The following is a 233,678-nucleotide window of genomic DNA, read 5'->3' as shown; positions in this document are numbered from 1 at the left end:
CTGCTTGGTTATAGGATCAAACTCACAGCAGACATAGCTAAGTGTAATTGGATAAGTAGAACTGTATTAAGACTTTACACAGGTTCAAGAACATGTCTCCTACTACATGGCTTTTCTTCACCTTCCTGGGTTGCAATTTTGCTTTCGGCCATCTATGCCAGTATATGGACTAAAGTGGGTGCACAAGTACATCCCATGAGAACTTAATGGGTTTTCATACAGAATGAAGTTCTGTGGACTTCTGTATGGTCCATGTATTATTACTGAGGCCTGGCTAGTACCTGTGTAATCCGAACAAAGGCAAGGCCCTGTTATGCTCAAGGCCAGAAGGAGTTTCTTCGCTGAGAATCCTGTCATAGAATCAGACAAGCAGGAAAGATCAAGAAGAAGGGAATATTATAACATGTCCCTTAACAGACTGAGAAGGCACAGAAGTTTTTGTCCTTGACCTGCTGGCATGACAATCAAGCTTTTCAGGCAGCCTGCCTCACAAAAGCTGTCTTCTGTGTAAGGCTCTGGTGGTGCCAGTAAGGCAATTGGCTTGGACTTCCTCCACGCAGGATTTGATTTCCTTTTACAGAGCCCAGTTTGAGTGAGTGCACCCCTGCTAATTTCAGAAGCTTGCTTTCCTGGCAGAAGCGAAGAACAAAATCAGGCCCATAATCAAGTACCTGCTTAGCAGAGACCTGTGCACATGAACAGTAGTAGTGTGCCGGCACATCAGACAGTGCTGTACATCAGACTGCTCCACTAGCATTCGCCAGCAGAAAGCAGGCTTTGAGGAACATTGTTTTTCAGCTTGCACGTATTGCTTGTGAGTCTTGATGGTTTTGAGCTACCTTAGTCTTTGCCTTTCTGCTAATGGTTTGGAATGCGTCCCACCACTTCAGAAGACCGGCTGGATCGTCGAGCTTGCTACAGGATATATTTACAGGAACGTTAAATGGATTTGGGGAGGACTCTTACATAAATTCTTAATTATTAAAAGCATCTAATGTCTCTGCTAACTTTTACAGACTTCCAAGCTCTACTCCTCTGCAGCAGGTGAAACACAATCTGATATATTGGCATTATTTGTCACAGCTGTGCATTATCAACTAACAGCATACCCAGGTACCCTAGGAAACACAGTGATGCCCAGATATGATTGTCTCTATTGGAAAGTGTCCTTAAAAACAGACTACAGACCCTGGTCCGTTTTAACCAGCTGGTTATTTCTTGCTCCTCATATTGCCTCCTGTGTTTATTATTTATCACCTGAGCTAACTGTATTACCTGTAATTGACCCATCCTTATGGCTTATAGGAGCTAGTAATTTGAATCTGTGCAGGCAGAGCTTTGTGTCCACAGGGATCCTGGCCAGACCTGGCTCTGCATTCCTGTACTATTCCAAAATCAGTGGGTACGCCTTGCTGTTTTAGCATTTAATTGGTGCAGCATATAATGTGGATATAAAATAGCATAACGTTAAGCAAGTTTTCATTCCCTTCTTCCAGAGATATATGTATACAAAGCAGTAGGTTTGCTATCTATCCAGGGAGCAGATTAATCGGTTATAAAATATCAAGGCAAAGAGCAGTTCAACAGTCGCTTCCCGTGGAGTATTCTCTGATCCCACTTTTATTAGCAAAAAGTTACCAGGACCTCTGTGTTGTTGCACCATTGCTCTGTGCCAAATAATCATGAACTACATCGCGATCTGTGCAGCTGTGGACATTGGAGCAAAGCAATCAAGCAAAGACCAGTTCATTTGTTCAAATTGATGAGGTGGTTATGCAGACAAAAAAAATTACAGGCACACCGCCTCAAAACTTGTATGCATGGGCTAGTGTGCAAACAAAAGCCTTTATGAAGTAGCATCCCCACTGCTAGAGAGCTTATACACAGCAACTGAGAACACCTTTTTTAAAATATGTATTTTAAAAAAATTTCTGTGATCTAGTAGTTTTTAGATTACTCAGTCTAGAAGCTGTGGCATCCAGGTTATTCCGTTTTGTAACTGAAGGAAATTTCTAAATGAAGTTCTGCGATTAACATAAGATACTAGCAGGGTAAGGAGAAGTATTTGATACCTATTGACACATTACTTAGGAATGAGGAAACGCCGTTCCAAAGGAGGGACTAAGGAGAGTGGGGTTATTTAACTTTTCCTATTAGAAGAAATTATTCTATGCAAATACTAAGCAAGTGCTAAAAAAGTATTCTGTAACATTTACTGTATGCATCTTCCCTGTATTCACAAAGAAAGACCTCATCATTATGTTTCTCCTTTTGTCAGTGGTAAAATGTAGTGCAGATAAGTTTGACTGACCTGTATAAAGCTGTTCAAGATGGAGTCAGAGCTTCTGACCTCTCTCCCTTTTAAGTAAAATCAGACATATATAACATTACACATGAAATTCCTCATGTGGCACTTCAGTTGAGGCAAAATAAATGGATGAACACAACCTAATTTAATCTCATTCTCTTTGGTCTGCCTATAGCTGTTTCATGAACAGGGCAAATACTCAGTGAAAATTTGTGCAGAGTTTAAAACAGCACATGTATTTCTCAGCCTCGCTGGGAAAGCTTTATAGCACCCAGCCCGAGTTTTGGGACACAACAGCCACACTGCTCCTTGTATAAACTCAGCATCTTTGATAGTTTGATAGCTTAGCCACAGTGCACCAGTACATCTCTCTGCGATAGAGACAACTGCTGTTCTTGCCGGTCATGACACAGTGTGTGATGCTAATTCACAAGCTAGTAGAAACACTGTATTTTATTCAGTCATTGAATATATCCATTCCCCCCCCCCCCCCAAGAGAAACTGTCATATTGTCATAAATAGGCTAAAAGAAGAATAAGATTCAAACTCTAAATATTTACACTTCCCTCCAATTATCATCTGCAAATAAAAGTCCTTTCCCAGATGGTATCACTCATCAACAACTTTTCTTCCCATTACATTGCTTAAATTGTAAGGGTTGAAGGCTATGCAGGATCCTTCACCTGTTCTGATTAGACAGTTGATTACAAAATAATCACCTGAATATTTAATGCAGCGATGACAGTGCAGCATCCAGGTAGTAAGGTAACTTGAGCAGCTGAGATAGAGCCTTACAGAAAGGTTTCTGCACTTACCTCCTACCTGGAAGCACTGCAAAGCTTTGCAGACATAAAGACACTCTTCCCCACAGAAACCATCTCCAAGATAGTCTAATCCTTGAATAATGTTTTTTTGGACAGAGCTGGCTCTGTTGTAGAGCCCTGGTTTTGCATTAGTTTTTTTTTTTTTTTTCTTCCTCTCCTCCACTCCCTCTCCACCGCCTTCTGTGGAGTTAGGACAAAATATGCCCGTTGTTACCTTGCTTGTTGAGGCATTACGGAGCATGAAGACAAGATGCTGAAGTTCCAGCAGAGAATTGCCATGGCCTCTCAGGTCATGGGAATTTTGCCTTTTTCCTTCTCTTTCCTCCACGATGGTAATCGCCAAAGCAGAAGGTCTCGCTAATTAGCTTCAGTTTGTGGTTTGCTTAAAGCAGGATCAAGCCAGGATGGAAATAGCTGTGCGTGCTGTTCACTACTTAAGCCAGTGCAGAAGCAGATTGTGCACACGATCAGCGTAGCCACATCCTATTAGCACTGATGCAACTTCCAGCCAAACCTCCAGGCAACATGGAAGCACACACGGCCGGTAAGTTTATTCTCTGCTTCATTGATAATTGCTGCCTATGAAGTTGAGTAGGTGGAAAGGGGCTGGGGATCAGAGAAGGGAATACTTTGAAAGGACTTCTGTGTCTTCTTTCAGGATGTTTAAAACAAAAAAACCAAAACAGATAAAGAAAACTCCGTGGCCCAGGTTACATACGGACAGCTCAGAGATAAAACATGCAGAGTTCATTTCTTCTGAAGCCTCAGGAGTGCAGCTGTGGGTCAGTGTTGTGATCCATGTGGAAAAGACAATCGCTAGGCAAATGCCTTGTGCGGGACTTCTGCTGTTTCCATCTGCATTCGCCTTATTGCAATGCAGCTGGGGGGGAGCGAGCAATGTCCTTTTTCAGAAGACAATGTGCAGCAGAGAGCTTTCCGTTCCCATATGCAAGGAGCAAATCTGCTCAGTGCAGAAAACCTTCTGTTTGAGTTCCCAGCGTACCAGTTTAGAACAACATTCAGAGCTGAAACTGTGTCACTGTTACTTTACTGCTACAGTCAGAAGCTCTGTGGTTGTTTCCACATTATCTGACTGTTTCTGGGGCTGTAGCTCTGCTGTGAACTCTGAACTATCGTACAGCTCACCGAATCCTGCTATTTTTGTGCTCTCCCATCCAGTCCCCTTCTTGAAACTATTTGCGTAGCAGACCACAGCGTGCAAAGAGCCATTAGATGTAATGTCTACTGCTGATCTTTGTTAAGTTATTCCAGTGCCCTTTTTCTATCCCTGATCCTTCACTGTTGGAGTTAGTCTTGATATATACTTCATGTCAGAAAGATCAGGTACTTTCTGTAATCTTTACATGTAGAGTAGAATTAAAAAAAACAACAGGAGGGGAACCTGTAAAGGTTAAAAGAAACCACAGGAGAGGAGCCTGTAAAGGTATACACACAGTTGCATTACGTAGATGCAGCTCCATTAGGTCTTCAGGTAATGCAAACATTCATAAGGCAGCTTGGGTTTTTGTTTCATACAGTGTGACTCCCACATCTATGTCCACTGTTTCTTTCATTCTTGACCATGCAAGGTCATAGTCTTCTGCCGTTTAAGAGACTCTCTGGCTCATGGCATGTGCCAGAGGTGGAGGTGAGTGAGCATCTCTGTGAACTCAGGTGAGTTCTTCCTGCTCCTAATGCCGGAGGTGTGGTCTCCTGTGTATAAGGGGCTGCCAAAGGAGCACAGTCACAGGTTTTTACATTTATGTCTGTCACCATAGCTATTCAGGCCAGTCAAAGCCAGCAAGGAGCCATGCTCCCCCTTGCCTGCCCCTGTCTGTCTGAGGTGCTGCAGTGCTGTTTTTTCTGGCAGCAGTTCAGGGGCAGACTGTCAGGGCCCATAGTGCATCCCCTTCTATGCCTTTAGTCGGCCACGTTAAAGAATTTAGCTGGCTGCGTCCAAGGCCAGCTCCTTCACCCACCAGAGCTGGTATGAAGAAAGCTGGAAGTGATGGCCTGCCCTCCTTTCCCTTGGGAACTGCTTTTAAGCCGAGGCTATACCACTCACCCCTGCCTGTGCTGGATCACAGCTGAGCGGCAGCTATGTCTGCGCCCAGTCTCAGACCTTCGCTGGTCTGGCCTGACCCAGACCCAGAGGCTCTGCCTCCTGGTTTGACCCCGGACCCGCCTCATCGCCACTGCCTTTGCTGAACTCTGCCCGACCCTGATCACTGTCCCCAGCCCTGATCCTGACCTCAGCTTGCTGCTCTGCATCTGGGCTCCCTGTCAGCGGGGTCACTCACTGCTCTTCTCTGTCATGCTCTGCTCCAGGCTCACCTTCCCTCATGGAGCAGACAGCCACAAGCCTCCTTTTCCCTAAAATGACTGTAAGAGGATTGTTAGTATCCTTTCCACCAGGAACTCTTACTTTAAAGGATCGGTGAATATGTATTCACACAAAGAGCCAGAGGGTTACGGACAAGTTGCTCTGTTTACCGCCTGTTAACAGCTTCCTGAATCATTATAGTCTCAAAGCGCATGGTGATATGGGAAGAAGCTCAGCTTGTGCCAGAATCACTTCTTGTGCACAGCTTCACCAAACTCAACACAGCTACAGTGGAGCATGATTTCCTCCACTGTGTCTTCAAGACTACCATTAGTGCCTTTTAAGAATCATGGAAATTAAAGACAGATATGGCTTTTTGGATTGTCTCTAATGCCCTCTAATGCAGCGTGGTACAAATTAGAGCAAATTTCAGATTAGAGTGTATGAGGCCTACCATGGAGAGGAGGAACTTAAAGGAAGCTTCTGGGAAATGGAAGTATATGTGTGACTTGGAGGATGTAACAAGTGTTGACAAGATCAGAGGTGGAACAGTCCCGCTAAGAGTTAAGGTAGGCAGCACAGCCCCACACAATTCCCTGTCTGCTTTTCATCTTTATCACATTGTTCCAGTCATACACCCTGGGCTAGCAGACCTCTTGGGGAATGAAATTGGGGATGCAACCAAAGGGAGGAAGAAGTCGAGCTAGAAGCAGAAAACATAATTTTTCAGGTTTGCCACTTCCTACCCCTTCCCCCACAGCTGAGTTTTCACCAAGAGACAAGAGATCCAACTCTGCAGCCTGAAGTTTGAGTGTTCATACAGCATCCCTCAAACTGCAGATGGGAAGGGCAAAGCCACCTATGAGAAGTGCTGGTTAATGCCTTTGATGGCCTGGGTGCCTGTGCCTGTCCGGACCCCATTCCAACATTCAGTTTGAATCACCACATGCTGACCCTCCAGGACACCCAGCAGGGAGAATCTCCTGGGTAGGAATCAGTATCTCAGTTGTGTCCCTTCACATTTGGCCATACAAAGCACTCTTTCCTCTTTCCTTCACAGCCTCCAGAATATGATCAGAGAATAAATATTCTTTATGAAGAGAACTGTCTAATGCTGAGTTCAGTTATGGGACCAGTTGTAGTCGAAGCAGTTAAGTAGCGGCAGGCTAAACACCTAAATAGTTCTTAAACCAAGCTGAAGAGAGAAATATTGGATATCTGAAATTTAACTGTCAAACTCTATCCTTGTTTTATTCAAATAAAGAGTTTGAGAACACTGCACTAATCTAAATTACTTTTAATGAAACCTACTGGACCTTTTCCATAAAGAATGGATTTCCTATACAAAATTTTATTCCTAGACATTTCCTGTGGTGGCCTGTTTCCTTTAAGCTTGGCCAAGGCTTGTTTAATTAACATGCATTCCCTTGTATTTAAGACTTTAATTGACATTTTAAATAACAAGCAGTATTTTGAAGAGACAAGGGGTGGCAGCTTAAAAAAGAAAACCGCAGTGTGATGAAAATACTTGCGTACTTAGAGAGGTGTGACTGGTTGTATTGAAATCAGAAGCTCTAGATGTGCATGTTCAGAACTGAGAGGTCATTAGCTTAGTGGGGACCTAAAGAACACGTGCATAACCGTGGTATAGCTTTTTGTTTATACATACACCTTTAAAGAAGATATGTTTAAGTCAAGCTACACAGAAACAGCAAGCTCAAGCACTTCTTTTCCGTACCTACTTGGAGGGTGGAAGGAATAAGAAGTTTGCCAAACAGCGCTCGCAAATGCCAGATGTTTTGAATAGCCTTGCAGAGGATCGTGTGTGAGTACAGGTACGCTTCTCACTGTGGGTCTTTCAGAAGTGCAGCCCATTTCTGATACTTCATTGCAAAGAGGAAGATAAATGAAATCAGGCCAGTGTCCATGCCCTGAGAGGCCAAACCATTTACAATGTATTCTGCCAGTAGTTGTGCCTATGATAATCTGACCATCTGGACCACTCAGCGTGGATAATTGGCTGTTACTCAGGATTTAATACAGAGCTGCTAATCAGGTAGACTCCCTTAATGCATATCTCGTAACCGGTACGGTCCTTTAATACATCCTCTCAGTCCTTCCACTTTTGGCAGTATGTGTAGCTTCTTCATCGTTGCACTTTAGACAAGGAACTGGAAACTCCAATGGTGAGGTGAATTGGTGCCCATGGAGCCAACCCTTAAGTTTACAAAAAGCTGAAGTAAAGAGTGCAGAGAGACTGAATCAACACGGAAATGATTACTGGCTGTGAACTGGTGCTGGAACTAGAGCTGGTCGCTCTGTCCTGGAGGCACCTTGTCCTTGGCAGCCATTTACAACTTAAAGAAGTTTGACTGGAGGGAAGGCTCCCAGGTGGCTTTTCTAGAATTAACATAGTTCTGAACATTTGCTTTCCAGATTGAATTCAAGATTCACTTCACTGCTATCTCTGGGGAGATATATATATATATATGCATATATGTACCAAAGCTAACATGTGTGCATGTATAAAAAAAATATATATACACACATACATACACACACAGAGGTTGTTTCTATTGATGCTAATTCCTGTAGAGTATTTACAGAATGAGAACATGTAAGGCCAGATGTCGTAAAGGCTTACAGGGTAGATGAGATCAGGCAGCATCTGAAGAAGAAGCCTCTGAGGCACTGCAGTACCACAAGCAAGCACTGTCAAATGCGGAGCTCATTCAGAACCAAACTTTTTGGTTAAGTCAGTTTGATTTGGGAAGATAAAAAGCTTTGGGGAGAGCAGAAGTCTTCCAAATTCAGACATAGAAATTGCATTTGCATCAAAAAACTTATTCTGACTGGAAGTCCCAGACTGCCTCACCTGCTTACCAGTGTTAACCTCAGATTCATGACACAGTTTCTGAAGGCTGGGAAGCATAATGGAAACAAAATCATTTTATTATAAAGGAACTGCATATTTTTTTCCTAGGCTGAGTTAAAAGGACTGGGGAAAAAAAAAGGTCTTTAATTGACTGTGCAAAGGTCTTGTGGGATATCTCAGGCTTAGTCTGAAAATACTGGAGAAGCACTGTACGTAGCCTGTGGGAATGAAACCTTCAGTTTAATTATTTTCCTTGGTGTTTCCCCTGTGGCATCATTATGCGCTTCATTAAAGTAAACCACGTGCGAGTCTCCTTGAGAGATCAGAAAGGGAAGACTGGTGAGTCAGTCTACTGTACTGTTCAAGTGCTGCAGGGCCCTGATCTATTATTGGTAGGAAACATAGGAATAATTATAATGTTTTGGGGTACGGTCTGTGCATTTCCTTCTTCAGCATTTTACTGGCTCCTCCCTTTGCACATGGTTGTGGGTAAGTAGATTCAGCCTGTGTAGAGGGCATAGAAGATTAGCAGTAGGATGCAATGTCTTCCTTAGACTCTTGAAAGAGAAGGGATTCGGTTAAATAAGGGGGAAATAAGACTTCCAGATTTTACCAATACACCCACTGCACACCCGCCCCCCCAAAAAAAAGAGGAGACAGAGTTTTGCTACCACCATCTATAAAAATGAATCCTTTTAGATTTTCCTTGAATTATTTGAAGATGATGATCACTGCACAAGTCTGCAGGCTTCCTGTATACAGCCACCTCCTGCAATTCTGTCTTTTGAGATGCAACACAAGGTATTTCTGCCACCAGCTGGCTATTTCAGCAATGCCAGAGAAACACTCTTCAGTCACATGAACCCTAAGGAAGAGGCAGGGCTGTTCCTGCCTTCCCTCTTCCCCCGTCTCCATCACCATTAGGAAGGTGCGGAGGAAACTGCTCAAATTTTCCAGCGTTTTCTTATGGTAGAGAAGGGTGAAACTGCTTTCTCATAGCACAGTGCAGCAAATCGCATAGGGCAGTGTCTCCCAGACTGGAAAGTAACTCAGGTATGCTGTTGAAGCTTCTTGTTTCCTTAGACAGAAGGAGAAAGTGGGGGAAAAGAACTGTAGCATTACTAGGGTTGCCAAGTACGAAGGCAAGAAGAGATGCTATGGATGTAGTGTCTCCCATAGGAGCTGATGAATGTTCCAGTTATTTCTTCTGCCCGGGGAAGGCCGAAGTCCTGACTGGAGAGACATGGTGCTTTGTGTCTTTAGTGGTAGCAGGGCTAACTTTGTGGGCAGATGGGTCTGCTACACCTATGTCTTTTCTCTGGTAGAAAACACTAATGCTTGAAGGACCAAGCCATAGTTTTTCACCACAATAAGCTTCTCAAAGAAACTATGGGTAAAGGCCAATCAACCCCATTTCAGCTATGGCACCACTAGAGGGGGAAAGAGTATGAAATATTTGTACGTCAAAGGAGTTTCTGTACCCATTACTTTTTATCATCATTTTTTTCGCTCTGCTACTGCCTGCATGGGATTGAGTTTCTGCATTTCCTACCTGTGACCAAGCATTCTTCTCATATTCTGTTGCTGCTGTACACTGCGCTATGGCAGTGTTCAGCATACAGTGTGCGTGCACAGCTGACAAATGGTGGTGGTGGTGAACAGGGGATGGCGTGTAACTCCTCACCCCCTCCAGACCCTCTATTATGCTGCATTGTGACCATGTAATTTGTCAACACAAGAGATGGGGAACACATCTAAAACTAAAGGGTTCAAGACATTAATCCCTCAAGTCATAACATGCAGGTAAAAACTTAAATGTACTTTATGAGAATTTCATACTATGACAAGTCTGAAAATTAAGAGTTCTTACAGGAGAATGACCATTACCCGTAAGTTTGTATCTGTACCTAATGCCACTAGATTTGGTCACATCACACTAGAAACGCAGTCGATTTCAGGCTTCGTTGTAAGCTGTTAGCAAACACGATTCATTTCGCTTGCAGTGATTCGGCTTCCACCCATCGTGAATGCCAGAAACCCAGAGAACCAGGGCGCAGTCACTGCGGACTCACAGCTTGCTCGTGTCCTGGGGGTGCCTAGCTAGCTGCAAAGCACAGAGTTCCCAGCTCTTAACCTTGTGACTGCAGTCCAGGAGTACAAACGCTGTTGGCCAGCCAGGGCAGTGCTAAGTGCAGTGTTCCCCCCTTCCCCAGCAGCTCACACAGCTCAGTACCTGCTGTTCCTCTGCAGTTGTGTGCACCCCTCTCCACTTACTGAATTGCAGCATCTGAATTTGAATAGTCTCTATTAACCGCACTATTTCCTGTTCCTTCAGGAAACTGCCTGCACAAAACCAGCTTTAAATAACAATGCTTTTCTCTTATTCTCAGACTTTCCTCTAGCCTCCTCACACCCCACTCTGAACAGACAGAAGACAGTGAAATCAGCGAAGGACTCTTTTTCAGCATACGACAGCAAATACCTCACAGTTCCTCAAAACCGGACTTCCTCGCACAGCAGCAGGATCAATGGAGCTGTTGAAGCACCGAGCTGTATGGAGTCCTTCAGCAGTTCAGTAAGTAGGATTTTATGTTCGCTAATTTACCTCTAATGCCTTTGAGATGAAGAAGAGTCTTGAAGCAGGGTGAGCAGAGCATGATACACTCCTGTGTGTTAGGCAAATCCACGCTGTACTGGGAAAAGTGACTATGCAAGTAAACCAGTACCATAGCCTGAGGTAGTTCAGCAGGCTCTCTTAGTGTCCACCAAGAACTAATTGTTACTCTAATAGCCTGACCAAACTTTTCTTAACTATTTACTTTAGCCAAAATCCTTCACAGCAGGAACAGGGGAGTTGTTATTACCCCTAGAGTAGGAAAAGATCTGCAGGTTGATGACTAAATTGGCTATCTCTCTGCAAACCCTGGGCCAGATCGTGCCCAGGTGATAGTGTGGGCTGGATTGGAAGGTGGAAGTGTTGTGTGGCTGTGGTCTTCTGAGCAGAGCTGTTGTTAGAGGAGAAACCTCTTGAGATGTTTGTAGTGATATGTTGGTTGTTAGAGGACTAGAATAAAATTGTCATGAAATGCTAATCTTACTTTCCCATTTTCTTACTGCTTGGTGCACTGACTACTTGTCCTGGAAGTGTCAAGAAGCAATGAATGTGGGACTGAAAATAGTAATTTAAATCACTGATTCTGACTTTTGCAATGGATGTGAGAGAGGAGGAGAGAAAGATCTTGATAGTTCCTTCAGTGACGTTTTACAAATTACAACTTACTTGTGTTCCTCCCTAATAAGGTCTTCTTGTGCCAGAATGTCACATGGTGAGGAAAGCAGTGCAAATTTAGGGCCAGAAAATGTCCTTACTAAAATTTGTGGGACTTTTGATTTGTTTTCTGTGCAATAAACACCCATAATTATGGGGATGGCACTTTGCTACCATGAGTGGAGAAGAGTCAACAGAGTGGGAGGGAGAGTGAGGCTTTGTTGTATCTCCTCGTCCTTTCGTTCTGTGTAACTCCAGCAACACCAAATGTTGCTATGGTGCTCTCTCAGGTGGCTGGGATGTGGCAGCTGGCTACGTACAGGTAATGAACAGGAAATCCTCTTAGCGACTTCTCATTTTCTCCAGCCTCCTTGTTCCCTCTCCCACATTTTGTTTGTGCTTCTCATTTCTGCCCACATTTGTGAGTAAGGGAGGAGAGGATGCTCAGAGCTCATCTTCTCTAGAGTCAGCTAACGCATGGCGTTGTGCCAGTGACCTGGTGGCGGTGACATCATTACTTCTGTGCTGTGTAGCGCGCAACTTGCTGGAAGGGAGACTAGAAATCTGCAACGAGTTTTTCTTCGCGGTGGCAGAGATGGATCCAGGAGGTTTGCATGGACTGCCTGTGAGTACTACATGAAAATGTATCTAACTAGGAAATGGGGAATTGTAGTAAAATGCTATCTCCCAAGCAGCTTTATATTCTGCCAGAATGTAGTGCTGAGTGTAAATTTAGATATGCCTAAGGGGACTATATATACACTTTACACATAAAGCGTGTGATAAGTGTAATGCGCAGAACAGATTATTTCGTGATAATTTAATGAAAGAATGAAGGATGTAGCACACATATAAACCCAAGATTTATTTAGCGATATGGTGACTGAAAGCTACTTTGTGGGAAACTAAGTGAAGCAAAGCAATGCAAAACAAGAATTTGGGAGAGGTTGGGATATAGAGTCATATGCACATTTATATAATACCTTCAAAAATTCACATTGTGTTAACAAAGAAGAAAATTGACATATAGTGTGCTTGGTTAACTTTGCATTCGGGACTACCAGTGCATGTAATGTACAGGGGAGTTAAGAGAGAGAAAGAAATCTGGTACTTGTCAAGATTTTAGTTGCATAGCCACCTATGGGCACCATAAGTGTCTGCAGTTAGGTTACAGGCTGATTGCTTTGCATCAGGTTGGCCCTATGTTTCCACTTGTATGTAGCTCCCCAGTCACTGGAGGGCTGGTGTCACTCTAATGAATGACACTGTGGAGAGCTCTGTGAAGGGCTTCAAGATGGTGGTTCGTAACAGTTTTGGAAAACATATGGGCAATCTTAGTGAACGAGAAGTGAAAGAGAATGGTGTCAGTGTTAAGCCTGGGTGCGTGGTATTGCTGTCCATGCTGGTGCACAATGGTGGGGGTTTGTGCTGGAGCAGCTTCACCCCAGAAGGGTTCAGACAGCGGAGACGAGGAGGCAGGAACAGTCCAAGGGGCGACTGAGCACAACACAGGTGACTTGAATGATTTTTAGTCATTGATTTCCTTTTGCAGCATTACTGGTCAGTCACTTAGTCTTTTCATAAAATGTTAAAACACAGGTCAGCTGGCATTGCTAGCCATCCATGGGGCATGTCCTCTTTAATCCCTAGTATCTTCCAGAGTGTTTCCGTCCAGCCCTACCGTTCTTGCCGTGGTACTACGTAGAGGATCTTTCTCCCGTTCTAGCTCAGACCAGTTCCTTCCCTTTCTTCCTGTGCATATTTTTTTTCTTCCTTCCCCTGCCTAGCTTTGCTCCACAGCACCTCCTTTCTTACATCTCATCCTATAACGCAATCCTTATTCCCACTCCTCAACCCTATTTCAAACCGTGAGTGTCTTCTCCTCTGTGGTCTGTGCGTGTGCGGGATGGAGAGACCGCGTTGCTGTGTGTCTGCATACTGTTGGGTGGGTAGGCAGGTATCCCGTGCCTTGGGGTGAGGCCTCTATCTTTAGCAGCTCTCGTCTGTTTATGGTCAGAGGAGCTCAGCGTGGCTTTATCCGGTCTGCAGAGTGCGTGTTTTGTCGGCCATACCTGCCCCTGGCTGACCTCCAGTTTGGACTCTGCACAGCTTTAGATGCTCGTGTGGAGATGGACCCCAGCCCTGGCTTCTTCTCGGGCTCTTTGGCGTTCATGTCTGTGAGACTTGTCTGTTTCTCTCCCAGATCATAAACAACTACCTGGACGGGAGGCGAGCAGACGCGGTGGACGAGGCGTCCCCCAGTGGCATGCACTTCAGGGACAGCAGGAGGAAGGTCGACTACGTGTTAGCCTACCACTACCGCAAACGCCTCGCTCGGCACCCGCCCGGCGCGGGCTCACCGGAGCCGACGCGTGGCTCTGCCTCCTCGGCCCTGGTTTTGAACGGCAGGAGCGGGAAGGGCCGCTCTGAGCTGCAGTGGCGGGAAGGCGGCCGGCGTGACCCCGGGCAGCGGCCGGGGCCGGAGGCGATCGAGCTCGGCCCGCTGGACGCCCTGGAGGAGGAGAGGCAGCTGCAGCGGGAGGAGTATGAACGCAGCCTGGTGGAAGCAGGGCTGGAGATAGAGAAGGATCCTGAGGTAAGAGCGGGAGCGTTGCTCCTCACGCCTGGCGCTGGAAGCCCTGAGGGGTGACGGCCGCGTCGGTGTCGGAGGCGGCTGCGTGCAGGGTGTAACCGTAGCTGGGCCGTGCTGGCGGGGCAGCCCCGGGGTGACCGGGGCTTTCCTCCCGACACAGCCCCGCTGACTCCCCAGCTGTTGCTGCTGCAGCCGCAGCGAGCGTAGCGTGTCCTGGAGATGGGTCTTACGGCTGGCTTGAGGAGCCAGCCCCATAGACAGCTTGTTGCTGCTGAGCCTTAGTGCAGCACTGAGCATCCCTGGGTCAAACGCTGCCGTCGTGGCAACGCCCAGTTAGGGATCTGCAGAAACATGTTGTCTTCATACATGCCTACAATGTGGCATAAGACTGAGAAGATGATGGTGGGGGTGTTTCTGTGTTGCTTGGTTCTTGCTGCCTGGGAAATAGGTGGTTAACGCACTGTGGAGTAGCAATTTCAATCTTACTTCAGTACAAAACTTTCTTCTTTATCTGAATGTTCTCATAGCTTGCAGTGAGCACACTTTTCTGACAAAAAAATGTTATTATATATTAACTATTACTAATTATAGCTATTAATTATATATTATAATACCGTTAAAATGAGAAAGTGTCTCAGGCAATTTGCTGGAAAATAAAGTGCTGTTAATACAGAATCGCAGAATCACAGCATGTTCGGAGTTGGAAGGGACCTCTGTGGGTCATCTAACCCAACCCCCCTGCCGAAGCAGGGTCACCTACAGCAGGCTGCACAGGACCTTGTCCAGGCGGGTCTGGAATATCTCCAGAGAAGGAGACTCCACAACCTCCCTGGGCAGCCTGTTCCAGGGCTCCGTCACCCTCAGAGGGAAGAAGTTCTTCCTCATGTTCAGCTGGAACTTCCTGTGCTTCAGTTTGTGCCCATTGCCCCTTGTCCTGTCGCTGGGCACCACTGAAAAGAGTCTGGTCCCATCCTCCTGACATCCACCCTTCAGATATTTATAAACATTTATTAGGTCCCCTCTCAGCCTTCTCTTCAGGCTAAACAAACCCAGCTCGCTCAGTCTCTCCTCACAGTAGAGGTGCTCCAGTCCCGTCACCATCCTCGTAGCCCTCCACTGGACTCTCTCCAGTAGCTCCTCATCTTTCTTGAACTGGGGAGCCCAGATGTTTCATATTTCTTCAGAATAACTTGGTGATTTTAAGCGTGACTCTTAACTTTCTTCCCAGCCACACGTAAGCTTTGCGTCGTTTTCTTCATTCCACTACAAAATGAACAGCTCCTATGCTGCAACAGGAGATCCTCCCAGGCTTTCATGTATTTATTCTCACCATATGTGCGTGATGTTGGAAAGTGCTATGGTCATATCAGCTGGGAGCTGTGGTTACGTTACTTAACTGCAGCCAGTTGGTCAATGGAGTACGGGTCTTCCAAATCCCATGTTGATGCAATAAGCGCTCTGCTATGCCTTTGGACCTCTTTGAAAGCCGCAGATATTTATATCTGTTGAAGAAATTCCCCACCGGGTTCTAGTTTGAGGTGCTCTATCCTTTTTGACACCAAATATAAGAAACTTAGGGCGTCTTTTCAGAGGTGCTGAGAAGTCACAGCTCGTATTGCTTTCAGTGCAGCCAGTCCACAGTTTCAAAACGTGGACCAAACTGCAGATTGCATCTGAAAAGTCCAGTCTAGCTGACTTGGCGTAGTCTACGCACATTAAATCACTGTCAGGAACAGAAAGAAATTGAAAGGCCTTTTGACCTTTAACATTTTCCTTGTGCGGTTTGCTCAGTTGCAGGTGGCTGTTGGTTGTATTTCACTGCACAGCCAGGCTGAGCCATCCTTGCAATGAACAGAAAAAAGTGTTCTCAGATCCTGATTTATGCTAAATATTGAGGTTAAGGTTCAATACTGCTAACACATGACTGTCTTACTGCTATGATTTTTATAACCAAATTGCATAAAACCCATGAGAACAGCTGTTTTTGGAGGCTTCTTTCAGTTCTGAATTTCATCAGAACCTGAAAAGTCTAGCAGGAGATTTGGATTTGATTATTCAACTCATTACTTAACCGAAGTCCAGCTGGACTCAAATCTTGGTTCGGACCCCTTCCAAGTGATGACATGCGGTCTTAAATAATATATAAAGTAATAAATGATGTCATAGAGACCTGATCTAGAAAAAACTTTTTTTTCACAGTTTTCCTTCTGAAGAGGAAAAGGCTTTTTGTAAATGAACTGGAAAGTTCTGAAGAAATTATTTGGTGACCACTTCTGTTATGGGAAAGATTAACTGATTTTGAAAATTACAAAAAATGCAATCCCATCACTTCTCTATCTGTGTATGTGTATGTATGTAGTTACTCCTGCCCAGCTCCCTGCCCCCCCCGTCCCCCTTCAAGCTGTCTAATCAAAAGGGGAAAGTGTTTTTCCTTCTAGAATCTCCTGAGAAACTGGAAGGGACTATGCATTATTCTTTTTCTTCCTTGCCCAGGACATGTGGCTTTTACTTCCTTTTCTTTTTCTCACTTGACTGTTTGTTTTTCTCCTGTTAGTTAACTCCTGTTAAAACATGCTGAAGCTGCTGTTTTTGTTATCTTGCTGTGAATTTGACAGAACATGCTGATCGGGCGCATGTGAAGGATACAGTCAACCTTATATGTTGATTAAAATTCTGCGTTGAACTGATATGAGAAAAACCTCTGATCTTAGTTCTAGGAAAAATTTGTGTCTACAGATTCCTTAAAATCAGAATAGTATTAATCACAGCATGCTGTATTTTTGGTGTGTGACACTTTCAACTAGTGCATTTCTAGTGGTTTATGGTAAACATGCATGTTTGGTTTTTTTGTTTCAGTGCTAGTATAACAAGTGGATCTTTTTCATATGGTATTATTGGAAGTTGAGACACATTCTCTAATACATATCTCATTCTTACCATATGTTCTGGACCAGGTCCTAAGATGAGTCTGATCTCCTGCTCAAAGGCCTGGCTGCAAAGGTAATTCAAAACAGTCCTCTCTGCTGCAGCTCCTGTATGAGGGATTCCACTTCTGCACCCTTGGGTTAGAGCAGGCCTTGGTTTCTCTACCTTATGCCACCTGCATATGGACTTGTGAAGAAAAATATTCATTTAAGAACAACAGGATATCCTGAACACAATCTCTTTCCTGAAACAGTATCAGGTTTTACCTGAACAGTAGCAGTAGAAAGGGAGAGCGCAAAAGGCTATCTGCTATGTATGTCTGTGGTCCTCAATGAACATCTCTGTGCTGTCCTTTTTATGTGGCCTATAGTAGCTATACAGCTAAGGAAAGTTATCTTTGATAGGGCCTATGTAGTTCTGGTTCTTGTTAACTTCATTGCTTGAACAGCAACAAAACCCCCAAACAACAACAAAAAAAGGGAACAAGCCGTTGTCCTTTTTTTATTGATATTGTGGGAGCAATGAAGGATATATTCACTGAGTAATATAGCTGGTTCAGCCTTTAATGGCTGCTAAGGGCACCTGTCTTCTGGTGGCTGGAAAGTTGCTTAGTCTCTGGTCTCAGTTAACCCTACTTTGTAAAGACTGTATGGTTGGTTAACCTAGTTGAAATAAGCACAGCATCTTTTGCATCGGGCTACTCAGTCTGCTGACCTCACAGGATATTGGAGTTTCTCTAGAAGCTGCTTCTGTTGGCTAAAACTATTTAGATACCAGGAAGTTCATCTCTAGGAACACAGGACAGCGTTATGACAATTTAAAAGTCTTAATTTCTACAATTATCTTTTTGAAAAATTTGGATTTTCCAAGATGTTAGTATGTTTGTTAACATATTACATTAATATGGTAGCTACATGCTGAATAACAAGGGATAAACACCAGTCTCATTTATATTGCCAATTCATTGTGTAAAAGAATAGAGACAAGAAAATAAATGAAGATATATAATTTGTATGTGTAGATGGGGGTATCAGTCTTTTTTGAATGTGTGGTAAATAGGCAAGATTATGCTCTGTGTCCATATCCACCCACTTATTATTTGTCAGTACAGGAATTTTTGGCTAATTTGCAACTTCCTTATAACTTTCTGTCATTTGTTATTGCTGTCTTCCAGAAAAACTTTATTCTTGCTTAATGTAACCTTGTGGAGTTTTTTTTTTTCCCTGTTTTTTGAACTGAGATATTATTTTGCATGTCCAAGACAAAGTGCACAATGAGGGCAATGGGATGAAGTTGAATGTTTCAACTTTTTCCTCTCTAATGTGACATGGAGTACCCATAATGATGGGTGGTCCTAAGGAGATTTGAGAACCTTCTTACCATGCTCCCTGGTAAAGTCATACCTGATCCATAGCATGTATTCATGTGTTATAACAGATACTGCCACCATCAACTTCCCATCTTCATGTTCTGTGTGTCAGAGACCACAAGTGGCAGATGAAGTTTAAAGGAACTCTTTGGCTGGTTATCTTCTCTTCAAATCAAAATATTGAGGTGGTTCAGTCTAGTCTGTGCCCATGAAAACAACTGAATTAGCACAATTTAGGGTTTTGTCGGCGTGGTGTTCAGTGGAAAGAATAAGACAGAAGAGGAAACTCCCTATTCAAATCTGATGGCAACAGCATAGCAACACAGAACTACTGTTTTGCATAGTTTGCTAGGAGTGAAAATAATATTTGCGTCTGTGACTGCTCTGTTGACCGGTCTACAAAATTAGATAAAATGAGCCGGGTGTTGGCTCTTGCATGTGTATGTAGAATTAACTACCTTGTATTTTACAGTATTACATAGTGACTAATATAGACCTCATTAACACAGATCATGTAAACACTTATGCTAATCTGCGTAGTGTTAACCATTTGCAGGATTTGCTTCCTCTGCTTCAAATTAACACAGGTAAAAGTACAATAAAAGTCTTTTTCCAAAATGTCGATGCCAGAACACAGATTCTTTGGCATGTCTTCGTAAACTGTGAAGGAACGCCAGCAGGTCACATTTACCCTTGTGAGCTAGCTGCCAAAGCCATGACAATTGTCTCAAAATAAACGCCATTTGACACCAGTGGCACAAGTCAAATTTTGCATTGGATAAACAAAGAATTGCCTGAGATTGTGCCACCTTAAGAGTACCCGGAAAAATTCCATCTGGATTCCCAGGAAGGGCAAGAAAAACCATTGGCATTTCAGGCAGTGCTTGGGATTGATTTTTTTGTTTTGGTTTTTTTGTTCCTGGGGAAGCTGATTGTTGTGTTTCACCTAATGTGGAGCACCAATAGTTCACTAAAATTTGAGTTGCACTGCTGCTTTAATGACTGCAAGTGCAACATGTACTGTATTCAATTAGTGTTATGTGTGGCAAAGCACAGTAGGAATAGAACAAGACGACGCTGGAGATGCACATTGGCATTCTGACAAAGTTGGATTGTTTCGAGCACATTGGAAATGAAAAGTACTTTGCTAAATAGATTTAGAAGATGAAAATATCTTTTAACGGGAGGATGATGACAATTTTAAAATCAAGTGTAAATTACTCCAAGAGCTCATCTAACTTGAATTTTTGAGCTAGTGTGGTTTTAAGGATGTCCGATTAAACTCTTGGCTACATTACACTTTAAGGCAAGGAAGCCCTGAAGGTCCTCAATGCATCAGCTTACGCAGTACTCTCGATAAGAACACTTCTGATGATGGTGGTTATGATTGGATTTTTCTGCTTGATATTCCAAAGCATGTTTTTGAATTTTTGTGAAAAAAAACCCCAAACCTAAAAAACCAAACCAAAAAGCTCCCCAAACCCCAAGCACCTCCCCTCCCCAAACCAACTTCCCCACCTGAACCAAAGAAAAAGTTACAGTTGCAGCTGCTTTTTATCTATGGGATTGAATTGCACTGTTTTGTCGTACTAAGGTGCTCCTCATTTGCCAGTGGGAGAAGGCTTTATCTGTTGTCTTCTGTCAGCTGTGAAGGACAAGAGTAACCAAAATAATACCATGGTATATTATTCAATGAAGAGGGGCATTTTCTTTCTCTGTGTCCTGCTATCCCCACCTCTTTCTGAGGACAATTCTGTCGAGCAGTGCCATCAATGTTCTCGCTATATGAGGAGTTTTCTTAGATCTGCTGTATTCCCTAACATCCCATTTATGTCATATAATAGTTATTTCACTATTAATATTTTTCAGTGTGAAAAAGCGGAATTCCAGTGAACAAGAGTTTAATTTATTTGGATAGAATGTTTTTTTCCTTGACAAAATATTTTTTCAGTAAAAAGTATTTCAACTTTTAGTTTAAAAATTATGGATATTTCTCAATTTAGTAATTAAGACCCTGAAAAAAAAGATGTCTTTTTCCAAGATCTATCAAGATCTGCAGATAATTCCAAGAAAACCTTCTCATGTCCCTAGTATATGTGAGACATCTTGCAGATACTCGGTGTGAACGTTATAGTCGTCTCAAAATATTCATTTGTCTAAAGTGTAGAGAAAAGCTTGATAGTAACTAACATTAATTTTAAAAGGATAAGGAAATTTAATATGAGTCCAAAACCTTTATCCATGTTAGTGAACATCTCCCAAAGCCAATGAGAATGCATACAGAGTAATGTAGTATTGGAAGCAGAGAGAGGTCTTTTGTGCTCAAGGTCTTTGGACTTTGTATTTCTTTCTCTATTAGTACAGCACTCGGAACAAGGCACGACTTCTTTGGGGGCCTCTTAGTGTACCCATTATATAAATAATTGATGGTTATTTTACAATGACTCTAGTTACAGAAGCATTAATTAGCTAAAACATGTTCTGCTCCTGTGTGTTACTTATATGGAGCTGAAATGTAATACACAGCTCTTATAAAATTAAAGTTGGAGAGGCAAGGTAAGGTTTTCAGTGATAGTGAAGTGGATGTGATGAAAATATTGGCAAGTTGATTAACTATTTAAGAGGAAATTATGTCTCCATTTTAGAGAGGATTTTTTAGTAGGCCCATGGGAGTTAGGTGTGGTTCAATTGGTATTAAAGTAATGATTCATGATTAACATGTGGCAAGGTAGAATGACTGTGCTGTCAAAGCTGAAAGGTCCACACTATGAATCCTGTTTTTTAATGATTGTATTTAGACTTGAATAGATGAGTGGTCAGACAGACTCACTCCGTGTATTTTAACTAACTTCCAGACACTTCATCAAAATAACTTCCAAGGGATTTAGAGAAATTGAAGAGAAGTACAAAAATGGGTCTGTATATTATCAATAACATTTACAGAACTCATGGGCCAGCAATGATACATCTCATCAATCGTCTGCAGGTTGGGAAATGGAGGCATCGATATCTTGAATTTCATATGGTGGTAGATTTGGTAGATTTACAATGGCAGCTGGGCAAGAAGCATCCTATTTTTACATATATTTTTATGTAGCTCTGTTTCTGTCAGACTTGCCTGGTAGAAAAGGCAAACAGCCTCCTGAATTTGTGTCTCCATTTCACTGTGTCCTGTGTTGAGTTCTCTCAGCTGCTGGAGGAACTGCTTCTATTGCTACAAACTGCTGGATAAATGAGAAGCCCACAAAAATGGCTTACACATCTCTGCTTGGGCACAGCAGGGAGAGAATCGAACATTTCTAGGATAGGGATGAAAAGTAACAAAATCAGCTGCTTGACACAGATTAAACCATAAAAACATTTTTTAATTATCAGTGGTCTTGTTTGCAGGAGAAATTTTAATCTGCAAATTAAATCCATGGAGACAGTTTGAAGAGCAATAGAGGAAGCCCTGAGGGATGCTGCACTGCACTGATGACGCTGCAGTAGCTAGAGTGCCTGCAGAGGAGACTTGGAGGCTGAAGTAGCCATAATTTCTGTAGGCTGTTTCGGCCAGTGCAGCCTGAATAGTTGTTTCATGAAAATAAAGTAGTAAAATATGAGATAGTTGGAGATTTTGGTCCTGGAATTTGTTGCTTTTCTGGCTTTTGAAGGACAGAAATCATGCTACTGTTTATTGGGGTGAGAAATCGGCTCCTACAGGTGCTGGGTGAGGACTGCCCCAACTGCAGTATCTGCTGGCCAATGCATCTCAACCCATTATTTGGCAGAAGAATAATTCCTGAATTTCAGAGATTCTTTTGTGGAGGAAATGGGCCTTTCTTTGCTTTGCTGTCCCCAAGCAACAGCCTACTTTATCTATAGCAGCAAACAGCCCTACAGGTAACTCTGATATCAAAAGAGTGATCACTTCTGCATTTCTACTGATTGAAGAGTTGCTGTATGATTTTGTTATGTTTAGGAGGCATTGGTTCTTACCCACAATTTCAAACCTCATGCAAAGAAAAGCAGGGAGGTCTGCCTTCAACTCTCTTGTATGAGAGACATTAGGAATTCTACCTGGGAGTGGATACAACACTGTAGATAAGTGCTCCCTTTTTTAATACGTTGCTTTTATACATATATACATTCATTTATGTACAGGTTTACGTAGTGGTTATAAAAGATCTGAGCTAAGATGGTACCTCTCTGTTCTTCCCACATGCCTTTTGGCTTGTATGAAAGCAGATGAAAAGGCATTCTCTGTCTGAAAACTCTGTGTCTCAGAGACAAAAAATGAGAAACAGGGACAACAATGAGATATAAATTGGTTTTGCTTGTGTTGATGGAAAAAATAGGGAATAGGATTTGGTCTTGAGTCACTTCTTTCTCTATGGAAGATGAGAGTGGGGGCACATCTTCCAGTGAGCAGAGCTAGCGTTCTCTTCCAGGGCTGAGGAGACCAAACCAGAGATGTCATGGCTGCTTACTGCAGGGCAAAAGAACAGTTTCAAGTGAAGCGGTGAATGGTTTCTTAAAAAGGGGTCTTCCACCTCTGCTCCTTCTGTTTTGGCCTCTGATGTAACTGGCTATGGAAAAGCCTTCACTGTCCAGAGCTTCTGGATTGTCGTAGGAAGCATCAGTCCAAGTTTTTTTTTCTCAGCTCACAAATCAAAGAGAAATCCAGTCCATTTTTACGGAAATGACAACGAATATTCTTGAATGGCATAGCTGGGAGTGAGGTTAGAGTAGGAGTTAGAAATTAAAACTGGAGTGCCAAAGAGAGAGGATGAATGAAAAACCTCTGCAAGAAGATGAAAAGGAAAGAAAAATCCTCTCAACCAACCAGCCAGTGGTACATTGGCACATGTGCCAAGGGAATGCCACAAAGTGGCAAATGCCATCTCAGATTTGGGGACGAATTCCAGGACAGAAAAGGCTGGGGAGTATCTGAGTATTGAAATTAGTCTATGAAGAAGGAAAGGACTGTCTTACGGGAAAAAACAACTGTTTGTGTATGAGCGGAGTGAGGGGGTGGAATTTTCTATCTGTTAGCAGATCCTGGAAAAGGTAAACTAAGTAATGACTCAGGCTTGTGGGATTCTTTTCATATGTTTTGGACTCTTTTAAGGTCCTCTTGCCTTACTGATGACTCTAATGGCTGTGTGTGTCATTCTGCCCAAATTTCAGTTATTAAAAGGTCTGTTGCTCATGACATTATGACTAGACAGGCAAGCATATTTCTCCAGGAAGAAAGCCACTATAGAGAAGGATTTATTCCCTTCCAGATGCACACCCAGACATTTTATAGTGTGTACATTTTAAAATATTATATTGTAAATGAGAGGGAGGCTTTTTGGAACAAAAACTGGATTCGTATTCAAGCTGTTAAGCATGGGTAGTGGAAGTGTCTTTTAAAGAAAAAAAAAAAAGTCATTTTCCCTTAGAAGTCAGAATGTCCTTTACAACACAAACTGGTTCTTAAATCCTTTGTAGACCTAAGTTCTAGGCAGGGACTGAGCTACAACTCCGCAGTAATTTGTGTGGACGAGTACAGATTTAGTGGGGCGAAACTGTCATAGCGGCAAAGATTAGTTAACTGTACCACTTTTACTGTGAGATGACAAGAATCTAATGAGATATATATGTATATAAGTGGAGAAAGAAGTGAAGAGCTCTATGTGCTGGGTCTTTATGTGAGCTGACAGTGAGTCCAATTTTTGCTTGTTTGGACTGTGCTGAAGGTGACTGTGGTCATTTATAGCTTCTGTAGACTGGGGATGCTCTGTTATTTTCTGACTGTCAAAGGGTCTATCCTGGCCATTGGAAACAGCAGAAATACAACTCTTCTCCTGTTGAGCTCTTGTCCTGTTTTCCTGTCCATTTCAAGTTTGGCACAAAGTTACTTTGCAGAAACCATGCTACCTGGGAACTCCACCTATTTGTATCACCAGATATTTATCTATTATTATATTATATATTATATTTATATTTATGGAACCAAATACTATCTCACTTAACTCTTTTGGTGAAAAGGAGTGGTGGTTGGTCTGCGTGATCTGATTTTAATGAATGCATTTACAGACTGACAATGTCATTCAAGGGGAAATAGGAGAAATCTGAAACCAAGCAACTTTTTCAAAGGCCTGACATATTTTCCTTCAATGTAAGAGTGAATATGTTTGATGGTGCCTGAATGGAAGCTTCTGAATATTGTTTCTAATTTCAAAAATGTGGAGCATCTAGTTACTCCTGGGAGTGGGAGCTGTTGAGTGTATAGTACTTGCGAACACTGCTGCACTTCATGCTTCTCAAAATAGTTTCCAGAAGCTGCCTTTTCAATCTGGTTAAAGTTGCATTTATGTTTTCCATTTTTAAGAACAAATAGAAAAAATTCAATATACTGTCATAATTCATAACCACTATGATGACATCTGCATTGTTACAATGCTATGATGCGTTTAAATAACTGCTCACAGAAGTCCCTGTCTCCCTTGCGTAATGACCTGGCAGGTCCATGTAGATGAAGGCAGGGCTTTTGTGGTTCTGCAAGCACCAAGGTCACTTCACTCTCTCCAGTGTGGTCTGGGCTCTATGTACTGTAGTAGATTGTCCCTCAGAGGGGCTTGGCTTCGTAAACATTTAACATAACACGGGTTGGGACTTCTGGAGGAGAAAAGACCTTCAGCTGCAGCTTAGTCAAGCTGAGCCGCACTAATTCTGTGTATAAACCACAGTTCTCTGAACACCTACATCCTGAAGAAAGGGAAACTGTAATACAAAAGGCATATAAAAGATAGTACTCGGATTGTTTTCATCTAGAAACATCTTGGTCAGGCATTGTAAGATCTTTTAAGTCATAGGACAAGGCAAATCATTCTAAACAGTTTCACATATTTGCTTCTGTTTTTTGAGATCAGCAATTACTTTGGCCTGAATTGAACAACAAGGAAAAAAAATTGTAGCAGAGCGGCATCAGGCTTCACAATTCCCATTAATGTTAATGGCAGTTAGGTGACTAAAGCCCCATGCACAGTATGGAAAAATTACACTTCGGGGTGAATTCTTTTCTTGATACACAGGGCTGATAACTGTGTGCACAGTCATAAGTCTCACTTACGTATACGGGTATGTATACACGGTGATGGCCAAAGTAAAAATCATGTTAAGAGACAGATTTTAATTTCTGTGCAGTTATTCCAGGTTAACATTAATGTAACAATGATTTCATCACCTGAAACAAAAAAATTGGACAAAGTTATTTATTTTTGAACAGGCGTATGGATTTTTATTTGTTGTTTTTGTGGGGACTTCTCTTTTTTTTTTTTTTGTTTATGGAGGCGGTTGACATGTTTGCTTTAGCTTCATACTCAAGCTCTGTCACCTAGGAATTAATTCATCAGTTCACTGCTGGCTTCTCCCTTCACTGCCTTGATCTCTGTAATAATTTTAGAGCATTACTGAATTCACTGTCACTAGAAGGATTGAGACATATATATTATACTTTTAAGGAAATTCTTCAGATGGAGTTAGGTGGCTGACCTTGGAATTTCATAAGATTTCTAGTGGTAAAGCAAATGAACAAAAGGTATTTGAGAGAGGATGAGCTATGGTAGTTAGGGGGAAAAGGTAGCTATGTAGACTGATATTCCTTCTTCGCTTTGGAAACAGCAACCTTTCTAGGGGGAACACAAAGAAACTGCTTACGAGCATTGTTTTGCAAATGTAGAGGTGGTCATTACTTTCTGTAGGTTAGTGCAAACACAGAGTACACTGGAAGAATAACAACATCTTTCCCTTCCAGAGGATCACAGTGCACTTCCCTTAGTCATGGCATCACTTTACCAGCTGGGAGGCAGGGAATTTGTCTGCAGGCTTTGTCTACGTGTTCACCAAACTGAGTCATAGTTTACATGGAGTAATTTATTAATGCAAAGAAAAGTTAGCATCTCAGAGACAGAGAATATATTCAAAGTCTTGCAAATGCTTAGCAGAACTCCGAGCTGGCACCTTCAAAGTTCTGGTTAAAACTACTGTTATTTTTTCCTTAATCCCTTCAAAATGGGTAAGGGTATCTCTACCCATCCTATGTACAGGAGTTTTCTACAAATCGCTGAGTCCTAACTGCTCCCATTGAAACTGGCCACAGGATGTGAAGGATTACTTATCTCTTGTAGTGCTTTGAAACAAAGTTTCAACTCCAGTGCAGGTTCTGTAGGTCATCTGAAGTTTTTCTGGATTTATGTGTAATTTCTTCTAGCCCTTTCTCGCCTTACTCATCTGCCATTACGCTCACTCCTTTGCAAGTTGTAATCCCCTGAGGCCTGTCTTGGAAACTGCTGTTGATCGTGCTCTTTTTTCATCTCTCATATTCCATTCTTCATTTTACAGGCTTTGAGTAATCCTTCTTTGTTTATCTCTTAACATTCACACATGTTCAACTGCCACCAAACCCTGTTAGGTAACGAAGTCAAGGTAACATCCTAAAGATCGTGTAACTATTAAAAGTCATTGGGAGGGTACTGCATCGTTTCATTGTCCGCACTCCGGATAGTAGGACCTAGGAAATTTTTGTTATGTACTCATACTTTCAGGCTTTTACAGGACAGGTCAATACTCTGCGGTGCCCTGTACCTCTGGCAAGCCTACTTGCTGGTCACAGGTCTCTGCGAGTTCACTGGATAATGTTTACTCTCTACCGTCAGTGGCACCGCTCAGCTTTCACGGGCTGATGCATGGTAGCTGCTTTGCCTCCGCAGTGCTTGACCTGTTCACCTATCTCTGGCCTCTGTGTATTCCCTGCTGCACCTTCACACCACTCCTCAGCAGGACCAATTGCCTATCTACCACAGACCACTGCCCTTTCCAGGATTCTTCATTTCTGTCCAGCTGCTATTTCACATTTGTATCCTATACCTGTATCAATCCTGCCATTCCTTGGTATGAACACATGTCTTTGGTCTATGTGAAGTCAGTCCTTCAGCCTTCCGTGCTGTCCATCAGTTATGATCAGTCACAGGCCTACATGAAGTCATAATGTCCGGGACATCTGCTCCTCTGTGGAAGTCTGGGGACTGCTGTGTACACAAGGACTTCATTACTTCACAACTGCTTATCTCTTGAAGACTGCTGTGTGAAGTTTTGTTTTTCCCTTATTCTCTCCTGTTTTAATGTGATGACGTCCTTCAGAAACTGCTCACCCAAAGCTGGATTCAGTTAGGCACTGAAGGTTGCTCATTAGAGGACTTGCTTTACTTTTCAACAGATTTGTTGCGGGAGGCATTTAAGAGCACCATGGTAACAGCATAAGTCACAGCTTGTACCACAGGGGATCCCAGTTTGTTTTTCACCTGTGAGGCATGGTTCACAAGTGACTCTCCTGGAAAGTATTTGTTGGTTTAAGGGCATTGTGTCACATCTGGCCACCAACTGGCAAGTCTCTTCACAGAAAAGTCAGCATGAAGAATGCTTTTAAATGCTCCAAGATCCAGCTGTAAATTGTTGTTTATTTCCAGATCTTCATAATGCTCTACTAGCATTATCGGACTCACTCCTGGCAGGAGAGAATCCACATATCAGGAAACCTGCTGGATTATGTTATTAAAGACAGCTCATCTTAGTATTAAAAAGTAGATGTGGTTTATAATATAGTGATTGGTAACTCTCTCGATATCACTATAGCTATTCTGTAGTAATGTACTGTGCTCCTTGTAATTAATTCTCCATTTCCATTATTTCATAAAAGATGTAAATGTAATTATAATGTAAAACCAATTTTGCTAATGTTGTAGAATTTTAAGTACCACAGAAAACTAATAGGTGGCTCTAAAAAGTATTCCTTCACTTGTATGTGCCAGTGGAAATTATCGAAGAAAATAATTGGCATATAATTAAGGAGCACTCCAGTGTAATTAAAATCACAGTAAGTGTAGCCAGGAAACTATATATCAAAATCTGTAAGCCAAATCCAGGAAGTGAGGCAGGGGACATCCTCCTGCTACCTGGACCCTTGAGAACAGACGGGAAGATGGAAGAAATGCACAAGTGAGAAGGCTGTTTTCTCAGTAAAAATCTAAGTGTTCTTTCAAGTAGAAACAAATGGGGTAAATTCATATTGCCTAATACTGTTGAAATCAGAGGTGAGTGCTCGTATTAGCATATGCACTTATATTAATGGATAGGTACCTGTGAAGAACAAAGCTCCTCCTGTCAGCTCATTGCTCAGCCCCATCACCTCATACAGAGGAACAGCAGTGGCTTGAGACGTCGCTGTTACCTCCTGCATGTGAACTGCTCCTGTAGCTTCCCTCCTTTTGGTTCCCAAAAGCAGCAGTATCTGTCTTCTGGCACTCACTCCTACCAAGTGAATGGCTTGTGGGGACATGAAAACTGACTACTAGGCTGAAAATCTGACAAGATTCATACCTGTGTCTATCTCCATGTCAATGCCAAAGCTGCTGTCAAATGTAAGACTTTTAGAAGGAGTAGAATTTAAAGTAAATACTACTCACATGTTGTTAAATACATGAGGAGAGACAGGAATAAAACATAACTAGCTAAAAGCTATCATGGGTCTCAAGGTAATGGTGGGGACAGGACCTTCTGTCCCTGTCTTCCCTGGTGTACTGTCTGAGCTCCTTATAGTTCTGGTTTCCAGTTCTCATGTCAAGTTTGCCAATGACACCAAGCTGTGTGGTGCGGTTGACAGGCTGGAGGGAAGGGATGCCATCCAGGGGGACCTTGACAGGCTTGAGAGCTGGGCCTGTGTGAACTGCATGAAGTTCAGCAACGTCAAGTGCAAGGTCCTGCACATGGGTCGGGGCAATCCCAAACACAAATACAGGCTGGGTGGAGAATGGATTAAGAGCAGCTCTGAGGAGAAGGACTTGAGGATGCTGGTTGATGAGAAGCTCAACATGACCTGACAATGTACACTTGCAGACCAGAAAGCTAACCATATCCTGAGCGGCATCAAAAGCAGTGTGGCCATCAGGTCAAGGGAGGTGATTCTGCTCCTCTACCCTGCTCTAGTGAGACCTCATCCGGAATCCTGTGTCCAGCTCTGGAGCCCTCAGCACAGGAAGGACATGGACCTGTTGGAGTGGGTACAAAGGAGGTCCACAAAAATAATCAGAGGGCTGGAACACTTCTCCTTTGAGGAAAGGCTGAGACAGTTGGGGCTGTTCAGCCTGGGGAAGAGAAGGCTCTGGGGAGACCTTATTGCAGCCTTCCAGTACCTGAAGGGGGGCCTACAAGAGAGCTGGAGATGGATATTTTACAAGGGCCTGTAGTGATATGACAAGGGGTAAAGGCTTTAAAGTAAAGAAGGGTAGACTTAGATTAGATATAAGGAAGCCATTCTCTGCCGTGAGGGTGGTGAGGCACTGGAACAGGTTGCCCAGAGAAGCTGTGGCTGCCCCATCCCTGGCAGTGTCCAAGGCCAGGTTGGGTGGGGCTTTGAGCAACTGGTCTAGTGGAAGGTGTCCCTGCCCATGGCAGGGGGGTTGGAACTAGATGGTCTATAAGCTCCCTTCCAACCCAAACCATTCTGTGATTCTATGATTCTATGTCCTTTATTGTTGAAATGTATTCTTGAAAACAGCAGAAAAGTGGAGGTGAGAATTAGGCGACACGAACTCTTTTCTCTGGCAAACAGGTTTTCAAATATATAAATGCACTCAGATGAAGGGAAACGAGTGCAAAATTGGAAGCTGTCTCTTAGCAGCGTGTCTGTATTAATCTTTACAGTTAATTCTCACAAATGAGAACCCTCTGTGCAGGTGTACTTCCTGTGGCTTCTGTTCTTCACACATTTTTCTTTTTTACCTGCACACATCCTCTGTACTTCTTCAGCTTTTCTTCCTCTCAATGAATTTTTCTTTATTCAGTCACTTCCCTGTAACAGTCACAACTGTATTTATTACAGACTGCTTTTTATAAATTATGATATTTCTGTTATTAATCATAAAATAAATACCAATTAAAATATTTATAAATTTATAGTTATTCAGTGTTGCTTACCAATCTGTTTAGTTAAGTTGATGGCAAAAGAAACACTACTTCCATAAATTTAATATTAATTTTCTCTAGCTGAGTTTGACAAATATACTTTGAATTGACATTAATATATGCCTGTTACCTATAGGCAGGCAAAGTGTACCACAGTAAGATTTTTATGGAAAATACTTTTCAATTGATCAAAAATATTTGGGGTTCATAACTATTCAGTGATTAATTTGAGAGAGAAACCCTCACAGTTTTGGAAAAACACACTGCTTTATCCTTTTTCATAGATGACATTTCTGGTCTGTTTCAAAATGCTGTTTCAAGAGGAGCTTTGCCTAAATGTTCTACAAAAACAGATACTTAAAAAATTAAAAGACAACAGCATACAGATCTAAAAATGGGACATTAAATTTAGGTGAAATGGAATTTTTTCTTCTTGCTGTTGTTTCCGTTTTTGCAAGCATCCTGAAGGCACAGGGAAGGCTGATCCCAGTTAGGGATTCTGTGAATCTACCCTCTTCTTTCCTGCCCTGAGCAATGTCTTGCACATTCCTCTGTCTCGCAGTGCTACCAGGAGTTGATCACTGCAAGTGTGGGTCCAGCTGAAAATTAATCGCTCTTTCAAACTTGGATTTCGTTTTCAGGGGACTGATCTGGCTAAAAAAATTCACTATTCAGTTATATAAATGTGACTACTGGCTCGAGGGGTTGGAGGGGAGGGCGTGAAGCCACATGGCTAGGGGCAGGAAGAATTTGGGACCGCAACCCCTGTAACTAACAGAAGGCTGCGAGGGGACCTTATAAGTGCTTACAAATATCTCAAGGGTGGGTGTCAGGAGGATGGGGCCAAACTCTTTTCAGTGGTGCCCAGCGACAGGACAAGGGGCAATGGGCACAAACAGAAGCACAGGAAGTTCCAGCTGAACATGAGGAAGAACTTCTTCCCTCTGAGGGTGACGGAGCCCTGGAACAGGCTGCCCAGGGAGATTGTGGAGTCTCCTTCTCTGGAGATATTCAAGCCCCACCTGGACAAAGTCCTGTGCAGCCTGCTGTAGGTGACCCTGCTTCGGCAGGGGGGTTGGACTGGGTGACCCACAGAGGTCCCTTCCAACCTCGACCATTCTGTGATTGTGTGAACTAACACCAATCTGAATGGATGTGAAATGGCAACCTACCAGCTGCATACGCCAGTTGTCAGCCTGCCAGCTGAGGTGCCCAGGTGGCTCACAGGAAAGGGACCAGTGGGGGCTGTCTTCGAGAACAACAAAGCGTGATTCAGGGATGCTCCTGCTCAGGACTCGCTCTCAGTGGTACCCTCCGCAATCACATACGGCTCTGTGGGAAGTCCAGATGCTGCTTTTGCCTTCGGTGGGGGCAGAGGGAGAAGGTTTGAATGCCCAGGCAGTCTCCCTGGAGGGTCAAAGTTCAAGCAGGGTTTCTAATTTGGGCATATATGTATAAAACTGTGTGTATGCATAATGTGCTTGTGTGTGTATGTCTCTGTACTAGTGTGTGGACTTAAGGTGAATTAAGGCACTTTATAGGCTTTCGGAGCTATATAAACTTGTGTATCTGTGTTTGTACTTTTAGCCCAAAGGAAGCATTACAATTATTTGTATTTTTTTTTGTAAACCACCTCTATAAATATTTGAAAAGAGCTAACACATGTTGCAAATATTTAGTTAACGGTCTTTGTTGAAATGAAATTTAAGAAGGCTTTAAAATTATAATATCCTACCAGTATTAAGAGGTCATTTTTTGTACGTGTGAATGTTCCAGTTGAAGCCTGTTTCAGCCGAAACATCTGTTTGGTTATCTGTGATTGATGTGTGAATTTTTTGGCAAAAGCCCCACTTAATATTTTTAATAGCAAATGCTAAACTTAAAATTCTATTTTTAATAATTTAACATCATGTGCAAAAGTTATATAACCAGATCTGGATCTATGTGGTTACTGCTATTTTTACTACTGTTGGGGCGCACAACAGATGAGAATCCAGTGTGTGCGGAATAAGAAGAAAAAGATGGATCCTGTATTGCCAAGATTATCATTTGAGTGTAAGGAAGTAGAACAGAGTAGCCAAGACAAATTGCAGTGGGAGTACGAAGAATCAGTGATATGTGCTATCCTCTCAAACTTGTGCAAATGAGATCTCGATCTGACCAAAAAATCTTGTGGTTAAAGATATTACAATGCATTTAAATTATCCTTGACCACAAATGCAGTATTTATGTAATACAAATGCCAGTAAGGATATGTAGTAATGGAAAGCAAAGACACAATTTTCTGTATTGTTTCTTTAGTAAGCCAAAATATGCACTTAATTTATTGCGGTGCCTTACTCTGCTCATTTCTTGCTGTTTGCCAATTGCTGTTTAAAACTGTTTTTTTTTCTTTGCTTGTGTATTTTTCTTGCTCCCAGTTTTGCAGAGTAACTCTGAGTCTCTCATCTCAGAATACTCTCGCATCTGCAGACCAAGAACAAAAGCATCTTGTGATCAGTATTACACAGATAGATCTGGTGATGCCCCCTGCAAATGGACCAGAGTTTTGCTTGAGATATCTATGTTTACTGAAGACTCCCAAAACAAGTTTATTTTCTAAAAAAAAGTAACTTTTTCCTTTTGATCTGAATCCTGATGAATCCTTTCTGATGGAGTTCGTGATATCAGTTGGCGTGTGATCACCTCTGAACTGTTCGTGCACGTTAACACTTTATCCAGTGGTGCAGACATCTGAGGACAGTGAACGCTCTAGCAGTTTCTCTGTTACGAGACTGTCCTGAGGTTCTTTCTCAAGCAAGCACTCACTGAAGTGCTTAGGAGCCTACCCTAATGAGGCACTCAAAACTTAGCATAACAGAGTTTTTGCTACAGGAAGGACTTCGTGTATGTTCAGTTTGTGAATGCTTTTAAATTACCCAGTTAAGATGCAAGTTTAAGTGTGCACCTCTATCACGGCTTTAAAAATGATGGCTAGATTCTGCAGCCCTTAATAACACTAGTATAAAGAGATATTTTTTTTCCCCATTGATTTCAGAAAGCTTTGGCTTAGAGCTCATGAATAGCCATCCTGATGTATAGAAGGAAATACACTGAGGAGTAAACGCATTATGGGACATGTCTAAGTACTGAAGTGCCTGAGCTACAGGAAAGATTTGGCTTCAGCATCTTAAGCTCCTGAGCAACAGGCAGACCTCGCAGAACTCTCCTGGGAGTAGCCGACTTTTGCTCTGGGTATTCCGTTGCTGAACATATCTTTCCATTATTAAGTCACGGCCTAGCACAGTGTGTATGTGGCTTTGTTACATACCCTTCCTCTTCTGAACTTGAAGTGTTTACCAGAATAATAGTACTTGCAGAAATATGGGAAAAATATCGGAGAAACATGCAGAAGCAAAGCTATAAAAATGTTCAATGATGTGATGCGATAGGTACCTTTTTCTTAAAAGCCTGTCTAGTCCGCGGTACTGTGTGATTTTCTTTAAATGTGCTGATGTAAAAGAGGTAAAAAGATTTGTGAAAATGACAAAATGAGGAGTACTTCTAATGAGGCATAAAATGGATTTTGAAATGTGGATGATGGTGCCTACTGTTATCAGTGCATGGCACTGTATTTATTACAAAAATCTGGTAGTGATTTCCTGTAAATTTCAATTTGTGTGATACCACCAAGTCTGGGATAACAATTCTTACATGTTTGCTTTGCTAATTCGTTTCCCTCGAGGTAAAAAAAACTTTGGTATTTTATCAAAATTTTTGGCATTGCATCAGGTTAGTATTCATATTCTACATTCTATCTGCTAAGTATCTTTCTCATAGTTGAATGTTAATGGCACACCTGACCCTTACATCTCTACAAGTAATTTGTTCAGCTTTCTATATGAATCTTCATAGTTCAGTGACAATCCAAAAATAAAATCTTACCAAAAATACGTTTTTGTTGAATGCTTTTGTGAAATGTATTGGAGAAGCTACAACTTTATAATGTGTCAAGCTTTACCAAACATTGTTATGGAAACGACATTTGCTGACAGTTTATTCTGAGAATTATAATAGAAATTGAAACTCACATTTCAGTTACAATGATTTGGCAACTGTTTGTTTTTTTTTTTTACCTGACAGACGGCTGGTCAAATAAGCAATATAGCTGATGGCTAATCTGTCTTTCATTTTTGTGTTTACAGAGCAACAAATTGGCCCTTGTAAATCCTGACTGGCTGCCATTTTTGTTTATTTTTTTTCCCTGAAGGGTGACTCCAGATTTATGGTGGTAGAGAGCTAAATCTGGCAATGCAGCTTACGGCGTGTACAAAGCAGCACTGCTAGAATGGATGAAAGCAGTGTAGTGTTATGATGTAATGCCCTGTATTGCGGTTAAGTATGTGCTGTAATAGGTGCTCTGCTGGTATCAACTGAGTGATTATCTTTCGGACCATAAGTTTTGGGGATCTGAGACTAGCAGTATAGATGGATGAGATACCTGACGTGACAGAGTGTGTTGAGGGCTGATTTTCAAAACCTTTGATAATTCAGCATGCTGTACAGAGATCACTAGAAAGCACTGGCTAATTAACATTTCTGAAAATCTAATATTGTCCGTTTACTGGCTGATTTCGGTAGAGATTGTCATGCCCCTGTGGGACGATATTATTTCCAGTCTATGTATGACATTTTCTGAGAGCTGGGTATCTTAGCACGCCAGAAATAGTAGAATACTGCACTTTCCGTCTATCAACAAGGCATTTCTTCGACACTGGATCCCAGCCCGTTTGCCAAGCTTCTCATGTTGGGCTCAGCTGCAATGTTTCAAGCAATTATTTTTCTTTGCTCAATGATTTGTTCAGATTGCAGGGCTGCTGCTACTGTTACTGCCTTCTAATAATCTGCGGAGCCTGCAAGCATCCAGCACAGCTTGTCAGCTTGGCCTCCACACTTCATCTGAAGCATGCTTGTCCCTCACTGGCTGGGAACTGCTTCTTGAGGAAGTCTTTGGAACTAATCTCAGAGTGAGTGTGACTCTATTATACCCCTGGCGATGCTGGGCCATTGGAAATGCAGTCTAATTCCTTGTGTTTTGTGTGTTTAGTAGAAATTCTTACCTGAATTTCATTGTCTTTCTTGCTGAAGAAGTACAAGAAATGCCATTGTTCTCTTTTGCGATCTGTCTTTGCTCTTACCCACATCTGGGTCTAACTCTAAATAACACCGGGATTGTAAATACAACCTAACAATAGCCAAAAATGTATCATCGTTTCAACTAACCATAGTCAAGTACTATAGCCTGGAGACAGGATGAACTCCCTTAAAGAACACAGGCTTTGAAGAAGTTTAAATTGTAACATTGTCAACATAGGAAAGGTTGTTTTTTGTACTACGTGTTGTGGTTTTTTAGTGCCAAAATGTAGGAAAGGGACATATACTGCTAGTGACCTTTTCCAGCACCCACTTGCACCATCTAAAGTTAGATTCCATGTTTTCTAACCTCACCTGATAGACAATAGTTCACTTGTCTTGGCAGCCTTCAAATCTGTTACTGAGCGTTGGTGTATCTTGACTCACCAAATCTGAGATCTTTTGGTTCAAAAGAGAAATGACTTTCTGAAGCAGGCATGGAGTATGCTGTATTTCAGTCCTGCTCCTGCTTATTCCTGTTGACAGCTACTGAGGATAGAACAATTTCCCTTGCACTATGCAAGAAGTGTTTTTCTCTCAAGTAACCAGAGCATTGGGACACACAACAAAACAGCATCATTAGCTTTCCTTTGGTTGATGAAGATGAAAGTATTTCTGGCCCATAAGCTTCAGCTATTAAATAATTTTAAATTCTTTTCCTTGTGCTAAGTTTTGTCTGGATTTGTGCTTCCTTCAGTCAGTGTTTGCAGATTCCAAAATAACTTTGATCTTTTCCCCTTGCTGATAAACCTGAGTCCAGACTTGAGTGTGTTCAACCTTCAGGTCATAAATTTAGTCACGCCCACCTAAATAGCTGTGTTAATTTGGTGTAGCTGTGCCAAATTACATCATCTGACAGCCTAGCCTGATAGTCTTATTGAAACATCAGAAGGAGAGCTATTGTATCATAACCTGTATTGTATATTACAAACTAATCACCAGATTGGATTATAACCTTAAGACAGAGGAACTGCTCAGTGCTGAGATTACGAACTAATGACAGCTCACCGTTACTCTCTAGACTTGAGGTGTTGCAGAGTATGAAATGGTAGGGAACCCAGGCATGGTGTGAGCACCTACCGAGACACCTTCATCAGTCAGGTTCTGCTCCACGACTGAACAGAGAGCTGTTAACCAGCCGCTTTTTCCACTAGCATGCAGGTGACCCCATGACAATTGTGAGTCGTAGCAGCCTATAATCTGTCCAAGGGCCAGGCACTTAGGTTGCTTACTGTGTATTTTTTTGGCTAGGCAGTTAACTGAAGAAGAAATTATAGTAGGAAGTATGAGGTCAGATACCAGGGAGAAAGATGAGCTTAAAGTCCTCCCTACTAGATTTGGCATAATTACCATAAAGTGGTCCTATCATTAGAGATAGTCCATCAACACAGCATTATGTGTCTAATGGTTTAAATTGTGAGATGTTTAGGAAAAAAATAGGAACAGCACAAACTTTTATGACACTCTTAATGTAATGTTCTCCTGATCACAGCTACTTTCAGTTCAGGTAGTTTTCCCAACTTGGTGTAGTTTATCTGTCTAGTAACCTTCCGTCTATCTCTCTCCTGAAGTCTGGTATAATTTCTTCTTGAAACATCATACAGCTTTTGCACCCATAAAGTGTTTTGGCAAGACAGACGTTCTACTCACTGCATTAATATCTGTGTCCTCTTGGGTTTTTTTTGAATCGTGGGTTTTTTTTGAATCCAATAGCTTAGCCAGGCTTTGTCTGAGGTTCTTTAGCTCTTGTCCTTAAAGAGACAGTAGGCAGTTCATCCAGACTCCCTCTCCTTATGACACATGATTTTATAGACTTCTACAATACCTTTTTCAAGATTGCTCTTTTCCAGCTCGAAGGGTCTCAGTCTGCTTAGTGATGCCTATATAGCTGTCATAGCAAGGCTTTTATGGTGGTTGTTGCCCTCCTCTGAACCTATTTGTGATCTAATTTATCTCTTTGGAGGTGAGGAGACAGGAACTACACACTTGAGTTCAAGATGTCGGTACATCATGGATTGCTTTGTTTAAATAATATTTTTTTCTTTGTCTTTATTCCTTTCCTAATGGAATATAATGTTTGCTTTACTTCTTGGCTCTTACAAAAGACTGAGCCAATATTCTCAAGAAACTTTCTGTTGCCAGATGTCGTTGCTAACAGGTGTAGGTCAATTCAGAGCCCAGCATGTTATATGTGAAATTGGTTTTAACGCATGGATATTGCTTTATATTTATTTACATTGAAAGCCATTTGACATTGCTCAGTCTCCTACAAAACTCTTCTTCAATTTTTCACAGTCTGCCCTTATCCTTACTACTCTGAAAAACTTCATCAACGCAGTTTGTCTTCTCACTGCTTATCTCTTTTTCCAGGCCACTTATGATGATGCTGTACAGTGCTGACTCTGCAAAATCCCTTAGGTGACTTTTTTGTCAGCAGTGCAGGATCTCCTCCAACCCACTGTTTCCTGTTGTTTAACCAATTATGTATCCACCCCAGGACCTGTTGCCTTATCCAAAATATGTCTCATGATGTTACTGTGCAACTGCCAGTGCTTCTTTCCCTTCTCTCCCTGTTTACACTGAAGCTGTAACTGTCCAGGGAAGTTTTGAATTCCTCACCAGCAAATAAACCATCCAGAACAGTTTGATCATCTTCATCCTCTCCCAATCAAGCCTTTGTAAATACAGCCAACCTTCCTTTTACTGCTACTAATCTTTGGTGAGAGACCTCAAAGGGAGACACCATCCTGGAAAAGCTTGTAGCCTTGTTAGTAAATGAAATACATTTGTACCATCTGTTAACACTTATAAATTAAAGAAGAGTAAACCCTGCAAATTTTTTTTCTGAAGAATGAACTGAAATTTAAAATCTTTAAACACAGAATTCAATCCTCCCCATATTTGCTTGTTTGTTAATATCCCAGATCAGGTACTGAGTGATGAAGCAATGTCTTAAGGTCAGTTTGGTATCTTAACCACTCTTTTTTTCTGCAATTTTTTTTTTTTTTGAGATTGAGTCTGCTGGAGTGGGGGTTCAGCCTCTATTTCATTAATCCCCCTACTGGTTACATGTCCGTTGTCTGGTCTAAAGATTGGCTTCCATCATCGTGCTGCTTTATCTGGAAAATTGTTTAAAGTATAAATCTCTGTGCAGATTAACGTGTCTCATTGCCTCAAGAGGAATCATATTTTGCCCCTTTTAATGTTAACTCTTTGGCCTCAAGAAGTTCGTTGATTTTATTACTGATAATCAAGTTTGATATGATGTATTTTACAGAATATTGGCTTATTTGCTAGTTAATTTGGCATGAATGTAGCCAGGCTAGCTGATTACGTGTTTTTCCATTGACACTGCCAAAATACAGGATGCAGTAGACACACTCCTTCCTTCCTCTTTGAGGAAGTCTGATTTGGGTGGGGTTTTTTGAATTTTGCTTTTTATTATGATTTCTGGTATTCTTCAGTCTCAGAAGATATACTGAAATTATGATGTGCTTTTGTAGGAAGACATTGGTGTCATTGATGTAGGAGAAATTTACTGATAAAGTTATTCTAAACAAATACAGAAGATTTTGCCTTACATTTGAAAGTTACATTTTTCATGCTGTAGTAATTAGTGGCCATAGATAAATATTTTGAAAATAAAGAAGAAAAAGCACTAATTTTGAAATAAAAAATGTGCATTCGGGAAGAATGAAAAATGAATGACAATCCTGACATGCTTTTTACCCACCTCCATATAGGTTCTGCACTGAGTGCCGCAGTAATGCAGAGATCTGTGCCTTTTTCGTGTTTGGCAGACTTAGCAATCTGTTCTACGTTTGTGCTTGAGTTTCTAACAGCTCATTTTCATTCTGTTGTGTGCCACTAAATATTTCCATCTTCTTCAGGGGAAGTACGCCTGTGTTTTTAGGCTTCCTGTATCATCTTTTATTCAGAGACACTTCGTGTCTATAGGCAAGTGGCAAGATTTGGTTGGAAAGCTACCAATGCCATGAAGAAAAATTGCAAAGGATGTGCAAAGTCAACTGTTTAATTCCACAGTGCTTTATCTAAGGAATTAGGGTTATATAGTTTCTTTTAAAGTGTTTTGGCCAGATCTTTCATTCCAAGGTGTTCTGTTCTTTGCTTATACAGACTAGTATATTATTTAACTGTTTATGTTCAGAGGTGGGAGTAAGAGAGTAAAATAAACAGGACATTAACACCATCACTGTTGGTAGAAACAGAAAGAGAAAGACAAACTGTCACAGTGTGTGAATTATTGCAGCTTTGCTTAAGGTCTGAAATTTGGTCTTGAGCATGTCTGTTTCATATATTATTGAGCAGATTAAAATAGACCTAACTAGATGGAATTTACCTTTGCCATCAGTGAACAAGCCTGTGCTTTGCATCTTTACACTTGTGCTGTGTGTGACTGGGTGTCTGTCAGGAGTGGGACGACTTCTTGGAGCTGTCGAGGATTGCTGCGAATTATTTGTAATACAGTTGCAAGAGAATCTGCAGTCATAAATGAGAATCTCATTATGCTAGGCACTATATACAGCAAGGTAGATTTGTACCCCAGAGAAACAGTGAAAAAAGAAAAGGGGAAATTTGGCAAAAGGTTAAGAACTACCGTTTTTCAAAGAAAATGTGAAAATTAGAAGATGCATAGCATGACTGCTGACCTTAGCCATACACTCATTTCTTTACTGTACTATATGAGTACCACTCAATCTGTAACATACTGATCTTCACAAACGTCTTTTGATAGAGGGAAGTTCCATCATCTTCATTTAATTAGTGACAGAAAGAATTCAATTACTTGCCTACAATTATATAGATAACGTGAGGAGGGACTTGCTCTGGACTGACATCTCCGTGTCAAGACATTCTGGGTCTTGACAACTGACCTGGACTAGTGCACTGCCCTTCCTTTTTGGAATGTAAATGACATACGCTTTGATATGCACGCTTTGTGATAAACTGATTTGGGATCTTGGATACAAAACATTAAGGTAGGCAAAATGCCAATCCTTGTACAGATAGAGATTCAATACATTTGGCAAAAAACATAGACGCTTTCAGAGTCGCTGTGTGAATCTGGCAAGGTCATGTCATTCCATCATGTGCTACCCATGCAGGGGGCCAACAGCTCAGCATTTGGCTAGCTTTCACCAAACGTGTGTGACTGGAGTTCTGTGATAGTAACAAGAAATTACATTTCATTTGCACTATCACATCACATTGTTATTTGTCTCAATTTCCAGGGCTGGTATTGGGAGAATAGACGTTAATTTTGAACAATTGCATTTGCAGACGTGACTGATCCATTTGGTGATGGAATAAATGGGAGGATGATTACTTTTACTGAGCTACTAAGACCTGTCCTTTTTTTCCTCTCTAAGAACCATCTCATTGTTGCTTTCCTAGTGTGGCTGATATTACCAATGTCAGCAAAAGATCTCTGATTATATTAACTGAAGCCATTAGAAACTTGCTGTCTGTACGTGTCTGGTATTTTTCTGTCTATTTAATAATCACAAAGGATAAAATGTTAAAGGCCCAGATAATTTGTAATTTTAAGAAGCAAGTTTACATGCTTCAGGTTTTATAATTTATGCCTTTCCATTTCCTAGGTATATTTTTTTTTAAAATCATAAGAAAGATTTGCAGTTCCCTTGGACTCCCTTAGACAGTAGTTAATCACTTCAGCTTATTTCTACCCTTCAGTCTTTCTCTTTTCTTCCTATTAAGATATGCAGCAGAAATCTATTTCTTTGGACAAGTATTTTAAAATAACTTATTTCCTTTAATATGTATGTTATATATAACTAAATTCCTTTAATATAGGGTGAGTGATGAGTGATTTCATGATGAGGAAATAATGAGAAATACTTACTGAAATGTAGCATTCAGCAATGAATTTTGTATTTGCAGAGTTGTTAGGAACAAGATGCTAACCATGAAAAAGTCTGAGGCTCTCACGGAGTATTATTATTGGTTTTGCCCTTTTTGTTGTCTTGACTGTGACTGACAAATAAGATGCCTTTGCCATCACATACTTTAGCTAGTATTAGAGTTGTCTAATTAAACTGATGAGAACTCTTCATCTTAGGGTGATGTGACTGACACATGATAAATGGGTTGTCTGAACGAGGTAAGGTGACAGTCAAATTGGCCTGTCAAAATAATGACACTACGAGAAATCTTTGAGCTGGACGCGCAGTAGTCGCTTATATGCTGTGCTCTTATGGACCAACAGGACTTCTCCACAAACTCCTGTTGCAACAGAGAATGCTTCATGGTGCATCTCCTCAATTTGTGGCCTGCCCCTGCAAGGGCTCCAATTGAGAACCTGTGAACTGGAAGAGATTAATAAGAGCACGATAATTGTAATATAGTGGTTAAAAATATTCCATGTTATGGTTGGACAAGTGTAACTGTCAAACTGGGGTAGAAATATGGATATGCCACTAACTTTAGGATGACAAAATTCTCACTTGGTGGCTGAATCTTGCAGAAACTGAAGTTCAATGACAAATCTAAATTTTTGGACAGAGACAGCTTTTCTACTTAGTCTAGCTATTACACATCTCCAGCCATGTTTCGGAACATTCAGCTTGTAGTTAGAAAGAATAATCACTTTTTGAGTTTTCATAGTTATCATACTTTTTGTTTCTGCTGTGGCCTTGATGATGATAAGTTTGCAATAAATCTTAGACTTGCAGTTGATGCAGGTGCTAATGTATTTTACTGTTAAAGCATGAAAGATAGAAAAAGTCTCCTAGGAGAGATTTGAATTTTATTCAGCCTATATGTTTCCACCATAAGACAGAAAAAAATGCAGCATAGACTGCTGTTAAAGTCCTGCTTTAAACTACTAGGAATACATGATAGACTGAAAGAAATAACTGACGTATTTTTCTTCATGTGCTGATTGAAAAGCAAAACAGACCTTCCAGATTTTCTTCCATTTGAATTTAATGCTGAGTTTTCCTATTGAAATGGGAAGGCCCAATTCAACTTTACAAAATAGAAAAGAAGCCAAGATACAAATGCATCTTCAATAATTCAGAACCAACTTATTGAAAACTTTCCACTTTTGAAACTTATTGGAAGAACTCTGTAATATGGATTATAGATTTGATGAAAAAGGATCATGAGAACAACAAATCTATTTGTCATCTGCATAGCAATACTTAGTCATTTGAGTAATATAATCGGGGAGCGCAATGATATAGACATAGAACAATTCAGGGCCAAGAATAAAGTCCTGTGGGACATCAGCTGTAAGTGAAAAAGGACTTGATTAAGGATGGCAGTATTAAAGAACAAGTGAATGGTCAGACAAAAATAATGTTAGCCAGCACAACATGTTAGCTTTAGCAATGCATCTGAAGTACAATGAATAAACCATGATAACTGTGAATATTCAAAATAGAAGACTGACAGCATTTCATTCAAATATTAAATTGCATTCAGGAACACATGTACCTTGATCATTTCAGGTGATTAACCAAATGACAGCATTTAGTGGACGTCTCCAGTAGACAGTTATAAATCCACTCTGGCAATGAGAAAAACAAATTCTTACTTTTGGTAATGTTTGCAATACAATAAGCACTCTGGGAATAAGTTAGTTGAACAGATCTTCACCAGTCATCGTAATGATAATGACAAAAAGGGCATGCAAACAGACAGCTGGAACTACTACAGGTGAAGGTCTGAAAAGTGGGGAAAGGAACCTTACCAGAGGAGTGGCTGGTACAGGTTTTTATTTCGGTGGCTCAGTAGAAAACTAGGTAGATGGCTTATCCCTTGAGAGATGATATCAGAGTGATGATTTAATATCTATTTTAAATTTCTTTGATTATATTTAATGTTAGGAAAATGTAGAAAGATGGGGTAAACATGGTTCTAGTAATGCCAAGCAAAATATTCATCAGTCTATGTTTCTGCACTGTTTATTTGCCATGCAACAGGGATCACCTGGTCCTGTTGTCCCTACTTTATTTACTTTGCATTAGTCTTTATTAAAATTATCTTAGTTTTCTATTGTGGGGGGATTTTTAAGGCTTTTAAAGATTTTTAAGGCTCTGATTCCTCAGCATCTGACATCACTGTATGAACAGCACAACTTTCCAACACATTTTTGTTCAAATATACAACGGTCATATTCTTCATCTGGTCTTTTATCTCAAATTATCTAACTGATTTTATTTGCAATCTGTGTAGTCAAATGAGCCTAAGCTGCAAACAACCAATTAGATCAGACTGTCCTTCCTCTTGCCAATGTGGAGTATAGTCCCCCAGACAGAGTACACACGCTTGATTTTAGCCGAAAGCTGAGAAGAATCCTCCTGATCTTCACCCACTGAAATTTAAACTCTCATCTGTTATAAATATATTTTCATCAAATGATTACCAGAACATCTGCTCATGCCCAGTAAATTTTTACTTCCTTCTCTTAAAGCTGACTTCCCCAGTGAACTGATGAAAGAGACATTCTGCAGCTCATTCTGCTCTTTAAAATAACATCGGACCACTGAAAAAATGTAAACTGAAAGTGATGTAGTAATCTTTGTAGTTCATGTGACAGCTATAAGGGAAATAAGGGCAAACTGATTGCAGTAAGAATAGTAGGATTTCCATCTAACTTGGTTTTTTTTTTAAATCAGGAAGCATTATGAAATATTCAGCAAATGCATGTTTGGTGTTCACATGAAGTTGTAAGCATTTATACACTTGGAAAAGATTAAATACTGGTTCTGAAATGCTGATGTCAATGATACAGAGTTATTTGGAAATTGATATAAATTGTATGCAAAACAAAATATCACCGTTGCTCGGAGGAAAGTCTTTTCTAAGGTAAATGTGCTACAGTAGTCTTTTAGATTCAGACGTACGTTTACGCTGTGACTCATATTTGTGTTTAAAACTTTTCTTAACTCAAAGCTTTTGAGAAAGAGAACTTTCTTGGAGTAATTTTCCAACAGAAGATGATAAGTTTCCAGGGATATGGCCTAAGTTCCCAGCTTTGTAGGGTTATATTGCTTGATGATAATAGTGACATCAAGCTATGTCCGTTAACATTCTTTCTCTAGACATATGCTACTCTTTGTCCATCTAACAGGCAGCTACTCACAGGTGGGGCACTCGAGTTTTGCATTTAAGCCCAAGATGTAACCCAGCTACCTTTCTCATCAAGTTGGATACCCTGCTTCAGTTTTTTTGTCTTATTTCCAAATTTCAGGACACATGGGGGAGTGCAAATAGAGGTTCATGCTCCCCTGAAGGATGGGGGACTGTCCTGATCCTTACACACAGATCGTTGGGAAAATGCAAAGTGAGAGTATGGCCTGGTACCAAAGCCCCAGCATACTCACAGCTACACAGAGATCATTAATCTTAACATTGATCAAGCCTTTAAAGTCTAGCCCTGTCCACTTCCACATCCTTCCCAAATTATGTCCTCATATGCTCTTTCTAATCTCCCTCCCAACTTTTATTCACTTCATTTCCACAGTAAGCATTCATCTGTAATTTACTGATATAATTTATTTGTTTGCATTGAGGAAAATTCTGTATTATCATGCCTACATTACATTTTCATGCTTTTGGCAGGGGTGCTGCTTTCTGATCTTAGACTGCCTTTGTTTAGCTCAGATGTGCTACCAGGACAGCACGCTCTCAACGCCCAGAGAGCAGCGAACTGGTTGTGCAGAGGCCCTCTGATGCAGTCTTCTGCCTCTGCACAGCATAAATGTTTATTTACATTAGGCTTGTGTCTCTCTTCAGAAGTTAAATTTAAATGTTTTCTTTAGGGTTGCTACTCCAGCTGCAGATATTTAGGGCAGTAAATGTCGGGCCTGATCTGCGGTAAGGAACTACTGGTCCAGGAAGTAGCTGGGCAAAACAAGGGCAAGTGCAGGGTCCTGCACCTGGGGAGGAACAATCCCATGCACCAGTACAGGTTTGGGGTGGACCTGCTGGAGAGCAGCTCTGTGGAGAGGGACCTGGGTGTCCTGGTGGACGACAGGTTGACCATGAGCCAGCAGTGTGCCCTGGCTGCCAAGAAAGCTAATGGGATCCTGGGGTGCATTAGGATGAGTGTGGCCAGCAGGTCGAGGGAGGTTCTCCTCCCCCTCTACTCTGCCCTAGTGAGGCCCCATCTGGAGTACTGTGTCCAGTTCTGGGCTCCCCAGTTCAAGAAAGATGAGGAGCTACTGGAGAGAGTCCAGCGGAGGGCTACGAGGATGGTGAGGGGACTGGAGCATCTCTCCTACGAGGAGAGGCTGAGGGAGCTGTGCTTGTTTAGCCTGAAGAAGAGAAGGCTGCGAGGGGACCTAATAAATGCTTATAAATATCTGCAGGGTGGGTGTCAGGAGGATGGGGCCAAGCTCAGGACAAGGGGCAATGGGCACAAACTGAAGCAGAGGAAATTCTGTCTGAACATGAGGAAGAACTTCTTCCCTCTGAGGGTGACGGAGCACTGGAACAGGCTGGCCAGGGAGGCTGTGGAGTCTCCTTCTCTGGAGATATTTAAGACTCCCCTGGACGCGGTCCTGTGCAGCCTGCTGTAGGAGTCCCTGCTTTGGCAGGGGGGGTTGGACTAGATGACCCACAGAGGTCCCTTCTAACCCCTAACATTCTGGGATTCTGTGAAGTTGAAAATGGGAACCTAAAGCAAAGCCTACCCAGAGCAGAAGAAATGTTTTTTCTTTGTTGGTTCAGATGGACACAGGAGCCCACTAATGAAGTCAAATGACTTACAAAGTATGTGAGCGTGGAAGCTGTGGCTTGGGAGTTTCTGGTTTACATGATTCCAAAATCTGGAACTGTAGACTTCTTTCTTCAACTACACTGCGGGCAGTAGCTTATTGAATTTTAGAGTGTTAGAAGATTCAGCTTTTAAGGATCGGTCACTTTTAAGCCCAGTTGTAGCTGAAGTTTATTATTCACTGTGGTTGCCTGCTGTTGCATGGTTTAGTTGGAGTTGGCATCTTGAAACTTTATTACGGTATTCTGTTCAATAATATTGTAATACATTGTTTTCACTATTTTATGTTTCAGAACAAGAGCCAAGGATTGAGTTTTGTCCGTATACATGCACCTTGGCAAGTACTTAGTCGAGAAGCGGAACTCCTTAAAATAAAAATGCCTACTAAAAAGGTAAGTGTCTTCCATCTTCTGTCAACTAGTTGTATGACTGGAGAAGGGTGGATCAGAATGGTAGTCAAATGTACAGAAGCCCATGGAGTAACTTTATTTCAAAATCAGAGCAGATGAACTGCCAGGCTTATTCTTTCACATTGCTAACTATTTTGAGATGATTTAGTATTCAGAGTCAGATTTAAGATGGGATTTTCAAAGCGGATTTCAAAGGCCCCAGAGGCAGCTGGATAACATACTGCATTCAGAAGAGTGATGACAAAGGTGAGTTTAAAGTAGGGCTTTGAAAGCTGAGAAGGCTGTAACTATTTGAATTTTTGTCAAGGAACTTTCCTCAAAGGTGAGGTGCAGTATGGGAGATAGTATGATACCTGGCCATTGCCTAAAGATTTCTCTAAATTCTGGGGATGCCAAATGTTTTGGTGGCATCAATGACTTAGTGCATTCAGACTTTCCCATTGCCATTAAAACTTTGGGTTAGTATCTTCTTTACAGTCATAGTAGCTATCATAGCTATTATCTAGAGCTTTGAACAGAATTGCTGGAAAACACTGTAAACTCTGAGGAGCAGAACCCAAAATTTGTCGTCCTGCAGTGATTTAGCACACTGGCTAACAACTCCACTGGAGTTAGTGGAACAGCCTTGTGCTTTCAGTTAGTGATACTCACCAACTGTGCTAATGAACACTTATTTCATTGCATTGAGATTAGAATTGAATGACAGATCGATTTTATTTTCTTCCACAAGTTTGTTGGTTTGGGAATTTTTTTGATTTTTTTTCCATATTGTTTCCACCCAGCAAAAGCTTCGGTGTTGTTCACATCTTGTGGTGTTACAGTCTGTCATTATCAGGGGCTTGCCCGAGCCTGTCTTGTATGCTCTTACTGTAATTGTGTTTGCATCCCAGAAAAAAAAAAAGTTTCGTTACTTGCAATCAGTCTTTGAAAATGAGTAGGTTTTGCACAGGTACAGTACCTCTGTCCTTTCTGGTATAGTGATGAGTGTGCAAGCCCTTTCTAGAAATGGACTTACATATCCAACTCCTCTCGCTGATCCCTTCCAAGCTTCATTGCATTTGTGCACTTTTAGTGCCTGCTTATTTCTCCCTTCTTCTTCCTTCATGGGAATTTTCTCCTCCTAGCTTTTTGCAGATACAGTGAAGCAAATTTTGCACTATTTTAATTAAGGAATGTTGCCATGATACTGTTCTGAATTAAGGTCTCCGGGAGCTGATAGTCTTCAGTAGCTGTCCTAGTCACTCGAACAGTTCTGCATCCCCTTCTTTCCTCTGAATGGGAGAAAAAATGTACAGTAAATCATAAAGCCCAAAAGACACAGAATCTTCTGGGGTAAAGACATCTGAAAATATTGACGAGTTACTTCATTTAACCACTATTTTTATACATTATTTATAGCATACTTTTCTTTAAACAACAGATTTCAATGAACTAATTAGGTCTGTGCACACATCATGTTGAATGAGATTGCCATATAACCAACATTTATTGAATAGTAGGACAAATGTTCAAAGATCAAATGGACATGTAGTCATTGATTAGGCGGTTATGAAAACAGTATTCAAGTTCATACCTGTAATTTGTTTTGATGTGTAAAAGAAGACAAAATGAAACATGTCTGCCAACAAGGAAATCAGATCTCAATTTTCCTGAAAATTCACCCTACGGTGACAAGATGTTTTGTATATCTTAAAAGTGATATGATATTTTTAAGGAGCAGGTTGCTGACAACTCCTGTTGACTACATTATTTTTCTATTATCTCAACAGCAGAAATAGAGCATTACCAGTGCACTACCAGAAAGCAAGCATGACAGGAAAATTATGTTTGTGTCTTAAGTTTTTTGCAGCTAAAGGCAGTTGGAAGAGGATTTTCCTGTGAAGGACACAAAAATGCGCTTTGAAAAACCGAAATCTTGTATTTTGAGGATTTCAGAATACAAACCAAAAAAATTCAGCCAGTAGCCAGTAAAAAGAAAATTCTGGTTTTGTTTAGAGAGACAAAAAGTTGTTTTCGAGGCACTTTAGGTATTTTCTGTGATGCTATTTTCATTTATTTAAACATCCAATGAAACTATAAACAAAGCATTTTCAGTGAAAAGTATTTATTCTCCTCTCAACACTACGAAGTGGTTGCAAAAAAATTTTATTCAAATGCTTAGTCTTAAATCATTTTTCAGGACAAGTGACATACTGGGAAAAGGTCCTTTCTGAGCAGTTTTAACTGTATATATACTTCTGAATATGACCATAGAGTTACTTTTGATGAGTAAGAATGGGCTACACTTAAATGTGAGTAGGAGAAACAAACAGGACCAACTGGAAGCGTTGGTCTATTTCCAGAGATATGCTGTCTCTGGTCTTAGGGAGACTTGGTGGAAGGAGTCCCATGACTGGAAAGCTGGGATGCAGGGCTGGAGGTGTTCGGGAGGGATAGGCAGGGCAAGCAAGGTGGAGGAGATGTACTGTGTGTAAGGGAGAAGTTTGACTGTACAACCCTTACAGTTAGGAATGATGTGGTTGAGAGCCTCTGGGTGAGGATTAGGGGATGGAAAACAAAGCAGATGTCATTGTGGCTGTCTACTATTGATTGCCCAGCCAGGATGATAGCGCTGATGAATAATTCTGTAGAAATTTAGGAGAAATTTCTAGATTGGTAGCCTTTGTCCTTATGGGAGATTTCAACTTCCCAGACATTAACTGGGAATACCATACTGATGTGACAAGCAAGTCTGAGTAATTCCTGAAGTGTGTTGAAGATAATATCTTGTCAGAAGTACTCAGTGAGCCATCTAGGAAAGATGCCCTCCTAGACTTTCTATTTGTGAATAGAGAAGGACTCATGGGAGATGTGATGGTAGGTGACTGTCTTGACCATAGTGATCATGAAACGGTTGAGTTTAACATTTTCAGTGTAATGAGAAGAAAGGTCAGCAGAGTTGTTACTCTAGGTTTCAAGAAAGCAAACTTTAACCTATTCAGGGGGCTAGTTAACAGTGTCCCCTGGGAATCTGCTTTTGAGGGCTTAGGGGTCCATGAGTGCTGGTCAGTTTTTAAGAACCACCTTTTAAAAGCACAGGAGCAGGCAATTCCAGCGCTGTTGTAAGTCAAGGCAGCAGGGAAGAAGACCAGCTGATTGAACAGGGAATTCCTCATGAAGCTGAAGAAGAAAAAGAAATTCTATCATCTCTGGAAGCAAGGTCAGACTTTGCAGGAAGATTACAGGCTATGGTTCACATATTCAGGGAGAAAACATGAAAAGCCAAAGGTCAGCTAGAGTTGAAACTGGCCAATGTTGTGTCAGACAACAAAAAGGCTTTTTAAATTATGTTAATAGGAAGAGGAGGTTTAAGAAAAATATTGAACCAATACTTGTTGCAGAGGATCACCTGACAAATAGGCCTGACGAGAAGTTGGATGTTTTCAATGCTTTTGTTGCCTCAGTCTTTAGTATTAATTATAGACCTTGGGCTGCCTGGTCCTCTTACTCAGAGGACCACAACTGCAGGAAGAGTGACTTTCCATTTGCAGACACTGAATTTGTAAGGGACTATCTCTATCAGCTGAATGTTCATAAGTTCATGGGGCCTCATGTGATACATCCCAGAGTACTGAAGGAATTAGTGGATGTTACAGCAGGACTCCTTTCAATCATCTACCAAAGATCTTGGGAGTCTGGGGAGATCCCTGCTGACTGGAAGTTAGCCAATGTTATTACAATTTACAAGAAGGGTGAGAGGACAGACCCACAGAACTAGTGACCTGTTAGTCTGACCTCAGTACCTGGAAAAATTATGAAGAAGACCATACCAGGTGCAACTGAAAGGCATTTAAAGGACAATGCAATCATCAGGCACAGTCAACATGGTTTCACGAAGGGAAAGTCTTGCCTAACTAATTTTATATCCTTCTACAATGCGGTTACCTGCCTAGTTGATGATGGGAAGATGGGGGATGTGATATTTTCTGGATTTTAGTAAAGCTTTTGATAGCGTCCCTGAGAGTGTCTTTCTGGACAAGTTGTCCAACTGACATGAGCCGGTACACAGTGTGCTGGGTGAAGAGCTAATTGAACAGCATGACTCAAAGGGTTGTAGTGAATGGGGCTACTTTTGGCTGGTGACCCAGGCGGGCAGCAGGGTTCCTCAGGGCTCAATTCTATGGCCAGTTCTGTTGAAAATATTCATCGATGATCTAGATGTAGGAGTTGAGTTCACCATTAGCAAGCTTGCTGATGATACTAGGTGCTGTTGACTCTTTTATGGGACAAGAGGCCTTGCTGAGGTATCTGTATAGATTGGACCATCAGGCAATAATCAATAGCATGAAATTCAACAAGAACAAATGCTGGATTCTGCACCTGGAATGAGTAACTGGTCACAAGTATAAATTGGGAGAGGGGTTGGAATTGCTGGAAAGCAGTCCTGCTGAGAGGCCCCTGGGGGTGCTGGTGGGCTGCAGCTCCATAAGAGCCAGTAGTGGGCCCTGACAGTCCAGCGGGCAAACCGCACCCCGGAGTGCATCAAACACAGCAGAACCAGCGGGTCAAAAGAGGTGATTATCTCACTGTATTTAGTGTTGGTGCAGCCTCACCTTGAGTACTGTGTGCAGTTCTAGACCCCACGATTTAAGAACGATGTCCAGGTACCAGAATGCATCCAGAGGAGGTCAACAAAGCTGGTGAAAGGGCTGGAAGGAATGCCCTATGAGGAGGACATAAACTCATGTTTGGTAAGGTTGCCTGTGTTTCAGGAAAAATTACCTTTGTGTCTCTGGGAATCTCCCTAGCACTTCACATCAATCTGAATCAGTAAAAGCTAGGTCATTGCGCTTAAAACTGCCACATAGCCATAAGCATGGCATCCTTGCTTCTAATGGCGTGTGTACACGTGCTGTCAGACCATACTAGCAATTATTACCCAACAATAGTTTATTCTGCTGGGGTGGTAGAATTGGCAGCAGGTAAAAGTCCTTCCTGCTTTGTCTGCTCCCTCTACTCCCCGTTACAAAATCAAAATAATTACTCTGCTTTTCTGTCATCTCCCTGCAGCTCCTAGATAGGTTAGTAAGGAAGTTTCTTGTGTTAACAATTCTGCACTGAGGGTTCTTCTCAAGAAAGCTTGTGAAAAACAAGAACTTCTTTTTTGAACTGAAAGCCTTATGGATTCAGGTGCTTGCTGTTAAATGGGAATATATCTTCAGAGAAGGTGTTTATTTTAGTTACAGATTTAAACACATGTATAGCAAATTCTGTCTTTTTTTTATTTTAGTGGATTTTTGGAAGTGACATGCTAATGCACAATATTTTATTTACTCAGATGTACGAAATCACAGAAGAAGGGGGAATACTTAAAAAGTTAAATGAAATGTGGTGCAAATTGACTGAACCTCTGCAACCCCAGGTGCCACAACAAGAAAACACCAATATGAAAAGCCTGTCTTACCCATTTTCCAGAGAGAAAATGTATTTGTGAGTACTTTAAATTGTGATGAGCAACGAAGAAAGCTATAACTTACCATTTTAGTGTTGTCATTTTTTCTACCAGTATTTCAATCAAAATTCAGAAATTCATTGAGTATTTCTGGAAATCCTGAGGTAATATCAAAGTTGTCAGATTATTCCTGGATAATATTTCCAAGCGATGAAAACAGATGTCTGCATAAAAGTAAATTTATTGAAGACAAGTAAAAGGATCCAAAGTAAATGAATATGTATTGGTACCGAGTTCAGTTTCAGTGGATTAACAGGAATCTAAGTTACAGAGACTTTCTGCCAGTCTTCTACTTCTTTCTGCTGGATAAGGCACTGGCAGCAGTGCAACAAATAATCTATCTGTGTTTTTAGCTTGAACTGTAAAAATCCTAGCACTACATTCCTGATTATTTGGTTAAAGGTATTACTGCTTGTTTTGAAAAAAGAAAGAGCTAGTAGAAATCCGATAATATTTTTCCTCTTGATAGATTTATTATAGTCATTAAAACTTGGCTAATAATATGCAGATAAGGAATTCTTGACACCTGCCCTTTCACTCAGAATAATACTTCTGGGCCCAGTTTGACATCAAACATTCCTTTTTTCTCATGGGTGTCTTTTTGTATTTATGTCTGACAAATAAAATTCAGTAATAAATATAATGATCTACCATATCATTTATTGTCCTGTTTGACAATTTTAATTAATACAAGCCAAATTGATTGAGATGAGTAAATTGGGAAGGGTAATTTCACATATGATGATTTTAAGGTTTTGGGGAATGCATAATTCCAGTGGAATGGCTCTTTGAAAGCAAATGAAATGTTGACTGGTTAGTCGGCTGGAAAAGAGTAGTGGCATCTGCATTAGGCTATTTGAAACCTAATAACATAACCTCAGAACGTTATCGTGTTGAAGGTATGTTATAAGGAAAAGATTAGAAGGTCATGTTGTCCAAACAGTAGACGAGTTCTCCTTACCCAAATGGTATTTTATGTTAGTTAATATTTTTGCATTTTTATTCCCACCATCATTGCAAACCAGGTAGAACTCTGAATAACTAGGTCTTAAATAGCACAGTCTATTATGCTGTACTATTTTGTCTATATTTCCTTTAAACATCGGTTCTTAATTGCTGTGGTTTCTAAATGCATTCTAAATCAGACTCTTTCATATTGTCTTACTCATTACTACCACGTCTGAAAAGATAATTGATTTTTTTTTTTTTCCTCTCACTATTTCAGGTATAACATTAAAGACAAAGACACCTTTTTTGACAATGCTACCCGCAGCCGAATAGTAAGTAAATGAAAGTGGCATATCATTGACTTCTTGTACTGAAGGGGATTTGCTTTAATAGTGAGTGTTGGTGACTACTTTGCTCATTTCATCAGTTTGTGCATAGCTCTGTGCCTGCAAAACACTAAACAGTCATAAGTGTGTAAGAAATACCCTTCTGGAGCTGCCCAGTGGTCCAGGAGTAGGAGATGCTATGTCAGGAAACACTGCTACTGACTCCTCTATTATTCAAAGCTGATTAAGCCCTGCTTCCGAATCTTTGACTAGATTTTTTTCCCTAAAAGGACCTCCTCTACAATCCTATAGTAACTTCCTACCTCCAACAGTCTTTGGTGAGAAACCTTGTATAATGTTCCTGAGATCCTGCTAGGTCTCCAGCAGGTTGGTGAGGCAAGATTTCTCTTTATGTATGCAATGCCAACTCCTCCCTAACATGTTATGTTCATCTATACACACTTGGGTTTCACAGATACAGCATACTTAGTCATCACTTTATATGCATCTTGCACTTATACTTCCAAATGTGAAAGCTGAAATTTTTTACAAAGTCAGTTTTTGTGATGATTTTCTTTAGTGGAAACTTTCATTTTATCTGAGGTCCTTATACTTCCTGTAGTTCTATAAGGATGTGGCGCAGCAGGACTTAGCCTAGAAATGTTAGGATATGTAATTTCATAGAATCATAGAATGCTTTGGGTTGGAAAGAACCATTAGAGGACATCTAACCCACCCCCTGTGCAGTAAGAAGGGATGTCTTTAACTAGACCAGGTTGCTCAGAACCCCAGCCAACTTATCTTGAATGTTTCCATGGATGGAGCCTCCAGTACCTCTCTTGGCAACCCGTTCCAGTGTTTCACCACCCTCACTGGAAAAAATGTCTTCCTTATATCCAGTCTAAATCTACCCTTCCTTAGTTTGAAACCATTACTCCTTGTCCTATCACAACAGGCCTTGAGAAAAAGATTGTCCCCATCTTTCCTATAGGTCCCCTTCAGGTACCGGAAGGCTGCAATAAGGTCTCCCCACAGCCTGCTCTTCTCCAGGCTGAACAGCCCCAGCTCTCTCAGCCTTTCCTCACAGGAGAGGTGTTCCAGCCCTCGGATCATTTTTGTGGTCCTCCTCTGGACCCACTCCATGTCCTTCTTGTGCAGAGGGCTTGAGAGCTGGATGCAGTACTCCAGGTGGGGTCTCACCAGAGCACAGGGGCAGAATCACTTGCCTCCATCTGCTGACCACGCTTCTCTTGGTGCAGCCCAGGATACGGTTGGCCTTCTGGGCTGTGAGCACACATTGTCAGCTCATGCCCAGCTTTTCATCCACCAGTACCCCTAAGTCCTTCTCTGCAGGGCTGCTCTTGATCCCTTCATCCCCCAGCCTGTATTGATATCAAGGATAGCCCTGGCTCATGTGCAGGACCTTGCATTTGGCCTTGCTTAACCTCATGACGTTCACACAGGCCCACCTCTCCAGCTTGTCCAGGTCCCTCTGTATGGCATGCCATCCTTCTGGTGTGTCAGCTGCACCACTCGACTTGGTGTCATCTGCAATCTTCCTGAGGGTGCACTCGATCTCATGATCTATGTCATTGGTGAAAATATTAAACAGTACTTGTCCCAGTATGGATCCCTGAGGGACACCCCTTGTTACCGATCTCCATTTGGACATCGAGCCACTGACCACTACCCTCTGGATGTGACCATTCAACCAATTCCTTATCCACCGAACAGTCCACCCATCAAATCTGTATGTCCCCAATTTAGAGAGAAGGATGTTGTGGGGTACCATGTCAAAGGCTTTACAGAATTCCAAACAGATGACATCTGTTGCTTTTCCCTTGTCCACTGATGCAGTCGCTCCATCATAGAAAGCCACTAGGTTGGTCAGGCAGGACTTGCCCTTGGTGAAGCCACGCTGGCTGGCTCGAATCACCTCTCTGTCCTTCACGTGCTTTAGCCTAGCTTCTAGGAGGATCTGTTCCATGATATTCCCAGGCATAAAGGTGGGTCTGACAGGTCTGTAGTTCCCAGGGTCCTCCTTTCTACCCTTCTGAAAAATGAGCACAATGTTTCCCTTCTTCCAGTCACCAGGGTCATTGCCTGACCACCATGACTTTTCAAATATCATGGAGTTAGAGTTGCCACAGCATTAAGTGTTAAACAGTGGCCCTAAGACATTCATTTATATATGAGTGAAACATATGAATTAAATGTACATGCAAATGTAATTTACAGAAGCCTCTTATTTTAGAGTTTTGTTTTATTGCTGACAATAATGCTAAAAGACAATTTGTGTGTTATATCACTGTCCTTTTCCACAGGTACGTGAAATATTGAAACGCACATCTACAAAGGCCAGAAACAGCATGGGTAAGAAGGAGGGAAGACAATTATATATACTGTTTAGAAGAAATTGTTTAGGTATCTCACAGAATATTTATTTTTCTATCAGAACACAGAAGTATGCTGGTACATTTCCACAAAAAAATAGAGATTAAAACAAATGTTTTTTCTGAGGAATAAAATTGGACTTTCTGGTCCATAGTTTGTATAGGACATGGTAATGGGAGCTTGCTATTCATTTCTACAGGTGCAGGATCTGGCACATAACTTGCATTTCATGAGTAGCTGTAAAATTGGATTTGATTATTATACGATCTGCTTTTGAAAATTCAGATGTCAGCTACAATATATTGTATTATTTCTTCCAGGAGCAGATTTTTCGTGCCATTTCAAAGAATAATACATCTTTCCAGGTTGTTTTTATCACTGCAGCTTTAAAAATTATGTCCATGAAGTGCATAGTGAAATGTATGGCTTAACTATGACTGTTCTGAAGATACTGTAGCAACAGATTCCTGTGTATAGTCTTGGGGTGACTTTGTGCAGTAAAGCTGCAGTAACAAATTTCTTTGGTACAGCAGCTGGAGTGGAAAACAGATTAATTTAGATTTCTCTGAAATAGATATATAATTTTTTGCAAATTGTATGAAAAAACCCAAACACGTTCTTGTTTTCAATCAAAAATACTTGGCATTGCCCAGAGCAAACATTTAAATTTATGATTATTACACTGTTTCCTTTAAAAAAACGAAAAGATGGTTGAGAAAAAGTCAGACATTCTTCATTTCTAAAACATCATTCAGCTGGTGTCTGTTTTGTTCACTGTTTGGTCTGTATTGTTCTATATTTTGATCTGCTCAACACCTCTGGTGGGGCAGTAGAGAGGAATGCTACCTTCTTTTACTGGATTGTTCCAGCTGGCATCCAGGGAGTCCTCCTGGTGACTGGGGAGACCATGCTTTCGCTGGGAGCTGTGGAGCTTGTGCAAGTAGATGTCTCTAGAGTGCAGGATTTTAGAGACAAGGCAGTGTAAGGTATGTAAAGCAAGAAGCCTGAAGTTCAACAGGTACACTAAGCCTGTTGACATAAGTGTCAGCCCCCAGAGGTGCCACTTTCCCAAGGGATCCAGAGAGACTGTGTAGAACCTGCTGAAACTCTTTGTAAGTTGTTGGGCTGAGAGAAAGCTTGGAACAAGCACTCTGTCCTACAAGGATACAGCAGGAGGGGAATGAGCGCTTTACCAATGGGTGGGTTTTTTTGCCTCCTACTTAAAGTTTTCTCTATTTTAATAGCTTGTGCTGGTTTATAGCATAATAAAAGCCATCATTAGAGATGAAAGCACTAGTAGTGATTTTTCAGGCTTTTTTTTATTTACTCGAAGGTGAAAATACAGGCCGATCCTGAGGTTCAGGTGAGCTCAAGATCCTCTTTGACATGAAGCAAATATTTTAACCTTCCTGTCCTTCTCATCTTTCTGGCCCATAGCCAAAACATGATTATGCATCACGCTTGACCTAAATTCTAGTTGTTTTGGTCTTCTGAGATCCTCCCCCAAAAGTCCTGTGCTTCATATGTCACTAAGGTTTTCTCTTCTCACTGGTCTTAAGGTCACTCATCATAAGTCATTAAAAAGATTTCTTTAAGCATCCTTTTTTTTTTTTTTTTTTAAGATTCCATTACTTATTTTGCACAAGAGGTAGGGCAGTGATGTTGGAAGTACTTATAGCAGTCTTTGGTTTTCATAAACATATGCCTTATAATATAATAGGAGGAAAACAACACTTCAAACACATTTGCTTCTTGATTTTTACATCTGTGTAAGGCTGAATCTAATTCCACTTCTGTGACATTATGCAAAGAAGGCATATTTTCTTCTAGCATAACTCTAAACCAGTGTGAAATTTCCAAATACAGAATGCTTTCAGTAGAGGACTTAGCATGATCCAAATATGAAGATTTCCTGGTTCTATTAATGCTTGTAGCGGTAAGGGTATTTTTGTTTGTACCTAGGAAGAAATTTACTGGTAATGCCTATCTAGCATGTCTGACCAGAGGGTTTTTCCCAAACATCGCAGAAAGATAGTTGTGTAATTTGGCTATGGAATTTTTTTCATCCTTAAAGACAAGCTAACTGATTACTTTTTACTGAACATTGAAAGCAAAGAGGTCTGGAATAAACCACTAATCTTAACTTTAATTGTCATGTTATGGAACAATTTTTTGTACTTGCAGAGACTGAAGACAAGAATGGCTATGAGAGTATGTTGGGTTGCGATATTTAGAACAATGAGGTGATAATTATTTAAGAGATCAACATTCACTGCTTGCATGCGCTTGGTTAGTCTCCGGCTGCTTCCCTCGCGGGAGAGCAGAATCACAGATCAGAACTCTGCACTTGCTTTGTACTTGTTTGTACATCTCATTTACACACAGTCATACAACATTAACTTGGAAATCAAAAAATGCCGTCAGCTCCTCGTGGAGCCTGCCTGTAAACCAAAATGCTGTCAGCTCCTTGCGGAGCCTGCCCACAGAACACCATGAGGTGCTCTACCCACCTGCAGATAGAGTACTCCCTCCTGAACCCCGACGGAAAATAAAATAGATTTGCGATCCTTGAGCTTGGATAAAGCACAACCAAGGCACGATAACGGTAACCAACCAACCTCATGAGTTTATTTACTACGACTCTAGAAGTAATGGTCTAACAAAAAAGGGCATGAAGAAGGGGAAGAAGGAAGGAAAGAAACAAAGAGGAAAGAGAGGAGAGAGAGAGAGAGAGAGATAGGCTAGCCCTGGGAAAGGAAAGAGCGATAGTCACCACCCTGGATCCCGCGGCATCCCGTGGGTCCTTCGTTGATGGTCCTCAGCAGTCGGTGGTGGGTGCACCCCCACAGTCTCTCAGATGGTCCTTTTATATCCGTCTGAGTCAATCTGCTGTGGTCAGTTTGCACCAATCGTTTTGTACTCGTCGCTCTTCCACCAGTCACCTTGGTGCACGCAGGTTTCGATGGTGTGGTGTCTTGGCTGCACCTGGTGGGTCTCCTCTCCTTGAAGCTGTGACAGTTCTTGTCTGGTTGGTGGTTCCCTAGTTGCTAGCCAGCCCTGGCCAGTCAGGCGGCAGAAAGCCTTCCCTTGCAGCCAGGCTGGGATGCCAGGGGAGACCCAAAATGGTGGCAAATTTTCTGAGGCATCTCACAAAATAGTGGGGCTGGTACAGAGTACCAGGTCTTGAGAGCCAGTAGTGGTCTTGTGTGTGTCTATAGGTGCTGCAGTCAATTGGGGATTCAGCAGCTGAAACCCCTGTGGCATTTGGTCACTGTGGTAGTGCCACGTCCCTGTATTTTCCTGTACCTTTCACCAGTACCTATATGCCAATTTTTAGGACTCAGTAGGTTTTGTCCTGGTGCATCCAGCTTTGCAGCATGACCTTGAATTTGGTGAGCATGAACTGATTTAATTCCTGCAAACAAAGAAGCATTGTTTCAAACTCAGAAGGATGCTTTATGTACTGGTATGAGAAAGGGTAGAAAACCCAGCACTCGGTTCAGCAAAAATGAAACCTGTTCTAATAGTAGTCAGTAGAGAGCAAGGGTTTTTTCAGTCACAAACTTCCTTGAAAGTGTTTTTTTGTTGTTGTTTGTGTGTGTCAGTGTGGGTCCATGGTTCTGATCACCGTCAGGCTTCAAGGAGGACTTCCCCGATGCCTTCCTCCTCAGTCACATGCCTCTTTGCTACCAGGATGAGAAAGTGCTCAAAACAGTCTTTGTACATACTAGTTCAGTCAAGAAAAAGCACTATATGGAAATGAGCCTTTCTCAGAAAATGTGTTCCGTAGCCAGGTAGTTCTAGGTTGGTGTATTCTAATCTTAACGCAATTTTGAATATTTTCAGCAATACAGCTCAGTCCCCTTTGCAATGTCAGGAAATGAAATCTGTAATGATTTTCTCTGTTTAACTGTGCCTAGGTGTTGACCATCTTAATTTTTCTCTTTTTTTAGGTATTAGCACATTAATAGCAAACAATGTTTATGATGCAGCATACCCACTTCACGATGTACGTATCTAGTATTAAAAACCTAGTTCTCTGATGGTATTGCCAAATAGGGCACATGTTTATTGTCTGTGACAATGAAAATATGTTCTAAATATGTGATTCTAGTATGAAAATTCTTACATAAGTATATTTCAAATCGTGACCTAAAAGTAAAATCAACGATGTAGGAACAACCAATCAATCTGTTATTGAATTTTACCTGTTTTTACATCAGTTATTGTTTTTTTCTCTAGGGTGAATATGAAGGCCAAAATAATGACATGAATGAAAGAAAGGTAAAATACATTGCAAAATTAATGTCATATTAGATTTAATGTGATAAATGTGAATTTGTGTCCTAAATGCTATCATAAATCATTAGATAATTTTCAATCAAGTAAATGTTTTTACAAATGCATCTATTTTTTGAATTACTTGTTTTCCTCTATTTCTGCATATATAAAATTTTTCACGAGACTTTTAATAAAGTCTTCTTATGAAGATTTTCAGTGAATTTAATTTGATATTTACATCTTGAAATGCTTAAATTTTCCCTTCGCATGCACAGACAAGATTTTTCAACCTGTCAGGAAGCAAAAGTTGTTAAATAACTTATATGATTATTTTCTTTCCTTAACCAGATGGTAGTATAGAACAATGGTTACTAGAATAAAAAGTAGTTGTATTTTTCATTTGATTGTGCATTCAATTAAATTACATGCAATTTCTAAAAATCTGCTTCCAATTATTTTGTAAATAAAAAGTTTCTATGTATCAAATGACTTTTGAAAATATATCACTCACCGTCTGCACAAGAGTAATTGATGCATAATCAAAGACTATGTGAACTGAGACTGGTTTTAATACTTATGCTTACATGTGTATTAAATGAGCAAAACCATTTAATTACTGTAATCCATTAAGATCCAGTCCATATTGTTCTGTAATGTTTGCTCTTTTTCTTTTCCTTGATACACAAACAATAGGACAGGAAATGAAGAGGGAAAATTGTGGGGAGAGAAAGCGGGGGAGGGAAGAATGAAGAAAAAGAGAATGTATGGATGCCTAAAATATTTACTATACTAGAAATTAAATTGCATATATTCTTGGTGACTTGTAAATCATTTCACAATTGTTTTTAACTCTGTGGTATTACATGTTGGTATGCCATCTGTTGCTTGAAGAAGAGGTAGGAAAACGCTATTGATGTGGCAAAACACAGTGTAGTTCTCAAGAGTATAATTGCCACAAATGATGATTATTTGAACATTTGAAATGAAGACTGAGTTCACAGGTCATGCGAATAAATTTGAGTTTTCCAGTGCTGGGTTAGTAAACATTTGAAAACATAATGTTCTTTGTAGTTTTTGGTAAATAGTGTTCACGTTCAGCCACTAGATGTCTTCATGTGCTGTATACAATTTCATTTCGGATATGAACCTTGGTAAGCGAAAGAGACGAAGTTGGAAAACAAACTGTAAAGAAGCTTGTATATTTATGTCTGTTATTTTGAAATTTTTGTTCATGAAGAAATTGTTTACTCTGCACTTGCAGAATTTCTCTGAGTAAGTGATAATAGTGATAGAGTAATGGACTCTGATAGCTACATAGTTTACTGACATATAAGATAGCAAAATTTTTAGAGAAGAAAGGTAAATGAACATTAGTCAATGGAGAAAGACTGGGTACTGTGCAAAAGGGGGGAAGAGGGTCTAAAAGGACGAGTGTCTGGAAAAATATTCACCCTACTAGTTGCATTGTGTGCTGCCTTCTTTTTATTCTGCCTATTAGGCTCAGTTATGAAGTGTTAAGTATTAAAAACATAAAAGGTTCTTTCCAGAAATACTTCATTGATTATTCACATATGTCTCTGCTGCCGAGCCATTGAATCTGCTGTAGTATTTCTATGCATAACATCATCTGTTTTCTATCTGAATCTAATAGTCTCAGTGTTTAATTTCCTGAAAAGCCCCTATCAGGTTTAAAGGAAAGGGGGGCATTTTTCAATTTTATTTTTCTCTGCCCCTTTTTATTTTGTCCATTTTAACTTATCTGTATCTTCCATTTCAATTGTCTATTGTATAAGCCCAAAGAATAATGAACTGAGCCTGCCTGGGCTACTTACGCCAATAAGGCAGCACAAGCAATTAAGGTTTATGTACCAGTTCATAACATAAAAGGTTAATCCTTATTAACCCTCTTCAGGTTTTTCTTGGAGAAAATGCACTTCAAAACAATACTTTTGTCATATCTTATGAGATTAGAAATCTGCGGTCAGTGAAACCCACTCGTTTCCTAAGATTGTTGACGGGAGTAAAGGAATTTCCCTGTTTTAGTGTGATTTCTGCTCTTGACAAAAATCTTTTTAAGAAAATTATTGCACAGCAGCATGGTAATAACTCGCCATGAGTATAAACACTGACTTGGTCTTTTTTAAGCTTCTAGCCCACTGGCAACGTGTAACCCTTCATAGCTAGCAATAACGTTTCACATTGAGAAATACGTAAGGGCTTTGTTACTTATCTGGTAAATACACTGTTGTCATATGCAACAACAAAATGTTTAGAATATTAGAAGCAGATTGGAGAGTATTAGTGTAAGCATACAGAAATTACTGCTTTTAAATGAAGCTGCTAAAATACAATGAATTATATTACAAAACTCTTCCTACAATTCCTTTCGATTCAATAAATATCAGGAAAGCAGGCATGTTCCAGCTTTCAGATTAAGCTTAATCTTGTAAAATTGCGGTGTTGAGACTAAGCTTTAGTGTGGGCAACACACGTGAATGGAAAATATTCATACCGTAGACTCACCTTCAGTGCTTTGGTGTCAGACTAAGCAGTGTGATTCTGTAGTCTGCCATAATGCCATAGCAACCTGTTCCTGAACTGACTGCAATTTTAGAAAGACCTTTCTTTTTGCTCTTCAAATTCCGTTCTGTAACTATATTCAAAACAGATTTTAAGTAGTTCTAAAAATTTAATAGCTTTAACTTTCTTGGTCTGTGTATTTCAGTGAATGCATTTAGTGGTATGATTATTTATGGAAATAAATATAACTGTAGGTAATGCTGTAGGGTAATGGCAAGAGGTGATTTTGAATAGGTAAGTGCAAGTATTCATATAAAAATATCAATATGGTAGCCAGGGCAATCCTCTTCAACTCCTGTTGAAGCCAAAGCAAATCAAACCTAGTCTCATCATTTATTTCCACAAGTGCAAAGCATTTTGCAAGACTGTGCTCTGAAAGAGCAATATTCTAAAAGCCAAGACTCCATACTCCTTGAATCTCATTGCCGAATTCCCAATTGCTTCAGCAGTGTAAGGCTTAGTCCCTGATCTGTGAACAGAAAATACTTTATGCTGTATCTTTAATGAGTATGCAATGGCATAGCTTTGTTCACTTAAATGGTTGCAAGCCAGTTTCCGTATTCCGTTGTTGGGCGCATGATTGCAGGATCCAGGTCTTAATTGCTCACTTGATATCTATTTAGTTCTTTCACATAGCATCTGCAGAAGGACAGGCATTATAAACAGTCAAAAAATGTGATTGGAAAAGCTCAAAATATGTCAAGATAGCTCTGCAGTTACAGTATCTGAAATGTCTCCACACTTACTTAAATTGTGCTGTTAACTTCATAAGGTGCTGTAGTGTGTTGCTAGCTCTCAAAATGGACCATCTGACAGATGCAACGACTGATAATTGCAAAAGGTATATGTACTTGGTTAGTAACATCCTCTCTGGCTCTTGTATACTTGCATAACTCTATTGTGCAATAATCTATTACTGGGAAAAAAGCGCCATGCTGAATAAACATCTATTTTGCAGATAGAACTGAACAGTTTGCAATCTAGTCTGCAGCTAAGCTGATGAGTTCCACATATTACATGTATCTTGCTGTTTTAAAATGACTGATTTTGACTATCTTTGGAGGGTTTTTTTCTATTAAAGAAAAAAGTAAACAAATATTTAATTTAACTTCTCTGCAGAATATCCTCTGTGTGTACCTGGTTGTGTATCCATGTGCATGTGTTTCTTGGTTTGTGTCTTCCTCCTCAGCAGCTTTAGAACTTACTGCTCAATCCCAGCCAAAGTTTACAGAAGAATAGAAGTCTCCAAGGCATTAACTCAGCAATTACAGTTTATAATGCCTTTCCTTCTGTGGATGCTATGTGAAAGAACTAAATAGATACCAAGTGAGCAGTTATGACCTGGCTCAGACTACAGATCACATTAACTACAATTCCCATGAGACAGGCAAGGGACTGTCAGTTAGTGCTCACAGCAAGGGAGGAACTGAAGGACGGGGTCATCTCTTGGAGACAGCAGGTGTTCCATACAGAAGCTCATTTTTGAAACACAGTTACATCATAACTCCAATTTTACCAGAAATGACATGGTGCCTTATTTTAAAGAAGCCAACTGCACCTCTCATATGCTGCTTTTTTCTGGGCCCCCACCACTTCTTTTTCAAAAATAGGCGTAAAAGGCTAGACACCTGTCTTATTGGATGATACAGATTTATAATCAATAAATAGTGACGGGATTAATTTAGTTTTATTTGTCATCATGTCCTGGTTATTTGTTTATTATTTTTTGATGCACTCTGTACTTCAAGAGGTAGTTTTCAATGAGCATCTTGTCTTAAACTGTCTACAGTCCTGTCACAGCATGGGACTTTGAAAGGAATACAAACAATTCAGGTGGTTCCACAGAAAAATTTATTCTTCAGCACAAGAGGGCACTGATTTTTATTTTTGTCTGAATAGAAAATATGGTGAACAGTCACCTACCTTTGTTAGATCCTGCTGATGTTTCCTCTGAGCTTCCTTCGGCCTTCATATAATTCTGGGAAGCTTAATTTTTTAATGTCATTTCTGGATTACTAATAAATGCATACACAGTTACAAAATGTTCTGCTATCAAATTAACTCTTTTACCAAATTGTTAATTGCATGGTAATTTCAATCGAGCAGCTGGCTTTTGTTCTAGAACAGTGTGGTATCTTTCACACCATAATTACCAGTTTCCTTTACAGCTTCTTGTAAAAGACTGTCAAAGGTTTCTTTTTTCCTTTTTGAATGTTCAATAAAGTTGTGTCACATAGATCCCAGCAATGACAGAGGGAGTGAGGAAGACTATCCTGAGTCCCTTGCCTATTGCAAGGGGGTGTATTGTGGTTAACATACCACAGATCCCAAAATGTTTCCTTTTATCCCAGACTCTGTTCACACTGGATTCCTCCCATTGTAGGAAGTTTCTGCAGGATCTGTGCCCTCCTTTGCGCTGTCTCTAAGCTGTGGGTGAATTTGCATTTCCAACAGTAAACATGTGAGCTTGTGTGTCTATGTGCAGCATGAGGAGGCAAGGGACTTTTATATGGGCTTTAATGGGGGTAGTGGCCTCAGGGACTGAACAGGAGAGCAGGCTGGTTTTGCCACATTTGTTACATCTTAGTAAGTTTTTACATACCAGTTTAGCAGTTTTGAACTCTTACCTCAGTTCACCGTGGACATGGAAACACTGGTCAGTAGTTATAGATAATTGATCTGCTGTGATTCCAGACATTAAACAAATTACATCATAGAAGAATTTCACTGTGCAAGTAGGATTATTTCTTGCATCTTACCAAAAATTTGCACAAGATGGCAGCATCTTTCATTTTTCCTTTTGAGCCTTTCTATTTAACATCACTATCTAATAAATGTGGTGAGGAGAGGCAAGTATGTGGAGAAAGGTGTGTGTACACGATCCTCACGCTGCTGGGTTGGTTGGAGTCTTCCATAACTGTCTGAAAAATGTACTTGGAAGTTTGTATCGAAGTATTAGAAACTACTTTTTTTGGTATATATATTTTTAACTCTTAGAAGATGTTTGTAAAACCAGATGGAAGCACTTGTTTCAAGTTAATGTTCTGTTTTTTTCTTTTTTGTTTTTTTATTTAGTTGCTGTATCGAGAATGGGCAAGATACGGAGTATTTTACAAGTTTCAGCCTATTGACCTCATAAGGTAACATGGACTTGTGTAAAACACTAAGGGACCTGGTTCTTAGCTGATACAGATTAGTTAAGTTCCTTCCAGTTACTTCAGTGAATGAAATCTTGGGCTGATCATAGCATTAAAAATAGTGCTCTCACTGCTTTTCTGTAGCTCTGATGATAGTTTATTCTAACCAAAATACACTAAACAATATTGTACCTTTGTTTTTGTATAGTGCTTTACTCCTAGAAGGATGCAATACTTCAGATTTTTTTAGAAAAAGCATTAATCCTTTAAAAAAAGAGGAATTTTCATTTACATTGATGAATTTTTGTTGGACAATATGGTCACAAAATCTGGTGAATAATCAGAAGCTGGTGTTTACATCATGAATCAGTGTGAAAGTGTCTGACAGTTCTGAAATTGATTTTTTTTTTTTACTTCTAGTTTTACTAATTGTATTCATCTGCACACATCCATACATGTTCCTAGTGGTTTTTGCATATTTTAATTTTGACATTACAAACATAGAAGAAGTAGAGCTTAAAATAAGAGAAAACAAAACAACCATGCTTTTTAAGGAATTTCCACAATATCTCTACAAGAAAATGAAACCAAAACAGTTTTTGTTGTAAACTACAAACAATGAGTAAAGAAAAGGAAATATTTGTGAAAACTGCTGACTTGAAATATTCTTACAGAAGATATCTGTCTAGGAATAAACGAACTGTGATATTAGCAAACAAACAATAGAAAAATATCTCCCAAAATCTGTTTCTGGATAATCTGTATACATAAGAAAGATGACATTCATTAGCATTTATCTTTTGAATAATCAAAATCCAACTAGGTTTTATTCTGTGATCTGCCCCCACGTCCTTGCCTGCAAATGCTGGTATTAGTGATATGGATAATCAGTAATCTTTGTAAAATGTATTTATTGTATTTTGAGTTAAAGTTGAAATACTGCATGTAGTTTTTCAAAGACTTAACTACTAACTTGTAACATGAGCACAATTGCTCTTTATTGGGAGCGAGGTTTTTCAAATTGGCAAATGGTATTGAGACCATTAAATCTTCCTGAGGTTCTGCAAAGCTTTGACATTTCCTCTTTTTTTGCCTTAATGTTGGTGTGCAGGATCTATATATACTTTTTGAATACCAGTTATTCCAGGCCAGGCTACTCTATGGAATAGGTAAATCAGAACAATAAAGATTGCAACACATGGTATGTTGTTGGTAAATATTACAAATGTTAAATTAAACTGTGACTGGGTAAATAAAGTCTCAAGTTTTACCAGATCTGACAGCTGAGCTGAATTAAAAATAGAGGTACATCTGCTTACACTCCATCTTCATTTGTATATTGCTGTGTCCTTTATAATATTTCACCATACTGATACGATTTCATAGAAACTGTGGTTTAAACTCCTATGAGAAAGAAAAAAAGGACCAGACACATGCAATTGATTCTCTTCTGTTCTCAGAAATGATTTTTCTTGCTTTTATCTTCCATACTTTGTTAGACTGCAAGTTTGACTGTTAGCACTAAAACAAATGTGGGTTTTATTTTCTGTGTAATGTTAGAGCTTTAGAGTATGTATACCTGAAGAATTACCACACTTTTCTTTCTGCAACGGAACTAGGTTTTTGCACCTCTCTACTGTGGGGGGAAATTGAGGTCATTCTCAATGTGGATGCTTATTCCCTTGGCAAATATCAGCCACACGTAATGGATTTTGATAATTTACTGTGATCCTTCTTTCTGAGATTGATTAGATTATACTCAATTTTTTTCTGGTTATGAGAGCACTGTGTGAACTAACAAGTTTATATTCAGGCGTTGATGGACAGAAGCAGCAGCATTTATTTTGCCTTATATTCAAAGCCTGTTCTGACTGATGTTTTCAAATACATTAACTCTGTTGAAATATGTTGCTTAAATAATATTCACATCCGAAAATTAATCAGACTTTTTAGTTTAATTCTTAATACAACTTGCAATAGTGCAAATCTTTTTAACTATTCCTGTTTTACCTTTATACAGTAAGAATGCAAATTGAAAGTCATTCTTTAATTGAAGTAGCTTGCTGAAAGACTAGATATGGCACTGAAGAATTGTTATAACTCATTCCTGGTGCCTCAGTTCCTTGCTTCTGGACATACAGCTGTAGCCAGTTTCCAATTGATTGTACACCACAGCTAGGAACCACTTATTTGCTGTGTTCACTCTTGGCACAGACCAGGGATTCTCTGAGATCCCTTCTAAGGTCTGATATTCGGAGGGACTGCTGACTGCACAGTCAATGTTAGAATATTTACAAATTCTTAAAAATGTAAAACCAAATGAAGGACCGTTACGATATTCACCATCAGTTCTATTCACCCCTGTGTCTTAATGTGTAAAAGTATTCAACTCTGTCTTTATGCATATCTTTGGGCTATAGGGAAAAGATAATTTTTTTGTAAGTTAGGAAATGCAGTTGTGAGTGAAGAGTGTTTCACCAAATGAGAACAGGTGTGTGTTACATATTTCTACTCTATAGCAAAATAATTTCGGCAAAAAAATTGAGTGGAATATATAGCACAGATGATGCAGATAGTACAGTGTGAATTGAGGGTTGATTTGTAAAATGTTTATAACACCCAGTCTCAGCGCACATCCAGATGTTAAATAACATTGCTTAAAATAAATCCTGGCTAATGTAGTGCTTTATTTTCAAAAGCATATGAATGTCTAAATATAGCCATATGAATTCAGTTTTTGCCTTTCACATATGTCTATTTTCAACTTAGATGAAGAGGATGATAAACATTTTTTGAGGGGGACATTACAAATTATTTGCAAACAGGTGTCTTAGGCTAGAAGTACTGACAACAGTTTACCTCCTCTTTCAGTCACCCTTAGACTTGGAAGGCAAGAGTGATAGATTAATAGAGAATGAAAATTGCAGTTCTAGCATGTGCAGGGCTCTAGAGGTTTGCCTGTTGTAATATACTTTTTTTCTCATCCTTATTTAAGTATTGATTTCTACTAGAGAATTTCTCTAGTGTAGCTTTCTCATAGGAATATACTTAATAACAGTAGTTCCTCTCAATCCTTGTAATGTAATTTAAAAGGTGCTATAAAAACCTATCTGTGGCTCATTGATTTTTTTCTATGTTGATAATGCTCTTTCCTGAAATTAAGATGAGCTCAAACCCAGTTTTTAGCAATTTTTGCAGTTAATACATTTGTGAGTTTCTTAAGGGGTAATACTACAGTCGATCCAGAGACAGGGAGGACACTCCCTAGGAGTCTTATGAACCTGCATAAAGAAAACAGGTTTTCTGATTTTTTTAATAAATGTTATAGTATATTGATCAAAATTTTAACTATGTGATTCTTGAAAGAATTGGTTGTGAATAGGGAGCTCTGGAGGTCCCCAGACCTCCTCTCTGCTTAGAGCAGGTCTGGTTTGAAAGCCAGATCAAGTTGCTCACGAGTTTTGAAATCTCCGAGGATGGAGGTCACATGGCCTCTCTGGGTACCCTTTGCAGTGCTGCACTACACTCAAGGGGAAAAATTTTTTCCTGTTGTCCAGACCAGATTTTCCTTGGTACAACTTACAGCCATTGTGTCTTGACTTTTAGCAGTGCACCTCTGGTGACTTATAGTAGGTCAAAAAACATACAGCAAGTATAAGAAGTGCAATAGGATTTATAATGGATTACATTTCTGATGGAATGCAACCTTTATCACTTAGGAGCTCTAAATGACAGATGGAGTGAGCATGCTAAGGTTATTGAGATCTCAGAAAGGTGGTTATCCTGCTGAGACAAAATCTTACTTAACTCCTGGAAATCTGGTAAGTTGTCTTCTTAATGGACATCTTGAAGCACCTGCAGATGAGAACCTGTGTATGAACTGAAATTCCAGATAGAGGACCATGATCATAGAGGAGAGGTCCCCTTTTGTTTTCTTGTTATTAATACAAAATTACCTTGCCCTAGGGGAAGTCAAGCAGAGCTAGCTGATTTTTAATTGTGGAGGAGCTTGTCTTAACATTAGTGCTTCTAAAAGGTCCAAGCTCATCAGCTCCTTCTAACGCATTGCATTTTTCATATTTTCAGTTCTATTTCTTACTGCTAGGACTTCGCCTAACTTCTTAATAACTAGCAGGCTACATTGCCTATAGCATGATTACTTTCAAAGCTCCAAGTGCCTGTATATGTTTATCTTGCTGTAAAGCCTAAAACTGGGAAGACATGGCCATTGTAAAGATTACAATTATGTATACAATAATTCTTTTTGCAGGAGCAGGTGGAAAGGGTGTTAAGCAATATTATTTATAGTGTATAGCATGTAAATCAAAACTTGGGAGTTTCTGTTACTCAAACTGTCTGCCTAATATATTTCTTCCCTCCTACTTCTAACTATGTTTTTCTTTTGTATGGAAAATTGTTTCAGCTTTGTGTGTAATGAATTCTGGCCCTTCATTGCAGCGTGCCCATGCTGAACCTGCTCTTGACCAAACAGTCACCAGTTGCCCCACCGTTCCTGCATTTGAATGCTGCCTTCCTAAAGCAGAGCAGCCTGTAGCTTTCTCTTCCTGGCAGTTTTAAAAGCGATGACAGACCTATGATATCCCGAAGTTTGATTGTCCCAGCTCTGGATGCTGTTTCCTTTACTTTCAGTGTCTTGGGGTCTGTGTAGTTCAGTGTTTAACGTAAGCAATCAGGCCCCAAAAGTGTTATTACTGGTTTGCCTTTTTTGCTTTTTTCTTCTTTCATCAATATTCACCACAGAAAACAAAATAGGTAGATGTGCTTATCCTGCTTAGGTTAGTGTAGTTTTAAAGGAGCAATAAAATAAGAAAGGAGGAATTCTACTGAAATGGTGTTTTTATTGTCTTTGGAGATAAGTGTTTATTCCTTGGCAAAAGTGTGGTTAAGATCAGTTTCTGGTACAGCATTCCCCTAAATGTAGCCATCTATCCTGCCTAATATGTCAATGAATCATTGCTTTTTTCACCACCATTCTTTGTATCCACATCTTCATCACTGGAGAGAGAACATTTGTCTCCACATACTGTCTAGAACTCCACGAACTTAAAGGTCTGTGGTGCCCTCCCTAATTCCAGAGGTACACTCAAATGTTGTTCAGTTATTGTTTATGCTAACTTTGGGGTCATTGATCCTCAAAGTGCAGATTGGATTCCCTGTCACTCTTCTGTTATTATTGTGAATTAGCATAACCAAATGTCTGAACTTTGCTTTTTATGCAATGTAACTACTTTGGCAGAAGGCAACCTGGTAATAAGTGGTGATCTCACAGGGGCTGAACAGCCCTCTCTTAACGCTTGCCTCAGAGCTAAGCCTGATCAGTCCAGACTAATATTTTGGGACAGATAGATATATACACAGTATATACAGTGCCCCGCTCTGTAGTGGGCTGGCTGACACAGCAGGTCAGTCTTACGGTTCCCAAATTTGCAACAAATACCTGTATCTTTTCTGAAAGCCAGGTTTCAAAGCAGGGGACAGTGCGGCCTGCCCCCCATTCACAGCCAACAGACTGAGAGCAGTGAGCTCCCTTCACACCCTCCCGCTGCCAGGCTCACGTGGCTGTCACCAGCTTCCGTAAGGCTGCATCGAGAAAAGAAAACTCCACCATAGTGGACGTGCAGAATACTATACAGTTCCTAATGCCTGGAGAATAGTTGTGTTATGATCTTATCTCTCTGCTGAAAGTCCAGTTCTGTGCTCCCCAGGTCAAGAAAGATGAGGAGCTACTGGAGAGAGTCCAGAGGAGGGCTGCAAGGATGATGAGGGGTCTGAAGCATCTCTCCTATGAGGAAAGGCTGAGGGAGCTGGGCTTGTTCAGCCTGAGGAAGAGAAGGCTGAGAGGGGACCTAATAAATGCTTATAAATATCTGAAGGGTGGGTGTCAGGAGGATGGGGCCAGACTCTTTTCAGTGGTGCCCAGCAACAGGACAAGGGGCAGCGGGCACAAACTGAAGCAGAGGAAGTTCCAGCTGAACATGAGGAAGAACTTCTTCCCTCTGAGGGTGACGGAGCACTGGTACAGCCTGCCCAGGGAGGTTGTGGAGTCTCCTCTGGAGATATTCAAGACCCGCCTGGACAAGGTCCTGTGCAGCCTGCTGTAGGTGACCCTGCTTTGGCAGGAGGGTTGGACTAGATGACCCACAGAGGTCCCTTTTAACCCCTACCATTCTGTGATTCTGTGAAGCAACTGATAGGTCAAGTGGTTATGTACTGCCTTCTGAGTAAGATATCACTTATAGTGTGGGGTCCCTACCCTATTACAATGAGGAGCTTTTATCTACCTGACATTTTGATTCCTTATTTAACATAAACACCTTTTCAGTGGAAACCAATTGATTATTTTCTTTTGTAGCCCCTTTTATTCACTGTGTGCCAGTGGGGTGCTCCTCGTGTTTTGGGGGTCCCTTTCCCTTTGAGGGAGGAGTGAGTTTGCTTTCTTTTTGGGTATTAGTGATCAGTGTGTTGAGTGTTGTAATTCCCCCCTTAGTCTGGTGAATTACTGTAGCATTCTTGTGAGATGATACTGATTCATGGGATCCTGGAGAGGGGCCCCTTATGTGGGTAATGACAGTAAAAAACAACTTCTTGGTAAAGAACTAATGACTCAGTTCCCATACAGAAACATGGGAACACGATGCAATTCTTCCCTGACTGTCTTTAGGAGGCATATCTTCAGGCTTCACAAAGGTGCAAGAAATTGTTTATTAGGAAAAAGAGATAACAGCTTTAAGCTTGGGAAAGTGCAGTAATCAAACAAACATAGTATCAAGTAGAAAAATGCCCATGAGCTCTACCAGTAACTTTGGCGGTAGTCCATCTAGCTCCTTTCCAGACCTCTGCTGAGAATGTGCCTGAGGCAATAATCTGAGCATATCTTCTCACTGTAACTCTTTTGCAATTTGAGTCCAACATCTTTTTATAGTTCCAAGGAACTCTACAACAAAAATTCAGTCCCATTATGGGGTACGTTCAACTAACAGTTCATCATCATTAAAGCACTAGGTACAGTGGGAAGTGCTATGCCAACATCCACTCAGCCTTGATGTTGTGCTTTGTGCCAGTTTTTACAGCAGAAGGTTCCTGAAGGAAGCCAGAAGCAGGTGGGACCCTGGAGCAGAGTCCTAGCTGTTGAGAAAAGAAGCTTTCTTCATCGTTGTAATTCCTTCCCCTTTCCTGTGTCTGTGTGAGATCATAACCGCTCACGACCCCAGTTTATTTATGAATAGGCTTTTGTCCACTGAATGGACTGCATATTAGATGCTTGATGCTAGGACAGACCTTCTCATCTGCAATTAGAGGGAGTTTCCCCTCCACCTCTTGAACTTCTAATCACAGGGCTTCCGCAAGTGTTCCAGCCTGTGTTTATTGCAAAGCAGAGGGTTTTTGCTGATGGTGCATAAATCGCTGAAGAATTTGTATTGAATTATTCTGCTGGATGCAGGACTGTGACTGGAGTGAGATGATTTACTTAGAGCTCTGACTTTGCCAGTCCTGTAGGAAGTGGTTCTCTCTCTGTCTGTTTTGGCCAGAGCTTGGTCTTATTTATTGGTGCTTGTATGAGAGATGGAATTTTAAACCAGTAAGCTTGTATTGCAGTGCTGAGGAAAACCGTATCCCTGCTTTCTGCTAAACATAATTCCCATGCTTTGGGTCACTGTCTGAGCACTACGATCCTCATTATCATCCAGATTCTTCACTCCTTCGGTGGGGTTTTCAAAAGCTAGATCCAGCAAAGGATGTACACATCTACCTCAGGACTTATGCAAAGCCAAGGCTCTGAAGATTGAGGTTGCTTCTGCACAGCTTCCTGATGCCTCCTCCTTGGATTGTGTAGTTTTGCAGGCAGTTCAAGTCTGGTTTTATCTGCCTGCAGAACTGTCTCAGGCGAAGTTCTGTACTGCCTGTTGGTAGGTCCCAATCCAACAGGTATCTTTGGAGGTGATATCAGTGTATTTTGATAAGAAATGAAAGTTTGTTGTTTCAGACTGGAGAAGCAAAAGCCAGAGGTGTGAGACCACATTGAAACAAAAGAGAAAGTCCTGCACATTTTTATATACACACATAGAAATATTTGTAGGCATCTAGAGGTGTATATGGCTCGTAACTGCAGGGAGTAGAAAACAGTTACTGCATTTGTGTGGTTACAGTTCTGCTTGTCACTCTTGTAAAACTGCTCTTGACATCTTAAACTCAATAGGAAGTTCTGGCTATGGCATGCTAGGGTGAGAGGAGGTGCTTTTCTGACTCACTGAGCGCTGATCAGGGATTAAGACCAACACTTGCCATCTGGTTTAAAGGTATACCCCACCCCAATATTAAGATGCTTTGTATGAGGATCCTGTCTGTCTCTGTACAAAAGTTACATTAGAACAGACTGTAGCTTTGTCTGATCCAGTGACCTGTTTCCAACAGTGGACAAAACCAAGATGGCAAGTGAAGACATTAAGAACCAGGCGCCATGTAACAAGTATGCCCAGAAAACACCCGCATAAAGAAGGTTTCCAACATAAGAAATCTTTGAACTTCTACAGTCAGTACAGAAAACAGAAAAACAAACATTTTAATGCAATAATTGAGCAGATGATTGCTACTGTTGTGTATTACTTGTCCATTAATTGCAGTCTCAGAAGTCTTGAGTACTTACAGTTTAAATTTTAGTTAAAGAAGAAAGTTCTGTAACCCTTTTATTGTCTCAAAATGCCAAGAGGCAAGTCTTGCTATCTCAATATGTGACTAAAAGAGAATTTATTGTACATGTCTTTTATTGGAAATTACGCATCTCTTTCTCAGCCACTAGATGGTGCCTGTCTGACAGTAGTCATACAGTGCAAGTACCTGCAAGTGCTTACTAAAGCAAATACGTGAAATGAATCCAGACTCTGTAGTAAGGCTTAGCTATATAAATTTGAAAAGCAAGAAGTCTTTCATGAAATATTGGTTATTTTAAATCAAAGTTATTTATGAAAAGAAGTCAGTATTTAATCTTCAAACTCTGTAAACCTGGATGATGAAAATCGTGCAAATTATCTTTTGAAAACTGAAGATTAAGAAAGCGATAAAATATCAGTGCCCTCACATTTGTTCAAGGTGAAAACTTGGGCAAACATCTCATTTGCAAGTAAAGAAAAGCCAGAAAAGCAAGTCATATTAGGTGTTAAAAAATAGGAAGAAAAAGATTAGCTGACCTCCCTGCCAGTCTAAAAGAATGGCTGATTCACTGTGTCATATTAAATAGGTTGCTCCGTATTTGTAGGAGCTTGTAGATTTTATTATAAGAGAAAATATTGTATGTATACCTGAATTAATGATTTGTTTCTTATACAAAGCGTCACTTGGTGTGCTGAAGTATTTATGAAGTGAAACTATTTTCTTCCTCATAGGTAACCTCTATTGACTTACAGTGGTATTGACTCAGCCTCAGGTAGCCAGGCTACTTGCTGTGGATTTTTAGTTTGCCAGGTTTGGAGGGTTACTGACATTTTTGAATGCTAAAGTATGCTAAAGAATAAAGTAAAGAAAGATAAAGAGGGACACTGAGTGTACATAGGTTGTCTAATGCATGAGTTCTTAGAAGTGATGGGACAAACACTGCAATACTACTCCTGCTGAGAATGTGTCTGGTAAGTAAGGTGTGCTATGGCTACTGGAATCTCAGAGACAAGTAGAACTTTTGTAGGCAAAGAACAGGACAGGCAAAGCAGACACCAACAGAATAATGTAATCAGGCACTTCATGCTTCAAACACTACAGAAGGTTAAGAACTGCTATTACTGCACCTAAAGAGCTATGTATAAGTACATTATTATTTTTATGTTCCTGCAAATCACATTGTCTTCGTGTCTAGCTCTCTGATACAAGATCTCTTTAACCGTGGGGATCTGGACACTTTACAAAGACCATGCAAAAATCTGAAAATACTCTTTAGAAACACTGAAGCTTTGTATTCTCCCATAACAGAGAGTAGAATGCAGTTAGAGTGCTTCTGACTAACCAGTGTCACGTTTCTTGCTTATACAGTTATTAGGTAGTTAGCCTTAATTTCTTTCTCAGTCACATTGCAGGTCTACTTATTATGCTTCTACTATTTTTTGTGTTATAGTCAGTAAACAAAGGCTTTTTTCAGTTTCTAATCCGTCACCGCAAACGATGCCCTTTCAGTTGTATTCTGACAATTTCTTGGAATGGAAGCAGTAAGGTTTGTGAATCTATGAAGCTCAGCAAGTGGCTTGTCCTGGTTTTATTTCTTTGTGGGGTAAGGTTTGATCTTTTGCTATTTTGAATGGCAGTTAACACACTAATTCTGTGGGTTTTCTTCTAGACATTTTTCCAAGGTTTGTGAATACATTAGAATTTGAGAATTTGGATATTCGCTTCCGCCACACACATCGTCTTCTCACTAAATAGTAACCTCTTACTGTGTTGAATTGTACTTATTTGTTAAGAGCCGAGAGACTAGGGGAAAACATAGTTCCACAGCTAAGTGAATTTCAAAATTTCTGTCCTCTGAGGAGCTGCAGTAGTTTGACAGTGTTTTTTTGTCCTGTAATGTATCAGAAGTAGTATTTCACAGTGCCTTGGAAGAAAACGTATAGGTGGCTGGTATAAACTGTAATTTAGGCAGGTTTGGCTCCAGACTTCAGGTACCACTGGAGGAGACAGCAAATATTTGTTAACGAATATTTTGAAACAAGACCTTTAACTAAAAGGGCTTCATTAAATGGCACTTGTGGCATCTTGCTTTGTTCTACTTTCAGGCAAAAAAGGGTCAGATTCTCAGTTTCTCTGTTGGTCTTTGGTGAAAGGTCTCAGTCAGAAGCACTGCAGATAACTCCGTGCATTACTTGGTAGAGAAACTACACAGGGTATGAAGACTTTGTTGGAAATTAAAAGATAGGCTGTGGCTCCAAACTTGTTTCCAGGTCTTACTGATCTGGTACCAAGTCTTCCAAAGTGAATGAGGGACATATGCAGATGCAGGCACAAAGATGAACCTTAGAGCTAGCTTTCAACATTTAGGGTTTGATTTAGGATTCTTGGACTGGCGCATCAACTATTTTAGCAAACACCCTCATAATCAATCTCTCCTGCTTGGTCTTGATCTTTATCTCCAGTTTAGGGACAACCATGTGCTCTTACCTTGGACAGAGGCTCCTTTATTTGTTTTCTGTATGCAGAACCAGTTGGCCTTTCTCTTTCCTTCCTCAGACTCAGCTGCATTGTAATTTAGCTGAGTATCTGTAGTTGGGTTTTTTTATCCTCTTAAAATTTTAATAAAAAAAGTTTTTCAGTCTCTTGGCAACTTGTTCCAAGGGGGGTTGTCTTCTGCCAGGACCTTTCTTGGCTTCCGTATTGCTCCATTTGGTGCACTCTCTGTATATCTGGATTTAGCATTGATATGTTTCTTCCTGGGACTGTCTGGATAGAATATGTGCGTATATGCTGTCAGGCACAAACATGGTAGAAATCTCTGGGATCTTTGGATGCGTAGCAGCTTCAGTGCTGCTGCTGAGCAGTAATTCTACCCAGGTGTCCCAGATGGTTGTAATAAATACTTGAATTCTGCCCTGAGAAAATTTTCAAGTGGAGAAAAAATGACAAATCCATAAAAGTTTGGACATAGGCTAGTCTACCTGGAGTGAAATGGTGGGGTATAAAGAGATGTTACATCCTGTTCCTGATTTTGTTATAATGTCTGAGGTTTTCTCTATACTTCAGCAGTTTTTAAACTAGCTTTGGTAGCAGAGATGTTTTGACATGAAACTACGCTTTGAGAGGACTAGTTGTCCTTTCCCTTAACAGTAGAAACACCATAATTTTGTCCACAGACTGTGCAAATACATTTATTTTAAAGACGTAAGTAATACACATGACTTGTTTGACCATTTGCACGGGGGAAAGCATACCAAATAAGTAGCTGTAAATCGGGTTTTTTTTTTAATAGAAACTATTCCACCACCATAGGAGTGGTGGAATGAGTTGTGCCAAACGTGAAATAACAGCTGGGCTAGAATGGGCTTTGGAAATGAAAAAAATGAAGAGTTTTGAACAGATTTCCCAGTTAGGTGACTCAGTGTCCACAGCGTCTTTTCCTCGCTTTTTTAACTTTGTTCCTGAACAACTCCAGAGTTCTTTCCAGCGTGTGTCATGCACCACATGCTTTCTTTGCATTCCAGGTATCCCACACTTATTTTCACAGAGTCGAAAGCTAAGGAGTTTTTTTTGTTTTCTCTTTCTCCCCTCTTCCCCAAATCTTAGTCTATTTATAAATTGCACGACTTGGCATGGAAGCACTGTGACCAACGTGCAAGCATAGAGTATAATTATCAGTTATTCTTTTTGATCTCGGTTTGGCAACCTGACAGACAGAAGTGCATTGCAGATGTCTGGTTCAAGTGTTATATGGGTGAAGCGGAGGGAATTGAGTAAACATTTTCACTGTGGCCTTCCCAGTACTTCTTACTCTAACTCTGTCATGAGAGGGAATATACTTTCTACAGGTGGTTTTTGATGTTGTTGTTGTTTTTTAATGCTGTTTCTGATAATTTTTTTGATCTTGGGAAGTTATGAGAAACTGTGACTTTTTTTCAGCTTCTGAAGAATTTATGGATGACTTGGCCAAATCTTTCCTTAGAGACATGATTCTTACTGAAGAGAACTTAGTGCTTGGTAGGTGGCCTTTGAACCAGCATTCAGAAATTCTTCCGAAGTGAAAGGCGCAGAATAAAGCCTTAGACTTTAACAACACGCAGAACAAAATGCTTGGCTGCTGATTCTAATAGGAGCAGCACACATTTATTATCAAAACCATTTGCCCATTGGTTTGGATGAGAACTGATGTCCTCATTGCATGTGTGTATATAAAGGGTCATTTCTCTACATTAGCATACAGCTAAAGTGGAAATAAAGCTCGCACGATGCAGGGGGCATACTGTTTTTGTGGCAGTCTGCAGTGGGCCATCCATGAGCATGTTTTGTAAAGGATTAGTCTTTAGCTTTGTCTGGATATACATGAACTGGCTGGGAGTTAGCTGCTGAGATAGGGCAAAACTCTCATCTCAGTTCTCTTTTTCCATGCCAGCATAAATCATGAGTAATTCCTTGTGTATAAGAAAATAAGACTGGTTTTATTGAACGTGATTAAGAGAAGATGCCAAGTTCTTGTTGTAAATATACAAAAACTCGTAAAAAATCCTTTTCTTGACGTACATTTTACTCTACCCTTGAAGAATACGGTTTTTTTACTTGTCATTCACTGCAATCTTTCTAATTTTTTTTCCTTTCAGTGTGAAACTAGAGGGGCTAGTATGTCCACATTTGAGAAAATTTATCATTCTGCTTTCAAAGTGAAATAACCTTGCGATTTGCTAGCATGGAACTATTGACTTGAGTAGGGGTGGAATGATTTCAAATCTTGTAAAATTATGCCAGCGTGCCTTTCTTTGGAGATTTTTAGAAGGGTGCTAGAAAGAAACCTACCTCATGTTATTTTTAAGATTTGAGCCAAAAATCACTGAATCCAGCTGTGGCTGCAGTAGATGTTGTCACAGGTGTTTTCAGAAGCTTGACTCCTGTTCAGAGCAATGGGAGAACATGTCTTGGGACACATCAAAAAATGAAGAAGCATGTCCACATCCTGTTTTGCTAGCTTGATAAACTCGGATTTAAATTTGTCGTCATGCTTCCAAGCACTGTCATTGCTTGTCCTTAGATTATTTCATTTTCTGGCACATTGATGGACCGAGCTGATGGTCCTAATTATTTTTCTTTTTCAAAAAGAGTCAAGCCACAGAACATTGTGCAGTTTTCCTCTTGGCGACTGCTTTTTTCCATACTGCCAGGACATTTTTGAGCTCTTCTCACTTTCTCGTGGCATGGATGCAAATAGCAACCCTGTGCTTTATAGGTTACAGATCGCATTTGTCACTGGAAGGCTTAAAAATTCTAGAGGAAGCCTCATGAACTATAAGCTTCAACTCCATTGACTCTGGTCAGCTGGTCTTTAATGCTTCTAGGATCTGAACACTGTATGTGCTAATTTGTGGCCCTTTGTCAAAACAATAGATGGTTTAGAACAGCTCAGATTGTGGTCTGTTTTTCATGTCTTCTTTGACCTCTTTGGAGCGCTGTACTAGCTCTGCATGTTTCCCAACTCTGCAAATAAGGAAGGAGTGAGAAGACAGATAACCAGAATAATTCCCCTCTCCTCCTTCTTGTTCCATGTTGTTAGGATGTGTTCAGTGATGTCTGCCTTACTGTCAGATGCAAGGTGTGTCACTTCCCAATCAGGAGGAACCTTGAGAGATAATTGAATCTCCCTCTCTTCCTGTGCTGCTCCAAGGCCATTGCTGCTGTTTGTTGACTCACACAGGAGACCTGAAGAAAAGCTACGGGCCATCTGATTATTTCTATATTTTAATCAAGTTTTTCCTCCCTCACTTTGTATTTAAAAAAAATATTCAAAAAACAACAAAGATGAAAATAAAGAAAAACCGCTTCCCAAGAATTGTGTCTAAAATTACCTGGCATAAGCCAGGTTACAGGGTAGTCCCACAGTGTTGGGATTATATTTACTAAATGAACATTTAAGTTTGTCATCTATATCATATTTCCTTATATTCTCTACAAATGTGATAATCCATTGTCCCAAGGTTCTTAAAAACTATGCTGTGTGAGTATAGAGTCACTAATCTGATATATGTTATTTAAAGACTGGTCGCTGCAAATAGTATTCCCATTCTGACTTGTGCAAGTTGTCTTTCTGAAATGAAAGAGAATCATACATCTAATTAAGTTATTGTCATTCGAGTCCCTCTGTCACGATTCCACTTGTGGTGTTTGGTACTTCACACAGTCTGTTGCTTGTGACAGCCCTGCAAATGTCAGCTGTAGGGTCTGTATTCCTTTCCCAGAAGAATCCTGAGATTTCCCTCACTTTTGTGCTGGTTCTCCAAGTTATGGCATCCCGTGATACTGAAGATAATGTTGCCTGTGCATCACCTTAAAGTGCTTTTATTCTGTTTTCACTTTTATGATTGCACGTGCCCTTCCTAAAGGATAAGTGAGGTTGGTTAGACATAATTGAATATAGGCACTCATATAAGGCAACACTGAAATAAGTGTGACTGCACTGCCAGCTTTCCTGTGTAAGAGCCTAGGAATGTGAAGGTAGCTGCAGCTGTGATAGTGTGAGAACAGCAGAATCTGTAGTAATAAAAACCCCACTGTTGCTACCCTTACTCCTTTCATCTGACAAGGAAACTTGACTGTGGAGGCTTGTCTTGTTGTCCCATGGCTGTCTGCCTTGGCTGCACTCCTACCCCCGTCTCTCCTATGACAGGCACAGCCTGGCCCTGAGACCTAGTTTCTGGAGTGGAAAATTTCAGTTTTGCTTATGCTGCCGAAAGGACTTGAGCTCAGCTCTACAGACATAAAGATTTGTCATTAAATTCTGTCAGAATACAATTATATCTTTAAAAGAAATACTGGGCATCCAAAAATCTCATTTAACCATTTTCATTAGGAATAGTTTAAATCTGGGGTGCTAAGCTTGGGTAAAACCTTCCTAGTGTGAGTGAGTTCAGAACCAATCTCAGAGCGGGATTGTGCTCAGACTTTATGAGAAACAAATCCTGTCTTTCTTTTATTAGACACGTTATCCTGAAATTGTTTTTGTTCTTTCTACCACCGCAGCGTGAATGTATGTCTCACTGATTCAAGTACTATGTCATGCCCCCAGTTCTCTCTGTATAGCTGCTCTCTGTCCAGCATTCCTCCATCTCCTCTGGCTTGTGGAGTGTTTCTAACCATATAGCACTCTATCTAAATCTAGTCTCATTTTAATGATGGTGAGTTCCTGAGCTCTCTGAAGCTCTTGGTGTTTTGCAATATTTGTAATCATTCCTAACAGTACTTTGGAATGCTCAGTGAGTTTCATCTATGTTTAGTTTACTCCTTGCAGTGTGATTCATGAAGATGTCGGGCTGAGTACTAGTGCATATTTATCAACATCTACAATGAAACTGTTCCTCAGAGCAGAAACTGTTTTTTCAAACCAGCTGTCCAGAGACTGTTAACCTGTCAAAAATATTTATGCTTTCTGAAAAGCCAGTGCTAAGTGTGCAAGTAAACCTTCCTGGTTTAAAAGAAATTCAAGATTACTGTTCTTTTAAGGTATCAGAGGATGTTGTCAGTATATTCCCATAGACGTAATTTCCATGACTTTTAGCAACTGAATCCAGGAGGACTACAGAGGCAAAGAATGATGGCATATCTAAATACTCTTTTGAAGAGCTGAATCCTCTCCCATGTTTTCTGCTAAATATTTGGTTGAAATTCTGCTACTCTTGATGGAAGTGAGGAATATTTCATTGACATATTTAAGAGGTGCACAAGCTACAGTCTTCCCTGAGCAGATAGTAAGTGTGTATTATAATGATACAAGACTGTCTTTATCTTCTCAGAAAGTAGAACCCCAAACTACCCAAATCACTCCCTTCATTTGGTGATTCTGACTTCAAGATACTCTGGGTTTTCATCCATGTCTTTGACAATTAGTATTTTAGTTTTCAGGGATTGTTAAGAAGCTGTAAAATACATTTGAAAATTATACCATTGACGCATGCATTTTTTCTCTCTTCTTTTTCAGAAAGTATTTTGGAGAAAAGATAGGACTTTATTTTGCATGGCTGGGTTTGTATACAGAATTCCTCATTCCATCTTCAGTAGTCGGGATTATTGTATTTCTTTATGGATGTATAACCATTGAGAGTGACATTCCTAGGTAAGCTTCTCTGTGATCAATAATTAGTTACTGGAAAATTATAATATTGTGCCTTTTGTTCGTAATCCTTAGTAAGAATATTTGCTCTTAACATACCTGAAGAGCAGTGATGTATCATTAAAAACCCTGTGAGCATTAGAAATATGCATGTATTGAGTAGATAAGACATTTGAATGACACACATTTATTTGGCTGTTCAGTACTGCAGCTCCTGACGCAGAAATGTTCAGTGAGTCTACTGCATTATTGTAAGTTCTTTTTTATGACATCCTTTTGCTTTTTATGAATGCACATATCTCCACACTCACCCAGCAAGAAATCATGCAGGACCCACTGAAGTTGATGCAAATATATTGTCCGGTGCTCTTGGATTACTTTGAAAATCAAGCTATTTGCACAAGACGAACGACAATTAGCAGATTTAGCCTATTTGGTATCCACAACATTCTCCTTTTTGACAGTTACAAATAAGTGTTGAGTTTTGTGCTGTGTGTCCTGAGGGTGTTGTACTAAAGAAAACCTGCCAAACTGACACAGTGATGTTAATGTCTGCTTCTCAGTGAAAAAAGGACACTTCCTCTGTGTTATCTGTGTCTGATTGCTGGTGGAGACAGGATACTGGATCACTAGTTCTGCTGGTCAGACTCGTTGAGGCAGTCCCGGTATTCTCTCAAACAAACTGGCAACTTTTAAAGTGGATAACTACAGTAGGACATTTTTACTGATAGGTAAATGTTGAATAACAACACATCTGAGTCTGGATTTGTTTTCTTAGCTTGCTCTGAATGAATCTTGATGGGCTGTGCTTGTCTGTGGGAAAGCTTGTGGTAACATTTAAGCTGAAGTGAGATTTATGGCTAAGATGTATCTGCAGCACCCTCTACTGCCTTTTGAAGTAGAAGATAGCATTACTTTAAAGGTAGCTGGCAACAGCTGTATGCCTTTCAAATGATATAATATTAAACATATTGATACTGCAGTTTGAATAGTTCTTTTTTCATTTGAAGTCATAGAAAAACGCTATTTAATTATGATCAGTATAGGAACAATCATAATCACAAGAAGCCAGCTATCAGTGAAGCAATGTTGCAAGTGTTTCCTTAGCGCACACTCCTGGCAAGGAAACTTGAGCTGTGCACTACTCGTTCCACCTGAGTAAGACTGTGAAGGTATGAAGGTCTTTTGCATACAAACCTTATGAAAAAAACTGAAAGCCTACTCAGCAGTGTCAAGTAGGGTTTGGCTTGTTAAAGAGATAGTGATAATAATTTTTTAAAGATTTTTAGAACCTGAGTAAATGCATAGCGAATAAGACTAAGAATTAAAGTAGCAACTTTAAGGTGAAGATTTAAAAATCTGTAAGAAAGTCTCTTACCTCACATTTTCCAGAGGACAGCCGAACAAATGCTGTAAAATGAGGGAAAGGAAATACAACATAATATCTGAACATATGAGGCAGAAGTGGAAGCTTTCTAGTTTTTAGAAGTTTTACTTCTGGGGGGGCATTTTTCCTATTTTTTTTATTTTTTGAAAATTAGGTTAGCACTCTGTACTAGAAAAACAGGGAACTATGGAGACCAAGAATACCACATCCATATTCAGCATTCAGACTTGAGAACCCTGAAATGTAAAGGTATCTGATTTCCTGAAGCCACAGTGCGCAAAATATCTGAACACCCTTAAAACATATTAGCATAGGTGCCTAAAACAACAGCTCACACTTGGAAGAACTTAGACAAAACTTTATAGCAGATGGTGGTAGAGATGAGAATTGTTGTTAAATTGTATGCTGGGAAAACAACCGTTGCTTTTATAAATACCTCACAAATAAAATGCAGGGTAGAAGTGAATCTCGAAGTAAATATTTTGCAATATAACATCCTTGCTAAGAACAAGAGTCTTGGCTGCTGTAAGTCTTTTAAATTCAGTGCACATATGTCAGTTTGTAGCAAGACCTGGTGTATCTTGCCAGTGACGTTGCAGATTTATTTTGTCTGTGACACAGACCAACCAACATGCCTAGGTGCAGATTCTGGCTTTTATGCAGACTTCTATGACAAGTCCCGATACACAAAATAGCACGGTATATGACATGGATTTTTGTGCCACTATGTTAAAAATGTGTGTTTTGTCAAGGGCACAGAATTTCCTTTCAGCCACTTCAGAATTCTTTTTTATGAATTTAGATCTGATCTGTGTCAAATCATGTAACTGAGTGTAGAGATAGCAAATTCCACTTTGTGTTTTAATTATTTTCTTTTAGTGTGGTTAACCCCAGTTTTCAGTCATGCAGTCTTCACCAATTTGCTAATACAGTGCAGAGATTAGATTGGTTGCTGTGTTGCACTGTTTTTCTGTTGGTAAGCTGCCTATAAGTATTTTAATATTCCAGTGCATGGCAATGTACCTTGAAGAGACACATAGCTACTGTTTTCTGCAACTTCAAGCCACTTCTGTTGCAAATACCTTGTAATAGCTGTGAGGTGCTGCTGAATATTGCTGCTGTGTATCCCCTTTTCTGAGCAGTGATGCCCTAAGAAGTGTGCACTTGTCGTTCATAGTAAAGAAATGTGCGATCAACGCAATGCCTTCATCATGTGCCCCCTGTGTGACAAGTTCTGTGACTACTGGAACCTCAGCTCTGCGTGTGTTACTGCTCGAGCTAGCCACTTGTTTGACAACCCCGCCACAGTCTTCTTCTCCATCTTTATGGCTCTCTGGGGTGAGTGTTGCTTTGCGTGTTGACAGTGTCGTCTGATCTTTGGACTACTGGCAGAAATGAAAGCTGTGATGCACAGTAGTACAGCGTCGTAGCCTTACAGATAATAAAGTGCTGTTGGATTGAATGGGAAATGTACGACCTTGTGAAGCTGGCAAGCCTCAAAAGGCCAGCGAGGGGCTGTCTGTGCTGAGACTGGAGCGAGCAATATGACAAGGTATTCTGCTGTCAGTAGCAAGCTTTGGAATAAATGGAGAGGAGTTGGGTAGTTCAGGGAAGAAAAATGTGTCCTTTCTCCCTCCCCTGCCTTGTTTAAATGGCACTTCTAAGCTTTGCCGTGTTAACACCTTCTGCATTTGGGGCAGGAATGCATTTGGGGATTCGTATGGTGCAGGCAGCTGAAAGGGTTTAATTTAAGCACAGAGTGCACTTCCATGTGGGACAACTTAGTCACATAATTTTACCAAAACTTTATGGGATTCCAAGAACAATGGGACTATTATTGTTTTAATTATAATATGTTCTAAAGTATTCAGTTTAAACAAGGTTGGTTTTCTTTAATGGCAAATATACCCTGTCTCACTGAGGACATCAAAATACTTCATAAACACTAATGAAGGCATTGTCACAGAATCACAGAATCACAGAATCACAGAATCACAGAATAGTAGGGGTTGGAAGGGACCTCTGTGGGTCATCTAGTCCAACCCCCCTGCCGAAGCAGGGTTACCTACACAAGGCTGCACAGGACCTTGTCCAGGCGGGTCTTGAATATCTCCAGAGAAGGAGATATTCTTATTGTTTCTGGCCCCACTTCTGCTCTGAAAAATGTGTGTACTGTGCTTGTGTGTACTATTGCTGGTGTTATGCCCTCATTCACTGTAGGTCTTATTTACTGTGAAAGTTAAAGGTGTTACTGCTACTGTAAAATGATTTTTATTTCCCTATTCACTGTTCACAATGAAATTTTCATAGTTAGTATGAAACTGAGCAAATATATTAATCTATTATAGCCATCCCTCAGCAATCAGTGTGTTTTACTTTGCATCCCTATTCAAATTTTACCGCTTGTTCTAGAAATCACTAGATTGGTAGCTTGGTGTTGGGTATGGATAGCACAGAGTTTTTAGAGAACTTGGAGACAGAACAGATCGTGGAAGTAAGAAGCATTTGTTTACCAGTTCCTGGAAACCCTTCAGCAGAAGTTAGAGAATGTGTAAGCACTATGACTGAGAGAAAAAGCAAAACATGATGAGTTTATGGACTCTCACAACGACTGATTTTCTTACTTCAGATTGCTGCCAGTGACGGAGTAGACTGGCAGATAAGGTGTCACAGTATACCAGCGACCATGAAGCATGCGGTACACTGCCTTGTCCAAGTTTCAGTGTAGCTGTTTGGACAACATGTGTATGAAAGACAATTCATTTACTTTTTCGTGGGTAAATAGTATTTTCCTGACAGAGAATCTATACTGTCAACTTGCATCCATGCAAATGATCATTTCAATGCAACCTCATCCAAAACAAACATATTTTAGTAACAGCAATGCAATGTGCAAAGCAAAATGTTGATATATCCTTACGCTAATGTAAATTGGCAGAATCTGTAAAGGAACAGAGAGGAACAAATATTTCTGTATGCATTGCTTTTAAAAATGGCATGTAAGAATAAGAAAATTCTTTCTGAACTGTAGCCCCCTTCCAAAGAATGTTTCCCACAGATTGGAAAAGTCTGTTCTTGGGACCATGATAACTGAGCTTGTCAGAGCAAGAAAATACAGCCGTCATATACAAAGAACAGCAAAGTGAAATAAAGTATCCTTTACTAACTCTGCCCAGCTTGCCTATTGAGTGTTAGATTACATGAAATTTTTTTGCCTTACTGCTAGAAGACTGTACTCGTTATGTCTAGAGCTCATTCTGCTGAACGAGAGATCTCATTCACACACCTAATCAGCTCGCCTCACAGTGTCTTGAGTAAATGTTGCCTGAATGCTTTTTCGTAGTATGTAGTATAGTGATGTGAAAACGAGACGTCTTCTGACTTGCAATTGTATATTTTAAAGAGCAAAGTATGGTAATTCAAGCTGGCTTCATTTCATGATGGTGCTGGGCACAAGAAGATTTTCATCTTGTTTGCCTTCTCCCATTCTGTAAAAGGCAGATGACTTACTATAGCTAATAACTTGAAAGGAATCATGCTTTTACCAGCTGATCTTGATGCCTCATGAAGTATCTTAGTGATTCCAGCAATACTGTTTGCAAACGACCATATTCACAAAATACAGAGTAATGCCTGGCTAATTGTGCGTAATGTCACTGGTGTTCTGGGATGCTGGATTTCAGCTGTCAGATGTGTTTATTAGAAGGCCAGTTGAATTCTATGAGACTGTTTTTCTGCTAGTGTAAGTCAGTTCAAACTTGCTGATTTCAGAACAGCTATTGCATCTAGCCAAGTAAGTTCTTACAGAGCTAAATGTGGAACTGACTTTTTGAATAACAGGAAAAAATGGAATGAGTAATAGCACCCTATAAAATAACCAAATGTTTTTGTGTTTAAGGATATCTAAAAACCCTTGAGTTTTCAAAACATGCTAAAAATAGGTTTTATATGTTCTCTCCTCTGCAAGAAAGGAGCAGAGATAGCAACTTAATTGCTTAATGTCTGGATTTACTTCCAGTGTACTGCCAGTCTGGCATTTAAATGATATTTATTTCTTACGTTATGGGAGGATACCTGTGCAGAAAATATTTTCAGCTAACTGTTGGAATAGATTCTGTCTCATAAGTGTCAGGTTATTTTAATAGTAGTCTAACTTTTCCCAGTGTTGTCTTACATCTCACAGCAAGTGTAGATGCAGTCAAAGGAAGCTGGATCTAATTCTCCACTGTTGTGTGTCTTGTGCAGCCATCTACAAGGTGTTCAAAGGGATGAAAATACTGCTGTGATCTAACTGTTTTTACAAGCCCTTTTCACCAACTGAAAAGGGGAAAAGAAGCATAAGGAAATGGAAAACAGTGGCCATAGTTGTTTATAGGTATAGCTTTTACTGGTATAGTGGGTTTTTTTTAGTTGGCATATACTGGTTTAGTATTGATACAGTCATTTGAAAATAGGTGTCCTCAAGTCAAGAGTGAGAAGTGCTATTTCTAGTAAATCTGTAAGTCCAGAAATCATGGGCATCTAGGCAAAAGGCTGTCTAGAGGAAACAGCAATTATGAGAGGATGATCAGGAGACTGCATATGAGACAACAGTGCAACATCTGTTCCTTCATATTAATGAAAAAGGAAAAGCAGGAGGCGGAACTACTGGCCAGTCCTTTAGGACAAAATCACCATGTCTGTGCAGGACAAAAGCAGTCAACTGTACCACTATAATATATTTTAAAAGAACATTATTTTCTACATATTACTGAGGTTCTTAGTTTACATATAGGTAGCAATAACTTATTTCAGTAGCAGGCTACACACATGTTCTTCACATGTTTCTGACTGACTAGAAACACTGAAACAGCAGAATCTGTCTGGCCAGCTAGAATGTTACAGATTGATATTTAGACCTAGATTTTTTTCATTATATGCTTTGTATTCTTGAATTATAGAATGACTCATGCTAAGTTAAGAGAGATTATGTCCTTGGGATGGATATCAGGAGGGGTGGGTTGAGCCTTTGACAAGAACTTACTATTGCCTTTGGGCAATCCATGTTGCATCTTTCTGTATTTTATTTGTAAAAAGACGGTAATTATTGTTTCCATGCTTTGCTTGTGTTCTTTCTTTATAATTGGGCCTGGGGTGATTTCTTAGTGCTTATTTATAAAGGGCCTAGCATAATGGGATTCAAATATCAGCTGGGGCTTATGAGTAACATAAACATTCACCGTAGTGTTCTGGATTTGTAATTTTTTTTTTTAAGCTACCATGTTCCTTGAACAATGGAAGCGTTTGCAGATGAGACTGGATTACTTCTGGGATCTAACTGGACTGGAGGAAGAAGAGGTAGGTTTCCTCTCCCTGTGCTAATTTACTGTAAAAATTATTCTGCATCTGAAGATATGCATTGATATTTAGATTTCTCATGAGTGTTCTCCAGCACAATGCAGTTCATAGCTATGTTTTTTAAATGACTATAACTGATACAGTTTAGAGTACCAAAGTACCGTGAAAGAAATCATCACCTATATTAACAGCAGATCATTCTTTGCTGAGAATGCCCATATGCCATTGTACGGAGTGCAATAACAGAATGCTACAGAATAAATACTTTGTCACAGAGATGCTACTTCACTATGTATAACAAAAATTCTCTGTGATGACTGTAACATGTCAGGATAATGTAAATAATCTTTGCACGCAGTTCTGTGGTGCATCTATGATGCCTTGGGTACAACATTCTGAGCTCTAGGTACTCACCCACAGAGCTGTTGCAAGCACCAGATGTTTGTGCTCAAGTTGGTTTCTCCAGAATAATTTTCAAGTGCTTTGCAGTCAGCCTATGGGGCTTCTAGCTGTACCTGAGTTCACCAAAAAATGAGACATACTTGTTTACTAGTATTTATAGTGTCCCTCATTTTGTTTTCAGTTCTGTTCTTAGGCATTGTTTCACAAGTCATGGCCTATGGTCTATTTAAATTATTGACTTTCACCAGAGGGTTAATTTCTAACTCTGCTAAACAAAAAATATCATGCTAAGCACAAGCAGATTTTGGACCTTCCATTGCATATCCCCTAGCAATAAATGCTGTCATGGCTCTAGAAGAGGGTCATATTCAGTAATTCAGAATTGCAGCAATTAGATTCTCTTTTGTCTTTAATGGTGAGCTGACTACCTCTATGGAACAATTCAGTGTGCCTTGCTCTCTTCAATGACTTAATAAAAAGTGGTCAGGTTCCTGGAAGGTGAGTTGTAGGGCTACGTCAGTTTGATGGGAGGCTTCAAATTCATCTTTTTATGTGCCAGCACAGTTCCTTAAACAACAGACCACATACAAGCATCCAGCCCTGCTACTTGAGCTCAGCTCGAAAAGGCCGCAGGGTGCAAATAAACTAGAAGAAAAGTAAGCTGACATTATGAACTTTGTTTGGTTTGGCCTGGATAAATGCCAGGTGCCCACCAAAACCACTCTGTCGCTCCCCCTCCTCAACTGGATAGGGGAGACGAAATATGACGAAAGGCTCAAGGGTTGAGATAAGGACAGGTAGAGATCACTCACCTGTTACTGCCACAGGCGAAACAGACTGAACCTGGGGAGAAAAGGGAGTTTAATTTACCAACAATCAAATCAGAGTAGGAACATAAACTTCTCCAAAGTGAGTCCTTCCCATGGACTGCAGCTCTTCACAAACTGCCCCAGCATGGGTCCTTCCCACGGGGTGCAGTCCTTCAGGAACAGGCTGCTCCAACGTGGGTCCCCCATGGGGTCACAAGCCCTGCCAGCAAACCTGCTCCAGTGTGGGCGCCTCTCTCACGGGTCCGCAGGTCCTGACAGGAGCCTGCTCCAGCTCTGGCTCCCCACAGGGTCACAGCTTCCTTCAGGCATTCACCTGCTCCGGTGTGGGGTCCCTTCCGTGGGCTAGAAGTGGATATCTGCTCCACCATGGACCTCCATGGACTGCAGGGGGACAGCCTGCCTCACCATGGTCTTCATCACGAGCTGCAAAGGAAGACTCTCTGCTCCCGCATCTTGAGCACCTCCTTCCCCCTCCTTCGTCAGTGACCTTGGTGTCTCCAGAGTTGTTTCTCTCACATCATCTCACTCCTCTCTCTCCACTGCCATTTCACCGCATTTTTTTGATTCCCCTTCTTTAAATATGTTATCACAAAGGTGCTACCACCGTCGCTGATTGGCTTGGCCTTGGCCAGTGATGGGTCTGTCTTAGAGCTGCCTGGCACTGGCTGGATCAAACATGGGGGAAGCTTCTCGCAGCTTCTCACAGAAGCCACCCCTATAGCCTCCCTGCTACCGAAACCTTGCCAAGCAAACCCATAACAACTTCATGATGTAGCATGGTGATGATGTTATTCTACTTTTGTCTGTTCCTCAGAGAAGAATCATTGGATATAATGAAAAAATAACCCTGAGAACAGAGAGCACAGTCCAGTATTCCTCTTCCATCACTGTCGCAAACTGCAGCCTTTAGCAATGTCTTTAGCGTAAGAGACGCCTCCTAAGTATTCCTTCATTGACGACTTGACTACAACCTCCCCTATTTTGCCTCTGGTTTCTCAGCTTTTCCACTACTGTCTATCCAGTTATGAAGTGGATGATGCTCACAGTATAACCCAGTACATGCAATTTAGAAGTCAGGATGTAAACCAAGCACATAAGCACATCAGAAATCACTGCCTGTCCTACGTGGAATGTCATACTGCTACCTGGGAGACAGCAATTTTTTACTAATTACAGTACAAACTGATAGGCTGGAGAGAAAACTCTTGCCTCTGCAGCATACTTGATGAACTCACCAGGTTTTACTGCATTTCAAGTTCATCACTTGCAGTACAAAATCCTAATGTTTAGCTCAATACTTGCAAAATGCTGCGAAAGAATCCATAGATTTGTGAGGCCCTGTGATGAAGAGCTCTGAAGTGGTAAAAGTTTGTGGACAGGAACTGTGGGATCAGAAAGAATCCTTTGTTTATGACAAGTGAAGGAGTGCCAGACACATCTCAGCACAAGCTGAAGAGCTAGGAGAGTAGAATCGTAAAAATATGGCTGGAATGGACCTTGGGGGCCATCCCTTATGCAAGATAGGATCAACTCTACTTAAATCATTATGAAAAGATGTGTGTCTAATTTGTTCTTAAATAAATCCAGCAGTGGAGATTTCATTTCCTCCACAGGCAATCTATTCTAATGCTTATCTATCTGTACTGCTAATAAGCTTTTGCTAGTCCTAACTTAAATCTCCTTGCTAAAAGATTCTTGTTCTTTCTTTCAAAGATAAAGAAAAAATTCCTCTGTCCTCTGTTCATCAAAATTCAACATAATATCGTATCTCTCTGGCCCCCTTTTTGTAAAGATGAACTAGCCTCTGCTATTTCTATCTTTGTTCTTAAATTTCTAGATGACTGTTTATTCTTGTTCCCTTTTGGACACTTTCTAGTTGATCCAGCTCTTTCTTGAAGAATAAGGCTCAAAATTTCTGTGTGTCTAGACCTGACGTCTTAATCAAAAACCATGCACCATGTCATCTTCTGTCAGCTCTTGGTATTTCAGCAAAAATGCAAAAGTTAGATCAGGTTTAGTTCACCTTTTATCCATTAGATTCATAAAGATGAGGATAAATTTTTCTGTGAGACAGATACTGGCACCATGTTTCCATGGTGGTGAAGTCTTTACAAGTGTTGAAAATTATGTTGGGAAATGGAAAATTGTGTCTGATCAAGTTAGGCCAGAAGGAACTAGCAGTGGAATGCACAGGGTGACTTAACATAACAAGAAGGAAAGGGTCAGAAGATATGACAGTTTTAAGGCTAGATGGGGTGAAGATATTTATTACTATTAATTACTGTAGAAAGGGAAGTCACCAAAGGAAGGAATCAAAACTGGGAGGAAAACCACCATAAAAATTGAAGAGCTCAGGAGTACGATGCGAGAATTATATTGAAATAAATGCCTTCAGAGTAATATTTGTGGACTCTTGACTACAAAATTTAAGTAAAATAACTTTCTTTCAACACACTGGGCCGAATATTTTGCTTCAGAAGAGTTGCACAAGAGATGAATTTAGTCCACTTATTTGTAAATATCTTGGCAACGTCAGTCTGAAAAAGCAGACTCCCTAAGGCTTGCATGCCTATTTGCAGCTGGCAGCTGTACAGACTTAGAGGATTTGCATTTGTACATCTGAAATCTACAAAAATAATATGTGGCATTGGGTGCTAGACTGTAAAATAGATAATTGTGTTGAAAAGCAGTTGAGCAACTGATAACTGAATGTGAGGGAGGAAGAAACAAACAGACTAGTAACATGAAAACAGACAAAGCCTTGGAAACACCATGAATAAGCACTCAACGTGTCATGCAACCGATGTGTGTTTGTGTAACCCAATCAAACAGGTTGTGCATTTATTTGTTTTAGTTTGTGTAATAAGGGATATAGCCATCAGTAAAGCAGAGGTAGGGGTGGGAGGATCCATATGTTCTTCTACTTGTGAAGGATTTGGTGAAGAGCTACTGAAGGATATCAGTGACGTGGGGAGTAGAAACTATTTGCCTCCCATGAATCTTCAGAAATTGCATTTCTAGGACCCAGGATGTTCCTGCTTTAGGTTTTCTGGGTGGAAGAGATTTTACCTGATTTTACCAACAGTCCTGTGTAAACTGAAATAGAAATGCAATTATAAAAGAAAATATCTTAGAATTTGAAGCAGAACTCGGAAGAATGAATGGACAGGAAGTCCACACTGACTGAAATGCCAAGGAGTGGAGGTCTTGTTATTGTGCAAATAGTCATGCTGTTACACTGTTTTTGTACAAGGAGGAACTTAGGTGTCTGTCTTGATTAGAAACACATATGGTAAGTTACAATTTTAAGTTAAAAGCCTTTGCTCTGTAAAATGTTTGCAAACATTTTTCTGCAAAGTCTAATTCCCAAAGTCTTGTTCCTCCTTCTGTTTGATGTCTTTAAAAAAAATTTATTGAACCCTTAAGGCAAGACCTTAAGATACCCTGTGGATTATTGCTGAGTTAAGATAAAATAATAAGGAACGTAGATTGGATAAGACAGAATTAAATAGCATGTAGACTTGGTGACGTTAGATATGATTACAGATATATCCCATTCTCTCCTAACTCCATCATGGTTTAACTCGATCTTCTCTACTACATTTTCAAAATTTTTTTGTGATCTGATTAATATGACGTTTTCAGCTTGTCTTCCACCTTGCAAATTATAGGACCAGACTCCTTTTCTGAAGTTCTAATGGAGTCTCCTGAAACACGCAGTAGAAGACATTTTTTTTTGTTTAAAAAATGGAGGGGTGAAAAGCAGACTCTAATGACTGTGTATTCACAGCTTAGTCACCTTGGGAAAAAATGGTCAGTAATGGTAAAAAGGAAACATGTGGCTACAATATTTTGTGTTGTCTCAAATCTCTCCTTTCATCCTCACTACTGCTCAGGTTTATTATGCCAATAAGATCTTCAGTTTGGGGTTTTTTTCTGCAGATGCATTATCTCGCATTTTTCCAATGCCTGTTCTGATTTTCCTCTTGCGCCCGTGTTTCCAAAAATTTTTTATCGCTTTGTATGTTTTCTTTAATACGTTTTCTTGGGTTTTGTCACTCCTCCCAGTGAATCTTCTGTCACCTTCATTAAATTTCTGTTAACACTAACTATTTAATGATCCTAGGATAGCCCTGATCATTGAATGATTCTTTTCAACATTAGATTTAAATTCTACGTTTAGGAAGATGAGAGTTTTATAAGATAGTTGCAGAAGGAATATTGAAAAATGCACGTTATCCCTAAGGCCTTAGGGGAAATTATTCAGTACTAGCTGTTGCTCCATTAAAAAATTACACATGAAGGCACACTTTGAATATACTTTTTGTGAACTATGTGAACCAAAGCAGGTGATAATTCCCTTGCTTGCCAAGAAGTTGGTAAAGACATATGATTGAATTTTTTTCTTTCCAAAACTGTTGATCCAGAGATGTGCCACAACATGGTGGGGCTCTAGTTAATTTTTCTCTTTTATTTCTCTTTGACTAGACGTATCAACATGCTTTCATTTCCTTGTTTTTTTTCCTTTTCCACTATAATGACCTCCTGTGTCCTTTCCAGGACTGAATTGTCCACAAGCCTCAAAGCTGTTTGGTTCCTTGTAGGTAGTCCTGATTCCTCAGGTGGTTGTGATGGGCCACTCAAAGGCTAGGTCACCTGGGGTGGCTTGAGTTCTCTCCTTCTGCGCTCCGCTGAGATCAGAGAGGAGGCTCACATCTTCGTGTTCCTCGGTGTAAGCACAGAGGTGGGCAGTTGCTTGGAGTGTGAAGCTGTGGAGGAGCACATCTCTCTGCTGCAGGTGTTGTTGCCCAGGGCATGATCATGGCATGGACATTGGAAAATAGGAGCTACTGGTAGAGGAAAGGAACTACAGGGAGGAAAGTCCAGCTTACCATAGTTCTCTGTCTTCACCTACTGCGTCCTGTATCTATAGCCAGCACTGGCACTCTAGGAACAGGGACCATCTCTAGGTCTTTCCTTCTTCCTCTGCTCCTTCCTAGTGACCCAGAAGATTCAGGTGGATAAGCAGGGTTTGCCAGTGATGTGCTTCTTGCAGAACAGGCAAGATATGGAGAGAAGGTAGGGGATCTTGTACTGCAAGGGAGGGTGTGTTCTGAGGGAGATGGGTGTGAGGAGGCAGAGACAGACTTTCTCTTCTCCCAGAGTCTCACAAACCCTATCTGTCCTTTCCCGGTGCCCCAGAGTCCTAGTACTCCCTCTTCCAGCTCTCTCATTCAAAGGTCTCTTAGACACCATTGTTTTTTCTCACCCCATTTTTCATTCTCTCTGTCCTCCTCTGTTACATCTAACAAGATCAGTTTTCCTGTGCCTTGAAGGTGTCTTGGACTGATTCAGTATTAGGTAAATTCGACACAAGATTAACCTGCTATTGATGTTAACCAGGAGGTCAGAGTCTGGTCCTAGTTCAGTGTGTTGCTCCAGGAACCTCAGCACCACATCAGTATTTATTCTGTTGTATGAGGAAAAAAACATTCTTTTTAAGGAAACGAGCTTTTTCTTTTAAATTTAAAATGCATTTTACACTTACTTGTGTGTATGAATGCACGCTGCCATTTTTTAACCCCAAAGGCATGTGTAAATAAAGTGGAAATGTGTTAAGATACTCTTATTTTAATGAACTAGAATAAAGGGCTCTAAGTGTCATTTATTCTTCTGTAAAGTCTTTTATTGCTAGGTCATTTTTATTTATTCTGTGATTTTTCACATGAAGTGTCATTGACACAGAAAGATTAATCAAGACTAAAGTAAGATGGAAGGAGAAGTAGCTCTTCTCTCTAACTGCGTGAAGTACTAAACCCAATGGAATTCATTTGTAAAACTACATTTGAACTTGGGAAAGGCTTCCAAAATTTAAAAACAATACTTTGTGTTATTGTTTAATGACAGCAAAAATTGTCATTTGTATAAAATGAATGCAGATTTTCAGAACTCATCATATTTCAGCAGTCAGAATTGTTTCCTATTCTTTAGTTTTGCTTTAGACCTTTATACTTTGTTTAATTACCTTCATTTTCACATGCATGTAGACACTTATGAGTAGTGCAACATTGTTGCAAACTCATGCCCATAAAAACTCTCCCACATTACACATCTATCAAATACATATTTATGTGATGTGAGACTGTTTTATTGATACGAGTTTCAAATGGCCTTGCTTTATTTATTGCTTTATGAGAGCACATAAGTGTGTAGTTTTTTTCTGTATTCATCCTCACTTCTCTAGATCAGAGCTACAGAAAACATTCCAATGCTTGGAAGGTATAAGCACTTTTTCTGATTCTGGATCTTGACTTCAAATCAGCAAAACACCACTGGCTCTTTTTAGATCTCATCTTCCTGCTTCCATCCTACATTGCTGCTTCTGCTGCAACATTAAATTTCTTCTAGGCAGTGTAGAAAGTTTTTGCCATCTTTGTCTGTAGGTTTGTGTGAAAACCTTCTGAACTGTAGCTTGTTCATTAATAGTTCATTACACAATAATGAAATTCTCACTATCTCTGAATGGATGCCTATCACAGCATTTTCAAATATGAGTGCATCAACGTAGACATCTGGAGCTGAGATTTTCAAAGGACTCTGAAAGTTGGACATCCAGATTCCGTTGGTGGCTCTTCCATAGAAGGTGGGTTACCAGCCTCCGTAGACCTGGCAGAAGAAATGCATCCAAAATGTAAATTCAGGCACCTGAACTATGTGGCACAGTTTCAAGAGTAAAATCAAAACCCCTTCTCTCACTTTAATGGGGGACATGGCTGACTCTTTTCTAAAATTCATGTGTTTTGCTGAGGTGATTATCTTAGTTTGTAAAATTAAGAGGCTAGGTTTTGTTTTTCTTTTTTTAATGCATTGGCCATGTTATTCACTGAAGTCTGTTTGGAAGATCTGGACTCACAGGGTGAAGCTGCATAAAATGCCTCAGTGGTTCACTGATACTAGGCAGAGATCCCCTCCTTACTTTCATGCTACTAATTCTAGTGTCTCATCCGTTACCTGAACCTACTGACTAAACCTGTGGAGAAGTAATTCTGGAAATAAAGTGGACAGTGTTTGTGGTGGAGGGGACCAATTAGATAAATTTTCACGTAGTATAATCAGGGCATTGAGCAGAGGAAGAAAAGAAAGCGTGGATTAGGAAAATCCTTTTAGTAATGGTGAACTATTAAATCAGTTCATCTGTATCATGCAACTTCATTTGTAGGTTGCAGCTGCATAACAGCCTAAGCCAACCTGACTTCACGCTACCGCGGTGCTACTATCCCAACCATGCAGTCTTGTTCTTCCTCTTACATGCATGCTGGCAATCATACGACGGAGTGCTGAACAGTTCAGGCAGCTGTACAGCTGGAGGGTGGCTGGGGGTATGAGGTGCAGGAGTTTTGATCCTGGTCATACCATGCAGCTGCCTATGCGCTGGTGTCAATGTAAGGACAGAAATGGAAAAGTGTGGCTAGCACAAGGTGAAACTGAGTCTGAGAGTATGGGAGCCCAGGCTTAGTTTGGCTTATGCTGCCGTGAAATTCAAGCCATTAAACTCAAGCTTCAAGTGTAAAAGCTTTTGACTACACATTCAACATTCATGTTTGTTTCAAATAAGTTGTTTTCATGATCATTCCTGGCTGTAAATTCAGTCATTGCGATGTTTATGGGAAACAATTAAAAGAAGCACTGGTGCAGCTGAAATAAATGATTAAAGACTGAATAAATATTTATGGTCAAAGATAGATTTTTAGTTCAGATTAGCTAAAGTATCTGTATTTCTCCAGATTAGAGAGGAGCCAATGCTCTAATACGAATCATGGTTCAACTTGAAAAGTTCACAAAGTTTTGGGAAGACAGTGGTTGGTCACAATATACACCTTCTGGAATCAGATAATTCTGGATATTGTTATGCTTTTGTTAGCTTGCCTCTCATATATGTGCTTAGATGTTTTAGGAAGCGTACCTTAGAATGCCACATGGAGTCCCATTGCTTTTACCTAGTAAGCCAGGTCGCCTGTAAGCCCTGTGTTCCAGGTACGCAGAGGCTGAAAGGAAGAAAACTCCAGGGAAATGAAAATCAAGAAATATCATAAATAACTGATGCTGAGAAAACACTATTTCATAAATAAAAATCCAGTCTGATATTACCTGGAAGAGAGTTTCCTGTGTGGCAGAAAAACGATGTTGTTTATGAGGCATCCTTATTAAAATGGGTGAGACTGATAGAGACTTTGAGATCTGGCATGCTAGAAACATTCTTACCTTATATTCACTTGTCTGTCTCTGGTAAGGGCAAGACAGGCAAACCAATGACTTTTGCAGTAGTTCTATCCATGGGATTGATAGAAGTCTTATGTTATAAGTTTGAATTAGCATTAAACTTTGACAGCAACTTGCCCACTCAGTCATAGATCTAAAATCTATGACCTTTGACAAGCTGTAATAGGATGAATCTACAAAATATTTGCCTCTTTCATGCATTAGTGACCTTCTGTTTTAACATTCTCTCTAAGTTTTTTGGGATCACTGTGGTGTATAATGGCAATACGCAGCCTGAGACTAATGACAAGTTCAAGTCTCATGATTTTTATCTTGCTTTTACCTTGTCCTACTTGGAGGAAACTTTTAGTTTCTAATGTTGCTAATTTTTAGTATATTTTATCCTGAGACCATAATTTTAGGTAAAATTGAAAGGATTTTGCAGTGTTTATTGTATATCTTTTCGCAAAAGCTACAAATCTGTAATCCATCCAAAGTACAATCAGTCATAAATATTGACAGAAAAATGTTTTGTGTTGCTTTACAATACCTTTGGTAGCTGAGTTCCTATGCACTTGTACAGTGGCTTTTGTTTTCTAACATCCCTAAACTTGTAATAATGTTAGATGACTTAGCATCATAGAATCATAGAATCATTATTGAAGCTTTTGTTTTAATTTTACATAAATCAAATTTACTGTGCAAGGAATCTGGACTAAAAAGATGGTGAACATCTACCAGTGATCCCTTCATATGTGCTGAGATACCAAAGTACTTTTCCTTGGATGACTATCCCGTTACTAGGACAGTCTAAACACATCATTGCTGTAAATGACTTCTCCCTCCCCTCCCAGTGTCTTCATCATAAGAAATAGAAGGTTTTAATCCTTGATTTGTAACAATTATCCCTCTTGCAGCAGAGAACAGCTGGGCTTTCTGTTCTGTTCGTTCTAAGTTTCCATCTTGATTTGAGACAGCATCTGGGTCATTCCAGTTCTCATTTGTGGAAACCTTCCTTCCTACCAGTGTGCACTGCCTTGCTGCTCTGCTTGTGTTTAGTGCATTAGGATAAGGCTGTTCAATGAATTCACGGTGTTTCTTTGACTTCCCTTAAAGTATTAAAATGAAGCAGTAGGTTGACTTATTTTTTGCTGATAATGTCTTTGGTCTGTTACTGTGGGATAGTTTCTAAGGTTCTGTTTTTTCTTAGCAACCCAGATATGTTTGTCATGCATGCTTTGTAAAATGAAACTGTCTCTTTCTTCCTCAATCAAGGGGAAATTGAGCAGAGATCGTTTTGCTTTATGTATTCTTATCAAACGGATGATTACCTACACAGCCTTAATATGCAATGTGTAGTGGATACACGTTGTATGTTTGAGGCGAATCCTGGAGACTGTTCTCAGGGAAAATTCCCACTGATGTCAATATGAGTTTTTTCAGCATAAAATTTTCATGATTTGGCTCTTAGTTTTCAGGATGGGAATTATCATTTTCTACTCTGAGCACTCATTTGGCCTCAAAGTACCTTGGCTCACATGGTTTTCAATAAGTGTCTGGCAGCTGTACTGGCAAACTTCCAGCATCGTGGGATTCATAGTTATCCCTACATGGACATTTGGCCTTCTTCAAGTCATCGTAACTATTTCTAGCTTGTTGTCCTAAGTGTAGAACTCTTCCCATTTTCAGACAAAGAATTGATTCTGAATCACACTCTTTTTACAGCAGAGTGGAATTGTTCATTCACATCCATGTATATATGATCAAGATCAAGTATCTCTAAATCTGTATTGTAAAGAAATGTTTCATGCAATATACTCATAAAAGGAACGTATAGAAACATGCATTCCAGGAGGCGCTGTGGTCTGTTCAGTCAATGGTAAGATGACTTAACAGATTCAGCGAAGACAGATCAACAATTTTTCCAATCCAGATAGAAGTGCATGAAATGCAGTTAAAAGGACATTAAGATGTCTTACTAGGAAAACTAAACATGACCAAATTTGAACAGAATATGCACTCAAAGCAATAGCAAAAAAATGGGTTACAGTATGATGTTGTGCTTGGCATTTTATTTTCTCACCCTCTTTCCTCTTAAGCCAATTTTCAAAAGTTGCTCTGACCTCTGGCAGCTGTCCCTGGTGTCCCAGAATGCTTTGCTTAGCAGAAGATAAGAAAAAAGGAAGAAAGCCAATTCCGTTCTGCAGGTGCTCTCATAGCGTGATTAGATCTCCTCAGTCTCTTACAGCTTCATTTATCTGATTTCTCTACTTTCATCAATTTGTCTCCTCTCATGTAGCCATCCATGCCTGATGCCTTCATCCTTTCTTCATTTAAGTCACAAGATTTTTCTTCCATCTGACCTCTGAACCTCATCTAAGGAAGTGTGATACAAATTAATGCAAATCAAGAAGCTAGTGAAAACTTACAAAACCTCAAGATATATGCATTGACCACAGCATCTTTGAACATTTGTTGTTGTATCTTTGTCTTTCCTTTTCCCATCCTGCTCACCACCATTTTTGCTGTTCAGGAATGTCAGAGATTACCCATGCCTCATTATTTCTTGGAGTTCCACATACACTTATAGCACTTTCTAAGCAATAGTAACAGTGACCCTTGTGACAAGAAGTGCTATAGTGATTCCTCAACTTCATCCATTGTGGTATTGATTTTCATGTGAGGCATAAGTAATGTAAAAGAACTCCATGATGCAAAAAGTGTCTCACTTGTATCATTAGAACATGCTTTATTAAGTGGAAGACTACATGAAATTACAAGTGTAAAATAAGCTGTCATGCTAGCAGTTTCATTATACTTGTTTGTTATAGCATCGTAGTGCTAGAGTCTCAGAGGCATAGCCATACTTGAGCTTTAGAGATAAGAAGTTACCTCAACCCTCCTACATTAGTACAAGACTCCCTGGGAGTAGTAGAATGTGTGTGCCATTTGTGGGACTGCCTTTAGGGCAGACATACATATTACTTGTTCATAGAGTTTAAAAAGATACAGAAATATTCATTTAAGGCAGTTATTTAAATGATAGTGTGTTCAACGTGTCAGGAAAATCTCATGATCAGGATAAACAATCTGTTGGAATTCTCACTATCTACATACTGATGTAGAACAGAATGCTCAAAATGATGTCTGATGTAGTGAAAGTGTTACAGATAACGGAAAATCAACAGCACACTTGTCACCCAACGAAGACTGCTGAAGTTCCATACAACCCTTGTTCTATCGTCCATGAGGATTAATTAATATTTTAAAAAATGGTTTTTATTCTCTTTATGACTACCAGAGTCATTAAAAAGTGTTAGTAAGTTGATTTTGTGACTGGGCTGATGAGCTTATGTTCTAATTATAGTAGGGGTGGATGGCATGACCAGTGATACTGTACCTCTGAAATACAAAGACTGATGTACTCATGCTCAGAAGGGGGAAGAAGAACATTAACGTTTTTAGTTGTGGTACACTGGGGCTTCTGAAAAAGCTCTGAGCAGTGAGTTTTTTTCCCATGATGTCCCTGAAGTCACTCAGCACATCTTTGGCCTACCTTCCTGTAGAAGCTGAAACTTAGTTTTTAATGTTTTGGTACAATGAGATGACTTTTTGAGCTAGTTTCTGTGGCATGAAACAAACGGAAGAAATAAGGACTGTTCAGATGTGGTTATTTGTAAAGTACTGCTGATATTGCTTATACACTATTTCTAGTCTTCTTGTCAGGGTTAGTAACCTGTGAGACTTGGTACCAAAGATAACTTGAAGGCAGATTCTGAAAATGCACACTGTAGGAGTCAGCTTTTTGTGGGAGGCGTCAAATCCAAATACCAGGCTCTGAATGAATTCAGAACTTGGCAAGAATGAGGAGATACATGGAATTTGTCTTTTTAACGAGCTGCTGTCTTTAAAATTCTGGTATGTCTGTGCTACCATGCTTAATTTATGCTCTAATTTGGAAAAGAAAAATGTAATTTGCAAGAAAACCTTGAAAGGTTATTTATAGGGGAAATTGGGCCAGATCTGACAGCCTGAGAGGCAAGGCAGCCACAGCTCCAAGTCCAGCCTATAGCGAGGTTAAGCATGTATTCCTCGTAGGCATACTTACACAGAACACATGTATACACCATGTATGTACATATATACCTGGCCAGCTGCACAGATCACACAGAGAGACACACACACACACAAACATAGGCAGCCCGACGGCCTTATCTTGCTCCTCTCCCTGGCTGAGCAGAATGGAAATCTGCTAGTGAGAATATACATATGCACATATGTACAATGCACGTGCCCACAGTAGCTGGGCTCACTCAGGCTGCCCAGTAGCTGCTCCTGGGCCCCAGTCTCTCCAGTTGCTGGCAGCTATAGGTACAAGCCCGAGAGGCTACAGCCCCTCTCCAGTTGCTCACTCACACCTCCATCCTGCTCCCCTAGGCCTGGCTGGGACTTACCTTGTGTCCCTGCAGCCAATCCACCCTGGGCTTGACCTTAAAGAAATACATACACACATAAGTGGGTCTCACTGCTAGAGACCCCCAGACCCTATGGTCTCTCTGGCAGCGACTCCTCTGGTCTCTTTCATAGCTGACCACCCCAAGGTTGCACCCTTAGAGACTTCAGGCACTTCACCTACTTGCCAGCTGCTCCAGTTTGATCTCCATTAGTGCTCACATACTCGGTCTTACACCTGCTCTTGCTCAAGTTGCTGATGGTCAGACCCTCATACAGACTAGCAAACTATTTGCATGTGACTGGCCCTTTTTACCCCCTTATCCCTCTCTTTCTCCACACCTGTTCCTCCTCAAGTGACTTCCCTTCCCGACCTTTGGTTCTTCCCCTAAGCATCCCATAAAAAGTCCTGTGCAATCCTGAAATACTCTTTCCCTGCGTTCTGTAATGCATCCCATACCTCTAGGCAGTGATCCCCCTAGTCCAAAAGGTGCTGTGGTTTTGAACTGTCTTCATGGCTTGGATCATGAATAAGTGACAAGAACTTTTTTTTTTCTTTTCCTTTAATCATAATCACACCTTTGGTCATTTTTTTTTTTCCTTTTCCAGGAGCATCCCAGACCAGAGTATGAAACCAAACTGCTGCAGAAGAAGATGAAAAATAAAAACATGACAACAGAAAATTCAAGTGAAGTAAGATACAACTTACTTTTTTCACTTATATTTGATTTGTGTTTTGTTGTGCTGTGATTATATTTTTGTCTGTCTCTGATGGATAGTTTGCAAAAGACACTTTTTGGTGCTCTTAATCAGCAATTTTAAGTTGCTTGCTAAGGGTCGGCTGTTATGCAGCCCTGCAGTGCCATTGAAAGGCTTTGAGGTCATCACTTTGCTAGCTCTGCAAAGTAAACCATTTTGTATAGGAATATGGTTGATGAGTGATTTAGGATCTAATCCGTAGAGTGATGAATGATTGGTAAGATCATCACCACAGGAATTCATACAGAAATGACCTAGGATTTCACTACTTTGTGGACAATAAAGAAAACAGCTTTTATTATAGTTATTTCGTTTCCATAGATAACATTGGCATCTTTAGTCGTGTTGCAGTTACACGGTTGTGTTTTTTTGATAGCATTTCCAGTATAAATGGAAAAATACTATTTGATATATAATTTTTAGATTGAAATGTGTTTAGGCTTTCTCCGGCTATTTCCAACCTAAGAACAAGCAGTTTTTTCCCAGTCCCCTCTTGTAAAATGCTGATTGAGGTCTATTTCCTAAGCACTTGTAAGTCTCTGTAGACTTTGTCCATTAGGCTTGGTTAATCATTGCTTATTCCCATCTGCCACATGTGGCAGCAAAGCCAAAGCGTTCCAAAGCAACGTCCAGTTTCCAGGTAGAAGGAAACAGCTTGTTTTGTTTAAACACTGAGAACCAGTATCTGAAGTGGAGAATACTCCGGTTTCCAGGTTTGGTGCAACAAATTTAACCGTGCAGCTTCTGAGAGAACTTAACTAACCTTTTCTTCCACTGATCACTGTCAAGACAGTGAAGTGTTTCCAGTGAACCTTTCATCTCAGTGAAACTGCTTTTCATCTATTAGGCCCAACCAAACTCCAAAGAAGACAACTGGAAGATCCTCAGTTACTTTAATGGGCTTTGGATCTCACCCAATATGAGCCAGGACTCTGACATAGCACTACGGGGAGGTCTTCCCTTACACATTAAGTAGTTCTCTAGGCCTTCCAAGTGAGGGATCAAAGACTGTAAAAGACGGATAAAGCAGCTGCTGCCGTTCAGCTTTTTCTGACTTAAAGCAAGTGACATCTGGAAACAAGTCAGTGATTGATGGTGTAGAATATTAGACTTTTGTAGTTATGAGGCAGTGTTGGATGATTAACTTGCTTAAATAAGACATAGAGAAGTCACAACTTTATAAATTAGAAACGAATTTAAGGTAAAAGAAAGCAATGAAAATGAGGAACAATGTAAAGACACAGCACTATAAAGAAGTGATGAACTCTTTTCAGACATCAGGAAGGGAAAGGCTTTCCTGGAATATTTTTCTCTCCAATTACTTTTTTTGCCAGTGTAGATGGAAAAATAGCACTCATAAGGAAAATATTTACTTCAAGTTTTTGGGGCATCTGCATGCAGACTTTCATAGAATAGAATCATAGAATGCTTTGGGTTGGAAGGGACCTGTAGAGGTCATCTAGCCCAACCCCCCTGCAGTGAGCAGGGACATCTTCAAGTAGACCAGGTTGCTCAGAGCCCCATCCAACCTGGCCTTGAATATTTCCAGGGATGGGGCCTCCACTACCTCTCTGGGCAACTTGTTCCAGTGTTTTACCACCCTTACAGTAAAAAATTTCTTCTTTCTGTCTAGTCTAAATCTACCCTCCCTTAGTTTAAAGCCATTGCTCCTTGTCATATTGCAATAAGCCCTGCTGATCCAATGTCCTTACAGGAGACAAAATCCTCTTTAGAAAATTGATGTAGGCATTTTGAACTGCAAACTGCAAAACTGGAAAAAAATGTTTAATAATATTAAATTCTGAACTAATTTTCAAAAAAGGGATTTTAATCCTTGGATCATTTAAGTATTTTTTGGAAAAGTTTCCAAAAGTCATCTCAATCTCTTTTCTAAACTTCATAAAAAAAATAAATTACTTTGATATTTACTATCTGTTACTTATAGGCAGCAAACAGTTATTCATATGGCAGAAAAATTTCATTTGGGTTGATTAAGGTAAATTTCTAATAAATGCATTCGTTCTGCAACTTACTGACTACCATCTCTCCCCAAATTATTGAAATACCTACCAAGCTTCTGAGCAGTTTTCCATCAGTTAACATTTTGCTTCCTAATTCTGTTGCAATAACTTTTTCGATTACCCTCAAATTCTTTCCAGCAAGCAGCACATTAGTCAGGGTTTGGAAGATGTGTTGCTCAGTGGTTTGTACCTCAGTGTGTTATGATATTATAAGGGCAGGAAATGTTTGTGTGAGACCTGCTGAAGAGGATAAAGGACAGTTCTCTAACTGAACAGTGATGTTTAATGTAACTGTGGAAATGTACCACTATGTGTTACTTAGGAAGATCCTGAAAAGTTAGACAATAAAAGTGATGAGTGTTTAAGACTACGATAGTTCTTCTGCCGAATTTTTAAAGGTTTTAATCTTTTCTTTTTCCTCCTTCAGATGGCTGTATGTTATACTCATTGCAAGACCATTAACTCAGGAGCTTTTGCGTGACAGGTTAACACTAAGGCACAGGTTTCTGTGAGGTCTCTGGCTTAGTACTTCTGTCTTGTTGGGTGGAAGCCAGGGTACAGGACTTTGTCATATTAATAGTGCAGATCTAGCGTCTGGACTTGCATCAAAGCAGAGGTCTCTCTGTAGTTAAAGATTCAGTCCTCCTAATTTCTTGGGTTTATATCAACACACAGATGCCTGTGAGGTCGTAGTCTCATCGTATCTTGGTTGATGGTCTAATGTCATGGCATAAGTCTCTGTGAAGTTCTCGCCTGAATATTTTTAGTTAACTAGTGTATTTTAAAGGCGTATCTTTTGGATGTAGCTGGTCAACAACTGTAGTGTGCTGTGTTGATATCAAAGGACAGGCTCTGGCATCACTGCCTAAAACTTCTCATTACTTATCTATCTAGTATGAAGTCAGAAGTCTCCAGTTCAGCAGCTGTGGCTTGTTGGGATAGAAATGATGCCAAAGCTGCGGCTATTGTGAGAATACTGATTTAGAGCTTACTTAAAGGCATATATTTCTATAAAATTACTGGCTTGTTTCCAGTATGTTAATTCCTCTGTTCCAGTGAGGCTGTGACTGGTTTTATGGCAAGAAACAGAGCTTTTATGTGGAGATCTCTATGTACAGTGCAAATTTTTTCTTGCCTTACGCTAACAAGGAGTCTCTGTGAAGCTAATTGTGTTATTTTTGCACTGAAGGGATAGGGGTTTGGTTATAGACTGGTTTTGTGATTGCAGATGAAAATTGACACCACTTGCATACTCTCTTAAATGATAACTTGGGAATACCTGTTAAGAGGAAACTTACTTCAACATACAGTTTTCCCTGTCTGCTGTTGAAATCATTAGCTTTAATGAGTGTGGAAGACGCCCAGCACCTGTCAGGCCCAGTAAACATATGAATCACTCTACCCAGGCAACAAATTCCAAATCAGCTTGATGAGACTGGCAATAGAAAGCATTACAGGTCTAATGCGTTACGTAGGGTTTGTGTTACAGAAGATAGCTTTCATACAAATAGTACTTAGGGTATTTATGCTACTGTAATAAGCAAAGAACAAAATTTCAGCCTATACCACCCTGTGTGGTTCAGGCTGTTTTAATAAATATTTTATTGGTTATTTTGAGAGTGTGAAAGAAACTGTGAGAGCTCAGAGCAGTTCACAAAAGATTGGGATGAAGTTACTCTTACAATAACACCCTAAGGTTCTACTGTTTCAGAAGGTAATTCATTTAAAGCTTGAGGAGTTGAAACATTTACATGAAGTGCCTCAGGTTAGGGAGCAATTGCATAAACAGATAGTCCTTGTAAATTATGGCATTCTTTTCAAAAAATGACAAGTTCTAAGGGACTGATTCTAGAAACCTGCAGTGGTCTGGCTTATAATCAATAGCACTATTTGATTCTTTCTGGTCATGTAAAATAAAGGCTCGCAATGTAGAGCTTCTTGATTCATGTACAGTAAAAGCCACCTTTGTCCTTGCAGCAGAGCTGAATGTGCATGTGTGCATGGATGAATGCATATGTCTGATATTATTTTCATGCAAATATGTCAGATACAATTGTTGTAATAAAGTAATTAATATTATTTGTTGTTGTTCTTGTTTAATACACTGTAACGTTGAAGATGTGGATAGAAATATTTAATGAATAGGGTAAAGTTACTGCATCTGAAGAATGGTAACTAAAACGGTGTTGGATATTTGTAATTTTCTGATAACTTGTTCCTCTCTCTGTGCAATAGTAATGCTCTCAATGGAAATGTGTGCAGGTCAGGAAATGAAAATTGGTCTTGTGCCTGAAAACATGCAGATGGGGCTAGATCCAACTCTCAATGGAGCTGATGGAAAGAAAGCCTTCCCGTCATTTCTGGGAGAGATGGATCAGGCCCTGATTCCTTTTCATTAAATGTCCAGCTGATCTGGCAAACATGATGCAACATCATATATATTCTTATCTTTCCTATTTGGCAGGAAACCGAAAAACTCAATCTACATATTTCTCAAGGAAAACTTTCTTTATAGAAAAAAAGGACTTGTATCTTGGCTCATGTCCTTACTTGGAGCAAACCCTGGGAATAACAGTCTGGCATTCTATCTTGCCTTTAATTCATTTTAAATATGAAAGTGGCAGAACAAGTTATTTAAATTGTTAATTCAGCTGGTAATTGAAACAAAGAAATATTTTTTCCAAACCACTGTTTCAGTTAATAACTGAGTTAAAGCAAGCTGCTTTGAAGAGAAAGGTCTCTAGTGTAAGGATGATACAGGTAAAAATAAAGTAGAATTGTACATTGCTGATGAATACGTTATATATTTTAAAAATTGTTAGCATTGCAAAACATGAAATAGTAATTCTTGCTACTAGTTGGTTCCTTACCCAGTTTTGCATAAGCAAATTGCCACAAGGCCTAAGAACACTTCTGATATTGGAGCCCACCTCTTTATTAAGGAAGTCCTAGATAAGATTAACCAAAGGAAAAAAGAATATCTTCTTTTATATATTAGCTGCAACCCTGTAGAAGAAGTAAAGATAATTGGTCAGAAGTACTAATTTGAGCAAACAGAACTGTGAATAAACCTGGAGTTTCTTAATCACTAATATTGAGAAAATAATTTTTTACCATTTATTGGACCTTATTAGTCACGTGATAAAAATTTTGATCCAGTATTTCTTAAATTAGCCAATGTCTTTCCAGCCTCTTTCATTGCTTTACTTTGACAAATAACTTCACTTTCAAAGCATATGGGATAGTAAGAGGAATATGAAAGAACTGATTTTTTTTTTCTCTTTTCAACTTATTCCTGGCGTCATAAACTTTTGAAAATAAAAAAAGGAGAATGACTGAAGATGAATGAGGACACTTATGACAACCTTTTAGAGAGACGTCATTCTCTTTACTGTACCAATATTTGGTTGACTAATTGGATCAAGTCACATTTGAAGGTTAAATGTTATAGTTCAGATTATTTTAAAGTTTGCTTGAGTTCTGGGCTACACCAGTTTTATACCAGCATATTTATAAGCAGAATTTGTGTCTTCAATAGACTGTTGGCCTAGTCTTTCAGTGTGTTCTAATTCAGATGTGTGGGTTCTTTGACTACAGGGTATATGATGTGTAGTCAAACCTCTTCCCTATTGTTTTCTTGGAATTTGGTTTTATCTTTGTATGGAGTAGTGTAAAAAATGCAGCCAAAAATGTCCCACTTGCTCCCTGTGTTGCTGAAAATCTGAGATGGGATTTTCTCATTTGTATCAAATAAATGAACCCAATGTGTAGCCACAGTTCTGTGCTGCAGTATTTAGAATGGTATTCCAGCTGGCCTTTGGAACGAAGTAGCTCTTCCAGTGCCCTTGATGTGAAGAAAGAAAATGCTTGGAAATATACTATCATAGAATAATCCAAGCTGAAAAGGCCTTCAGGATTTAATCTCATCCAAACTCCTGCCTAGAAGAGTGTCAGCTATGATATCAAACCAGGTTGCTCAGGGTATTCTCCAGTCGGGTCTTGAAAATCTCCAGGGATGGAAATGGTACAACCTTTCTGGACACTGTTTCATGGTGTAAAAGCTTCTCATTACATCCAGCTTGAACTTATGCCCATTGTCTCTCATCCTCCCAGCAAGTACCACTGTGAAGAGCCTGGCTCTGTCGTCTTGATGACCTTCTTGAACAAGTTGAGCAAGCCTTGTTCCTCAGTGTCATTTCATGGGGCGAGCGTTCCAGGGCTCTGTGCTAGATTCACATAAGTTGAGCAATTTATTTTTTTCTACTGGAGGGCCCGAAACTGAACACAATATTTTAGATGTGGGCTCATCAGTGCTGAGAGGTGGCGGTAATCACTTCCCTTGATCCACTGGTTAAGCACTGGGTAATACAGCTGAGGGCGCTGTTGGGCTTTGCTGCCGGGGCACACTCCTGGCTCATGTTCAGCTTGCTGTCTGCACAGACGCCAAAGGACTTTTTCAGTTGAGTCTGTACTACTGCACGGAATTGTCCATTTCAAAGGCAAATCGTTGCATTTGTCCTTGTTGAATTTCATGGGATTTGTATAGGACCTTTCCTTCTGCCTAGCTAAGTCCCTCTGGATGGTGGCCAAGTACTTGACTGATCTCTTCTGGTCTGATGTCATCTGCAAAATTGATGAGGAAGCATTCCATCACCTCCTCCAGCACTTCTTTAAAGATGTTAAACAGGGCAGTCCTAGCCCAGCAATACTCTAGCGGTTCAGGTCTTCAGATAGAGCGTGACTTATTAGCCGATACCCTCTGAACCAGAACATCCAACTTATATTTTGGTGAAGTCAAGGCACTGACATTGACAAGTCTCCTCTTGTCTGCAAGTCTAGTCATTTTCTGACAGAAAGCAATCAGATTGGTGGGGCATGAATCACCTTTGGTAAACCCATAATGACTGCTCACAATCACCTACTTCTTTATGTGCTCAGAATTGGGTTTCAAAATGTCTTTCCAAGGGATCAAATGAGGCTAACTCCTCGAATATCCTTTTGTCCTTTCTGTGAAGATGGATACAAAATTGTCCTTTCTCCAGTTGTCAGGGCCCTTCCCTCATCTCAGTGCCCTTCCACAGTTGTGCGATCAACCTTGCAAGAACATCAGCCTGGTCTTCTAGCTTCCATTCCTCTGCTCCAAAGTCATAGGCAAACAAAATCCCTGCTTATCTTTTTTAAAGGAATAAATCATCATTGTTTTGTCTAGACATCAAAATGGTATTTAGGAATACTGGATGCTTTTTTATTCAACTATTGGAGGCCAAACAGTGCAGATCAGAGGCAGGATTTTCAGAAAAAAAGGTATCTAATGCTCGGAGACTCTTCCTGCCAAAATAAAAATTAGAGGTCTTTAGAAGAGAGCTTTGAATCCAGAAACAGAAGAAGGCAGGCTGCTGTTTGTTGGTCTTATTTGTGTAACTTATTATGACTTTTTGGCTCAAGGAAGCATTGTTTCTAGGGCAGTACTACAGCTTGCGTTATTTAATCAAGTAACTGGGACTAAAGCACACGATTAAAGTTAAGCCCATCCCTTGGCACCCTGAATATGGATACGATTAAGTGCTCTTTTTAATTGAGGCCTAAGCTTCTTATTGACAATGTTACAGATGATGCAGGTCTCTTTCCTATTAAACAGAATGGAAAGACTCATTCCTACAGGTTTTATTCATCAGTACTTGAAATTAATGGGAGTTCTGCCTGAGTAAGTAATAAAATATTAGTCCTTAAGTCTGCAGTTACTGTAGATGACTTACTATCACATTGTACCCCGTCAAAGACTATAATAACAGGTTAGAGGGTTACAGCAAAGTCTCAGGTGGAATTATAAATCTCCAAAAGTCTGCTGGGTTTTACTTTAATGTAGATACTTGAACTTATGAAATTTCCCTTTCCTGTGTGCTGGTGACAAACTGTTGTATCTTGGAGTATATTTTTTACCTTCTGTTGAGCATATTTATAGGGTAAATTTCATGCTATTAAACTCCAAGGTCAAAACAGAAGCCCAGATTTGGGACAAAATTTACACAAATTGGCTGTGGAAACAACAGTCAGTTAAGCTAGTTGCCAAGAATTTTTGATTTGATGCGTACTGCAACCCTGTCTGCAATTTTAAAGAAATAAACTGCATTTACGTTAAATTCCTTTGGGCAGCTATCCCATGAAGATTGAAATTCCACATACTCCAGGCTTAAAGAACTAAAGAAATCAGTTTGAACTGCTCAACTTTTGCAGCTATTACCATGATTAATTGAAAAACACTTGCCTGCTGATCTGCTGATTTTCACGCTTCACTTAATTTAGGGATAAGATGACACTATATTTGGAAGCTCCTTCACAGCATGGTGTTTCATGTAATAGATAAACTTGAATTCTTACCAGGTTAATCAAGTCAACTTTTTCTCCTACTGATGTCAAATGGGTGTTGTACAACAGAATGAGGGTAGACTTTTAATTATTATTATACGATACCAGATTCACTGCTTCTTTCAAGCTCTGTTGTTTGTGTATTGAAAATGTAAAGCTTGTTTGGATGCATGGACTAGTTTAACAACTTCCAATGGCATACTCCAACTCTAGTCTCAGAGACTAGAGATATAAAATAAGATGGATCACTTTTTAAACAGTGAAAAGAAACATCTAGTGCATCTCCTCTTCTGTTAAGGAGTCCACTGAAAGGTGATGGAGTGGTATGTATGTGCCTTTAGCTATTCCTCTGTCAGTAAGGAGAACTGTTCAAAATTCAGCCCTCACATGGTTTTCTTCTATTCTTATAGTTCCATGAAATCAAACTAGAAAATGGATGTGATGAAGCTGTTACAACTGTCTGATGCCAGAGTGCAAGAACAGTTTTAAAGTTTACTGCTATCTTTGGCCCAATTGACAAATTTAGCTAAAATCTTACAAATAAAATTGATCTGATGTTTAAAAAGGCCACCTTACTGGTGTGGCAGTCAGTGTAACCCCCTTCCCTTCACCAAGATCATCCTGCTCGGTTTAAAATGGGATGGTCCTTTGAACATCAGTCTGGAATCTTTCCTAATTCATAGGCATCAGTTGCCATCTTATCTCGGCATAACAAACTACAGTGGCTTAGAGAAAGCATAGACAACTTAGTGGACCAAGCGTTGCACACTGTTATGCTTCTTTTGGACTTGATTTTCGTGTTCTGTGCTTGATTTTCTCGTTGAGACTAATTGCCTGGAAAATAGGTTGGACCTCATTTCTTGAAACAACTTAAATCCTATTTTGAAAGTGTTGATACTTGTCTTTTACATTGCAGATAGATCTTTAAAAAACAACCTACTGTAATATTTTGAAAATATTTAATATCTCAGTCAGACTGCTTTGAAGTTGAAATATGCAGACTCGGTTGTCAGCTCTAGTTAAATGAATGTTAAAGCAACCTAAAATCAAAAGTAGAGAATCTTCACAAGAGAGGGAAGATCAAATTTCACTGTGTGCTGGTAATTGTAAATCAGTAGAAAGGAACGAAGGCTCCTGGATGGCATGGGTTAGGCACTCCTATGACTGCTGTAGGATATCAGCTGTATAATCTATGTTGAAATTTGCACCAGCACAGGATAGGGAATGACTGGCTGGAAGGCAGCTTTGTGAAATAAGGACTTGGGTGCTCTTTTGAACAAATTGAACGTGAGCCAGCAATGTGTGCTTGGAGCAAAGGCTCACAGCCTCCTGGGATGCATTATGAAGTGTGCTGCCAGCACGTTGAGAGAGACCATCCTTCCTCTCTACTCAGTCCTGGTGATACCACAGCTGCAGTGCCGTTCCCCATTCTGTACAAGAGAAACACACACACATTGGAATAAGTCCATTGAAGAGTCACTAAGTTGATTAAAGTATTGGAGCACCTGGCATACCTTTGTGTGAGGCTTTGAGAGGCTGAAAGGTGAGATTGTTGGACCTCAGGAAGAGAAGGCTCGGGGGGATCTTGTCAATGTGTTCAAACACCTGAATGGGAGGGATTCATGAAGATGGAACCAGTCTTGTCTCAAGGATGTCCAGTGAAAGGACAAGGGGTAATGGGCACCAATTGAAATATAGGAAGTTCCATTTAAACCTAAGAAAAAACTCTTTTACTGGGGGTGGTCAAACACTGGAACAAGGTGCCCAGATAATCTGTGGACTGTCCATCCCTGGAGATAATTAAAGCCTAACTGGACACAGGCCTGAAAAGCCTGTGCTATCTGACCCTGCTTTAAGCAGAGTATTAGACTAAGATGATGTCCAGAGGTCCTTTCCAACTCCATCTTTTGTGTAATTCTGTGACATGCAGGAAAGTAATGATCCAAGCAAGTGCAGACAAATTGGTTTGACCACAATAGGCACATTTTGAAAGAAAATGTAATATGAGCTTTACTAGAAGTACTGGAGAAATGGGACGAAATGTAACATGGATTTGCTAAAGGCAGATTAATAAACCATGCCATCTGAACTGTGTCTTTTTTAAATGATGTAATTGATTCCCTAAGGAAAGCAAATGTAGTGTACTTCAGTAAACTCACATAGAGTTACTCCACAAGGGGAATATCACATATTTAATAGGTTATAAATTGATATATTTCACTGAAACTGACTGGAAAAATGGTTATTAGAATTTTCATTAAAAATAAAATAACCTCTTATTTTAAAATGGTTAATCTGGCAATGCAGCTACAGCCTTCCAGACACTGCTGTTTGGTACTTTATGCCTCCTTCTTTTCTGCTGTCCTTCATGTGATGATTTTTCATCATCCCTTCTTTCTTTCTTTCAATGAACCAAACATAGAGGACAGTGTGCTGTGAGTAAGGAGGCCAGCTGCTCCTTCAGTTCAAGGGGAGAGAAGAACATTTCTCTATGGGTACCTGAAGAGGGGGAGTCACGCACGGTCTGTAAGCCTTCCTGCTTTTGTTCCTGGCAAACAGCAAGGGATTCACTGCATGTCGTTATCACTGCAGAGCTAGAGAAGATGATCTCACTGTTTTTAAAAATTTACAGGACTACCTGTGAAAGAGATGGGATTAGAACTCAGGCCATGTCCATTTGGTCCGCTCTAATTTATTTATGTGATGATTGCTTTTTCACTGTATTTCAGGTGGTGTACCATAGGGCTCTTTTCCCTTTATTGTTGTCCCTTCAGATTTTAATATTTCTTTTCTCCCCCTCAGTCTACTTTGCCACACAAACCTGCATCTGAGTCTTTCTAAGTCTATGGCCTGGCTTGTTTTTCTTTCTGTCCTTCATCTTTCCATGCCTTTGAGTGCATACCTGTTGGTTCATCCAGGTGAAATGAGATAAAATATCAGGCTAAGTAGTGGAAAAGGTGTCATGCTGAATTCGTCTGTATGAACTTCAACACACATTGCCTCTCCTCTGTACCTAAGAAGGACTAAGAGATGCTGTAGAGTTGGGAATAGCTTGCTTGAAGAGAGCTAATCTAGACAATGTGGGAAACTTTGCAGGTCATCTGATCATTTGATGATCTGATCATTGTTCATCAAAATTTCTGAGGATCTAAAGCTTTAGAATGTAGAAAAAGACCTGTTCTTGACTTTTTTTTTTTTTCCCCCAATGGATATGATATAACAAAAATATCTGTTCCGTAATTATTCCTACTGCAGGCTTGTTCAGTTATGGAAACAAACACAGCATGGCTGGGTTCTGCCACTCTGTTCCTCAGGATTTAGAAGGTCTTACATTAAAAATCCAAGTTTTCAATTGCTTCTATTTATTCCAATTTAAAATTATTGTTGATGAAAATTAAGCCCCTTTATTACCTAAGTGCGAAGGCGGGGAATATCACAGACTTTTAAGACCAATTTTGCTGGTGAGTTTCTCCTTATGAAATGGAAAATCTAGAACAAATTCAGAGAGACAAAAAATGAATTAGAAAAATGAAGTCAAGAACAAGTTTGAGTACATTTTTTTTAACAGGTTGTAGAAGAGAGAAAGTAGGCAATAGCCATTTTGGATGTCTTTCAGAATGGCTAAGATTGTTCAACTAATAAAGTATACATTTAAGCATAATTTTAAAATTACATTTGGATTTTATAAAATCAAAACATATTTTCCTATGTTTGTGCTACGTGGTAAGAGAAGGTCTGAACGGGTTTGCGTGGGAGCTGGAGCATTACCACCCCGAGCAATTAAGGTGCAGAGTTAGAAGCAGGGCTAAAATCTAAGGGCAGAAAAGAATATCATGAAAGAATACAAATGATCACAGGCTTTTTAGGAAAAGAGTAATTATGAACAAATTTCAGAACTTAATTGCTATCCATTTAGGAAACACAAAGCCAAAAGCAATGTAGACTGAACTGTTCAAAACCCATAGCTGTGTGAGTAGTGAAGAGGGAATAAAACTTTCTATAGCATTCTCCCATCTCCTAGTACCAGTTTTGTGTGAGGAAGAGAAGAAGAAAACCTCATAGGTGGTGAGGCAGAAGGGAAGACTGTGCTCCAAAAAAAAAATTGTTAGCTGATTTTGTCACCATGCCGTGATGTAGTCACAACAGCAGAACAATGTATATACTGAGCTTTGTCTAAAAGCTGTTTTGTTGTGTGACTCTGATGTTAGAAAGACTGTAATTTTTTCCTTACCTGTTCCCTCCTCCACTTCTTCCCATATACTTTTTGGATTTTGTTTTTTTTTTTGTAACATGGGGTTTTAATGTAGTCACTAGGAATAAATACTTCCTTTCCATCTTAGATTTACTGTTTCAATGGTGAGTGCATGATGTGTTCCTTCATCCCCTCCCATTCTACATCACAAACCTCTGCCTTACAAGCAGTTATGCATGCCTTAAATCTTACGTATGTACATAAACGTTTACTGAATCTGGTTTAGGAAGAACTAGATGCTTCATCTGGGGTAGAAAGCACTGAAAGAGAGTGTTAAAACTTACTACAGTTTCTCTTGAGTCTGGTGGAAAGACTATAATTACAGACATGTTATGAAGACTGCTGACATGCTGCTCATTGAAATTTAAGAATTAAATACAAATTAAATAAAAAAAAAGACCTGCAGGGATATGCTGACATGAAGCGGTGCAGTTGATGGAGAAGATGCATATCACTGATTGCAAAGATTAAATACCCCCTGCACCTAAGAAGTTCTGTATATGAAATACAAGCTTTGATATTAGTTTGGCTAAGCAGAGTTTACAGTTTGCCATTTCATTTGCTTTTATGTGGAGTCAAAATTAACTAACCACTAAAGCTAAGAGTAGCACTTATTGTCTTCAGATAAAAGTACTAAATTATATCTAGGATTTGCATAACCTATACATTGACAAAGAAGCAAATATAAGCTGTAAGCAACAAAGACATTATTCAGCCTGCTCGTAGTAAATGTATCTGCACTTCCCGTAGACATTTCATTTCTTTCCATTGTAGTATCACACAATTTTGATTTTAGCCATTTGTTATATCTGGGATTTCTGAAGTTGGGTCTACAAAAGTTTTACCTAGTTTCAGTAGCTTACTCCTGTTTAAAATAGTAACTCTTCAGGCCAGAATTTTCTGTCTTTGATTTCTGAATAGATTTTGGAATTCCCAGCTTCTGTATGTCCAAAATTTCAACCTTAACGTACTTTTTTATGTAATCCATTGGACAGGAGCATAGAACCTGCTTATGTGGAACAGTCTCTGTCTTAAAAATGTGTATTCTGAATCTTCTCATACCCCCTAATTCTTATAAAACGTAAGTTCACCTGCACTCTTTCTTCACCATTGCTGCAAATAGGCTGATACTGGCCTGTGTTCACCATGTGTCTTCTAAAAGTGTGAGACACGATGTTTTGTTTCATAAAGTTCAGAATGGCTGCAAACTAGAAAAATGAAATGAGACTTTTCTAAAATGCAGTTCTAGCTTGTCTATTGATGAAAAAATGAAGGTACCATTGCAATTCCTGTGCAGCTATTTCAATAGTATTTTGAACATTTGATCAAAGCTTTTTGTCCCTAAGACATCACCAAATAGTAACCGATATATTGGTTTCTTCTACTCTGCTAGATCCTAGTGTGGCCATTCAGCACAAATAGGAGTGTTAGAATAGTTTGTGTAGGCTTGATTTGTTAGAACTGAACTTTGGCAAATTTTAACAGCACTGGTTGTATCTGCTCTGATTACTGTTTTAAACAAAAGGCTAATTCACACTCTTGTTCCTTGCTAGTGGCCAAATAAGCACTTCAAAATCTGTGTCTTACAGAAGGTTAACATTTCAGTGTAGTACTGTCTTTAATTCAGGTCTAGACTGTGTAATTATTAGTGAAGTGTTTTAAGGTTTTCTGATGGGCTTAGAAGCACAAGTTACACCATTGTTATAGAGTAATTCTGAACATTATGCTGCCCCTTTCTTGAGTCAGTTATGACTGAGTTTTGGGGCAGTCGTAAGAAAACAAAGGTAATGGGATGTGGTGTTTAAATGCATTCGAACTGCATGTGCAGTTGCATTGCCTACAGTGTTAGATGGGCTGATGTGATGAGACACTTCTACTGGTCGAAACATTTTGTTTTACAGAAGATGCAGTTATGACATCCTAAAAGAAGAACAAGGCAGAAAGGTCTTAGGTGGTCAAACTGGTAGTTATACACAGCTATTCTACCTGATCCTTACTTAAAGGTATTCCCAAAAGAGTATGAGGCATTAGCCTAGCTCTTCCTTTCATGGTTCCTAGCTGTTCAATGGAGCCATCAGGACTGTGGGAAACTGCTGGCTGTGGGCAAGGAGAGCTGTCATCTTTCATATGATACCTAGTGGTAAGATAATTTCAAAAGAGAAGTGGGTCAGCCAGGTGCATTCAGAAGTGTTTGGTAGGGAAAATGACCATCCTGAGGTTAGGAGGCTGCTTTAAATCTTTGGAAGGCTTTTGGTGAAAGTATTGGAGGTAGAAATTTCAGGCAAGAAAAATAAAACCCAGACAGCCAGATGAAACTTAAACAATGAACCCTGGCAAGCCTACCCTGAAATTCTGGAGAGTTCAACGTTTCTGCAGGTTTCCCATTTTGCTCCTGGATCTTTGTGCAGACACGGTGCTGTTCTGCATACACTCAAGCTAAATGTGAAACAGCCCTTAGGAGTGGCCCAGTGCAGTAATTTAACAGTATGCAATGAAACTCACTAAGGATTATGCTCTGTTTCAGCTGAAAAATAATTGGAGTCCATACAGCATGCCAAAGCATTTCACTGCCAAGCCAGCCAAGTGTGTTGGCTGCAGTTTTACAAGGAAGAGAAACCTTGAGTCAGTATCAGATACACTGTGCTTATGCTGGTGGAGCCCAGGCATTCAGCAGAGGTGGCTGCTGAGAGACAAGCTGTTGTGGAGCGTGGCACATTCCTTCTAAAGTCTCAGAGGGTCTGCATCTGGGCTGTTCTCCGGGAAGGTTGCTGCTCATTGATTCGCAAGCTTGAGGTATAACATTCTAATCACAGCTGTCACAAACGCAGGCCAGAGGATAAATTGAATTCAATTCATTTTAATTTTATATATGGCTGTTTTCAAAAGGGTTTAACGGCCGCAAGCTCCCACTGAGAATAGTAAAAGCTGTTGGGAATTGAGCACTTTTGAAAATCGGGCCAGCTGTGCCTTTTCGAAAAGCATCTCTGAAGTTTTCTTTTGCAAGGACTGGAAGAATGAGCTCTTCAGACATTTGGACCTGAGAGGTAACAACTGGAGCAGGACGATTTTTATGGTGCTTTGTCCTTTCTTTTGTCTGGCCACTGATTATGGCCTTATGACCTGAAGAAGTACCACATCACTGATGGTCTCCAGAGGCACTGGGGAGAGGTGGTTGGGATATTTCCAGGGATGAAGTGTCAGCTCTCCTGTGCCCATAGGTAAGTGTAATGTTCAAAGCTCACATGCACAGCCTGAATGTATCTCTTCCAGGCCTGTTTCAGGGTTCTGTTATTTCCACTGAGACCTTACAGGAAGGATAAACTATGGGATTTAGCGCTCCTCTCTATAGAAATAAATGGAGGGGGGAAGGCTATGTTGTCTCTCTGCCTTAGATACCTCATAAAAAGAAGTGAAAATTGTTTCCTTTGAGAGACAACTTAGGAAGCACTGTCTGAAGAGCTGTTCTTTGACTGTAGACAATACAGAGGGGCAACATAAAGTATTAACACTCCATCTGAGCCTGTAGAAATCTATGGGGTCTAATGTGAGATGCTGCGGGGTCTAATGTGAGATGCTGCGCAGCATTACTAGCCATGTTACAATTTTTGGGGGTTGTTTTCACCTCTTGTTTTGAGTGTTTGATGAACAGAGATTGCAAGTGCTCTAAGTGAATGACCGCATTTATAAATACTGCTCCAGGAAAAAAGTCCTTTTGTTTTCAAAATGAGTAGTTGTCCGTTTGAAAATAGAGTTAAAGAAGAGACTGTAGTTATGACTAATCCAGCTGGGTCCCATGTACGTAACTCTGGTAGGACAGAGTGGTAAAATGTATTGTCAAACAGGAGAGAGCTACAGCAAGCAACAGCAAGCTGGTAGTGAGGAGCACTTAGGGTTTGGCACATTCCCTTATCTTCTCAAACTTACAGTAAGGGTTGTGTCCCAGATGGGGGTTAGGAATTCAGGAAACGTTATGCTGTCTGGATGCACATGCTATCTACTGCAACAGCAATATCAAAAGAGCTAGGCTATGTGCTCTAAAGCTTCTTACTCCCTGCTCTGCTTCTGTCTGGTTATGCATATTCTCTCAGATCTGCTGAGAATCTACTGCTGCAGATAACTCAGCTAAAGACAATCCAGATTAAAAAAAAACCCTTCAGTAGTTATGCTCTTGGGTCTTGAGCATCTTAAGTACATTTGCAGCAAGAATATGTCACATTTAAAATGCAGTCTTCTGTGTGGATTTGCCTTATTGATTGTTCCTGAGAGTGGGATTTATATTGTCCTTTGTTTTTTTCAGGGGTAGTGTCAGGAATATTCATTCCCCCTCCTAGGCACTGCACTCTGCTTCTTTTGTTCTGTTTTGTTTGATCCTGGAACCTAGTGCTGAAACACCTTCTGATGGTCAAGTAATAATGAACAGTCAAGGCACTGCACCACCACAGTAGCAGGAAAGCAATACTTCACTGAAGAAAGAAAACCCGTAAACATTTTTTTTGGTTTGCATTTTTTTTGTTTTTTTTCCTTTTGAGGTTGAATTGCTAGATTTTGCTTTGCTTTTGGTTTATTATATTTTATCATATGCTGACCTCCAGAAGAAACAGGCCAAGCAGGTCTGAAGCTAACACTTCTCGTATGAAAGGGTTTTTCTTTTTTATTTTGCAAAAAAAAAAAAAATCTGCTTGAATTTTGGCCTTTCAGTGAATGAATAAGGAACATTTTGCAAAGAGGTAAATCAGACCAACTAGAACTTACAGCAATTCTCAATGATAACAGCAAGGACACTCAGGTTCACCTTTATTTAACCCCATACAGTTCTGCCTTATCTTGCACCGTCATCTGCATAGAAGGTCTCCCCACATAGGATATTACAGAATGTTCAGGGTTGGAAGGGACCCCTGTGGGTCATCTAGTCCAATGCCCTGCCGAAGCAGGGTCACCTACAGCAGGCTGCGCAGGACCTTGTCCAGGTGGGTCTTGAACATCTCCAGAGAAGGAGACTCCACAACCTTCCTGGGCAGCCTGTTCCAGTGCTCCGTCACCCTCAGAGGGAAGAAGTTCTTCCTCATGTTCAGACGGAACTTCCTGTGCCTCAGTTTGTGCCCATTGCCCCTTGTCCTGTCACTGGGCACCACTGAAAAGAGTCTGGCCCCATCCTCCTGACACCCACCCTTGAGATATTTATAAGCATTTATTAGGTCCCCTCGCAGCTTTCTCTTCTTCAGGCTAAACAGTCCCAGCTTCCTCAGCCTCTCCTTGTAGGAGAGATGCTCCAGTCCCATAAGCATAAGCTCCTGTTCCATAAGCATATTCAAAATGGCCCAATCATCCTAACATGAGAGCAGACTATTCTTTGTTTTCTTTCTTGTACTCATGTAGTTTTTCTATGGAGTCCAACTGATAGTCAATAGAAACATTATTGGATAAACCACTGAAAAGACATGGAGGTATGGTACTGTTTCTTTCTAAATTATGAAGTGATTTGCATGTGGAAAAGGTTGGACAATTCTGGCCTGAGGATTATTCCTCAGCTTTCTTTAAATATAAATGATGCACTTCAGAATATTGTTTAGCTGGATACGGGTAGAAAATTGTAGTTTGGCAACATTTGTCAATGAAAGTTTCTGGAATTCTTTTTTTGTTCCTGAAAATATATAAGCTCAGATTTTTGAAACAACAGTACAATAAGACATTTTTTGTCTACAAGGAACTGTGGTAACCCTATGAAAAGATTGCTAGGATCCACAGCCTGATGCCAGGCATCACATCTGTGCAAAAGTTAAACTCAGCTTAAGGATTGTGTATGCCTTCAAAAGAAGTATCGACAGGATCAGATAACATAGTTTGATGCTCTGGAAAAGGGAAAGGGTGCTGTCTAAATGCAGGAAAAAAAAAAAGTAATAATGCCAGTCTGGATACCCAGTGCACAATGGTTTCTTTGCCACAACATGACAGTATTAGCTAAGGCAGATTTTAGGGAAAGAAAAGATTAAGTGGGAAAAGAACTGTAGCAACCACTCACTGTCTGTATTAAACCAATAGCTAGTAAAGCTGGTTGTAATCCAAAATTATTCAAGTTACAGATTTTTTTTTATTTTTTTTATTTTTTTTTCAAAAACTTACCTTTTCTTATTGGACTGTTGCTATTGTTATTCACCTGACTAAACTGCCGTTTATTGCTTACCTGGCTAGGTCAGTATCTCTTCTGTGCTTCTGGTTCTTCTTTTGCGTCCCTCTGGTTTTCTAAGTCACTGCCTTACAAACAAGCATCTCGTACAGAGAGGTGCATATCCACAACTGAAAATGTCTGCCAGTGTTGTAGCAAATCTGTTAAAGCAACAAATTGATAAAGCTGGATTAAATAATTCTGAGTTTTTTTTAGCTTAAACTAAATAGTAGGCTAAACTTTCCTCAGGCCATAGCTGAGGTTTTTAACTTTAGTGGCAAAACTGAGAAACTTAGGAAACTTCTTTTCAACATTAACAGGCCTGAAGTGATTAGGGACAAAAATGTGGGCAAAGCTTCAGTTTTCTTTAAGTTAAATTTGTAAAAATATACAGAAAACACTTGTATAGACGCATTCCATATAATTAATGTATAAGATCACTGAGGAAAGTTAATGAATATTTTCCTTTAAGGAGGATTTTGAAAGCAGTGAGAATACTGAAAAGTAGTGGCGGAAAATGGGTTGTTCACCACAGAAAACTGTATCTTGGGACACAGAAAAAGCAGGAGTAAATAGGAATTGCCAAAAGTCAAGCTTGAGCTAAATTTTGCACAGGAAATTAAAAAAAAAAAAAAAAGATGAAAAAAATAAAACCAAAAAAACCCCAAAGCAATTGTAGGTGCACATATACAGAGAAGAAAAAGGAATGAAGAAGTGTGGGCACTGTTCAGTAGGGTGGGTATTAAAGATAATCTAGTCATGGTGTTAAAATTAATCACAGAGTCATAGGACAATATAGGTAAGACAAGACCTCTGGAGATCTTCCAGTCCACTCCCCTGCTCAAAGCAAGGCCAACTCTAGAACAGTTTGCTTAAGGCCTTGTTCAGTCAAGTTTTAAAAATCTCTAAGGATGGAGATTTCCAGCCTTTCTGAGGAATCTGCTGTAGTGTTTGACTGAGCTCATTATGAAGAGCTTTTCTCTCATCTGTGATCTCTGATATCTGATCAGAATTTCCCTTGTTGTGACTTGTGTCTGTCACTTCTCAACTTGCCACTCTGCACCTCCCAGAAGATTCTGGCTCTGTCTTCCCTGTACCCTCCTTCTAGGCAGTTGTCTACAGCAATAGCATCTTTTTAGCCTCTTCTTAAGACTGAACAAGTCCATTTCGTTGAGCCTTTCCTGCTATGTAAGAGCTATACCCTCATAACCAACTTCATGGCTTTACGCTCAGCTTGTCCCTGTATAGAAATGTCTTTCCTGTACTGAGGAGTCCAAAATCAGACATAGATCTTTATATGCAGTCTCAGCAGAGCTAAATAGAGTGGGAGAATTACTTTCCTTGACCTGCTGGCCATTCTTTTGCTAATACAGCCTTGCTATGTGGTTGGCCTTCTTTGCAGCAAGGGTGCACTGCTGAGTTGTGTTGAAATCATTGTCCAGGGAGACCACCGGCTCCTTTTTGGCAAAACTGCTTGCTGCCACTTGGACCACAGGCTGTACCAGTGCATTCCATCCAAGTACACAATTTTGCTTTTTTGTTTGCAGGAGTTCACGAGTCTGCTGAGGTCTTCCTGAATAGCAACCCTGATCCTCAGGGTGTGAATCACTTTATCCGATTTGTTATGACCTGCAAACTTATGAAAAGTCCCAACATCTGGTCTGTTAATGAATGTATTAAACTGTATTTGCCTGAGTATCAGGCTTGGAAGGACACTGCTGCTAGTTGGACTTTGTACTGCTGGTCCCAACCCTTTGAGCCAGCAATTCAATGTGTTTTTCACCCACCTTATTGTTTACTTATCCAGCCCCTGTCTGCTCAGTTTGACTATCAAGATACTGTGGGATATATACAGACTCTGTGGTGGTTTGCCTTGGTTATGAAAAAAGTGAATTGGAAGCAGACACAGGATGGCTGCTAATGGAGGAAATTCTACAACTGAGGAGGAAGCTAAAATCATAAAGTTTTATGACATGATCCCTAGTCACAAATCCCATAATAATTAGTTGTAACAGCTCTGTCAAAACTAACCATATTGTACAGTTGTTAACCACCTCTCTTCCCACTCTCTTTACACACACAGAGACACAAACACACATACCAGAGAGTGTAGGGAGTTACCCAGGCTGCCATCACCATCTATGCACTATTTGAGTGTTATTCCAAGATGCAGGATAAATGTAAAGCTATTGAAAATTAAATATACAGAGGTTAAAAGAGAAAAGGAATTAAATAATTCATTAATTTACCATAAGTAGATTTTGCCTGACTTATCTGGTATCTGACATTCAAAAGAGAAAATTTAGAAACAAAGTTTGAGAGGAATCACCTACCTAAATTTGATATCATGCTGGGTGGAAGATTATGATACCAAACAGCTCTACAGAAATAGACAAATTGCAACGAGTGAGTGTATTGAAGGTTTTATTGAATGAAAGTTACTGGTGAAGTTCCAGACAGAGAATTCCTGGTGGAGTTCCTAATGGAGGTTACTGGTACAATTCTACATTCATTATGAGAAAAGAAGAAGTCTCTCTCTAGAAAACTCTCTGAGCTATTGAAGGATACTTTGTGTGGATGACTACGGCTTAGACAACTAGGGCATAGAAGCATACTTTTCTGTTGCCTTTACCTCTATTTTTACAACTGTGCACAGGTAGAGCAAGTGCTCACTGTACCATTTTCATAGTATTTTTTTTCCTTAGACATGTCCAGTTGGATACAAAGCAGTGGAAAACCCAGTCCCACAAGAGGAAACAAGTTTAAGAGATATGTAAATGGGGTTGGGAAAACGTGTAAATATGCTTTCACCCAGGATAATCTCCATGAGAGAAAATGAATTTCAAGTCATATCCGATTAGTGCAGAAATGCAGAAGTGGTCTGGCTGAAAGCATAGAAAAGTAAAAGATTGTAGGTGAGAGGTGCTTATGGAGTATATCAATTTATAAAATCTCAAATTTCTAACCATGCAGAGCTAAACTGTTAAGCAACTTTTTTTTTTTTTTTGTTCTTGCTGGAAAAGGAGCATTATCATAACACTTGCAGAATTTTTGCTAGATCATTCAGTCTTGAATTAAGGTGTTAAGGAGGTGGGTTGAAGCAGGAGACTAGGGATCACGTCAGAACTGGTAAGCTGCCTCTTGTAAGCAGGGATGTTGTGCTCTGAAATGTGTCATATATATCCGAAAGAGATGTGCTGATAATGTTCACTGTATGGGACTGTGGCTGACACAATTAAAAGGTCTTGTATCTGAAACAAAGCAGTTACAACACAGACCAGCAGGAAATAAACATTTGACTCTATAATAGTACAGAAAGTGAGATGGTTAGGAAACATGATTTGCATTTTTACTGTTTGGTATCATACAGGAAACTTCAAAACAGGCAAAAATACATTTGCCACTTGAGGGAAGTACTGTACCAGCAAGTGAGATAAGGAACATCCTACTTTTAGAAATTGGCACATCACAATATTGCTGTGCTTTTCACAATGTGACTAATAGTATGATTGAAAGTTGCTCAGAAATTCTTCAGCCGATTAGCATTATCTTTTAATTATTAAGTCAGCAACAGCTTCTAGATTTAATTACCCCATTTTCATTTCTAACGCTAGTACTTCGTACTGACAGACCGCAATGCATACAGTAAGCTTTATGTGGTGAGGAAGAAAATGTTTTATAGGGAATGTAAAAAGCTCTTATGGAATGGAGAGGTATTCCTTAATTGGGTTGTATATCATCAGGATTTTAATAAATTTGATTAAGGGCTTGATTACGCTAGTCGTTTCTCCAGAGCCCTTACTGAAGTCAAAGGGAGAGCTACAAATGGAAAGCTTGCAAGACAAGGTCCTGACATGAGAAAGCATTAAGGAAAGCTTTATCCTAGAAAGCAGACACATAGCATCAGTATTTATCATAGTATTAAAATCAGATATCATAGAATCATAGAATGTTAGGGGTTAGAAGGAACCTCTGTGGGTCATCTAGTCCAACCCTCCTGCCCAAGCAGGGTCACCTACAGCAGGCTGCACAGGACCTTGTCCAGGTGGGTCTTGAATATCTCCAGAGAAGGAGACTCCACAACCTCCCTGGGCAGCCAGTTCCAGTGCTCCGTCACCCTCAGGGTGAAGAAGTTCTTCCTCACAGACAGAACTTCCTGTGCTTCAGTTTGTGCCCGTTGCCCCTTGTCCTGTCGCTGGGCACCACTGAAAAGAGTTTGGCCCCATTCTCCTGACACCCACCCTTGAGATATTTGTAAGCATTTATGAGGTCCCCTCGCAGCCTTCTGTTCTTCAGGCTAAACAAGCCCAGCTCCCTCAGCCTTTCCTCGTAGGAGAGATGCTCCAGTCCCGTCACCATCCTCGTAGCCCTCCGCTGGACTCTCTCCAGTAGCTCCTGATCTTTCTTGAACTGGGGAGCCCAGAACTGGACACAGTGCTCCAGGTGGGGCCTCACCAGGGCAGAGTAGAGGGGAAGGAGAACCTCCCTGGACCTGCTGGCCACACTCTTCTTGATGCACCCCAGGATCCCACTCGTAAAGAGTTTTCAAAATATTATAACCCTCTTTATCCATATATTAGAAGTTACTGGATTTACTTTAATTTTTCAGTAGAAATTACTCTCTAGTTAAAGTCCATTGAGGTGAAGTGGTATTGTTTCATTTCACCTGACTTTGAGTCAGAGATGGTGATTGTACGGCTGGTATAACCATTAGAGATTTTCATAAAACATAGCTTATGAGCAAAGAACATTAAAACTTGAAGATTTCAAAAGGCTTTTGCATGTGTGTGATTTTACCACCAGAACTAATCTTGCCAACTGGGGACTAGCTGCAATAGTAAAATTAACCAGATACAGAAGGAATCAGATCTGTGAGTCTGAAGGATTGTGTCAAGACTTGAGATGTTCATGTAACTTACTAAGCCAGTTTATTTTTGAAGAGGAAAATGGCAAAATCAATATGCATTTGATTTCAAATGTATTGATTTCAGATTTTCTTTTAAAAATTAGTTAAGTAAGCTTTTTACTCAATGGCCTTTCTTTCTAGGGCTGTTTCTGAGAAAGTGGAATTTTTCAGAAGAAGTAGAAGGGAAGGAATCGTTCTTCTTGTTAGTATTTTATGTTTTAAAAGATTTTATATGAAAAATATGTTGGCAGTGATTTATCTTGGAGTTAAAGTGTGTTATTACCTTTTTCTGTGTATGAACATTAATGAACAAGTTTTTAAGGATCTCCTTCCATTTAGATCATACAAGTGAACACTAAAAGGAAGCCAAGTAAAGCCTAATGTCATAATGAGTCTTCTCTTTTCCATTTCTGTACTGAAATGTCCTCTAGATGATTCTACTTTTGGAAAGGTGAGGCGGTGTTAATGCAAGATAATGTTTGTAGCATTGACATTCTCTTACTGAATGGCTGCACAATCCATGCTTAAAAACTATGTCAGGGCCCCAGAAATTTAAAATAATCTGGGTTTGCACTGTATTCTGAGGCTGAATAATTAAATGCATACTTAGCATTCAGTAAAGGTGAATATATGGCTTTACAAAATATAAAAATGTTACTAAAGTATATTACTCTTTTCTGGAAGACCCGATGCATCTTCCTTGTATCTCAATCCAAAATAAATACTATATCTCTGTGGGCTCTTAGTAAACTGATTTGCATATTTATGTGCTGCAAAAGTTTATTTTGTCTTGTAATAACTCTAACTAAAGCCCTGTCAGAATTAAATCTATCCAGAGATGTCAAGGGAAACAAAACAAGCTTCTCTAGGTATGTCAATGACAAAAGGAAGACTAGAGAAAATGTAGGCCCTCTCTGGAAGGAAATGGGAGACCTGGTTACCTGGGATATGGAGAAAGCTGAGGTATTCTATGACTTTTTTGCCTCAGTCTTCACTGGCAGGTGCTCCAGCCACAACTCCCAAGTCACAGAAGGCAAAGGCAGGGACTGGGAGAATTAAGAACCGCCCACTGTAGGAGAAGATCGGGTTCAGTACCATCTAAGGAACCTGAAGGTGTACAAGTCCATGGGATCTGATGAAGTGCATCCACAGGTCCTGAGGGAACTGGTGGATGAAGTTGCTAAGCCTCTATCCATCACATTTGAGAAGTTGTGGCAGCCCGGTGAAGTTCCCAGTGATTGGAAAAGGGGAAACATAACCCCCATTTTTAAAAAGGAAGACCTGGGACACTACGGGCCAGTCAGTCTCACCTCCTCTGTGCCCGGCAAGATCATGGAGCAGATCCTCCTGAAAACTGTTCTAAGGCATGTGGAAAATACAGAGGTGATTGGTGACAGCCAACATGGCTTCACTAAGGGCAAATTTTGCTTGACAAGTTAGGTTTCTATGACAGGGTTACTGCATTGGTGGATAAGGGAAGAGCAACTGATGCCATCTACCTGGACTTGAGCAAAGCATTTGACACCATCCCGCATGACATCTTTGTCTCTTAATTTTTGCTAACCACTTCCTAAATTAGGTTTCTGAAGCATGTTCTTTCAGAGAGATAACTCTGCTGTGCAGAGGTGATTCCTCCAACAGAAGATTATTCCATCAATTTTGAATCATATGAGCAGTTTTGACAGGAGTCAGCTCAGAAACCTGCACTGGTTTTTCTTTAGTGCCTTTTTCTGGCTAACTACTGTGCTTCATTTTGAGAGTTGGGTATGCTTTTCTGGTGCTCTTATAAAATGAGTTAATATATTTGGTTACTTGTACCAGAAATAGCACACTTAGCTAGTAGGCCACAGTCTCCAGTCTATCTGATTACGTGGTAGCCTCTTGTGTCTGTTTTTGTACCAGGACCTGTTTTTAAATGAAAGTGAGTTTTATTTTATTCGGTCATCTTAATGGAAGTCAAAGAGTATGTATATACTTTGATAGATATTAGCATATGGCTACATTTCTGCAATATAATGATACAATCTAAAACAATTAAGGTCACACAATATGGTAAATTATGATTGATGACAATGATGGGGTTTTTTATTTTCACTGACGGTAACTATATGTATAGTGAAATCAAGCCCTTCACTTCATTGTAAGAGAAGGGTTCACAGTTTTGTGGGGAACTTTATTTTTGCTGATCTTTTATGCATAAAAAAGTCCATATTGCTGATCCCTTTATACTGGTAATGGCTTTATGTGCCTGCAGCGTTAGGTTGGATACTTGGATCTCCATAGGGCACCTGGAATTCCTGAATAAGTTATGCTTTGAGGTGATCCTGAGAGTGATTCTGTTGGAGAGCATTCTCTGTGCTATGCCTCCGCATTTAGGAGGAAAATTCTCGTTGACTGCTCTGTATTATACAAAACGATATACTTGTAAAAGTTTCATAACAAGTACCATATCTGAGCTGTGGGACTGAGACAGATTTTCAGCACCATTACACAGCTCCTTGCAGTTACTGTTACACTAAGAGGTTTCTGTTTTAGGTAACTGCTATTTTGATGTTCCATCCCTATTATCCTAGAGGGTCTTGCCCTGCCTCTTTCCACATGGCACTGTTCTTGGGGGAGAATCACTATTTCTTTCTCTGAATTTATAACCAGTGGAATGGAATTTCAAGGATCAGAAGCAGGTTTTGCCTTTAGAGGTATATAGAGAAATGCCCATCCTTTCAGCTTCGGGATATACATATGTATGTGCTAAAGATGATTTTTTTAATTTTCTTTTTTTTTTTCCAAGCAGTATAAAATAGTTTTGAACAAAAACCAAGGACTATCTTTTATTCTACTTATAATTATTTGTTCTCACCCTCAGTACTGCTTTCAGATACTCAAGGAGAAGCACAGACCAACTCTAACTCCATATTCAACAGCATTCATCTCCAGGTTCAGCACTTAGCCAAACCAAACTTACCTTTATGATCAGTTGGAATAATTCAAATTTCCTCACAATCCCTGATGCATTTAAAATCTAAATTAATATTATCAAATTCTACATTGTGGCATGAAAATGACATACAAAACGTGAAAAAAAATTCTATTCTCTTTTGTTACATATCCACAAATATAGTTTAAAGTAATTGTAGATGCTTTACTTGGAGTAGTTGGCTCTTGCAGTAACAAAGATAACAGGGATTTTGACAGCACCCTTTGGCAAAATGGAAGAAAGACAGAAGAAACAGAGCACGCATGGCCCAAATTTTTTTTCATCAGGAAAGGAATGCTAAATAATAATTTGAATTTTTGGTGTGCTATTATCCTTTAATAAAGTTGAACGGATGAACACATTCAGAACAAATTAATGTGTATTTAGAAGGATGGTCTCGCCCTTTGGCCCACATGTGGAAAAGTGTCAGAAGCCTTTTCCCATAGCCCTTAGCTCAGGGGAGCATGTAGTAGTATGAGTATCGAACTGGAAGTCCAAGGAGCTAGAGTTCCAGCAATCTGTGAGCTAATTTCTGTTTTGCCGAAATGTGTGAATGAAGAGTGAGAGAAAGAAACTAGAATGAAACTTTCCCTGCTCTTCAGCTCTGATTTTAGGTGACAGCTGTAATTCCTTCATCTGTATTCCTGAGCCACAAGGGACCTCCATGTCAGTTATCCTTCAGTTCATCTCATCGAGGACCGTGTCATTAGGTCAGGCTCAGTCATTTGTAAAGAAGCCTTTCAACAGTATCATCTGAAACATACACACAAAAATCAAACTGAAATACAGAGCCCAGTGACACCAGTACAACAACCATACACACTCATGAAAATAGCTTTCCATTCCAGAATTTGGGTTGGAAAGGATGTAGTCCAGTGGTTCCATTCCCAGGACTTCAGCATCTGTAAGAGTTGTAACCCAGGTTCAAGCCTTGAAGGAAGAGAGCAGTATATTGGAAATTCCAGTGCTAAGTCACCTGTAGCATTAATATGACCTACACTCTGTTAAAGGCAGTGTGGTTAAATGAGCTGCTGGGTCAGCAGCAATACTGGATCCAAAGCATATTCTAATCTTCTGTCCCTGAAGGATCAGCATCTTCAAAATCCTCAATAAATTTCAAGGTTTATGAACTCTTGAAGTTTTTTTGCACACCTCAGAATACCTAACACTTCTAAAAAGCCCTGTTTCCTGAAGTCATGTGAATAGCTAGGAAGGATTGTGTTATTTTGTTAAATTGTTACTTTTGGGTATCCTGATGAGGAATAAAATGGTGAAAATAGTGAAGACTCAAAACCCAGAAGTAAATGAAAACAAAAAAGTGATGAAACCCAGCTTTTGTAGGGTTTAGAAAATTGACTTGGAAGTTTTGCAAATTTGAATTTGCTAATATCACATTTCTGTACTAGTTGCTGGTCTTTCTTGCTGCTGTTATATCAGGTTCTTCTGAATCCATGTTTAGCTGTCTCAGAGAACACTTGCCTGTAGCTGATAAGAGCTGTGAATGACCATGTCAAAGGTGGCTGACTGGCATTTACTTTGTTATACTTTAGTTTCTATATCATGGTCATTTCTTTATAAGGCCACACCTCTTGCCGCTGTCTATCAGTTTCTCACCTCTTCCCCAGTAAATGATGCTGCTGTGGAGACTACTCCTGCACTCAAACGCTCTGTGTGTAACTTTGCTTAATGTAAATATTTCTGCATAGGTGTTAAACAGCTCAAGTCTCTGACTTGTGCCCTAGTGCTCAGCTTTTACCTAGTTCTATATGGAAGAAGCAGAAACAAATCTAGTACAATCGAGAAGTGTAATAATTAGGCAGACTGATGAGTGGCTAGCAGATACTGTGAAAAGAGACTTATTATTACAATTAACATTTTGCTGACTCTGCACCTTTCCTATGTCAAGCATTAGGCATAGGGTACATTTCTTTATTAATTCAAGTGTTATCAAACTATTAAGCATGGACTAAAGATTTGCTTCAGATGAGGTATGATATCATAGTTCACAGTGCTCTTTCCAAAAGGTCATGAAATGCATCAATTATTTTGATGTGTATGAGATCTGCAGCAGAGGTTCTTCAGAGGGTTAATTGTTACTTTAGGTTACAGATTCTGCTAACTATGAAAACATAAAAAAAAATTAAGGAGATGCTTTCAGATGACTAGTATTATTCTGTGGCTATCCATCTATATAATGGCATAATGGAGAACAGAGACTATGCAAAGAGTGGATCCTCCTGTACGTGGAAAATCCAGTAGAGGTCCAAATCTCACAGAGAGTAGCAGAACAGAGTCTGATACCAAGTATGCAAGAGAATGAAAGCACCGGATAGATGAGTTGCTGTGTCTTTCTGCTTTTCTGGATTGTAAGGCACGGGGAGGAATATGATTACAACACAACAGTCTTGTCTGCAGATCCGCTTATGGAATGTATCCCTGCAGGTAAAGGATTTGTCCCAGTGTACTTTTCAGTTGTGTTAGTGATTGTCATTGAATATATCTTTATCTTGGGTGAGCTACCCAATGTGCAGGACTCTCCGAGTTCAATTAGAACTTGCATTAGCAGAATGAGAGTGCTGAATTATTGAATGATGCATGTTACATGAAACAACTACCTATTTAAAACAACGGAAGTTAAACACAGAAGTTCTGCTTTTCTCAAAACAGTGTTACAGCTTGGAGTTTAAATTTAATGACTGGACTCCTCTATTCAAGAGCGTGATAATGAACTGCCGCCACAGTGGGGCCTTTGTATTACAGTTTTTAATCTGATAGAATTTTGAATCCAGAGAACTTAAAGATCAGCTTTATCACTGCGTGTTCCATGTTTATGTAATTGCAAGCATTTGGAAAGATGTTTCTTCTTAATACAATTATGATAAAAAAATAATACTTGGTCTTTCATTACTATTTCATGAGGTAGACTTTTGCTGGCTTTCTCTCAAGCTTCTCTGTACAAATATGGACAATTATTTTGGTGGTGCAGAGACTACTTTTCTATTCTGATAAAAGTTGAAAAAGATTTTGTGAGAAAATATATCTGAACTTTCAAATGCTGAATTTTTGCTCAGTATGCTCCCACCATACATGCACAGGTCTGGGGAAAAGTCTTTGCAAGTTTTCCTACTGTTTCTCTGATTACCAAACAGTCGCTTCAAGGCAAACAGGCATCAGGAAGCAACTGACAATTCTGAGCAGCATTCTGTAATGTCTCATTGCTTTTCTATCCAGATATAAACATCAAAATGAATATAGCTCAGGGCCATACTACCTCTACATTTGGGAGACCCAGTCAAGGGCAAGACAGTCTTTCACAAAGCTGCCAGGTATGAAAGGACATAGTGCAGCACTGGTGAGTTTTGTCCTGGGGTTCAGGTAGGAACCGTCTTGGATGCAGTGGTCCTTGTAGTTCCTCGTGGCTTTTTGAAGTGTTTATTTCATCAGCAGCTGTTGCAGCGGGTGGAGTATGTTGAATGCACTGTGTCTGTGTGCAAGAAAGCGGAGACTGCAGGTCTCTCCAGCCTTTTTTGCAGGGTTAAGTGAGCTGAAGTAGTTTTTTGTGTCGTCAATCCCAGCAGGTGTATACTATGCAGAATCTTAACATTACCAGTAGGAGTCATATGACACAACAACACATGACCTGCATGATAAGCATTGACAGCAGGGTATTCCCAGTGTAGAAACTCCAGAAATCCCCCTGTGATATTTTCCTTCAATAGATACCTGTTTGTACTCTACTGGGAGAAAATAGAGCACAGAGCTGTTAAAAAAAATTGGAAAGTTGAAAATCTTCTCCACTGGAAAATATTATTTACTGAAGCTATTTTTTTTGTGAAATATGTTTTGATTTTAATGAAATATCTTAGTTCAACTTTTATAGAGTGAGGAGTTTCCAACTGCTGTTATTAAGTGACTTTTTCTTTCAAAATGCAATTTATGTTAGAGGGTTTTCAAAAATAGAATAAATCAAAACAAAATATTTGAAGTTGTTGACGTAAAACATTTGATTCACAGTAATTAAAAACACTTCTGAAAACAAACACTTTAGCTTTTCATCCTAGTTTGGGACATAAGTTCTTCTTTTTTCTTTTCCTGAAATGCTATAAAGCTTTCCTTGGAAGAAAAAAAATCCCTTCTTGCCCTTTTTAGCTTACTTAGGCACCTATGAATCCTGACTTTTCATTGCCACTTGTTCAGAACAGATCTTTTGACTCCTTTTTTAGACTAAGATTTACTCTCTGGTCCATCTTGTTCCTTATTCTTATCCTTATGATCTCACCCAGGTTACAGGAGAAGAAAACGAATAGTTTTGCCACCATCATTAAGATTCATTTTAACAAACATTTTGGAAACAAACAGAATATTTTGGAACTCTATGCCAAAATATCGTCACTATCAATGAAATATTCTAGTCTAAGATGAATGCTTGATGAGAACAGGTGAACAACATAGACACATGAAGAGGATCAGTAAGAAAAAAACAGAAGTAGAATTCCTCTTTGTTGTAGTGGAACCAGTGATTCTGTGCTTATGTGAATAGAGTAGGAAGACTGGGCAAAAGAGGGAGCAAAGACAGAGACCTTTGCAAAGAAAGAAAGGCAGAGGCTGATGTTTCTAAATGAAGTAGGATTTGATAAGGAAGGGTGAGATGTGTGCTGGAGGTTCTTTGAGGTGAGGCCACATAGCACGTATGGAGAAGTGGGACCAGAAGAAGAATGCTAAGAAAGGAAAGATGTAGACAAAGTCTGTGATAGGTTTTCTGGGAGGCACCACTGCATAGAAGCCTGCTTCTCACTCCAGAGAAGACTTCTGGTGGGAGACAGGGCAGAGGAAATATCTGTCTTGCTAAAGAATAAGGCAAGAATGGAAAAATATGCACTCCAGAAGTTCTGTGACGAAGGGACCTTATGGTGTCTGTGTTATTTCTAGAGTAGCAGAAATCCATAGGGCTAGAAATTATGACAGAGCTTCTTTTGTCATTGCTGGGGAAACATCCCACCCACTCATTGTCCCCAGAGGACATTCTGGATTGAAAGGTTGGCAATCCATACAGAATAGCATCTCTGAATAACTCATTTTAAATGAAGAATAGCCACCTGGCATCCCTGGAGGTACTGACAATAGAATAATTCAGCAAAAGGAAAAGGGTGGGTGTGGGTGGTGTTCATGTAATTTCTCTGAAGAGCATCTACCTTAGATATGTCAGGTTCCACATTTTGGGATAGTAGTAGGAAAGCAGGATCTAAAATTCACTGCTGAGCCTCTGAAGGCCCCAAACTGCAATGTTGGAAATTTGGACTTGGAAGCTTCACTGAGCTCACTGGTCTGCTTTGAACCTGTTGGTCTTGTATCACTTCCAGAGCTTTGTAAACAAGATTTCAGGGTTTGGTTGACCAACCGCATGCAAGCCATGTCTGACAGGATTAGCATAATGTTAGTTTTCACCTTCTTTAAAATACAGATCGAATAGTTCATTTATTGAGCAAACAAGCAAATTGTTTTCTTTTGGCTGTTTCTCCTGCTGCCTGATGAAGCTCATCTGTGGTGAAATAAGTATTAGGCAAATCCCAATAGAAGAAAACACATCTTTTCTTAATAATCCTGCACATTTAGTCAAATTATTTAAAAGGTTCCAGATGCTTAATCTGTTGCTAATTTGTTCATTCTTATTTGGACTTAAATGAAATTGCTTTATTTCTGAAGGAATGATTCCATCTTGTTGTTCACAGGAATATATAGCCTTAGTTCTGTTATAATCCTAAAGGTTCAGTTAGGCATTTCCACAAACACTAGAAAAATGGCATTGATGCATTTTAAGAAATAGGTGATGCAATTATAATGCTCCCATCTATTTGCTGTTGGTGAATTTTGTACAGTGTCAATCCCATGAGTTAAGTAAACTGGTAGTAGCACAACTTCACAAAAAAAGGAAAGCAAGCGTGCATGTAATATGTATCTCCTTAGGACTTCAGGGAACTTAAATTTATTGTAGCAGTAGATTCAGCTTTAGTTATGAGATATATCTGTGACGAAGTTACTGCATTATCTTGCGTAAAAGGACCAGAGAACAAGCTCCAAAAGTTGGAAAGAATACATTTCCATCCTGAAACTACAGCCCACTAATTAAACTCTCTGACTTGCATGTGTGTGTATGTGTGTATTTAGTTTGTGGGGCTTGATGGGAAGGCTTCATGCTCATAAACCCTCCAGGGGAGCATCATCTCCTTCAGCATCTCTGTTCCTGAGGAATCATGGACTAGTGAAAAATTATGAGATGAAGGGAGAATTTGGCTCCCTCAGAAGAAGAAGAAAGGGAAGATTACTTAGCAAACACGACTCCTAAAGCAGGAGCTGATGTCTGAGATATCAAACATTTCCTTTTTTCCCTCAGGCAAGGCCAGATAACAAATTTTTGTGAGATTGCTCATTTGGATGGACTGTAGCTTGTTGGGCTGATATTACTAGGTCTGAGCCCCTGGGTAGTCATGGTTGTATTTAGGACATGGAGCTCGGATGCCCCTGAGCAACCATTTCGTTAGAGTGGTGTCTAGTGTGCAAGACTGTGTAGACGTAGCGCTTCTGGGTTTTGGCCTGCTACCAGGTGACAGGATGCCTTAGACCATCGATTCAGAATATTGGCTTATTGGAAGGCTTATTTGCTTGCTTGTAAGGTCTACAGGTCAGCTGTTCTTACTTTCTCTGTCAATGTCAAGGACACAATTATATGTCTATTGGGTCAGGAAGTCACACTTCCCAGTTGAGGGGCAAGGGACAGATAGACCAATGTTGGGCTTGCTACTTATGTCACATGTAGATAGATTTTGCTGGGAACATGTGGGTTAGCAGCACTTTTGTGTTGTCGTGCTATGGACAAGTGAGACTTACTTTGTGAGGTGCTGGCTCAGCCAGTCTCTAGCTCCTTGGCTTTGTGCCAAGGCGCTGGCTGCTGTGAAGTCATTGGTCTGATATATCCAAATTTCCTAGTTGTACTCTAGGTCTAGATTTCTGTGGCGTAATCATTATATAATAAATACCCTTTTTCATTAAATAAGGAGCATGTCTTCAGTGGCCAGCGTTCCCTTGAAATGGTGCTAAGATTGTTGCATTTGCTCACATGAGTTAGTGTGTTGATGCATGATGAGAGAATCACTTACTTGTGTGTGATAGTACCTCAACTCACATCCTATCAGTAACCACTGGTAATGACTTCATGTTTTAATTTCTCTTTCTGGTAATTTGAGGAAAATACGTGAGCTTTACCAGCATTTGATATTTTTCTGAAGAACAGGAAAAACAAAATGAAAAAGTTCCCAGTAGTTTAAATGAGTTCAAGACTATACAGGTCAGGCATCACAGAAAAAAAAAAAATGCAGAAATTAAGCTTTGAAGGGAACCCATGAAGGCATCTAGTTCCCTCACTGTGCTCCAAAGCAGGACCAGCTATAACCAGTGTCATGTTTGCCAGAAGTTTCTTTAACATGTTCTTAAAAATCTTCCATAATGAAGATTCCACAGCCTCCTTAGGGAACTTGTCCCAGGCCTTACCTATGCCTGTTTGAAGGATTTACTGTTCCAAGCATGTTCTTCATGTCCAATCTATGTCTTCTTGGAAGTAATTTAAGCACCTACTTTTAACCCATATCATCAACAGACATGAAGACAGTTCACCTATTTCCTTTACACAAATTTATTTTAAAATACCTTTTTTGCTTTAATTTTTATATAATCTGATTTTCTCTATTACCCAAGTTATAGGATTTCAGTAAATGAATCCTGCAACAAATCCATAACAACAGATGGGACTAAACCAAATAGAAAGTTATAGAGAAGCATATGGCCTTGATTTCAAAACTCAAATAATGGAGAATTCCTCAGTATTTCTAGATTACAAAGGTCTTTTTTCCTCCTTCCTTTGCCTCTGCAGGTGTACCAGTGAACAAGGCATGCTCTGTCAAGGGTGAAAAATAAACACGCCCTTTGCCTTTTGAAAGAGGCCAGAAGTAGAATGAAACACAAGTGTGAGGTCTCTACACAAGTTCTCCCTCTGCCCTTGTACTACCTTTCCTCCCATTAACTCATGGTTGAATTGGAAGTTCAGAGGCTGACTATACTACACAGTGAGACAACTTGTGGAGACAGTTTATTTTGGTACTTTTTTGTCTCAATGGGAAACATAATTGTTTAGTGGGTGTGTGTATGTAAGGATAATATGAAGCGCCAACATTTCAGCAGATGCCGGTCACAGATCTGGTTGCCCAAATCACAGGCCACGTAGCTGAAACTTTGTCCAAAGACAAACCAGCAATGTAGGTGGCCTAGGCCATATCTGTCACCTTAATTTCAGCCACATATCATATGCTAGTCAGAGGAATGGAACACGTAATGAAAACCTTTATGTTAGATTTGTGTCAACAAAGGATTCCCAACAAATCCCTGCAATTTTCCCTTGGACAGAGTCTACCTTGAAAGTCTTCCAGCAGTCCAGTGAAAAGTAGTTACAGCAAATGAAGGCATCAGTCTACATATTTCTGGGAATTTTGAGGAAATACTGCATCAATGACTTCACATTGAAAGCTGTTTTCCAGAGGAAACTATTTTTCTTAACTTTTGTTGGAATCTGGTTATAACAGGGTTTAAATGCAAGATTCCATATGACTGTAAATGCTTTGTGGTCTTTGAGATGTAGCTGGGACAGTGTCAGAATAGGAAGAGAAGTAGATAAGTGCTGTTTACATGGCAGTGTTGTGCTCTTCTATGGTCTGCAGTAAGAGCTCTGAGTCTTCTGCATAGACCAGTGCAGTGGGTGGTGATGACTCAGGATGCAAAAGACATTTCAGTAGTCTAAAACCACAGAATTTGCATGACAATAAAATGTTGCATGAGAGGACTCCCTTGTAGCCTTGCCTCTGACTGAAAGGTGTCTATTTCTCCTAAGTATTTCTGTCCCTGTTTCCACAGCTTAGCTAAGTGACCCAGTTTATCAAAGATCTTAGTAACAGGATCTTGTGCACTTTCTGTGACAACATCCGAAATTCAGAAAATCTTCAGCTTGGTATGGGCACTTTGAGCAAGTGTATATAACTTCCCCAGTTATATACTCAGCATGACGTCATATGTTGTCAAATATCCTCTTGGCCAGCCTGGGTCAGCTGCCCTGGCTGTATCCCCTCCTAGCTTTTTGTGAAAATTAACTCTATCCCAGCCAAAACCAGGACACCAATGCATTAGAGGGCTGATTTTTTGCAAGCCACTCACTTAGTTCACTCTGTGGAATTCGAGTATGCTGAATTTACTCCCATGCATATTGTGCATGCTTTAAAACATTAATCTCTTCACTACCTATGAGACTGACCCAAGAATAAATTAGCATTATTTCTGTTCTCTCCAGATTAATTTTCACACAGTAACTCGTTGGTCTCCAAGAATCACTTTTTTCTTTGCTGAGCATTATTGCCGTTTCTAACTATTTTCCTAGTTGTGTCAGCCTTAGTTTGTCGTACTTGAATCTCTATTTCACGCTTGTATTTCTGACTTCTCAACAGCCCAGTATTTAAGTCTCTATCCTCTTCACTATTGACAACCTCTCCTAATTTAGTATCATCTGCAAATTCAATTGACATGACTTTCACAGTCATTGCTATGTTAAATATAGGACAAACAGTATACTGATGTCTGACTAGATACTACATCACAGTTTTGTGTATAAATTGCCACTAGTTCCAACATTTTTCTGTTGGTTCTGGGACTACAGAAATTTGTTTTGTTGATATACCTACTCCATTTTTGTTAATGACAGGAAAAAGTCAGATAAGCGTTTTCAAGAGAATGAAATGTGAAGCATTGATTCCCACTGTTTCCAATTTTGCCAACTTGTTTTATATTAAATCTGACTGGGGCGACTTTCATTAGATCTACATTTTACTGCCAACAACCAACACAACTATTTCTTAAATTAAATAAAAGGGCGAATGATCTGGGATGCTGGTGGGAAGGCGCTCCCTGGAGATATTTGTGTGTTTTCTATGCATTTTTAGCACATAATAAAACTTGAATAAATATTACCTAATTCAGCCTAGTGTATGGATAATTATTATTTCCCTGTTTGGAAATCATAAAGGATGTAGAATTAAAGTGCTAGGAACTTTTACTCTCCATCTTATGTTTGTATCTGGAAGATCTAAACAACTTTGTATGAAGTTGTTGTTGGCTTAGTGGAAAGGAGTTAAGATGTGCTTGTCAGTCAGCTTTGGTCTAATATCTCTGTCCCCTCGTGTTGAAAAAAGAAAAAAAAATATCAAAAAATCAAGTGACCAGGCACGGTGATTTGGTGGTTTGAATCTCCAGCTTTGGAAGCACTGGAAAGCATTGTACTTCATGAGAAGCGACTGCCAATGTTATAATGTCAAAAACGTATATATTTTACAAAAATAAATTTATCATTGAATTTGCAATTTGGAAAAATGAAAACTGATACAAATACTGATGGTTTTAATTCCCTGAAATCACAGCTCTCAAAAGTCTAAAGGTAATGCTAATAGTACCGTAATGTATGTCTGTGATTACTCTAACAACTCCATTAGTCTCTGATTTCTGTCTTTGCACTGCAGAGTTTCATTGACATTTCTTTCTTGCTAATCTATAGTCTTCCACTCTTGTATCAGGTTTTGGGAGGCGTGTGTGTGTGTGTAAAGAGATAAGGGGGTGTTCGTTATGGATATCTACTCAATATAGACTTTCTCCATGATCAGCCAAAAGAAATATTCTTCCTAGACATGGTCTCAGACCAATAGCCAGGTTGGACTCTCTGACTCTTCCCTCTGGAAGTTCCTCTCTCTGCACTCACTGCAGAGGGAGCCAGTAACTACTACTCCCGCTATACTGAAGTGAGACGTTGTGAGTACCTTCTTCCCTCATCGTGCTTCTGTCCGTGTAACACATCTGGTGCCTCTGTTTCCCACCTTCCAGTCCTTGTTCATTTGTGTGCTCATGGTATAGCGATGCATATGTAGTATAGGTTAAAGAGATAATGCAGAAATAGTACACTGATAGATATGACTGTCAGGCTTTAAACAGTCAAGTAGAATGGCTCAGTGGGAGAAAGCGCACAGGCAGGACTCCTGTACCTCTGAAATGTGTCCTTGTTGGAGCAGAGGTGGAGAGAGCTGATGGCTGCTTTGCTCCTGTATCCCTCCCCATCCTTCTCGTCTTCCATGTGTTAATTACTTACCCAGAACTCTTCTCTACATGTCATCCATATATTACTGGCAAAAGTTTGCCTTTGTAGATTGTATTCTGCAATCATGTTCAATTTTTATAGCATATGTGGATGTTAGAATACAAACTTAATTAACATTTTACAGCTGGTAATAAATGCTCTGGAGTCAGGGAAAGAATCTAGCATAGCTACATCCCCTTTTGATTCTCTCCCTACTTCTCAAACTTTTCATTACCAACTTTAAAATGTTACTAAAATTTACACCACTTCAATCTCCTCTGCTGTTGGTGTGATCATTCAGAGTTTGTGTAAGGTAAATTCAAAATTGCAAACAAAGGAAAGCGATAATGTGTTGCACGCATTTTTATCCTGCTTTACGTGTGAATAAGTGGCTTCACGTGGTGTAAGACAATGGAGAATCTGATTTTAAGTGTGTAATAACAAAGCCTTGGGGTGAGATTCTGCTTCATTGAAGTCACTGGGACTTTTGCAATTGATTTCACAACAGCAAGAATTTCAGCCTAGATTCTTCAAGCTATGACACTGGCCCAGATGTGGGCCACACAAGCTTCAAGGAAATATAGAAAAGACATTTTCCCTGAGAGTCTAGCAATAAATACATCTCATCCAGAAGTGAAATCATATGCTCAGTTAATTTTTTTAATTGTGTTCCCTTCACATTAAGGGTACTAATACATGCAGTTTAGAGAAGTAACAAGACTATTAAATGTTACTAAGAGACTCCCACATAAAGAATTGTAGTTCAAGCTTTGAAAATTGCAAAATTGCCAACTGGCCTAATTCCATCAGGCCCAAGTTGCTTATACAAAAGTGTATATCGGTGACCAAATGAGTGATTTTACAGATAAATTTCTGATAAACTGTGATCCATCTGAGGCAAATAGATGTGCAGTTACAAAAGATAACATAATTTTGGACCTTTTCATATTCTAGGGAGAGATACTGCGAGTAGTTGGGTATTTGATTGTGTAACCGACACATTTTAAAAGGACTTACACAGAAAAGACAGTCCTATACTTAAAATAATTTACAGAGAGAAACTTTTAAATTCACTGCCAATATTAAAATGGCACTGAGTTATAGAAACTAGTAAAAAGTCTTTTTTTTTCTGACAAATTAGGTTACATTGTTTTAAAATTTGCTGTATTTTAACTTCTCCATCAGATGTTTGCAGTTTACACAAGAAAGTGTGAAATCAGATTGACTATTAGAGTAATGGTGCTCTGGATTTCAGGGTACAAAGTGGTTACAGATCCAGTTAACTGCAGGATGAAGTAAGGTAGTGAATATTGCTGATAATTGACTTTTTCCTAAAGTCAGTCTCTGAAACTCACGTTTGTTAATGTGCCTGATAGGTCCATGTCTAGTCAATATCAAAGTGTATTAAATTGATCTAATCACACAAATTGAAGTGTATTAAATTGATCTAATCACACAAATTGAAGTAGGCACGTCTGGCTCAGAATCTGTTTTTCTGATGCATGGCTATATTTATATAAGCATATTTTAAAGCCATGTGGGGAATTCCATTACCTTCTTTGAGAAAGTTCAGGAGTTACACTAAAATAAAAAAAAATTGAGCAGATGACAGGATATCCCTGCATGCCATGAACTTAATTTGTGGCATTCCACTACCATCTTCTCTACTACGACAGACCTGTGTACCACTGTCAGTCAGTTGCTTTGGAGATCCCACCAGATGTCGAAGTGTATTTGTACATCCAGCCCTTTGCCTTCTCAGTATCAGACTCATTATGATTTATTAATCATCTACAAAGAGCATTGATAAACAATGAATATTTATGACTACAGATGTAACCCTATTGTTTGTGTAAATTATAGTGTTTTTCTGGTAATGTTCTGAATGGCCTGAAGTTTACATAAATAATTCATACTTGTAAAGCCATATGTTAAACTGTCATTGTAAAAAAAGAAGTGATGCCAGTTTTCACTTGAACCATATGTAAATATCAAGAAGTTGATTTTAAACACTGATATAAAGACGAAGCACCTTAATAGCATTTACACAGCAATGATTGCAATATGCTACAATGCACTAGATGCATTAAGATGAGTATCAAAGGCAAAATAAGTTTTAAATACAGGATAGAAAGGAACCATTTTTATTTCTGAATAAACTGCAGTGTATTAAATTAACCAAGTCTCTGAATAAATCGAGCTTTACAAATTTAAATTACAGTGATAGCAGACCTCCAGCCTTTTGTCATTATTTCTAAGTGAATGAAACAGCTTGAAATATTTCCCTGAAACTACTGTGAAATCTGTGAAATGCAGGTAGAATTTTCAGTAACATTGTCATATATATATGTGATTTTGAAAGTTTCTAACCCTACTTGTCTATACACCCTGCAGCTGACAGTTACCTCCTGATATAGTCTAGGTACCTGCTCTTTCTGCAGAGGGGAAATCAGTAAGAACTCTAGTTCACATGCCGCAGCTTACCCTTATTCCAGCATCACTGGCATGGTTGGGCAAATGGCCACATTTGCTGTGTGTTGGAGAACTTTGATAACAGATTTCATCTATGAACTGTAGCTCATATGTCAGTTCTAATTTAATAATCAGAGCTAGTTTTTATCAAGGTATTCATTGCATGCATGCGATATGCATATACATACACATATTTAAGTGTGTGTGTATATATGTAAAGTGGTATGTATATACGCATATACAGACGTATATACACATATACAGACATATATACACAGACACTGAGAAAGTTCAGAACATAGTGTTAAAACTGATAGGGACTAGAAAGCACTTGGAATAGCGGATCCTTTCCTCCATTCTGCCAGTGCCCCTGTTGACAGAGAAGAGGCTGGTGTCTTCTTTTCCACCAGGCTTCCTTGTGCTCCATGACTGGAAGTATGACCCTCACCTAACACAGTAACCATCACTTTATATGTCTGGTCCTGTGGAAGGGATGTGCATGTGTGTGTCTTGAGGCACAGGGACTTGGCTACTCACACATGCTTTCATAAGCCGTGTTATGTGAAAGGCCAAGTGAGTGGCCCATGTCAAGGATGTAGCCAGTGGGAGATTTGTTTCCAGTCACATTGCAGGGGAAGAAATACAGCTGTGGGTTTGACTGATTGTTCCTGTTCTGACTGAGTGGGTTCAAGCTAGTAGAAAAGCCAAGGGGTGGCCTGATCACAGTCTATGAGAACCTACAGCCAAAACCAAAAATCTGCCAGTAGATGCTTTTAAATGACAAAGTAGCAGCTAAATGCAAAGACTGAAAGATGCAGATAGGCAAATTCAGCCTGGAAATCAGCCACACATTTTCAATAGTTAGGATAATTAGCAATTGGAATGACCTAATAAGGCTTGTGACTGACTGTTCATCACAGAAATACTGAAGCTGTGATCAGAGGTTTCTCTAAACAGAATGTTAGTTAAAACACATTTATTAGTCTTCTAGCAAAAATCACTCCAAGGAAGTTCTGTGATTGCAAAGAAGACCAAGACTGGATGATTAACAATAACCTTGCATAGCCTTAAATTCCATTAATTTCCATGATTCTAGTACTGAGCCTTGCACACACTTCTCATAGCTCTCTGTTCTGCATTGCTCCCTCACATGATTTAGAGTGTGTCCGTTAAGCTCCTCTGGAAGCTATCTGTGCTATTCTGCATGTTTCAAAGACAGGAAAAATTTTAAAAGACTTTTCAGTCCTTCAGCTGGATCCAAATGAGTCTTGGCAGTTTGTTTTCCATGTGCAAGCCTGAAACAGAACATTACTCACAGAACAGAGCCATCTTTACTGTTAAAATGCCCTTGCTGCTTTCAAAGTGAGAAGAATAGAAAGTGTTCTTCTCTCTTTTAATGGGTCTTAAACCAAAAGCTCTTTCAGCTTCTGTGGGAGTGTGAAGGTAGAACTCCTAGGGACAGATTCAGACTGGGATAGACACAGGCATTGGCAGATGCCCAGGGTGGCAGCAGTTTCGTCTTTCCTCTCAGAAGTTTGAGGGCCAGTGGTCCCTAATATAGGCTGGAACAGTTCCATGAGCTTGTCCAGAGTTTCTTAGCTGTAATTACCACTGTGGGCCACTGCAAGATCCCAGAAATTCTGATGTGCTTTGATTGTGCCTCCTTTTGTGTTGCCACCCTGGAATCGACTGTCTTCCAAAACTGCCTGTCCTGCAGGCTTTTTCTGGCTCTTAACTTCTTTTAACCTCCAAATAGCCTTGAAGGATCCTTTCCTCCTTGTCTTTATCTTATCTCATGCCCAAAGTAAAATTACAGGGACCCTTTATTTCAGAAGAAGCTCATTTCATTCCTTGTCTTGAGTCTGAAATACACATGCAAAATTTTGGGTATTACTCCAATACAGAAGAGCTGTATTTGATACCACAATTCTTATTTCTAGATGGTCATTTGGGCAGCATAATTTTACACAAATTAAAGATTTTCTTTCTACTAATAAAATTGCAGTTATAAAAATGACATTTACTTGTTTGATGCTTCCTGGGCATTACAGATGAACTTCTGGATTTTGTCCGTGGAAATATAATTTTGTATCTTTTTGCTGTTGCTAGCTGTGCGAGACCTTAAGAAGTCAAGAGAGAGGGTCCTGGATTCTCTTCTTCCCTGAACATCTTTTACTAAATTCCAGTCAATTATTGCAGCTCTGTCAAGTCCATTGAAATCATTGGGGTTGCCCAGGTGCAAATGCACTGCAGAGCCTGAATTTCAGAATGGGAGTTACAAAGCGGAAGAGAGAAAGTATGTTGCTTTACTCCCTGAGTGCAGGTTGAGCTGGCATGGCTGATGGTTAGAAACACCTGCTTTGAGGAGGTGTTCTCTTGTGGGAAAATATAAATAAATAACTGAGATACTTGTGATCTGAGCAAACTGTCTGTGGTTTAATTCACAGAGAAACACAGATCTGTTTTCACAAAGCCGCTTGGTGCTGTCCAAGTGCAGTATATTTCCAGGTTTCCACAGAGGCCCACCTGAGGATGCAGAGCTGCACGTGTTGGAACTTTGCCATGTTAGGTAATTCATAAGGAAATAAAGCATCCAGCGAAACCTAGATGGTGCTTAATTTTATTTTTCTTTCTCTTTCTCATTTTTTTGTATTTTATTTTTTATTTTCATAGAATCATTAGGGTTGGAAAAGACCTCTGAACCATCAAGTCCAACTGTCAACCCAACACCACCACACCTGCTAAACCACGTCCTGTCTTTCTAACAGGAAATATTTGTATTCCTGCATGGAACACATTCAACACCACATTAAACATTAAAACAGGAACACGTCAGTAGACTCAGAACAACAACTATTTTTTTCCTCCAATACAATTGCAAATACATCACTGCATTTAAGTAAACTGAAAAAAAGATTTTAAAATATATCTTGTACTTTTTCTTGTTCACCACAAAAATATAATCTCTGTCGTGAGTTTTTTTGTGTGCATATAAATATTTCCCTGCAATATAGTGTCTCTAGGGGAATATTCCATAGTATAACACATCTGTCATTGAGATTGTTCTTCAGATGATCAGTTTCATCAGGTTATGTCATAAAATGCATACCCCTCTTGGACTGCTCCAGATAGATTCCCTGCCTGCTTGGCTGAGTTTTCATCAACCTTCAGGAAAGCTTTCCTAACCTGGTCTAAAATCTAGGCAATGTTCTGTAATGCACGTTATTGATTAGAATGGGGAATGTGGCTTATCCTATGAGAAATTTGTGAATGACTTCCACTAACTTAGAATAAACAACACTTGCTGCAGTGTGCGAGTGTAATACTTTGATCGCAGACAAGGTGTTCTTGATACCTCACAGTACAGTGTTTTAGCGGCTAGATGGCACTATTGCCAGAGAGTAGAATCAGGTGCGATCAAAAATATCAAGCGAATTTACAGATTTGGTTTTCTTAGCAAGAGTCGTAACAGAAAGTAGCTTTCAGCTGCCTACCGTATTGATTTAAATTTCAGAATTTCTTTTGTGCCATGTATGCTGTCTAAGTAACTCGGTAATATTTTCATCCAGCTTTTTCTTTCTTCTTATAATGACATAGTAATTCAGGCAGGTTGTTCAGATCTCCCTTCAGCTAAATGTTACAGAGAATGGCAAACTCATGGCAAAGTCACCTCAGGTTAAAGAAAGCACATGCGTCAAAGAGAAAGCTGACTAGATGGAATGCTACTGCTCTCTTCCTTCCTTTATCCCCTTGTCCTTTCCCATGCATGCTCTCTCCTCTCTCCCCTTCCTAATTCGCCCTTTGTATCATTCACTGCAAGAAGAGACTGGGAAAGCACTGCCGAAGTGTCTATCACTCCACTGAGCTCTGTTCAATCCTTATTGCCTTGTTCTGAGTTCAAAAGCAAATGTGATTTTCCTCACCCCATCACACCAACCCCATAGATGTACCAGGTGCTGGTGCGCAGGCACTGGCAGCGGTGGCTGCAGGGGTGGTTTCTGTGAGGAGCGGCCAGGGACACTCGAACAGACGCACTGCAGGGCACAGCTGACCCCCTCAGCAAGATAGTGGTACCTCTGGGAAAGGGTGCATGAGAAATGGTAAAATGCTGCCTGACAGTGAGGAGAGAGGGGGAAAAGTGTGAGAAACTGCCCTGTGAGCACCAAGGTGAGAGCAGGGGGAGGGGAGGAGGTGCTCAAGGTGCCTGAGCAGAGATTGCCCTGCAGCCCCTGGAGAGACCACAGCGGAGCAGGTATTTCCTGGCAGCCCACGGGGAGGGCCACAGTGGAGTGAATACCCACACTGCAGCCTGTGGAGGACCCGATGCCAGAACAAGGGCATATTTCCTGAAGGAACTGTAGCCCCTGGAGAGACCACAGTGGAGCAGGTTTACCCTGAAGGACTGCAGCCTATGGAAGGACCCACGTTGGAGCAGGGGAACAGTGTGCGGAGGAAGGAAAGGCAAAGAGGAGCTGTTATGGACTGACCCCATAACCTGTTGTCCGTCATTGCCCTGCACTGCTTGCAGAGGGAAGTAGAGGAGTCAGGAATGAAGGACTGAACTTGGCCCTGGGAAGAAGCTGGGAGGGAATTGAAAGGAGTACTTAGTTTTGTTTTTATTTCTCAGCATCCAAATATGTTTGAAATACTGATAAATTAAAAGAATTTTCCCAAAGTCAAGTCTGGTTTCCCCATAATAGCAAATGGTAAATTGTCTTCCTGTCTTTACCTCAACTAACAAGCTTTTTCATCTTAATTTCTCCCCCCATTCTGATGAGGAGGGAGAGTGAGAGAGTGGCTGGGTGGGCATCTGGCAGCCAGCCAAGGTCAACCCATCACAAGAGAAAAGACTATTTTTGTCCTGTTCAGCAAGGTAATTTTTTTTGGAGACATTGCAAATTTCCTTTAGTTATTCCGAGTAATGAAATGAATTTTTAAGAATCAGTTATACTTCTAAATTTTTATTCCGGGAACTTGTTTTGTTGAGCTCATCAGACACAAAGTGCTTTCGAATAGCAATAATTTCTGTAAAACAAGTATTCATGTGCTAAACCTAGGGCTTCCAAAATGACTGGTTATGCTAGACACCTCTACATTCTTAACGCACATGCTGATATTAAAGAGAGCAAACACTCTAATAACTGCAGTCCTTAAACTCTCCTGAATTTGGGAGCCTTAAATGGATTAATCCTAATGTCTCTTAATGCCTAAAAATGTAGGTTTCCGAACACCTTATATTCTGATATTCATCTCTAAATGTGCATGTCAATCTTTGCTCAATTTTCCTATGTTTGATTCTTTCCTGTAACTATCCAGTTCTATTTTACCACGTACACAAACAAACAAAAAAAAAGAGGGTAGGGCAAACGAGGCAAATAGGAGCTTTTTTTTTTTCATAGTGGACAACTGTTTCGTAATGTATTCCCTGATGTGTCAGTTTTCTAAGTTGCTGAGGTGTTACCAGGCATCTTCCAGCATATGATTTTTTTCTTAACACGGAAAGCCAGTAGATCATGTCAGAATCCTGGCTGTTTCAAAATACAGTAAATGTGTTACATCCCCAGAAATATTGAACAAAAGACCCCAAAACATGAAAAACCTTAGTCGCTTTGCCACTCAGGATTTGATGAGCATGATTCATGATATGGGAAAATTTGATCTTGATATTATGATTTATTTTTTCCAAAATTTTTACTGCTAGTGAGATTTTGGAAGTAATTTTCTTGGTCATTTTTACCTCTTCCTGGCCCTTTTGTATAAGTCACAATTTTCTCTTTCCACCTCAGCATGGTTATAAAAGTTGTTCTTCTTTCCTGTAACTGCTTTGGCTAGCATTAACTCATTCTGCTGTTTTGCTTCTTCAGTGTTTTTCCCCTAGTGAAACTGTTAGATGTTGTGTCCTTCAGGCCTTCTTGGAGTATAATCACTTAGACCTTCTTTACGTCCTGTATAATTGCTGAGTGGTAAAAGCCAAAACGAAATGAAATGCATCTGTGCTTTGACAGAAGTGCTTTTTAAAGGAGCCTTCCAGCTAAAAGATGGACTCCATTTATGTACTGTATGGAGTATTTATGTACTGCATATGTTGGGCCAAATTATTTGTGCTTCTGCTTGGGTTTGCTATGGCCCAGTCCTGCCAGCACTCTCCCAAAGGAGGCATGCTTAACTTCTCTGTTTGAACAGCTGAGCTGAGAAGAGGGAATGCTGAGTAACAGCACTTCCCACAGTGACTGAGGCACCATCACAATGGCCATGGATGTGTAGACAGGATCATGTCTTCGGTCTAATTCCACATCCCAGTAAATTCCATGAGAACGTTCATGGCTGCATTTCTGCACTTGGAGTATATACTGTATTCCTAGTGCTACTTTGGGAAAGCCTTCTACAGAGGCATAATGCTCCCAGATTTTTATTTTTATCTGAGGAGAATTGTGACTTAGAAATTATTTACTTGAAAACTCTGACCTGAATTATGATCTGACTTAAATTCATTTAAATTCAGAATAACTCTGGGTTAACTCCAGTGTAAGTGAAGTACTAGTCCATGGGAGAGCAAAAGTAGTTCACAGAAATGCAAACAGCAGCTGGCTCTGTATCCTTAGTTAATTTGATTATATAGGTTTAGTTTAACTTAAACAAAGTAATGACCTTATTATTATTTTAAGAAACCTATTTTGGGATGGCAGAATCATATTTCTTCTATAAATCCACTTTCAAATATCTTCTTTATATGTACATGTTGCTAGAGATGGAGTTAAGTTTGTGTGGGGACAGTAAAAGCATACTAGATTTCACTGATCACGGTTGCTTTAAATTATGCAGTGAAGAGAAAGAGAAGCTGTTTGCAGGTGATGAAAACAAGGATGGCCGCAGAGATCACAAAGGGGGCTTGCCTTTGTAGTTTCGCTCTTCTATAGACTAAGTACCAGGAGAAGGATTGGGGTGTCTTTGCACAAACTATCGTAGGGGCCACGTTTGTCTAAGGTAATCATTAGACAAAACATCTGGGTTCAATGGTAGTAAGCATTCTTTTCCTGATTTCTGTCTCATGCACTATTCTTCTGGAGTTTTACAAGAAGCAATTCAAAATAAATTGTTGATTCTTGCTTTGCCTAAATGTAAATTAAAGTGAATCTCGGGGCTTTCTCCTGATATTAGGAAATTTAGTAAGAGCTGAATACATTTTTTCAAATATTTAAACCACGGTATGTATGATATTTACTGATTTTTGCAGACATTTTCTGTAAGTATTATTTAGCCTCTTACCTTCTTTTCTCTCAAATTATAGTCTGCTTTAAAATATCAGTGTTCTAAATCTTATGAACATCTTCAAAATTACAACAGGAGCAGGGGGATTGAGAACGCTTTTCAATAACAGATCTTACTAACTCTAATATTCACTATTGCACAGTTCTGTAATGTCTGTTATTTTATCTTTGTGTTTTGTTACAGGATGAAAAGGAGAAGCTGACATGTAGTGACCGTATGCCTGGATATGCAGCAAACTTTGGATTGATTTTATTTATGGTAATATAATCTGCCTTTCTGCACATTTGTTAGATGTGAGAAACTTTGCAACGAGCGTCTTGAGTGGAATCCTAAATTAGTGTTCTCAAAGACGCTGAAAATCTGAAAAAAACTAGGGTTATAACCTGCAGTTTGTGAGAATATGTGTCCTACTAGGAAGACTCAAAGAGCTCAATGCCTACCTCCAGCTTTATTCTCTTTTTCCAAAGGCTGCTTATGAGATGGCTGTTGTCTGGATGACTTGCTGTAATGACAGCAGTTCACTACTAGATGCTGTCTCTCTCACAGGGTTTCTGCTCCATACTCCGTTGTCTGGTGAAGGGAAGACCTCTGTGTGTTCGCTGGCGTGCACAGTATTGCATTTGCATGCGGTCTATCAGAATAACATACACAAGTGTTGAGCCTACTGAATAGGTGACATACAGGTGAAATAAATCCGTTGCTGAGAAGTATGTGTCCAACACACATTCAGGGATGGACTATACTGTAGTCGAGGAAGACCATGGTATACAATCTTGACTTGGGAACACGAATAGGGTGTGCAGGTCAGCCAGCTGTAAAGTGTGGACGCCTCTGTCCTAGTGAAATTACCAACAGACCATAAACACATCATCAAGCTGCTAGACTTTGTAAACAGCGATAGGAAAGCCTGGCTAATAACCCACAAATTACATTGTCAAGGATCACATTATCCCTCTGATTTCAGAAATTACTGAATGAAAGCATGTATTTACATCAAGAGCCAGTGTAAAATGGCAATGAAATATGCTGGTTTACACCACAGGAGCCATGGGAAATATACTTAGGGACTAAATTATTTTAAAATACCTAAGTGTATTTCTAATATACTGTAATTTGCATATACTACAACAGATGTCCTGTGAAGATTTAATTTCTTTTTCTGATGGTCAAAAATATTTTATATTCATATTGAAGTCAAATTAAGGGGAAATCATGCTTGACCAATCTAATAGCCTTCTGTGCTGGCATGACCAACTGGGTAGATAAGGGAAGAGTAGTGAATGTTGTCTATCTTGACTTCAGCAAGGCTTTCAGCACTGTCTCCCATAACATCCTCCTAGGGAAGCTCAGGAAGTGTGGACTGGATGAGTGGACAGTGAGGTGGATTGAGAACTGGCTGAATGGCAGAGCTCAGAGGATCAGCGACGCAGAGTCTAGTTGGAGGCCTGTAGCTAGTGGTGCTCCCCAGGGGCCAGTGCTGTGCCCAGTCTTGTTCATCTTCTTCACCAATGACCTGGATGAAGGGACAGATGTACCCAGAGCAAGTTTGCTGATGACACAAAACTAGGAGGAGTAGCGGATACACTGGGAGGCTGTGCTGCCATCCAGTGAGACCTGGACAGGCTGGAGTGTTGGGCAGAGAGGAACCTCATGAAGTTCAAGAAGGGCAAGTGCAAGGTCCTGCACCTGGGGAGGAACAACCCCATGCACCAGTAAGGGTTCGGGGCGGACCTGCTGGTGAGCAGCTCTGCAGAGAGGGAGCTGGGAGTGCTGGGGGACAACAAGTTGACCATGAGCCAGCAGTGTGCCCTGGCTGCCAAGAAGGCCAATGGCATTCAGGGATGCATCAAGAGGAGTGTGGCCAGCAGGTGGAGGGAGGTTCTCCTCCCCCTCTACTCTGCCCTAGTGAGGCCCCATCTGGAGTACCGTGTCCAGTTCTGGGCTCCCCAGTTCAAGAAAGATCAGGAGCTACTGGAGAGAGTCCAGCGGAGGGCTACGAGGATGATGAGGGGACTGGAGCATCTTTCCTACAAGGAAAGCCTGAGGGAACTGGGCTTGTTCAGCCTGAAGAAGAGAAGGCTGAGAAGTGACCTCATAAATGCTTAAAAATATCTGAAGGGTAGGTGTCAAAAGGATGGCTCGAAACTCTTCAGTGGTGCCCAGCAACAGGACAAGGGGCAATGGGCACAAACTGAAGCACAGGAAGTTCTAGCTGAAGATGAGGAAGAACTTCTTCCCTCTGAGGGTGACGGAGCACTGAAACAGGCTGCCCAGGGAGGCTGTGGAGTCTCCTTCTCTAGAGGTATTCAAGATCCACCTGGACGAGGTCCTATGCAGCCTGCTGTAGGTGACCCTGCTTTGGCAGGGGGGTTGGACTAGATGACCCACAGAGGTCCCTTCCAACCCCAACCATTCTGTGATTCTGTTTAATGTCTAATTTTTTATAAATATATGTGTATATATTGATGTAAATATATGTATTGTATATTAAGTATATTTTCTGTACATATTAGGTGTGTTATTCATACATATATGCATGTATTTAGACCTTTTTCAGTGAATTGATCATCCTGAGGCTATACCAAGCATTTGCTTTTTAGACAGCACCTCTAACTGGCATTATCTGGGACTTCGCTTAAAGCAGATTATACTGAGTATGACTAAGCATATAGCCCCCATTTAGCTTTCACAAGTCGTTCTTTTGCAGACAAGGTGCTTACATGCACTCTTGACTTTAACCACATGTGTAAATCTCCCGTAAGCATGAGCTTAAAGTGCTTTCCTGAGTCTTAGCCTATGTGTTACGCTCCCTGCATACTATAGCATCTCAGAGAGATTTATAAAGGTAGAGCTCCAATTCTTCCACTTCTGTTAGTGTCTGGTGGAACTATGCTGGCGTTCACCATTTGGAGAAGTGACCACAATAATTTTTTTTATTTTAGAGTATTTTGAGCATTAGTAAGATGCAAGCACCTTAAAGAGACAACCTGCAAACCATGCGTGAAATTCAAGTCAGCTCTTGATGAGGGAGAGCCAACTCTGCTTTCCCATGTGGAGATTACAATCTACTCTTTACTGTATGCAATTTTAATTTTTTTTTCTGCTAGATTAGTTAAACAGGAATTGGAAACTCCAGACTAAAGTTTGCTGTCAGCCTGGGCAATAGAATTGCACTGAGGAAACTGAATTGGTCTCATCTACCTCTGTGATTATTATTCACACAGATGAATTTTTTTAGCTGTAGGCACTATATGCATAATAGGTGATGAAATCTTGAATTTACATGTGCGTGTGCACATATACAGCACACAGACATGGAAGACTCAGACACAGATATGCACACACACGTTGCAATTCTTAGTACTGCAGAAGTGATTGTTGAATTCTTAATACTACCTTTTCCAGGCCCAAAGGGTCTGGCAGCACAAACCCATAGGTATTTTCCATGAAGATGTCTAGATCACCGTAGAATGATACCGGTGTGTTCTGTTCCTCTTTTCCTCAGCTTTACATGCCATACTTTCCCTGAGGATTCTTGAAGCTGTGAGCAGTTTTCTTATTGTAAAACCTTTCCTCTTTGTTTGTCATTTGTGTACTTCTTTTGTGTACCTTACTTTGTGAATCCTCTTTTAAGAAACTTGGTGTATATTTTCTTTCTGGCTTTTCGTCTGTCTTTATTAAGCTTGGTATGCTGTTTGTTTCTTTAAAAGCGTGGGTTGAAAAAAATGTTGGGTTTGGTTCTCTTGCCCAGTTGATCTTGGTGCTTTATGCCACCAAATAATTCCAAGGATTATTTTACACGTTTACAGATTCTTTAGAACCTGCTCACAGCTCTTTTGTTGTACACAAAGTCTCTCTTGACTGCAGAGGAGGCAGAAGATCCAACCTTGATCTAAGCAATGTCTTTTTCAGGGATTTTAGAACAGAAGTTCACAAGTCTTATTTTTGCCCAGTAAGACCAGCGGTAGCGGGACATCTAGGCTCAGCTAGGCATATAGAAGTTTGGCTTGTGTGTGGTTACTAATAACATATGTCACAGTTTAGAAACTCCACATTTAGAAAGTATGCGTTGCAGCAAAGATTTCCAAGTATGTGATGAAAAGGTTCATAGCTGCTGGAAGAGAGTGGGATGGCATGGAGCGGTGCCGTCACTGGAGCATTTCTTTGGGTTCATTGAGTTTGGCTCAGTCAGAGGAAGGAAGAAAATCAATTGGTGTCATGGCACAAGAGTTCAGCCTGTTCCTGCTTTTGGACCCTATTGCCCTATTCTTACTCACATGGCATAATACTTGACTAGAATAGCCCCACCGGGAAGCCTAAGAACTATTTGGACATTAAATTGTTATCCTACTTGGATGAAGGCTCAGTCTAGCCCACGGGGTTTTATAGCTTCCTTCTCAGATCTAGTATGCTTTCCTGTTTGTCTTCATTCATACCAGGCTCAGTAGGTGACCTTTTCTGCAGCCAATTTTCACATCTGTTTCTAAGCAATTCAGTCCTTGACATACTAGTTTAGATATTCAGTGAAGAAACTGTCTGCCATAGTAGGGGATAGACCTGGCTAGATGAAAAGTTAACAATCGCAACAAAACCCAAAGCACCTGAATGAATGGTCACCATCTGATCTGGAATTTGGACAAAAGAGGTATTGTAAGGAATCTGAGAAATGCTGTGAAGATACAGGGACCACTCCCTCTCAGTGACCGTCTGGGGAGTGAGAGCTATGCTCTCAGTTACCGTGCAGTCCTACAAGCCCTCCTCAATTTTCTCTTGTTGTTGGATGCACAGATAACGAAGAGTCCTAAAGGAGTGGTTTTCCATCTGTGTCTAAGCAGATGTTTAAAAACAGCTGGGTAATCGAGGAGTTTCTGAAGACCAAATTTGCAAACCAGGATCTTTGCTCTTTAAACAAATAGAATATATTCTTTGAGTAGCTTTGTGTATCTTGCTGTGGCACTGCATGAGTTGAAAAGGCTACAATAATGCAAGCTTCTGGTAGTAGATCATCCTCCAGTAATCTGCTTCATTGCTATGGAACCCTTAAATCCTTCGGTTAGGTTTAAGAGTTAGCTATTCAACTCCCATGACCTGAAATTTCCTCTATCTCTGTCTAGCGATGACTGTCCTTGATGACTCTTCTTCCTGTACTGTTAAGATATCACCTCTAAGTGGAAGCCTGTGATGGAGATAGGTGTCTGTGGAGGCCCAGAGAGCTCAACATCTCCAGGGTGATATATACAAGTTTACTTCACTGGTTTTCCTTGTCCCCAATTATAGTAAAAATTTCAAAGATGTCCGCAGGGGAAAGAAACTGAAAAATAGTATTTGGAAGGTGATTAAGAGGAAGGAATCTGTGACCCAAACCAAGAAACGAGAAGAGCTTAAGGTGACTGTAGAGGTGGAAGGTGAAATAGATAACTGACAGGTGGTGCTTTTCTGTTTTCTCTCTTTATTGAGAATATTGCTTTCTACTGTAGTGATCGCTTCTGCACTGGGCGGGTTAGGTAAAAGTTCTGATCTTTGTGTTCCTGCACCACTTCTGTCACAGCAAGACGTGAGCAGACAGTTCAACATGAATCAGATTTTTGTCTGCATGTTTTGTGGGTAAGTCAAAACAAAAAGATAAAAATAGGCAGAAAAATCAGAACTGTTTTCTCAGCACAATGAAAACTACAAAAGGGAAGGAAATAATATTTTATTCCATTTGAAATGTTTTCATTCAAAGTGTTCATATTTAGACTGTTTTCTTTAGAGCGGTATTTGAATGAAAATATATTTCATTTTAAATTGAAGCATTTCTTTAAAAAGGCAAAATCAGATGTTTTACTAGATCTAAGATTTCATTACTATTTTGTCACAAAACATATTTATGAATTTCATCTGATATCTCCAGGAGTTTCTCCAAAATGTTTTTTTTTTTTTTTTGGTATGTTTACTGGTTCTACATTAAAATGTGCCTAGTTTTCATCTTCAGCCATTAACATAGCTCTGATTCTTGTTCTTTTGCAATAGTGCTTTTCAGAAGACAACCTTCCTCTGTATACAAGAATTCAGTAAACTATTGCTGGGTCATTAAAAAGAACTGTTAAATTTTCTTAAACCTGCATTGTGAATCTGAGCCCCTAGGCCCACTGAAATAATTGCAATAGTCTAATCTTTCACATTTAGGTAGTCTCTTTCATCTGAGGACCTCAAGATGTTTTACCTAAAATAATGAATGTACATTGGAATTCTTGCCAAAGGCAAAAATGAAAGAGAAAAATGTACCGCCTCCCCCTTTCCTGCCATGGCTATGAAAATTTGCTGGGGTTTTATTGTTATTTTGTTGATTTTTTTTTGATTGTGGGGTGTCTTTTTTTGAAACCAGAATACCATAGCCCTGTGAAATTCTAATTTTTCTTGTGGGAACTTGACCTTAAGTAGCAGGGCTGACTTTCCTCATCTCATGGGTCAAAGCCAGTCCATGAGGGATGCCAGGATACCAACTGATTACTGGGACAGAAATGTAAAGTGAAGTCCTAGTAACCCTTTTTTAGAATAGTCTTAAAAGAATAATAAAGGGAGACTTTTTTTTTTTTTTTAATTTGTGGCAACAGTTGAGCAAACACGACTGGAGAGTAAGGTGCCACTTCTGCCGTGAAGAGGTGAGGTTGTTTCAGCTAGTAAAGCCTATTTACTTGACTGCACGTACACGTAGGCCCTTCAGTCCAAGCCAACTGAACATATTTCCAGATAAAAGACCTTTCTTAATACCTGCATTTGAACCCAAACTACCTGAGCTTCACCAGTACTGCATGAATAATATGTGGAACTTGAATCAGAGAGAACATGCATATGTTCAGGAATTGTGCCAGTTCAGAGTTCTGCATCCCCTTTCTTCATCATGTCCCTCAGAGCGCTTTGATTTTCCACAATGTAATTTGATTTTCCCTGTATTATTGTTACTCTAAGAAAAAAACACACAATGCCAGTTCATGGAACAAACCCAACATATCAGTCAAAGCTTCTGTTTAAATGTTAGTATCAAACTTGAACTAATCTATCCGTACATTTCTTTGCAGATTATGCTGACGTTTTCAGCAGTGTTTGGCGTGATTGTATACCGAATCGCAACAGCAGCGGCTTTATCATTCAGCACAAATGAGACAACCAGGTCAAATGTTCGAGTGACTGTGACCGCAACTGCTGTCATCATTAACCTCGTTGTGATACTTATACTTGATGAAATTTATGGAGCTGTTGCCAAATGGCTGACAGAAATTGGTAAAACTATCTCACCACTTTCCTCATTAGTGTATTACATGTGTTAATACGAGGGCGTGCAAGGAGGTTCTAATAGGAATGTTTCCCACTGAAGAGTGACAGTGAAAATAATCAGGGCTATGGGGTAAGATGCTCAGACCTGCCTCTGTGAACTAGAGGTCTAAGCTGCAACATGCAGTGTGCCACTAATAGGACTAATTAGCCTGGCCAGAATGCCCAGGCTAATCAGCTGGTATTCCTGCATTGCACTGGCTCTATGCCAAGACCCACTTATCTGGAGCTGGTTGAGAATTTTTGACCTGGTATGTATTTTGATATACATCTTTTCCTTTAGGAGCTTGGTTTTAATCACTGGGATGTTTTGAAGATGTTGCTGGCTCTGGCAAAGCTACACTGGCAAATACTTGCCATGTTTTTTTACTAGTGTAATTTTTAATAGGTCCTTGCCACTCAGAGGATTTTTTTTGCCATTATAGGGGCATGTCTGGGCTGGACTTTTTAATAATAGTATCTATTTCAGTTAGGGGTTGGAATTTTTTTTTTTTTTAAATGTTATATTGTTACAAGCCTGGCAATGTATTTAAATCTTTTAAAGGTGAGTCATTCCTCACTGCTATAGGGGTTTAGGCTAGAGGTCTTTTTTCTTACATACATTAGGCCAAAGATGTTTACTGATAGGGCCCTAACATGAGATTCTTATAGCTGTCATTAAGTATTGTTTCCCACATTTTAATACATCACCTCTAATCCTAGATGACTCAAAGTCTAGGAACATGAAGTCAATTATTCAAAACACTGAAAATCAATTAACAACCACAGATGCATTTAATTGTAACAAATGCTCTACTGGTCAGTTTTGGGCACCTAGATTAGGCATCCAAATTAGAAACTTTTTGACAATTGGAGCCTAACTCAGTCATTTGAAATTGCGGATTGTTTCCCTGTAAAACCTACAGTGAAATGAAGCTGGCTGGAACTAGTAGACTTCAGATTAAAACCTTAGGAACTCTTAAGAGTTGTGTTTCTAATTCTCACTTTCTCAAGACACTTTCAAAGTTACAAGTGAAAACATCTCTTTTAGTCCTATTTTTTGAAGAACACCATAAACTAAAGTTTTATAGCTGTCAAAATAGAGGTTCAATACTGATTTTTTTAAATATGGTCCTGTGGTTTTACCAGTAAGGACAGCCTCATGGTTTAGATTAAATTTGTAAAGTATTTGAAAGAAATGAAGACAAAGCAATTTATTTTCACAGAATGCCACCTTATGAAGTGAATTCGTTTGTTTATTTCTATTTTGCATCAGGGTTTGGGCAGAATATAGCAGGGTTACACAAATGAACTCTGTCCTACTGGCATAAAGAATCTCAGGCTTACTGTCCAGGCCAGAACTGTACCCAGATTTTCAGCTTTCATATAACCAACAGGCTGCTAAATGTGTGTGACCTGATCAGTTCTGTCCACTGCACCTGCCCAGGTAAGAAAGGGCACAACTATTAAGGCATGACACTACTGTGTGGAAAGAGTAGGAAGAGATGAACGTGAGGCTTCTCCTCTCTGTGAATTTGTAGGCAAAAGTTGGGAAGTGCAATTCACTGCCGTTGCCTTTCTGGGGCAAGCGTGGAAGGAAAATGTCTCTCTTTGAAACGTGCACCACTCCGAATTGTGAAAGAAATAAGAATTTCTTATTGCTGATTATTGTCCCTCTGTCACTTTGCAGTTAATTCTAATCTGGCTATCTTTATTTAAGCAACATTCCTAATTAGCCACCAGATGTTTTGTTTAAGAAGGATCCAGTCTGAGTAATCACTAGTGCTACAAATTACAGGAGTTAGAATGTTCATTCAAGCATCTTTCTTCAGTGCTAGGTTCAGATGCCAAATGTAATCAAAATGTTAAAAAAAAATTACAGTTCACTCATGCTGATAAACGCTCCTTACCTTATGAACTTTCATTTTGCTGAGCAGAGCAAAAAGTACTCGATTCCCTTTTCACACTGCAGTTAATTGACAAGCTGAGGAATCGACTTGTTGGGCTGGAGGAGCAGCTCTAGACAGCGTAGGTTTCTATTCCAACTCCAAGACCACTTCGGTCTTTGTCCAAGTGAGAAATGACATCTGTAAATACAAGAATAGTACCACTGACAGCAATGGCGTTCATGGTAGAACCAAAGTAACAGATATGCCTCAAATACCTGCTGAACCAGTGCTTGGGGGCAGAAAAGTAATAGTTTTGTAGTAATCAATAGAGAGCTTGTACAGGATGCACTAGGAATCCATGCACCTCTTTGGACCCAGCAAAGCAGGGCACTGATGCAAACCAGACCAGCAAAAGTGCTGGTTATATCCTGCTATTCTCAGGTTGAATAGGTCATCTTCAGTTATCAGGTGGTGTCAGACTTGACTTACAACTCATAAGCTCACTTGTAACTTCACTCGGGGCAAGGAAGAATCAGTCAAATTGGCACGAAATCAAAACTGCTTGTGTTTGTGCCTTATAAAAGCAGCAACTCCTTCAGTGAGCTAAGGCCCATGCCACAGATATCTCAGTTTATTATCTACCTGGAAAGTTTCAGCTGCCCAATTTTGGTGTAACATGCTGCACAACCAGGCACGTATTATGAGTGTATCATTCTTTAGGGGAAAGTTTTCACTCTTACTAATGCATCTATTCTGGCTGGATGTATTTCTTGTGTAGCAGACTCCACTAGCTAAAGGACAAATTTTATGCATGCCTCTGTTGGTACGGTATAGTATATCTGAGCGTGGAGAGGGAGTGAAGTGCTAAGTGAGTCTCTGGAACCATATATGGTGTGCAAATTTTCATCCAGAGGCTGAGCTCATCTTTGTGGGTGTTCTCCATAAGGCAAAGGCTAGGATTTTTCTCCCTCAAATTAGAAGCTGCACTGCTGTTATTTGATATTCCTGTTGCCCTGAGCTGTTGTCCTGAGGATCTATCCAGCACATGGGGTCATCTACAAATTGTTTAAATCCTTTGAAGACTTAATTAAGCTTTCTGTATGTATAGGTGAATGAAGGCTTAGTGCTCATCAGACTGTGTGTTGACTTTTTATGAAAATATGGTTGAAAGTATCACAAATAAATCTGGGCAGTGGGGACTCATTAGAGTTTTGCTATTCCTTTACTGCTCAAATAAACATCTTTTTTAAGAAAAAAACCCCAAAGCAACCAAAACGCCCAAACTGTGTCTCAAAACAAAAATCTACAATACAGCAGTATTTTTAATTAAGTCCTTCAAGCCAGAGCTCTGGATCTACCTTATTTCACACTTCCGTTGTGCTACACAAGTTCAGTCAAGAACATACAACAATAAAATTATCTGCTCTCACATTTGTTGACAGCTCAGGATAAGCATGGCAATACATGAGTTTAACACACATAGAATCTTTAGAAGAATATCCTACTGTCAATTTGAAATGCCTCTGTCTTATACCTGTGTGTTCTATTGCTAGAAAATTTCCATGGAAATTGGAAATAAATCTAGGGACAGAGCAATGAATACCGAAAAGCTTTAAGACACGTTTTTACAAGTTATCTAAAGAAGTCTAGAAATTTAGAATATATATAGTGAATGGAAAAGCATTAGCAAAAATGTGCAGTTATTTTCCATGGCAATTAATAATTCACTTAATGCCTTATTCAGAAAGGTACTTAGTCTGTATTTAGCGTTAAGCACATTAACAATCTCATTACAGAAAAAACACTTCTGCACACAAAGTTAAGAAGGCTTTTAAGGTGTTTTTTTCTGGATGAAAGTCTTTGTACTTTGCTTTCATCATTCTTTAATTTAGAATATTAATGCTTCATTATTTCAGTTGTGTAACTGATATACTTCTGTATGTCAACATACATATGTTCATAGACATTAAACTCTTTTATGCTGCTTTAGATTTGTGCAACTGATTATCAAGATTCATTTATTTTTTTCTTCAAACTCCAAATAGCTAGTAGGAGAACCATGTAAATATCTAGCAACTATTTCTATCTATTATTATTATTAATAACAGTATATACATATGTTAATAAAATATATTTAATGATATTATATGTTTAATAGTATAATACATGTCAAAGTAAATAACAGAGGAGGTCTGTGCTAAGACTTCACAGATGTGGCCTGAAGCAGGGGAAGGTGATGTGGTCTGCCTAGGTCTCTCAGCAAGACAATGAAAGAGAATGGAAAAGTGAGGTATTCTCATGTCCAGGCCGGGTGTCAAGATCTGTCGGAATTTTTGCCACCAGGGCATTGGATCGACAGCCAAGAGCAACTTGGGATAAGCTGTCAGAGGTCTGTCAGAGAATCAAGTTCCTTATGTTGTCATTGCTAGTGTTTCTATCAAAGAAACTTCAGTTTTTCATGTGGAAATTTGGAAGGACTCTCTGGAAATCAGGAGTCAGTGGCAGAGCTAGTGTGGATTGGTACAATTTAAAAGTACAAAAGAAAAAACAGTATGAGGCCAAAGTTTGCAGTCTGGTTGTGTATCTGCGGATACCAGGGAAATTTACATATTTAGTAGCTGATTTCTCTGTTTGTCTTTTTTTTTTTTTTTCCCCTCAGAGGTACCAAAAACAGAGAAAACCTTTGAGGAGAGACTGATTTTGAAGGCATTCCTGCTGAAGTTTGTGAATTCGTATGCATCAATTTTTTATGTTGCCTTTTTTAAAGGAAGGTAGGATAAATGTCCTTTACATATAGATATTTATGTATATAGATATTTATGTGTGTATATATATGCCTATATTAGTGAATCTGAGTTTAAAAATGACACAAAGGGCTACCTAACTGAGCCTGGAACTGGCCACGTTCACCAGCTATGAAAAAACAACATAAACAGGATTGTCTAAAGCTTTATCTTGAATGTCAGGGCACATTGTTGAGCACTATCCTGTCTCTCTTCTAAGTAGACTACTATTCTGAAATGCAACCATTTTAATTTTCTTTCTAAAATAAGAATAATCCACACCTCAGAAAATAATTCCTTTTAGTTAAAAAAGGGTTTTGCATTTATGAGTGAATGGTAGCGCTTACAGATCTCAACTATCCACATTTTAGCAAGTTTTTCATGAAGCATCATTTAGCAAAGAAAGATTTTTGTGTTTTGTTTAAAATTATGGAACTACTTTCTCAATGTTTTTCACTATTCTTCCATATCAAGTTAAATTAAGAAATAGTTACAGTCAACTGTAGTTACATGTTTTGGCAAATGAACTGATTGATTAAAAAGCTAATTCAGCTGTCCTGCTAAATAAGTGTGACTTCCTATGGGTTCAGAATCATTGTCTTTTGGGACTCAGTCATCCACGTTATGACACATGCTTTTGAATGGGAAGCTTAAAATGACTGTTTGCTCAGACTTTGGCAAAAAAGTTTAAAACATCCTCTGGATTCTGTTTAGAACCATTTTTCTGTTCCTTTTGGGGGCTGTAGAGTTTGTTAATCTGTAGTCTTCACTCATCCTATTCAGCATCACTGATTTAAGAATTAATGATACATTTTACCAACAGCTGTAAATATAGTAAGACATTAATTAAAAATATCACCCATATCTTTCTATTTTAAACATTTTTTTGTGTTGTATGGTTATCATACATTCAATCTTACTGTATCACCCTGTGTAGCTGGAAGAGCCTTGACTATGTATAGATGTGTAAAGAACTCCATTCAGGGCATTACTCAGATGCAAGAGAGTGTGAGTTAGGATACGTGTCCCCCATTTTGTTTATGATCTCTAATCAAGAGAGGGAGATTATTACTCTTTTTTAGCACAGAAAAATATTTTACTAAAATTATTTCATCAAGATGTAGTAGAATATAGAGGTCTACCACTTTGAAATAATTTCAAATAATCAAAGTTGAATAGATGTCTAGTCTTTTAACATTGATGTTGAACTAGCTAGTTCTGAAATAATTTAGCTAATATGAATGAACAGTTATGTTGTTAAAGTTCACTTTTTTCCTATTTTTATTTTATTTCATATATTGTTATTGCTTTCAGATTTGTTGGCCGTCCTGGTCGTTACGTATATGTGTTTGGTAGTTATCGAATGGAAGAGGTAAGTACACATGAAATTAAAATAAAAAAATCCTTAACAAAAAAATGTGTACAGTGTATTTCAGCAGAGTCTAGACAATAAGGAAAAAATAGAAAACATGTTAAAACAACATATTAAATCTTCAATATAAATAGACAAACCCTAAATTTTCCATCTCAGGCATCTGTAAATTCTTTCCTTCTGAAATTTTGAGTGATTCACAGTCTTAGATGAAGCTTCACCATTTACAATTGGGCGCTAAGGCACAAACATTACATGATTTGACTGAGGCCCTTGGGAAACCTATGGCAGAGCCAGAACTTGAATCTGGCTTCTCATTCTGCAGGTCACTGGAAGCCTAGCAATTTTAATAGCCTTAAAAGCTATAGCCATTTTGTGCTAAACCTGTAGACAGTTTTTTTTTTTTCCAAATTCTTTTTAACTGCTGTGGGTATTCCCTTGAAAATCGATAGATGTCCTCAAGGTTTTACAATAAAGCTTATGCATGTCTTTGCAAGATTGAAGACTTTCTTCCCCATTGGGAGACATCAGGTTGGAAGAGTATCGGTGATACTGCATTATGTTTATTACATTGATTATATAGTAAATATTTTTAAAGGAAATATAGTAGCCCCAGGGCACAGTAAGTTATTTCAGAGCTCTACATATTTTTCATAATGCAGTTTTATGACTGGAGATGAAATACCTTGTTAAACATAGAATTGCAGTGATTGACGAGCTCTGTTCTCCCACGCAAATTGGTGGCAGGGGTGATGGGCACATATAGACATTGATAGCTCTCCCAAGTGGGTACTTTTAAATTAATTCTCTTACTCCCTTCACACTCTGTGATTTCATTTAATTACAGTGTGCTCCAGGAGGCTGTTTGATGGAACTCTGTATTCAGCTGAGCATCATTATGCTTGGAAAACAACTGATTCAAAACAATCTGTTTGAAATTGGAATCCCGTATGTATCCCAGCCTTCTCCATTACCATGCTTTATTCCTATGACACAATAAATTAAAGTCTTGATCCTTTTTCAGCTGAATGGGACTTTTGCCACTGCCTTCAGTGGGTTCTAATTGAATGTGATGATAAATCACATTTTTGGTTGTGATGAAATGATCTGGCTATATTTTATGTTGAATAATTGGCTATATCTGCAGTAAATGGCTTAAAGCAAGTGATTGAATATATTAAATAATTGATCTAAATTAATTTTAGAAACCTGGGAAAACAGGCGAGGTGTGATAGATCTCTTGGGAAGTTTTAGAGAAGCTTTCAGCGCCGCAGTATTGAATACAAATTAGTATGAAGTGGAGAAGAGATGGCGTGGAGAAAAGCAATATCTCGTAAAAGATGTTAAAATGTATTACTTGATCTATGACTATTTTACTGGTGTGCAGAAGAAGTCCACACTCTTATAAGGTGCCTGTGTGATGCAGGAGCTGGAGTATGGGAGAAATGCTGACATGCTGCTCAGCGGCTGTCTACCACAGGATGCTTAGTGCACAGTGTCCTCTGCTCCAAATACAGCAAGAAAGATGTTTTGGTCTGTCTGCAGTGTCAAGGGGATCTTCAGGCACTAAAATCCATTGAGAATCTCCTGCTTCTGCCTCCTGGGAGGTTTGCTCTTGTTTCTGTTAACAGAATCATCCTCATTGGTGGCAGTGGCCTGTGGAAAGTCGTATTAGATGAAGAGTCTGGCTTAGACACAAGCCCCAACTCCACTGAAGTTAGTCAGAATCTTTCAGCTCTGATGTCAGTAGCTTTTGGATCACATTCCTAGGAAAGGCCTTGAAGATGCTAATTAGAAACCAAGATGAGTGATGCTTAAAAGATGATGAAATATTTTTAAAATGAATTCTTTCCTCCCTTCCTAGCAAGAACGTTTTTTGGGAGTATTTAAAATAGAGAGAAAAAAAACTTCCCAAACAAATCAAATGTAGGTTATGGATGGTTTCATTATTCTTGTGTCAAAGTTCAATAGGGAGGCCTGTTTTCTGTCTACATCTCTCTGAGTTTACAGTTTATTTTGAGAAAAGGGCGGTAAATCATTCCCAAAATATCTGGTATGTTGAAGGCTTAAAGCTTTCTCATTGTAAACCTGGTGTGATTTTTTTTCCCATCTTCCAAAAACTCACTGCTACTGGACTTTTTTGACGGGGATTTTATGATGTTAGAAATACTGTATTTATTATTTTTGACTCACGAAAGCAGAGGCTGATCCAGTCCAAACAGAAAATTCCTGTCAAATAATTTCTCAATTCCCTCACAACAAGTCTTGGTACAAGAATGTGACAAATTCATCCCATTTTTCTCCCTCATTTCTGCTCCCCCACCCTTCTACTAACAATTTATAGTGGCCTCAATTTTTAAAAATTAATAACTGTTTTAAAATAAACATACATTCATCCTCTCTTTCCCAGAGAAAGACCTCATTTGAGTCACAATGCTATCTTGTCATCCTGAAATAAGCACATCTGGTTTTCCTTTGCTTGTCTGCATTCTCAAGAAAATTACGTGTATATCTGTAGGGCTCGGCCCTTCTCACCGGACCAGTTTGCACCAGCAGAAGCTGAGTGCTTTAGTGAACACTCAGGTTAATTAAATCAGAGTTAGCCTTCTGTTTCTGCATGGACCACTCGTCTGATTTGGACTAGATCCGTAATGGTGTTCTATTTTACCTCATCTGCCCCACATACACAGGCACACTGACACACTTTAAGCACCGATCAACCAGATTTTCAGAGGACTGTGCATAGGTCTGCTGGACACATATAAATCCAGACCAAAAGGGACTCCAAACACGCATGTGTTGCACAAGTAGTAGTGCTGGCATGTCTGTGTTGCACATGTAATCTACATCTATACATGCTGTTGTTAGGAGATGTGACAGATGTAAAGACAAATATAGCCTCACTCTCTGGCCTCCAGCCTTCTCGTCTGGCTTTCTGCTCTATCCTATGCTCTCTGTTCTGATACCTGTTTTCCTTGGTAATCTCTTACAGTCAGCTCATCTCTGTTAGATCATCCTTTTTCTACCAAAATGTTTTTTTATTTTCCTTCCCAGGTTTTCATCAGGCCATTGTTCTATTTTCCAGTGTCTGCTTTTGCATGGGCAATGCACTCTGATGAACAGTCTTCCTATGACAATCTTTTCTATTTCCAGTTTCAGCAGCTGCATTTTTTTTCCCCTTGCCTTGTACCTCTTTGGAGGGAATGAGAATCAGAGTGAATAACACAGATTTTTCCATTTGTTCCCTGTATTTTCAGTGAGAGCAGAGTACAGGTGCTGCAATCGATCTTACCCATGTGGAGAGGCAGAAGGGACTATCATAAATACTGGTTTATTCTTCAGAATCTGGAAGTGTCCTCTGTAGGTCTCTAACATGGAAGTGTCTCTCTGCTAAATGATATGATAACCCAGATCAAAAGAGTTTTCTTCCTTCTTGAAATCTCAGAATTTCAGGATTATTTTCAGAAAACCTTTTGACTTCATTCACCACAAAACCCAAGTCATTTTGGTTGCTTTGCAGAAGATCACGCAATCTCACTCCCATTTGTTGTCTCTTTCCACCAAAAATGCTACTAAATAGATGATAAATTGACTTTATAAGCAACAGCCATCCATTATGTCTCTAGTGCCTCGAATGTTGCCACAATTGGGAACCATCATGCAATGTTTTCATTCTGACTTATCCACGGTCACTGTTGGCTGAAGAGTTATGGAGTTAAACTTCAGATGGCCGCCTTGCATTGTCTGGGGTCATTGGGACACATCCTTGCTTTTTACTTCAACGTTTTTGGAGAAACTGCTGCACAGCTATGACAGTTGTGACTTGCTGGTCTTCTAAACCTTTCTGTGATTTCTTTTTCAATTTCTGCACCCAAGGATATCAAAACAGATAGATAAATGCAACAACATTTGAATTATGGAAAAGTAAGCCTTCCTGGATTGAAATGTGTGTTCTGTGGGCCTGGAATTCACAAGTTTAACAGATGTAAATATGCCACAGTTCACTCAGAAGTGCTACATACCATAATTATTTTACTGTTGCCACAGTAAATGACCCTAAAAGGCTGTAGGGCTTGAGAGCCTTAACTTAGAGTTCCTTGAAGACTCCTTTTCCTCAGTTCTGTTTTTCTGAACTTACTGAAAAAAATCCATGTGGTTATTTTATTACTCTGTCTTTGACCTTGGTGATAAACCCTTAGGGTGAAATCCTGACGCTATTAAAGTCAATGGCAAAATTCCTATTGACTTTAGTGGTGCCATGATTTTGGCTTTTTTATTCAATATCAGTTTCCATCAATAACTTCAAAATGTACTTAACTATGCTGGATGAGAATAACAAAAGTTAATAAAATCAGTTTAAAGACAGCCTTTCATAGCTATTATCTTCTATGTTGCTCTTCACCTTTAACAACCTATTCTTAATTAAAGAGGTATTTTTTTGTGGTTGTTTTTTTCTTTCCTGTCTTTGGTTGGTGTGTTCTTCTGTTTCAGAAATCAATAAATCCCAAACAGAACTGAAACTCCCATAGAATCCAGGAAGTCTGAGTGTGCCAAGGAAGTATGACTGTACCATAAATTTGTGAAACAGGATGAGAGATTAAAGTCCTTTAATTCTACCCCTGCCTCCTTTTTGTACCCTCTACCTGTGAATAAGAGATGTCTCCTTATGTTAGAAGACTATAGGAATAAGACTGAAGAAAAGCATGGACTTTCAGTGCTCCTTCACCAAAGCAGCAAACAAAATTACAGGCAAGGACACAAAAGTTTGAGCTTTTTGCCTAGACACAAGTGCTCCAACTACTCAATGTAGCAGTCTTCTCTGTTTAGCTTTTTTCCTGTACCCTTTATTATAATGCTACTAAGGAAAAAGCATTAACTGGAAAGATAGCCTTAAAAACCACCTGATATAAATAAACATTCATCCCTGGCGGTTGGATTCTAGGGGTTTTCTGTGTTTTCCATTTTCATCTTTGTTCTAGCAAGTATTGCCTTGGAATACTTCAAATCCACTTCTTGGTGACTGTCACAGGTGACCTGCCTTTGCAGTACCCAAGCTTTTGTTAAATGAGAGTCTTGAGAAATTGGTAAACGGACCCTCAGTTCCAATCTTTCTGGCATGCTCTAGTGGAGATACATCGTGAGGACTGCACAGCCACAGAAGACACAAGGACTTACACCAACAAAATTGTATTCCTGCATCTGTCCGATTGCAACCTGCTTCTCCAGCCTCTAGAAGTTTCACTCTGTCTCACTCCACAAATTTCTCACTTTTCCCAAATGATCTTCATATCTGCTTCTAGATCCCCCAAATCTTGCTGCTGCTTTATACTGTATAAATAGAGCAACTCTTGGATTATCTGTTTTTTTGAAAGGAGGTTTTATGTAAGTGCACCATGTGTTTGCAGCCCAGCCAGGATCACTTAGTTTTGATTTTCCTCTTCTCTTCCATGTCTTTTTTCTCGAAATCTTGTGGGTTCTTCAGGGGTGGGGCATTTTCCTATAGTGATTTTATGCTTTCTTCAGATGCTGATTACCTTGGATAATCGGATGTTTAATAGTTATATTCACAATTACAAACAGCATAGTTAAACCATGTTCACACCTCTTATCTAACACAACAGTTTGGTGCCAATACCTTGTGAGAAACTGCAGCATCATTTTTAACTGCTCTAGACATAACCTTCTGACAAAAACCTGTTCTTCATTTTCTTTCTCCCTGCTCCTACATACATTCTTCTTTCATGCTATTCAGTCTCCTCAAGAACGTGTCTTGCTTTTTGATGCTCTCTGGCAAAAGGGCCAGAAAGAATGGTTGTTCTACAGCTCTACACTTTTGTCTGTTTGTCCAGATTCATATGGCTACTAGTAGGGTCATGAAACTTTTCTGCATGTGCCTTTTCAGCACAAAGCTTCTCAAAGACTCATTCTGAATGGGCAAACCTACCTCTTTCTCACTGTTTCAGCTGCCTGGTATGCATAAATCAGAAGGTAAAATAGCTCTTGATTGTCGTTATCTGTCAAACTCTGTTTAAAAATATTGTTCTGAGCAATTAAAAACCGGGTTTCACACATGCATTTAAAAAACATACTCTGTTTTAATAACACAATCATATGTGCAGCTATAGAGTTCTGCAAAACTCATTTTCATTGCCCTACTGCTGTATAGCTGGAGAATAACACTGTGCAATTCCCTGTTCTCAGTTTCTTTAACTTTCTGACACACCTCTGTTTGGTCTGAAACTTCACATGCTTGGATATGACACAAAGGTACAATCTTTGTGGAAAATTTGGAAAAATTAGTTTGGCTTGCTTTCAGTTAGTTGATCTTTTAAAAAATTGCACAGAAATAAAAATTGGAACAAGAAATAAAAATCGGAACAGTCTTCACAGCTTAAGTCAAAATGGTTAAATGTGCCGCTCCTCATGCCTGGCTTATAGATAGGCAGATGAAAAATTAAAAATTATTCTGGGTATCTGAGCCCTGGATTTAGTGTATTCCCAGATAAACATTAAAAACAACAACTATTGTTTTAGTTACTGGGTTCGCAAGGGAGTTATGTGTATGCATTAAACCCCATAACTCGACTCCGTGGTGCTATAACCAGAGGATTAGATCACACATGTACAGACTTCACATCTAAACACACCCAAATTTCATCTCAGCTGCTGCACAGTGACAGCGAGATGCTCTTCAATCTCGTCTGCTCACGGATATGTGAGGAACATTTATAGTTCACTGGAACAGAAATCAGCACGGTCTTGAACTTATTGTTCGCTGTCCTCTGAGAGTCCCTCACATTAGGAAATTAATTGGGATATACTGGAAGAGAGTCCTGGGAATTCTTTGATTGTTTTAATTCCTGCCCCTAGTCTCCTACCTTCTGAATACTACATCACCTCTGTCACAGACAAGTTCCCTCGACTGCCATAAAAGCAGAGGGGAGGAAAGGAAATTTTAGTTCTTAAAATGGCTGAGTTTGTGTGATATGGGAGGTAAGTGTAAAGATCCATCTAATTCTTTCTTTGGACGTATTTTAAATCTCCCCACCCTTTTCTTAAAACTCTGTAAACTGAATGTTCTGGGCACCAAAAGTATATGTTTAGCCTCAATATATCTGGATATTGCCAAAGTACTGAGGATGTTACCATCAGACTTATGAGCTACGTTTCAGCTGCATCTGGAACAAAAGCTGCATTTGATTTGTTGATTTTTGCAGCTTTGTGATCCTGAGACTGACAGGGCCTGATGCCATCTAGATCTGTTTTAAGAGTGTCTGCCAATCCGCATTTTCTCCATACTTTTGATGAAATTGAATGGGTCCTGTAAACACTGGTTGGTGTAGTAATTCTGCAGCCACTGCAGTAATTTCCAGGCTGCTGTGGAGCCTGGTGCTATGTGGTGACACAGTGCTCTTCTGTAGCTCCGTGTATATTCAGGAACAAAGCAGTAAGCCTACCCAGCAAAGCCTTTAGTGTATTTGCCAGCTAGCCTTGCCCTGCTACTTGAGTTAGGGTCTGAGAAAGTGTTTCTGCTTAACTGGAGGTACAAATGAAAACGCTACCATTTCCCCATACACTCCAGTCTCCAGGCCACACACCTCTAGTTCAAAGGATTTATCTCGAGCTGTGGGGGAAAAGTTTGTGGGAGAGCCCTGCGTACACCACTGGCAAAAGATCACTGGAATTAGTCTGGATTTTCACTCAGATGGCACATATGCAAAGAACTATAACATAATGTGCATATTTGTGAAAGATCAATTTCGTCTGCAAAATGAAGACTTACAACGTGTATAAGACTTGATGTTTTATGCTACTTCAGCTGTATTTCAATTCCTTGATTTTGAAGAAATGTCTCATTCTATTGCATTTTTCCATGGGTATTTCTGAATGTGTAAAATAACGTGAAGATATTCATGCATATGGATTTAAAATGTCATCTCTGGGGGGCACTGGGAATACTTTACTCTCCTTCTAGAGACAGAATCATTTTACCGTGGGTTTATGCTACTTACGAAATTCTTGTATTTATCAGTGTTGTGACATTTGTATCCTCATCTCAGCAGGACAGTGATTGATACTACTACTCCTACTGAGGTCCAAAGAAATACTTGCACAAATAATTGCTCACTCGTGAGTAATTTATAGTCTAGCCAAAATGGATTGTATTATTGTAAAGCATGGTCAAAATGAGAACCTCTGATGCAACCCCTTCTGATCTATGGGAGTTGGGAGACGTAAATGGTCTGTGTTTATGTAAGATATGGTAGGAAATGGTTTTGGTTTTCTGCTTTAGAGGCAGTCAAAACTCACCAGCATAGTTGGTCTTGCCAGATGTAAACTTTTCAGGTAGCAAAATATTTCCCGACTGAAATTGGGAATTTCCAAGTCTCCCCATAACAGTTGTTGTGTGCTAGGTCAGTGTTCCACCTTGATACACACTGCAGCATATCTGAAAGAAAATTCAAAACCTCTAAAACTCTTATTGGAAATCTCTGAAGGAGGATTATATGGTTGTGCTAGTGCATAAAGCATCTAACCCCTGGAGAAGCAAGTTTTTCAGGGTCTGCATAGGTCTGAATACTTTGCCTTATACATGATTGGTAAACTTTCAGGAAAAAAAAAATTACTTCAGAAATACAGATAAGAATTCAATAAATGTTTCAATTTTTATTCTAGTAGTTATAGAATTACGTAGTTTCCAGTGGCTTAGGGATAAACTTGCAGAGAAGTTCCAGTGAGTTCCATTTCTTCCCCAGTGAGTTCCAGTATGGGCTGCACTGTGGAGTACTGAAGAGGCATGTATCTGATGTGACACTTTTCTAGCAATAATTTGTTGCTGAATCTGAAGTGATTAAGGTAGGATTTTCGTTTGTGCGTGACAGGAATAATACACCTCTTTGAGACCAAATTCTACTGACCTTGCTGAAACTCTCTCATGAATCTGATTCTCTCTGGTAGTTTGAACCCTGATTGCACGTTAGGTAGAAGTAAAGGAACTGCATTTTTCCGGGATGAAGGGCCATTGGTAAAATTAAGACATCGCTTATACGTAACATTTCATAGGTACATATTTTACTATTTTTATTAGTTGTAGCATCATTTTGGTTAAAGAAAATAGTGCTTGCCCTTCAAAGTTCCACAAACAGCATCTTTTTTTGTCTGTTTAGATAAACTCACGGATACATGCTTGTGACAAGAGACCACTAGAGCCTGTAGAGCTGCAAGTATTTTCTGGTGGTCACAGGGCTGGATTTAAGTCAATGATATTCATTTTTAGTGTCCTAAATGGCTTTGGATCTGTCAGTGTCTTGGAGAAACTTCTTTTTTTAGTGCTGCAGATTTATTAGCAGAGGTGCTCATTTCCTTTTGTTTTGAACAACTGGCAATTTTTCTGCTAAAATTTTCACAAGTCCACCAGCTTTAGGAATCAGTATGTTCTTCCACCCTGTTTCATTGGCAATATGTCCGGCCATTTTGACCTTAAAAGTGTACTATATCGGAAGTTCCCAAGTTTCATGGTGAGAGCAAAGTGCATCTGTGCTAGATATGTGGTATGAAGGCATCACATAATCTTCTGGCATTTTGTTTGTTTCTTTATTTCTTTCTTGACAGAGAGGTGCTCAGTGTGTTGTTTTTGAGAGTATTACTTATTACTAATATTATTTAGGTCCAAGGTGTTTGAGCTTCAGGAAGGTGCCCATTCAACACATATCTAGAGAGCAACAATTATTAAAAAGTATCGGGTTCAACTCCATTTTAACATCACTATGCTGATGTAACTTTCCTCCTGACAGAGCAACGCAGGAACTAGTGCCCCAGCAGCCTGTCACCTGGCAATATGCAGCATCAGAACTTCAGAGGATGGTGTGAACTAAGCCTATGGGGGCACCAGAGTAACGTGCTGTACAATTTGTATTGCTGTGCAAAGACTTGGGCCAAATCTTGTAGGAAAAAAAAAAAAGCCTGTTCAATCTGAGCTTTTTTTCTTTTTTTCCTCAGGAAGCTAAAGAAGCTCTTCAGGAAGCTGAAGGATGAGAGAGCTGAGCCAAAGGAAATGGACACCAACTCATCAAAGGACCCACAGCAATGGGATCTTGACTATATCCTGGAACCTTTCACGGGGCTGACTCCAGAATACATGGAAATGAGTAAGTTTTCTAAATTCCCTTTCCCTTTCTGCAGTAATCATAGTTTTAGATAGGACCAATCACTGTATATCATATGACTGTATGTCATAACTTGGCATGATAAAGGGAGAAAAAACCCAAAACACTTGTAGCTTTGTAGAAATTACATGCAAGACAGCAGGGCTATGAGACTACCATATTACCAGCATAGCAACAATGATGACTCCTAGTATCTGTTAATATTTATACTGTAAGAGTCTAGTGTTCCCAGCTGAGAACAGCGCTCAGAAACCATACAGCCATAGATTCACAGAATAGCTAAACTTGGAAGGGACCTCTGGAGATCATGTAGTCCAACCCCATGCTCAAAGCTGGTTCAGCTAGAGCGGGTTGTTCAGGGACTTGTCCAGTTGTCCAGCTGGGTTTTGAGTATTGCCAGGGGTGGAGACTCTACAACATCTCTGTGCAACCTGTTCCAGTGTTTGATCACCCTTACAGTAAAAAAGTATTTTCTTAAATTTAGATTGCATTTCCTATATTTCAATTTGTGACCATTGCCTCTTGTTCTTTCACTGTGCACCCTTGAGAATAGTCTAGCTTTGTCTTCTTTAATCCACCCAAGAGGTATTTCAATGCATTGGTAAGGTACTCATAAGTGTTCTCTTCCTGTGGTACAATAGTCCCAGCTTTCTCAGCTTCTCCTCGTATGTCAAGTCCTCCAATCCCTTTGTAGCTCATGACTGGATCCGCTGCAGTATGTCCATGTCTTTCTTGTACTGGGGAGGATAGAACTGGAAAGAGCACTCCAGGGCTGATCATAGTAGTGCTCAGCAGAGGGGAAGGATCCCCTCTCTTGACCTGCTGACAATGCTCTTCCTAATGCACCTTAGAAGGCTATCAACCTTCTTTGTAGCTGTGGCACATTGCTGGTTCATGTTCAACATGCTGTTCACCAGGATGCCTGGGCTCTTTTCTGCGAAATTGCTTCCCAGCTAATCAGTTCCTGGTGTCTGCTGGTGCTTGGGGTTATTCCTCCCAGAAGTAAGACTTTTCCTTTAAGTAAGTAAGCATTTTCCTTTGCTGAACTTTGTGAGATTCCTCTTGGACCGTTTATCCAGCTGGTTGAGGTCCTTCTCAATGGCAGCACAAACATCTGGTATAACTCCTCCCAAAACTAAAATCACTCATTAATGTTTCAAATGTCATAAAAATATGTACGTTCCAAAATATAAATGTGTATTTTCTTGTAGAAGTGAATTACCCTTTACAACAGAAAACTGTAGGAATATCTTTTTAGACGGCTTAGTTCATGACTGAATGTAACATGATGTTGAATCACGTGCACAGCAATCCAGCTATGCTTAAATTAAAATCCACACACATACACAACAGGAGAGAACCTTCAGCCTGTAAGTGCTTCTTGCTCAGCTCAAAGAGATAGTGGAATGGAGAATTGTTTTTCCCGTTTTACTGATGCAGAGCTGTGACGTGCAGGTACTGAGTTGGTTATGCTTTCTAAGGAAATCTAGGGCACACTGGGGAATTATTTCTCAGTCTCCCACCTTTCATACTAGTTCTTTAACTCGCACTTTCTCTAGTTTTTTAAATAGCACATGTACACTTCCTCTGCATGCATCACCCTGCTGGAGTGACTGATGTCACTAGTGGTATGCGCTGCCAGACATTTGATTGTCTTTCAAACCCAAGTAAAGTAGGAACAACTGTATTATTAAATCAATAGTGTTCTAATTTTGTAAAGCTGGTGCCCACCATATGCTATCATCTGTGTGTACATATGTGCTTGCTATTTTTCACAATTACGTAAATTGCTGCTAAAATATGGCAGAGATCGGTACTTTTCCGTGGTTGCTCCACAGTTTGCTCTTCCATGTTAGAGGAGATAAGTATGTTGGTGGAAATACAGATGGAACTGGGAGCAATTCTTTCTTGAACTGGTAAGATGCCATCACTTATATATTTGGTAACCACACAGTCAGGGAGAGAGCAGTTCCGGATTTGCAGTAGGTGGGATTCAGGATCTGGATCTGCTGCTTCACAGAAATACTCTCTCAAGATGCAATGTCTATCAAAGTGGAACTGTATGCACTTTTTATTATCTGCAAGTGTGGATTGCTGACATATTAGTGACTTGTTCCATCATTTGCATATCATTAAAAGACTCTCTGATTCAGGACCAGAGGTCAGTGTGTCCACTGTAAGTCATTTGAGACATAACATTAGAGTGGTTTCTGCTATCTGGAAGTCATGAGTCAAGAAAGAAACTTTAAAGCACTGAGTTTATTCAAATAAAATATCATTAATAGCTTATTTTAACATGTTTGACACTGCCATTGTCCGCAGTAGTTACAGTTTGGAAATCTGGTCCCTCTGGCATCTTGATTGCACTTTGCTCAAGGGAAAATGTAACTCCATTGTCCAAAGTTGTGCTGATACCTATGAAACGATGGTTGAAATCCTGAGTACAATATCTGGCCTGTATAAACGGATACAGAGAGCAAACCCAAAAGCTAGGCATTTTTGGTATAATTCTGCTTTGTAAGGAATACTCTGTTGCCTCCTCTCAGCTTTTACTGAGATAATTTGATCACATTCATCACCATGCACCCACTTATTCTCATCCACTGCTCCAGCAGGAGCAGGTCAAACACTGGGATAAAGGAATACATTACAGATGAACTAGCTAAGGACAAATATCAAGCATCTGATAGAGAATTCCAAAGTGAAATATATCCTTGCCTTCTTTCTCATTCTAAAGTGTGTTTGTTATAAACTCTGAGGAGTATCTCTATGACTCAACAGAACCCAGGAGGACAGAGGTACAAATAATTGCCACTCAGTCTTGCAGCCCTGGGACACAATCCAACTTCACCTGTCCTCAGGGAAACAAACCTGAGAGGATGCAGCACACAGGGATGCTACGAAGTAAGAGGCCAGGCTCTTCAAACTAGATGCAAACCAAAAGTGCAGTGTACTCCTGTAGCTGCCTCATGAGTAGACCCTGGAGAGGCAGGGAAGAAGAAAGGGGGAATGGTATGGGTGGGGGAGGAGGAAAGAGAGAAATAATCTAGGCAAACCCAAGCTTTAGGGCATAAAAGTATTCAGGAGAGAACCACAGCCTGTCAAAGGGCATGTTATCTAAAACCAGACATCTGTTAAATATTCTATGTGACAACTCCTGTTGTAACAAGCCACTATTCTCAAAACATCTGAAAGAGAATGCATTTTATGACCAAAAAAAGTGAATAGCATATATGGTTTATCTCTCTATAAAGAAATAGTTATATTGATTTATAGATCTAATACATTATATATTTATAAATACATATATGGGATTTTGTATAGTGGTGGATTTATGTAAATATATAAATATATAAGAGTATATAAGGTACTTCATATAATGGCAGATATGGGGATCTCTTTTATGGATATTTTGTCTGAATGCATCTGAACCTTGCCCTTTGTAGTGCCATTAAGTTGACAATGAGAAGCCTTCCTCTGCCACCATCTCCCTCTCAATTGTTTCAACTCACCTTAGGATCTGGCTGTGTGTTGCAGCCTCTACTGCCTTATCCCCTTCTGCACATGATGATACCTTTTTGAAAAATTCTCCTTTAGGATTGATTTTTTCCATGCCTTTCTTCAGCCCAAGAGGATTTTTCCTCCTGGAAACTTTAAGCAAACTTCTTTGCAATTTTTTACTTAAACAATGGTGAAAAAATATAGACATTTCCCCTTGTAAACATTTTAATATGTTTTTGTGCTCAGGCATAACTCAGAAATGTCTGCACTTTGACATTCACAATTTCCTTGCTAGCTCGTTCTCTCTGAGGGCAAGGACCTTTACTTATCAGTAATAAACAAACAGGATAAATACAACTGTTTATAGATATTTAATTTCTTGTCCTTGCACATCTGTGGTAGTTGATCTTATTCATTCTGGGAGCTACAGCACGCGATCAGTCGCAGCAAGAAGGGCTAATTGCGGTGAAAACCACTGGCAGGCTAAGGAGGAGCCAGACTCTTTCCCAGTTATAGTGGGCCAGAGACTGCTAAGTACGCTCTGTAACGACTAAGAAGTGTGTCTGACTGATACAGAAGCAGGATGGAGCCTTGGGTACATGATGAACTAGAATCTTCCACTTTCCAAACATTACATACTGGTGCTTTCTCCTAATTGTATTGGACCTAATGTAAAGTTTCCAGGTGTGGAAGGGAACTCTTTCCACTCTCTACAACATGTGGCAAACTCCCACTGTGTCGGAGATGATGTCGTCACCCTGATTCGAGACGTTTGTGTAGGAGATCACCCATGATTCATTGATGAAGACAGCAATTAGATGCAAAGGTCTGCCTTGTTGGAGTAACTTGTGCTGTCAGGGTCTAAGCTACTGATGTTCTAAATCACTGGACACTAAGCCTGTATTTTAGATTAGTCCCTTGTGCATAGATGATAAACAATGTTGAGTGCCTCATCCTGCAGTCGTTCAGGGTTAATTAGATAGACGCCCTGGAAATGAATGGATGAATTACTAATCTAAACATTTACTACAACAGGAGAATTAGCTGTTTAAGTGAAAAGAACAGCTCACCAAGCCTTGTAGTGTGCCACAGTGAGCTATGCCCTGCCCATGGGAATTCAGACAAACGTGCAGCAATGAAACCCAAGCTGCACCTCCCCAGCCCGCTTGTTGCCCCGGGTCCGTATGACTGCACTCAGCTGTCAGATCAGTGACTCAGACCACCCACGCCGACGGGAAGCACTTTGTGCAGCTCAGCACTGAACCTGTCATCTGGGATTGCTGTGAAGGGCGTCAAGCTGGAATGGCGAGGCAGGAGGCAGTTACACAGCTTATTTACCTGTTTTTCTAAATTTGGTTTGAGAGGGGGAGGGAAGGGAAACAACGCAGCAATTGCAAAGGAAGTGGTTTTTTTCCTGAATTGCTTAAAAAGGCAGAAAGACCGGGATGTAAGAAGAGATATTATGTTAAGGAGAAGAGAGAAATCTGACTGCTGTTTCAGAACTTAATTGTCAAGTTTCCCGCTGATTTAACTCAGGCAAGCTCCCACTGCTATCAGTGGCTATCTGGTCAACCTGGAATGAAGCAGCTGAACAAGATACTGTAGACTGGGCTTACTGCAGCCTTTGGGTTCCCCCATTCAGAGGATGATGGGGTTTCATCCAGAGACTGGCATGGACAGATCATGTATCCATGTATGAATATTCACTACATTCAAGTTTGTCCTGCCAGGATGTGCCTACTTTTAAGGACAGGTGACATCTTTATGACTACACAGAAAGCCTCTGACCAAGCTGAGACTCTTGACTCTGGGTCTGCCCTTCACTAGGCTGAACCCTAATCACAAGCAGTCCTTGCCTTTTGTACTCTATGTATAGAGATTCTTCTACTCGTTTCTATCAAAAGTGTTGAGGTGTCCTGTCTGAAGGAAACCAGGAGTCTGGCCCACTCCCCATGCGGCACATCGTATATTCATATATTCTCTTTGCATTCCCTTATGAAGCAAATTAGCCCTGATGAGGCACCACTTGTCTGAGGGATAGTATCTGAAGCGATGTCAGGATGCCTTTTGCAGTATGATGTCCCAAGGGTAAAGAAGTTTCTGATGATAACTATCCCACTTCCATTTTGGAATGGCCATTTCAAAGCTGCTGGGATTTCCTTTTGTTCTGATTTCTTATACTAGAAAACCTGAAGCCTTGGAAAGGCTTCCTCCCCACATCTTGTTTAAGTCTAGGTAAGTTAGTAGAAATCGTGAGATTTACTGTTTTTTTTTAATCTCCTGCATTTTCATGTTGGGAAATGTGGTTCTACCTTTGTTCACTGGAGTTTGATTCTGCAAAATGGCAGTCACTCTAGTCTGTGTCAGCAAAGCCACTAGCACCACTAAAACAAGAGGCAGTGTGATGGCTTATAGGAACACTGAGCTGGTGTCTGTAGGCATGATTGATCTATTAACAGTAAGCACAAAGAACCACAAACAGGAAAGAGGGAAAAGTTGGCAAAAGAAGAACAATCAAATTTTCTCTCCCTCACTTAGGCTACAGCCATCTCTGTCTTACAGCTACCCTATGCTCAAGTATCCCAGGAGTGTTACCTTTCAGTTCACGCTTTTTACAAGGCCTCCTAAAGTTGTTCACGTCTTTAAATGAAAACATAGATTCTGTCAGACTGGAATGTTTAACATTACCCTATGTTGAATCAATTGCTTGGTGATGCTGTTCCTCAGGATTCCCACCTCCAGCTGTCACCAAGCCAGCACCTATACCACCATGCCTTCCGCACCACCTCAGGAGTAATCTAAAACCCAAAGCAAATGTGTCTGTCTGTAGGAAGATTTCTCATCGTTTCCACTAGATGTCATGGGAAGGGGAAATGATACTTTCTACTAGCCTGTTGACTTCACATCCCTCCTCCCCATTCACAAACCCATGAGTTTGCTGAGAGCTCTCTCTGTCCCAAGAAGACATATCCAGGGAAGAATGGCTACTTGTAATTTTGACTTTTTTAGATGGGAAAGGTGACATATTGAGGCTTTGGGCTAACAACTTATGACACTCGGATGTCTCCTGGCCCTAAATAAGGACTCAAGAATTTTCTCAAACCAAGGCTTTAAAAAGATAATGAAAAAGGTAGACAGGATATAGCTGGGAAATATGAGGAAAAATGGATTTTTTTTTCTTAGATAAAAATCTCCTATTAGTAAACTGAAATACAAGTTCAATGAAGAATTGTGCTACAATACTTCTGAACTCATTGATGCAGAGTCAGCAGCTGCAGTGCGGACACTGCAAGAAAATTCAGAGCAGCCAGGGCTAGGAATGATAGTTTCATAGATTCTGACTCTTGCATGAAGTTGTATTTCAACAGTTATTCGTTATGAAAGTGAAACGTAACTAGAAGCAGTACATGACTTTGACGCAACATAAAGCAAGCATTTAGTTCATAACTTTGATGTGAGATAGAGCAAACATCAAGACCAAGGTATTTAGTTTTAAGTTAAAAGTCATACATAAATCTAAAAACCAAAATAAAATGTAAGAGGGTAAAACCCAAAGTCTACAAGTCAGGCAGACTTTGACTGACTTCAGTGGCATTTTACAAGTACCAGTGGTGTGGGAGGAAGAGGCCAAGACATGCGATGGCAAATAAACTCTACATTTTCCATTGGGGAAGGCTTTTGTGGGTCATTTCTTCAGTGAGCTGAACTCTGAATCTGATTTCAGTCAGCAGACTGTGCTGAACTTCTTTCTTGAGCAGGCCTTGTCAGTCAATTGCATGTCTGCACATAGTTTTGATTTGCACCGGTGAAATTTCTGATGAATGTTTGTTTTGATATTATTAACTGATATATATTTGTATTTCTTAGCAGACGCTTTTCAGCAGAGACATTCTTAATGTTTCTGAGTGATCAGAAAATTTTGTTCAAGTAATCCTGAAACATAAATTGTCATTGTTAACATGTGTCAAATCTGTCATTACTACTTCCTGTTTCTAAAACTGTGCAATGACTTTTGACCCAGCCCAATACACCAGAACACATGCATTCCCAAAGGAGGTAGCATGTACAGCAACTTCCTCATCCAGCTGGTAGCAAGTTTGCAACATGTGTAACTAGCCTGCTGTGATAGGAGTTGACAAAAAATTCATATTTAGAGTAGCAATAAATATTGCTACTGAAACAGATCTTACGAAATCAGCTCCAAAACCAGCTGAATGATGTGTGTGAATGTGTGAAATTTATACCACTACCGTTTTCTTGAGAAGAAACTGACATCAGCAATGACTTTCAGATTCTTATTTCATTTGGTCTTCTCTTCTCCAATCTAACCCCTCTAAGAGTCCGAGGTTCATGTGGCAATTAATTGAAAACAGTTTTTCTCAAAGAGAAATAAGAATAAAGGGTTTCATCATCCAACTTCTGTTAAAAATTGATGGCAAAACTCCCTTTTGAATTTTAAGAAGAAAATTATCAGATCCAATGTCTGTAGCTACCGACTACTGTAAGGATTAATGCTAGAGGTTTGGAAGAATTTCCCCTAAAGCAGGAAAAGCCATCAAAAAGGCAATGTGTGAGGCAGCAAAAAAAAAAAAAAAAAAAAGGAACCATTGAATAGAAACCTGCATTTTTCTATAATCTCTATAATGAGATAATAATCTCTATAACTCAGCCTGTTGTGTGTAGGCTTGTTGCATAGATCTATTACCAAAGAATAGTAAATTACACCTTTTCCTTAGTTTCTCAGTCACACTTGGCTGTATATTGAAAAGTTTCTTCTTGGGACTTATTACTCCTGTCTTTTACCACAGGAGTAATCCTTCCATTGTTCACTTCCAGTAACGCATGATCCTATGACAGATATTATTGATACAGAAGTAAGAAAAAAAGAAACAGAACCATAAACCATTACCTTCTCTTAGGTAAAGTTTTGATGTAAAAGATACCAGGAAAAGATACCAGGATTACTAATACTACTCTGTGTAAATCTGGTAGAACCTGAGTGATACTCACTGTGGAAGATTTTATGCTGGAGACTGATTCTGTATCCCTTATGCAAAGAACACTAGCCAGCATTCTCCAGATCAGTAATTTAAAAGCCTTGATCTGTGCTCTTAATCATAATTCGGAGGCCAGAGTTAGTGGTACAGTGTGTGCTATGTCTTTGTTGGGGTTGGGTTCTGTTCAGGGCCTGTGCACAGAGCAACGACTTCTGTGAAAAGCAGACTTCTGAAAAGTGCTGTGGTCTGATGATTTCTCTTGATGCTGCTTGTCTTTTATAGTTTTTGCCTCAGGGCCAAGCCAGCCTGAGCCTGGATGAGATGTTGCAGATGTGGCATCAGGTGTTGAAAACACTGCATATCATGGGCTGGCTCTGAGGCCTTTGCCTTCTTCCTGTGTAAGTCAGACAGTAAAGGTGACTTGCCTTGAGTACGAATAGTTTTGGTTTTTTTTCTCATCAGAAATAAAGTCTGTATCACCGACAGCACTTCTGGTCTGCTACTTTGAAGCCCCAGGGGAAGGAGTTATTTCCCATGTCCTTGACTTACCCTTATACACAACCCTCCATCACTTTGTTCACTAGCTTGCGCCATGAGACTGGGTGACGTTCGTCTCTGTTGTCTCCAGGTTACCCTACCACGCAAGTAGGAAAGCAATGAAAGAGGTTTGATGTCCAGAGGTCCAACTTCTGGCACAGGTCTCTTTAGCCTTTTGCCTCAAAGCACTCAATAATGACCCAAGTCAGGCAGGGCTGCTATGTGGGGTCATAGGGTTGTATGTGAACGCGAGAAAAGATTTGTAAAGAGACCTTGTGGCATAAGCGTAAACATAAGAAGGGTATTCCAGGGTTGCCATCAAGTCCTCTGGCCAAAACCAGGATGTCTTGGCATCAGCTGTCCTTGATGGAACAGTCTTTGTGATGCCCCCTGTTTTTTTACCTGCTTTTTTCATCATTGACACTTTCGTAAAAAGGAGGCTAGAAGATTAAAGAGATTTCAAGATGGCCACACAAACACTTCTGGCATAGAGTTTTCTATGAAGATGTATTTACACAATTGTCCAGAAGTCCTTTGCATACCTTGGACATTCTTCCATGAACTTGAAAAAATTAAACTGCATTTTCCCAGGCAAGGAATAAAAGGAGCTGCAAACAACATCAAAGAGAACGCGTGTGTGGTTTGTACGTAAAGCGTTACAAATACCTCTTTCTTTTTTTTTAACAGAAACCACCCAGCTCTATTCCTGCTAAATTCACTTAAAACCAAATAAGACATATTTTGGTGCTATGTATTTTTCTAAGCATTTCACAGTTTTTGGGGACATTGCTCTAACATCTGTTTTTATTTCCTTGTTAATTCTCTTTCCTGACTCTGAACATAAAATATTCAGGAAAGTATGATTTCAAGGATAGGATGTTGCTGTGCTTTGAAAAAGCTCCATCTTAGTGTGTGCTAGGACATACTCTCTCTCAAAGCAAACAATGAGAATGAAAATCAAGAGGCCATATACATCATACAGAGATAGCACTTTACTGTGCAAATGTCACTTAGAAGAGAAAAGCAGGAATGTCAGTCAGAAGACTTGCAATCTGCACACAAAAAAAGATGCATGCAGGGGTAGATCCTGGAGAAAGCTGTTTTATCAGTTAGTTGTAGGCTGTGACAGCAGTGCCTAAGGAAATTATTTTAAAGTAAACCATTGTGCGATGTAAACCCCTGATTTTCACAAAAAGTTCAACAGATTTCTCCAGTAGTGGAGAAAGAGCTTTTATGGGGATTTGCCAAAAAAGAAACCACGATAAATAGGGCCTCACACACACCAACCTTTTTTCTATTCTGCTATTTATTTAATTACAAAGCGTAAGCCACAGTTAGATTTATTAGATTTTATTGGGACTACTGCCTTTGCATTTGGGCAGCATGCTTTTTTGGTCTCTTTTCTCTTCTACTGCTCATTAGTTTTCAGGGGTAATAAACCTCTCTCGCTTGCCTGAGGTGTTACATAAAAATAATGTAGCATTTTTGCAAGGAAATGATTCACTCTCGTGAGTAACATTCACTACTGATGCCACCTGCTCTCCATGGAAGACACAGCCTTTTAGGTGATATTGTGAATTCCTCAGCGCCTTGAATAAACAAAAAAATGTCATCCTTCTTCAGACTGTAATTGTACCCAAATGAGATTTACCCAGATAGGGTAGATTCTGTGTGCCCTAAAGGATATTCTGCCCACCCAAAAACAGAAGAAGATTGCTTGGAAGAACTTGGTTTTCTGCTTCATTTTTCTAAGCATCTCTAGAGCACTGAAAGTTTTGCAAAAAAACTCCGTTGTTCCAGCACTGTGCTTTTGCAGGGTGACATTGGTTCCTTAGCTGCTTAGAAGATAATTTGTTTGCATGGAGACAGGTCATCCTATGCACTAGAAGAGAGGCATAATTCACTCCAAAAATGATGTGGTCCTTTTGTTTATGTCATTATACTATGGATATTGACCTGAATTCTGTGGTGCTAGTAGTCTAATACTGGGAACAGGATGATACAAAAATGTACTGTCCTCTTCCAAATGTGAGGGTGTTGGTTGGTTGGTTGGTTGATTTCCCCCATGGAAGAAGCTAAGCTAAATACTTAAGTGTCTGTTCTAGAAGGCATGGAGAATGCGGGAGGTCTGTGCTTCACTGCAAAACTACTTGTTTTTTAGGACCAGTGGACTAGTGCTTTCCTTCTCCCAAGCTACTTTCCCCAAACTGCAAAACCAGCAAAAGAAAAGTGACAATAGTATTCTCCTGACCTACAACTTAGAGGAAAATTTCTAACTTTGGAGGCTAGCAGGGACATCAGGAGGGGTGCAAATGGTATACGACACCACAGGCTCATGCATCCAGAAAGATACTTACTCTGTTCCTGCTCTCAGCAGATTGCCACTGAGTTTTCCGAAGGAAGCTGGGAAGAAACAGTGACGCCTTGTAGATTTTCTCCTCTTGCTTACTTGTGTATCATTTTCCTTCCAGGCATGACAGAGAAGAGCAGCACAGCCTTAATCAGTTAATTATGTATAAATGCAAAAGAATACACCCCCCCAAACCCTTTGTCTTTTATTAAATTTATTCTTTACTTTGGCTTCTCTGTCATAGCCTTGCTTTGTGATATTTGTTACTTGGACCAAATAGTGGAGTTTTATGGTTTTTGTAACCCACAAAGCTCATCAAAGATTTGGTGTCAGCTGCATTTACCAGCTCTCTTCAGAAGACACCAAAAAACTTTGTATATTTCTGTTCCAGTTATCCAGTTTGGCTTTGTCACACTCTTTGTTGCCTCCTTCCCTCTGGCACCTCTCTTTGCTCTTCTGAACAACATCATAGAAGTCCGGCTTGATGCAAAAAAGTTTGTTACCGAACTGAGGAGGCCAGACACAGTAAGAACAAAAGATATAGGTAAGTAACAAAAAAACATTACAGTGAAGATAACACAAAAAATTCAATAAGGAAGAAGAAAACCAGTAGTAAATCCGTTAATAAGTGCTGTTTTTCACTTACAGGAATTTGGTATAACATTTTGAGTGGTATTGGAAAGTTTTCAGTTATCATTAACGTAAGTATTTGATTACATCAGTTTCTAACCATGATCTTGGGAGCTTATATTGTCCCTCCGAGATAATTTAAAACTGAAGACTAATTTTCTCAATTGATAAAAATACAATGAATTCTAAATTATCCAGTTCATTCTTGTGGAAGTGTGGAACATGAATTACAAACGAGATGACCATTCACTCATCCCATTCTCTCTGTCCTTGTGTTATGTAGGACAGGAAGACTAATTCATATAAGAACAGCCAGTGAAGGGGATGTAAGGAGGAAACATTCCAGATAATTGATAAAGATCTACTTCTTGTTCATACCTGTGCCTTTTTCTGTTACACTGCTAGTATAACTAGTATGAATAAAAAGGATGTAAATATAACTTCCTAGATTCTAGGAGCAGAAAGTCCTTAGCTAGATAGCGTTAACATTTGTTCTGATATATACAGCTGTGGTTATACCCCTAAACATATTTTTCCCACTGAGTGAATATTGCATTAAAAGTAGCTTTTTTTTTTTTTTCAGAGTTGGGTTACACACTCCCCAAGCTACAAAATTTTAGCAGAAAAATGTATTCTTTCATAGAACAAGAATGATTACATGAACATAGTGCATGTCTGTAACACAGATATATTACGTTTATTCTTCTACATGAATTGCTTGTGTAACATTTTCCTGTATTTACTTTAAGATAAAACAGACTCATGCCCTAAGAGTATAATCATAGTACTATCTAGTGGGTTTTTGACCCACAGATTGTAGAACCACAGAATCACTTAGGTTGGAAAAGACTTTTAAGAGCACCGAGTCCAACAGTAAAATATCAAAGATACCAAAGCACTTTCGAAAGGCAGATGATTGTCACTACTGAGGGGGAAACTTGTGCAGAGATGTTATGCAATTTACCTAGCACAATAGCTTCCAGCACAACAGCACTCTGAAGCAGTGTGTAAGCTATCATTATAACTGGAAGAACTACAGTGCCTCCAGAGAAGCAGTGTTGTTTGACTTGGGTGGAGCGTTGTGCACTCATGGCTCGGCAGTTTCCATGATTTAAGGTAGGAAATCTGTGCGGCCCTGCACATATCCATAATGTCCATAATTTTTCTGTCAGGCATAGATATCAGGTTTCCAGCACTGATCTGTGCTGGGTGAGCAAAACTCTACAGCCTCTCAGTTTTATCTGAATATGCTTTGCAGATTTATGAACTTTGGTTATCTTCTGTGTCAAACGAACTGTGAACACTTTTGTTTCCTGGAGATTCCATCAAAATATCAGTTAGCTACTTTTTGTTGACAGAAATGTAAATACATGCATACCCAATTTTAAAAAATGCTGAATGCCCAGTTCTGCTTCTCCATCTGAAAAATATTAATGCAGAAGACCTGTTAAGAAAAATGTAGTTTTAAATGAATCTAATGAAGTCTTATTGATACGATCTAGATACTTCTGTGTCTGATTCACTTCACAATTATACCAGTTTTATACCAGTGAGATCCACTGATGTCAGATGTGTAAATCCTTATGCAGAGGGGAAAATGGAGGATGACTACCTTGCACTCAACTGGGTTATCTCAGATAACACTGTGTAATTACAACAAATCGTACTCCAAATTATACCGGCTAGCTATTACGTCTTGTTGTAATTTTTTAAAACCAGTGATAAACCCACTAATGGCTCCAGGGATGGAAAGAGTTGGCGAAACATGTAGTACATTAATTGCTTCTGCTACTGTGCTCTTAAGAAGTATTCCACTTCCCTAACTACAGCCTTTCCCTGGAGACACAGCAGGTTACTCTGGGTTTATATAGGTATGCATCCTGTACCAGGTCTAGCCATTTAACTTTCACTTCGTCATCACTCTAAACTTACTTGAACATGAAATTATCACCTGAATTAACAATCTGAAACATGTTAGACATAGATTCATGATGCTGTTGTTTGGTTACTTATTTTTTTGTCTCTCAGGCTTTTGTAATTGCTGTCACATCTGATTTCATTCCACGCCTTATGTATCGATATGCATACAGTCAAAATGGAACCATGCATGGCTTCATCAATCACACACTCTCATATTTCAATGTCAGTCATCTCAAGGCTGGAACACAGCCAGAAAATTCCCTGTTTGCACAGGATGTTTTGTTCTGCAGGTAAAGTACTTCTAATGACAGTTTGCACAGTCAAAGTAATTTCTTTGGGTCTTTTTTCAGCAAGAATTTTTCCAAGTGAGAACTGATAATTTGTGCCTTTAAGGGTGTTTTTAAGAGTACAGCTTTTAGAGTATTCTCACTATCTTAGGAGGTTCTTAGAAGGGTTTTTTTCCAGTGCATTAAAAGGCAAAATAAACAATTTAGACAGGCTTACTGAAATTAAAAATATCCTTTCTTCACTGAAAGACAGAACTTTCACTAAAAATAATGAGTTTTTTAAATGGACATCCACTGATTAGAACCAGGTTTTCTTTTTCTTTATGAAGTTCAGTGTTTAACTGATGAGATCTGAATTTTCAATATATTCTGCCCATCTTTAAAACCTACACTGTTCCCCATTTGCATGTCTTAGATTTCAGATTAATCTTTTCAGACTGGGGAAAGAAGGCTTGACTTCCTTTAAAATATGTCCAAAATGTCTAGTCCACTGCTCCTGTAGTGCAGATACTTACGGAGTGGTTCCAGTATACATGAGAAATCACTAACACGGTTCCAGGTCTCTCAAAATAACCTTGCTTTTTTATAAAAATATGCAAAAATTCAAAGAGTTATTTTAAGGCAGTTCAAAGCTGTTCAAAACTGAGCTCCTCGAGTCAATGATATATTCAACAGCCTGCCTCACCTTCCTCTTGGAAACCCTTGAAATCACACTGTGCTTAGCCTCCGCAATGGCAAGAAATCTTCACAAAACTTGCTTTTCGCTTTTCTTTGGAAGGAGAGCCTTCATTTATATTTTTTTACTACACACAGGTCTTTAATTGGCCTCCCTTGTTTTGATGCATAATATGTTTTTGTATGTTCGTTGTCCTTTTCTGCTGCATGGCAAAGTTTTTGAATCTATTACTCCTGATAGTTCTAAAACTAGTTTCACCGCTGTCTTTCCCAGTGTCCTTTCTCAAACTCTGGTCTTCACTTTCATGCTTTCAATGTGTGGTTTTACTCTGACATCAAATTTTGGCAAAAGTGCCAAAGATGGGATTCTCCATAGTCTCTCAGAATCAGTGTCAAAGCAAGGGCATGAAATCAGTTACCGAGCAGAATGATGAGACAAATCTTACAGGTGACATTCACATACCATCTAGCATCAGATTGGCCTTTTCTTGCAATACTGGTTTATTGAATACTCAGATACTGGCAGAAAATACTGCTAGTATTGTAAATGTTATAAATATCAAGTAGTATTTTCTAGTTAGAGCTTCAGATTTCTTTCCTCCTGTTTGCTTGAATTCATTGTCCTTGATAAATCTATATGCAAAATATGGATAAAATATGGATTCTTCATTATTAGTTCCCTACATTAGAACCCTACATTTCTGCGTATCTAACATTCAGAGTTTCTTAAAGAAATCATATTTGCAGAGTAGACAGAGACAGCTAAGGCAGCTGGAAATTTTTTATTGGTTACCATTGAGTTATGAGTATTAGTCTTTTCTATAAATCTGCAAGAGCAGCTCTCAGCATGACATATAAGGCTCATAACTAAAGCTGATTAGGACGAACATTTTCATCCTACCAAAATCTTTGTCTTCATCTTAAAGTTGAGGAGAGAAACTGTTTCAAATAAATCAAGTATTTTGATTAAAACAACACACAAACCATAAAATTTGATTTATTTTAAATATTTTCTGATCTTACCCTCCTAAAAATAAATTATTTTAGAAACGAGCAGCCACTTAAAAACAAAGACAGAAATTAAGTTTGTAATTATGCTTATAACAGGTGCTGTAAATTGCCATTCAGATCACTTCACTTCTTTTCACTGATTATTTAAGGGATCATATTCTAGCTAGGTTCCTGAAGTAGCCAAAAACCTCCCCTTCCTTCTAAACAACTGCACATTTCTAAATGTAGACTATGTATCTATCCCCCACAAATTCGGGGTTTTTTTCCATTCTGATTTTGTTAGGGGATAAGAAATTTTGCTCAAATAGTTTGAGAAGGGATAGATGGAACTTCTTCAATGAGGTCTACAAATCAATACTCAAAGAATATATTAAATATTGTAATGTAATAATTTTCAAGAAAGAAGTCTTAAAGTTGACATTATTCAACGTAGTTTGCACATGTTTATCTCCCACTCCTGTGCAAGCAAACTTTAATCATACTTAGGATCCCACTAATTTTAAGCAGAGTATTCATATCATCCAATATAACCCACAAAAATCGTACATCTCAGTTCCTTCACTGCAAGCAGAGTAAATGCAGAGAGTAATCTGGCCTTCTAACTCAGGCACTGCTCTTGGTTTTGCCTGTGGGACATACCTACCTCCTTACCTTGACTACAACGGAGGCTAGAGGAGTGCGTAGATAAGACTCCTGACTTTTAAGCAGGTAAAGAGAGAGCCTATAACTCAGCGAAGCCATGTCCCCGTGTCAGGAACTTTGTTAAAGGAATCTCTGCTGCTTCTTGGGAGGAGGTCAGATGAGAGTTGAGTGCAGACAGAAATGAAAAAACAGCTCTCCAGTGCTTAAAGCTGCACGCAGTGTTCTGCCTGCTGCTTTGCTTGTGGCAGACAGGGTAAAGCACCTTAAACCTTGGACCTGTCCTCTTTCCTTTCTCAAAATGTTGTTCCCATTGAGCTCTGCTATTCCCCATTTTGGTGTGTTGCTAGGAGTTATTTTTTGGTATAATGTTACCTGTGAGAGTATGCAGCACCTCCATACTTTCTGATAGACTTGTGCGTCTGTGAAATGCTTTTCTGCTCTCCATTCCTAGCACTTTTCAATTCGTATGCCCAAATTTGCCTGTGTTTTCCTTCAACAGGCATCTCGATCCATATGGATCTCCCACTTCACTGTGACTTTGCTACTTTCGCTTTGCTACTGTTTGCCTGGTCGCAGTCACTGGCCTCTATTTATGGTGTGTGACTGCCAGCGTGTTTGAAAACATGTGCACTAACAGCAGTGATGAAGTGCACTCTTCATACGAGCATGGATTCTACAGAGCCATACAGAGCCATACAGGCTCTGTAGAATACAGAATAGAATACAGGGAGAAGGGAACAACCTGTACTAGGTATAGAAGTGGTCCCTGACTGATAGTATGAAGTTTATGCCACTGAGAAAAAAAAAAAAAGAAAAAATTGATTGCAAACAAAGAGCATATACTAAATGTTTGACCATCTACTAGTCTGAATGAGAAACAACTATGAGAGCATTTCTGTTCCATTATCAGGAATCAGTTAGGAAAATATGCCAGCATTCACATTCCCTGTTTCTTGTTGTCACCTGCCTCATTTGAATCTTATCAAAATCACAGCTTTGGATAGAACTATCACTGTGATAAAATATGGGGTATCTAGCTTGTGTCCCAAGAGACAAGCAACAAACAGTATCCCTTAAGCTGGAACTAAAATCTGCTCTTCTGTTTCTGGCAAACATGTTGGGAACAAGCTGACCTCTCTTATTCTTAGATTTCTGTGACCTTTGGAGATAAATGTGGTTACAATATGGCTGTGTTTTGCTCCTTACGGGCATTGCCAGAGATTAAGGTATCTTAAAAATAACCATAACAATCCAGAAACGACTCTCCCACCGAACATCCAGATACATTCTTTGAATATTTTGAACAGCACTTTCCACAATGTTGTGAACCTTTTGACATTGTTTCCAAATAAAAATTGCTGTAACACCATTCTGTTGCATAGCATTAGTTGTAATGATTTTTTTCATAGCAAAGCAACATTGGTGTCGCTGAAGGCAAATTAAAAGCAAATCTTGCTAAGTTATGTGACATTCTTATTGATTTAGCCCTTTAAATCTTTGTAATCTTGTGTGACAATGGAGTACATGAAAGCATGCTGACCACACTGAAAAGAAGAAAGCAGCAGATACAGAATCATTAAAGGGACTTTTCCTTTAACACAAGCCTTCTCCAATATTCAGCAAATTGATAAAGTTTTTTTGAATGAGTTAATTTCCTTAATGCCCTGGGATTCATCTCATCTATTACCAATGATCATTGGTGATTTCTAACGTTTTTACCTGAACAGTTCTTGTATATTCTTGCATTGTTGAAGCACTAATTCCTTGTGATTCGGTCATGTTTTCTTCAATTTCTTGTCAAAGACTAGCTGAAAAATGAAATTATACAGATCAGCTTATTTAGACTGATTGGCAATTACACCTACATACACATTTTTAATTTTCCTAACAGTCTTTCCGTTTCTCTGTGCAATATACTTTTTAAATATACTTGCATATTTCTCTTAGTTCTGCCTGCAGTTCAGTTTTATCTAAGTCTTGCCCTCTCCATCCATCTTCACTTCTCCAACATATCTCTACTCTCAGTGTGCATTTTTTTTTTTCCCCTCAGAATTTTTCTGTGCTCTATTCTTAAATCACACTGATTACTTCATATTCTTGTCCTTTTTCAGTGGAATTAGAGTTGTTTGCTTTTTTTTAAACACAACAGTCTTTGGACCACAAGTTGTTTGCTCTTCCTGGCCTGCCTGCTGAAAAAATTTTTTAGGAATGAAGAGTTAAAGAGGTGAGGGAAAAGATGGACTTTTTTTCAAAAGAAGCTACCTGTAGAATATAGTGGTTAGAAAAGGTCTGGGTTATTGCACTTTGAAGTCCCGTGTGCTATAGAATAATTAAAAAGGGAGGTGGAGAGGAGGCCCAGCTACCTTGTATGTAGCTCTGACAACATCTTCCTTCACCATAAATCATTTGCTAGTGTTCTGTTGAATGTAGATTCAGGCGTCGTAAGCAGTGAGATTTCCAGACAAGCCAGGAGAGATTTCCATGGGGTCTGATGTCCCGCGGCACTTGCGCAGTTTGAGAAACTCAGAATCTGTTAAATGGCAAACCCACCACAGTTGGTGACCCTTGCAGGTGAACCTGGGCTGCGTTTCAAGACTGGGATTGATGTATAGTGCTAGGAAAAATCCACAACAAACTCAGTGGTTTTCCTTGGCTTTGATGTTCAAGCAGATTAAATTCAATGGAACTGAGTCTGGCCCTCACTTGCAGCTCTCGTACATGGCTTGGAGAAACATGCAGGAGTCCACATTGTGCGGAAAGGTACCAGAGGGGGAATGTCACAGCGCAGGGACAGCACGGGACCAAACAGGAATCCCGTGTAAGACAGGACAGAGAGCTCAGCTGCTGTGTATGCAATCACTGAACAAAACAAATAATCCGGGGTCTAACACAGCTCAGGTAGAGCTTCCATAAATTAATACAGACCTCGGTTTAAAGTTACTTCCTCCTCCTCTCCCTCCTCCCTCTCCCTATCGTGCGTTGCACCTTGTGTCCTTTGTCTTCAGAAGGTTCAGCACAGAATTACATCCAGCATTTCAGACTGAATTTCATGGGGGGGGGGGGCAGGGGAGGCGGGATGTAGGGGGCATGTGGACTGTAAACGTATAATTTAACATGCAAAGCCATGTGGATAGAACCTGAAGGTGGTTTTGGTAAGCGCACCTGCAAACTGAAGCTGACAGATTTTATATATGAACCTTCTCCATTATCCCCCGATGGAGGCTTTTCTTCAGTCTAATGAATCTTACTGTCAGGACGGGTTTTGTGGTATTCAAAACAGATTTTCCCTTTCTTAATTTCATCCCATTACTCCTAGTCAAACACTGTGAACAGCACTAAATTATCCCTTTCAGTCCTAAGGGCACAATTTGTGCATGGTTATCATGTCCAACTGTGGCTGTTACCAAAATGGAGCAATACATGTGCTTTTCTTTAATCTTTTCTGGTGAGTCAGTCTCCTCAGCCCATGGATGGTTTTGCTGAACTGCCTTCAGTTGGTTGCTATCTTTTTCTTTTTCTCCAGCCCCCCCCTTTTTTTTTTTTCCTCTGAAATCCCCACAATTGCGTGGCTGAATGCAGCATTCCAGGTACAGATTTATCTGAGCTGTTAGGAGAAGGGCTAATACCCGCCAGCACCGTTGTCCCATTTCTTTATACGCCCACAAATCATACCGTCCTGCTGCCATATTTCAAACTTGCGCTAACTTGCTGGCCACTATAAGCTCCAGGCTATTCTCATTGCATTTTCTTTCAAACTCTATCCTTTCAAAGATAGTTCAATTGTTTTATTTTTAATTATTTTCCATTTCCCCAGATTATTCTCATTGTGTTTCCTGTCTGTACTTCTTATTGCTTTCTGTATTTCCTGCTATTTGCAAAACTTTCCAATTTAGGAGCATCTGTGACTTTTATTAGCCTGTTGTTTACTTCCAAATGATTGATGATATTACTAAAAGCATCGGTCTTTACACCAAACCACGAAGGCTCTGTTTTATCCTGTCTAAGGCTAGACAGTTAATTTAGGAAGTGCCTTTCCCATGGCTCCCCCTGTCGTTAATGCAAAGACAGGAACAGGCAAAGAGTGAGTTAGATTTTATGTGGGCTGAAATATTCCTTAAATCAATCAAGGTTTAGATGAGGTGAATGCAGGCGTGTCTTCTTTAGTCTGAAAATGCTTTGGACTATGTCTATGCTTTAATTTCAACACTTTATTCCTTGTACACTGAGGTCAATTTAACGTTAACCAAAAAAAAGGTGCTGACATCTGTAAATCCTGGAAAATCTGGAAATTTCCAACATTAGAACAATGTTCTGATTTTTGTTACAACTGTGGAAACCAGACTGAGCTTGCTAACTTCAGTGGAGACAGTCCAGCTCTAATTTTGGAGTTGTATTTCATAATAAGTGTTGAAGTAGGAACATCTGGCAGATTTGATTCTTTAGGTTTTGTGATTGGAAAATCATGTTAATCAAAGCAATTGGTGCAGGAGAAGATTGCTGGAACTGTGTGGTAACTGAGCTGTCTCCATCGACAGGTTCAAAGACTACAGAGAACCACCTTGGTCTCAAAATCAGTATGAGTTTTCTAAACAGTACTGGGCCGTCTTATCTGCTCGCTTGGCTTTTGTTATTCTATTTCAGGTAAGTCTGTTGAGTTGCTGCAGTCACAGAAACATAATAATAAATGGATAAAAACGCATGTGCCAAAACAGCCTATGTCCAACAGAGCCTTTCTGTTTGCAAATACCCAGCCTGATGAGGTGTCAGTGGGCTGCAGCACAGGTTCTCCCTTCAGAGCACTGTGGCACAGACACCTGCTGCTTAGTACATTTACTTTCCACAAGTAAATGGAATAAATTCTCCCCAGTGTGGAGATTTCATTGGCAACGGATTTGCTATCATGATTTCTGCACGGCAGAAGCCTTCTGGTCTCCTCTGTGATCTGAGATCGCTCCACAGTCAAATTGGGCCCACCCCTCATACTGAAATCTGCCTGTCTTTTCTCCTCACCAGCCAAATATTAAGTGTGACTGAGTCTTACCTGGTTTATATTGCTCTCTTCTGCTTCTTTGCTCTGTCTTCAGTAATTTTCCACCACTGGCTGCAAAACTTTTGAAACCAGCTGGTTATGCTGGGCTTCAAATAGCCTGCCTGTTGTTCTGCCAGAGTACATTCCCTGGTTAATTAGCTCCATTGTCTCAGATGGGGACCGAGGGTTCACGCTAGAAGCTTTGTCAGCAAACGTTCTCGCACATTTTGAGTCATTTTGAGGCAAGCACAGCAGTTTTCAAAGCATTATGATGATATACCCCAAAGCATAATTTACCTATACATTTCACAAATAAGCAAAATCTTTTCTCCCAGTCTGTCTCCTGGCTCTGTGTTGTGAGCATCACCTGTAATGACCTTGGCACTTGAGGTTCAGGGTTGTGGCTTGCACGCCGAAGCAGTGTAAAAGAATCCTGCTTGTCAGCAGACAGAAGGGTTTGAGGGGCAGAATGACCAAAAAAGTTGACTGCTGTCTGCTCAGGGCACATCGGAAGCACATGGGTATGATTGTGTTGGAGGATGCTTTCACTGATGTTGCCCTTGTAGTAATGGATTGTGAACTCAGTCTTAATGAATTTGATGTTGAGAATTGAGCACCTTTGAATGCCTGTAAAGAATAACGCTGTTTTAGCTGCTTAAGCCATGAATCATTCAATGAATCCAAACCCTTTCCTGTTTCAAACCAAATTGAAGCATGTGTTTAATTCAGTAGCTCCAGTGAGGGGGAGCTGTGCACAAATGTGAGCTGTTTCTTGAACTAAGGCCTTACTCAACTGCTTAATACTACATGCCATCAGCAAAATGTGTTTGATGCCCACCTTGTAGCTATAGCAAAGTTTTAATTTTGTTCTAGTGTGAGTATTTTGGAGTTTTCATACTTGCCTCACATCTGTTGCTGTGTTTGCAGAACTTGGTGATGTTCCTCAGTGTTTTGGTTGACTGGATGATTCCCGACATCCCCAAGGACATCAGTGAACAGATCAAAAAGGAGAAGAGCGTGCTTGTTGACTTCTTCCTGAAGGAAGAGCATGAAAAACTGAAGCTGATTGAAAGCTTTATCGCACGCGACAAGCAGAAACACAAAAGTGGGACCAAAGGCGAAAGGACCCGGGCTGCCAGCTTCTGTCAGTTTAACCGAAGTCAGAACGGCAGCTTTGCCTCCTTTAGCTCACAGCACACAGACGTGTGACTCCTTAGGGAAGGGTAACATACTATGCTTACCTCTACAATACCTGCTTACTGTGTGTCGTGATTCTGAACCTGGAGCAAGGGAGAAAGTCAAGGAAGGGACAGGGAGCAAAGAGCAGGCTTCTTCTGCTTCCTTAGAAACTCCATACGCAAGGGTCTCCATTACATTTTATATGCTTTCAGGGCTACAGCATTTTCAAACTTTTTCAGTGCGAGGTAAGGGCTATATTGTGTAGCCGGTCCTTGTGGTGATGCATGTGAGTTGAGTAGCCACGCAGCAATTCTCCTCACTCGTGCAGTCTGAGCAGTAGGACCGCAACCATCCCTCTTCCTGCGGACACCCGTGGGGCATGGGGAACAGAAGGACGCTCCTGCCGTGGTACCCCAGTGAGGAGCCCACATCTCATGGTCTCACAGCTTACAGCTGCCAGCGGACGGTTTATAAACATGTGGAGTCTCAAGGAGCCATTGTGCCTTCCTAACGTACACTGCTACTTGGTGCTGTCTCTGTAGAGAGTGTAAGGGCACAGAGCTGTGGGAACAGAAGGAATGAAAATCACTGAGCACTTTCATCTACAGATATATTGTGTTTTGCTTAGCAGGAGCCTGAGTGTATGTGCTAATGAGCAAAGAGGCCACAACATATGCATCAGAATGAAGTAAAGCTGCTAGAAGTAGGGAAACTCGTTGTTATTCATTGTCCTGAACAAAAAAAAAAACACTGCATGTTTGATTCTCCTCTCACTTCGACTGGGAATTCAGCCAGTACCATGAGGAATCGCGCCGCTAAACCAACACTAGTGGGAAGCCGAGGAGTGAGAATGGAATCAAGCTCTGTAAATCATGTGGCATCTTCCTGTACATGGCACATAAAGTAACAAAAGTTGCTGCTGTTGTGCATTTACTGTAAAGTAAAATATTTTGCAGAACTGCATTTTCTTGGAAGATAAACATGTTCGCTAACCAAGCTTTCATCTCCAAACATGTAATAAATAACTTAATTCTGTTCTGAATGAAAATAAAACTTTCATAAAAAAATCCATTTCTTTTACTGTAGATTCTGTCTCTAGCCCAACTTGAAACTTGGAGTCTGTATAAAAGAATTTCTTCTCCTTTTGTCTTTTCAACAATGCTTTCAAAGCCATCAAAAACACAAACCAAAAGAAGTGCTTCATTTTCAGGCATTTTATGATTGCTCTTTAACATTATAATGATATTTTGTATATTTGTGAAGCCTACGATATTCATTGTTCACTTAGGTGGAAAGGTCTTTTCCTATAAGATTTTTTTGTAATTTAATGAGTGGTGTGAAAATAATTGTTTTTTTTTTTTCATTCAATGCCTAAACTAAAGAAAATGTCCCCTTCTAAAACAGATTTTTTTTCTTTTAATGAGTAACAATTTGGTAGAGATATTGCTCAAACCTCAGTTTGACTATAAACTCTCAAGACTACGAATACAGTTTGTAAATGTGCAAAAATGTGTAGTATTACAAGTTTTCTCCTTTTTTGTACATATAGATTATCTAAAACAAGTTATCTGAAGAGCTCCTGTCACAATGTACCAGGTATAAACCATGTACTTGGTGTTTCTGATTGATTGAGATAGGTAGGAAAATTATAGGAAAATAGTCATCGTCCTAAGTACAATTTAAGATTTTTCTTAGTATAAATACCTCATAGTCACCTGTGATCATGTGAACAACATCCTAGTCAGGCCAAAAAGTAATGTTATTACATTTGAGGAGGCTGAGAGGGTGGGTTTTTTATGACCAAAACATATCTATTAAAATTTAGGTGCGTTCCCTCTGCAGTCACCAGAGAGAGAAATGCACGCCCAGCCAGCTACTCGACCCATCCTGACACTGCTGTCTGAGATGGGCAGATGAATCACCACGGAGGATGCCCAGCTCCTTCCCTGCACTGCAGCGGGAGCCCCAGTGTCTGTCTTATGTTGTGCGCTTGGGCTTTAGGTTGCAGAAGTCTAGCACCTAACCTCCCGAGTCAGAGTGCTTAAGATGTGTAGATCACTGAAAGGCATAGTGACTGCTAGATTCTCAGTTGATTGTGCTTGTTTTGTTTTGATTTCGCTAGATGCTTAAACGAATGTCTTTTGTAAGAATTTGACTCTCTGCTGGAAATCTGTGACAGGGCTAAGATGTAAGCCTTGGTTTCCCCCCTTTAAGAGTAACATTTAAATGAGGGCACTGTATCTCCTCAAAAACAAATTGCCTCATTTTACTTTCAAAAGACCAACAAGCCCTGTCAGGGATTCCAAGGTCTAATATATCAAGGCAGTCAATATTAATTACATCTATTCTCTCACTTACACTAGAGGGTATTATGGTGGTGGATTTTGGGGCTTTGCAACTGTCTACGTTAGTTGTGTACAACTCTAGTTGATTGAAATGAAATCACTTTTCTTCCCTCCAGAATGCCTCTAATGAGGAGAAACGTTATGTTTCCAAACAGTAGAAATATGAATCTTGCCAGACCTTTAGATTATTGTAATGCTCGGTTTCTTTTTCCAGGTGTGTGAACTGCATGCAGAAATGGATTTAGAAAGAGGCTTCCAGGTTGTGTAGTGCCCTCTCTTCAAGTGGTTTGTTGGGTGAAGGATATTTAGAGTTAAGGTTTTTTTTAAAATAGAACTGTTATTGTATGGCCTGCCTCTACCCAGAAAATGCCCTCTTGTCTTTTTAAAAACTGTGAGTCACTCAAAAATGGTCAGAAAAATGCTATCCCAAAGTTGAATGTATTAGGATGTTGTTACACAGAATTTCCATAACAAGCAAGTGAAATGCTTCCTGTGGTCCGAAAATGATAATGTGTTTCTAGATTTCCTAGCAAAAGGAACTAGAGAAGCCAGCAGACGTACACTGATGCTCTGAAAGTTCTCCTGAGGTTTATATATTTCACCCAAACAAGGCTGGGAAAGCAGCATAGCAGCAATCACGGCTGATGTCCAGACAGGATCTACCATGATATCGCAAACAGGACAGACAGCTCAATTATGTTTATCTGTGATATGGTTTCTATTTTTCTCTTAAATTTAAGAGTTTCATTCACTGAACATTCCTGCACGTTTGGTACTTGACTCAGGTGCAGTCCCTGAGGATTGCACCCATTGTTACATTTCTATGGCAACCTCTGGATTCTCCTGGCACAGCTTCCCATCAGCTCCTGTAATAGTAGATCACTGGTTGGGCATTCATTCATTCCCAGTTTCAAACTTATCTCTTTCAGACAAAGCAAGACTTTATCTGATCTCTTTTTATCAGCCTGATACTTGTAAGTCTACCCACAAAGCACCCCCTCACCATCACTTGTGTCTCAGAAGCAGAGAATGACTGCTTCAAGAGGTGTGCATGGAAAGCTCTCTCTAGGGAAGAAGAGAACAGCGATGCAAGCAGAAACACAAAGTGATAATAAAACCTGTGCGCTGTTGTCATTCCTTGCTTTAGCAATGAAAACGAGCTACAATCTCTGCAAAAGAAGGGAAAAAAGCAAGCAGAGAAAAAAAATTGCATAGATATTCCTGCACATTTAGTTCAGAATTTGATAGCCCTTCAGATTGCTCCAACTCTGAAGTGAAAAAACCAATTAAACAAATAAACAAACAAAACCCCACATCCCTTTGTATGCGTGTAGCTAATACCACACTGAGTGCTACACACAGTCACAAAACACCACATCCATGCTCTAGGCTTCATGTGGAGTTGCATTAATAGGGATGTACAGAACTGCCCATCAAATCAGAACAGTGAGAGCAGGAAGTAACAAAATGGAGGGATGAAGCTTGTGTAAAGCCTTTGTACAGCGGTAATTGGATGTAACCTTGTAATTTTCAGGCAACGTAAGCTGTGTGGCAGGCAGAAGCTCATGGCCACTGAAAGAGTGCTGCTCCATGAACCACGACTTCTCCTTTGGACTGTTGGCGCAGGGTAGTTTCAAACAGCTTGCAGACGTTATTCAGGAAAAGAAATTGACCCAGATTGAGGGGGTTCCCTGCTCCTGACTCATGCTATGAACTTGAATGCCATTCAGTTACAGAATCCATCTGATCCACGCAGCCAGACGAACACCCTCATGGTGGTTATCTCTAGTTTTAAAAAGGGCTCTCGGGAAGCGAGTGAATCTGCAAGAAAGTTAGCCCTTTCTTCTTCACACAGACTTGTCTGTTTTTTTAATCATCAGCACTAGATGCCATTTTGTGATGGGTATTGTCGGCTTTTCAGTCTTCAGCATTCTCTGTATGTAGAAAATCTTGCTATCTAGACCTCTTCTGCAATTTGACCTTTCGTGACACTAAAAGCTAATGAAACGTAGTCCAGGAAGAAAAGGGTAGCCTATGTGGAAGCATGCCTGTTAAATTATTGCTTGGAAATATCCAACTCAACATGCACGATATTTACCACTGTTAGCAATAAACTCTTCTGACTACAATAATATAACATCTGTTGCTGTTATGCAGTCTCACCCTTTAACTAGGCACAGATGGTCTCCCTATTCCCTGTCTGGTCTAATTCTTTTGCTTTTGAGAAGAAAATATAAACTGGTTTTGTTTGTGACCTATTCTTGTACATAAATTCCTCCACACTGTACACTGGTTAAGATATCTCCTGTGCCTGGTAGCACAAGATTTTCAGATATAGTGGTAGAAAGTGCCTTTATTGCACCTAGAGGTACAGAGAGAGGAGGAGGATGTGCACCTGAACTCCCAGTTCACATCTAGTAAAGGACATTGGTACGTTGCTCATCTGAGAGGGCCATGGGCAACAGAGGTTGAGTATACTTCTAGCATGAAAAGGAACACAGATTCTGTATGCCCTAAGTGCCAACTTTTTGAGGAAGGTTCTGCTTTAGTTATTTTCTTAATGTGTTTCAACCCTTCCTAAATACCTCAGTACTACCAAAACGCTGAATATTCTCTACAGTTCCCATTCTTTACCCATCATCTGCAAATGTACTCAATTATTAATTGATTATTAAATTATTAATCATTGCATCAATTAACAGACTGCCTTACTGCTTCTTTCACACCACCAATGGAATTGTTAAAATTCATCAGATTCCCTAATAACTCTTGAGACAGGCTGATAATATACTTTATTCATACATAATGATCTACTTAAATCTTTTTATGTGTATTCTCAGTCTGCTTGTCAGCATAATCCTGCAGCTTTACTTTTCCTGATTCTTACAAAAGTCGCTAACAGCGACTCTTCTGCTCCCATGTACAATATTTTCTAAGCTATTCTCATTGATGTCCGAGTTCTACAGATACAGTTTTAATGAGAAAAATGATTACTACCATGGGATTATATTATGTCTGCTTCTAATATGGCCACCTGAGACAAGATCACCAGATACAAACCTCACAGGAATCGGTGGACGTCCTTCTTTTGGCTTCAGTACCCCCTTGTTCAGAGAGTGTTTCTTTGCAACTCTTCATGCAGCTTTCAATGAAACACAGGAAAGTGAGAGAAATGTAACAGCAGTGAAAAAAATGTGCATCCAGAGCAAAATCTTCCATTGCTATGGTCTTCAATGAGTCCCACTACGTCAATGCTATAGAAAATGTGGGCACTCAGCAGTTTGGGATTTGACCCTAGATTTTCCTGATACTGGATCACTCTTCAAAACTGACTAGAAATTTTGTCTACGTTCATACTGGTGTCTTGTTAGGGCTGGCTTTAGTAAACTCGATTTTCAGAATAGTTATCACTCTGTGTTTCCATGTGGCGTGGATGTAGGGCAGTCACAACTATGATTTACTTTTGAAAACTATGATCCATGAATTTAAATATAGAAGGAATTAAAAGAATAATTATTTTATCAATGCTATTCTGATGAAAGAGGAGGTAGTACATGATACTGTTACAACTAGTACAACATAGGTAAGCATCTAAAAATATTGATCCATGATCTAGCTAAATCTAGGTAGGTTATGTAAGATACACAACTTCTGGGGACAGGGAGCCTGTTATCCCATGCCTTGGTGTTTGATTTCGGTAAGTTCAGGGAGAGAATAAGTGGGGAAGAAATATGAGCCATCAACTTGGAAAGGCAATCGCAGCCCTGCAGGTGAACCACGCATTTTTGGGAAAGACTGTTCTGAGAAAGTTGTGCCTTCTAAGCTAGAAGCAAGCTAACCAGAGAGATGGAACCAAGGGAGTAGGAGAACAGGCCCATGAAGCTGTGAGGATAATGCTGTTCTAGTTCGACCAAAGGTGTCTGCACGCTGTTTGTTGGTAGACACATGTTTTTCAGAACTTTACAATATCATATTCCAGTCCAGAGCCTTATCCTTTGCTGTAGCTCCAACTACCATAACAGGATCAGAGGAAAAGATCCCCAGATACAAACCTCACAGGGATCAGTGGACGTCCTTCTTTTGGCTTCAGTACCTCCTTGTTCAGAGAGAGTTTCTTCTATGCAACTCTATACCGGTGCCAGTGTTTCGAAGTTTGACTGCATAAAATGTCGTGGTTCTTTCAGTACTAATTGCTATTCTTTCATGGAGTACTAATGCTAATGCTAGATGAGCCTTGACAGAAGTACTGATATTTCACCAGTCTTAATAGTTTCATTTGAAATTCATAGGTAGCGGAAAAAACTGTTCTCTGCTTAAAGGGAAATAATCACATCCCTACCTGAATCTTACCCACAAGCTAAAGCCTGTTTCTTGAGTGATTCCTGACTACTCTGCTGAATTTTATGCACTAAAGACAGCAGAAATTCAAGACAAAAACTGTGGAGGTTTTAAATGCACAAATACAGAGAGAACTTCTAACATTATCTACTCAGCACTTAAAGAGAAAGTTAGACCTATCCTAACAAGTCAATTCCTAACAGGATTAATTCCATTAACTTTTCCAGTAGCCACTTCTTTAAGTATAAGGGACAAACAAAGGTGACAACAAAGTTATCTTCAATCTTAGACATTTGGCGTAAACTTTCCTCTGGCACCAATTTTTTTAGTTCCTACTCCATCTGTTCTGAAGCTCTTTTTTATTAGAAGTATTTCTTAAAAAGACAGTTACATGTGACTGGTACAATTCAAATCTCAGATAATTCCACAAAACATCCTTCTGTTGATGCTGAGAGAGGGTTTTTACTTGTTGTTTTGCTACGTCTAATATTTTGAGAAAAAACAACATACTTTTGTAAGAGTTTGGAAGGTCAGTAAGAAAGCGAAACTATGAGGACATTTAGATCTAGAAGAGCATTCTTACCATCTGGGCTCTGATTAAGAGCCTGAAAAAAGGAGAGATTTAGTTTACGTAATGTGCACTTCATTATAGAAATAAACTAAATAATTTGTAAAGGCTGGATTAAGATGTTTCTTTTTTTTTTTTTTTTAGCAAGAATAAATAAATGAATATACTCATGATTTGATTTGTTCATTTAAATGCCGTGTAGGTCTGGTTCCAGTAGATGGAGCAAGAAAGCAGAAGGAAAATGACGTTATATGCCTAGGGTACTCAAATTAGGTGGACATTTCATGAGGTGGGGCATGAAATGCGCACACATTCATAAAACACCTCAAACCATCAGAGGAGGAAGCGCTTTAAAAGCTACTCCATGGATTCAAGTTTAGTCAGAAATATTCTTCACATAACTAACAATGACAGGAATTTTTGCTTGGAATTGGCTTAGCAGATAAAGAAAAATAACCATTTGGGATTTTCTCCTAAGCCAAGAAAATAGATTCATTATAACCATCTTGTTATTCTCATGGCTCTAGTGGAGATTAGGACAGCTTAATCCTTCAACAAAAGCTAATGCTGTGAAGAAGTATTAAATGAACCAGGCTTTACATATCCCATGTGATCTTCAGCCTCTTATTTTCCAATGCCTCTGTCTTCTGACTTTCTATGTGCTGTACGTTACCTTGTTTACAAACGGACCGTGCATCACGGCGAGCATCACGTGCTGCAGGAGATGTGGCCAGAGGCCCCGCGCAGGCACAAGCCAGCTGAGCCACAGCTCCCAGGAGAGGCCGCGGCACCTCGGGAGCCAAAAGAATGCCGAGGTCTTCGTTTGGGATGAAATGAGTGATCTTTATTTTTTTTTTCTCTTTCCCTCCTGACCAAGTGAAGATATTCTAGGAAAAAAAAACCAGCAACTTGTTTTGGTGAAAATGAATGAGAAGAGCTCTCATTTGAATCAGTGATTTTTTTTTTTTTAACTGGACCTATTTATCACAGAAGCCTCCGGCAGCCGGCCAGCAACATCCGCGAGGCCTGTGTCCTGTCACCGGCCCAGGAAGTCTGTGACACCCAGCTTAAGGGAAAGGGGAACATCTGCGAGCGCGGCTCCTTCCCCTGCTGACAGTGAGGAGGAGGGTCTCCTCCCTCTTCCGGGCTTGGGGGATGTCAACCCTTCTTCTTCTTGCTGCTTCCCTAACTCCAAAAACTGAGACTCAGCCCTACACGTTCATCTCTAAGTCCTAAGTGATCATCCCCACCAGCAGGTATTTTCTCTGCAATTTCCACGGAAATCTTTTGGCAGCAATGATCAGCTTGACCTCACTTTTCTGCTTCATCTCTCTGCAGTTTCCTGAGTTTCTTTGCCAAAACTGAGCTGAACAAGCTATTCTGAAAACTATACAAAAATTTGTAGTTGATTTACTTAAAAAATAATTTGGGAAAAAACACCACCAGGAAAAATGTTGCAAAGATGCTAAACTCCTTTAAAACTGCCTCCTTTTTAAAACTCGTTTTTGATGGACACTTTTTGGCTGCCTGTAGGGACCAGAACAGGGAGAGGTGTTGGTGCCTGACTGCAAGGCTGCCTGCAAGCAGTGGCTGGCAGGGCTGTGACCAGAAATTCAGGTGGAGCATGGGAGTGATGGAAATGTGGCTCCTGCGCTGGGGTTTCCATCCCAGGGCCAGCAGCCAAACCTGTGTGGGTGTCAGGGGTGCTGTGGGGAGCCATTCGTCATCTCCTTTCAGTGACGTGCTGCTGGGGCTGCCTCAGCTTCAAGGTGCTCTGCTGTGATTTCTGACCGTACGGACACATTGATGCACACACATGTGAAGTCAGGCTTGCCTCAGCAAGAGGCACAGAGGGAGTCAAGAGTTCTGTTCTTCCCTCTGGCTGCGTCCAGAGCAGGGTGTATGAGAAAATCAATGAAAAGGTGTATGGATGTTCCCCCATACCAGCCCGTGCTCCAGGTGTGTAAGAGTGTGGACACCTGACACGAAGAGGTAAGCACAGCTCTCCTCTCCGCTCTCTTTCCGTTCCCCTTTCCCTTCAGTAGAAGACATCTATCTGAGTGACAAGAGCCAGCATATCAGCAAAGGAATAGAGCCATGGAGACGGGACACTATGCTCACATCACATTTTGCAGCTGTTGGCTGACACTGCAAGGACAAAAACATGCATGGAGACCTTCCCAAGCAGGACCATATCTTCTGTCCGGTACCAGGAAAGCAAAACAGTAAGCAAGAGAATTGTGTGAGGAACAGACAGATGTCTGACATTATTGATTAGTCTATATTGGTAGACAACATAAACATTTTCCATTCCAAGTTGTAGCATAGATACCCATGTTAGTCATTCGGGCACCGCTGTCTTGCAGAGCATGTCGTAGCAAAGCGCTGATGGTACATCTCAAAGAAGCACAAGGGGAAAACTCTGCTCTGAATGTCTGTAAATAATTTTTAATTAAAACCAAATTGAAGAAAAAAATATTTTTCTTGTAGATGCTTTGTGATAGGAAAAGGAGTGATTTGTTAAATAAATAATTCCTTCTGAATTAGTCACCAGGTCCAATTGAAAGATACCAAAGGGACAAGGAATCAGCAAAGCAAGTTTAAAGGAATATCTAGCTAAAACATAAGATAAAATTAGTACTGGAGAGTATCAAAATAAACAGCGTGTGTGAATGTTTTTCTTGGGATGAGCCAAGGGAAATATTTTCCTGGGGTTTGGCCCATACGACATGTAACAGATGAAACCAATCTGGTTGCTCTTTTGAATGAATTACGCAATTTGTGGACAAAGGGAGATATAGATGATGCTAATGCAAAGTCTGAATGCCATTTGAGCAGTGATACCTTGTAAATCCTGGCGTTTGGGGCCTGCCTTATCTTACAATTACCTTTCTTTGTTGCTGGTGTAACTCATTCAACTGCAGGAGCCTCACACCTGATTTCACCTGTTTGAAAGGGGAAAAGGCTCTTCGATTCCTCACAAAAAATTTTAGATGTTTCAGCTCTGCTGGCAAGATGGCATTTGCTGGACGATTTTTCTCTTCATTTTAAAAAGAGATGCAATTATCATCGCTAATCTCGTCCTGAGGAAATCTATTAGTCACAGTCTTGCCCTTCAAACCATCCAGGCAGCCCAGTGGATCCTCTGCCCTTATGGTGTCACTAACTAGGTTTGCCTAAAGCCTAATGGGTTTAATTCCAACAGCTAGTAAACAGCTTAAAACATGCGTATGCTAAAGGCAATGCATGGTTTCTCAGTACAGCATCATGGTTATGAAGACCAGACACCCCTTTTTAGTGACCACCTGTTCTGCTTTCTCAGATGCTGGCATAAATCAGCTGTATAAACAAAGCAGAGGTGAGAGGAGACTCTCACTCAAAAATCCAATAAGAAAATCCAGATCCCGTTCTCTCTGTCACTCCTGAGACACACTCCCCATCTGCTCCCGCTCCCTTTCTGAGCAAACCCAGGGTAACTTCAGTTAACTTTGAAGAACGACTCCAGCTTTATAGATGAGATAAAACAAAACCCAAAGTGAAGGTGCAATATAAATGTGCAAAATGCCTGTGTGGCACTCAGTGAGCATTAAATGCAGAACAGGCTACAATTCAACATTGTGCTTGGACACAAGTTTCTGTTAAAATACAAAATGTACTTCTATCCGCAGTGCAGTTTGCTACTAATAGTAAATCTGTAGCATTACTGAATTTCCTAACGCCACTGTTCAGGAAGGATGTTTTTTTAGTTTGTGCTTGAGTGTATCCATGGTCTGTGTGATTCCCAGACACGAAGCTACACGAATCTGGGAGAAAGTTTGGGAGCCTGTAGCAGCAACACATAAATAAAAGGTGCTATGAAAATACTGTAATGGTCAAAAAAGCCATGCATTTCAAGTCCAGGAAATTAAAAAAATTGCTGTCAAATATAAAAGAAATCCAAGAATGTTAATGAAAAAGAAAACCAGTAAAAACACCTTCAAAATCTTAGCTGTACTGGAGAAAATGTACATATAAAACATTACATTTTAAGACAATTTCTCTTACTGTGAACACTGAAATGTATTAATGACAATCATATGGCTATTGCAGAAAACTAACTGCACAAAATTGCACGTTTTCAAAAAAGCCATTCTGTACTTAAGAGTGAGAACAAACCTCCTGCTGTGGCTTAACCCAAGCAACCAGCTATGAGACCGATGGGCTATATTTTAACAGTCTGTGTATAGAGACAGAGGAAGGAATTGCTTCTTGAAACTGAAAGTGAAGCCTAAACAATAAAGTGGGAATAGAAATACCAGTAATGCATGATATCTTTGTTTCTACCTCTCGCCAGAAGGACAAGCCTCAAAAGGGTATTTTGTGTCCTACCCTTCTGAGCTGAGGCAGAAACAGAGCTGTCCCACACTACTGAGATGAAGAAAGCACAAAAAGGCACAGCAAGATTTTTTTTTCCTTTTTTTTTTCCTTCCCCTTTGCATATCTGCCTAGTGTTATCCCCAGAATCCTGATGTTGCTGCATCTGAGAAATGGAGTTGGAGAGTATTATCCCACCAACAGAACTGGACATTTGCTGGTGGGCTGCCAGGAGTGTTGTACGTAGTGCCTTGGAGACAACAGTCCTTGTTGAATGGGCTCTTGCCTGCAGAAGCCTGACCTCTACATACAAGGAAGTCCGGTACCCGATTTTTGACATTGCCTCTGTTGTAAGCATGACGGTATTTTCCCATCTTAGGCTTTTCACCTAGAAGTTTTGAAAGCAAATGGCAATGCTATTTTTCCCTCCTTGCTACTCCACTTGACCTAGTGTTAGAGGACTCCGCTCTGTTTCTCAAGCTGCCATTTCTATACATGCAGACTAAGTATCTATTAATACTCTGATATTCTTGACAGAAAATATAGTATAGGTCAGATCCTTATCCTGGAGAAACTGAAAGAAATCTGCTGTTGTAAATGTGAGTAAGAAGATTTAAACTAAATGACTCTTTTGTCTTTATCTCAGATCCTTTAGTTTGACTTGTTTCTGCGTTTGTCCCCGTCCTCCTTTTCTCCCATCTCCAAAACCAAAAACAAATTATCAGAGAGAAATGTAAAAAGTGGATTGTTTATTTCTCAGCCTTAGATGTTTCTGTGTAAAATGTTATATATCCCACAAAAAGCTATTCAGAAATGGTACTGAGCTTTACACAGAGGGAAGGAATCATTATTCCAGCCACCCCTTCAGCTGACTTGGGAACTCCTTTCAATATTAGCAAAACTTGCTGTGAAAATTAGGATATGAATAATTTGCTGTGTGTGATATTACTTGAATGAACCTACACTCACCTCAGTGTGCTCAGGAAATAGGCCTTTTAATCATGGCTAAATGCATGGTAAATATAGTATATTACATGGTAACTAGTTACGGGCAAATGCCAGATGTTGATACATCTAAAAGGATGGGGTAGGATATTTGTTTATTTATTACATACCATAGTTATGACATGCATTTGAACCTTTTCATGTTTCTTTTACATTTCCCATTCTGTTTTTAATGTTTCTCCCAGGATTTCAAGTAAATGGATAATAGAAACAGGTTAAGCCTTTGGAATGGTAGTATCCACTCTTCTTCAGCTACCAATTGATCTGGGAACATTATTTACAGCCATAAGTGATACTGCTGAAATTAAATGCAAGGAGACTGTGGGTCTGTCTGCTGGGATATGACAGGTAGCTCACTTTCCACCTTTTTACTATAAAAAAATTCTCTACTTTGACCATATGCCCATCCTGTAGAATTATGGTAGAGCCAAATTCCCAGATGTAAGTGTACTGCCTCCATCATATGTTACTACTGACGTTTAGCACTGGTTATCCAAGCTTTCATCTCTTCATCTTTAAAACACTGCCATCTGTTGTTTCCAGACGGTTCAGTCTTCTGTTTATCCAAAACTTTGTTCCAGACCATATGGAAAAAATATCTATTTTCAATTAACCATCATATTTTCTTAAAATATACCAGAATGATGAGAAAAAATAGGCATCACTTACGCATAGATGTTCGTGAAGGGGATAAAAGTTTATTACAAACTGTAGTTTCAAGATTCTGACCATGTGGTTATTCAGTGCACTCAGATACCACAAAATCTGGCCAGTTTTGTAAGAATAAAAACATGTTTTAAGCATTTGAGTGCTGTTATCATATATATAGATTTCATTGGTGCTAGCATACTGATCCAGACATTTCCACTGGAAACTTTTCTAGCTAGGCCGTTTTCAGCATTTTTCTTTGGTGGTCAGTAAATTTCTCATGTCTTGCTGCAGGCTATGTGTGAGTTCTTATTGCAAATTTTAATCTGATTCCTTGAGGTACTGTTTAAGCCATGCAAAACCCTTAGATATGACATTAAGTCTATGATGCTGCAAATACGTTAAAGTATCATAAGAATGGGGGATCACACTGCCTATGCCTACATGAGCAAGCAGTACAGACCATGGAAGCAGATTCGTAGTGAGAAGCTTGGAGTGCTGTAGCCCAGATGCCCACCTTACACAGATCAGAGAGGTGGGTTTCTTCAGACTACTTCCAGTCCAGTTCTCTGGACTGAATCTCTGTTCATGGCTGGGGCCCTTCAAGTATAGTTCTGGATGCCTCTTCCAGGTTAGTTTTCTCTGAAAGCAATCCTGTTTGTGTGCTGTGAGACCGTACTGCAGTGTGAACCAAAGGGCGCTAAGGAGAGACAATGAGGACATTACCTTCCACACAGAGCTGAAATGAAGAGGGTGAAATAAGTCAGTAGAAGTATTTACCTAGGAATCCGTTTCAGTGAGATCAATTTCCTCATTTCTTTCCTGAATGTGGATTTCTGATATAAATAGTTTTTGATGCTAAAAGTGAAGGAGATACCATCCTTGGGCAGAAATAGTTTTCTTCAGAACTAAAAAAAAAATATAAAAGGATGCTATTCTTAGAAATGGACTATGCGTGTCATTCCCCAGTTCAAAGGAATATTTAAAAAGAGAAGTTGAGTTTCCATTCAAAGCCATCCTCTTTGATGCAGGATAAAGGCCTGCCCTTCCATCCTTCAAACAACTGCAAGATTTTCTCCTCCTGAGTTACAGTCTTGTCCTCCCAGCCACCCACAACCACCAGCCTCCCCCAGATACAGGCAGATTAAGAGCTGTGTAAAGTGACCCAAGTTGAAACTAAGGAGGAAAACAGGTGCCAGGTGGCCAGAATATGTGACAGTCACTGGTAAAATCAGAACAGAGGTAAAGTAATAAATATGTGTATAAAAACGGGGAGCAGATGCATCAGGACTCAGGCAAAACGCACAGACAGAGCACGCTTTTGATTGCTGATCTGTATAAAAGAATACGGGCTTTGGCTCCTGGTTTAGTACGGCGAGAGCACGGCAGTAGGAAGGAAAGCCACCTCTGTGGATTTTGACAGAAAGTATTATAAGGGCTGAAAGCAGGATGGTACTGAACTGCCTGGGTATTTTGAGCTATTTTTCATCTCTAAATTTAACAGCTATCGGTGCAGGTAGCAAGCAAGGAGAAAAAAGAAAAGAAAAGGTATAGATGTGGGAAACCCTTTAGAAAAGGTCAAAATCTAACTTCATACTAAGTGTACAGATCATATTTATGTGTGTTATGTTTAATTAATCAGAAAATTAGAAAGCCTAAGTTGAACACTAAATCCTTTCTGGTACCTGATCAAGTAACTCTTCTCAACTTGAACCAGTATCAGATAAATTTTTTGCCCATCACTTGTGGTACTTGATTCAATTTTCATCCACTTGAGAACACTTAACTGCAGTTCTAGAAGGGAAAATTTAGTGAGTGCTGTGCAAAATGTGCTACCTTAGATGTAAGGCACGGAGAACTTAGTATCTTCCTCTGTCCAGTTACATTATTTCATTTTTTTAAATGGTCATAAGAATCCCTTACCATGTGGACAGTTAGAATGATCTCAGGTTTTGGCTTTTCCAGAACCTTTAACCTCTCTACTCCCTTCTGTAAAGCTCGTCGCTGTAGGATGTCATGCTTTCTATTGGCTCACTTTACCTCTCATGAGCTCATTCAGCCTCCTCTAAAACTACTTGCTCTTTAAGTCTTCAGTGTTTATGTTTTAGTGGAGATCCTTCAGTGATATTTCACATACCCATTTTTGGAACAATTTTTCACTTGTTCTCTGGTAATAGTAATCTTAGCCTAGGAGTATGCTGTGCTCACAACCAAAGTCCTTGCCAAAAGTTAAAAACCAAGAGGAAAATGGGAATGATAACAAAAAAAAAATGTATTTTTTTCCCCCCAGGAAACTGTAGGTACAACCCTATGGTACAATGATGTCAGGCAGAGATACCCAAGCCAGCTCTGAATGGAAACACACAGATATTGGGTTCAACAGATCACGTCACCTTGGTGCTCTGATATTGTGTTTATTAAGGAACAATGGCGCATATCAGAGAGCTTCCTAGAGGATAAGAGGCTGAGGCAGGGGCCCAAAGTGTCTTAGGGAAACAGTACTCTAATGTTAGCCACATTTTGCACTGGCAGCACAAGCAGTGTGCTGCTTTAATGTGAGAATATGTTTTCCCTAGCTACAGAGACTAGCAAGAAGCCATAGCATAACAGGATCAGTCTCTCATCTTTCTTCACTGTTTCTCCTTTCCTTTGGTAATTAAAAATATGGCATATAGTTGTTCAGCTTTTCTGTGATTTTTGCATAGACTTTTCCTTTGGAGGGGAGAATTATTCTCCAAAATAATTATACAGCCCTTTCAAAATAATTCTACAGCCCCAAACTGTTTACTGTCCATTGATGAGTCTGATGATGGGTACATTTTCTCCACGTCCTTGATATGACAGAGAGCATACTTCAGCTAATACCCTTCCCAAATACCTCACTCTGCTTCCTAAGGCCCTCCCTGCATGAGTATCAGTGCTAATGTCATTTATATCCCAGTTGCCTCTAAAGTGGTGGTAGGTGTTATGGTGTTCACAGGTAGGAAAGCTGGAAACACGGCAGGCATCCACTTTCAGGACACACGCCCATGCTCGGGAAAGCCTTGTGAAAGAAATTCAATGGGCTTTTAACTGAGTCTACAGTCAGGCAGGGCTGGCATCAGGCAGCACTTTTGATTTTGAAAATGTGTTGCCTGGAGGCCAGGAAACACAGAGACGTCTATGTTGCCTTCAGTCCTTTAGAGATTTAATGTATCTACTTTTTGCCACCCTCTTGGTACAGATAGTTCATGAACACACATGCAGGACTGCTGAAAGAGCTGCCTTGCCCCTGGGTCTTGTTCCTATCAAATATGTGAATTATTAATTTCCCCTTTGTTTTCTTATTTTCCTTCTTGTGCTTTCATGACACAACTTTGGTGGCTACCACCAATCTTTTCTACCCTGGCCCATCACTCTTAATGGTTGAGTCATTAGATTTCCATTATCTACCTGACAGAAATAAATAAAGTATCTCTTCAAATGGAGCCTTTCTCCAGAGCTCAATTTTTGCCCAGTGGTTTATGACTGAGATACTGGCATGGGAAGCACAGGTTCACACCTAAATGTTATGAGAAGAGTCACGTGAGGATCAATTCACCCCCATACAATCAGGTTCTGCTGTCTGGAGATGTTCTGGGCTATTGGAAACATCCTCATGGGGCTATTTGATTTGTTACAAGTGCTGTGGGAGACCTGTGCCTTTCCATAAGGACAGCTGGGAGTGAACTGGGCTATGTTTGGAGAGCTCAAATGGACAGAGACAAATATCTAAGGCAACTGAATCGAGTCTTTGGTTTCTCCTTTTTGCCCAATTTTCTTTCTACATGGTGCTGTAAATAACACATTTTGCAGTCTGAGTCAGCTGAGGGCTCCTTGGCAATATTGCCCAAAACTGAATTTTACTGCCTTACAGGTAAGAAGTTGCAGAATGGCTGCTTCTGCCATGAGAAGAGAGGGAAGGGAAGAAGAAGAGGGAGTTGGGTGGAAGCAAAAATGAGAAAAGCTGTGGAAAACTGGGTTCTCCAGACCTAACGCCACAGGAGATGTGAAACATATGGGGATGGTGAGTACTGTTTCTCTGCGGGGCTGAATGTCCCGCAATAGATACGGCTTTGCAGCAGAGATGGAAGGAGGAATTTAAATGGTTGCCCAAGTACATCACCTTAGGTAACAGCCACCCCAGGAGGAAAGTGGGTATTTGAGAATCTTATGGGTACATGCATGCCTATGGGACTTCAGTCAATGTGGTTCAGTATGGATGTAAGCCGGGCGGTGCACAGGCATGGACGATGAAAAATCTGTGATATTTGATACAGAAAGCTGAAGGAAAGAATAAGAGGAGGAAAGCTTATAGTCAAGTACTCCAGAAACAGGAGAAACCCGATCAGATTAAAGATTCTGTGAGTGTTCTCTCTGATGAACTCAAACACTGCTCAAGACTGAAAATCAGAGAGGGTCAAGATTTATTTTCTTGGCTTTATTTTCTAGGCTTTATTTTCTAAGTCAAACTTCTCAAGTTATTTAGCTCTCCAGAGGAATATGGTTTTTGTAGTGCTGGATCTTATATAACTTGGTAGTTTGGGCTAATTCAGTGTGTGTCTTTGGGCATCAAAATATTTTCACAGACCTTCTGGCCATTATCACAAGGTGTTACTGTGGTCGCAAAGTGACTGGACAAATATAACATCTATTTAATCCACAGATCTCCTAACACAAGAGACAAATGCTGGGCTTTGGCAGACCCAAAATAATAGACTTGCAGTGTCATCACGACTGTGGGCGTCCATCTGGGCAATGGAAAGAAAATGCTGAGATTTAGAGGCACTGAGAATCTGGCAGTGAAGACTGGAAGGTTCTGTCTCTGTGTCAATCCCATTCTGCTATTGACAACATAAAAATAATTCATGGACATATCTTAGACCTTGTTGCTGCTAGGTATGTACTAGAAACACCTAGGAGACTAGTGGTTAGTAAAGTCCCTTTGCATGAATTACTTGATGTCCTGTACTAATTTAAGGCTCCTTTTTGCCTGCACAAGTGTGTATGACATGTGGAATTCATTGCTACAGGGTGGTGCTGAGGCAAATGCAATGTTAGGGGAAGAGAGAGAAACACTACATCAAACTGGTTTACTCTGACTGGTGCATCCCTGACAGAATGTTTAAATTTGTTACAGGACGAAATATAGCCATTCTTCAAGGCAGTTTGAATAATGCTATACCAAAAATTGGAACTTTTTCCAGTGTGAGGAGAAGTTGCAAGCATGTCAGTCTGGCTTTTTGTTTCAAGATAGAACTCATCCAAATGTTTCCAAAATTTGAATAGTTTTATGTTTCATAATCTAAGACGTAGTAAGGGGAAATACAAAGGTTTTATGTTAATATCCACCTCCTCGCTCAGCTGCCAACTCAACATACTTGTTAAGTGTGTTTTACCTGAAAAATATGGATTTGTGCTGAGGGTGATATGCTGTCTGGAAATAAAATCCACAAGCAGGGCTGGCAGTTAGGTAGAACATCTTTTTTACTGTAAATGCAGGAAGTGTCTGCGTGTGTGAGAGAGAGAGATTGGCTATGACCTAGAGATAGGCAAATATCTCACAATACGTTAACACTGTTGAGCAGAATGAACTATTCCTCTGAAATCTTCTTCTGTGTCCTGTGACAGAAGAATGCATTTTGGTATGGTCACTTCACAGTGATATCCCCAAAGAGGCAGAAACTTGTCTGCACTAGAATCAATCCAACGTTGGCAGGAGACACGGGCAGCCTTGTTGAGCATGTCTCTGCTGAATAACCTTGTGGCCTTATACTCATCACTCCACGTCATTCCTTTACCCTAGTATGTGCTTTATCCCCTGGCCCCTTTGTTCTGTCTGTAATTAGTGTGTCAGCCTTTCAGGGCACTGACCACATCCCCTTATCTCTGTGGAGGCTTCTGTGACCTTAACATAGATGAACAGAAGACAATGACCTCTCTTATATCATTGCTTTGGATGATTTTGGCAATTGCTCTTTTCTGATCTAGAGTACATTTAATCGTGTAATACATAGACTTCCATCTGGTTTGCATATCCTGAATAAGCTGCTGAAATGGGAGGGTTTTGTACTCAGCTGCATTCCATACAAGGGTTTTGTAAGCTTTGGTAGATTGATTAAAGTGTATATAACCCCTCTCCCTACCTTCATTATAGTGAAATCCAGTGGAATTTGCCTTGGATTAAACCAATAAGCTTCAGCAGTGACTCCTTTCTACTAGAGAAAAATAGAGCACAGCAAAGAGGTGTGGGAGGTGAAGGTTTTATTCCCAGTCTGGTCACTGATCTCCTGTGTGACCTTCAGTAAGTTTCTTCACAACAGTAGATCTCATGCTATACTTTTTGTATCCTGGCTATAGAGATTTGAAGTTATTTTTGAGGCAGGGATTATTTTTGCATGCTTTTGAAGTGGCTCAAGAGCCCTGATCCTGGTTGGGATCTTAAGGGTCTTTTGTAACATTCCTAAAATAAGAATATTTACTGACGGGAGAAATAAATTCTATGAACACGAGAAAAAAGTTCTAATATAGATATGGAGGGGACAAACAGAAGAAGAGCAAGGTTGTGAGGCTGAGCCTGTTAGTTACCATAAGTGGTCATGTTACTCTGACAAAAGCTATACAAGATTCACGGTCTCAGCACAAGCAATTCAGCTGGTAATAAGACATTGCATTAAAAAACCCCCAAACAACACACACAAAAACCCAAAAACCAAAACACCGGCTTTTTTTGGTAAACAACTTTCTTTTCTTGAAATATTTGCTTTTTGCAGCTGTAGTGGTGAAATAAATGCTAGTGCCACAAAAATATCTAACTAAATATTGGTAAATGTTATCCTTAATTTCAGACATTTCTGTCACGCACAGCGGCTATAATTGGGATGGAGCAGGTTAAAGTTCTCCGAAGACCATATTATTTTATCAGGTTTCTCAGAGTAACTTAGGGAGGTTACTTAGGGATTCTTTTTATGGGGACATTATACTTCAAATCCTTTTCATGCAATGATCTGAAACAAATCTTGTAACAGAAAAAAGGTTTCAGTGCCCTTTAGATGTTGGAGATGACTTTGATACAGGCTAGAAAGTCAGTTCTATGGTGTAAGTCTCTAAAGAGTACTTTTAATGCTTGGATCTTGCAACTGATTGCATAGGCAAAAATTAGCAGGCATCTGCATTCTTAGTGGGGATCTGCACCAACTGCGAGACTGGGGCCTCAGGGAAGAACTAGTAGCCAAACCTGCTTAAACAGACTTGGATAAACCATTGCCTAATAGCCATGCAATCAGAAAACATCTGTATTTTCAACTGAGCATATAAAGCTAGTTGCCTGCCTTTCCAGAAACAGCCCCTAATCCTATTTATGACCCTGTGACTGACAGGCATCTGCGTTCCAGACGAAGCACAGGAGAGTTCTCAATTACAGGAAATACGTAGAAAGTTGCAGCAGGTTATTTGCTCATTAGACTTCCCCCTCAGTGACTGTGGGAGTGCATGGTATGTTGGTAAACCCTCCTGCCGCCGATCATTTGTCTGTCATAACGTGATCAGCCATTCATTCATAACGAAAAGCTAATGCATTGAGAGAATCCAAAGGTTGGAGTTCAGTTTGGCTTCTTATGAAGATAAAAGGGGCAGAGCTAATTCTGAACGGATGTCATTTGTGTTTCCATGAGGCTGTGTTTGCTTTTATCTTTTTTTTAAAACCTGTCCAAAGCTGCAGCCTTTCTTAGTGTAGAAGGATTTCTCAGTGTTGCTGAATTGCCTGATAAAGGATAGTAGGAGTTTCTCGTCTCTTTTGGTGTCTTCTTTTGGAGGAAATTGGCTTCAAAGAATCAGTTGACGGAACCTACCAGGCTCTGTTCTCTGCATTCACGTAGCAATGCTCAGTTCTAACACAGTGCTTCTTAACTGTACATCATCCTATTCTGACTTCACAGGTGGGGAACTGAGATATGGAGTCATCTTGTCACTGCTGTGTTAGACAGTCAGTCCCCCATTTCCCAGCTTGGTGCTCTCATTACTGCTGCTTTTTACCCACTGGAGGCATGAGCTAGAAGCGGTAATTTGATGTGTTTCCATTACCATTTCTAGAAAGAAGGAACGAATTTTTGTTCCCTGTGCTGGTTTGTTTCCTTAGTGGTTACAAAGCGCCATATAGTTCTTGTGTGAAGATCCTGTGGATGTGGACGGGATATAGGAGACAAGAGAATGAGATAGGACTTCTGTATGACTGCAGAGGTCTTCTTCAGAGAGAAAAGGCAGAGTCCATGCAACTTAAATTTTTTCATTGGGATGAAAGGGTGAGTGAGAATAAGACGTTTAAGGAATGGACTGGAGAATTGGTTGTATGTAAATAGGGCTCAGTATTATACTTTATAAGACACTGAGGCAGAACTCTCTTGCACCATTCCAAGAAGAAAGTAAGTTCGTTTGAAAAGTGGTCTCCAAGGCACATTTCTTCCTGGCCATTACTCCACTGTGGTTTCTTCTGGCAGCAGTTCTGACTCAAGCAGATCCTCTCCTTTCAGGTGCTGGTTGTGCAGTTGCATGGCTAACTGGACTGCAACACTGAGCAGGGCTGTTCAAAAATTTGCTTTAAACTTACCTGAGCTCCTCTGCCTACCTCACTTGGCAGGCTCATAGACACCTGCTGGTGGCACAAGAAGAAGCAATTTGCTTAAGCTGGCACTCCTGGTGAGGAAACGCTCACAGAAACAGGCCAGCACCCTTTCTGGAGGGCTAGTTTGTCCTCGGTGACTGAGGTAGACTTTTCCCCCTTGCCTCAATGCACAGCATGGCCAGGATCTCAACAGGAGTCATTATTGTGTGTTCCAGGTAGCCAGAGGTTCATATTCAGCCTTTTTAACAAGGATCTGTAGTTTGTTTGCCTTTACTTTTTCTACACCAGCTCATGCAAGGGACAGTACTGTGGTTCTCCTGTTCCCACTGATGTGACTATTATTATATTTAAAACATGCTGATCTGCAGTTCCAATGTGGACAATCGTGTCTGCAATATCAGGCAACAGTCTGCTCTGCTTGTTTGATACTGGAGCACAGATGGAAGTTGATACAAAACATTTCTGATCCCTAGTGAGGGATCTGAGGGGAGGCACGGCAGGAGTGAGCTGCTAGTGCAGGAGTAAATAATAACAGTGTCCCTTAATTTGTTCCCCTCCCAGCACCCACTGCTCTGAAAGATTCTGGGCACCCTGACAAAATTTAACTAAACCTTTTCTAACTGGTCAGCGTGTCCTGAAGTAAACCTTAAACCCACTGCAGTTAGGCAAGACAGGATTTAGCAAATTTTGACGTCTCCTACACATGCAATGCCCAGAGCAAACACAGAGAGACGAATTACAGAATCACAGAATCACAGCATGTTAGGAGTTGGAAGAGACCTCTGTGGGTCATCTAGTCCAATCCCCCTGCCGAAGCAGGGTCACCTACAGCAGGCTGCACAGGACCTTGTCCAGGTGGGTCTTGAATATCTCCAGAGAAGGAGACTCCACAACCTCCCTGGGCAGCCTGTTCCAGTGCTCCGTCACCCTCAGAGGGAAGAAGTTCTTCCTCATGTTCAGACGGAACTTCCTTACAACACAATCCTTACACAGATCAAGATATATCTCATCTTGCAAGAAGTATCAATGATCTCACTGGCTACGTATATACAAGCATGGTCCGAGGAGCAAACAGGAGCATGGGCGTACTCTAAGATGAGCTCTGTAGCCACACAGATTCCTATATGCCTACTGCCTGTCTGGGTCTCCATGTGATGTACCCCCTTACTTAACTGAGAATCAACACCCCATGAAGATATATCCGTCTCACTTCGCATGTGGAATCACATGTATTTCAAAGGTTGTCTCTGACTGTGCCTACACTTTTAGGTTTGCTGACTACTCATAGCTAGTCTGATCTTGGTAAATTAGAGGTGCTTTTATAACACTGTAGGGACACGCACATTAAAACTGCTCACGGAGTACAACTGCTTCTCAATGGCGAGTTAAAGTAGCTCAGTGTGGCACTAAAGCTACATTTTTGTCACTTGACCTGAACATAAGAGTGCTTCAGATAACCATATCTAGGCAGTGGAAAAAATTCATTGCCTATAACTAACATTGTTTACAAAATGCTCTAAACAGGGCTATTTTCCATTGCCAAATATAGACTCTTTATTTGAGTAGGAAAGCCAAAAGCTGTGCAGAACTTGCATTATCGTCTCTGAAGCTCAGCCATCAGAAGAGAGGAACTGTTGTGGCAGTCCTTTGTACTCTCTCTTGGTTGCATCTTGACCCAAACCTTACTGAAGCCAAGGAAAGTCTTTCCATTGACTTCCACGTTACCTGGAATTGGCCCAGTGATCCAAGATGTGCATACTCGATTGTTTCTTTTCAGGCCTGAATATTTGTTTTGAGTTCCAAGAGGCAGAACATGTAGAATATTAAGCAGAACTCTGACTGAAAGCCTTTGCAGAGCATCTTCACCTTGAGAGTGAAGCATACATAGGTGCTTAAGACCTCTGCTATTTTTGGCACGGTTTTGGAGGTTCTGTGCATGGTGAGAAGGAGCTGAACAGTCATTGTCTGCACTGAATAAGTAAATCTGACCACAATGATGTTACAGGGGAGTCATTCCAATTACACTGTGATTGATTAATTTCACACTTCTCTATTTCAGAGAAAGTTATAATATGTGTGAAAATAAGGAAAATATTATTTATTGCCCATCTGTTACAAAACGGTTTCTTGCACTTGTTCTATTGTTCTACTTGTACTATTCTATTTTTCCACTTATGTTCTTGAAATTATACTTCAGAGCCGAATTAAATAGAATACATGACCCTGACCCCAAGTCCATTTAAGTAATAATAAAGACATTCTACCATTTTTTCTTTGTTTGTTTTGGGAGCCTTTCATCATTTATATAAAACATACAAGAGATCAAATGTTTGTCACTCTAAAACTGGGACTTTTTGACAACTAAGACCTGACAGCAGGGAGGTTAGTGCTGAGCTGGCAACCTGTATCCAGGCTTCAGCTGGACTTGAGTTTTCCTAATTGCCTGTGGTGCTGGTAGCTGACAAACAAGGACATAACCAGCAGTGTATAAGCTACATGTCGGTTGTTAATTTTCTCTCACGAGCCAGTGTGTCCCCAGAGACTTTCCTTTTCTATCAGATCCTTGTCCTGTCAGGAATGGATTTAAAATGGGACTTTCTGGGAACTTTGTTGTGTGCTCTTGAAGAAAAGTTCTTTCTTGTGGAATGCTAGAGACTAATGTTTCTTCTTCCTCAGCCTCTTCCTTCCTCCCATCAGACATCAGATACAGGAAAAATGTGGGTAAATTCCCTGCAAGTAACTGCTGTTTCTCCACTCAGTGCTTTCTCCCGGGAATACAGACAGGAGGAAAAATGTACGGCAGTAGACCTGCACTCTGATTTCATAGACGTGGGGGTCTGAGATCAGCCCTGCAGATCTAAGAGAAGGATTTTCCCTTTCGTCTTTGCATCTTGGCTGGGTTCTTGCTAAACCACTTGGCCTGTATGTAAGAACCTAATCCATGACATCCTGCCGTGCAGCAGGCAGCCTGAAGTTTCTTCTCCACAGAGCTTTGAATTACGAAGTTTGTTAGAACAAGTGTCAAAGTCGGAATAGACACTGCCTTATCTAACTGATTGCATTTGGAATGGCTTCATGCTTCACAGTGCTTTACAGATGCTTTTTTAGAGAGTTTAAGCAAAAGACAGCTACCAGAGGATAAGCTGTTTCTGAAGAGATTTGGCTTCTGCAGCTAATTCATTTGCCAAAAAACTCTCAGTGTTCCATTTCTGTGAGAACCACTGGAAACGTTTCTCCTGCTCTTGTCTGCTCCACTCCACTTTCTCAAGCAAGTGCCCATTGTCTTCACTAGACAGGAAATCTCTTCTATAATGTCTCTTTTTTCCTCCATCAGGGCTGCTTCTTTTGCTTCCTCACTTTTCCCTTTGCAAACATAACAGGTTTCTGTTGCCAACTACTTTATCTCCTTCCTTATCACGCTTCATTTCAGCCAACAGTCTTTACAGAAAACTTTTTTACCTTTGGAAATAATAACAGTGAAGAGGCAATTATTTCACATAGTCTAAAATAGCCGCCAGACAATTGCATGCTAAATAGCCCTTCCATTTTGTGTACAGCATTGCCTGACACATCCCTGGCTGCAGGAACCTGCACAAGCATCAGTATATATGTAGGTGGTATAAGCTTCTAATATGGGATATGATAACATTTGATACCGCAAAATATGAATTTTTAAACTCCAATACAGTAAAAAAAGTATATGCTTACTTAACCAAATTCTTACATCTACATGTACTCAAGGGAGAACAAATCCAGCTTTTAAACAATTAAACCAAGCTATAAAGTAAGCTGTTGTGTCAAAGCATAGCTGCATCATGGAGTAATCTTATTTTGCCTTCACGTCTAGGGACACACACACTCTGAGTTGCTTCATGTAAAAGCAATGAAGAAAAATATTTTAAAACTTTTTCCCTCTCCAGCTAATAAATCTTTTGGTACCTAATTTTTTAGGAGTGTGTCTCTGGAAAAGGCAGTCTGGCTCAGAAAGCAGAAGATTTCAAACTCTCTGAAGTTCTTCAGCCCGGTTTATCTGCTACCTAACCCAGAGACATTTAAAATAATCATTGGAATATTTCCTGTCTAATTTTCTTATCCCTGCATGGTAAATTCTTCCCACCTGTATTAATGCCTTACAAGGAGCCTTTATTTTAATGACATGGTATAAAAAATTCCACTTAAGTGATTGCCTTTGAATTTCTATTATTAAAAAGTCTTGAGACAATAAACCTAACCCCACTAACTGATTACAGAATATGCGATGTCTTACCCTATTAATAATATTTGCATTGTGTAATATTAAAAGTAAAATTCGGGTTCCAACTGCCACCTGTTCAATGTCCATCACCCCACCCCAATACCTTCAAAGTTGTTCTTAGGTGTAGGACTCAACCCATGGATCCCTTCTAATCTCCCTCCAATGCACATTGTCTTCAGAGTTGCTGCTCCAGAGTGAACAGAACAGAAGAAAAAAGCAGATTCAGGCCCAGATTTAAGAAACCAATTAAGAATCCAATTTTAAGTTAGATCCGGCAAGCTTTCATGGCATGTTATTAACATGTAACCAATCACGCTAAAGACACACCTCAAAAAAGCTACAACCCACACAGCTACACAAAATGTGAAGCGGGAACTACTTGGACTAAGCATAGGGAACTGGAGTCTGGTAACACCCTCACTGAGATGGCTGTGAAATAACACATTTTAGTGGTGGAAGTAAGAGCAGAATGAGTCTTACAGTATTTTAGGACATTTCAATTAGTGAGGTAAAACTCACCACGTTTCCTGAAACATACCGTAGCAAATGAAACTCGCAGAGCAATTCCTCTGGTGCTAAGATGTTTCAGAAGGTCATAGCCTCCTGTGTCTGGAGGCAATCAAAGATGAGTGGTTTATGGGTTCTGTGCAAGTTCGAGTTATTGCATGTACAGGGTTTTATTTGGTAATACGAATTTAGCAAATGTTTACAAAGTAAAATGTCTCTGATAGACTCTAATGTTGATTTCATATTTGTGGAAACCTGAGCAGAATATAGAGTAAACTCAGTGAAAGGAAGAAAATGATGGTATTGGGAAAACTGCTAAGATTAACTTCTTCATAATGGGGAAAAATATGCCAAAAAAATAGGATTTCAGTTCTGTCAACATTTAACTACTTGTATTATTCTATATCGGCAAATAAATCCCATCAGCAACCCAATGCTGCTGCATCACAGCTGCATCCCTGTGACCATATAGAACAATCACTTCAGAGCAAGACTGAGTCAAAATTTGTTACCTATTCATATCAAATAACTGCAGAAATACCTTACTGACTGTCCTGAAGTCATGATGCCGCCTAGCATGCCTGAAAGAAAACTTCAAGTACGTTGTTTAGGGTGTCTTTGCAGTGCACAAAGGGCTGGGCACACTGTATAAGCTCCAGCTGTCCTGTGTAGCCATGATGTGGCGACCTTGGGCGGCAAGGATTAGAGGGAACCCTGCTTTGAAACTCTCTGATATTGCTCCAGTGTCTTCTGTTTCTAAAGTCACCTTCCCATCTAAGTAATTTTAAGTGTAAAAGTGCTAACACTTGAAATGTTTCTCAGTCATGAAAGTCACTGAATGCTTCAAGTGAGGAAAATGTTATAACTCCTTTGATAAAGAGCAGGAAATTGAAGCAGAGCACAGGGATGCATAAGACCACTTTGCCAATGGTGAACTTACAAAGATACCTGTGCCCTAACATTGCGATATTTCTGCTCTCACTCCAAAAATATGGACACTCTACTGACTGCATCTCTGTGATTCATTTATAGAGGACAGGGGAGTTGTAAATCAGTAACTGAGGTTACTTTCACTTTCTTTGACCGGTTCAAAGTACTTTTGAATTGTTTCAATTAGATGGGAGACTATTCTGGGCATTGCACTCAATAAAATAGAAATATTAGAGTGAATACAAGAGCAATGTTTGTTGCAACAATTTGAGATTTCTTAGGGCACATTTTATTTCATTTTTTTTTAATGTATGGACTGCTAGAATATATCTTAATGCTATTCAGTGATCAGAGTAACTCAACTGAGGGGGAAGTATCAGTGACTGTACCCCACTCCTTTTGTGATAAATCTGTAACAAGCACTGTGCTAGAGCATCACCTTCCTGGGTAACATCAGTAAACACAGTCCCGTGGACTTTTACACAGATGCGTAATTGTTTGTACAGGAGTACACAGACTGAAGTCAATAGGAGTACTCATATGCTTAGAGTTAAGGATATGCATTCAGTATTTCCGGGACTGGGGCCTGCCTTCTCCCAGTGGAGAATTATGCTTTTACACAGGCTTTTCCCCCAGTGTGCTTGTATAAATCTGGCCCTTTAAGTTTTACAGAGCCGAACTGCTCCAGTCTTACCGTAGCCATTTTGCAACTGCTTACTGCTGGGTGCCTGTTCTGCTTCCTAACTGGTTAGTACCTGTTATGCTTTTCCACAGCCCTCTCCTTCTTATCCTTGCATCTCACACATGTGATTGAAAAAGGTTCATCCAGCGGTAAGTCTGACTTTTCTTTTGTGTTTGATCACGGTGAAAATGCTGTAACACATCATTTGCTAGTATTAAAAGAATGTCCATAGCCTTGAAAAATTGTCTCTATTCTTTAGCCAGTACTGAAGAGCAGGGTCTGTTCCAGTATGCAGCCTTTTGCCAGATTACATTGATTAAGCAGTCTTCCACAAGCTCTTTCCCTTGCAATTTTAAGTAATTTTTTTGTGTTTTTCTCTAGCTCAGGCAGCTCACTTCTTCGGGGTCATTGGTAAATATTTAAAACAGGTGCAAGACAAGAGTCCTGTTTATTGCATAAGTAAATTTCATTTTGCAGTATTCCTGGATTTGAAAATAAAAAGAGAGGTAGCAGCTGAAGGTGGGAAGAGGCAGGGTAGCTAAAAGTTATGCTATGTCTCAAGCAGATATCAGTGGATACCGTTCTCAGATGTCTGTCATGCATCGATTCACCAAATAGGAAACATTCCCACCCTTGATATATATCATATTACGTCAGCTAAAAATCTGGATGCCACTGAATGCTTTAGAACTAGTTTCTGAAAAGTAATATGGAATAACACTGGGATAATAATGATACAGGAATAATAACTTTGGAATAACAAAGAACGGTATTTGCAAAGATAAGTAACCAAATTTGGAAGCCTGATTTCTATCACAAATCAGAAATTTTATTAGAAAGAACTGACAGGCTTGTCTACAAATTAATGTTTGACAAAGCAACAAGGGATCTACAGGGTCTTCTTGTATGAATGCGGTTAGTCTGCAGGAAATTCATAACTAAGCTCAGCAAGCTATCCTTCTCTTCAGGCATGCCAACACCTTATCCCAGGGGAGTATGTGAGAAGTAGCTACTACGTCAGAAAGCAGTCAGTCGTTACGCTGCAAGATGATGGCCGTTTTCTTCTTCGTGACTCTTCCAACCTTTGCAGAGGATTTTGGAAGAGCTGATAAGACTGTAAGATCAGAAACTGTGGAAGTTGTCATCTTCTGACCTACAGTGCTTCTGTGGTGTTTGAGTGTTATTAGTGCTAACTCTCAAGCAGAGATGCAACTGATAGATGAATAATTAACTCCATGCAACAGCCGTAACAACCACTTACCTGCATTGCATCAGTGGTACTTCTGAAGTGTGAATCAGTGCTATGCAATTAGTCTGAATCATAGCATATTTATGTCTGTGTTCTACATTGAGTCAGCCACTACAGCCATAGCAATCCTAAACTGTAGGGCCAGGTGTTGTCCTTGTAGCAGTGGAAGTGGTCAGGCTGAATGCTGGGGCAGAATCAGTGTTCATCCCTACAGGGTTCAACATGTCCGTGGGTTTTGCTAGTTATTTCAAATACCATCGGCAATGGAGGCTGCTTTCTCGGCATCCTGCCTTTGGTGCAGGTGCCACAGGAAGATTTTCCATGGACTCGCAGTCCAAATGTGGCCTTTACAGGCAGTAGAAAGCATTATCTGGTACAGAAGAAACGCCTGTTTCCAAGTGCATGCAAATGTGTTTTGAAGTTCTGCCTTCCTACTCCTTGGCTTGTGTTATGGGAACAACATCAATATACTGGGAAATCCTTTTAAAACGTCTAATATTTCATTGTTACTTTGAAGACTGCTGTGTTGGCCTGTGGGACAGAGCTCTGTTGCCTTCTCGGAGGAATGCGACCCTGCCTTTGTCCACACGAAGCCACACTGGCTGAGGGCCTGGCAGAGCCTATTTCTGATAAAGCAGACGGTGTCTTTCCGTTCAACCACCTTTCATTCAAACGCCGAAGAAAGCTTTGTTCTGTCTTGCTGTACAGCTGTTATTTTACAGCTCTGTGTTCCCAGACTAAGGAATCGGTTATATTTTTAACTTGCAAAATGTCTTTCCCATTAGCGCTTTCCCATTTGATCTGTGTGGGTGGCCTTCAGCTTCTTGGCCTCAAGTATTCCTTAACCTTATCCAATCTTCTTGCTAGTTTATCCTGTCCCCTGCCCAGCCCAGAAATGGTTGATTGCTTTGTACCCAATTCATCATCTCTATTGCAAACTGCACATTTTTATTGGAGGACTCGCATTTTGTCCTACCTGCCAAAAGTCGAAAGAAGTTGCCTCTTCCTCCATTGCTCTCTCCTGCCCTCCTTCTCTCGCTCTGTCTCTTTTTTCACTCTTTGAAGATGTTTACCCTGGTATTTCCATCTGCTATGTATGCTGTTGCAAGAGCCCTTTCATTTTTAGTCAGTGTTGACATTTTTAACTCCATTTTCAGAGCTCACACTTGTGCTGAAAACACCTGGAACTTCCTCTTCACAGAACATCTTACATCAAAATGATGGTCTTGTGATTCTTAGTCCATTCCTCTTACCTTCACCTAGCTGGGATTTCTAGGTAAACTGTACCAGGGACAGGTCTTCCAGCCCATGGGAGGCTTCCAGAATTGCAGACCACAGTAGGTCTCTTAAAAAAAGTAAAAAAAATCACAGCCATCTCATAGTCAGTCTAGCACCAAGGGCAAAAGGGAATCAATAAGTATATAAAAGTATATTTACCTGTGATGAACTATCATATTTTCTATTACTTTAAATAAAAGCTCATTTCTTTATGGACTAGAATCATGTTTTCTGAGCACTTGACTTGCGATTTTTGCTCAATTAGCCCAATCCCCTTTCTCATCATAAATAGTTTCTATTAATCTGCCGGTGCACATTGGGCTGGAAGACAAGCAAAGTGGTCTGCAAAGGAGGTCGTGATTGCAACACAAAAGGAATATATCCTCATTTTGTCCCTCTTTTAAGTCTGTGATGGAATCCATCACTTCCTAAGACAGGGATGCCCAGCCTACAGCACACAAGCTGTTTCCAGCTGGCCAAATAATTCATCTCACAGTCTGGTTTTGACCACCTTTCCTTAGAGACCCTCACATGTGGGTGACAGACCACTATATTAATCTGGAGAACTAGTCAGGCAGAAAAGCAGTGCAATCTGGTTTACACTGAGTAGCACTCTGTAGCTTAGCTTTCATTTAGAATTGGTTGGCTTCTTTTAGAGAATCAGTTGTTTCTTGTGTCCGAGACTGTAACTTTTTCTTTTTAATACATGTCACATAACCTCATAGACTTCCCTGTATTAGTTGCCCAATCCCTCCAAGGCAGTCAGGAAACACAGACACTTCCACCCAGAATCAGAAATTAACTGCAGAGGAGAGAGGGAAGTTAAAGCAAGTGTTAGGGCTATCTTAACAGTGGCTTGTCAGCTTCAGTGACAGCTATTAGTGCTTTGCTTTTAACACCTCTGGATCTCCACGGCGAAGGATACTCACCTGTCCTGACAGTGAGGATGACGTTAAACATCATTTAAGTCAAAATTACAGGAAGGAGGCACAGAGGAAGATGCAAAAAGGAAACAGCCTGAGTACTTTCATTATCCGACATGAAGTTTAAGGATCTGGAGTACTAGTCATATCACATGAGACAGAAGAGGGTGAGTGTTTGTTCATCCATTCCTCCCAGTATCTAGTCTACTCTGCTGATAGGAAAGATGAGTCTCCTAGGATCTCTTGTTATGGTCCTAACCCAATTCTGTGTTCAGGGTTTGAAAAGTGTCTTTGCCTGTTTCCTCCATCTGCTCCCTGTGAAGCAGTGTCAGTGCTGGAGTATTTTACACTGTGTGGGGAGGTGATCTCCAAAGTGATGCATTAACAAGGACTTGCCTTTCTGCTGCTAAAGAGCTGGTCATAAGTTCCTCTTCCAGCAGCCATCAAGAATAGCGACAGAGCAAGAACTGGGCACAGAAGTCTGCACTGATTGTCTGCATGGCACTCACTGCCATCAAGGCAGGAGGCTGGCATCAGCTGCTTTTAATGCAAGTGGTGGCACACCACTGCTTGTTTCTAGGATGTGTTTGCCAGGGTTCCCCTGTTGGTGATAGCAGTGGATCTAGATTTAAGGACCTCTACATTTACTTTATCACTGTTGTAAAACTTGTCCCATTCTCTTCCATATGGGAGAGGGTGTGGGGAAATCGTGTTGCACAACAGATACCTTACTTTGTCAGGCCACTTTAGGCCTGAGCCACTTCCCTCTAGAAGGGATGCATGCGCCTTGGCCCCACAGCATCTAATCAGGTACCTTGATGCAAAGTGCTCATTAATGTGAACTAGGGTGGCCAAACTGCATATGTGCGTCCCACTCTCTGCCGCCCAAGTTATAGCAACAATCATTTCTAACAGCAGGAGCAATAAATGTTTTGGACTCTGAGTTTAGGGCAACACTGAGCCCAGCTACCAACAGAAGTCAAAAGGCAAGAGAACAGGACCTGTTTTCACATAAGGCACTCCATTTGTAAGTGGATGATGCTTAGTTTCTTCCCTTTTGGATACAATTTACATTGAGCAAATCAGTACAAGAGACCAAATCATCTTTGCCTGAGGTGACTCTACTCTTAGGTCTCTTACTGTGTGGTGAGAATAAACATGACTTCTGCACCAAGGACCCTTTTAGTCTATATTCTAGAGAAGCAGCCTTATGCTGGAAGAATCCCTCAGCTTTCCATGTGTTTGCTTTAAATCTTCCACGAATTGCTGCAGCTATCTACCAGGCACTTGAAAGAGCTTAGGACCTCCTTGTAGCAACTTGTTTAAGTTTTGGATAAGGTATGTTATTTATAGGATGTATAAAACCAGAGAAATTGCAAGGAGGTTTCTTTGGGCATGTGAGTAGAATATTCATCTGCAGCTGCAGCAGCCTTCTGAGTAGCTAAATGAGTAAGAGCCACTAAACAAGGAGAAAGTAGTCTCAAATTCTTTCAGATTATTACCCAAAACATTTTCTCTTCTCTTTCCCCAGCACCTTTTAGAGAGTGCTGCTGCCAAACCCCTCATTTGCAGGACAGTGTCCAATATGCTTTCAAATAAGTGATGTGGGCACCTAAGTCACTGAGGTGGTCTTGATAATTTCACCCTAGATCTAAAGCTGTTTCCACAGTTACCCACTGAATGACTTCTTCCTCCAGTGCAGGACATTTCCAGTTATCTTTGCATATAATTCATAATTCCTTTCCCCAGCTCCCCACCCAGGTGATTGCATTCATCTCCAAGTCTATTTGAATCACTTGTTCAAGGAGAATTTGTGAAGTACTGCCAAATGCTTTACTGCACTCTAGACATTACTTTATCTGTTAATTTTGTTCTTTGATTTAAAAAAAAAACACCAAATAATCAGTTTTATTTGGTGTGTTCTTTTCTTTATCCTATAAATCCATGGCAGTTTATTGATCACGGTTCAATTATTAAGCAGGACAAAATGGAAACTTCTTGAGCTTTTTTCAAACTTCCATGCACCTTGAATCAGGTCTTAAATGTTTACAGGTTGTTTCTGCCTTTTTTTTTTTTCCTGGGAATTTTAAGCAAAATTTATGGGATGGGAATTATTAGGATTGTTCATATTCTTGTTCCATCTTTTTTTAATCTCTATTATTTCCAGTAATAAAGTCACTGAGGAACCTTATTATGGCCCTGGTCCTTAAAAACATTTGACCATGCATTTAGTTTTAATCACAGAGTTAATCTTACCAACTTCAGGACAGCTATTCTCTTCAAAATTGGGCATATGCTTAAGGGCTATTTTGGACCAAGACTTACGCAAGCAGGCTGAGTGAACTAAATTCATTTAAATGCAGCTCGAGCTATGGAATTGTCTCTCAGTAAACCCTGACTGTGTATTATTTTGAAGAATGAATCTATAAACCACTCCCACAGCCAGATGGACAGAGTGGGATTACAGGTTTAAGCAAGGAATTTGTTAGGAGTGGTTACCCTGATTATTAGCAGAGACCCACTAAATGTTTTAAGTACCAAAATCTCCCTGACAGCAGAATTTCAGCTCAAGCTATTATATTTTACTTTCACAGGAAAGGAATGAATTTTACAAGGCAGTAATCAGAGAGGGACAAACCCTATGAGTAAAAACAATTAATTATTGCTATTATGAAAGACCAGCTGATCTTTTTTCACAAAGTTACGCACTTTGGGGCTTTTTTTTCCTCAGCTGCTTCTTCTCTCTCCTGTAGCTGTCCTTGTTAAACTTCAGTTTTGGGTTTCCAGTGAATTTTTTGGTATCGGCTTCTGTGTTATTTGCTGTATTCACACCTCCTGAATTGTAGTTCCTCACTTCTGAAGCCTGCATTGTTCCTACTGAGTAGGTCATTGCTTGGGGCAATGGAATACTTAGTACACACTTCATGGAATAATCAATGACCTTAGAGCAGGCACTTCAAATTATGTTTAGGGATTGTAAAATTTTTGGCATTTAAGAAGACTTTATGGAAAAGCAGACAGAGAGAAAAATCTCGGAGAAGATTTCCAAGCCCGTAAAGTCAGGTTGTATGCCCTAGTTTGTAAATCAAGTCCTTACTGAAGGCTGGTAAAGGCTACAAAATTCAGGATGGGATGCTTACCCATAATGAATCATTTCAGTTTATTTCAGATTGTAGTTCTGGAGTGTTTCTAATCTAGTGAAAGTTATTGTGTTAATTATACTCAATATTTGCTTACTGAAAAATGCTTTGGAAAGCCATAATGTGAAATTTGCAGTGAATTGAAAAGACACTCAGGTAGGCACCTCTGTTCAGCAGAACTGGGTCCTTTGTCTTAGCTGAGATTAGATGCTTGTTATCTAAAGCAGTTTTACTTTTGAACAAAAACATTTTCCCAGAGTTTGTAGTGTACACACGCGATCTTCCTTTTCGAGTGTTTCTTATGAATAGTAGGTAAGGATTTTAGAATTTAAATCTGAATGTCTGTACCTGCAAATCTAGCTTTTACTTCTTTTTTGTTATTTCTTCAAGCAAAATAAGGCCAAATGAAGTTACATCTGAAGCAAGAAGTAAAGTTACTTTTGAATACTATGCATGGTGGTCCTCTGGGAAGAATATTTAGCTGGTGCCATGGAATGCCCCTGGGTTTACCTGGTGAACTGCATTGAATCAGTCTGAGATCTGACAACGATTTCCGTCTGTGCAGGGCAGATATAGTTTAAAGCTGCTACAGCGTAGAAGTGTAGACCCCTTGTAATCTACCACATTAAATAATTCAGTCGGTATTCATCATGTAGCTATGCAGGCAGCAGCTACGTGGTATATAGAAATTGAGAGTCTGTTCAAGTGCAGAGCGCACC

General features: G+C 40.0%; 1 protein-coding gene across 1 annotated transcript; it reads left to right on the top strand.

Moving 5' to 3' along the window:
• Nucleotides 1–10,206: 10,206 nt before the first annotated feature.
• Nucleotides 10,207–198,130, top strand: ANO2 (anoctamin 2). Its single transcript, XM_075418515.1, has 25 exons — nt 10,207–10,219; nt 10,721–10,905; nt 13,802–14,194; nt 46,704–46,802; nt 52,138–52,289; nt 53,537–53,591; nt 55,910–55,958; nt 59,933–59,988; nt 60,222–60,263; nt 65,916–65,980; nt 82,644–82,778; nt 85,340–85,500; nt 89,417–89,499; nt 104,052–104,135; nt 152,023–152,097; nt 158,901–159,102; nt 163,681–163,792; nt 165,119–165,176; nt 166,024–166,124; nt 175,176–175,324; nt 187,119–187,271; nt 187,376–187,428; nt 189,386–189,567; nt 196,428–196,533; nt 197,849–198,130. The coding sequence occupies exons 1-25, from the start codon at nt 10,207–10,209 to the stop codon at nt 198,128–198,130; spliced, it is 3,045 nt and encodes a 1,014-aa protein (XP_075274630.1).
• The last annotated feature ends 35,548 nt before the right edge of the window (nt 198,131–233,678 follow it).

Source organism: Opisthocomus hoazin, chromosome 1, assembly GCF_030867145.1.
Source record: "Opisthocomus hoazin isolate bOpiHoa1 chromosome 1, bOpiHoa1.hap1, whole genome shotgun sequence".
NCBI classification, from domain to species: domain Eukaryota; kingdom Metazoa; phylum Chordata; class Aves; order Opisthocomiformes; family Opisthocomidae; genus Opisthocomus; species Opisthocomus hoazin.
Note: the sequence above shows the minus strand (reverse complement) of the source record. Positions and strands in the feature narration are given on the sequence as shown.

Bases quoted from the DNA above. Each gene is read 5' to 3' on its own strand.
- ANO2 (XM_075418515.1), top strand. The intron at 152,098-158,900 runs GTAATATAATCT...ATTTCTTTGCAG, and splicing joins TTGGATTGATTTTATTTATG to ATTATGCTGACGTTTTCAGC. The intron at 187,272-187,375 runs GTAAGTAACAAA...TTTCACTTACAG, and splicing joins AGTAAGAACAAAAGATATAG to GAATTTGGTATAACATTTTG.